This window comes from Numida meleagris, chromosome 3 (assembly GCF_002078875.1).
Source record: "Numida meleagris isolate 19003 breed g44 Domestic line chromosome 3, NumMel1.0, whole genome shotgun sequence".
NCBI classification, from domain to species: Eukaryota; Metazoa; Chordata; class Aves; order Galliformes; family Numididae; genus Numida; species Numida meleagris.
Window position 1 is genome coordinate 64,375,580 of NC_034411.1, and position 278,477 is coordinate 64,654,056.

At 37.8% G+C, this 278,477-nt stretch overlaps 1 protein-coding gene and 1 pseudogene across 6 annotated transcripts; one reads left to right on the forward strand and one right to left on the reverse strand.

Moving 5' to 3' along the window:
* Positions 8,005-47,599, reverse strand: LOC110396383 (annotated as a pseudogene).
* Positions 47,847-241,800, forward strand: HS3ST5 (heparan sulfate-glucosamine 3-sulfotransferase 5). 6 transcript variants are annotated; one of them, XM_021391689.1, is made up of 7 exons: positions 47,847-48,993; positions 147,977-148,076; positions 151,007-151,214; positions 152,157-152,193; positions 155,440-155,632; positions 235,691-235,829; positions 240,062-241,800. In XM_021391689.1, exons 6-7 carry the CDS (start codon positions 235,723-235,725, stop codon positions 240,990-240,992), a joined length of 1,038 nt encoding a protein of 345 aa, XP_021247364.1. In that variant the 5' UTR covers positions 47,847-48,993; positions 147,977-148,076; positions 151,007-151,214; positions 152,157-152,193; positions 155,440-155,632; positions 235,691-235,722; the 3' UTR covers positions 240,993-241,800. The 6 variants fall into 6 exon arrangements, with proteins under 6 accessions (XP_021247364.1, XP_021247361.1, XP_021247360.1 ...); XM_021391686.1 differs by lacking the exon at positions 152,157-152,193; XM_021391685.1 differs by lacking the exons at positions 152,157-152,193; positions 155,440-155,632.

The following is a 278,477-nucleotide window of genomic DNA, read 5'->3' on the forward strand; positions in this document are numbered from 1 at the left end:
TTTTTGTCTTTTTTTTCCCCAAGAAATATAAAACCCCAGATAATGAATACTGTATTAAATATGAATTAATTTGATTCTAGCCAATATACTATTGCATGCAGACCTGTTAATATATATGTAGATAATTATGTGTATATATTGATCTTCCAAAAAACTATTAAAAGATCTGCTTCACTACAGAGTAAAATATGTATCTATCAAAATGTAGACTGTTATTTAGACCTTACAGAGTATATAACACTTTTGAATGTGGCATTTGCCATTCTAAATACAGAGCTGGTAAATTTGCATATTGAGCTTCTGAAGAGCTTTATTTTATGAACTTGCAGAATTGAAGAATCTTTTCTTTCATTAAATAAAGAGCACGTTAAGTCAGATATGCCTGACTGAAATGAGTTCTAAAAATTAATTCAAGAAAATAAATACCTACATTTTGAAGATGAAAAATATAACAGCTTGCTGAAAAATGCATACCAAATATTGTTGGTTTTTTTTATAATTGTTCAGATACATTTTTATCAGAAGTAGAAATAACTAAAATCACCATAGTGTAACTTTGTCCTTGCAGTAAAAACAAATACAAACTAATCCTTTCAGCCAGTCCCAGCCAAGCTAATAAGAAAATTATCAGAGGATGTTGGGCTTGCATTTATAACATCATTTTCAGGAGCCAAAAGCATTGATCAAAATATTCTCTAAACCTAATTAACTAGCTGTAATCGATAACAGTTTCAGTATTTCACTCACTTAAGCAGGCTTTGTTCATTTGACATGTTTAATTTTGGCTGCCAAGCACAGAATGAACTTTCTAGTCATCTAATTACCTGAAATTATGAGTATCTTCCTGATAGAGAATGCCATGGTCACAATTAGATAGTCAGGGCAGAACTCTTGGCTTTTTTTCCAGTCTTTGTTTTGCTGATGTGGCACAAAGCTGACCCACTTGCTTCAGCTCCCAGTCCTTGGCCTTTCTTGAAAAGTGTGATTGAGAGAGGAGGTGTGTAGATGGCATGGAAAATATGAAATAGCGTATGTGGTGCTTGATTAGATCCTTGGCTAGGAGTAGCATGTGCAAGATCAAAATTTAGGGTATCCTAAATATACTATTATATTATTGGGCAGATTTCCTTGACTAAACAAGAATTATAAAAGCATAGGGAAATGGCTGAGAGACATCCTCCATCTAGACATTTTTTCAGGTGTGAAAGAATGAATTCACTGCTGACACCAGTGTAAGCACCCAAAACAATTGATTTCCCATATACCAAAAGCATGAAAAAAATGAATACCATATGTTTATTTGATTGGTTTTAACTTTTTACTATTTAATGGCAAGCAGCAGCTACTGGAAGCAAAGATATAACAGAGTTCTTCCTTTTGAGCAATATTTTCTACTTACTTAAGAGGTCAAATGGTCTTCTATTTCTCTGATTGAACCAGCTATCTTACTCTTTTTGACATGAAAGATTTAGAGACTAGGGAGGCAGGGAGAATTGTCAAATATAGCAATGGCAATTAGCATGGATATTACCATTTAAAGTGTGTTATATTCCTGTGTAAGAAATTAGACACAGTTTGCTGTGTTGGCATTATTTCTGTGTTGTAACATCTCCTTCGGGTCACATAGCAAGGCAGCACCTCATCTGAAATGCAAGAGGAAACAAGTAGGCATTGTTTCCATCTATCCTGTTGTTTCACATACGATCTTAGTTCTTGGAAGTAAATGTATAAAATTTCATTTCTCTCTCCAACATATGACATTTGAAGAGATGCCAATTTATTTTTCATACATATTTTTGAGTATATGAGTGCTGAATGCTGGTTTTCATATTTTTGCGAGTTCAGAATGCTTGTCTCAAGCAACTTGGGATATAATTAATCACACAGGAGTTGGACTGTACATTCAACACTTTGCCTGTTTTGAGAAAATCAAACTCTCCAGAGGCTGCTCTGTTTTCAGTTTAGGAAAGTTTATAAGGAATATTCCATAGGTTGACATTATGCGTGTATTTAGAGCTCCTTATTGTTTTCAGAACACAGAAAAAACCTGCAGACTTTATTCCTCTAATGAAATGAAGTAACTTTCTTCAAAGAAGTTTGTGATGGAAAAAGTGAATGAATGACTTCGCTCAAATCTCTTCATGGTTAAGTAAATTTTAATTGAGAATGACTGAATTAAATTCAGTTACATTATATATACTCACAGCAGGGATATAAAAGAAAGACTGAAGAATATTAGCAAAAAAAATCAGGCAGTGAAACATTTGGGATTAATTTTTTCTTCTGTAGAAAATCCAAACATTGGATATTGCTCACACGAAGTCCTGCAGCAAATCAGGGTGAAAATATCCTTCAGTGTTCTGCTGTGTCACGTACACTTCATAGGATTCAGCTGACTGAAAGCAGTTTTCTACATCTAAGTCAGATTTCCTTTATACTCCCTGCAAAGAAATAAGCATCTATATGCTGAGATTGCTCTCATCTTACTCACATAGGAACACTGTATGCAAATCCATCAGTATCTATTGAAGCAAAACAAGGCTAAAGGTGACAGTTTCCTGGATTACATCATTACTGGTGATGAGACGCACTGTCACCACTACAATTCAGAAGCAAAATGGCAGTCCATGTAGTGTCAACATGTGAATTCCCCACTGAAGAAAACGTTCAAGATGTAGCCCTCAGCAAATGAAGTATTGAGAATTGTCTTTTGAGGTAGGAAAGTGATGATCCTTCTGGATATCCTGAAAAGCAGAAAAACCATCAACTCCGACCACTACATCCCAACACTGGCTAATCTGAAGGCTCTAATTTCCAGAGTTGGGCCAGAGAAGAAGACAACCTTTCTCTTGCATCACAGTAACTCCAGGCCACATACCAGTTTGAAGACCATGGAACACACTGCCAATCTTGGCTGCACTGTCCCACAACACCCACTCTGTAATCCATATTTGGCAGCTTCTGACATCCATCTCTTCATGACAACAAAAGATAGATTGTATGGACATACAGATAACATTTTCCTAGTGATGATGTCATCATAGCAACTGTGAAACTGTTGGTCACTTCCACTGTTGAAGACTTTAATGAGCACAGTATGAAGGCTCTTGTTCCTTGTTGGTGAAAATGCACAGCTAAGGCTGGTGTCTATGTTGAAAAGAGTGTTTTGAAGCTGAGAATTTGCTCTATCAAATAGAGTTATTGTGCTATTTGCATTGGTTGTAGTTTCCATGGAAATAAAAAGAAGGCATTACTTTCAGAGCAACCTATGTAGAATAAGAACAGTGACATGCAAGTTAATATCATAAGAAATAACAAACTAAAATTCAGTAAAAAGTATAAAACTATGTCTAAAAAAAATGAAATAGTGCTTCAACTATGTTCATAGTAAATATAAAATAATATGTTGTAAGGTGAAAAACCATAAGTAATTTCGACTGTAGTTGTAGACCACAGTCCTGCTTGGTACTCTGGTCAGAAATCATCATAAAGCTATACCATACAATGCTCCCAACTCTTTCTCTATAGACATTAAGTACACTTCTGATATTCTTCTTTTAACTCCACATTCAAGTTGATACTCCTTGGCATTTTATTTATTTATTTATTTATTTATTTATTTATTTATTTATTTATTTAATTATTTACATACTTCACTCACATCTCAAAATTTGATATTCTCTCAATCCTAAACCAGCCTAACTCAATTCTCTTACTAAAATGTAGGTGCTTTCTGATAGCACTAATGCAGTACTCTGTCTTCTCTCTTGTTTTCAGTTCCACCTGTTCTGTGGACACTAAGTGAAAGGAAAGAGCACAGCTGTTCTTTACAACACAGTACGTGCAACAGCTTAGCCTCCTAATAGAAAGTCACTTCCTCAATCTGTTTCAATCTGTATTCCCTAATGTAAATCCAAAAATAAAATAAAATAAAATAAAGAGAGAAAGAGAGAAGAAGAAGAAAAATAAGAGTACAAGTATAAAAATGCTAAATTCTGCTAGGGAGAACACATTCATTCATAAATGCCATCCAGTAATTACTCTGAAAGTTGTTTTTCTTCGTAACAGTTGCTGGGAAGAGAAGTATGTATCAACAGTGCTAGTAATTTATATGACTAGAAACAACAGTTGGAGCAGATCAAAATCTAAAATGCATGTTGGGGCAAGTACATTCTGGATAGTGTCTTGAGTTGGTAATGTCCAGGAGAAAAATACAACAATAGAACATCCTCCAGACTAGTATGCTGTCTCCATCTCTGACCCAAACCAGAAAGTAAGGGAAGAGTAAGAACCGATAAACACTGTCTCACCTTAAAATTTCCATAACCTTCAACATTTTTCATCTCAAAGCATTTCCTGGACCAGAGAGTCTATTTTAGTGATCCTCAAAGGATATCTTTACTTAGGATTTAGTTAGTCTGCCTTGAACCCATGCATCCACAATATCCTTTGCTGAGCATCTGCACAGGTCTGCTATCTGAAAATAGAGTAATCATATGTGTACACTTACAGGATAAAATCAGACAGAATAGTAAGACCAGATAAAACTAAGATAAATCTATACTTAGTCCTTATTGTATATACCCAGAACACCTACCGAGGATATTCCTAAACTTGCTGCATCTTCAGAAGTAATTATCAATTTATAAATTATTTGTTTATACTACAGCAGGATTTAGGTTACTTGAAATTTCCTGTTACTCTCTCCAAATGGCATCTTCACGTTACAGCTAGTGGCCATTCTGCAAAGTTAGAGTCTGCTAAAGAGTCTGTAGAGTCTGTACAGGAGTAACTCATAATACATCAGAGTAAATGTCATTTGCTGATTAATACAGAAGGCTATCATTTGAGTGACTCTTCTTGGTTTGTTTGCTTGTTTCTGTTTTTTTTTTTTCGTTTTGTAGTTGCCAGAATACCATAGTTGGAGGTTTCATTTTTGCAGACTCATTTCAGAAAATTTCTTGTCCAATCATGTATGCAGACTCCTGATTGGAGAGATTTCTCTCTTTGATGAGAAATGACCTGTGTTCTAATAATTTGTAAACTGCATGAAGGAACCTACCAACTCTAAGTGTTAGACCCGAACCCGATCCTTTTAGGTTGGCTTTGTATTTTGCTGCTATCCTTTTTCATTTTGAATTCTTTTACTTGTAAGAGAGTATATGGCCTGTAAATCACTCTTCAGAAACATACACAGCAGTATCTGACAAGAAAGCAGTGAGTTTTCCATTTGAATCTTAAAAGGAAACATTTTCAGATGGATTCTGCAGGAGCTAGGAGACAAAATGATGAATCACTGCAAATGATTTTTTTCAAAAAGAGTATCTTTTTAAAGATCTTTTTGAAGAGTGAAGACACATTGCTCTGATTTCCTAAATAAGTTGTAAATTATCATCAGCTTCTGCCTTAATGAATATTATTTTCCTCAAGTGAAGATTTTTAAGTCTCAGATGGGTTTCAAGGACTAACTGTAAAGATAGTGTGAGGAAGAACACAGACAATGTATTTGCATCATAATTATAACAACCCTCTTCTTCCCAGCATCAACCAAGCTATACTCAGAGTATTGGGAGATAAATGTGGGAGCTGCAAGCTTGACGTCTACTATCTGCTACTGAAGATTTGGAATTTGATTTAGTGCCTCTATTGGATGGTTTGGAAAAAAACAGGCCTTCCATCTTCTTTTAATAAATTCATTTTCAGACATGCAATTTACCTTTTTGGCAGTTTTACGATTCAAAACAATAGGCCTTTTTAAGTCGTGTAATTTTTTTGACTGTCTCCTTTTTCTCTCTCATTTATAAACAAAAAGTAGTGTTCAGTAATTTGTAGAATAGGGAAACAGGAGCCATTCATTGCTCCCTAGTTGGAAAATTTTCACTATAATTCCTGATTGCAGTAAATATTGGGGGATTATTTGACATTTTTGGATAGTAACACACTGATACTTACACAGTACCAGGCTGTATTATATTAACTCCATATACATTTGCTTTCTGGAAATTCTGAAAAGCAACAAATTCTGAAGTGATGCATTACAATTAGCTCTCACAAGAAGGAAAAGAACTTTTTCTACAAGGAGAGACAGAATCCCAGAATAGTACAACTTTGCTTTTATTCCCCAGTAAACTAAAAATAAAAAGACATCAAGGTGGGAGAGAGAACAGGAGAAGTTTACAAGAAGAGAGCTCAGCACTGGAGACTAGTGATCCTAATGATTCTGAGACTTGATAAACCCAGGACACCAGCAGCTGAATAGATTTTTAAAAGGGCACCAACAAAGGCAACCATGGTTGTATGTCTCAGCCCATACTGAAGAAGGTGGCAGCTGCTATGGGCAAAGAAAACAACCTTACATATTCACTACCTCTTGGGGAATTTCCAGTTTGTACTTAGAAGCCACTGGTATGTGAGTGTTTCTGAGTCATCACTTCAGTTGTCAGTAGCTGTTGCTCCCATCATGTAACTATTAGTGACTGTGTAAACTATATGAAGAAACAAGTAAATGCACAGTGCAAACAGTTATCTGACATTAATAACAGGTAGATTCTTTAAGCAATAAAAACTTTATAAACAGAAGTTTTTCTAATGTCTGGGATATCATCTGCCTCTCCTGATATGAGAACATGTCAAGGAAAAGGGAAGCATCAAGAACAGGCATCACTCTTGTGCATACATGTACTGCATTCTTCCTGATGGTGTTCTTGAGCAACACATTCATTGTGATCGTATTTTCTTAAAGAAATGTATAGTCCACGTCAGAAAATTAACGTGAGAGGCACAACTCTTGGGTCAAAAACTACAGATTCTCTATTGCATCAACCTTTATTTAACCTGGATGTCTTAAGCGTGTTTTAGCTGGTTTTAAATTAAATTCTAATTGTCTTTAAATAAACTGTAAAGAAGAAATAAAATATTCTTCATCTCATGTGGGTAAAGATAACACCATGAAACCCCATCTGCCAACAAGAACTAAAAAGACCTGGTGATATCGATTCAGTTGTGTCATGTCACCATAAAATTGAAATAACATTATAGTAAATTAGTCCTGTTATGTCAACAAGAAACAGGAGATCTCCTGTGATCCCAGTTCCATTTCTTTACTTAGGAGAAGTTGTTGTGAATGTCTCTTGGTCAGAAACTGCCAAAAGCCTTATGATACTTTCATGTCTTTCTTGCACGTAAACCTAGACAGGATCCAAAGGTATGACTGCTCCATATCCACAAACTTGCTCTGGCTTTAGAATCATAGAATCACCAAGATTGGAAAAGACCTCCAAGATCATTTAGTCCAATCGTCTACCTACCACCAATATTTCCCTACTAAACCACGTCCCTTAGTACGACATCTAAATGTTTCTTGAACACGTTTTTTCTTTTTTTTTTAACTACAGGTTTGTAATTTATTGCTGTAAAATCCATTAAGAATTGAAAGCTATTAGAAAATCTAGGACATCCAGATCCATCAGTAACAGTTAAGAAGCTCTGCAAACTTTGTTTTTCATAAGGTTGGTCAACTGTTTGTGTTCAGTATCTTACACTTTATTTCTTCAACCAGAAACAAATGCTTATTTGTCCTATTTCTTCCTGCTAAATAATTCCTGTTTTTTCTAACCCCTCCCCAGACTCTTTTCATCACGCTAACTGTGGCACATGGTGGAACAGGAGCATAAACTTTAAATGTAACTAATACAACAAAAACTAGGGAACAGCATGTCAGAATCTGGTAACATGCAGGAAGACTCGGCCAAACCAAATTACTACTCTTTAACACTGAAAATACTTCCGAGTGGCAGCTCTTACCACTTATTAAAGAACAGCTCTGAAAAACCTTTAAGGTTCACTTCCTCACTCTTTTCCCCGAAAGTGATTAAGAATTGAGCACAAAGTATTGCTCCTTATTCATTTTTCAAGCCTCATTTGCATCAAGTCAATGATGGACATTAGCACTTGCTTTAAGCTGTTTCTAAAAAACAATAGTTTATACAAGCAAACACTCTGATTTTATCTCCAATTCATTTTCAGCTTAGTCTTCAGTAAATCTTTAGTTTTGCTGGTTTGGGTTGCTACCTACGGATAACCTCCTTTATCTGGATGATTGAGAATCATGATCCTTCCATAAGCTTCTCTAATTTTACTTCTGCTGGCTGTAGGGCTCACTCCTACTATTAAGGCTGCTTCTTATTTTGTCATTTTGTGTTCAAATCCACCTGTGTAATAGCTATTAAAGTCTGGTTTGGGCAGGTTCTGCAGCACTTGCTTTACTTGCTTCAAGGCTCCACTTGCTTCAAAGGTCTCAGCACACAACAACTTGTGAACACAACCACTGCAACTGTCAGCCCAACTGCCACCATGATCCCAGCCACAGCTACTGCTGTCCCCAGTCCTTCACACTGGCAATCTCTAGGCAGAGAGGGTAGAGGTTGCAGCACACTGTATGGCTTTAATAACCCTTGTCATTAGTAGTATGAATAGGATGATTTGGAATTCCATCTGAACAAGATTTGTAATTGGTGTTTATGTGAGTGTTTCTATAGGGAAAACATTTTCTCTGCATCAGATCTGTAATAGAAAAAAAGACTGCGGTACTCATTCAGGTTGCTCAGAGGTCCATGTACAGAATGTGTTGTTAGCTATAAAACAGATTTATTTTTGTTTAGATCCTTTTAGATGTTGGTAGGAATTTGGAATGATGTGCTTAGAATTATCTAAAAAAAAGTTAAATTGCAACTTTATTCATATGTTAAGATATCTTAGCTTTCTCAAGATTTACAGAACAGTTTATTACATTATTAAAAAGGCAGTACAATTGCTTTTGTATGTAGAATTCTCTTAATCAACAGTATTAAAGAAACTCTGTTGTAAGAGTCAGGGTTATACTCTTGTTCTTTTGATTCTTGCAGTCAGCATCCCTTTCAGTAAATGAACATCTCATAGGGCAACTTTACCCTTCCTAAATATTTTCATATTTGTCTAAGCCCAGTAAGAATGGGAGACACATAGAGCCTTAATAAACAAACAACCAAAAAAAACCCCAAAATAATAATCACCCTATACTACAAATAATATAATTTGAAAGGTTAATGATCTAATTTCCACTCTGCACTTATCATAGTATCATACAATCATAAAATTACTCAGGTTGGAAAAGACTTTAAAAATCATCAAGTCCAGCCACAACCTAACCATACTACCCTAACTCTAACAACCCACCACTAAATCATGTCCCCAAGCACCACATCCAAATGGTTTTTAAACACATTCAGGGGTGGTGACTCAAACACCTCCCTGGGGAGCCTGTTCCAGAGCTTAACAACCCTTTCTGGAAAGAAGTGTTTCCTGATATCCAACCTAAACCTCTCCTGGCGCAACTTGAGGCCACTTCTCCTTGTCCTGTCACCTGTCACCAGTGAGAAGAGACCAGCCTTGCTCTCACTGCAATCACCTTTCAGGTATTTGAAGAGAGCAATGAGGTCTCCCTTCAGCCTCCTCTTCCCCAGACTAAACAGCCCCAGTTCCTTTAGTTGCACCTTATAGGGCATATTCTCCAAGCCCTTCACCAGCCTTGTTGCCCTCCTTTGGACCTGCTCCAGCACCTCAACATGCTTTCTGTACCAGGGCGCCCAAAACTGAACACAGTACTCAAGGTGGAGCCTCACCAATGCCGAGTACAGGGGCAGGATTACTTCCCTAGTCCTGCTCACCACACCATTCCTGATCCAAGCCAGGATGCCATTGGCCTTCTTGGCCACCTGGGCACACTGCTGGCTCATGTTCAACCGACTGTCCGTCAGCACACCAAGGTCCCTTTCCGTCAGGCAGCTTTCCAGCCACTCCTCCCCAAGCTTGTAGGGTTGCCTGCGGTTGCTGTGACCAAAATGCAGGACCTGACTCTTGGCCCTGTTGAAACTCATATGGTTTACCTTGGCCCATCAATGCAGTCTATCCAGGTCCCTCTGTAGTGCCTTTCTACCCTCCGGCAGATCAACACTCCCTCCCAGCTTGGTGTCATCTGCAAACTTACTGAGGGTGCACTCAATCCCCTCATCAAGATCATTGATAAAGATGTTGAATAGGAGTGTCCCAGGACCAAGCCCTGGGGGACATGGCTCGTGACTGGCTGCCGACTAAATTTAACTCCATTGACCACAACTCTTTGGGAGCAGCCATCCAGCCAGTGTTTCACCCAGCAGAGTGTATGCCCATCCAAACGATGGGCGGCCAGCTTCTCCACAAGGATGCTGTGGGAGACAGTGTCAAAGGCTTTACTGAACTCCAGGTATACCACATTGACAGCCTTACTTTCATCCACTAAGAGGGTCACCTTGTCATAGAGCGAAATCAGGTTTGTCGAGCAGGATCTACCATTCATGAACACATGCTGACTGGCCCTGATCCCCTCATTGACCTTTAATTGATCCATGATGGCTCCCAAGATTATCTGTTCCATAACCTTCCCTAGCAGTAAGGTGAGAATTATGTACAGTATACATATCTGTGTTTAACATTATTGGGAAATACAAACTCACAGACTGAAGAATAGAACCCTTCACTCAGAAGAGAGCTGTACTTTTCCATCTGAATGTGTCTTTTTCTAAAATAGCCATGAAGTTTATCTCACAAGAAATATTTTCCATTTCACTGCACATTTGAAAGAACCTTGGTCTGAAATAATGTCGGGAAGATAAAATCTTGTTACACTTTTCCCCACAGAATTTGAAACACATGTTTAAAGAATCATTTTATGTTAATTGCAAGGTACGTGTAAATAAAATCTGCAACGCCCGTGTGGGCCATCTCACAGATGGCAAGGGGGCAATACAGACGTAAGAGGGAGCAGAGACCAATTTGCGTTCCATAATGCAACAGTGTACATGAATATTTTTGATGAGAAGGAAAAGGAAAGAAGAGGGAATTGGAACTATTTTGTCCCCTTGTTTTCTTAAATGTTACTTCCACTAACAATCCACATATTGTTTCCAGCTTTATATTCTGCAGTAGCAATGACAGAAATGGAAACATGTATATACAGATACGAGTTCCAGTAAAGAAACTCTCAGATAATTACAGAATCTTACTTCTGTTTCAATTTTTCACATTGCAGAAATAGCAAGTCATTTACTGAAACAATCTCAAAACCTACTTCATTAACTCATGTTCCTCATATCAGCTGACTAGGAAAGTACTCAGGGTTTTGCCTCCCCGGCTCCTTTGATGGGCAAAATACTACTCTGCCCTCTCAAATGTGCCATCATGCAGGGCTGCTTTCAAAACAGTTTGCACAAGAAATGCTGGACTGACAATTAAATTCAATCACTCTGTTTAGCTAGCACATCCTGAAAAAAAATGTATCTTTTCTTCCTAGTAGAATATGGATGTATTTCTAACATACTGCATATATTTGAAGGCCATCAGGTCACTTCTACCTACATATTCCAAAGGCGGAACATTGATTTGATCCCCGACACAGTAATTCATTTGAGAATATATAGTTCAATATCTCTTATATTCTTGCGTGAAGTCTGTTATCTCAGCAGTAAAAAATGGATGTGTTTAATCCTGATAGCTTGTGGTCCTTCTGGAAAGTTTACTGAGAAAGGGAAGTAATTAAATAATTGGTGTGTAATGTAAGAAGAGTAATGCTTTTAGTTATCTTTACAGAAAAAAAAGATCTATTGAGGTCAACCAAGTTCTTGAGTTGGCTTCACAGGCTTTTACAGCTAAAAGGAATCATTAAATCTTCCATTCTGAACTCATTCATATTAAGTTTCATCTAATTAGTGAGTTCACTAACTTGGTTTTGGCTAAAGCATACCTTACAAAAAGGCATCCAAACCTCATTTTAGAACTTTAAATGGCTGCTTTTATACTTGTCATTCCAGAGATTAAAATCAGTGACAAATTAACATTTACAAACTTGTGCTATTTTTATCATTTGAATTAGCTTCATTTCAGTTTCTGGAAGTTGGCTGTTGTCCTTCCTATCATTGAGAAATTTTAGCCTTTTATCACCCACTCTTTTTCTCAGAAATTCACTCACTGAAATCAAGTAATTTCTCTGTTTCCTTTTAACAAACAACAGATAAGTGTGACTTAATGAAGATTTATCTAGTTCTAGATAATTAGAAGTTACCTTGAATTAGATAATTAGTTTCTCTAGTTTAAAATCTTCTGTCTGTGCCAAATGGAATATCTTCTCATTCTTGTTCTTCTATAGTTTTCAGCAAATACTTATAAACAAGAATACAAGAGTGGTTTCCAGCTGACGTTCTGATGTAAATGTAGTTACCTGAAGATTTCCTAAACATAAGTAATCTTTTCCTTGTTTGTTATCTTAAAATTGGTTTTGACCTTTTATTATAGCATCATGTCTTGTCTGGCTGGGTAAATGAAGGGAGAGCAATGAATGTTGTCTACCTTGAAAGGCAGCAAGGCTTTTGACACTGTCTCTCATAACATCCTTATAAGTAAACTTAGGAAGTGTGGAATAGACAAGTGGACAGTGAGGTAGATTGAGAACTGGCTGAATGGTAGAGCTCAGAGGGTTGTGATCAGTGGTGCAGAGTCTAGTAGGATGGCCTAAAGATAGTGGTTTTCCCCAGGAGTTGGTGCTGGGTCTGATGTTGTTTAGCATCTTCATCAATGACCTGGATGAAGGGAGAGAATGAACCCTCAGCAAATTTGCTGATAATACAAAGCTGAGAGGAGTAGCTGACACATCAGAAGGCTGTGCTGCCATTCAGTGAGACCAGGTCAGGGTGGCGAGCTGGGTGGAGAGGAACCTGATGAGGTTCAACAAGGGCAAGTGTAGAATACTGCATTTGAGGAGGAATAACCACATGTGTCAGTACAGGTTAGGGGCTGTACTGCCGGAAAGAAGCTCTACAGAGAAAGACCTGAGTGTCCTGGTGGATGATAGGTTGGCCATGAGCCAGCAGTGTGCTCTTGTGGCTAAGAAGGCCAATGGCGTCCTGGGGTGCATTAAAAAGAGTATGGTCAAGGGAGGGGATCCTCCCTCTCTGCTCTGCCCTGGTGAGGCCACATCTGGAGTACTGTGTCCAGTTCTGAGCTCCCCAGTTCAAGGAAGACAGGAAATTACTGGAGAGAGTTCAGTGAAGGACCACAAAGATAATTAGGGACCTGGAGCATCTCCCATATGAAGAAAGGCTGAGAGACCTGGGGCTGTTCAGTGTGGAGAAGAGAAAACTAAGAGGGGTTCTTATCAACACGTAAATATGTAAAGGGCAGGTGTCAAGAAGGCAGGGCCAGGCTCTTTGTGGTGATGCCTATCAACAGGAGAAGGGGAAATGGACACAGACTGAAAGATGACAAGTTCCCTCTGATCATGAGAAAAAAATTCTTTGCATTGGAACACGTTACAGAAATGTAGTGGAGTCTCCTTCTCTGGAGATATTCAAAATCCACCTGGATGCTTTCCTGTGTAACCTACTGTAAGGAACTTGCTTTTAGCAAGGGTTTGGACTAGAGGATCCCCAGAGGTTCCTTCCAACCCTGACAATTCTTACAGAATGATTACATCATCCTGGAAAGATTCTTGTCTGCCATAACCACTTCTGAGTAATTGGTTTCTAGAGTTACAGTCCTCCATTCTGTAATAACAGTCATGTTCTTCAGTTTTAGATGTATGATCCAGATCTCTGCAAATATGTTTCTAATTTATACTACTGCTATTCACTTCACATATTTTCTACTGATCTTCAGCTAACCCCCACCTTCATTTAATAATGAACTTCTGTACAGGATGCTGACTTTGCACTGTTGCCTAACACTAGCTCCTTTTATCTCTGCCCAGTTATATGGATACTAAGGACCAGAAACTGGCAGTGCTGAGTTTCAAGCTAGCAAGCTTGTACATTTGAGTGAAAGGAGTAGGAAGTGCAGCAGTAGAAGATATATTGCATCATTCTCAAATGTGACTGTGCCAACAGCAGCAGCTGGGAGGAGTATGGGGTTCTAATTAGAGATTGCATCAATCTCTGTGAACAGAAGCAAATCTCCTTCCTAGGTTTCAGACTTGCATCTTGTTTGGAGAGGCATAATGAGTTAGGATTGAATGTTCTCTTACAAAAGGATGGCATTATAGGTTGTAAGCAGATGTTGCATGTTAGAGCTCTAATGATATATATTTCAGTACACCAAAACTTTGAACTTCTAAATTAAATCTTTATTAACCTAACCGTAAGCATAAGGATTCCTGGTTTTATTTTGGGATCAGTGTGGAATCAGTGATTAGAAGGGTGTTCTCCTGCATGTTAAATGAGATTATAAACCAGCTAGAATCATCTTGAAACAAATGTAGATTGGAATATTCCCTCACAAGAATGAAAAAATAAATGCTGAAAATGAACACAAGCTGTGAAATTATAATAGTACAAGTCAAAGTTTACCAGATAATATCAACAGTATGATTCAACATATTACCACATTATTTCTCCCATCAAAATAATAAGCCCCAGATACCCCAAATTAAGAACACGTTTTTCTGAATGTCTTCAGGCCTCACCATTCCATACAACCTGACGTGGCAGACAGGTCAGGAAGGTGACAGTTGCAGGTCCTATCAACAGTCCAGTGAAGATTAGACAAATGTGAAATGGTGACTCAAGTCCAAGGTTGAATCAACACAGAAAATTCAACCAACATGGAATGAGAACAAGCCAAAGATATGTCTAAAACACAGCTCAGCAACAACTGCAGGCAGAGCTGAAGTGGGGTGCCCAGGCCCAAGGGCAGGGCATGTGCGAGGGGCCCTAACCGTATGGGTTACCACAAGGTATTGACAGAGATATCTTCTTTTTTCCCCCGCTTTTTCTCCTTTTCCTGTGCTCTTTGAGTACTTTAAATTTTTGGCATGGGTTTATTCATTTTAAAAAGAGCAACATATAATACCTACTGATAAGTAAATGTGAAGCTGGGTGAAATTAGTTCAGTGACAGACAGTAGTTTTTGTGTCTCAAATCATCCTATGCAGAACTAGTCAGAAAATATGAAAAAAAATTCTCTTAGTGGTCTCCCAGGATCTGTTCATGGAAGCAGGTGAATTTATCTAGTCACCCACTGCTGCAGCAATGACTGAACTGCTGAGCCACATAATCTCCAGGAACCACAAAAAGTCCAGTGTTCTCTGAGGGCTCCTATCCCCCTGCTTACCATTTGTATGCACACACCTGCTTGCAGCAGCATGGCTCCAACCCTACAAGCAATTCCCAGGCACAGTGTGTTATTTTCATTGCTATGGCATGGAGAGCTTGAATTTAACACTGAGATTACTTTTATTTAAACACTGCACAACTCAAGCAGCAAGAGGTTGTCTTTGACTGCAGACTAGAGCCTCAGGCTTTGAAAATAGAAGCCAAACTTTGTTCTTTGCATCTGCAACCCACATGCTTACTGAAATATAGCAACTGTTCCATACAGAGCCTGTGCAGAAGTTGTGCAGCTTCACAAGGATAGATTTTTATTGAGAAGAGTTCCAGCATAGAGAAAGTTTTACAATTATCGAAGCACTAAATAAACATGGTGACACAGAGCAAGGACAATTAGCTAAATTTAGAACACATATTGAAATCCCTTCACCTTATATTGCTGATTATATCTATTTTTGGAGTGTAGCTGCCGACAGAGAAAGACATTTCCACAAGTAAATTGGAGCAGTAGTGGCCTGAAGGTGCTATTTTTTCTACTGTCCATACACTATCTAAGTGACTTTCCTGATTTAAGCGTTCTGTGCCTGGTGATTTGCATGTGAGCCTAGAATAGTAACTGGTACCACTTCTGCAAATCTCCTTTCTTTTCCACCAATGTGTGCTTTAGTTTAGAATAAGATCATCCATTTTTATCAGATGAATGAGACTACAACTATTCTTTCCCTTATGTAGGCTGCTCAGGATTTTGTCTTCTGCCTCACGGAAGATTTGGTATGCCTGGAAGCATATCAAATACTGGGAGGGGACATGCCTAGTGGGATTGGCATGGTTTTTTTAGTCTAGTCCTTCTGTGGATGTGAAAATTATGAGAAATCTGAATGTGCTTAGATGCATTCTGTGTTTTATGTTACCTCTGCAAGAGAGCATCAAAATGCATATTGCCAGATATAACTGTTATTATTATTATTGTGCTAGATACCTAGTTTATCCAATAGAGACTACTGTTTGTTCTCTCCTTGTTGTGGACTAACTCCAGTAAGCAGCTAAGCACTACACAGCCACTCACTCACTCTCTGCCCTCAGTGCAATGGGAAAAGAAGGGGGAAAAAAAAGAATATAAGGAAGAAAACTTGCTGTTCATGATTAAAAAATTGTCTAATATGTGAAGGAGAAATGAAAGAAGAGAGAAAAATTAAAAAAATAATATGCAAAGGCAGTATTTCACCAACCCCAGCGGGTGGATGGATGCCCAGCCAGTTTCTGAGAATAGGAAGAATATCCTCCACAAACCCCCTCCTCTCCCTTTTCATTGCTGAACATGACATTATGTTATATCTCTGTGGTTAATTTGGGACATTTGCCTAGTCACATCCTCTCCCAGCTTCTTTCACTCTCCCACCTTACTTGCCAGTGGAGCAGAGAGAAAGAGAGAAGACTTCGACATCTATGTGTTATCAGCAGTGACAAATCTCCACCCCAGAAAAAGCCAGCACACTCTCTTAATTACTTTTCTCCTATTTAGTTTCACTACTTTTTCAACATTCCTTTGGCGTCTCTTCTGTATCCACCGTTCTTGAAGAGCACTTTTCCTCTGTCATCCATACATTTATTCTTATGCTTATGTCTTTCCTCAGAAACAAGAATATGTCCCTTTCCTTATTCTCCTCAGTACACAACATATTCTGTGTTTGGTTTGTGGGGTTTTTTTTTGAGGTTAGTGTCTAAATTATATTTATCTCATTGGGTGTCCTTAAGGATTTTGTTGACACAGAGAAAGTGGAAGTATTACACTATTTTTTCTTAATATTACTTGTGTAGCATTCTTATTTCAGACCAGTGCCTTTTTAAACCAGTTAATCCAGAGCCCCTCAAGTCAAGGAGGCTTGCTGTTCTCCTGAAGCACTGATTCTATCACAGAGTCAATATTATAATTGCACTGTTGGTTTGCTCAGTCAACATCTCCATTACAAATCCTATTCTTCTTCTTACTCAAGCATTTCAAATCATAATTGTGCCATAAGATGGCCTACAAGTACTGGCCCACTTACATTGTTTTGTTCATGTCTGAAAAAGAAAACAATAAAGAAAGAAAGAAGGACTTTTTAGAGAGCTCTTGCTATTTTGAATCCAAGTAAAAGCCTGTCTTGGTAATAGCTAGACAAAAGCTATTACCTGCCCTGACTCCCTTTCCCATTCCAGGGCAATATTGCTGCACATAACAAGTGCTGTACTGATACTTTATCTTTAATTTAGACTTCCCTTGAATTTGTCAGCTTAAGCCAGAGACTTAACACTATTTTTATGCAGCTTTTCTTTTTTTTTTTTTTGTACTTAACGGCAGACAATTCATTCTGCTGCGGAGCAGTAAACAAGCTCACTGGAAGATGCCAGTTGGGAATCACAATGGGAAATAACTGATCTCTTGTGTGATATTAGCTAAAATGTTGTGTCCTACAGCCAACCTTGAGATCTGGTACATTACTTTCTGAGAGATAAACTCACACTTAATACAAACTGCAGCAAGACCCATGCATTATCAGATAATACAGAGGGTTTCTAAAAACAATTTTAGCTTATTGAGAGGTGATTAAATCTAGCAATCATGTAGATTTTTCAAGACATGTCCATGTATTTGTAGTTCACCTGTGCACGTGCGTGTGTAAGTATGAAGTTAAAGGCAACTTTTAATTTGACTTCAGCTATTTTGTTGCAACTGATACTGGCACAGTACTGAGGTATTGATAATAAATCTAAAGGTACAAAGAAAGTATTAAGGATCAACTTTACCTATATGCACAGGTGGCTATGAGTTGCTGTAGTTCATGCCAACACAAAAGAACCATAAATCTAAAATAAATGGCAAAGTGGATTTGGATTTCTGACTATTTTGACTTAGAAAAATAGTCTGAAGTAGTTAAACTGTGCTGTTGTAGTAGGCATGTCACGGATCTCGGTCTGTAACGCAGAAAGGCCCTTCCCCATATGCTTGCTATTGGTTCACCTAAATAGCTGAACCTGTGTCATGTACACAGGGAGTTGAGCTTCTTAGTTTTCATAACAAGGGGCACAACAATTCCGTGTATGGCCTTTCGGAAGTGACAGGTCAGAAGCGGGAGATTCAATATGATTGGCCAGGAGCACCGCATGAGCTTCTGGAACAGTCTAGCAAAAAGATAAGATATACTATATATTTCTTTAGCTTTTACCAATAAACACCATTTTGCAGCATATCATATTGATGCTGTGTGTGGTATTTGGCCAGGACCGGGTTTAGGTTCCTTTTGTGCAAGAACAATACTAAAAGGGTCGCCGGAGTTTGGTAACACTGTGCTAGTGAAGCTGGCTAGCAGTCTTAGTAAAATGTTTCCATTGCAAAGTAGTATGATTGAAAGGAAGAAAATTGAGAAGGATCCATGTATTCACATCCATGAAATACTTTCCACCTCTCCAAAAAAAGAATATATATATATATATATATTACAAAAAAAAAACAGATCAAAGTTTAACCAGGGTGCCTGTTTTGTTTGGGGGTGAAAGAGTGTAAGAGAATTCACATGAAACTTAACTGCTAACAAAATAAGGATGATACATCATCTCTGAGCTATTTTGGGGTTATTTAGGCCATGGAGAAGGTGAAAAAATGTGACAAAGGGAAAATGGTACAAAAAGAAAGGATGACTCAGGATGGCTGAAAAAAAAATACCATCTTCATTTGAACAGGATAGTTGCAGCTACATGATTCACAATCTAATGATTGCTCTTTTGTACACAGGCAGGAAAAAGAAGTGTTATTCTCAGCAGTTTCATCTGAAAGCAATTCTGAATGCTACTGCATAAAGCATGGCTATATTGAGATTGAAAGGATACTGTAAGAAAAATCAAGGAATTCCAACGGGGAAAACAAGAACTTGTGGCAATAGCCATACCACTATCTTATTTCGTACAATTGGGTGGCTGTAATTTGAGTCAGATCAGCATACACCAGTCAGCATTATTCCTTTTCTCTTGCCACCCACTGGCTGAAAATATCTATTTTGTACTGTCCAAGTTGCTCTGCCACCTGTCAGCATTATCCTGCTAAGTACCTTGCCTTTTCCAGTTAAAATGCATATTGAGTCATGCATATGAAAAACATTTCTATTTCTTGTAAATGATCAGAGAAGACATTATGTCCCAGGGTTATAAAAAAGACCCTGTGAATGTGTCCAGCTGTTCCCCAGCTTGTGTGATGCTTAAAGTTGCACAGTAAGGGCTTCAGGTATTGCTGCTACTAAATGCTTTTCTTTGACCAGGGAACTTTTATCAGAGGAAGCCATTATCTGCCTTACCCCCTGGAAAACACCATAAAGCTGAAGATTTTTCACTGCTACTTGCTACATTTAAGTTATCTATGCTTCCCTTTGTGTATTCGGCTACATATATAAGTGAAAGTTCCCCATTCCCTTCTGAAAATGGAAAATTAACAATTGTAAATACTTTTATCACTTGCTTAATTACACTTAAAGGCACAGTTCTCTTTTTAAATAGCACGCAAACAAAATGTGCTTCTTGAGCACTGACATCATGTATTCCCCAAATTTGCATTTATTCAAGGGGGGAAATAGTAGCTGAAGCGAATATTTTCACAAGGCAAATTCATGTCCAGTATTGTACCATAGAGCAGACCAGGAACTTGACTCTTTATTCCCCTTGCCTTAGAGGCTACTTGCTCCGTAGTTTTCAGTAGGATGGAAATGTCAGTACAAGGGCAGCATTATTTCTACATCCCTAGAGAAGGAAATGGACAATCTCAGCACAGTCAAGGAGGTAAGAACGGAGTGGACAGACTTTCTTCTCATATGGGGTGATACTGAAGCCATGGGAGAACCAGAACATGCTGCTGCAAATGGCATCATTATGAACTACTTCACACTGGAGCTTCGCAGTTACTTTGCAGCTCAGATCTCCAAAGTGTTTCCAGGAGAGCTCAAATTTCAGTATAGGCAGTGATAGGCTTATATTTTGTCTGCTTAGTGACAGACATGATTCCCTCTTCTTTAATATGGGTGAAGTGCATAAACACAAAGATATTTCTGGCAAAAGGCAGTATTGTCAGGCTGTACATGTAGACTAATGGGAGGTAAAGCAGGAGAGTTTGCTTCAAGGCTCATCCCTTGGAGAGGTCAGAGTCCAAACTTTTTACACAAGAGTCCATTATCATATAGACAAGAAACATACAAGGAGCATTTATTTCGGTATATTGCAGAGGGAGTCCAAACTTTTACCCTAGATCTCTTGGATCATTTTATGCTATTATCTTCGTGGCAAGGCCTCAGCCAGACACAAACAGCTCCTCAAACTGATGTCTGTCAGAGTAAGACTACATAGACTACTAGGCTAGATCCTACTACTAAAACAAATAAACAAACAAATAAAGGTCAATCACAAAACATCATTCTTTTCTCACTTGTGGTGTGTTTGTAAAGGAACAACAAGGGAAACTCATTCATTCATTTTTGTTGCCTTAGTTCATCTACTGGGAAGAGTGAATTCATAAGCCTCTCGTTCATCAATGATATTGAAAAAAAGTGTGCTTCAATAGAATCAGCCTAAGGATTTTACATCACTAGTTTCCTACAGTGTTAACAGTGAAGCCTGAAGCAACTTAGCTCATACTATAAACTTGTTTATAGCCAATCCAGACCCCTAACTACAGCACAGACGGGACTCTGAAACAGGAAATTCTTGGCCAAGATTGCAAACACTTACATGGTTCAAGTCAAGCAATGTAGCAAAGCAAGGTCAAGTGATAAAAACCATGCTATTGACCCTACTGACATTCTTGCAGTTTCTCTGTGTAAGAACCACAATGTAGTACAGCTAACAGGTTTTGTGAATATTGTACAGCTTTCTAATATCAATATTATATTCTTTTTCTCTCAGGTAAAGCTAGAATCAGCATGTAAAAACCATATCCACCTTACTTTTGAACTTATCTGTAGTTACCTACACTTACATAGGTTACAAGCCTCGTAATACCGTGTTAGGCGGGGGTTTTTTTGGTTGACTTTTTGTTTGTCCTCATAGTCAGATATTGCATAGAAGACCTGACTAAGTTCAGTCTGTTACCCAAATACTCGGTCCTACTTTAGTTTATCAATGTTATCTGATTCAAAGAATTACATAAATTGTGTTGCCTTAACATTGGGCTCCCTCAGTTGCTAGAGCCTGCAATTTTTCTGATCCATAGGGTGTGTATACAAAATACTTTGTACTTGTTTCTCCTCATTATCAATCTCGCTGTTTCTCTTGAAATAATAAATAAAATGACACTAAAAAATAGAGGCAAGACCAAGTTTGTTGAAATCAGCAGCAAGTGGTGTTATTTCTTGCATGTAGTACTTCACAGAAGTTCTGATCAGGGAACAAACAAACAATCAAGGGATGAAGCACATAAAATTGAAGACTTTTACATTTTAATCTGAGTGAATAGAAGAAAAATACAATATGATAAAATAGTTGTAAAATCCCATGAAGGAGACAGTGGATGTATTGATAAGAATAGCAAAAGTCCTGATACACTTAGTATCTAACCAAGTGTGGTTCACTGGAATCCCAAAATATTGGATGAACAAATATTTTGCCATTAGAAAAACTCCTGATGATTTGATACAGGGCATGTGGCATAGTGTGTTTGCCTTCTGCTTTAACCCTTGCTTGTTGCACTGCATAGGTTTGGACAAATCACTTTTCACCTCTCACAGTTTTCCAAGTGTGAGTAATTACAACTATCCTACTTCACAAAGGTGGCATTAGGAATAATTTCATTGATGCCTGTGTAGTGATTTAAGAAACTTGGGTGGGTAGATCAATGCTAAATTAGAGCAGGCAATTATATTCCTCCTGAGGGAGAGAAATCAATATCCATATTGCAAGGCAGGAGAAATACTTTCATGGACCCATTTTAAATCTCCCTTACACCACTCTCACATCCCTGTATTTTGTGTACTTCCATTGGAATTACTTCTGGATAGCACTAGAAAGATGAAAGCACAGTCAGATCCAGTAAGTTCATGTCTAAGGAACAATGACAAAAATGCTCTGAGTGGGGCTGAAAGAGAAAGCAAGGAGCAAAATCCATGACATTTGGAGCTGCTCTATACAGTGAAAAGAGTTTTGATTTCTCCACTGTTGCACAAGCTGGGAATTTTAATCAAGTTTTACTTTTTAGAGAAATAATTTTATTACCTTTTTAGAAAAAAATGGAAGAAGTTGACAGTAGAGTTTTGTCGCTCTCTATGGTGAAGTCTTTTTATTTTCCTTCCTTTGAAATATTGTCCGAATGTTTTGAATACTATCTCCATAAAATTCATTCTTAAATGAAGAAATGTGTGACCTAACCTTCAAAATCAATTACTTGATTTTATTAAAAAAAAATACCAAACTATTTCTAAAGATGACATTATTCTTAAATAGGTAATTCATTTAATAACAAGTTTCAAAATACTAGATCTAACAGAAATTAATACTAAAACATGAAAACTTTTATATATTATATGTTTCTAGAATATTTTTCTCACGTGCAGCATGGGGAATAATCCTTTCAAATTTGATGGAAAAGCACACTTTGCAAAGAGAGAATGCTTTATAAATATATTTAAATTAAGGTTGTTTTCATTCACAGGACCCGGAACGTAATTTGCTTTTGTGATCTCTGTACCACCCCAAAGAGTATGGAAAACTGTTTCATCTGGCAGATGGGGATTGTTCTGGTGAAGGGTGAGTTACAGCAACTGCAGTGATCCATAGTTGTTAGAACAGTTCGTTTGGGAAAAAGGGAGGAGATGGCAACTGGGATTATGTTGGGCTAGTCCTGAAGCTTGAGATTGCCTCCATTTCTCAGATCTCATGCCAGAGTTAACAAGTAACTCAGATATGGGCCTGGAGATTATACTGCATTAATGTTGACAGATGTCTTCCTGGAGATGGATATGCATAGGTATTAGAGTATGTTGCACTTCATGCTCCTGGGAAACAGGAGAAAGTTTTTCAAGTCAAGTTGGGATTATATATGATCATGGGACTTTCTTATTCGTTCTTCTTACTAAAATGATCCATCTTTTGTTAATTTGGTGCAAAGCACATTGAATTTCCATAAGCTAAAAAAGACCACCTCTTTTTATGAAAATGTTCTTCTAATGTTGGGGTAGATCTACATAAAATGTTTCTCTTTACTCTTAATGATGATGCTATTGCTGGTTGTTGGGACTTGCAATTAAAAGTGAAATGAAAGTTTTTGTTTATTTTGCAGTAAAAATCTTAAATATTTATGAAGGACCTTAAGTCTAACTTGTCTTGAAGAAATATAGATAAATTAATAATTTATGTGGTTATTTTGCAGAAAATTAAAGGTTGGGAACAAGTGTTTAAAAATTAAATCATCCACGATCTAAGATAGCAGATGTTATTTTGTTAAAATCTTGAAAAAAAAAAGAAAGTACAATGAGGTGTTATCTTCTCCTTGGTCCGATCTTAAGAATTCATTACAATTAAGCAGATTCTAAAGCCTGAGGCTAACTAATGTCAGAATAATGAAGAGGAACTTCAAATACGTAGCCTACTTTTTAATATTTGTTTTTAGTTTGTTTTATTGCCTGCAGTGAGAAAGACTTTCTATCTGTAGATTGCATAATAATTTGTAAGATATTACACTTCCACAAAAATCACTGCATGTTTCATTAGCAGTCCTACAGTGGAATCCCTGCCAGTTAAAATGTGCATACATTTATCTCTGTATTTTTCAGAAGCAAAGTGATAATAATAATAATAGCATCAATAACAGTAACAACATAATTTTAGATGGAAAAGAAATTCTGAAATTACATAGCTTAATAGCTTAGCAATTCTTGCTCTTTTTTTTTTCCCATCAATCTATTTTTATTTATTTACTTATTTATCTACTAGTGACAGCTGTGTCTAACTCTCACTTAGTCTAGACATCAGAGTTATGAAATTTCTGGTTAGTATCATTAAGCCAATAGACTAGGCAAGATAACTTTCTAACAGGGTCCATAATGGGTTTCCTTCTAGGCCATAATGAGCTGACAGAATTCCAAATTCTGCTTTTGTTTACATAAATGTCTTCCATAATTAAATCTATATTGAGGAGACAACAAATTATCTTGCTGGAACTAAGGTCAGGCATGCAGGTAATCTGTTTTAATTATCTTTTGGAGATAAAATTCTACTTACAACTGTAGTATCTATGTTAAAAACATGGTCTGATGGCTAGTCCTTCTTCTAGATCTGTTTCCAGCACAAGTTTCTATTAAAACCCATAGGAAACCCTCCAAAAAAAAAAAAAAAAAAAAGGTACTAGAATTTGGGCAGAGATCCAGTTTATGAGTACAAAGAAGTATGTAGTTCTGTATGTGCAGAACTTTACACCAGAGTCCAGAAGCTCTATGTGAATTTCTCCTCTCATTTTTTACCTTTCTGACTCTAATTTCAGCTGCATATATAAAACATGGAAATTTTGGCAGTTTTAAGATATAAGAATATTGGTCTGAAGCCACAGCCGAAACTATAAAAAAGATTCTGTTCTCTTCAAATAAAAGATCTATACAGGAGCATGAATGAGAGAATTTTGTGCTTAGATTCCATCTAATAAGAACCCAAAGGACTTCACTGCTATTAAAAATATAAGTTAAGCAGAGATATCTTCAATTTAAATAAAAAGTGTATCTGGGAAAAACGTAGTCGTAAGGGGGTGCTCTTTCAAGATTCCTTGTGAGAAATCAGCATTGTGATTCCCAAGATGCAAATAAAGGCAGAACTGATAAAAACTTGTACACTGCTTGATAAAATAACTCAGCTCAGCAATTTGGCACTTCCTGCTCAGAGGAATCCAAGTATTAGCAATTCATCTACACTGATGTTAAGTTGTAGTTGGTATAGAAATATGAGATTGCAGTTGCACGGTAATAATAAATGATAAACTTTCACAAAAACTACATTCATAACACTTCATAGACTCAGTCTGTTCAGTTTTCCTTCCAAATGCTCAACTTTAATCAACATTGGAAAATCAATCGTCTTATTTTTTTCCTCTTCCAAATGTAAGTTGTTGTTTTTGAGACTGACTGTTCTTAGTGACTTCAAACAAAGCTATTTTTGCCTAACACACGTATCTTAATAAAATGGCAGCTTTCTGAATAAACTAGAGTACTTCAATGTAGAAACACTTTTCTAAATATTAAGAGACATAATATGCAGATTGATTTGATAACATTAGAAGATTACAACTCCTGGCTTTCTCTAGATGTGCATTTCCATGTATGTAATCATTCCTTTTATCAAAATTCCTCTTACTGTGAAAATTATTTTCACATTCCCACTTCTGGATTTATTTTTGTCATTTATTCTGTCTGTGCTATTCAACACAGACAAAACAAATACAGTGCCTGAATTTTAAGCATCCATTATGAGATGCCAACCATTTTGTTCTCCCTTTCCAGACACAAAATACAGTCTATAAATGTGATATAGTTGTAGAGGCTTCATGCATGATGCAGACATGTCTGTGACAGCTACTAGTTCTGCAAAGACAAAATACTAGAAATGTTCATATTTTGAAACACCTGGTTTGATTTGCTATAAGATATGGTTGAAAATCAAAGTTATAGCACACAAAACCCATAAAGGACCTGAATTTTGTCCTTGTTTACCAGTGGTCATGAGAAGAAAGGAGAGAATGCCTTTTGAAATTGGTCATGGAACAGAGAAGAGAACCTGGCATGCCTCAAAATATTTGGCAATTCTCTGGTTAGAGAACGGACTGTATACCTTGAAGTTCAAGGGTCAGAACTTGCCCCCACCTGGAGTATTGTGTCCAGCTCTGGAGCCCCCAACACAAGAAGGACATGGAATTGTTGGAGCAGGTCCAGAGGAGGGCCATGAAGATGATCAGAGGGCTGGAGCATTCCCCCCCTGGGTCTCTTATCCTGGAGAAGAGAAGGCTCCAGGGAGCCCTTATAACAGCCTTCCAATATTTGATGGAGGCCTACAGGAAATTTGGGGAGGGACTTTTTATAAGGGCAGGCAGCAACAGAACATGGGGAAATTGTTTTAAGCTGGAAGAGGGTAGATTTAGACTAGATATTAAGAAGAAATTCTTTACTATGAGGGTGGTGAGACACTAGAACATGTTGCCCAGTGAGGTTGTGAATGAGCGATATGAAGGATGGTGAAGGACTCTTTATCAAGGAGTGTAATGACAGGACAAGAGATAACAGTTTTAACCTAAAACTGTGTAGACTTAGTGTACATATTCAGAATAAATTCTTTCCTATGACAATGGTGAGACACTGGAAAATGCCCAGAGATATTGTGGATTCCCCTATCCTCAGAGTGCTCATGGCCAGGTTGAAGGTGTCTGTGAGACACCTAGACTTGTCTAAGATATCCCTGCCATGTCAGGAGGGCTCAAACTAGGCAATCTTTAAGGTCTCGTCCAAACCAAACTTTACTTTGAATGGTTCAAAATAATCAAAAATCGAAATCTCCTACCTGATAAGATTTATATGAAAACAGAAACACTTTAGTTGCAATGAATCATCATATCATAATAAGGAAACTACTTTTGGATCAATGTCATTAACTACTGCATGAAGTTTAATACATTTGCTTCATTACAGAATAGCTGCACCTCTGTAAAATAGATTGCATCAAAAATTGTTTAAATGTCTGAAGCTCTGTTGACTTCAATAAAACAAATACTCATTTAATTCAATTGAATTTCTGGCCCAAATAATCTAAGTACAACTGTCAAGTGTTAAATGAAAATAGCTTGTGATTTCTAAAAAAATCCCTCATTTTGTCTAGAAACCAAAAGTGAGACGCTGAAATGTTTTGAGAAGTTGATAGTGTATTTGACACTTCTTCCAATTTCCAAATGATCTGGAATTCACAAACATCTGGTTTGCATAATATCTACAAGTATTACAGATTAGATTCAAGCTATCCTTTTCAACAGGACTAGCCAATCTGAAAGTGCTTTCTCCTTTACATTTTTAGAAGTCATGTCTCATTACACAGCTAATGTTCTGTTACTCTGTCTAATGTAACATGACTTGACTGGTAAAATTTGAGGAAGAAGACAATTTTTCATATTAGAAACCCACTCTTCCTCTCTCTGAACGGTTAGTGAATTCCATTTTGAAAGGACCAAAATGTAATCTTATCCAAATCATCGATACGGCAGAGCTAGCTAATGTAGCAGCTATGTTACTACCAAAGGAAAGAAAAGCCAAGCTTGAACAGCTTGGCATGTCACTGAAGAGTAAAAAAAATAAAAATAAAGAAAAAAATGCATGACATACGATGTTTGTTTCTTTGAAATCGCTTTGAAAGCCTGTTGTGGCTGAACCCAAGATTTTTCTGTTTATGTATTCTACTACCTACACATACAAAATATAATCAGGTTGTACTTTTTTTTTAATTAAGAAAATCCTCATACTGATATTAAAGAATATATATTGCAAAGTTTGATTCCTTTTGGAAGCTGAGTAATAGGAGTTGAGAACAGATGGAAATATCTTAGTCCTGCACAAGTGACATGTATATAGTCCTTAAACAAATGCAATTCCTGTTAACTTTGTCAAACAATCTGTTTCAGTAAAGATTTTCAATATATAATATATAATGAACACTTACTATGTTGCCCTATATGTCTGGAGTATGAGAAGGTGAATGTTCTGATCTGAATGGCCACTATAGCAGAACCCTCAAGTGAGTTAGTTTGATTTTACCTGTTGTTTTTAGCAGTGCTAAGACTGATATTACTTCAATCTCAAAACTAATATTATTTCTATCTTAAGACTGGGGAGCACAGACTCCTATTTTGTTATGTTGGCTGATGACATCAGAGGCAAATGGTGGTGGTATGGCAGTAGAGATAGAATTTTCCCACGAGTATTCCATTACATTTTGTTGCGGTGCAATAGGTGGCAGCAGAGGAACGATCAGGCAAAATAACATCTGACATGGAAGTGAGTATGAAGCAAAGGGGTGTCACTGAATCCCTCCATGCAGAAAAACATTGCACTCATTGACACTTATCAACACTCACTGACTGCTTATGGAGACCAAATAGTTGATGTGAGCACAGTGTTGCGGTGGGTGTGCGTTTCAGCAGTGATGACAGCAAGTGGGTCACCTCCACTGGTGCTGATTTTTACGAGTGCAGCATGCAGGCTCCTGTTCATTGCTGATGAAAATGGATAGCTAATGTTGAAATGCTGAAAAAGAATATTTTGTAGTTGAGAATTTGCTCTATGAAATGGTGTTATTGTGCTCTTCGTATAGGTTTTGTTTTCCATGGGAATAAATACGAGATATTACTTTCAGAGCGACCTACATTTAACCAATGACTTCAATAAAGCATTGTCATGAGTTCCAGAGAATCTTCCATCTGTACTTATATATTTAAATATGCAATCTGGCATAAAAAATTACTATAAAAATATATTTTCATTTAGAAGTATCATATAATGAAATACATGAGTGAGTTCAACTTTTTTTTCCCAGTTCTCGCTTCCATCCCACTGGGATAAGAGGGAAGTGAGCAAAAGGCTTTGTGATGCTGAGCTGCCCTCTGAGTTAAACTGTGACAGCAAGAGTCTTACAAGAGCAGGTCCCTCCAAGTTTGGGGCAATCATATGTTTGTCTAGATGTTAGTAAATCTAGCACCAGTAGCACCAAGACTCCCTACTTACATACTGTTGGAAAAAAATAATGTTAAATAAGATTGCTTAACAAAGCCCTAATGCATAAAATACTGGGCTGTTACCAAAACAAATTTCTCCTCTATTCTGATTTAAAGCACTTCCTTCTTTCTCTATTTTCTTCTACCTACATTCAGTGTCTTTAGAGACAAACTCCGTGTCAGGCAGGAAGACGGGTTAAGTATTAGTTGAGTGACAATATTTTATGTAAATTAAGCTCAGTGTAGCTAGCCTGTTGAGGGAAGTGGCTGTCCCACTGTGCTCTGCACTGGTGTGGTCATACCTCTAGCACTGGGTGCGGGTTTGGGCACCACAATATAAGAGGGACATAAAACTATTAGATAGCATCTAAAGAAGAACTACAAAGATGGTGAAGGGCCCAAAGGTCAAGAAGTATGAGGAGAGGCTGAAGTCCCTTGGTTTGTTCAGCCCAGAGCAGAAGAGGCTGTGGAGTGATTTCAGATCCTACAGATCCACACAGGGAGTAGAAGGGGAGCTTGAACCACTTACTGTTTTTGTTACCTCAATAAAATATAAACAAGTAAAAATTTTGCTAATGCAAGGTATATTTAACTTGGGGGTTTATGAAAGTATGGATTCTTCTGTTTATTACAGCGTTATATATTTAGAATGATCAGCACTCTAACATAAAAATAATGTTTTTCCCACTTAAAGGATAAGATAAATGGTAAGAGAAAGATGAGAGAGAACTCTGTAATTTTTGTTAGTAACACTATTAATAAGGCAAAACAAAGCAAGGAAAAGAAAGATGAGAGCACTAGATTTTAAATATCTGATAGAGCAATGGATAAAAATTTCTTTATATAGCCACTAAAGCTTGTTCATTATTTTTCACATTTCTGAAAATTGTTGACTACAACTCATCAAATGTATATGGACACTTCAGCTATATTTTTTCTGACTGAAAGATTTTTTTGTTTTCTGAGCTTCCTGTATATATATTTTTATTTAGCTCTCCATTTTTCAAAAATCGAGTATGAAAAATAAGTGTTTCAATGTCAGATCCCAGTCACTTGAACGCTTTATGTTAATTTTATTTCAGTCACACTGAATCTGCACTCAGAACACAGTATTTACTGTGCAGTACTGTGAAAGCAGCCAATAAATCTGTAGACAGATCTTTAAGACATCCATTTTTGGGGCAAGAAACTTCTTGCAAGTATCTAGAACGAGACCTCTCATAAACAAAGATGGTAAAAAATGAAATGTTTCAGATGAATAAGTTTCGGGTATTTTTACTTACCAGCAAGAACCCATGAAGAAGTAAAGAAAAAAAAATGAGGAAAAGTAAAGGGAAAAAAAAGGGAAAGGGAAAGGGAAAGGGAAAGAGGAAAGAGGAAAGGAAAAGGAAAACGTTGGAAGAGTCAGAAAATATCTTTTCGCTTAATTGCTTCCCAGAGCTCAATTAACTATGCCTTCAAAAATTCTGAGTATTATTTATCTAAAGTCCATTCCAAAATTCCAAAGAAAACATTTCCCTAATGTCCACAAAAAAGCTATGTCTATACTGGACTTGTGCAAAGTGTTTGACACTGTCCCTGGATGTCCTGGTCACCAAACTGGAGAGAAATGCATTTAATGGATGGACCACTCACGGGATAAGGAATTGGCTGGGTAGTCGTTCTCACAGAGTTGTGGTCAGTGGCTCAATGTCCAAATGGAGACCAGTGACAAGTGGTGTTCCTCAGGGATCAGTGCTGGGACTGATGCTTTGTAGGCAACATGGACAGTGGGACTGAGCACACCCTCAGTGAGTTTGCATATGGTATCAAGCTGAATGATGCAGTTGATATACTAGAGGGAAGGGATGTCATCCGGGACCTGGACAGGCTTGCGTGGTGGGCCCATGACAACGTCATCAAGTTCAACAAGGCCAAATTCAAAGTCTTGCACCTGGTCAGGGCAATCCCAAGCACAAACACAGACTGGGTAGAGAATGGTTTGAGAGCAGCCCTGATGAGAAGGGTTTGGGAGTGTCAGTTGATCAAAGACTCAATATGAGGCAGCAATGAGCACTTGCAGCACAGGTCAACCATATCCTCGGTTGCATCAAGAGGAGCATGACCAGCAGCTCAAGGGAGGTGATTCTGCCCCTCTACTCTGCTCTCCTGAAACCCCATCTGGAGTACCGAGTCCAGTTTTGGGGCCTCCAACACAAGAAGGACACTGAGATATTGCAGCAGGTCTGGAGGAGGACTACGAAGATGATCAGAGGGCTGGAGCACTTCCTCTGTGAGGACAGGCTGAGAGAGTTGAGTCTCTTCAGCCTGGAGAATAGAAGGCTCCGGGGGGACCTTATAGCAGCCTTCCAGTACCTGAAGGGGGCCTACAGGAAAACTGGGGAGAGACTTTTTATAAGGGCATGTAGTGACAGGACGAAGGGAAAAGGTTTTTAAACTGGAACAGGGTAGATTTAGACTAGATATTGGGAAGAAATTCTTTACTGTGAGGGTGATGAGACATTGGATGTGGATGCCCCCTCCCCCCAACCCCAGAAGCATTTAAGGCCAGGCTGGCTGGGGCTTTGAGCAACCTGGTCTAAAGGGAGGTGTCCCTACCTATAGCAGGGTGGTTGGAACTAGGCGATCTTAAAGGTCCCTTCCAGCTCAAACCATTCTGATTCTATGACTTAACCATCAAAACTACACTTTCGATTTCATGGGTTGTAAGCCTTAAAAAAAAGATAGTGCCTTGCAAAAGGGGAAAAGAAAAGAAAATTTATCTTTTGTAAAAGTGTGCTTAGGAGAGTGAAAGGCAATTGCCAGAACTGCTATGTGCTGGAAACCACGTTTTCTTCTTCTGAAAGGAAGTTATTTACCTTTCTGAAATGACCACTGTGTTTTCCTCTACTAACATTATTTCAAAAATAGTCTGTATTTTCAGTAGTCATTTTTTCCTAAATCCTAATATACTAACTTCCTAGTTGCACATATAAGTGTATGTATGTATGTATGTATGTATGTGTGTATATTTATACAGAGATACATACGCATTTATATATCTACATGGTTATATAAAAGCATATTTACACATTCCAATCCAACACATATTTTAAATGCAGGAAAGAATATACCCTTGCTACGATGTCTGTGTGCCAGCTGAATTGATATCTTTTTCTAGCCAGAACTATTACAATGAAATTGTCTCCACTTGTGAACTCATATTATAAAGAAACCTGAGGCTCTGACAACTGAAGGCATTATGATATACTCCTCTCACACTGTTAAAGCACACATGGAGAGCAGGGCTCTCTATAGAGCATAAGTGAAGATTTATAGACCTGATGAAAGAACTCTTCCCTGCTGCCTTCTTAAAATAATTATGACTTTCCATGAATCTCTTTCTAAATCAAGTACAGAATGACAAAAGCATAAGGAAACAAGCTGCAAAAATACCATTTGCAGTAATCTGTAGTAGACTTATTTCAGCATCATATTACATCCTTCCCTGAACACTGAATATTATTATTTCAAGAAGATGTCTGTCTAAATATGAAAAACAAGTATATATTATGTCTGCCTCTATGTTTCAAAAATTTATTTTCTGCCATGATTTTTGTATTCCTATAACACCTTGCTATAATATTAGTAAATATTGAAGGAGTGAACAGGCATGAAGTAGGAGAGAGACATAAAAATGTACTATATGACATAAAGTATGTATAATACATTAACCACTTTTAAAAGTCATGAAGAAATACTTACAAAACAAAGTAAGCACCCTAAAATTAAAGAAGCTGATAATTTTAAGAGGCTGTTGCTGATCTTTGTTCAGGCTCCAAGAGAAAACTCTCTGATTTTTCCAGTTTCTCAGTAGTAGTTCGTGTACTCACCAACACCCAGGTTTAAGTAGTTGCTGGGTATTTATGGGTGTCAATGGCTTTCTGCAATTTCTATCTAAGCCTAATACGTCTTAATGTAGTGATACACACCGCTGAGTGAATACCCTTCATTATTTATGTTAATTACACAGAATAAAGACATTTGTGATTAGTTGTTAGCTTGCTGAAAAACAGTGGGGATGAACCCACCCTTCTGTTATGGGGATCTAAATGCAAAATTTATCCTAGGTGTTTTCTGAAGGCCTCCCCCGGCCTAACAGTGCCTTGATGAGCTTTAAAACCAGCCTGGCTGGTGTGATGATTCAGTTCAGTCATTCAAACCCTCACCCTGCTACTAAGTTGTCCTCTAAGCCCCGCAAGCTCTGGGCATTGCATTCCATCTCCTCATAACTGTGGGGGGAGATGTAACACCAAGGAGCTCAACAGACTATGGCAGATCTTATCGCTATGAGGCCTTGGGAGTCTGGAGACAGGGCTAAAGTGTAAACAGGATGCTCCTTTAGTATGCGCAGCTAATCTTGTCACATCTGGGACAGTTAAGGAACCCTTTGTTTGTTATCAATGTTGTTGGGAAGAACTTAAGGCCAATTAACCGTGAGTGGATTTACTGCTTGCGAGTGGAGGATATATAAGATCTATGTTAAACACAACAAAGAGGGCTTACTAGTCTGATGCTATTCTGATTGACTGAGAGAATTCACTAACGGACTAAGCCGACACATAACAAAAGAGTTGTTTCAGTTAGTGAAGGCTCATGAGATGTCATCAAGAGCCTCTTTAATGAGTAAACTTCATTCAGTAACCCTTAACTGACTGCTTTCCTCCTAAGCACTGTTTCCTGGCTGCTGGAACAATACTCCCATGTGGCTCCCTGAAGGTAGGTTGGGTCATCCCATTCTCTTTTTTTTTTGTAATCCTGACTTCTTTGGCCTTCAGACACGAGCATGTCTTCAAAGGCTCTCTGTGGCTTCTTGGCATGAACTTGAACTAGAGAAAGAGTTCTAAATCCATTTAGATAGACTCCTGCCATTCAATAGTAGTGCATGTAGTTAATATACTTAGGTCCAGAAAACAAACAAATGAACAGAGAAACAACAAAATACACTGAATGTAGGCACTGAAACATGACCTAGAAAGATTTAAATAGAAATAGACTCTTGAAATAGAGTCTTGTAGAAAGCTGTTGTGATTTAACTCAGCAGGCAGCTTGAGCACCACACAGCTGCTTGCTCAATGCACCCGAAGTGGGATGAGAACTGGAAACAAAATAAAACTCCTGCATTGAGATAAAAACTATCTGCTAAGAATGAAAAAGAAAATTGAAAAAGAAATGCAATTATAACTATGTGTGTATATATATATGTATATATATATATATATATATATATCCACAATGCAATATCTCATCCTCTCTGACCAATATCCAGCCAATCCAGCAGCCAGACCTTGGCCAACTACACCACAGCTTTGGAGATTTCTGCATGAAGTCATGTGGTATGGAATAACCCAGGCAGATGTGACAGTGCATTTTAAATAAAAGATTCCAAGCAACATTATACAAAAAGCAATAATTACTGAAAGAAATATTGACTTTTGTCCTATTATGTTTGGTTTTTCTGTGCTTTTTTTTTTTTAGCAAAATATTCCACACTGATAAACATCTCTGCCAGTTGATATAGATGGATAGAAATCTTTCTAACAACTTGGCTCATTAAGATAAGGCTCATTTATTATTTAAAATTAAGCATTTCCAATGTTTGTGTATTTGGAAATCCTCTACCCAAGTAGTTAAAGCTAACTGCACCCCTGTATGTGCAAGGAATAACAAGTTTTTAACTAGCAATAAAAAAAATGCCACAGTAACAGGCTTCAGACACAAAGACCTGCAACTATGTGCTGTCAACACACCAGAGGAAAGGAATGCAATCCTTGACATGCTTGAGAGGTGAGCCCATGTAAATGCCGTGGAGTTCAGCAAGGCCAAGTGCAAGGTTCTGCACCTGGATCAGGGCAATACCAAAAGCACATACAGTCTGAGTGGAGAATGGATTGAGGGCAGCCCCGTGAAGAAGGACTTGGGGTGTTTGTTGATGAGAAGCTTGACATGACCTGGCAGTATGTTCTTGCAGCCCAGAATGCCAACCATATCCTGAGCTGCATCAAGAAGTGTGACTGAGGGTCAAGGGAGGTGATTCTCCCCCTTTCCTCTGCTCTTGTGGGACTTCACCATTAATACTGCACCCACCTCTGAGTCTCCTGACCCGGGAAGGATATGGACTGTTGGAGTGAGTCCTGTTGTAGAAAGATTAGATATAAGGAAGGTATTCTTCACTTTTAGGCTGATGAGACACTGGAACAGGTTGCACAGAGAAGCTGTGAATGCCAGGCTGGATAAGGCTTTCAGTAACCTGGTCTAGTAGAAGGTGGCAGCAGAGTTTGTACTATATCGTCCATTAGATCCCTTCCAGTTCAAACCATTCAATAATTCTATGAATGGAAACATTGGAAGTTGTGCTCAATTTTTTGTTCATTTTTTGTGCCATTGCAGTGCAACTTTTTCTTTTTTTCATGAGGAAGCAAAACAAAATGTAACAAACAGCTAATGGCAATATGAAAGAACAAAAATTTTCTGGTAAAAATAATAGGTAAGCAATGATCCTTCCATTCTTGCAAAATTTCTGTCTTCAAAGTAACTTACAAAAGCTAATCTTAGATTCAATGTATCAATGTATTAAGGTGTCATGGTTTTATGATTTTCAGTTATTGGTATTCCACATCATAACATCATGTAGTGTATGTACCTGGTTCTCAGAGAAGGACTACTACATTCCCCAAGGTACTTTGCTCCTCTGTTACCATTTCTGGCCAGAGAGAAAAGATAAAAGCTTGCACGAGACCTCGTCCCTTTCTTTTCCGCCCATCTCTTGTCCTAGCAGCACCTCGCTCTCCAGCCATCTTATGGTTGGTAGTAGAGTAAGGCCTACCTTGATTTTGGGACATTTTCTCTCTCTGTATTGGATTTATCAGCTTAAATTGTAATTATATCGTATTTAGTGTGTTGTTTTGCATTCCAATGTCTTATTTAGTAAATTAGTTTGTTTCTCCTCAGATTGTTGCTGCTGTTCTTTGCTCTCAGGGCCATCTCCTTCCCCTTTTCCCCTTTTCCCTTTTCCCAGGGCGTGGGCCCGTGTGTCCCCCGTCCCATTTGTCATGGAACTGGCCCGAATGCCTGTAAACCGTTGACATAAGGTTTTGGAGTTTTTTGAAACTACGTTTTTGAAGACTTCAGAGTGCTAGTTTTGTTTCATTATATATGGTAATGTCTTCTTTCTTTTTGATTGATCACGATAAAACTTGCGTAATGATCAAGAAAATAAAATTGAAAAATTCTTAATTTTACCATATTGTGTTTTAACTCTTCATTTTGCATGCATTTTCAATCTGTTTCTTTTGGGCTTGATGAGAAAATACAGGTATTAAATAGCTGTAGCTGTATATGCTATTTAAAAAAAAGCGCTTTTTTTGGCCATAATTTATTATCATGAAACTGGTTTTTACTGTTTTTACTGAGTGAGTAGTGCACATGACCACCACTTTCATTTAGACAGGTTTGATTGTAAATTCTAAGTTTTATTGTTTATCAGAATGAACAAGGTCAAATTCATGTCCATTTTCCTTTTATTGAATTTAGTGTGGATTTGAATTAGATATGAAAGTATTTTACTATTTATTTACTAATATGTCTATATTTTATATGTATATACAGAGAACAATAAATAACCTATATAAATTACAAGCAGAGTATATATGACTTGATTTACATACAATAAAGAGAGCATATATCATTATACACTATCGTTATACTGTTGTTAGGTATGGATATTTTGGTATACTAATCTTTTATTTGTAATGGCAGCAACAAGTGTAATCCTACAAGACAGAATAAAAGAGAAAGACAAAGTCTCCATACAATATTTTTCACCCACCATAGCCTTTAAAAAACATATATATATATATATACACACACACATTTTTTACTCTCTTTTCAATGAGTGTATGCGCCGCCTTAAAGTGTAGGCCTCGAGTTCCCCTTCAACATTTTATTCATCAATATGCAGTTTGATTGTTGTTTTCTTTTGCGGTCCATATTACATTCACAACACATGACATACAGTTTTTTGTGTAATTAAATATGTTACTCCTGACAGTCATACAGAAAACATTCACATTTTAATGAGAAGAGTTTTCTGGATAAAATAACAAAAAAGACCTATTTGTCATCCTTCATTATGTTAGTTCACTATAATAAATCAACAGGAACGAAATATTCTCCATATTTCTACTGTGCCTTCTATAGCTCTTTCACTGAAATGAAAGTGTGTTTAGAGACCAATCTTGTCAGAAAAATAGTACTTAAAAGCACTTTGCAGTGTGAAGTCTGAACTACATTCTTGTAAACTCTGTTTGGCATTGGATTAATATCTTATTTTGCTCTGAAAAGAATAAGCGAGACTTATACTTAAAATGCTTATTTGGGCTTAATATGAGAAAAGTTGTTTGTGAAAAATGCATATATCAAGCAATAAAAAGGAGTCTGAGATATGGGAAAAAAATAAAAAGCCAATTTCAACACTTGGCAGCACTGGCAGTCCATGTATCTGTGTACATAAGAAATTACACAGCATGTATGCATATTTTAATAATCTATTTCAAACTCGATGTAATATATATGATCAGTCACAAAGTAAATACAGATGTGTGAGTTATGTTGACATAAAATGTAGAGAAATGGAGGAGATAATATATACTCCACGTACTATGAAAAAAATGGTCTGAGATGCATAATTGATTGGTAAATTGTCTCATGGGAATATTGTATTGTCACTGCCCACCATAGTAATTTTGCCTACAAGGCTGCAGAGTATATTTACAAATTATTGCATATTGTAGATGATTCTTGGTAGATAATGACCTACTTATATGACATTTTTACTCCTTATATCACAGCTGCTACAGAGCTCTTCAAAACAAAACAAAAATTAAATGATTCTTTCTGTTAAATAAATGGAGAAATATATATTTTTTCCTAACTCTTTTCAGTTATGACCAAAGATCTGCTTTTGGTCACTTTTTCAAAAGTTTAATTTATTTCTTATAACTTATTTCTTACAGCTAATCTTGATTCCACAGAAATCAGTAAGAGTCACCATTAATATTTAGTGGAAGAACTTGACTTCAAATAAGTCATTGAAAATTTCAGCTCAAAAGATAAATTCTTCTGACAGCTATTCTCATCGAGATAGAGAACTAGAAAGGATGGACTTGATTTTGTAGAATCCTCACATCTCACAGACTATATTTATCTCCTCTAGCATCAAAATCATAACTTCTGTTTTGCTCGAATATGTAAGCAGCCACAAATATTTTTTTTAATGCAACTGAGAAAGGATTCTCATTATAATAAAAAAAATGTGAAAACAGCCCTTTTTCTCCTTCAGAACAATCACGAGATTATTCCTTATCCATATTGTTCTTCGACAACTATTTTTATACTAAACAAGATTTTCTATCTAGGCATCAGATAGATATATTTGATATAGTAGTAATTGTCAAGCTATTAGTAAATCTGGGAAAAAAAGGATAGAAAAAAAAGGATAGAATTAATCGAGAAATTGTAAAATTGGCAAGTATATTTTTATAGATATCAGCATACAGGTGTTTCAGAAAGTAGTATCAAGCTAAAGTTCTTCAAAATATGATCTAGAAAGTCATCTTGTATATGGTTACTGATCTGGCACTGCTTAAGATGTGTGGTTATGAAGTTTGCTGATGCCATGAAATGGAAGTTAGAAGAGAAGAGATTGGAAAATAATATCAAAACATAGAGATTAATAGAAATAAAACCAGATTGAAGTACAGGGTTATGCAATGGAGCTAATAAGAAAAGATCCTCCGGTATGCTGGAGGTATACCATCTGGAAATGTTTTGTAGGAATGGGATATTATAGTCTCTGGATGAATGAGCTGCCACTACAATACAGTATAAAAAGGACAAATGCAAACTGAAAATTTATTGCAAAAATCCATGACAGATAGGCAAGTACTGGCATAATTATGCTTGGATCTGGTTAAGCCTTGCCTGCATAATATTAAGTTTTCTGATCAGGACAGGTAACTTTGACTGAGAACAAGTGCAGAGAGGGCTGTAGAAGAAATCAAGGCCCAATTTTCAAGATGAGCATAAAGCAGTTTTCTTGGTAGAAAAATGTGAAGAGCAGAGTAGAGCGAGATATGATTGGAGTCTATAAATGCTTCAGTGGATAGATGAAATAAAGAAGAAAAGGCTCATTAAACAACAATGCTGAAACAAGAGAATATACTAGAAAGACATAAAGGTATTGGGTGGAAATAAAAAAAGTCTGTTAGCCATTACACGAGGAAATTTCACTGTGACTTCACAGTTAGATTACATAGAAGTAAATCTTTTAAAAGAGATCTTGGTAGATCTAATCCAATTATGATTATCTGAAATGAGCCTGAGCCAGAAGAGAAATTGAATACGTTACAATAGTTCCTTTCATTCTCACTAGGTAGACTCCAGGGGCAGCAGTGTTTCTAAATTACTCTAGAAGGGTAATATATAGTTCTGTAATAAGTAAATGCATTCAGATTCAGTGATGTGTGTCTCTTAAGAGAAAGATGAGCAATGCCAAATATTAGATTCCCCTAACTGGACTTGAAAGATAAAAATTAACTTGTACACCATCTGCAAAATACGGTGAAGCAACTAGAAAGATGATGTGCACTTTTAGGATGTCACTCGCCATGCAGATGCTGCTTAGTTCTCTCAGTTTCTGCCAGCTACATGTATCACAAAATGAAAATTTAACTACATATATGATGCCAAGTGTTTTGATTTATTAAAAAAAAAATTGTTAAATATGGAGGTAAATGTAAACAATCACATTCACAAGCTGCTCTTGAAATACATTCATACATTCAATATGTACTTGTAGTTATTTTCTTTTTTTTTCATAAACCTAGAGCGTGAGTTAAAGAAATTCAGTAGTTTCCGTTGTCCAGAACTCATTACGGATTGACAGATAATTCAAGGAGGAAAATCAGCAAACATCAGCAAAGTTAATGTACTGAGAGTGCATGATGGATTTAGTGATTTCCATAGAGAAGAGCAGACAGTTTATCTCTGCAGTATCTCTCCATTGTGATCAGGATTTGTGGATTCAAATAGGCATGTGGATCAGTCAAAGTTTAGAGAAGCAGTCAGCAGCATGGTCACACTAGAACTGGTAAAATTAGCATAAAGGAGAGTCCTGGTGGTTACAGAAGTGAGGAAGAAAAGGAGTGCTTAGCTGGTCTGATCTTAACCTGGCTTTTATGGGAATATGACAGATTGGTAAATCTTGGCCAAGCAAAGGTATTCTCATTATCAGTACCTTAGCCAACAAGGGAATAATTCAGCAGGAATACTCAGTTGGAGATTCTTAGAAAGCTTTCCCTAAATTTTTATCCTCTGTGGTAGATTTTACCAGGCCATATATCTTACATATCAGTCAGACATTCTTAATCTTCAGGCTTTGGATGTTCAGGGTCAGTGGAAAATGAATTTGAAAATATCATGTGCTGTTGAAATTCTCAGAAGGCATAGTTTAGCAAAGAAGATTCTTGGTGAGGTCAGTAAAGGAGTAATTGTCCTAATTCACCATTTCTTCAGTGTGTTCATCCAGAAGACAAGAAAGGTTATTTTGGCATCTCTACTGTTAGAAAAGTTGGAGAGAAGCAAAGGCTTATAGCCCACAGCAGTTCCAAGCAATTTCAATCTCCTCTAGTTCTGCTTGGATCTTTTCTTCTGCTATAAGTACAATATTTTAAGTGCTCAAAATAATGCGATGACAGCACCAAAAGTGAAGAGAGCTGTCAAGTTCAAAGCTGGAAAATTTCCAGGCGCTTCTAGACAGTAGACAATTTTTTCCAGTTTAGCTCCAAAATAAAATTTCAACAAACTTTTGAGGAGCAGATTATTCTGGGAGGTAGATTTTCCTGATGTTGGAAAAACTAATACTTCGTTACAATTTAAGTTTAAAGTATAGGTCATTTCCAGTTCAGCTCAGACACAAATTATGAAGGTATATTTTGCTGCGAACCTCTCCTCATTAGTGCAGAGAATTCATCTCTAAGGGTAAACCGAGTTGTCTCATAAACAGTGCTGTCATTCATTTTATCTTTGCTTTCATTTTCAAGGTGAATTTCAGTGAATGTTTCATTCTTAAGCTGTTTCAATGGTGACATGAAGGTCAGGATACTATGCCCTTGCATTTCTCAATGATGGAAAACTCACAAAAAATTAATTATTCATGTATTACCTTCAAGCTATGAGTATTGTCTATTTGTACACACTATTTTAAAGTGTGGGTCTTGTCTGTTGAAGTGCTCACCTCTTCTCACCTCTCACAATAATCTTTCAGTAAGTAAAATAATCACTTCTAGGTATTTTACACTCAAAATCAGCAGATACTACTGCTTTAACTTGCTATGTCTCAGTTCCCATCTCTACACTTGGAATAACAGGAATGTTGTTGTAATAAATTAATATTAATTTATGAGGCATGTAGAGGGCGTATTGTCTGGTATCAGAAGAATTCCTCAGAAGGTGCAACTGATACATTTTTCTTAGTACTGTTTGAACAAATTGGTAAAAAGTATCTCACTTGCCTGAATGCCATTGAAAATAAAAAAAATCATTGCACAGCTGCTTAGTCACTGAGCAGGACTCACCTTCTGCAGTGATAGATTTCCAAAGTTGATGGGGAAAAAACTATTACATAATCTCATAATTAAAAATTCTATTATATTTTATATCCACAAGTAGGGAAGCGAGAAAACATGTAGAGCTAGGAAAGACAACTTCAATTTCAATGTTGCCTAATACATGGCAGCCAAACTTTAGGGTCACAAAGGATCCCCTTCTTTTCTTTCTTTTCTTTCTCTTGATTTTTTATTTTTTTCCCCCTTTCTTCCATTTTTCATCTCTTCTCTATTCTATGAGGGAGAATGAAAAAAAGTTTCAAAAAAATGGCCTCATTCCAACAAATTTATTCACTGTGGTAAGAAAGTTAGACCTACAGGTTATATTTCTGCCAGTAGGTATGTCAGGATTGACAACAGTGAAAGATACTAGTCCCTTGTGTAGAGCAGAATCAGAAAAGAGTGAGGAGCACATTTTACCAACAAGATTCAAATATATTTATTGATAACAGAGAAATGCAGCACTTTTTGATGGATGGTTCCAAGTTTTGCATGACAATATGTTCCAGTATTTCAGACTCCTCTGTTTCTTTTTCTGCCTTTGTGTCTGATTCCAGTTTTCTCACTCTGTTTCCCCCATTTTGCGGACTTCATTCTCATCTTCACATCTTCATTGGCTTGCTTTCACGTGACTCTTTTCACTTAGTCAACTATGGTCCTCAGTATTAAGATTTCTTCTTTTTCCATATCACATTTCCAAAATTACAAATTTCTCACATAGTTTTCTCATCTGACAGCCACACAGCCATATTCGTTGTCTCTTCTCAAGCTCCCTTCTATTACCTAGCAGTTAGTCATCAGAGTACAGTCATCGAAGTTTAGTCAGATGACTACCATTTTCACTCAGGCTTCGGATCTTCATCCGAATGAGCACTGAAATCTCCTTCTCATGCTTTGCCAGATCCCTAATCCCAAGAAATCCAGAAAGGACTGCCTGCAGTCCTGTGCTCTGCTGAGTAAACCTCCTTCTTTAGTGCAGCTTTGTCTCTAACCAAATGAAGACCACAGGAAAGACAGACTCCTACTTCAGAACAATTGTGCTGTGAGAGACAAAACTAGGGAGTATCTGAACACACCTGGATGGAGAACAGCTAAATGTATGCATTTAGCTGAATAACTCAAACTGCTATTTAATGTGTATGAACAATTTTCAAATGTCCATGAACTGGGAAGATTTTATGAGGGAATCTGACAGATTTCAAGGGGTTCTCAATTAAACAGATACTTATTACCCTGCCAACTTAAAACTTTCTTCTCCATTACTCTCAGGTGCTGAAGTTCTTAGCAAGTAAATCTTACAAGGAATATATTATCAAGAAATAAAACAAGGTAAAGTCAACCTTGTCCTTGGATATAGCTAAGTCTTTTGTGCTAGGCAAGCTAAAATATGCAGCCTGAGGCAAGCCTCCATCATAAAACAATTTCAGGTCAGATCACCAAAATTTACCAAAGTCATAAAAACTAAAGCAGTATAAGATTGTTTCAGGAAATAAAAATAATGAACAAGTAAAACAAAATAGAAGAAAATATATGTGAAAGCTATAGTAATATAGCTGAGAGTTATTCCTCTTATGTATCTTAGTATTTATTTATATTTGCAATTATTTTTTCTGTGCTGAATGGAAAATGGGTCAGTAGGACAAATATGTTAGTTTAGACATAAACAAAGCAGTAAAAGCATCATAAACTTGTGAAAATGATAACTAGCATGGGTGGCCAATGACAAAAAAACTCTGGATGTATGTATCCATTGATCTTCTATTAAAATTAATGTTAGGTCTTTGCAAATCAGAATTTTCTTCCTAAAAGGAGTCATGCATGAACATCTAAAATCTGAACTTGATTACAAGCATAGTATCTTTGGGTGTTTTTTTCCCCAAGATGAAAGTTGCTCTTTAATATGCTAGTCACACTTCACTATGATTTTAAATAATCTGGCTCTCAACCTACTATGCTTTAGTATGTTTTCCTGTATATTTAGAAAGAGTTGTCATAACTCTCAGGTATTGCGGATAAGCCTGTGAAGCAGAGCTTCAACAAAATAAAGAAGGAAATGATATAAATTCTGAAATGTGTCAAGGTTAGATTACCTTTGTTGCTTTGTATATCTAAGATTTGAATTGATTTTTTTCTTGTTTAAAAACAATGGTGGGAAGGGACTTCTGATATAATGGTTTGCAGAAACCAGAAAAGTCAATAATATGCAGACAGCTAAAAAAAAATGCAGTATTTCCTGACTCAGTGAAGCATATTTTTAGTGGCTTATGATGGCAAGTTCCAACATGACAGAAGAATACTGGTTAGGTTTCTTAAAAATTATCTCTATTCTTGTAATATATTAAATTACATAATCCCTTAAGATCCTTAAACATATTACTTTTTATAAAGTTTTTGAAGGGCACAATTTTTTTTCATAAAATAAAGTCATAAATTTTCAGCAACCTCCTGTATGTTAATAAAAGATTGATGCATGAGATATTACAAATGGAACAGAATGCAAGTTTTAAAATACTGGGATATCATTGCCTAAAACATACCTTTGTGTAAGATTAGGTGTTTAAAAAATAAAACCTCACTATATTCTAATTACCAGAATTATTAATTGGAAATAGAATATAAAACTGAAAATGCAGGTAGAACGTATTCCTATTACCATTTACTACATTATTTTTTAACAATTGAGAGAATATATCTATATATGAGAAAACAGCATGAATTTCAATGGTCAAATGTTGAATTGCAACCTGAATTTTATATTTTGTTGGAACACCAGTATTTCAAGCCACAACCCTGGTTCTTTTCTGTTATATAAAGAGGAGGAACCATCACGTACTACTCGGTATAATTTTCTCCATATTTTTTTCACCTAGAAAGCATTGTTTTCAAGTGTCAAAAAACTCACTTGGTTTAAAGGGATCAATGAGATTACAGATGTTACAGTCATACAGCAACTATAATAAAAACAAAGATTTTAAATTTTACCAGTCTTATCTGTGAGAATTGAGACTGGGACTGGTGCACATGGAGAGACTCTTTTTACAAGGGCTTATAGTGATAGAACAAGGGAGGTTGAAATAAGAGAAGTAGACTTAGATTAGATATAAGGAAGAAATTCTTCATGGTGAGGGTGGTGAGGCCCTGGCACACGCTGCCCAGAGAAGCTGTGGATGCCCCATCTCAGGAGGTGTTGAAGGCCAGGTTGGATTGGGTTTTGAGTAACCTGATCTCATGAGAGGTCCCTTCCCATAGCAGCGAGCGTGGATTTGGATGGCCTTTTAAGTCCCTTCCAACCCAATGATTCTCCGGGTGATTCTCTTATTCCCTACTTCTATTATCTATTGTTGATCTTTTTGCATTTTCTCAGACAATGTCAAGTTCTGTTTACTTTATTATGTAGTGCAATTTTTATTGCCATTTTTGTAATAAGTGGTGTGTAGTTCTTTAAGTTATGGTAGTGAAAATAAACACAGTGAAGCCTGTAGTATGAAAAAAAAAGGAAGACATAGAAAAGCCTTTAGAATAAAAACAAATTCATGAAAAAGATTTTTAATAAGTAACAGAAAGCTCAACTGTTATTGAGTTAAAATATGGCTTCTTAAAAAATAATGGCTACCAAATATCACATTTTCTGTACAATGTGATGGGCTGGAAGCTTGGATATCCAGGACCATTATGAATCTGCATGAGCTAATCCCACACAACATGTGCAATCTGAAGCCCTTTACCTCTTCCATATGACAATAGGCCACTCTCAAGGAGAAAAAACACTTCAGACTTAGTGAAGAAAACATAGTGAAAACCAACCAGCTAAAATCTCTCTCTCTCTGATTTTTAATAAAGTATCTTCAGGATTGATAAGATTTAATTAATTTTTGATCTATTAATGACTACACTTGCCACAACAGGTTGAAATACAGCCAAAATTTAACACTTTTTAAAGCATAGATTTACATCTCTTTCCCATCCCAAACATCTGCTCTTGAAGCCAGGCATTCTGCTGCACTCAAAACATTCTGCTGATGTATCAGTCACTTCTTGATTTTGTTACTGATGTTAATGAAAATGAGATCAAGACTTCATTTTCTCAGACTAAATCATGCAATAGGCAGCAAAGAGTCTTGGGCCTTTTTTTTTCTTCAGGCTAAGGCAGCACAGTGGCAGATGACCATGTCTGAGGCACTGATCTGGGTGCCAAAAAAACTAAAACAAAAAACGAATACAAAAGACACAAAAATACCCTAAAATCCCTAAAATCTTCCTCCTCAGGGAAATCAAAGATCCTCTAAGTGAGTGAATCCCACAAATTTAGAATTTTTAGAATTTCCCAGAGTTTTAGGCCTGTTTAGGGAGAACTTTTTCTATGCCACAGGTATCAATCTAGAAATAACAGAGGTTTCTGAGAGGATGTAGGTATTACCTTACAGTTCTCACCCACTAATGAGCAAAGGGAAGTGTTTTACAGAACAACGTGGCCATGAGAAAGAACATGAACATCTTCCTCGCAGTCACCTTCTCCAAATGATGTGGTATTTTATTTCCAGGCCCAGTTTCCCCTCTAATACACCAGCTTCTTGTATTCGCTGTCTTCACCCTAGCATTATTCCCCAGCACCTTTCCCATATTTCAGAGCCAGATCCTCATGGGATCAATCTCCTTTTTGCACATATGTATCTTTCATTCCCAGACTAGACAGCTCCATTAATCAAGGACAGATTTAACTTCTCTGAATGTACACCTTCCAAAACAAATTTTTTGCACATGGCAATTAGGACCACAGCTTAATGTCAAAATGTCTTTAGAAAAAAAAAAAAGCAAGCAAGCAAGCAACCAAGAAAGAAAGAAAGAAAGAGAAAGGAAAAAGTACTTACATTTTTTCTCAAACATAGCTGTATTAACTAAGTTTCTTGTTTAAAGAATGAAGTGCAAGGTATAGCTTTCATACTATTTCTGTATCAGTGATTCTATGACTTCTCCACTTTTTTTTATAGCTCTCAGCAGGGAGTTGAGAACTCTGTTTTTAGCTCTGCTTCTTTTTTAGCTCTGCTTCTTTTATATACTTTTTTCTATACATCTTTTTAAAACTGATTCTGAAGTTCATTATGTATGCAATGGGTATACGCGTACACAACATGTGCATGTGTACACACATTTATGTATAAAAATATAACTCCAGGAAATGTATTTGGTTTAAAGAGCATACATACGTATATGCATCTATGTTTTTCAGATATAAAGAATAAAGAAAACAAGAGCCCTGTACATCCAATTTTTCATATTCTAATTGTGATTTGCTGAGCTTTGCTTGGTTTCCTTCTGCAAAGGAACTGGAACTAAGCCTTTAAATTGTCCGTGGTCTAAAGAAGTAGTAATTAAATGGAGAAGGTAAAATTCAAAAGGCTTGTTACAAAGTCTTCGTGTGGTGTTGTCTCCCTTTGCCTATATTACCTTGAGTGTAGGTGAATGTTTTTAATCCAGAAAACAAGCATGGAGTAGCAGAAAAACAGTATATTTCATTCTTACCTCTTTTGTTATTGAAGAGCCCCTTTTTAATTGCAACATGGGAGAGTGGAGTTTACTATGAAAACAAAATGACTTCCCTTTAGGATACAAGAATTTGATCGGGTGGTATTGTTGCTGCCAACAATGAGCTAAGGAGGTTAATGGATCACAGGTCTGGCAAACAGCCACGCTACCTTTGGCTCAATACATTAAGCTGCGTGATCCGAGCTGAGGTTTGGCACTAGTTGTGCTTTTTTTTTTTTTTAATCAAGGTGTGAGTTGTTGGTAAATAAAAGTTAGATTTTCTCCAGTCTTCCCGAAAACACCATCGCTTCTCACAGCTGGAAGAGCGAGGGAAGGCAGCAGCGGCCTCCCGCGCTCGGAGGGCCCTGCGCAGCCGGACACGGGCAAGGAGGGCGCTGCGCTCCGCGGCCGCGCAGTCTGCGGCCTGCAGGAGACAGCGGCTGCGCGGCCTCCACGGACATCCCAAGGTATAGGTCGAATGTCCGCAACACACGGCAGACTTCTCTTGCCGACTCAGAAAACACCACCTGGAGCCACCTCTCCAGCAAGACACAGGGGCAGGCGGTGTGGTGGCTTGGAGGGGATTTTTATTTATTTATTTATTTTGAGACAGAGGAAGATTGAGGGAGAGAACTATGGCCAGAAAGGAAAAGCAAGCCAAAAGTATACAGCTCCCCCTCTCCCATCTTGCATGCTTCTTGGGTGCGCTGTAGGAAGCAGCGGGCAGCAGCGGCAGCGTTACGAGGCAAATCACAAAACGAGCAACTTTCACTGCCGCTGTGGCTATTTTTGATTTCTATCCTGAGAACGGGCTTTTTTTGGTGCGTGATGCCTTCCCCCCAACCCTTTCCATACGACTGTTAGAAATCTGCCCTCCCACCCTCCCTTCTCCCCGGCTCTCCGCCTTCCCCCCAAGAAGCGATAACACCGCACCATCCTCGCTCCGTTCCCGGCAGCTCACCGCGCTCCGCCAGGAGGTGAGCCGAGCGGGGGAAGGAGCGCTTGCAGGCGTGAGCAGGGAGCACCGCACAGCTGCCCGGCTGAGGCGGGCCCTCGCCGTTGCTTCCTCGTACCGCCGCAGTTGCGGTATGAGGAACGGGGCCCGCGGCAGTTCCGAGCCGCGTCGCAGCGGCGGCAGAGTCCCCAGGAGCCCGGCCGCTGCCCGCAGAGCGCGGAGGGCCCTGCCCTGCACCTGCCTCGGCGGGCTGAGAGGGAGGAGGGAAGGAGGGAGGGAGGGATGGAAAGAGGGAGGGGAGGCTCCTCTGTGCACGGGGAGAGGCTCCGGCGCTCAGCTGGGCGCAACCGGCAGCTGCTGCCGTGCTGCGCCGCGGGCGGTGGCGGCTCCCGGAACCGCAGCTTTCGGGCTCGGAGCTCAGCCGGGAAGTAGAGCAGAGTTTCGCTGCTTGCTTTTTCTTTTTGTTTTTCTTTTTTCTTTCTTTTTTTTTTTTTTTTGCTGACAGACCTTTTTTATTATCATTCTTTTAAATCCCTTCTCCCGCTCCCCCCGACTGCGGTGCGTGTGCCACCCGGGGAGGATGCGCGCCTCCCCCAGCCCCTTCCCCGGCAGCTCCCTCCGCGGCGGCGGGGCGCGGGGGGCCGCAGGGGGCCGCGGGGTTGGGGGCGCCCTGGGCCGCACCTGTCCGCGCCGCACTGCGCCCCCGGGGCTCCGCCGCCTCTCCCCGCCGTCCCTCGGTGCCTGAGTGTCCGGCACCGCACCGCACCGCACACACGCCCGGAGACACTCACGCACTGACTCGCAGCACTCTGCCCAGGCTGCCGAGCAGCAACGCCAGCAGCCCCCTCCCTCCTTCCCACCTCCTCCCTCGCTCCCGCCCGCCGCTCTGGAGGATGCCCGGTAAGTAGCGGCGAGGACCAGCACCTCCGCCGGTGCGTGATCTCACGGGTTAGGAACCGCTTTATAATGCTGCTGTCCGCCGCGGGGGGAGCATGGGGTGGTGAGGGGAGGGGAGATGACAGCGATCCGAGGTGGGAGGCGGCGGGGCCGGCCGGGTACTCCTCAGAAGGACTTCGAGCTGCGCGGCCGGGGCTTAGATGTGGGCGCCGAGGGACGGGGTCCGGGCACCGGAGCGGGCACCGGGGCGGGGGCTCCTCGCCTGCTTTGCCGGGTGCAGCCTGCGGCACGGCGGTGAGTACTGGGCTCCGCGCCGCGCAGTGTCCCCCGGGGACGGGCAGAAGGCGAAGGGTACGCACCCGTGCTGGGGCTGGTCGGAGGCGGCTCCGCTCCGCGCTGCGCCTCTGCACGCCGGGGACGGTGCTCTGCTCTTCCCCCTCGGGTTTGGGAGCGCCCCGGAGGCTGCCGGGGTTCGGGGAGGCGGGCGGAGAGGGGGCTGTACCAGGCGCTCACCTGCGGAGGGGAGCGGCTAGGTGCCCGCAGCCCGTCCTGGCTGCTCCCTCCCGTGCGCTTCCCTGAGCTCCAGCGGCAGAATGCTCGTCCCTCAGGGAAGGGTTGATGCTTGCAAAATGTTTGCTGTCGGATTAGCGCGTGCCTGTGCTAACTCCTCACAGGCTGGGGCTCAACTCCGCTGCCGAGTTCCGGAGGCACCGGGGCGCGGGGCTTTGTGTTCTGCGGTGCCGGGTGTGAGTTGTGGGAAACGCACGGAAAAGCTGGTCAGTGCCGGAGGTTTTACAGTGGAACTGACAAATCATTTAAGTGTCTTTCATACTTTCAACTTTGAGAATGACATTTTTTCTCACTGTGTTTTGCAACCTGGGTATGATCATTCTCCCACTGAAGTCAATGGTAAAACTCCCATTGACTTCAGAGGAAGAGGGTTTTGCCAGTGCAGAATACATTTCAAAGGAAAAGGGACAGGGCAGAAAGCTGTGAGACAGCAAAGTGAGAGAGATATATCAAAGAAACTTCATTTCAGAAAGACAGCTTCTTAACCAAGGAAATTTAGCTTCAGTCTGTCAGAGATATTTGCTGGATTTTCATTCCTACTTTGCAGTGAACAGGTATCAGACTGATTTCTTGACGTATTTGACATAAAGGTGGACCAAAGTCCATTGTTTTACCCACAGACATTACAAAATATTACCTGATACACATGTTACCCCTTTCTGGTGTTATATATGTTTTTTCTTACTAAGAAGTTGGAAGAGAGAGAGACCTGACCCAAAGCCTGCTGATGCTATTGGTTGGGCTCCCATTGACTTCAGAGGCCCTCAAATCAGGCCCAGAAAGGTTTGACAGAGCAGCAGTGGGAGAGATGTAGTGCAGTTTGTAAGGAAAGGTGTTGCATAACCATTTAACTCATGAACAGCCAGAAAAGAGAAAAATCTAAATGTATGTGAATTTCTATCTAAATGTATGTGAATTTCTATTCAGTTTTTAAGAACTCTTTCACAACACAGATACAGAGCTTCTGATCAATAATTAAAATGCCCATACGCATATGGACTACAAAGAACATTTTATGGAAAAAAAATCTACTAGCAAATGGAAGTTCTAGTTCACAGAACATTCTCTGTTCAGTGCAGCATTTAGTTTGGGAGCAGTCAGATGTATAGTAAAACGCCAAATAAAAATATTGATATTCCAATGGCAAAGCTGTCCTTATTCCTGTAACCTGAGTAGCCACTTTCAGTTGGTTTGAGTGTCTCTCAAAATAAATTGTGAAGACACATTTTTCATTTTTTTATTATCAAATCTGAGTGATGAAAGAACCCCAAAAATGTTCCATGTCTCTAGCTGTCAAGGATCAGAATTGTGCCCGTACCTCATTAAGACTGTGACTATTACATTGCAATAAACAAGCATTTGATAAAAAAAAACAAAAAACCCTTTCTTAGTTGAGTTCCAACAATATTACCCTTCTAAGCACAGGTGTGTGTTAATAGGCAAGGATAGAAAAAAGCCTGAGATGTCACATCTCCTCTTCAGTTCTGTCTGTAGGTATGTGGAAGAACTGTCATTGAACTGAAGCTAATGCGCCAAACTGTGAACAGATTAAGATGTTCATTTTATAAAGGAAATAAAGAACAACAAAAACACCTCTAGAATGGACAAGCGCTTCATGGTTATTTCTTTCTCCTCTTAGAATTACACAGCGAAGAAGAAACTTCTTTTCTAAAATGTCATATTACCAATTCCTTTCTTATTTCTCTGAATTCAAATACGTCTTTTGCCACATATGAAGGTGAAGTCTACTGAAGTGTACATGTTTTACAGGACATTATGTGGAGAAAATTTTACTTTGAGTTATTTTTGTTGCTTTCTGTCTCTATCTGCTATTTACTAACTCTCTGCAATGCCACAATCTATTTTTGCTGGTAATAATTCAACTTCAAGTCAAATGTGAAAAATGTGATTATTTCCATAGTATGAGTTTGGGACTGTTTGTTTGTTTCTTTAAGCTCCAAAGCTATGCTTAATCCTGTTCGCATGTTTGGGTGAGGAGAGTCAGTAGTTCACAAAATGAGTATAAATATTTGAATAAATATTCAGTTTTGTCTTGAGAGCCATTGGTGTGAAATTCTATATTCTTTTCATTTTGATCTTTCAGTTCTTCCTCCTTGTATGTACATGTGGGAACACAGCCCAGTGTTCTCGTGGACAGCATCTCCAAAGTGGAATGTTAGGCTTTTTAGTCTTACCTGCAACTGAACAGCATACAAAATTTGAGTATATATAATAGGGTTGAAGCAAATCAGAGAACCTCCTGGCGATAATTCTGATCTCCATTACTCATCTTTATAAACCTCATTTTGTGTTGAGAAATAAGTGCTATTTATCTTAATTCAGATCTCTCTTTTTCTGGGCTACTACAAATTTGCCATCCATTCCCTGACTCTGACACATGTTTATGGCATTGTATTACCATGTTATTATGTGAGCGTTCACAAGTGTCTACAGCTCTCAGTGTTCAAGGAAACAATCTTAGTGAGATTACTGAAAGCTGGTTTTGTGATAACTATGCCTTTAAAAATCTTTTTCAAAATAAATTTCACTGTTTGTTAATGCTAGAAGACATTCACCAGATAGTTTATTTAGGACTATATTCTTCAACAATTAAGAACAAAAGCATCCTCTGTAGCACAAATCAATCAAAATATTGGTTTTAGGTTATACATTGTACATATGGAACCTGGCATGTAAAGCAGATGGTATGTAAAATTATGCATAGCGTGTCTGGAGAGCCATACAATATCTAAATGCAGTGCAGCAGAACAAGGAAATAGTGTCACGTGTAACTTAAAATATCAGTTACTGGCCTACGTCTAGTCTCAACTGCACTTTGTGTGTGTGTGTGTGTGCGTGCACCCACTTGTTCAATTTCTTCTTACTTCATTCAGGACCTTTACTTCATAATATGATCTTCCCTAGAAAAACATTCAGGCTGAAATGATACGCTTCTGGCTAAATGAATAGAGATGAACATAGAAGGAAAACTAGTTTGGTTTAGTTTTGGTTCAGAACAATACTGTATGCAAATATAAAGAGTCATCAAAAACAGAAGGAAAAATAAGGAAGATAGCCAAACACTGTTTGCTGCCGAGGTCGTGTTCTTCTGTGTTTATGCACTTGGTTTGCCCAGTCCAGCAACAGTACATAGTAGTACTTCCGGCTTGTTGCAGAAACACCACACCTTCCCCCTCTCAGGTATTGCAAGATGATTCGTAGACTTCTTCTTGAACAAGTAAGTATTACTGTGCATTGTAAACGTAATAAGATGAAATGAGCATTGCAGGAGGAGTCCCATCATCAAAACAATTAAATAAGTATTAGTCTTGAAGCATTTCCTGACCTCAGAGGAACCGAATAACACATGGAAAGAGTTATGTTGGACCTGTATCCTGATGGATACGTTCCTGATCAGTGACCATGAAAAGTAATAGTTCTTCAAAGCATATGGAAATGTTTAAATGTGTGACTATAAAATACAGTCAGTCATGCAGTTGTCTTTTTTAACTTGCAGGGGAAAAACTTGAAAAATTTCTCCCCCCTTTTTTTAGCATTTTGTATGAGTGTTGCAAGCCATTAAATGTTTTAAAAATAGAGGTACAGCAATGCTCTTTGATGATGTTTCTAATCCAAATGATCTTTTATAGACAGGATGCGAAGGATAAAGTTCATAATGAAAGACTGCCATGAAGTGAACTCTAAATATAATGTCAGGACCCAATATTAATTACATCAGGTCAACTTTACTAGCCAATTTTGTAAGATATAGCCATTTTTCAAGGAGGCGTTTTGAAAGGATGCCCCACATTTAAACTGTTGAATATCTCCAAACATTTTTCATGTTTTTAAGGCACCTGTGTTGGTATAGAATATCTCATGCTACAAAAAAAAAAAAACCCAAAACCTGCAAATCCTGCTACTTTTCGTGCTCTGGCACCTTTAGTTCTTATGCATCTTGCTTGTAGCAATGTTGAATGAGAAAATACAGCTCTCTGTCTGGGGGATTAAAGTAGCACTTTTGCCCTGATATGTCACAGAACAGTGTCTATCAATCCATTTCTTTTTTGGAGATGAAAGAACTTTCATCCATTTAAATCACTCTAACACAATCTTGTATTATAAGGCTTGAACAGTCTTGACTGCACACAGTTACTTGAGTCTCTGATGGACTTTCACAAATAAAACCTTTAGGTGATATTATAGCAGGCAGAGATTCAGAGTCTACCCAGAGATAACAGGAATCTGCATTAAAGGACAAATTGCTTAAAAATGTCTGTGAATATCAAAAGTGATTGGTGGAAGGGCCTCACATATCAGTTTATAATCAATATATAAATGCAATTTTACTTTAAATGTATAAAGAAATTATTAATATTAGTGGATTAATCGTATGTAAAATCAAGTGGAAACCGAGCCAATGAATATGGGATTTGTCCTTTGCAGTAGTTACTTTAGCTTGCTCAGCAGCATGTTAACTTTCTACACAAGCTGACTTTCAACTTACATCAAAACCTCCCTTTGCAACTTGGCATTGCTACTATGATGACAGCATTTGAAAACTGGCATCTCATGGGAAGCAAGTCATTTTACATCAATGAAAACAGATTTACTCTACAACTTGGATTCTGTGCAGACAGGTTTGATTTCCTTAGCAGATATTATTACAGAATGTATGGTTTTTGCTAGAAATGCAGATAAAACTGAGTTTGGTAAAGATCTAGCTGAACATAGACACAGAGCTGGAATTAGTGGAGACATGGCAAATTGAAGTTAAAAAACATAAGGATGTGGAGTTTATGTTTTTGTTTTGTTAGCTTTGTTTTGTTTTTAAGAGAAGAAAAATATATTCTTTCATGAAAAAATCCCTTAGATAGAAGTAAAACATAAAAAAAAAATCAAACCAAGGTTAAAAATAAGATTACAAAAGTTAAGTTATCTAACATGTTCCTCCCACTGGAAAAGTAACTAAAGCAGGTAGGATGGGATTTTCAAAAGAAGACAAAAGCCAGAAAATAACCATTTCCCATTTTGAAAATCCAGATGGCCCCAGCAGATTTTATGTGTATTTGCATACACATTTATCTGGGTATAAACATTTATATATACCATTGTCTTTTTTCCTTTAAAAATCAAAATCTATATAATTCTCTGCTTTGTTACTGCCTGGTTTCACCATCCCTAGCAGGGATTTGCTGATTGTTCCTCCTTTCTGACCATGAAGGTAAGAAGGAAGATGTGATGGCACAATAAATAGCTCAGAGTTGTTAAACTGTTTCCTGAAGGTAAAACAGCAGGGTCCAATGGTTCTCCTGCAGAATGTTTTAAACTCTTGGCTATAAATAATATCGAGCATTGCCAAAAAAAAAAAAAAGAAAAAAAAAAAAAGAGGAACTGATTACTGAAAAATCAAATATAATTCTCAATACTGAGAAAACAAAATGAATCTTCAGTGTCTGAAGCCAACGTTGCACTATGCCCCAAACACCATAAAATGGAAAGATATTTTCCAGCTACAGGCTAGTGTCATGTAAAATCACGGTCAATTTCTTCTTGTTAAGACTTTAAAAAATGACTATAGTTTTATGCTTGAGAACAAGAAAATATTATCATTGGATGTAGAGCAGAGGAGTATTTAATCCAGTACTCTAGCACAGGAAATAGAGATACCAATTTTAATATCGGTTTATAATTCTGAGAAAATAGTTGACTGGATTGAATGGAGCTAACTTTGGCATGAGCAGTATGATTTGAGGAAAATTATTTTGCATATTTTGCTGCTGCATATTTTCACCCTTGCAAATGCTGTATAAAGTCTAATGGCAGAGGTGGCAGCAAATGTCTACTATTTGAAATTTCATATTCCTAGCTCTTGAAAAAAGATTAATCTTCAATGTAAAATAAAACAGCTATATGTTCGAGAAGAGGCCTATCGCTCTAGACCCAAACAAAATGCCTTTATTTGTATTGTGGAAAATTGTATTCCTGAATGATGTAAAATTTGCATCCGCCTCACTGTGCTTACACCCGCTGTCTTGTTCCCAAAAACATTCGGCATCGCTGAATGTCAGTGGGTGTCATTTTTTTCTGCATGGAGGAATTCAGTGACACACCTTTGCTCCATACGCATTTCCATGTCATCGCCATTTTGTCAGACTGCCCCTCTACTGCCATCTGTCACATGACAACAACATGTAATGGAATATTGGCGGGAAGGTTCAATCTGTACTGTCATATCACCAACATCCGCCTCTGATGTTGTGGGCCAACATAATAAAATATGTATTACAGTATTACGTATGGAGTAGACCCTGTAGAATCAGAAGCTCTCGATTTGTGTAACCAAACTATTCTGGTTAAATTTGACATTGTTATCTCCTTTTTGATGTCATATAGTGGTTTTTAACTTAAGAACGAAATGTGTTTCCTTTAGATATAGTCAAACTGCTAGGGCTTCAGAAGGTGAATTGTATTGCAAAAATGAAATACAACTCAGATCTGCCCAAGATCTTGTAGCCATTGCTTCCTTCCCATGGCTGCTTTCCCAGCAGCTCCTTCATGACTGCTAGAGAGGTAGATCCAGGTAAAAATGAATTAGCAACAATTTCCTCTCTTACGTATCAGACTTATGTGCTGTAGTTACATCGGCTTGTCTCCCAGAGGCTAACAAAGAGGCTATTTACAGTGCAGATGCTTGGAGTGACATTTTCAAACACCTCTGCTTTACGCAACTCAGTGGCAAGAAACAACAAAGGATGTATTTGATGACACAAGTCTTGCTTACCAGCATTATTGTTATACATAAATTATTCTAATGAAAAATTAATTTAAAAAAATTTTACTCTTGTTCAGATTTGTTAATTTTCTTCTTTGACAACAAAACTTTCTAGGCATTCTGTGTTTTGTTCGTTCCAGAACCAAAAAAGAGTATATATATCCTCAAGACATGTCTATCATTTTCCTTTTTTCTTCTGCTTTTCAAAATGGAGAAATAAGGAAGAATTTCAGAGAGAAATAAAAAAAAAAAGAAGATAAAATTTTAAAGCTTTTGAACAATTTCTTCTTTTACATACAGTAAAAATGTATTCTTAGTCTTGCTTTATTCTTTAACTGCTTTGAAGCTAATCTGTATTAAATTAAAAAATATGTCACTTCATATTAGATTAATCTTTTTTTTTTTTGCAAAAATCTTGAAAATATTTGAGTCAGCTGTCAAAATTTCTTTATAATTTTTTTCAAGCATAAATTCCTTGAAATCAGATCTATCTGTAGAAAAGGTGAGGTTTTGTATGTTGTCTGTGTGCTGCGATAAGAAAACAGTTGAAAGGGTTTTTTTCCAGATGTTAACTTATTTTTCATAAAAATAAGAAAAAATAAAAATCTGAAAAAATATCCACACAATAAAATAACACAAGACTCTCAATTTGTCCCTAATCAAAACCATTTTACAGCTTCTTTTTGTAACTCCCAAGAAGAAATTCTAAGACTCCAAATAGTTTTTCTGGTGAGCAGAATATTTCTTACCCAGTTGTAGAAAACACTGTGGAGTAGGTCATTTTTTTGTCTAATGGATCACATGGAAGAGCTGAAAAGGTAACCAGATGCTTTCTTAGATAAATGCTAGCTCATGTATTGAGGAAGACTTGGTGTGATAGCAGAAAGAATGAAGCAAGAAGCTGTGTGGTTGGGTTTTTATTTATTTTTTAACTTGTTTGTCTTGATTTTATTTATTTATTTATTTATTGCCATAAATAAAGAAAACTGTGAGTGGGAAATCAGGTGTCACTTTATAACAACTTTAAGAGGGGAATCTCCTCTCACCAAGCTGTATCTATGCTCTGGATATAGATGTTAAAAGACATTTAGTGGCCAGTTGGAAAGAAATCCAATTTGCCTCGCCTACTGCTCCAAGAGTTTCAGTTTAATATGTGCTGCTTATGTGAGTTGACAACTTATCAGTTAGTCTTGCTCATGAACAAGACAGTTTGCCTCTGGACTGGGATGTATATCAGCACCAGTGCACTGGATCAATATGGAATGCACAGCATGGAGACACAGCACAATCCCCAGCACAGTGGTAGGCAGAAGCTGGCCACTCACTTCTGTTTATCCCCCAGGGACACAACAGAGCAGATTGGTCAGAGTTTGTCTCTTTTACTCCAGTTAATTATGAGACATTAATTGATAAAGTTAGCCTCAGTAAGTTGTTGATTAGAAGTGTGATTTTTGGTGGTGGTGTTTTTTTCCTATTACATCTGATTTTCTGCTCTTTGCTCATATTTTTATGAGTGAACTGAATAATGCAAAGCATTGTCCTAGCCTTGATGCCAGCTGAGGATGGCCACTTCCATATGGTTAGCTCTTATAGCCTCCAGAGCACAGGCTACAGTTAACCTGCCCTTGAGAGCCATCTCCGGGCCGTGCTTGTGCCCTGGCCATGACCGGGAAGCCCTTGGGAAGCGGCTGGTCAAGCAGTCAGGATCAAATGACTGCCAGATACTACCCTGAAAAATTTATGTTTTAGAAAAAGGGAGTTCCAGGGCATGGACTTATGCCCTAGCAGAATTTAGTTCACTTGCACAGTTGTAGCCTTAATAGTATTTAGGTCAGTACTATGGCTCCATTTACTTACACATTGTTTATTCACTTCTCTCTTTTGGAATGAGCTCCACTGGTTTAAATAATACTATGTGACAGCATGATGTTTTCATAAATTGCATTAAACAGGCTTAATATTTGTATGCAAACAGCCATTTACTAGGGTATGTGCAAGAGGTTTCTGAAAGTAACAAAGGATTTAAATGCACTAAAAAGATTTAAGAAGTGATAGCTAGTTTTCTACATCTTCTATTTGTAGTTATGTTTTTCATTAAAGGCTGAGGTCAATTTATACAGAAATCACTGTTATAGGAAAGCTATTGTCCATTTACAGCATGCTTATTTTCAGAAGTTTGTAAAGCATTGAAAACTCTGTTTTAGAAAAGCAAGAGTACAAGCAAAGTTTTCTCAAGGATTTATTTCTAATTTTTACCAGAGAATACAAGAGACAAATAAACTAGTTTTATAGAATATTCGGTATTCTTTGTGTTAAAAAAAAAATTGTAACAGACATTTTAGGGTGCAGTTTCAGAAATCAGACTCTTTCAAGCTTTAAAATACAAACACTCGGTTATCAGTGAAAATTAGGCTTACGTGGGTCAACTGGATAAACCTATAATAAGTAAGTGCATGACATTGAATTACTGTACAACAAAAATGCATTAGTTAATTTTGGAGGAAAAGCATGTAGATTTATGCTAGTTCCTATCACAGGTTTTCATTTCTTGGTACTTAACATCATTTTTGCATGTTTTGCAACACAAACGAGTAATCTTCTCAACTTCTTCATATTTAACTGTTGAGCTCTGGCAAAGTATTATGACTGTTTCACAGATGCAGGATAGCACAACCTCAAAAATACTGAAATCTATCTGGTTGTGTGTAAATCGGAACATCATACATGAAGCCCAGGAGACATTCTGCTTCTCACTGTTAATTTTTCAGTACCATCTTTGTGGTACATGGATTACATACATTAATTACAGCGTTCTTGGGGAAAAGTTCCCTAACAGAGGCCTCCAGCCACCATGATCCCAGGTGTGTACTAATACAGAATCTCAGGGTCAAGGTCAAGAGATCCCAGTGCCTTCTCTGTTACAGCTCCTGGAATTGCACTGATTTAATACCTCTGGTTATTTGGACTTGGGAAAAAGAACAAACCTAAACCTTTTAGTCATTTCTTTCTCTAAGTGATGCTTCTAGTATTTTGTCTCTCTGGGGAGTTTTGAGGAGTCTTTACCTCTATGTTAGCGCATATATAAAGGGTCTGATGAACTCAGCCTACAAAAATCTGGATCTGAATCTAACAGAAAATAGTCAAATATCAGTTTCAGTTTTCAGTAGAAGCTGTTTCGCTTGACCCACAAAGAAGTGACAGTTTTTTTGTAGAAAACTTCAAACTTAATGAAGCCTATTAGGATTTTAAGCTGAGCTTTGGTTTAGAAGTCAGCGTGATATATAAATCACTTACTTTACCTTCCTACTGTAATCACTGATTCCCCTAAAATCCTTTGTACTTGAAAAATCATGTGTAATATACAATTCCATAGACATATTTAAAAATTAAAGCATGGTGATAGATACTGTAAGATTCCTGGTAAAGGTCTAAAAGAGATACTGTATGATTATGTATGATGTACCTGTAGATATTGATTTTCAGTTTATTCTTAAATACATATTTTACACACTCACACCAATACATAAGTACATTTTATCAGTAGGTATGGGATCTAATGATTAAGAAGAAATGAGTGTATTCTAGAAAGATTAACTTGTTATTGGTGATATTTAATGAGTAGTTAAATAAATAGCTCCCCAGCTGGCCTGCAGTTTCTTTGGTGTGTGGCTGAGGCCTGTCTAATAACTCATGTTCTAAAGAGAATCCCACCCCTGACATCTTGCCATAAGGTCCCTGGTATCCTGGTTTTTCTCTTTTCTCCCCTCAAGTGGGATCTGTGAGAGAGAGAGCTCCCAGCTGATGACTCCGAGTCATGCGATCCAGCATAAGAGGAATTCATAATCTCAAGCTGAGGGCAGAGCCAGATTTTACCACAGGCTTGATATTTTTTTAGGTGTATGTCTCAAAGATGAGGCCTTTTCATCCAGCTCATTTCTTGAAAAGAGCTGCAAAATTATATTGTAGCACCGCAAATCTCTCTGAAGACTGCACTGATCTTAGAACATTGTCACTTGTGGCATTAGTGTGCCCATTAAGCGTTTCAGTCTACATTATATAGGTATTTTGGACAGATGTTGAGTTGAGACATCCAGGGAGAAAGATCATGACACACGTGTTGACAATGTGGTACTGATGCCAGCATCTTCCCACAAGCTATCAGACAGTGCACGTTCCTTCTGAAAAAGCAGCTGTCACTTTGGCCAAAACTGTTCCTTCCTCTCAGCTGCTCTCTGTATGCAGTAGGCCTGATTCTGACCCTTGCAAACTAACCTTGAAGCTGCCATAATTGTAATGGAGACCTGAGTCTTAGCCTCGTTCTGCAACCATTTGGCATCCTCTCACAAAATTGTCTTAACCCAGCTGCTTCAGCTGCCACCTCAGAAGTGATCCTGCCTGCTTGTAACTCAAAGTATAACTCTGTCACACACACAATTAGTGCAGTATGTTTCTTAAAAGACTCTTTAATCAGCTGGCATTTTAGTCTGTAGGCCTCTGGGGTCAGGTTGAAAAATTGCACTAAGGCTGGACTTACTGTGATATTCTGGGCAGCCTTCTGAATTTTAAATAACTATCCTCAGAAGACCACGCTTTTCAAAAATTATCTTTAAGTCTGCACACAGAATTTTGAGCTCTGTTCACTTAATAGCACATTGATATGCAGGCTAAATTTTATAAAAATGTAAGGTCAGAATCTCTGAATTTATAGATAAGAGCAGTTATTTCAGTTTTCATTATCTAAGCATCTGGCCTGTAGATTGCTAACTTTTTGACTATTTTACCATAATTCTAATATTTGCATCTGAGTTAACTGTTTTGCGTTTTTGGTTTTGTAGCTGACTGCCTACTCAAATACATGGAATTACTCTGAATCCCATGTGGAAAATGATCCTCTTATAATGTGGAATTAGGAATAATGAAAAGTATGACTCTATTTTTCTAAGTGATAGCATTCCTTTCTTTGTTTCCCGTAAATGTTTATGAAGAAAAAACAAGACTGACACCGTCTTTGTCTGGAGAAAGTAATTTCTGATTTCTGTAAGTATTTTATATGCAGTTTCTCCAGTACTTTTTCATTCTCCTGGTGCTCTGTTTTGTCCTGTTACTGATTCTTATCATTTAGTGATCCTCACACACTCCAACATGTGTTTTATAGTTGCTTCTTTTGCTGTGAACTCTTGTATTGCAGAACTATCACTAAACTATCACTGCCCATTCACCTCAACCCGTTGATCTTGTCCTCTGGTCCTCTCCCTCCTCTTCCTGTCTGAACCTTCCCTTGCCCTCAGACTCCTTCCAAACCACAGATTGCAGTGGGCATCCAGCCATGGAATGGGACCAGCTTTGGGGCACAAAATAAACCCTACTGTTTCCAGGCAGGGACTGCAACCCGTTAGCCATCTGTTCTGCCAGATCATTAGGGATAAAGGCTACCCAGAGGCAGTTTTTAGCAAGGCCTTGAGCAACTGCACCTTTCTGATTTATCTGAAATTTCTCTTGTTGATAGCCTTAGAGGCATGATAGAGCAAACCTTCTCTAAGCTGGCACCACATTTTGAAAAGCTGAAAACAGTTCCCAGCTCACAACACATCTTACTCAGTTTGACTGGAGTGGTTCTCCTCTGGGAGGGGGTCTTTTTGAGCCAGAGGGAAAGGAAGGATGAGCTCAATATATTCCTTGTTCTACCAGCTGCCACAAAATGTATTTATCTTTCCTCCAAGGAACCATGAGTCCAGATCCATTCACGCTGCACACTCTGATGAGACAGAGTGACAACTTCCATCATAGGTGATGAGGCTATAGTTCCAGTCTCTCTTTCTTTATCACATTTAATGAAGAATGCCAGAGCAGATGTGTTTCACTGTTGTGCTTCCAGGAGCAGAATAAAGTAAAAGCTTAGGATGAGTGCTGCAGTGAAATCCAGTAGCATGCTGCGTACCTGGACTAAGAGGAAAAGAGATTCTCTGGCTTCTGAGATAAATCACAGGTTTTTCAGAGTGCTCCCACAAGCTCTGGGAAGAAAGTTCAACGACTATCCATCTACTCTGTGTTGGAAAAAAATCTTATGAATTTTGAAATGTGTCCAGCCCTTTACCAGTTAGCAAAGAGTTTCTAGAATGCTTCTTTGGTTCCTTCTAAGGTTGTGTGTCTTATTTTTAGACTGACAGCAAACTGCGCCTGGCAGTGACATCTGCAAGCTATTCTTTTTGTGACTGAATGGTTGCTTTTATGCTAGATGTGTGATGCATAATACACCAGTTCTGGTCTTTGACTAGAAGAAGGGCAAGACTTGCTTCACAGGGCTTTTTTTATCCTTGTCCTGGTCAAAAATCATTGACTCCTTAGGAACTGGGGTGTTTTTTGATTGGCATATCAGGTAGATAACAGTTCCAATTCTTTACAGAGTCATTTGGTGAAAGTTTGCTCCAAATAATGAAAGTGAGAAAGTAATGATGAAGTTTACAATATCAACAAAACAAAACAGGGAAAAAGAAGATTATACAACTATAAATAATCCCTTATTTCAAAATGTGCATACAACATTTGATGTTAGTACCTAGAAGCATGCAGTTGTATATGAGATGTAAAGTTTTATCTAGAAAACTCTATGTCTCTTGGTGCTTAGACAGCTGTTTTGGGAGTTACGGTCCTCTGTGATTCCTGATAAGGATAGAGTTCTCCTGTCAGGATATTCTTCTGGATTAGATGCCCATTTCCTCATTTGAGGATATCTTTGCTGAAGGAAAAAAAAAACAAAATGTCATTTCATTGCCTTTCTCTTCCTCTTGGGGATTGCACGTACAATTTTTCTGAACTGCAAATGTGAATGTTATCCAACTTATCCAACAGATTCAGATATTGAATAATGAAATAGTGTATTACTTGCTTTCATTGTGTTAAGTGATCTGCCTCAATTCCTCACTTAGATGAAGAACAACCTGTGCTTTCTTATCCTTTCCTCCCTCCCAGAGTTTAACATCAAATTCAATGTCACAAGGAGAATATTACATCTATGCAAAAATAATCTACTTTATCATATATCATTCTCAGAAGCATCCCATTTTCATTTTTTCCAAATTAGATGATGGATTAGTAAATTGGTGTTTGTTCCAATCATAACAGAAAAATATGACTACTTAACATACTCATGCCCTCCCTGTAATTGAAATTTGCAAATATTCATGAGATTATACCACTATTCTGCCAATAACTATTATCAGCTGAGTTTATTTATGCTGAGGTCTTGGGATTTCTTTAGAAACATTCTGCATTTTCTCTCCGAAAATATCATTAAAATTCTAACACACCCTGCCTGCCTTTTTTTTAATTAACTGAACTTCTCTCAAAATTTATATGACATGTCATGTCACTGGGTATAAAGTATAAAGCTCTTGCACATGTAAGCAGACAGGGAGAATACATGTTGACATTAGTGTTGCTTATGAAGAGTTACAACTATCTGGAGTTTCACAGCTGCTTCCCTAGATGAATATAAGAGAATGGCAGGTTATCTAGATCTATTTCATGTGTAGCTTGTTCCTGTGTGAATATATGTCTCTCCTAAGCAGAGGTCAGAAACCACCCTGTTCTGTCTCTGGGATGTGCAGTCCGAAGATCCTGCCTGGTTCCTATGTGGAAGCTTTGCAATAGAAAGTAAATTTACAGTTAACAAAGTCCTCAGCTGCACATACAGAGCAGATGGAAAAACATTGCCTCCTTTATGCAGAACCTTGCATAGCCAAAACTAAATACCCTGATAGAAGAAATTGAAAGCCTATATATTACAGAGCCACTCAGTGACATCTGCCATACAAATAAAAATTTGGGGATAGTTCTCACCAACTCAGTTATGCTTAATAACTGTGAGGAGTCTAACCTTGACTTTGAATGTTTTATAATATTCTGAAAATGTCTCTTAGTTGAAATTTCCAGGTTAGACCTATTTCTTTACATATCTGAAAAGTTCATAGAAAAATGTTTCTCTTTTTAATTACAAGGAAAATTCAGTAGTCACTTTAATCATTAAAAAAAAAACACACAAAAGACTTGGATATTTTTAATGCCTGTGAATAATGGTATTTCTAGGGATGGAAAGCTGAAAAGGATAAATCCAAAGCTATTTCCCAAATAAAACTTTCTTGCAGTAGATTTGGTTATTCCATTGGCATTTGTCTGTGATAGAGCTTTTCATGAAGTATGTACTGCAAGATTTTTTTCTAAACTTATAAATAAACGTAGTTCTGTTCAGCAGTTTTGTAGCATATGTTTTTGAAATATACAGAACATGCAAAGGAATGAAGGGGATCTCTTGTCCTCCGTATTCAGCATGAAGGATGCCTAATGCGCATTTTCAGCTTTTCTTTGAAGAAGAATGCTATCCTGTGGATAGCTTACAGAAAATGGGGTAGTCCATATCTGAAACAGGCAACTAAGTGACACGGTCAGCATATTTTAAAATGAGAAATCTTTTTCTTTCATTTGTTATCTTCCTCTTACATTTTCTTTTAGAGCAACATCACCAGATAATCTTTGAAAAATCCTACGGAAAGTCCATTCATTGTGAGAGAATTACAACTGTCTCTGTGCAAAAAAGTAAACTTAGTGAAAATAACTTTTATTTCAAGTATTGTCTCCTGATTTTCCATGCGCTGTCTTTTAGGAAAGGTCAGGCTAGATTATCATATTGTTTCCTACAGAATTTAGAATCTGTGTCAGCACATTTTATTTCTTATTGAAACCTGACACTGGCATTTCTCTGGTGCCTCTCTTTTCTTTTGGAAGAAAAAATGACAAAGAAAACTAAAAAAAGGTTGTTTTTTTTTTTTAAAAAAAAGGAGTTAAGGTTACAACTTTTTTTTGCAGAGATAGTGAGTCGCACTTGGATTTTACTACTCTACGTAGTCTAATTTTAGGTGTGAATAGTCATTCCAAAGCTCTTTGTATCTGCGTTTGGCCTGAATTTGCCTTTGTAATGTGCGAGAATTCTGCTTCCATTTCTAGAAGCCTGTACCCTACTACCGAAATAAGCCATTCCAGATTTTTTTCCCAATTAATTACAAAAGAACTTCTGTATTATAGGAGACTTTCTGAATAAATATAGAATAAAGATAATTCAAATAAGCAGAGATTCAGAAAAAAATCAGTATTCTATCATTCAAATAATTTTCCAGCATATAGAAATACATAAATCTTGGCATGAATTTCTGTATAATTTTTTACTTGGTTTCATATCTAAGATATTTCTGTAGCATATTCACTGAATTTTCCAAATCTAGATATATGACTGTATTTGTATTTAGTATTTGAGTTGTTTCTAAAACATTATTCTTTTGAATTTTATTTAGTTCAGATAAAGACATACGAAATAAATTCATAAAATATGTTTTAAATGGTTGTAGAATCCATTACAGTTTATTTCCCCTTGTTCTTTTTTTTATTAGATTTTTATTTTAGTTCAAATATTCTACAGTTTACCAAAGGCTATTGTAATGTTTAGCACCGTATCAGATCAGTGAAAAAGGTGAGATTCTTTCCAAATAGCACCTGCACAATGTGCAAGTCACTGTGAACTTATAAAAATAGTTTCTTTGTTTTTAATTGACTATATATTCAGAAAATGTTCACATCTCTGGTTTTCATAGAGAATGGGCTTTGCCATTGTCAGCATCCTTACATGACATTAAGTTCTTAGTCAAATTTATCCATCTTTTCCCTTCTTTACGTATAGAAATTAATTAATATACAGGGAAATATTACGTTTCAATGTAGATAGAGTTTTGGAAGGAAGTTCAACTACTGCTAGCTTAACAGTTTATGCTAATTTAAAAAAAAATATTTCTCTAAGTGTTTCCAGAGTATAAATTAGAATAAAATCTTTAGACTTTTCTATCATTAAAGCTCATTGCTTTGCAGATTCCTATGGAATGTACATTTTAACAAATTAGGTTTTTTATCTAGCTGAGTTATTCAAATTATTTTCATCCCTTTTATATATATGTACATTTTCTTTTTTAAAGTGTGCTATTGAAATAATTTAGAGAGAGACATAAGATACCTAATGGTATGGAAGTGTTCAAATACTCCATTAAAAAAGCCACTATTCCTAACTAGTTAGAGGGAAATGTCTGTGCTAGAACTGGTCACCAGGGGGAGAGTAGAGGATAAGGTACAACCACGACAATGAGGCCGATAGTGTTGCAGCTGATGATAGTGTTTGCACCCAAAATATAGAAGTGTGTCCACAGGTACTTTCATGCTGAGCCTGTTGTCACTCTTATTAATGATGAACAAGACAAAACATGGGTGATACTTAGTGGTAAGGCTGGCCTGGTTCGCTAACCTTGAGGATGAAAACAGAAAAATTCTATCCATCTGCAGACAGCCATTTTTCAACAGCACCCCTTAAACAAAACTTTTCTAATTCCTTGCTGCTCCTCAGAGAGGAGAATGGAGGATATCTTACATCAGCACAATCACTGTCTGATTAGGAGGACCCATGGTGGACACCTTTCACTGTGGCATAAATGGGAACATCTGTGCTTGAGGAACAGGATGGAAATGCTCTGAAGATGGCAGAAGGAGCTACCAGAAGGAGCTACCAGCTATCAACTCATATGAACATGCAGTGCACCTTTTGGTTCAAAATTAGCTTATGTGCCTAGGTGGCCCAGTGCTACTGACTGGCTAACTGTAATTTTCCAGGAACAGTTTGAGGCTGGGTTAAAAGAAAAGCATAAGAACAAGGATCATACTTGCAATCTGCTAGTGTTAGCTGTAGGATTTTCACCACTATTTCAGAAGAAGCTGAAGCATAGCAGGGAAGGAGTGTTCATGTATAACCAGCAGGAAACCCAGCTGAAGACTGGTACCCCCACATACCTGTAATTATACCTTCTTTTGAAAACATTACTCTCTCTGCGTGTTCCACGCGGTGTCTGTGATCTGAGACAAGACTCATGTTGTGTGGGACCACAAGAACACAACGTGCTCCCTGTGGTGGTGGCTCTCCCATATGTGAACTGGTGTGACACTAGCTGTGCTCCCAGCATGGCTGCAATGCAGGCATCCCTTTGAGATTCCCAGGTAGGACCAGTCTTAGGAGCTAATTAGCTTGATCAGTTCTTTCATATGCAGTTCAGTCACTAGACGATGAAAAATCTTATTTACATATTTTCTGCCTGTGGTCTGTTTTTCTATCAGCCTACAGTTTCTGAAAATATAATATAGTGCCAAGCTTCCCCAGAGTGATACAGTGTTTGAACCGGTACTACTTAAAGGACTCCAATTTTATACTATTATGACCCAAAGTGGGTCGCCTCCCAGTTTTTTATTTTTCAACTGTATTAAGTTGTCACCTTGCTTTTTCTTGAGTCTTCCAGAAGGAAATGAGAGTAGTCTAGTGCACTGGAAGAAGAAATAAAATCATATCAGCATGATGGAAGTGACTTTTTATTTTTATTGACATTGAATATGAAGAGGAGCTGTTCAGTATTTCTTTGTTCTTATTTTTCAAAAAGAGAGGGGTTGAAGATTAAAGGACTTGGTAAATTAATATGTTCCTCATTCTCTTGATGACTTTTCTGCTACACTTCTATGAAATTCTCTGAGGTCTTAAACTCAGAAGATGGCCATGACAGTCAAGAGGCCATCTGAGTATTTCCTTGCTTTGCAAAACTTTGGACTTTAATTTCATTTGCATATTTACAACTCTTTTACAATTGTGCACACACAAATGATATCCCTGCTAAATGCTGGCAGTATATAGATTTGCAAAGTATGTTGGCACTTGAATTCGCAAAGGTGAAATTAAAAAGAAGTAGGAAAACACAGGAAATTGCTTTTGTGAGATTTGAAAGCATTCTAGAATGATCCAGAATCAAACTATTACCAGTGTTTCTCGTAGTTACTTACATACTATGGCATTCTCACATGACAGCGAGATGCCATTTCCCACAGAAGCTTAACCTTCCATGCATTTGAAAAAAAAAAATAAATAGAAAAGCCAAAAATATCCCCTCTTTTCTTTACTAATCTTCCTCACTTAGTGAAATAACTACCTCAGTGTCTTGCCTCCTATGCTATGTCAGCAAACAGTGCTTATGGTTATGTTACTGGGAAGGAATTAAATCCTGACTTGTCCCTACAGATGAATGCTGCCTCTCTTCAGTATTTTGTACTTTTCCTGCACAGGTCATAGTGTCATATGCCACTGCCCCTACGTCTTTCTGCAGCCTGCAAAGTGACTGTTACAGTTTTGTTTTGACTTAGTCTTTCTGGTATATAGAGTATATACTTTCTGCATTTGAACTAGGGGATCCGATAATTTTTCTGGCTCAGAAGCTAGTCTTGAAAATCTTATCTCTGCCTGAATTTGAGGGCAGATCTGAATGCAGAGCAGCATATGCAACTTGTGTCAGTGACCACCAGCAGCACAATGTTTGCAGCAAACTAAGCAGTGTAGGCTCATCTGCTGAGGGTCTAGAGCTGGCCAGAGTAGGATGTTTCTGTACAGCTCTTAGCTACGTCTTCTGGATTGGAACAACCTTGTTGTCATGTCTACCTTAGAAAATCCTGGAAATATCTGGTTGTGAAGTTCTTCCTGGTTATCACATACCTGGAAAGCAACACTATAATGGGACATATGTGGTTTTGCACCACAACATGGAAGCAAGTTTGACTGCATTGTGTGTGAAACATGTGGATGGGGGGCACTCTATGCCTCAGTGCCAATGAATGTGCACAAAGTGAGAGAGATGAGGGACACAGTTAGCCTGAGAAGTCCTTGTGTCTTCCAAGTTTATGGTTGAGACTCACATGAATGACTAATTTCTTAGAAACTATTTTTTACATTTTAAAATGTCTGTTGTAGAGCATCATTCCTCAGGAAATCCATTAGTTGATTTTAAATATCTAGGCATATTTTTTATTAACTTCATTTGCTATAGATTCTCTTAGACATAGGCACAAACTTCTATTAACAAACACTAAGTATTAATTTTATAATTCATGTGTAACTTTCCATAATCATGTAAATGTACATTCTAATTAACAGTGTGGAAATCAAATTATTCTGTTAATCCATGACATACCATTAAATCTGATATTTTCACTATGATGAACTATAATTAGATGAAATATAATTAGATCAAAATACTGTCCTGAGCATTTAATATGAAAGAGGAAAATATTGGTCTGCTTATACATGCACAATTATGATAAATTTATTACAAAAGAACATAAACTAGTGTATTCTAGGCTGGTTGAGTGATCTTGCTCATAACATGGCAAGAGTAATTTGAAAGAAACTCTCTATCAGTTTTATCTGCATTACACATAATGAAACTGTCAAATTGAATCATTAGTGTACTAATTTTGGCTCAGTAATTCTTTATGTATTGTGTTATCTATTCATTTTTTTTTTTTACAATGATGGGGAATGTATATTATTGTCGGCTGTAATAACAACTTGTCTGGATAAAAGGAGAATAGATTTCAAAAATAGCCACTGCTTTTGGTTGTGCAGTTTACGAAACCTTTTTCAGTCATCCAGACCAGAAAAAATAAAATGAGAGATCATGATGTCAAATTAGTAACTTGTCTTTTAACCATGCTATAAACAAGTAAGCAACCATATAACAAAGGGAAAATACTTTGTTTTCTGCCTTCTTATGTAGATGCAGTATGACTGAGACTTCAATTACATGAACGCATTTTTTCAGATGGAATTTTGACTTATTCAGTACAATGATTAGAACAAGCTCTCTAAATAATAACATTTAAGTATACCTTTTTCTTCTCATTTTTTGCTGAGTATACCCATGCTTCCTTTACTTCATGCTGTCAGAACCTTATTTTGAAGGCAGAAATTCTGATTAGGTGTTTCCAGTGTCCATTGTTATAACATGCCAAAAATTATTCATGTGGCTATTAATTCTCATAGACACTTGAAGAAGAAACAGGTTCTCATTAGTCTATTTTCACCACTCAGAACTGAAACTCAAGTGGGTATAAGGAAGTCAGCTCACTGTTCAGCTTGAAATTCTGCAGTGTAGCAATGAAGAACTCAAAGGGAAAAAGACAAGAAGTGAAGACAACTAGATTCTTCTATATATAAAAAAATAAAGCTCCTGAAAGAGCAGTCTAGATGTTCAAACATTCGGTTCTAGAATGCGACTCATTCAAGCAAATTTCAGATGTTTAAAATCAATATCAAGAAGAGAGCTAAGCATTTTGAAATAGGGGAAATCAGTCAGTTTGTGTTGGGAGAACACAACGGTACTTCTCTAACCAATGAGGCAGTAACCAACTCTGAAAACCCATGAGTAGATAAGGATGTGAGCTGGTAATATACTGTAATATTAAGATAGTAGTCTAATATTTTTTTTAATATAGGTCAACTCATTTGTGAAATTATATTTTTCAATGAAGTCCATAAAAGTCCTCGCCAAGAACTGTGATAAGGTCTCTCAGAGATGTAGGTAACTAACTAAGTTCTATATTGATAATCTACTATCTTTCAAAAATATTTGGAATTTAAATCATGGTGTTTTTTGTCTTAATATTTGAAAATTGTATTTCATTAATACACTAAATGTATATAGCACACATTTTCTATTATTATTTTTCATAATTACTTCTACATATATTTTATCAGAAATAGGTACTATACAGAACTTTTCCACTGCCAGCACTTGATTAGAAAGAAGTCTTTTATTTTATGAATTACACTGAGGGCATTGAGAGCACCCTCAGTAAGTTTGCAGACGACACCAAGCTGGCAGGAAGTGTCGATCTGCCTGGGGGTGGCAAGGCCCTACAGAGAGATCTGGACAGGCTGGATCTCTGGGCTGAAGCCAACGGGATGAGGTTCAACAAGACCAAGTGCTGCACTTCCGCCGCAACAACCCCAGGCAATGCTACAGGCTTGGGGCAGAGTGGCTGGAAAGTTGTGTGGAGGAAACGGACCTGGGGGTATTGGTCGATGCTCGGCTGAGCATGAGCCAGCAGTGTGCCCAGGTGGCCAAGAAGGCCAATGGCATCCTGGCTTGTATCAGAAATAGTGTTGCCAGTAGGAGTAGGGAAGTCATTGTCCCTCTGTACTCAGCCCTGGTGAGGCCCCACCTCGAGTACTGTGTCCAGTTTTGGGCCCCTCACTGCAAGAAAGACATTGAGGCCCTGGAGCGTGTTCAGAGGAGGGCGACGAAGCTGGTGAGGGGTCTGGAGCACAGGCCTTATGAGGAGCGGCTGAGGGAGCTGGGATTGTTCAGTCTGGAGAAGAGGAGGCTCAGGGGAGACCTTATCGCACTCTATAACTACCTGAAGGGAGGTTGTAGTGAGCTGGGGGTTGGCCTCTTCTCTCTTGTAACTAGTGACAGGACGAGGGGGAATGGCTTCAAGTTGCGCCAGGGGAGATTTAGGCTGGACATTAGGAAATACTACTTTTCTGAAAGAGTGGCCAGGTGCTGGAACGGGCTGCCCAGGGAGGTGGTTGAGTCCCTGGAGGTGTTCAAGAAATGTTTAAATATAGCGTTGGGAGACATAGTTTAGTGGGGTTGTTGGTGGTAGGTGGATGGTTGGACTAGGTGATCTTGTAGGTCTTTTCCAACCTAGCTAATTGTATGATTCTATGATTCTATGACATCATTGATTTTCAGTTACTAATCAATTTTGATGCAATTAGAGAATTGAAAAAAATCCAAGATCTTCTGATCATTTTTTTTTCTAGTTGTACATCTTTGTAGATTTTGTGTGTATGTGGTTTTTTTTTTTTTGGTTGTTATTAGTGTCTTTGATTATTTACTTCTTTTCTTATAAGGATCTAATGAAGCAATGTTCTAGTGTGTGATTTCACTTTGTTTTTATTTGACATTACTCTTCAAGATCCTCAGCCTCTCATATCACAGGAAAAATATGCTACAGTATTTTTTTATGAGGGCAAGGATGTTCCATATTGATTAATTTATATTCTGCATAGAGTTCCTCCAAAATTTTAAATGAAAATATTATTCTTGATTTAGACTTCTAGAAAATATACCATGGATGTACGTTACCATCCAGAAAGGACTGCTTTTCTTATAGCAGTTTAAATTTTTAAAGCCTTTTCAACTTTGAGCTATAGTAATTGCAGAAATATTAGTATGTCATAAGAAATTAAGGTTGACTGTCCAGAGTAGCATTTGCCTGTTGCAGGATATCAGACCTTTCATGGTAAATTCAACTTTAAGTATAAGACCAAGATTTAAATGAGATGAGTGGTACATATGGTACCCTAATGTGGCAGTGTTACCATATAAAGATAAACTATAATGTATTTGAAGATTCCAGTGACCTTACTGACCGCTACGAGGACAGGAGCAATCAGAGTCTTTGAGCACAGATGTGCCCAAGTATGTTAAGTGGTGCTCTTGACTCAGAGGGACACAATGTTGTGGTCTCTCCTCTCTATTGAAGAGCACAGCTGGCCTGCTCAGATCAAAGCATCTGCTGCATCCTCTGAAATTCTGCTGTTGCAAACCCTTTACCACAAAAGCTCTGCATTCTGCTGGATTTCCACACCTGCCACTTGGATATTATAACTGAGAATTACCCCAGCGCAACATAGAAACTGCATGACACAATCTAAAACTTCACATTCTCATTTTAAAAATCCAACACAATCACTTTGTGAGAGTAGCTGGGATTAAAAGTACAGTTGTACAGATGTGTTTCTTCTTGTGTTACAGAAAACAATAAAGTACAGGTATGCCCCCAATGAGTTTGTTCTCTCTTATCTTATGAAATGTAAATACTCATCAATTCAAACGTAAGAGATGATGAAGGTCAGCATCCTTATATTCAAAGTTAATGGGTCTTTTTCTGTGATATGAGTAGTTAGAAGGAATTTGTGGAATGATCTGGGGATCAAGAACAGATGGATTCACTTGGGTTTTGTTCTGGTGATTTGGTTTTAGCAGAAGGTGCTTCTGATATGTATTCAGGACTGTAAAATACCAGCCAGGCTGTCTTGTGAGTGTACTACATGTCCGTGAATTATATAGTCATGCAAATCAAGATAACTAGAGAAGCCATGAAAATAGCGGCTGAGCCTTTGGCTTCTTCCACATTCTGTGAGGGATTTGCCAGGAGCTTTCAGCTGGTCTCTGCAGGAGACCTGGATTATGCATCCTGCCATGCTACCATGCTATAGTTATCTCAGGCAGCTGTAGTCTTCCTGGTCATACTGAAGCCAAAAGGATCAGTTATCATGAAGAGATCTGAAAAATGTTTCTGCACACTAGGGCTGCCAGCCCATTGGTGCCTGAACATTCAGAACTACCAACTCACTCATTTTATCTGAGTCAGCCTCCAAGTGTTGACTGTTGGTATGAAATCAGCATTGCATAATGCAGGGGAATCTCAGAGCCACACCTGCTTTAGCACAGACAGCTGGAAGACTTGGTCCTTATTTGTCGCTTGCTCTTCACAGAGGGCTCTGAAGAGGTAGTGATGTGACAACAGCTTTTCACTGAGAAAAAGGGTTTGAAGACAGTCTTGTTATAAGAAAAAATGAGTAAGGCAAGAAGGCTAGGAGGCCATTACATGGTGGGGCAGCCCAGCTCACTACCAGAAAATTGCTTCCCTCTTTTGAGATTGAAAGCAAGAAGGTAATAATGTCGTGAAGAAATATAATATTGCACTTTCTGGTCTGGAAGGGGTTTTGTGCCCCTCCAGGAGGGCAAAAATGGTTGGATGAAAAATAGATGCTGCCTCACACGGCAGCCTGCTCCAGTCCTAACTACGGCAAGGCAGGTTTATCTGTGAGCTGGAGGATTACTGGGGGAAGGAGAGATCCCTGCCCCTGTGTGCTTGTCTGAATGTTTTAATGGTGTCATGCTTTCTGCTGATATATCAACTTTTTTTTTTAACTATCAGGACCCGTCATTACAACCCATAGGATTTAGGTGCTGACTGCTCCCAAAGCAATCCTCAGACTCAGAATAGCCAAAAAAATTTGTCAGCTACAGTACATTGTTCTTCAGAAGGATCATTCATTCAGTGCCAGTGTAACAGAACTCTATCTCACTTAAGCCTCCCACTATTAGGATAGCAACGTAGGGAACAATGTATTCTTCCAACATAACCATAAGAACTGTGTGCCATCAACCTCTGATAGTTACTGAGGTTGCTGAGTCTCTTGAAAACTCCAGCTTCTCAGCAGGAATAATTACTGCAAAGGGTTCGGTTCAGAGCTGTTGAGGTTATGCAGAACTGTCCAGCAGAACACTAGGTAGCATCTCACTGGAGACCTCACATTTTTTGTGATGGCTGCAGGAGGCCTCTCATTCAGGTCACAGAGTCCGCATGACTGACGCGAGGAGTAATCTGTCAGGGCATGACTGCCACTGGAAGCCAACTCTGGCAGAGTCCCTGGTGGGTCTCAAGCCAGCTGTACAATTTGGGGAGGCCTGTCACAAGGTATAACATTCATAAAGATCAGTTCCAGATCTCTGACCCACTCCTTCCCTCCCTTCTATTTTGGAAACAATATAATTATTTGGGTCATATGTTACCACTGTATATCAGAAATGGACTGAGACAGATTTTTCTGATATATATATAGTGTCTGAATCCATTTGGGGTTCTGACCATTTTTTCTTCCCTTTCTAGAACATCACATCTGGTAGAGAGGTTATAGTAAGTAAATAACTGTACTATGGACCAGATAGTCTTTTTCAGACTGGAACAAAAAAGGACAGGCAGTCGATATTCTTCAGGTGGCAAAAGTATTCGCTGATATTACTGTAACACCGAGTCATGTAAAATAATCTTTTTTAAACTTTACAGTAACAGAAATATCTGTACATAAACACTGCAGAATATCTCTCTTTAGAACTTTATAGGCTAGCTTCAGCCTTGTACCATTCATAAAAAGTGTCCCAGTTCTTAAAATCCCTATAGGTGTATCACTGTTCTTTAAGGAAAAAAAAGGAATTTATTCATTAACAATGAGGTAAATGATCTTAAACTGGAAAAACATCAGATTTTCATATCTCAAGTCCCTACATTAAATGACTTTGTTATTATGAAGAAAGCAAAAAGAAGGCTAATGTCTGTCTTAAGAAGACATAAAACAAAATTTGACCACAGCTTTGAAAGTTTCATGAAAGTAATTCATATTATTTTTTGAATGATGCCAAATCTAAGAATTTTGCAAGCTGCTTTAATAAAAACTGTGATCACTGTATTACATCATGTATTCAGTATCAGTAGTGGAATATAGTGTATTAGAATGAATAACTGAAAGCTGGAAGAGACATTTATGCAGCTTGCAAATGTGTTATGCAAGTACTTAATTTGAAACAAACACAATTGTATATGCTCCTATTATGTACCTTTTCAGATTTAGCTTTGACAGAGTATCCCTCAGAGCATTCTAAGGTATTGAACCAAATTCAGTACATTGCCTCAATTCATCCACATTTCAAGTAGGGATGCCTTATTTTTTTTAAGAAAACTTCTTCCAGTGAATGCCGAAACTGTCATGAGGTACACCATGCTACCACTTCTTTTAGCCAGATAGCTGCATCCTGAATGGCAATTTGTTTTTTTCCCTCTGAGTTTGCTTAACCATGTTATTCATAGAGAGATAATTTGTCTCAGTGTGAGACTGCCTGCTCCTGAAGAACTCAGCAGGGGCTGGGAGCTGCTGCCTCTCTCAGGTCACTCTGCTGTGAGGCAACAGCTTGCATGCCTGTAGGAACTCACTTACACCCTCCCCTCTTCCCAAAGAAATACCACCCCCCTGTTCCCTCCGTCATATTTTCTTTTTCAATACTGGGCAGTGTCTCAAAAATCCCCAGAGAAATAGTAAAAATACTTCTATACAGTGATGTCTCCACCCAAATATGGATTTTGTAAGTGGAAAGAGTATTCTTCCTGAATGCATAAAATTGTTCTTTGACTTGTGAATCTATATCCATCAACAGATATAATACATGTTAAGGAAGAGGACACTTTAGTGAACAAAGTGTCAGCCTAAAAGTCAAAAGCGATTACTTCTGTTATCGAACCAAGATAGTTTGCATCTTGTCCATAAAATCTAAAACAATAAAGAAGTAAATAAATAAATAAATAGTTTTCAGAGTCTTTCTAGTTGTCTGTCTTTCATACCTAGAGGCAGCGGCTGTGCACAAATGTGGCTATGACATGATGTTTTCTGACATCAGTATTACTTGGAGTGTCATGGTCAAACACCTCTCTTTGTCCTACCTGTATTTTCACTTAAATTCTCAAATTCATCTGATTTTTTTCCCCATGGCTCTTTATTTGTGGCTATTTTAAAAAATAATAGTTGGGAGCTATGGACCTAGGTGGTTTTTTTTTGTTTGTTTTTGTTTTTTTTTTCAGCCAGAGGTACCAGAAAATTATTAAGGGATTAGATATTAGATGAATGTTTCCTCCACCATTATAGAATAAATTGAACTAGGCTAAATGTTCATTTAGTACTACCTAATGACTTTAGAGAGCACACAAGCGTAATACTTAATTAGGAAGAGCAACAATAAGGTGTGAAATGCAAAACTGAAGAGTCAAGTTAGGAAAAACAAAAACAGCTCTCAACCTCTTCCGCCTTGTGCAGCAATTTGGAATTTAACACATCTGTGTAATCCTCCACCTTCTTTGGTTTCTTTAATTAGTACCCCGTGTATTTACTGAAGTCCTCAGCAACAAAATATTGTTAAAGTGTAGAGAAATGTGCAATTGCCTTAGCAACGGGTTATAAAATTTTGTTTGTTAAAATTATACTTCAGTGACACTGTACCTTTAGATTTCCTAAAAAAAGCTAATTTGGTAGAAAATGACCTAGACGTTCATGGAGGGAGACACAGAGGGACTGAGTGGTAGACAGTTTTTTGAAAGAAAGGAAACAAGAGTTCTCTAAGACTTAGGCTTCACTTGAAGTAGTGTTGCTTTGTTAAGATGAATGGGGGATGAATAGGTTCAGTGACTTTGAAAATGAGGTTATATAAACTCTGCAGGGATCCTTGCTTTTCTTCGTGTCCCCATCACTTGTGCCACACTGGATCCATGTGTGTCAAGCACATTATAGTTTTCTATCTACTAATGCGTTGTGCTTCCATACTATTTTATCTTGAACTATATATTGCACCCTTCTTTGTGATCCTTTTTTCTTCCCTCATGTCTTACAGGATTGATTACGCAGCTAAAATTAAACAGAAACATACCCTTTTAGAGTGAGGGGAGAGGGAGGAAGAGGTAAAATCTATCATTTATGCTATTCCACACTGAAGTTGTCAGTAGTTTTATTTGCTGTAGTACAGTTTTATGTATAATTCCAGAAAGCTATGCTTCTCCCTCCTCCCTCAGCATGAAATAAGTGGCAAATTAACTGTTTTTCTAGCACTGAGTTGTGGGAGAGAGTGACTTTTCTTTTCCTTTATTATTTGAAGTCATTTTGTCACAAATTAATAACTTAGATTCTATTTAACTTACTGCTTAAAATTGAATGCTCATTTCTCAACAACACAAGAATTGTGCCCCAGAATGGAAGATTAGCCATGGATATTCAAGGTCATTACAGATCATGTACAAATATATGTACATATATTTTTGTGGGGGAAATGAAATTCTAATAGTAATTATTTCAGCATTGTTTTACACAATTAAATTTAACAGTAATAGTCCAGAAGAGAAGTCTTAGCAGTTAGAGAAAACTTATGAAAAATTAAAATCTAAGTTTATCTTAATTTTGGTAGTATTGTAGATCAATTTAGGTAATGAGTGAACTAAGTCCAACTACGTTTTCATCCCTGTCAGAATTATTTACACTAGTTCCAGACAATTACATTTATGCAATTCTATTGCAGTCCTAATCTAAAGACAGTAGGGTGGCCCAGCATTATCTGGAGTTTAATTTTGTCTCCAGAATCGTTATTACTGGTGATGATGTGAAAAGGAAAGAGCATAGCTTGGTTTTCAGAAGCCAGGGTTTTTGTGTGGCTGACACTTAGGAACAAAACCAAACAAAACAATGTACTTGTAAACTAGTAACAGATGAAGTGGAAGTCCCTTAAAAATACTAAATATGAGCATGTGTAGCAGGTCGAGTGAGGCGATCCTCCTCATCTACTTTGCCCTGATGAGGCCTCACCTGGAGTATTGTGTCCAGTTCTGGACTCCCTGGTACAAAAAAGACAAGGATCTCCTGGAAAGAGTCCAGCAGAGGGCCACAAAGATGATAGAGGGCCTGGAGCAACTCTCTTATGAGGAAAGGCTGAGTGGCCTGGGTCTGTTCAGCCTTGAGAAAAGAAGACTCAGGGGGGATCTCAGTGTTTATAAATATCTAAGGTGTGGGAGGCAAAGGGATGAGGCCAGACTCTTTTCAGCAGTGTGTGGTGAAAGGACAAGGGTAAACAGCTACAAACTGAAGCATAGGAAGTTCCGCATTAATGTGCATAAGAACTTCTTCACAGTGAGGGTGATGGAGCACTGGAACAGGCTGCCCAGAGAGGTTGTGGAGTGTCCTTCTCTTGAGACATTCAAGACCTGCCTGGACACCTACCTGTGCAGCCTGCTGTAGGGAGCCTGCTTTGGCAGGGGGGTTAGACTTGATGATCTCTAGAGGTCCCTTCCAGCCCCTACAATTCTGTGATTCTGTGAGCATCTATTCAGAAATTAATTTTTAGAAAGTATCATCAGTTAAACATCAGGTGATGCAGAGTTTGTGATAGTGAAGTGATTATAAAATAGCTATTTAAAGGGATAGATAATATTAAACATAGCATTATGCACCTAGTGTTACCCTGTTCTTACCCTATTCTTCACTGGACTTAGTGATAAGGCCTCAACTAATAGATACACAATGAACAGCTTGTGATGATCATTTTTTCTAACAAAAGATGATTTCATTTTCTGGGGGAAGTTACCAAACCTTAAAACAAATCTGCATCTGAACTCTACTGAGTTTGAATCACCATATTTTTCTTAATATAATTAATTGGACCACCAACTAAGAAATACCTTTATTTGCTCAGAGGACACTGAAATCTACACTGATGATAGTTAGGTGGGATTTTGTTAGACTTCGTAGTCCTCTTCAAAAAAAAAAAAAAAACCAAACAAAAGGTTCCTGAGAACGAAGTGCCCCACTACTTGCATAGTCACCATTCTGAAAAAAAAAATAAAAAATGTCTAACTGTGTAGTGCTCACTAAGGTTGGCAAAGATGCACATGATAAATTAAAATCTTGAAATCCTTCTAATGTCTTGAAAAAAATGTATCATCCGGAAACTCTCAGACAAGATGAAAAACAAACTTCTCTAACTACTAATTTGTGAAGTATTTCCACCAGCACCCTCTTGTTCTGTCCCTAAGCAGTAGGAGTTCTGTTTACTGACAACCCCCCACCCCCTTCTATTTTTTTGCAGTCCACTCATCATTTTTTGTTGCTTGTTTTCTCTTCCCTTAGATGCTGATTGCATTCTGCTTCTCACTGATTTGCACACCAGGTCTGTACTTTCTACAGTTTGGTGTGATTTATTATGCACTCTGTTTCCCCTTTTCCTCCTCATCCCTCTTTCCCTGTATATATATTCACTCCTACTCCTTAGCCAGTGCATCTTTGCTGTCCCCCTTCCTCATGCTGAGATTCATCTTTACACTTCTCACACACCTAGAGCTTTAGTCCCCACTGTCAGCCATGCTGGGTCTACTGTTTTTTATGTTTTCTGGAAGGCACTATTTCCACCTGTGTTCAAATGTTCTCTTTTCTGTGGATCTGGCAGCTCCTTTCCACTCTCTCTTCTTTGCAATTTTATTTTCACCTCATTCAGAGTGTCAGCCTATGAAAATCTGTTGGGAAGATGGATAGAACCCATGTAGGAACACTGTTTTGCTGCAAATTTTAATTTATATTATCAATACTATTCTTAGATCAGAACATAAATATAAAGGTGTTTGTAGCTGCTTCGGTAAATAGAAGACAAGGGTTTAATGTGTGATATATTTCTTTCTTCTTTTAATTTCATCTTCCCCTGACAAATCGGTGTACTTTAGCCATTTTAATACTATCCACAATTTAGAACATTGATCACATAAGATATGCAAAACTGTTACAAACAAAGAAATGTATCAGGTTGAACCAAAGACCTTATAAGCATGGTCAGTCGGAGCACAACAGTAGATCTTGGTGCCTAAATTCCCTCTGAATTCCTCCACTCATGGATGGGCAGTAGCAAGTACTTTGAATTTAAAAAAAAAAAAAAAAAAAAAAAAAAAGGAAAAAATATTCTCAGTTCTTATAGGTAATTATGGTTATCCACTGAAGTTTAGTTCTCATAGGTGCATTTATGAAGCTTGTGCAGATTACCTTCTAACTCTAAATGGGAATGTCTGTCTTTCCATTGCCTCTCATAGTAGGTTTGAGATTCATCTTACCTAACTTTCAATGTCCACAGTATCTCAGTTAGATGGCCTTTTTAGTTAAAGGAAAGAAAGAGGAAGTTTTAGTGTATGATTCATGTGACCTGTTTCTAATGTCTACTTCAGGTAGAGATGAGACATGCCATACAAGTAACTATTTCTCTCCATTAGCTACAGAGAAAGCCTAGGGAGACTAGATAAATGTAAACTTACTGTGTTTATATTTATTCAAATTACGAATCTCAATTTAGTGATTCAAAATAATTAAAGACATGCACTTCTTTGCAGAGCAGGCATACAAGTCATATTTAGCATGTAATCCTTAACTTGAGAATATATTTTTTCGCACACAATGTTGATGTTTGCAATTAGTGTATTTTCCCACAAAAAAAAAAAACAAAAAAAAAAAAAAAAAAACACCAACCTTCTGAGGTAGCATGCTGTGGTGAAAAGACTGAGAAAAAGAGTGACAGGGTAAGACAGACAAACAATTGCATTTGGAATTGCTTGAAATCCAAAGTATTATTTATACTGAAATCTTGTAAATAAAATTTAATACAACAAAGCTGAAATATTTTCCAGTGACTAAAACAAGCAGTCCTTCAAATAGAAAAAAAAAACAGAAAAATTCTCTGACAATTTATTTTCTTAGACAAGGTTTGCCCTTAAAACAATTTTCTGACATTGCTGGGCTGAAGAAAGGTGAGATATTTTTGCCATCATGACTGACATAAGTATGATAGCAGCTCCCTGGATGTGTAAATGCCTGTAAAACAGAAAAAAGAAAACAAAAAGTCGTTTTGCAAGTACAGCGTATTCTTTTCCAGGAATGAAACATCTGCAATCTCCATTGTTAAGATTTGCCAATCTAACTGTAGTGTACAGCTTTATCAGCAAAACCCTGTAAATCTATTGAAGACCTTCCTGGCCTTTGGAAGAATCAGCCCTTTTATTCTTGATTTTGTTAACCTCATAAATTACCTCCAAGGAACAACTTTTTTCTTAAGTGACCACTTGAAAAATATCCCCATGTGACCTGTGGGGCAAGTTCATTGGCCTTTTTTTGAAGACCTTTTTTGCTCTACAGCCAATTTACACTGGTCCCTTGAGTGGTCACTTATCAGATATGTATATTCATTCAGTAAAAACGTACTGACTATGTGCCAATTTTTTCTGACTTCCTCTCCTCATTTTTGCTGAACAATATGAACTTACTTCATAATTTCTGGCATATTGTATTTTGTCATTATTTATGACCTGAATGTATCCAGATATATGTTATACAGAGCTTTTATCTATTCCTTTTCATGGATGGGAGAAAGTCAATTGAATATCAGGAAAATGACATGTTTAATTCTTGAGGGTATTTAGTTCCAGAATATGGTAGGATTTGCATATTTGATAAATTTGTTTTATACTTCATGGGCAATACCTGGTTCTGCAAGCTTCAGTAAAGCTTGCAGAAGTTCTTCATAGCATGTAGGGAGGAAGATGCATGGTACTATGTACCCTGGACAGGAGGTGTCGCAGTATCCCTCACAGCAGCACATTTCTTATGCTATTTTGAGTACATCTGCTTTTAATACAGTCAGAGTGCAATGGGGTGGTTGGGCATTATTTTCTTGTCAGCTTAGGGAAAATACAGCAATATAAGTATGGACAGGGTTTAAAATGACTAGGTCCAATTTGTAAAATCTCTCATTTTTATAATTTTGCTGGTTTTATTTTATTTTCAATTTATATGGAAAATACAAAACTATGAGACAAACCCCAAACTCAGCCATTCTTAGTCCATTATGAGAGCATTCATATGAGGAGTTATACCAGTGAAATACATGTTGTAAGTAAAAAGAATGGTGTTTCACAACACAGGCAAGCCCTTGGAGATGATCATCTTTTAGCTCACCAAGCCTTTCCTGCTTTTCTGAATATGACAAAAATCTGCTGCTCTACTCAGGGGGATCCTGATTTTTACCCTTAGCCAGTTTACCTCTCTACTGAAATACGGTTACACTGGGATTTCCATGCATAACTGTGTCTTGATGGCTGCCTTTCCTCTGTCTGTATAAAAAATAGCTCTACTATGTTAAATCTACAGAAATGATTGAAGCTGAAGTCAGAGCATGGGAAGTGGTTGTGTGTGACACTGTTCCAGCTGACCTGAGATTTCTGTAGAATCTATGTTTCAGTTTGTAGCAGAAATGCTATGTCAGGGCTTGAATCAGTGATTGAGCACCTGGTGGGAAGGCAGGACCGACCTAGAGGAGCTCAGGTGCATTGCCAGGATCCACCCCTTCCCAGACCTCATTTAAGGGTTGGCAGTGAAGGTGAGGTTGTTTTGTTGGAGATTGCTGTGTATCTGAGATTTTCTAAAGGTAAGTATGTACTTTTCTTTGTTTCTGTGCTTGTGGCTGTTGCTTTTGAGTAAATCTTCTCTCCCTGTAGTGTAGGGCTTTCCTACTCCGCTGTCAGTGCTGTGCTTTCCATTACGTTACAGTGTTATACAGTTACTATGCCTTTTGAGGACCACAACAATTTGGAGCACAAATGCAGTGAGATGAGTATAGCCTCTTTTTAAAAACAAAACAAAAAAACCTCTTTCAGTTATGTCTAATAGATTTTTTTATGAGAGGTGTGCAGAAAATCTAATCTTCTGCTAAGCCTTTAATGGTGTTTATTGTTATTACCAAATATTGCAAAATTGCTTTGGGGATTTCTAATATATAATCAAGATAACATCACATAGCTTATCCTGGAGATGTCTAAAACCTTGCTGCCTCTGTTCTTCTGCCGTATGATTCTTCTCTGAGTTTACTCTTTCACATGAAGCAGCATATCAGGAGAAATTTATTAGGCTCTTATCCAGTTAGGTTACAGTTAACTGTCAACTGCTGTGTAGAACAGTTACTGTAACTTCTTGTACTTCTACAAGCCAGGATTTTAAATAGGCTGGAACAAGGTTGTGTATGTATTGAAGACTTTTTTGAGTAATGAGAATGGAAGGAATTAGAAACATGCCATGCTGCTTACAATGATACAACTAAAAGGTTTAATTATTCCTAATTTTGTTATATTGTAGTACAGCAATGTGAAGAGGTATCTGTTGCGTTACTGTTGGCTAAAAAAGCTAAGGAACTGACCAAAACAAGATTAGCTACTGCAAACAATGCTTATCTTGTGCTGGAGGCTCTGTAATTACCCAGGACACCAATGAGAACAAATCATTATGTAGAACTTTCTGATATTTCTTTATCGTTCTTGCTGGGCAAGAACATGGTGAATAACAGATAGCAAGAGGGAAAAATTCAGATAGCAGTGCAGGATTTTTCCTTAAAATATATGTACAGCCTTCAGACCGCAGAAAACAGTAGCCATGTTCCTCCTGCAGCAGTGAAAACTTCACAGTGCTTGCTGCTCCGTGCTTTTCTGTGTCCCTTTCAGTTATGTGATGGGACAAGTCTCTAGCCAGCTTCCAAAACAGAGTGACATAGGCTATTGAAATGGCTTGCGCTGCTGGTCTAAGCACTGCTGCTTTCACCAGCAGTGGATGAGGGAGCAGCTGTATGAATGTAGCTCCACTGTGGGAGTAGAACCCTTGGCCAAAGATGAAGCAAAATGAAAGAGGGTGTCCAGGTAGCTCTGCAAATAGCCATGAAGTGCATTGGAGAAAAGGCTAAGCTGTGAAGCAGCTCTGTTTCATTTAGCTAGCACTTCATAAATGTGACGTTTCCAAAATACGTGTGAAGAAGAGTTGCATCCTACATATGATTTAGGGAATTATTAAAAAAAGGCTAGTCTTAACCAGCAAGCAAGTCTAAAGTCATGGGAAGTGGGAAAGCAACCTTCCAGTGGCTTATCTGATATGAATCACTGCCTTAATTAATCACTTAGCCAGGATTCCCAAGGAATCAGATACCCATCCATATTGCTCCACTTCTGAGATAGAAGATTACAGAAGGAGGCAAAGTATCACCACCAATCAGACACTGATTACACTGGATGTAAGACTATATTGGTACAGTCCTTGTTCCCTTTATAGTAATTGCTCTTCTTCTATTTGACGGCAGTCAAATGTCCACTGTGACATTAAAGTGTTTGCAATGAGATTACTTACAAATAGCTCACTTTTTTTGAAAAGATCCAAATATATCACAAAATGATGGCCTCATCAATCTGTTGCTGAAATGGTTGGTGAAATCATCGGTGCCTTTCTGTTCTACTTTATCCCTTTTATGTAATAGTGAAGTTGTTGAAAAAAGGCGAATTTGCCTAGATTTATTTCGTACTTAGACAGCAATTTGTTACCCAGAATAGAGCAAAAGACCCTATAAAATACTATAATATTATATAATTACATTAGAACTATATTTTTCAGTCACTACCCCACTACAAATTATATGAAATACAAACTATATCTGTCAGGGTAAGCCCAAGAGTGAGTGAGGAAAAACTACAAGTACTTTAGCTGTGCATCCACGGCATACATCCTGGCCTTACAGGTTGGGTAAAATAGTGTTATTATATCTTCCCCAATATACGTGTATCTGCAACTATACAGAAGATCTCTCTGCCGGAGGCAGCATGGCTTCAAAATCCCTCTTTATATAGCTTTAATCTTTTGGACTGGATTTCAGTGTCGCTGGCCAAGAAGCTTCCCTTTTGGTAGATCAGAAACAGTTCAGCTTTGCTGCAGATTCAATGACTTCAGACTTTGCTTACTCCATTAGAATAGCAAGAGAAAAAAATGTCACCCATCCCACATTGTGCTTGATGAAAAAATAAATTCTCTCTGGAAAATACAAAAATACATGGAGTTGTTCTGGGCTTGGTGTTCTTGAGCAAGTTTTCTTCATGTTTTGAGAATTATTTGACCCAAAGTGATTATATACAGTTCATTTATGTTTACATTTAGGAACTTCAGTCAGGTAAGAAAGGTGGCTTAACTGTAGCGTAAGGACCAGATATGCTCAATGGGGAGTTAAACTCAATGATTCTTGTGGTTCTCTTCCAACTCAAGGTATTTTATGACTATCTGAATCACAGAATCATAAATTCCACAGGTGAATTCTTTAAGTAGCTCTTTAAAGCAAGTCACTCATCTGTAATATGGTTGACTTGATAGACCAAAGCCCTATAAAAAGCTATTTGTTTACTTTAGAAATATATCAGTGCCTTTGTTCAGACATGGAAGCCTGTTTCAGAAATTTGAAGGCAAACAATATTTACTTATTCTAATATTTATATAGTATTTAATTAGATGGAGTTTTACGTAAGGAACAAATACCTCCTTTACCTTCTCTTACCAATTATCAACCAACTTTTCCATTTTGGATTGGGAGCTAGTTTTCAGTGCTTGAGATTTGCACTTAGTTTTGACTGAAACCATGAACAAAATTAACTTAATTGGTTTAGATTGTAATAAGCATTTATCTGTATGAAAAGACTATCACAGATCAGGCATAATTTACAATACTTGTTCCGAAGGTAGCAGTTGTTCTATCAACACCTTAGTGTTTCTACCATTTTATGGTGGTGTTTGTTGTTTTTTTTTTTTTTAGGCTGGCTTACATAAGGAAACATAGTGCTTTGCCTATGTCATGTTATTCCTACATCTAGCTAGTAAGTTTCCTGCTCAGTGAGTTTCTAGGAGATCCAAGAACTTAAAAATCTCTAAAGGCAGTCAGAAATCTAGCTTTGAATAGAATATTCAACTGGAAACACATGGTTCAGGATGCAATTGCCTGCCTTGCTGTGTTTTTTTTAAAGGCAATAGTATAACTGTCAGACATCCCAGATTTTATCTGTACTATCTGAGGTATTTTATTTAATGAGAGTGTTATTGCAGATTCTTATAGATTATTTGTTCTTATGGTCATGTTTGACCACAGTATTTTACAGCTTCTGTGGAACATTCAATAGATCTGTCAAGGAATTAAGTTGATTTCAGCAGACTGTCCTAACATTTTTAATTCAAGTTTGAGTCTTAAGAATTTTAGTATTTGCTCAGATTAAGTGAATTCTGAAAATTTAAAGGTACATGAACCTGAAAACAGATTAGCTTGGGGATAAAATTTAGTTTCACTCTTAGCAGTGACTCAGCACTGTATGTATTGATTCTAAACAACATAAGCTTTGGAGCCATTCAATGACCCAGTTTTAAAATCCATATTGTGGATTGGAATGGCCATTTCAATATGGTGACAGAATGAAAAATAGTGACCTATATCCAGACCCTTAAAACTGTTAATAGCTGCCCTCCTCCAACAGATAATAAACGAACACAGTGGCTAATGGGAGAGTAGAGTTCTGTGCAGCTGACTGTGTTGCTGGTTTACTGCTACTAGAGGTGCTACACTTGGAAAAGGCACTTCTACAAGCAGATGACATGATGATGTAAATCATACAAATAGTTATCAACAAGCAGTCAAACTACTGTAATGAAAGAATTGGTTTCTAACAACTTGAAGAAAGAGTTCAAGACAAAGAGGAGAGGTTATTATTTCACTGATGGCCTAATTTATTTTGTATAATAATAAATTGGTAATTGTTAACAGGAAAACACATACGCACATACATGTTTCCATTTATCTTAATGGTACCACAGTGTTAGATTGCATTTTGAATGAAAAGCTGATGCATTTCAAAGCCTTGGCAGCTCTCAGTGACCTTCGGAAGAAATGAAATGCTCTGTTGACTAGGGAAACAATTGAACTAAAACCAGTCAGGCACAGTAAACTCAGATGGTCTTTCCAAATTAAAAGCTGTTAGTAGCAGTTCAAAACAAGAGAAAAAGTGAGAATATATTATCTTGCTGCAAGGTAATTTTATGTGCACATTACTACAGGGGGAGGAAAAGGTAAAGTTCATACCTAAAGAAATTTGCATTAACTTGGAAAAATAAAAAAAATTGAAATAATCATCAAAAGGTAGCTGATATATGAATAGGCTGTGGAAACCATAATCTGTTGCAAAGTGCTGAGGTAAATTCAGGCTGCTGACCTTTTAGCGCATTAGGGAATGAAATAAATCACTGGCTACAAGTAGTAAATTTGCTACAATCAAAATGCTTTCCAAGTACTTCTATTCATAGAATTTCTCAGTCAAGAGCACTACACATCTGGAATAACCTTTTAATATTTCAATTATTCCTAAATTAAGGACCCAATCCTGCTCTGTTGCATATCAAAAATTCCTGTTAATGTCAATGGGTATTTCAGAGAATAAGGAAGAAAAGGTCAGGCGTTAAGTCAACCAGCAATGTCATAAATTAGTGGCTATTTACAAACTGATGAAGAGTCTGGTTTAATTGGTAACTTCCTCATATTTCAACTGGGATGCTGTCATGGTTTTGTGGATTGCTGTGGATTCGATGGCCTGGCACATCAGAACCACAGCAATATGAGGCACTGGTGGACACAGGTGCACAGTGCACTCTAATACCCTTGAGTCACCAAGGGACAGACTCAGTTTACAGATGCACATGTTGTTTCTTGTTAAGATGTACAAGAACTCTATTTCTTCATCACGTGAGCAGGCATCTTGAGGAGGCCAGCACAGTGTGGGAGCGAGCTACTGCTGAAAGTTCGAGCCTATATTTCAAAGTTCTGCTGGCTAAAGAATGCTATTATGTATGTAAAAATCTTACCTTAAGCAAATTTAAATGGCTAGTAGGGATTCAACACAGTTGTACAAGGAGGTCTCCTTTTGTGTAACTTAGAGCTACAATACCTATTTCTGGAACTTTGTTGTGCCTTTCTGATAAAGAGGAAATACTGTTGTTTTTTTTTAATCTGTTCTAGCTGCACAGCTGTAGCAAGAACTTCATTCAAGGCAGACAGTGCTTTGGTCTTCTTTCTGCCCACTTCAGATTTTTTTTTCTGTTATGAGTGCTACTGCAGTTTTAAAGGAAAAGAGAGTATTGATCAAATGCTATCTTCTATAGTTGTGTATTTTTTTTTTTGGCTCTAATGTCGATTATATAAGTTTCTCTTTGCAGAAGGAATAATAAACCCATAAAACATTCATTCATCTGTAAATGTCAAATCACATTCCAAAGGTGACAAGGCTTTATTTTTTCCCTTTAAATTTGGGATATGTACAGCAATAACTGGCCAAAAGTAGGCTTTAGCAGAAATGCTTGGGAACTTTTGGGAGTTCGTAAGACCTACTGATGTGTAACATTTTTCTCGACCAGAGTTAAGAAGAGAGAGCTGTCTCACTTCAGCATGAGATAAAGCTGATTTTATCAATGCTAGGCTTGGTTGCATCCTTGTTACTAAAGGAACTGGAAAGCAGTATGGAAGGGAACATAACTATTCTGCTAGCTGGTGCTCCCTTGCTTTACCAGGTCAGCATCATTTCCTAACCGCAGCAACCCTGCCCTGGCCTTCTGCCTGGATGAAGTAGTGGATGATCTCCTTTTTGTTCCAACAAGCTCTCTTACAGATTTTAAATGGTGGATGATCACTTTTTAATAAGAGCAATCTGTTCATTAAGTTCTATCCTGAGCAGAGTCTTGTATATTAAAAATCTCAACAAATAACAATTATCCCATTATGAAATCATTTTTATAGACTTTCCCCTTTAGTATAAAAGAAATCTAGCTAGTCATGTCTGACTTGTACTCTAGCATACCAAGTACATTTTTCCTTCCCCGCAATAAGTATTCAAGGCATATGCTTTTATCCTTCTCATAGGAATACTTCTCCCCAGACAACTCTACTGTGAGATTTTCAGGGAATAGCATGTAGGAAGTGATTTTATACACAAATGTCTTAGCAAACCCAGAAGGCTGAAATTAGCAGATTCCCTTCAATTCTGAGGTCACAGTAGCATTTGAAGTGAAAATGAGAGGTCAGGCTCCATACACACTGGTTGCTCAAAAATAAGTAGATAAATAAATAGAAAAATAAAGCTCAGGGAGTTGAGTTCAGTCTCCTTGTTGCTTGCTCTTAAGCTTAATGACACTAGGGATAATAGGAACAACCATTTGTGTCCTGAAATCTTCCCTAATTGTCCATACAGTCTCACTTAAAATTAAGGTGCCATCCCAGGCTAGGCCTACTGCCTTCCAGGAATGCCGCCTTAAATTTGCACTAAGATGACATGCAAAAATGGATTTGTATTCTACAGCACAGATTTGGGGGAAAAAAGAAAATGATGAAGGCCTTTTTTTTTTCCTCTACAATATTTTTACTTTGATTACCAGCCTGCTTACCAGCAAATCCTTCACTGACTTTACTAAATCACAAAACATATTTTTGAAACTCTTTTACTTGGGCTTTCTATGGAGTTTGACTTATAGGATGCCTGCAGAAAACTTGAATTAAAAAAAGGCATCATGCGTTTGCACTCTCAGCATATTGATAGAGTTCAGACCTCTATATGACTTATTTGGCTCTTTGCATAATAGCCTGTTCGGCAAAGATTTTGAGATAATGTGTTCCAGTTATACAGAGTGTTCTGAGAGTTTAGTGAGGGACAAAATGGGAGTATCTGGAAGGGTGCTGTGATAATAGTTGACCTTGCATGCAGCAACCAAAGATGTAAGTTGCAAGAGGTACACAGAAAATGAAACAGAAAAACAGGAGACTTAAAATAGAAAATGCACCAGAAAGTCAAAAACTTAAGATATTTAGCATTAAATACGATCAAGCTGCATTCCTTTCATTTGAAGGTAATTTTCACAGGGATCAAAGAAGAGTTATTACATTGTAGCCTTACCTTCTGTTATTGCTTTTTGTCTCTAGTGTTGTTCTTATCTTTTATTTTCTTCACTTTCAATCTTTCTACTTTTCAGTTATTGGGGATATGTTAGAAGCTGCATATAACATAGAATCATAGAATCAGCTAGGTTGGAAAAGACTTACAAGATCATCCAGTCCAACTATCCACCTACCACCAATAACCCCACTAAACCATGTATCTCAATGCTATATCTAAACGTTTCTTGAACACCTCCAGGGATGGGGACTCCACCACCTCCTTGGGCAGCCCGTTCCAGCACCTGGCCACTCTTTCAGAAAAGTAGGCCTGACCCCCAGCTCACTACAACCTCCCTTCAGGTAGTTATAGAGAGCGATGAGGTCTCCCCTGAGCCTCCCCTTCTCCAGACTGAACAATCCCAGCTCCCTCAGCTGCTCCTCATAAGGCCTGTGCTCCAGACCCCTCACCAGCTTTGTCGCCCTCCTCTGAACACGCTCCAAGGCCTCAATGTCTTTTTTGCAGTGAGGGGCCCAAAACTGGACACAGTACTCGAGGTGGGGCCTCACCAGGGCTGAGTACGGAGGGATAATGACTTCCCTACTCCTACTGGCAACACTATTTCTGATACAAGCCAGGATGCCATTGGCCTTCTTGGCCACCTGGGCACACTGCTGGCTCATGCTCAGCTGAGCATCGACCAAAACATGATACTTTCATGTTTGCCTGTCCAACTTGGTAGCCTCTGTACTATTAAATTTTAGATGGCCAAGTGTTGCTTTGGGTAAATAAATAATTACGGAGTAAGCAAGTGTTTTATCTGTAAAAGTTCAGGGTGTCAGAGAAAGAAGTGATCATCTGCTGAGGGTTGTGTCAGATTTACTGGAGAACATATTTACAGATGTAATGATTTTACAAATAGTAGGCTTAGTAGTTAATATATTTTTTTATTGGTTCATTAAATCACTTCTAAGTACACAAGATTCTCAATAGAAGAGAGAGCTAACATTGATTATGTTATTTAATTCCTCTTAGCCATGTAGGCAAGTATTCTGCTTAAGAGTACAGCGTACAGACAATAAAAGAAGGCTACATAGACATAAGTCAACATGAATTAAATTTCACTAAATATTCAAAAGAGTATTTGTCTAAATATATATTTCCAGCATCCATACTTCTTACTGAGAATGCCAAAACTACTGATGAAAGCTGACAAAAGTTTTCTGGAAAAACAGCACTTAACTCCTGTGCCTTCTGAGTTTCCAGCTTGAAATATCCATCAAAGTTCCATGTTTTGTGAAGTCCTGAGCATAGACCTGCTAGAATCAGTTGTGTGTCAATTATTGCAAACAAAATCAAGTGCATAAATTGCTTGAGCTTGAAAATCTGGATATGGACAAAAAATCTCAGTCTAAAATTCCCGATAATTTAATTCTCACAAAAAAATTTCTGCTTTGTCGGAATGTGTAACTCAAGAGACTCATGGAGTTCTGAACTGCAGTTAGAAGTTGAAATTTAGTCCAGACTTTTAGCACTCTTGAAAAGTAGACATTTCTGCAGTGTTAAGTATATTATAATCTTCAGTTGTTTTCTACAGAGGATCACCAGTATCATTAATGCTGACACTGTCTTTGTTCTTTCACGTGTACAGTAAGTGAAATACATGAAGTGTACAGCCTATGCTCCAACAGGACATTAACTGGTGTACTATACGTTTAAAAATACTACTTTATGAATTTATGTAGTTGCCTTGTTTTTATAACAATATTTATTAAGAGTGAAATTCTTCCATGTCTGTATTGTAAGTGTCCTTTTGGAATTCTAGCAGAAGCTGCTGCACATTTCATTATTTAAAACTGCTCTACTTCCTGAAGCTCCCTAATGTCCTTGAAGACATATTCAATCAGACAATCCTTCATTTTAAAGGAAGAGAACAAGGTGATATTGTCTTCACTTCTGTCATCCAGAAACTTTCCTCTAAACTTCCTGAGTCTTTCTTAGAGTCACCCCTGTCTATTGCTTGTTCTCCCACCAAGCTGCCTTTTCCATGCTGATATTCCTTCCAGGCACTCCTTGCAGCTCAGATGTGACCTTCGCAGCTCTGGCTCATGATAGCAGAGAACTAATTTATTTATTTATTTTTCATTTCCACTTGCCTAAGCTCTGTCTTTGTTTTAGATGCAGTTGTTAAAAGCTTAAATTTTCCTGAATGCAAACTGAGTGGTTGGCAGCATCTGAGAGCATCCTAAATATGAGAATAAAATTGAATTCAACATTTAACAGCACTAATTAAATTATTTCTGTACATTGTCTTTGTTGTTTATTTTAATATCAATATTTTATTAGGCATTGAGGAAAAAACTGCAGTTCTAAGTAAAATGCAAATTCACTTCTGTTACTTTAAATAAAAATGCAAATTCCTTCTTCCCGCTTGTGTTCAAAAAGAGAACACAGCGATAAGAAAGGAGAAAATCTTTCCACCATTTGCACTTCCTTTTCTACCCTTGGCCGCAAAAGAAAGTTGGATAGCTATAAAAAGATGAATTAAATTGACCTTTCAAAACAGGTGAAAATCTGCCTGTGGACACCATTTTCATTTTAATAGTGTATTTTATAGGTCATCTGAGACCAGATTTATGAATGAAATCAGCCTTGCACTGACACAAAGCTATGGGCATGTGAACACAGACACAGAGGTCAAGACATAAACCAAATCACAGTAACTTTATGTGAAAACAAACTCATACTAGCCCTCCTTTGGAACAATGTGGATGTCTACCACTTTGAAAAGCTACTTCATGACTCTAAAGAGTTTGGATATCTTTAAGATGAGAATATAATCTCTCTTCAAATAATAATGTATTCACATGCTTAAAGATGGAAGGCTGTGTTTGTAGTGCAACTATGGAAGCAATTTTAGTTTAACATGAAGACATAGATCTAGGCTTAAATTGTAGGGAACACTACTATATTGTATTGGTCCTGGCAACATGAAACTTTGCATTACACCAGTCTACTTTACTCATAGGAAATACCTGGAATACTCTTTTCTTAATGTCTACGTTGGTGTCTATCACAGTGCAACTGTCAGCTTTGATGTATTAGCAAGTGATCAGGTAATAATATGTTACAAGGCATCAGTGACTCTATGACAACCGTACACTGTTCACACTTCATTTCACATTTATCATGAGGAAGTATTTGATCCAGGTGACCCTTCAGAAAGGAGGGTGAGCTTCTTGATATGTGCAGAGGATGCTGCAGAGTAAGATTGTATGTAAGAATATCAGAGCAGCTGATTCACAGAGCTACGTTTTTGTGTTAAATCTTTATGCTGTATTGGAATCTGATGTAAGTTAAATCAATGCATTTCTATCCAGCGGGTGGGACATTAAGATCAGCACATTAGTACACAATAAAAACTGTACTACTGCAATCTATGATTTAAACACTCACCTAGTGTAAGTAAGCGTATGTTTGATCAATCCTATATGGATAGGGAGTAAGTTACACCAGTTTAAGTACAAATTTACATCAGAGGTTTTACTGGTGATCTATATTAGCCAAAAGCCTGATGATGTACACCCTGGTTGATACAACTGTAGCAGTAAAAGAGTGTGAAGATGCAGTTATGCCAAGAATATCAAGCTTCTGTCAGCAGCAGCCTGCATTCAAAGATACTACATTTCTGGTCAGCCTAGATTTAATATCTTGGAGTGAAACAGTATGAAGGCAGAAATGCTAGTTCAAAACCCAGGAAAAAATATTTTGATGGAGTATGTTATTCTGTAAAAAGAGCTGGTTTAAACTTTACCTGCAAATAAAGCTATTTTATCCGAACAATCTATTACTGTACTACAAAGGAGTGGCTGGTGTAATTCTATCAGTGCGGCCTTTGTCACCAAGCCTGATAAGTGCAGCCTGGCTCTCAAGATAACTTGTCGTAGAAGGAGAAAAGGTGTTCTGGAGTAAAGTATACTGTCTGGAGTACAGTTTTCTAATTTAAGTTGTCTTCTTAAGAGGAGTATTTTACTTGTTTTCCAGAACTAAGTACTTCTATAGTAGCCCTGAAAATTTTTGCTGCTTAAGTGGTCTTATCAGGACTTACACCAACTATATACTTCAGATTTAACTAAAATTTTAAAGCACTAGTTGCAGCAGTTATGTAAAATTGTATTTAAAAAGTCTCTGAGAAGATCAAATATCTTTTCCTTGGAAGTTGTGACTGAATTTTATTATAGATGAGCACGACATTGTTGTGTTCTGGTCTTTGTGGCTACTTATCTGTGTAACATAGGCTATTTGTAACCAATTATTTACTGGAATAAGATCTTATCTTGATGAGACCTTAGAAAAGGACCTGGAGCTTCTGATCTCTGCTGTATTCTCTTCTCCTGAGGTCATACTCATGTTCATCGTTCTAAGAACTTAAAATTTCTCTCAAAACCCTTTACATGGTAGGTTTTGCATATATATGTGTGTGTGGATGTACATAGATAGGGAAGATACAGAGAAAATTCAAAAATGAGGACTTTTTAGTATATTTTTCCAAAAGTAATTTCATTTAATTGCTGCAGGACATGGTCAAAGCAAACATATCTCTTCAGACATGCATGTTTAATTTAGAGTTTTGGCAAGAACTTTCACTTCTGTGTATTTCTTCTTCATTTCTACCCAAGATTTATCACCTACAGTTTTCATGTATATTTCTTCTCAGGACTTCTGGCCTTCACTTATTTTTCTGGACTAAGTGTGTCAAAGTAAGCTAACAAAATTATTACTGCAAGTGATTTTCCTCAGTTTTTCTGGAAGTGAGACCTTCTCTCACTTCTCAAATTTATTCAGCTCTAAAGAGAGACATCTTCTTTCTTCAGTGGAATAGACAGCCAGGGCCTTGTATTTATTGTGTCTTTGAAAACTGTCACTAATACAATTCCCTGATCTTTAAATTTCTAACTTACACCTGAAATGTATTAATAATTGACTGTATAACACTAGTGAATTACTTGGAAAACCTACAGTCCTATAAACGCACTGGCATTTATAGTGATGCTTACATTTAAATAACCTGTGTAATATCAGAAGTTCAGGTAGGGGATTTTTTGGAAATAATGAGTACTCAGTTGTAGTCATTTTGATCTTTCAGTGCAGATGCTTTAAAATAATGCTCTTGTCAACCACTATTTCTTCACATGATGCTGAAGAGATTACATCAAGGGAAAATTTAATGTTGTGATAAACACAAACTATTTGTACTTTGTTATTCTTAAGTACTATTCATAGAGTTTTTAAACATTTTTTTTTACATAACCGTTATTCTCTTGACTTGTGCGTTGAATAAGCAGTGTTTTCTCCTGGAAGAAAGTGCAGAGGATGTGGAAGAATGAGTTCATAGTCAGCAATGGATATAGTATTCAACAAGTTTAGCTGCTATTATGATTAACATATTGTTGTAGGTAGTTTTTAGTTTTTTTGTTGTTTGTTTTATTTTGCTCTTGATGCTTTTGTTTGTTTGTGTTGTTCTTATAGTAAATACATTTTGGGCAATGAATCTCAAAATCTCCCCCAGTGGGAATTTGCTTGCTAAACTGGAACAGCTGCAACAGTCTTGCTAAATGGGGAGCCTTAATGTGTAGACCAACAGCTTTAATTATGTCTACACTACAGATTTACTGGTAGTGACTTCAGGGCTCCTGTTTAAAAAAAAAAAAAAATAAATAAATATAAAAAAGAAAATATTATTTGCTTAATCGTTTCAAACTTAACAATAATAACAATAATATTAATAGCTTAAGTACTTTCCCAGAGATTCATTATAGCATCATTCATGCTTTTCCCCTCTGAAGTTACTTCATAACTGAACCATGTATTTGTACAGTATTTGTAAAACATTCACATTCTTATACCTTATACAACATAAAATAGATCTTTTCCTTAGTGAAATGTTGGCCAATGTATGTTTGGGATTATTTTACATTTTTTTTTCTTGAGGTTTTAGAAATAGTCTGTAAATAGCATGCTAGCTATTATGGACCAGTAAACTGAAATGTCATAAAGAATACTTTTCTGTTGTCAGTCTTGTTCACATACCTATCCCTACAGTGCTTGTGGAATCAGGAAGGAATGTTTACCGAGCACAAGTCAGTACGTATTTTCATGTGTAGATTAAATTACTTTGCACTGTGAGGGATGAGTGCTGTTTCAGGATTAGCCAGGCGTATCATACATTTTTCCACTTCTTCCCAGCTATTGCTTGGGTTCTAAGTAACTGCGACACCTTAGTTTCTTGCCTTTCCTATAACAGGTTAATCACCTACAAATCAAAACAATTTAATCTAGTCAAAATATTAGATTATAAATGGGCAAAGGGCTAAGGTCAGAATAGTTGATCAAGTGCTCCTTCTGGCTTTAAATTGTTGGAAATCTATGACACATGAGGAAGCAGTGGAGGTAAAGCAAGTTAAACATACTTTCCATAAAACAATGCAGAAGTTTCAGACTCTCTTCAGAATCCTTCTATTCAAGAAGAAAATACAGGCTACTTAAAAACTTATGTGAAAATTAAATGGTATAATTTTTTAATTCAAGTTCCATAGAATTTGACTGCAGCATATTTTATATAAGCACAGTTAAAAGTGAAATATAAACCTTAATCTCCTCAGAATGTGTTTCTCAGTTTTGAGAGTTTAATGGTACGTTTTTCCCACAGCTATTTTGACTCAACCAAATGCTTAACATGGTTTTTGGTCATACAAGTCAATTTTATACTAATGACAGTGTGAAGAAACAAATGCTCTTTAATTACAGGGCATTGTGACATTAATCTTCTGAAAAGCCAAGATGCCACCAATGACATGAAATTTGGCAGGCTATATTAACTAGGAATAAAAATATTTTTTCTGAACATACTGTCTATAATATCAGCCTTTGGAGTCCTCTTAAGCCAATGTCTCCCAGTTAAGACTGAAAGTATACGTGTGAAAATATAGTGGTAATACAACCTGTTCAAAACAATGACAGGTTTTTGTGAATTGCAAAATAGAAGATACTGCATAGAGACTGGAGAACTGGAAGTTTAGCAAATCTTATGTGCATATTACAGTGATTTTTAGAGTATGTCTATTTGAAAGAAAATGTTTTTTCTGGTTTATAGAGAGACTTAACTATTTAGAGATGCAGAATGTTTGAATAACTTCTCCATGTCTAATTGTTTCTAAGGTACCAGGTAGTTTTTAATCTGCCTCCCTACTCAACTACAAAGTTCATATTGTTCAGTCAATTCAAGTATGGCCCAGGGGGAGAAGTTGAATAGTTAACAGGTTAAAGGTAGTGGTTCCTCATGATTACTATTTCTCAGCTGTGTGAAGAACAAAAATTAACTGGCAGATGAGCTCAAGGATGTCCTCATGGTTTGAGCTTCAGCAAGCCTGCATTGTTTTTCCATTAACACAGACCTCTCATTATGCTAAGCAGTGTTGCTGCTATCATACAAACTCCAGCGAATATTTGGTCATCACTTTATTTATCAATAATAGCCAACTTCTTTTTTTTTGCTGATGCTGTTAATAACCGGAAAAGTTCAGTTTTGATATTCAAGTGATTTGGCGCTAGTATATGACTCAAATATCTAACACTTCTGAAACTCTCTTAAGAATTCAAAGAAGCCTCAAGTGACTAGATTTCTTCCACTTGCAGAATAAGTCACATTTTGAAATTTAAAAAAAAAACAACTTTGGTTATGTAAAGATTTTGTTCCTAGGGAGACAATTAATCTGGAAAAGAATTAGCCTTTCAAACAAGGCAGTATTCTGTGCCTAAAAATCCTTCATGTCAACACCAACATTGATGTAAGTATACATAAATATGTTTAAGTTTAAAGTGTTCTAGATTCTTTTGGTTTTAAGATGAAGTATGTGTAACTTCATGGCTTTATTGTCCCTTTGCTGAAAGGAATCTTCATGGATATACAGGACCAATAATATGGTACTCTAGAGCATATTTTTGCTAATTCAGACAAAATTACATAAAAGAAGTCTTTAATTTGAAAATATAGAAGTAACCAAATACTGGAAATATTTCAGTACACTTTACTAACTGGTAGTAAAAAAGGCTATAGCACCCCAATTCCCAAGCTCAGATAAGCTATGCATGTTCTGACAGGCTTATGTCTAATCTAGTCTTCAAAACTTTCAGTGAATAAGACTTCACAGCCTTCTTAAGCTGTCTGTTCTGCTGCCTGTCTACACTTTTCACAAGTCTAAACTGACGCCTGAATTAAGTCTGTAGTTTCTTCATGCTCCTATTCTGTCAGTAGCACATCACGTGTAAGATTTGTCTCTACTCCCCATAAGTGGCCATGCATTCCTGACTTCCTTTGAGATGTGATGGTTACTTACACAAGTTCAGCAGTTTTTTGCCTTGACTATAAATTAGATTGGTGAATGCTTTTCCAATTAGAGGCAAGACTTTCCCCCAAGCCCCCTCCAGGACTTCATTTCATAAGTCCAGTTGAGTGCACAGCCACATAGAGCTGAGTCAGCATAACTGAGAGGCATGAAATCTCCAGGGGAGTACTGGAACTAGTGGCTAAAAATGGAGAAAGTGAATAGGATTTGGTCTATTACAAATGGTGTGATTAATGTTAAACCGCAGTATACAGGCCCTTCATTACAATTCAGCCTACCACTTGCTTCTCTATTCCCAGTGGATTCCTGATCAGAGGCTAAATTACAAACCTTTCAAATAGAAAGTATTCAGGAAGCCATAATATGGGTGCAGGAGGTGATGGAGCTGAATCACTGTAACTGCATAGCTATCATGAAAGTGGTGTTTCTCAAACTCTCTGACTGCTCTGCTGTTCCTCTTTCCTGCCTCATTGTCAGCTGCTACTTTTCTTACCATCTCTCCTGTACAAGCTCGGGTGCACCACCAGCCTCACAGCAGTCTCATTCAGCTCACTAATCTGGCAGAAAATCGCTTGCACTTTTTGCAGGACTAATGAGCTGCACTAATTCAGCAAACCATCAGAGGAGCAGAAGCCAGTGAGTCAGCAGCCTAGCAGGGGCAGGATTTGAAAGCTATACTCCAGCTGGATGCAGCTGCCCTATTAGCCACATCTTGAACTTCCTGATACCATCAGCAACACCAAGATATGATTGATTCCCTGTAATAAGTAAGGCCATGTCAATGATGCTGTTTTAGCTTTAGGAACTTCTACAAACAAAACCTGAACAACTGCAAAGCTGTGACTGCTGATGTTGTTACAGAGTTCAGTTGCATTTAATTCTCATTTTTTCTAACTAGACCCATTGACTTCAAGTAACTCAGCGTAGTTAGTAAGCATGCATACTGGCCAAAAAAAAAAAATGGAACAGAGAAAGGGTCATTAATTTAATCAATAGAATGCACTTTATTTTCTGTAAATCTAACAGAAATTCTGACTCATAAAAACAAAAAAGAACAAAAGAGGAAATGTAAAGCATGAACAGCACTGTTTGAAGCAAAATATTGGGCAAAACCAGTTTCATTTCTCTCTCTGAAGAAGAGTTTGAGCTCAAGTCTCTTCCTAGGACACAAGTCAGTATCACCTGACTATTCACTTTGGATCTACGTAGGTGTCCTCATCCTCTTAGACCAATTCACCTATGAGGGGTGTACAAGTTATTGGGGGAAGAACAAGCACCTAGAAGTTATCACCCAGAGCATAATTAGGCTGTCCTGCTGTAAAGATTTCTTAACAAGGTACTATTGAACTCTAATGCTGGAACTTTTCTGCAGTCTACTGAATTGTAAATAGGAATAATACTGTAGAGATCAGCTGAAGTCCTTCTCCCCCAGCTCCCTCCCTCTTTTCTCCATTTTTTATTTCCTTATCTACTTTTTTTTTTTTTTTACCTGAAAGGTGATTGCAGGGAGAGCGGGGCTGGTCTCTTCTCACTGGTGACAGGTGACAGGACAAGGGGAAATGGTCCTAAGTTTGCCAGGGGAGGTTTAGGTTGGATATCAGGAAAGACTTCTTTCCAGAAAGGGTTGTTAAGCTCTGGAACAGGCTCCCCAGGGAGGTGGTTGAGTCGCCATCCCTGAATGTGTTTAAAAACTGTTTGGATGTGGTGCTCAGGGACATGATTTAGTGGTGGGTTGTTAGGGTAGTGTGGTTAGGCTGAGGTTGGACTTGCTGATCTTGAAGGTCTTTTCCAACCTGAGCAGTTCTATGATTCTATAAGCTTAATCTTTGTCCTAGTGCTTAAACTAATTAATTCTAGTCAATGCACAGCAAATGCAAATATCAGAAGATATGTGTAACTTTCTATCGGGTATGGTCTTGCATGATTGATTAATGAAGTGATATTTTTTCTTATTATTTGGCTTCAAGGTCTTGACAATCTCAACGCTAAAGGCTGTAATCATTATTTACATAGCTGATATTTTGCATTTGTCCCCAGGTCTGTTTTGCTTGGGCAAAGTAGACTGTGCATATGAAAAGTAACATTTAGCTATTGTCACCAATTCACTATTTCTCTCCTTTGACGTTTTTGCTAAAATTAAATTCTATGTTGAGCTAGCAGTAATACCAGAATTTCTGTCTTCTTGAAGTCTGATTATTCAGTCAACAAGATTTAGAAATACTTAGCTTGTTGAAATCTTGTGACTGTCAATATTTTTGCTGAATTGACAGAAAATTGACTCTGTGTTTTTCTATTGCAGTATTACATTGTGTAATAAGAAAAAAAGTCTCATAGTACAGTTTTTAATGGACAAAAAAAAAAAAAAAAAGCTTCTGTAGTGTGTGAGTAATCCATTCAGCATCCATCTGTCATTTTATAGCTTTCTGAAGAAAAGTTCAGTCCCACTTAGGATTCTCACACAACTCTGACTAAATTCAAAGGTTGAATTCTATCATTAAAATGGCCTGCTTATAAAGCAATTAATTGTTCTATTGTTCTAATTCCATTTAAATGACCTATATATAACAGGGTTCCTACTAAAAATAACTTTGCTTTCATTAATAATGGCTACATATATATACAAGATTTACTCTTTGATACATGTATATATCATTGCTGCTTCTTTAAGTTTCTTTGAAGAGAGATGTTTCTTTTGCAGTTGCAGAGTATCAACAAGAATCCCTTCTTCCTAGTTGTTGCTATAAGGCTGCTTAAAAAAAAAAGAACAAAAGTAAACTGCAGTCATTCTGATTGTTTACTAAGACAAGTGAATTCCTATTTAAACTGTGCAACCACAGAACACTGGCACATTAGTTGAAATCTAGCATATTATACTGGATAATACATACTAAATGAACATACCATCTTTTTTAAAATATTGAATGAATATAGAGCATTTGATAAGCAAGTTTCCTTAATGCTGTCTGTCAGTATATAAAAGGTTGGTTAAAGCACTTTTTCTTTACATTGCTGTCTTATCTGATCAGATTTTCTAAAAGAATGCAGGTCCAGCTTCATGTAAAGTTCAAGGAGAGAAGTGTCATTTTTAGAAAATATTTAGAGTCATTCACTATTCCTATACTGATATTTTCATAATTGTATCTGGAAAAAAATCCTTCAATACTCTCTTCTAAGTCTAATCAACTGGTAATTATTCTGAGACCACAAATAGAACAATAGCTTAATGTATTTGTTATTTTAAGCCTACAGGATGATACACAGCATTTATTGTTTTTGGTACAGTGAACACTTTTAAAAGCTGATTCATGTAGTGTTTAATGCATCTGCCCAGACTGCTTTGTGAATACTAATTAATTTGAATCTGAAAATGCAGTAGCTACTACAGGGTAGGATTGATATATATCTTATCTCATCATGTTGACTTTGTGCCCACGTATGAAAGAGAAGAGAGGTTAAAGGGAAGGTATTCCAGAGAAAGCTGGAAAGCTGCTCCACTGCAGAGCAACTTCAGTAATTCATGCGTTCATGAAAAATTTCAATCTTTCTAATGGAAGTTGATACTTGCCCCTTTAAAGTAAAAGCCAAGATCAGATCTGAATAGAAAAAAATAAGGAAAGCAGAGGTAGATAAATTTTGAATATTGATAAAGGGCTGAAAGCTGGAGAAAATATTTGTAGATTCATTTGTAGTCTATTTTCACCTTATATTTGTCATATTCAGTGTAACACGGATGCTAGTTGCGGCTTAGAAAAGAGTTAATTCCATACACCCTGATGAAATCTTCAACTGCACTCATGCTGGTTGAGGGAAGAAGACCTTTCTGAGGTTAAGGGTTGATCTTTAAGAGGTTCTTGCTCTGTTTCCTCCATATTCAAATTACACAGATTCCCTTTTGCAATAATAATCCCTGCATTGCACATGAGATAGTTGTTCAGGTAGGCAGAACACAGGCAGCTGCTCACTTTACAAGCAGCACAGACCAAGGTGAGTGGGAACACATTCCTGTGCCACTGTGACACAGGACAGAGATGCTTTTGGTCTGGGTGGCCTCAAGCACATGCCTGGGATTGTTCCTCCCCAGGTGCAGTACTCTGCACTTCCCCCTACTGAACTTCATGAGGTTCTTTTCAGCCCACTTGTCCAGTATGTCAAGGTCCTTCTGGATGGCTGCACAGCCCTCTGATGAGTCAGCAACTCCCTGTAGCTTCATGTCATCCACAAATGCATAGGTGGTGCACTCTACTCTGTCATCCAGTCTGTTAATGAAAATCTTACTTAATCCAAGTACTTCTAGTAAGTTAACTTTTAATTCTCAGTTCTGGCTTCTAAAATTTTAGATGATAGAACTGTTTCACAGGTGGCAACTTTGCACCTCTCCTTAAAACAACAGTTAAGATTTTAGAATTTATCAATACCATGTCAAAAAATGCCATCTTTAAGATGCCAATTGTTGCTATTATCTTGTTAGGCTGTGGATAAAACACATGAAAATCACCAAATTCTACTTTTTCTGAGAAGTCTCATCATAAATTATAATGACTATATTGAAGGTGTCAGATTTAAAATTTGATAAAGAAAAAAGTAGCTCACACCAAAAGTCATGCTTCCTATTTATTTCCATGGAAACTACAGTGGATACAAACAGCATGATAACACTATATAATAGAGACAATTCTCAGCTACAAAACACTGTTTTTCAACACAGCCACCATCATTAGCTACGCATTTTCACCACTGATGAACAGGATCCTGCATGGTACACTTGTAAAAATCTACAAAAGTACAGTCTACAGTCGCCACTGCTGAAATACAGCACCCACCAACTCTTTGTGCTCACATCCACTGTCTCATCTCCATAATATTCAGCAAGTGTTGATGAATGTCAGTGGGTGCACATGGAGGAATTCTTTGACACACCTTTCCTTCTTATGCACTTCCATGTCAAACACCATTTGGTCACACTGCCCCTCTGCTGCAATCTGTCACACAGCAACAAAATGTAATGGAATATTGGTGGGAAGGTTCAACTTCTACTGCCATACTATGGACTGACTTTGTGGAATAACATAATAAAATAGGAGGCATTATATTCAGAACAACTTCATAGTACTTCAAGAACTCAATACTAAGTCTAGTAACACTGATTTATCTTTTTAATGATGATGTGATAACTACTCAGTTGACTTTGGTTCTTCTGATTAAACAATTTTTTGTGATTATCTCAGAGTTCAGAAGATTCCGTGAATGCCAGTAAAATACAAATATAATCAAATGTAAAGGCCGTAGAAATTTGATATAAAACTGCTGAAATTTTTGTCTAGATTGTAAAAGCATAAGAGCATTTTAACAATGGAATATATTGAAGTCAAACTGCAGATTGTTTTTCTGCAACTCTAAGTAACATTTTGATGATATTGTCTCAGAAATGAAATAGTACAGCAGGTAAGAGAAACAGAATGTTTTCTGAGAAAACCTAATTGATGGTAGCAATCTATAAGCACAAGTAAAGAGATTCCACATAAAGAAATTCAAAAATCTAGAGCTGTTGAAAAGCTCTGAAATACAATATGAAATCCAACTATGTATAGTAGCTGATGTTTCACTTCCAGGCAATTACTTGCAGACTGGACTCAACATGTCTCCTGAAGGAAGTTGTGTGATTGTGTGGAGTATGATAATAGGAGGAACTTAGTTTGTGTGATCAGAGATATAAAATTCCATGAGAAGTGGGGTAGGAATGGAAAAGAAGAAAAATTTTATAAAGGTTGTGAAAAGGATTTTAAAATTGAAGGATTTGAGAGGTCTGAGGATCAAAAACCCAAAGATAAGGAGGAGGTACCTGCAAAAAGCATACAAAATAAGAAAGAAAAAATTAATGAGGAAAAAGGTTCATAACAGGAACATGAAGGATGTTAATGGATCAGCCCGTTGAAAAAATGAGATGCATAAAATTAAGATGCATAAAAATGTTGCAAAAAAATACAGAAATAAAGAGCAAAAGCTAGAAATCTCACTACAAGAAAGGAATGATTTACCTGATATCTTTTTTAATTCATATGACATAAATAAAACATAATGTGGTTATAGATTGTAACTGTAAACTAGTAGATTTTGATGACTTCCTATTATTTTTAAATTGGCCAGCCATAAACTACTAAATAACCAGATGATGAAAATTTGAAATTTTTACCTCATAACTTTGAGAACTTTTAGAAGACATGTATGGAACTGGGAGCCTAGCAGATTGGTGTGTACCTCTATCTTACAAAAGGGAAAAGAAGGGAATTAAAACAAACAAAATTAAAGCTGCTGCCATTTTGTGTTCAGATTTTAAAGGTAAAAATAAATCTAGTGATTTATAAATGCTAGGCTGATAAGAGAATGATGGGAAGAATTCAGATTTATAAAGACTATTCTGATTATAACTTTTTCCGTAAATTATGAACTCCTTCTAAGAAGGAAACTGTGGTAAAGTTTGTGACATGAGCTCCCATGACAGTATCAAAAAAGAGACTTTTTTCCTATAAATCCATTATAAAGTTTTATGAAATGTACAAGTAATTCTAGGTATTTCAGTTTGAATTTGTTTGGAAAATGCAAAATAAATACTTTACAAACATAATATTAGAAAAGGACTTATTTCCAAATTTATAACTGAGATTAGGTGAAAATTATCTAGCTAGATTAAACTAGTTTGTTTAGCATTTGTGTGATTTCTGGAGTTATCCAATTCAAACTGAGTTGTTTTTTTTTTTTTTTTTAACCACACATCCATGGATTTTCACAACTATATAGATGAAGCTGATTGTCTTCCAAAGTACCCTGCATTGATCTCTTGGAAACCTCTATTCGTTATAATCTAGCTGTTCCCATCAATCAAGCTAGACAAGTTTTCTATTGAATTTATCAGAATTAAATTTTCTATTGTTTGTGTGTACTTCCTCTATGAGATATGCTGACATCTTTGATGACTGAAGTGAAAGATAGAATAATAACTTGAGTCAAACCATTGGTCACAGAAGAATCTCTTGAATAGGTTGAAAAATAACTCTTGTTGGAATGATTCATTAGAGGTACATTTTCCTCTCTCCTCCTCTCCCTTCCTCTCCTTTTCCCCTTAACTTTAAGACTGCGGTTCTTAGGGGGAAAAAAATCAATCAAGTAAAAAAAAAAAAAAAAAAGAGTAAGACTGCATGCATTTTTTATGTCTTGGTCACTTGGATACTCATTTACGAACAGAATTCATTCTACCACTACTCACTCATTAAACTCATAGCAAATATTAAGATGAATCAGTGCATGCGAAGGGCAGTCTGTTGTATGCTGCACCTATGTCACAAGAAACAACAGGAAAAAATGGGGCAGAAATGTAAGATAAAACTAATGAAAATATATTTGACTTCCTTGCTCATCTTGTTCACTCACTGCAAGATATTTAATTTGGTATACACAAATGAGATTTTAATTACATTACCTGTAGCCTAAAACAATAAGCATTTATTTTAATTTGTTAAAGGGTAAACTATATTTTGCTGTCTGCTTAGTCTTTTATCTAATTTTTGGCAAATGTTGACTAAAGAAAGAATTCTGTCTACTTACATCCTTTCTCAATGTTCATCTCCCCTAACATGAATCTAGATAAAATAATATTAATTTTTAATCTGGTTTTCAAAATCTAGTGTATGGTCAAGATCTAGTCTATGGCTGAAATTTCAGATTTCTAAGTAAAAAAAATTTTTTTTTCGACAGTTTAGTTTCTGTAAGATAGCAAAAATTACACAAGGCAAGGGTTATTTCGCAACTGTAGGTGTTCCAGATTGATATTAAAAAATAATTTGTGCATATTTAATTTCTTTTTACTCAAAAAATGAAGTAAAGTAGGTAGCATCAAGAAGTCAGTAATTCTGAATCAAATTACATATTTCCTCCAGTGAAGGAGAGTGGAGCCAGTGGAGCATTGCAGAGGCTGTTTCTAGGTTCATGGTTTCTACAAAGACTCTGAACAGCAATTGGTGATAACAGCATTCACAATACCAAACAAAGATGCGAGGTTGTCATAACATTTAAACCACACATTTGTCATAGGAAAAGTACTGGAAGTCTCAGCATAATCCTGATACACCAGACGCTGTGAAGATAAAATATACTTAAATTATATGGAAGAGAAATGCACAGGAGAGAATCTTAATGAGTATTTTCTCTGAAAGACAAGGGAAGAATAGAAGCCTCAAATTCTACGGCAATTTAACAAATAGTATAATTCTGTGAATTGTTTGATTCAGGCACTCCAAATGCGAGTGAAAGTATTGCTATGAATTTAGTAGAAGACTAGAAGTAGGCCTTTAACCAACAGAAGTTTAGAACAATACTTGCAACTTCAAGCCCATAGATAAGACCTTAGAAGCAACTGAATGGTTCATCAAATTCCACAAACCACTGTACAGCTAGTGCAATCCAGTTGATACCAGTTCATATTCCTCTCATTCTTTAGTAGTCAATATTCTTACTGTTACAGATCTTTCTTTACCCTGGTGTATTTATTGTTGAAATAGTAAGAAGAAAGAGAGACTTTTTTTCTTAGTAAGATAATTGCTATAGTTATCTGGAAGCATTGTATGAACTATTTATCTTGGAAAATATTGGCTTGATGCCTGAGATGTCTGATACTCTTTTGATCTTTCTTTTTCTTTTTTCTTTATCATTGAAGAAATGGAAATCAAATGTGTTTTTAAATCTTCTGGTTTTGGTAAAGTTGCATAGTCCTTACAGTATCATTTGAAAATTAGCCACTTGTCCTCCAAAAGGCACAGAAAACCTTTTACCCTCTTGATATTTAAACAAAATGCAATGAGATTGTTCGACTACATTAGGAGAAAAGTAACCTCCCAAGTTTTCTGCATTAAATAATCAGCAGTTTCCAGCTAAATTTTATTTTTACACTCTAAATAAGTTCTGTAAAATCCTACACTCCAAACACTTTATTTTCTAGTGTGTTTGTTTTCTAGATAGATGGAATCTGTAAGTGCTGGGACATCTGTTGGAAGTACAAAATTTCACAGTTCTGAATGTCATCAAGCTGGAGAAAACTTCTTAAGACAGGAACCCTAACGTAAGGGATCAGATGAATTAAGTCAAATAATACTTGTGTTTGCCTATTTCTGTTTGTAACAGAAAAAAGAATGCTTTTATTTTACTCAAAACCACACTTAAAGTAGCTTGGTAAAGACTAAAAAGAGCAGTTTTGTATTTTTGGATTTGAACTAGACCATAATTAGAATATGCATATGAAAAAATTCCAAAGCTACAAAAGTGAATTAGAAAATATAAAAAAAAACCAAGACCTTCATCCTCCACTGAGGAATCTAGTTGCCCACACATTCTACAAAGGGTCAAAAATCCCAAATATTGTGAGGTCTAGGATACTATGTTCAGTCTAGTATCATTCTCATCAACTCCTTTCTTCACAGCTTACTCTTGTGATGTTGCAAAGAACACTATGCATGTAGTGTTTATAAACAACAACACTAATGATTTGAAGTTAAAGAGCAGACCACCTCAGTATGCTTTGGTCAAAACTCAGAACATCTCAAAATTATCTTAGGAAATTATGCCCTACTCTAGAGATTACAAATTATTATACATCTGAGCCAATCTTTAACTGTGTTTCAGAGTCAGGAAACTATAAAGACTGAACCAAATTTGTGTGTGCTCTCCCTGGGGTCAATGACAAATCAGCAGCTGCTTGTTTCCATCAATAATAGTCTGTCTGCTGCTGCTGCAAAAAAAGTTTGAATTCTTGTGATTCCATTCAGACAAGAGAGTTGGGTTGGCGATTGAGTTTACAGATTGTAGACTAGTTAAGTAGAATAGAAAATGTCAATGCTTAACTGCTATGCTTGCTTAAATCAGAGGTCACTTAGTGGAAAAAAAAAAAAAGAAAAAAAAATTTACAAGGTAGGTTGATCTATTCAAAATTATCTCCATAATACAGCAACATTGTTTGGAGATCAGAAAGTTTCTAAAATTGTGTTGCCTTATGGAAGCAACTGCAGTATCTGTATTCTGTACGACTTTCTACAGTGTGATTGCATGTAAGAAGCTGCTAAATCACCAGTCCAGGTAAAGATGGAGGTATTAAAAATTTCCACTAATAGTGATAATGAAATTCACTGATATCTCTTGGTTCTTCTCTGGGGAGTGAAACAGTGGGAACGTCCAGAAACCCAGCTATATTCTTCCAATTCCCAAGAACTAGCTTCAGTTTTAATAATTAATAGCAACGTAAAAAGTAGCTTCTTGGAGCCAAAGTGGTTTCCTTTCCATGCTTTTCCCTGTGCTTTGAACACCTGCCTGCTGAGAGCTGTCAGAAAGGGTCCGTGACTCTGTAGTAACAGTGACCTTTCTTCAGAGAGAACAAAAAATGAATATAGTAACACTGTATACTCCAAGAAAACAAATAATTATTTAGATAGGCTTCTACAGTTATTTTTCATAGTTCAGTGGGCTTGGACGCATTTAAAAAAATGCATAGAACACATTTCTTAAATATTCTATTTCCTATTACAAATAATTCTTTGCAAAGCTTGGGATTTGCCTTCCTGGCTTTTTTCTTAATTATTAGTTTGTATTTAAATAGCATTTTTTAAAGGGGTGATACAAAGCCCATTGAACTGGATGACTTTGGAGATTCAGAATAAAAAGTTCTATGAGCTTTCAGTCAGGTTATGCAAATCACACTGCTGACATTACTAGAGAAATGTTACTATGATTTAACTTTTGTATATTTGTTCTTTAAACAGAAATTCTTAGGGAAATCTGAGATCCCTTGTGCAAAGTATTTTCTGAGATTCAAGACTCAAAATAAAGTCTTGTCTTAAAAATACTATTCAAGAATGGTTTGCTCTATATTCAAAGCTGTTTCTAAAACCTGACTCAGACTAAAAAAATTGTATTTTATTTATGTCCAGCAGAAATGTGGAGGTCTGTGAAACAGTTCAAAAGAATATACAAAAGGCAACAGAGAAAATATTGGTTATTGATAGTGCTACTCTGCAAAGAGCTTCATGTTGAAGAGTGTTCAGAGTCCTCTAATACACAAGATAAAGACCTGATGGAGTTGCATGAGACAAGATTCTGAAGATATTCTCTACAAAAAAAAAAGAACCTTTGATACCTCTAAATGCCTGCAGGCTCATAAAAGCAAATATTTTCAAGTTGCTTAATCTGTATTTTTGACTAAATGCATCTCATAAGCAGAAATGTGTTTTTTAAAATTTTGTATCTGTGTTCAAAATAATATTTTCTCCATGATATTTAGGAAACAGTATTCATAACTTTCTTTAGCTTTCAAATGATTGCACACATACATGATTTCACACAGGCTATATTTTGTCAGCCTTGTCTCAAGATGATTGAGGCACAGATAACTGAACCAATGTGCCTATCTCAAAGTTCCTATCTGAAGGAAATGTTTTTATCTCACCATACAAAGGTGGAAGAATTCACTCTACTTAGCTGCTACATGAACACTTAAGGAAGAATGGCAACATTGCTTGTGAAGAGCTTGGAGAATATGCCCTATGAGGTGCGACTAAAGGAATTGGGGCTGTTTAGTCTGGGGAAGAGAAGGCTGAGGGGAGACCTCAGTGCTCTCTTCAAATACCTGAAAGGTGATTGCAGGGAGAGCGGGGCTGGTCTCTTCTCACTGGTGACAGGTGACAGGACAAGGGGAAATGGTCCTAAGTTTGCCAGGGGAGGTTTAGGTTGGATATCAGGAAAGACTTCTTTCCAGAAAGGGTTGTTAAGCTCTGGAACAGGCTCCCCAGGGATGTGGTGCTCAGGGACATGATTTAGTGGTGGGTTGTTAGAGTTAGGGTAGTGTGGTTAGGTTGCGGTTGGACTTGCTGATCTTGAAGGTCTTTTCCAACCTGAGCGATTCTATGATTCTAAATAAAAAAATCTGAAAAACTGTACCCATTTTGAATCTGTGTAACCTAATGAAAGCATGTACAAATATGGTGTAATCAACAAATCCAACTTTTTTTCTTTCACATATTGATATCAACTGCCATGCAAGTTCCAATGTTCATGCCTTTTATAATGAATGCATTCTCTTTTTTCTATCCTTTTGAGAAATCTCATACCCCATAAGATGGATAGAAAAGCAATTTGTTGTGGAATTAGTAATCTGTGTTTATCTTAAATTTTAACCTTCCACATATGTTAAGACATAGCTACATCTGAAAGGCCTTTGAACACACATTGTTTTCTTTTACATTCCTTAGAAAGGTCCTAAAAGAAGGCAAGGGAGGTCTTAAGGATATCTTCAACTGTCTGATGAGAGAATACAGAGAAGATGGAACCTGCCTCTTCTCAAAGATTCAAAACAAAAGGGCACAAGTTATAATGAGTGGTATTCCAGTTACATATCAGGAAAAACATTTTTTTACTCTCTCTAAGTAAAGGTGTTGCAACATCACATAGGTTTCCCAGGGAGGCTATGGAATATCTCTTTGGAGATATTTAAAAAATGATTATATATGACCCTCAATAACCTGATCTAAATTCAAAACAAGATCTATCTGTAAAGGCGGCCTTACTTTGAGCAGGGTGTTGAAAGGGATAACTTCCACAGTTCCTTCAATCCTGAGATATTCTATAATTCTGTGATATAAAGCTACATCCTTCTTAGTTGAACATCATTTATAATCTAACTCTACGAGAAGCCCCAAATGCCTCTTCTCTGTAAACTTACAAAATATCTGCTTCCTACCACAATATCTCACAGCAATTAAAAGTTTAGCATCTTACTTTTCACAAAAAATCCCCCAAATGCTTTCTTTGCCACCTACAGATTTATTAAAATATATAAAAATTTAAATTCTCAGGCATCTTCTCTTGTCTGTGAAAATGCCTATAAGCTATGTTCAGTTTGTTTCTAGATAAGGTCCCCGATTCCAGACAAGTCAGCTATCCAGGCTACCTTTGACCTAATTACCTGCTTTAATGTCCAGAGTGCATCTTTTCCTGAAGTACATTTGTTGGGATATGGATTTGTTATCTCCACATACAAAACAGGGGAAAATCAATGTGAACAAAGCTTATTGACCACCTAATAGCTCGTAATAAAAAAATAAATTCAAAGTACTGACTGTATGTTCATAATTACTGTCCAAAATGTGGTCAGTGCATAGTGGAAGAGCAGTAGTGAAGGAGTGAAAGCTGTTTGTGAATTTTTGAAGCAAATGGTCTACTGCTATGTACTATGAAAACATCCTTGAAGACAATAGAGCTGTGAAAATTTACAACTGCAAACCTGTGCCATCTAATTCTTTATTTTCTGCATTTTATTTAGATTTTGAAACAAGGAACTTAATAGTATCATTTGGAGATTAATCAAAGCGCACTGAGGTCAGTGAAAATGTTCCCAGAAAAGGTGAAAGGCTTTTGATTAGAACTATTACATTTAACTTACTTGCATTACAGTTATTACCTCAATTCTTTCAAAATGTCTACATATTTGGAAAAAATAATATTTGGGAGCTCTGGGATATGCATAGGAATAATTTTAATAGATAACAATGAAACGAATGAATCTCAAGATAGATTTAAATGAAGTTTTAATTGACACATTTTTTGACAGTAGTGTTATCAATAAATTGATGTATTTGTACCTGAGAGGCAGTCTGGCATCTTGCTGGAAACTTACAGAGGCAAAAAATTAAGTTATGTCAGAGAAGCCATCATGTTCCAGACATGGATAATGGAAGAAAGTCAGTATTAAAAACCTGTATTTTTCTTGTTCTGTTACAGGGAGCTGTCCTAAAAACCTTTCTGTCTCATTTATTTATTCTTTTAACATATGAGTCAAATTTGCATATCTCCCTAGGTAGCCATTAGGGAAGGAAAGATGGAATGGAGGGAATATTTCAGTTTTCTGTTTTTTCAATGTCAGTCACCCTTCTGATGAATCATAATATTTTAAAGTGTTAAATGATAAAACTACCATATGAAAGCTGGATATGATACCACAGAGAAGCTTTCTCAGGCAGAGTTTTATTTTTCGCTATGTTATAAGCATTTGGTATTAATTTCACACAAAATTTTTGAGTCATGAAAGAAATAGAATTGACATTTGTGCACAGTTGGTATTCCGATGTATAGCTAATAAGAGAATGATAGACATGTAAAACTACATAAAAGGAAAATGGATATTTATTTAGAAAATATTTTTTCTGCATCATTATTCATATTATTAGAAAAAAAATTTATGAATTAAGGCACATATTTAAATTTCCAAAGACAGCTTTTGAGCTCCCTTCATTGTTAGAAGAACCTTCACATGGGACCACCAACAGCTTTGCAGTTGTTTTTTTTCCCCTAAAATATGACTTCTTTAAATATAATAAAAAAAAAGAACAATTGAAGCTTTTTAATTTCAGTGGGGCTATCTCAAGGGCTAATGTTTGCTGTGTTGAGGTGACAGTTTATTAGCATCTGATGCTGGATTGTGAAAGAAGTCTCTTGGCTGTTAGACCTTTTGCTACTAGTAGAACTTCTCTGTAATAGATAGCAGATATCATAGAATCATAGAAGTGTTTGAGTTGGAAGGGACCCTTAAAGGTCATCTTCTCCAACTCTCCTGAAATGAACAGGGATACCTATGGCTAGATTAGGTTGTTCAGTGCTCCTTCCAGCCTGACCTTGACTATTTCCTAAGATGGAGCTTCTACCACATCTCATGGCAATCTGTTCCAGTGCCTCAACACCCTTATTGTAAGAAAAGTCTTCTTCGTTATTCCCAATCTAAACCTCCCCTCATTTAGTTTGAAACCATTTGCCCTTGTTCTATCGCAACAGACTGCTAAAGAGTCTGTCCCCTTCTGTTTCCCACAGTATTCTCCTGGAGAAACCGGCAGCCCGTGGCTTGGACAGGTACACTCTTTGCTGGGTAAGGAGCTGGCTGGAGGGCCGGGCCCAGAGAGTGGTGGCGAATGGAGTTAAATCCAGCTGGTGACCAGTCACGAGTGGTGTTCCCCAGGGGTCGGTGCTGGGGCCTGTCCTCTTCAATATCTTTATTGATGACCTGGATGAGGGCATTGAGAGCACCCTCAGTAAGTTTGCAGACGACACAAAACTGGCACGAAGTGTCGATCTGCCTGGGGGTAGAGAGGCCCTACAGAGAGATCTGGACAGGCTGGATCTCTGGGCTGAAGCCAACGGGATGAGGTTCAACAAGACCAAGTGCTGGGTCCTGCACTTCCGCCGCAACAACCCCAGGCAATGCGAAAGGCTTGGGGCAGAGTGGCTAGATGGTTGTGTGGAGGAAACGGACCTGGGGGTATTGGTCGATGCTCGGCTGAGCATGAGCCAGCAGTGTGCCCAGGTGGCCAAGAAGGCCAATGGCATCCTGGTTTGTATCAGAAATAGTGTTGCCAGTAGAAGTAGGGAAGTCATTCTCCCTCCGTACTCAGCCCTGGTGAGGCCCCACCTCGAGTACTGTGTCCAGTTTTGGGCCCCTCACTGCAAAAAAGACATTGAGGCCCTGGAGCGTGTTCAGAGGAGGGCGATGAAGCTGGTGAGGGGTCTGGAGCGCAGGCCTTATGAGGAGCAGCTGAGGGAGCTGGGATTGTTCAGTCTGGAGAAGGGGAGGCTCAGGGGAGACCTTATCACTCTCTATAACTACCTGAAGGGAGGTTGTAGTGAGCTGGGGGTTGGCCTCTTCTCTCTTGTAACTAGTGACAGGACGAGGGGAAATGGCCTCAAGTTGCACCAGGGGAGATTTAGGCTGGACATTAGGAAGTACTACTGTCAACGGTTTACGGGCGTTCGGCCCGGTTCCGTGACGAAGGGGACGGGGGATCCACGGGTCCACGCCCCGGGAAAAGGGAAAAGGGGAAAAGGGTAAGGAGATGGCCCTGAGAGCAAAGAACAGCGGCAACAATCTGAGGAGAAACAAACTAATTTACTAAATAAAATATCGGAATGCAAAACAACACACTATAATACAATATAATTACAATTTAAGCTGATAAATCCAATACAGAGAGAGAGAATGTCCCAAAATCAAGGTAGGCCTTACTCTACTACCGACGATAAGACGGCTGGAGAGCGAGGTGCTGCCAAGACGAGAGACGGGCAGAAAAAGGGACGAGGTCTTGTGATCTACAAGTTTTTATACTGTGAGCTTTTATCTTTTCCCTCCGGCTGGAAAATGGTAACAAAGGAGCAAAGTGCCGTGGGGACTGTAGTAGTCCTTCTCTTCTGAGAACCAGGTATATCCACTACATGATGTTATGATGTGGAATACCAATAACCAAAAATCACAAAACCATGAGAACTACTTTTCTGAAAGAGTGGCCAGGTGCTGGAATGAGCTGCCCAGGGAGGTGGTTGAGTCCCCATGCCTGGAGGTGTTCAAGAAACATTCAGGTATAGTGTTGAGAGACATGGTTTAGTGGGGTTATTGGTGGTAGGTGGATGGTTGGACTGGATGATCTTGTAAGTCTTTTCCAACCTAGCTAATTCTATGATTCTATGATTCTTATAGCCCCCTCTTTAGATATTGAAAGGCCACTATCAGGTCTCCCTGTAGCCTTCTCTTCTCCAGGCTGAACAGCCCCAGATCCCTCAGTCTGTCTTCATAGGAGAGGTGCTCCCTCCCTTCGATCATTTTTGTGGCTCTCCTCTGGACATGTTATAACAGGTCTGTGTCTCTCCTGTACTGAGGACTCCATATCTGGAAGCAGCACTCGAGGTGAGGCCTCACCAGTGCAGAGCAGAGGGGCAGGATCACCTCCTTACACCCCCTGGCCATGCTTCTTTTGATGCAGCCCAGTATACAGTTGGCTTTCTGGGCTGCAAGGGCACATTGATGGCTCGTGTCCAGCTTGCTATCTCCAGGTCCTTTTCAACAGGGCTGTGTTCAATCCTTTTGTCCTGCAGCTTGTACTGATAGCAGGGGTTGCTATTACCCAGGTGCAAGACCTTGCACTTGACTTTGTTGAACCTCATGAGGTTCTCTTGGGCCCTCTGCTCAAGCCTTTCTAGGTCTCTCTCAAGGGCATCCTGTCCCTCAGGTATGTCAACTGCACCACACAGGTTGGCATCATCTGCAACCTTGCTGAGAGTGCACTCAGTCCCATTACTGACATAACTGATGAAGAGCCCCAGTCCCAGTACTTACCCTTGAGGGGCACCGTTTGTCACTGATCTGCACCCTGACAATGAGCCATTGACCACCATTCTCTGGATATGATCTCACAACCAGTTCCTCATCCATTATACAGTCCACACATCAAATCCATATATTTCCAGTTTGGAGAGAGGGATGTTGTGAGGGACTGTGTCAAAAGACTTGCTGAAGTCCAGATAGATGACATCAGTAGATCTTGCCTTGTCCACTGATGCAGTTACACTACCATAAAAAGTGAAAATGTTGGTTAGGCAGGACTTGCCCTTGGTGAAGCCGTGCTGGTTATCCCGTATGTCTTCCCTGTGTTCCATGTGCCTTTAGCATAGCTTCCAGGAGGATATGCTCCACGATCTTTCCCAGCACAGAGGTGAGGCCGATAGGTCAGTAGTACCTTTCTTAAAAATGGTTGCAATATTGCCTTTTTTTTTATGGTCACCGGAGACTTTACCTGATTGCCATGACTTTTCAAATACCATTGAGAGAGCTTGGTAACTGCATCAGCCAGTTCCCTTAGGACTCTGGAATGCATCTCATCAGGATCCATAAACTTGTGGATTTTCAGATTTCTCGGCTGGTTGCAAACTTGATCTTTGCTTACAGTGGGAGGGACATTGTTCTCCCAGTTCCCACTTTTTGAGCTATCTGCTTGGGAGCTGTGTGTAGAACACTCATTAGTGAAGACAGGCAAAAAAGTTGTTGAATACCTCAGCTTTCTCCATTTCTGTTGTTCCTAGCCTGCTTGTATTACTAACTAGGGAGAGTACGCCCTCCTGGACTTTCCTTTTCCTGTTGATGTATCTACAGAAGCCTTTCTTATTCTTTTTTGCAGTCCTTGCCAAGTCCAGTTCTAATTGGGCCTTGGCCTTCCTGAACCCCATCCCTACACAGCCTAGTACCATTTTTATAATCTTCCCAGGGTACCTGAACATTACTTCCCCCCTTTTTTTGGCTGTTTGTTTTTTGCATATTTCCATAGTAATGCATTACAGCCTTGAATAATGATGCTTTTTTAATGAACAACTTGTATAACAGATATAAAGCTCTTTATGTGTTGAATCCTTTCTCTAATGTAACAAATCTAAAAATATATCCAATTAATCAAATTAATCAAATTTATTAGCACAAGTATGAATTCAGAGTCTCTGGAACAAATAAGGAAGTAACATATATATTTTTTTCATTTGAAAATATATTTCTTTAAAACTTTTAAGATAACTTACTGATTCTTCAAATATTTCAGCTGTATTCTCTTTATGGAGAGCCTTGGGGTGAAGGTTTATCCAGTCTGCTGTTCAGTACTCTCTGGGGAAGACCAGGTTCAGTTTAGCTGGCTTAGTCTTTTCGATACCAGAGTTTTGATAATATAAGTTTGTAAGAGTTGAGCTATGTTTTTAATGATTTCCTTTTTCAACAGATGAGGACAAATCATTTAATTTTGAAGAGACTTAATACTCAGTTTTCTTTTCTGGATGGGTGTTGCAGATGGGAAGATGATGCTGACTAACTTGTGTTACCGTGGATAATATTTTAGGTTCAAAGATAAAACCCTGTTTCTCCAACTGTGGCAGTCTGCCTTATGCAGAGCGCAGCGACCACCAGAGTTACAGATCTGATTTGTACACATTGATCCAGGGAAAGATTTGAATCCGCCTATTGAATCTAATGCCAGCTGTCTGCAATACCCCTGAGACAAACATGCCAGATGGAGGTTGCCAGAACAGTATAACCACATCCCTTCCCTGCCAATATGTTCTTTTATACCAGTGGGACTTGAGGAAAGTATTTGAGCTAACCTTGTCACAGGGGAACTCCTCAGCTGGGGCTTTCCCCTTTCTTTGTCCAGAAGATGTAATGGAAAGAAAGGAATACATACATATATATATATATATGAAGTCAGTCAATACATCACTGCATGTTCCTGACATAATGTTTAGATTATCAAAACTGTGGTACAATAGTACCGAAAACAGTATTTCAAAGCTGCAAAGAAATTTCTTCTTTTTTTCTAATTTTGGCATTTTCATTAGCATTTTATTATAATTTCAGTATGTTTTCTCTTCGTACAAAAAAAAAAAAAAAAAAGACTCTAGTACAGCCTCAGTAGCATTGCCTATGATTTGATTACTTTTTAAATGCTTCATATGTGATTTTGCTGAGGGCCTATCTTTCTGAATTCCAAAATGGTTGCACTTGAATTGTATGTGATTTCCAATTCATCAGTCAGTGGACTCTGTAAATATGGCTTTTTTTAACATCTCTTTACATGCATGTAGCTCACTTTTAAAGGTACTGGAGCTCTAGTGTAGGCTAAAAAGCCAGGAGCAGACAGGTCTCTTTAATGCTACTCAACAAATGGTGCAAGACGGCTACCATAGTCATCATTTGGTCTTATTTAATAGAGAGAACTATTAACAAAGCCAGTCCTAAGTCAGTGGTTAAAATGCTTCATATGCGCTTAATTCTATTCTGCTCTACTGAAATATTGGCTTTCCATGTTTCTTGAAGGAGTTTTATAAGTTTGAAGCTCTTTGGAAGGCATGGATGCTGTTTCTTTTTGTCTCTGGCATGGGTGCATGGGAAAATGTAGTCTAATAGTGAGTTATCTTGTACGTATTTTCCTGTTTGCTATCAGAGGCAAAATGAGAGTCTGATATTCACCTGTGTAAAAGCGTTTTTATTTTGTCTTCTTTCCTTCATTATATACAGTGAGGGAGAAGGATAGCTGCAGTTCTTTACAGCTGTCAAAATAGACATGTACCTTGATTGAAAGGCAGTAATTTAAACTAAAAAAAAACGTAAATCTTATAAATAGGTAAGTTGTCTGTCTTGCAAGTTAGCTGCATCTTAGGTGGGGTAGTGCTCTGTATTACAATGCTTCCAAAAGCAAGTTGCCACTTCCATATCACATATTTGTTGTCTGCAGACAAGCATATTGTTTTCTTACTTACTTTTTAATTGTATATTCTTATAATTACATTGTACAGTGTTATCCATCTTTTTGCATTGTCAGGGCCCTTCATTATCCCAGAAAATCGTGAGCTGGCTTTCACAAGTCTGTGTGTGTGTGCTTAAAGCAGTAAGAGGCTTTTTTATCAGTCCTAGAGGAAGTAAGAAACAAATAATTTTCTAGTGAGCCAACACACACATTTATCTGAAGGATCTGCTTTAACCCCATATTACTAAAAGAAGGTGAGAAAGCTTTTGCTAAGAGTAGAAGCCTTTATGAGGAGAACATGTTCCCACTGCTCCGTTCATGATGGAGACAAAACAGCTGGAACATAAGTACATGGGCAAGCTGCAAAGGCTCATGGGGAATCCACAGTTGCCTACTGACCTCAAAGTACTAAGAAATGTCCATAAATGGCATTTTTGTATATTTACCTGCTCCTATGCATTTTCATACTCATATGAAGGACTTCACTGAAGTTCTGAAGCCTCACAATAAGCCCAGCTGCTGTTTCAAGGCAAGATGCTGCATAACAAACTCAGTCCCTGCTGCAGGCTGTTTATAACTGATTGGTCATTACTGCAAGAGGTATTTAGCTGCATAGCTGGTGTCTCCTGACTATTGCAATGATCTTTCCTACCTTGTTGTAAAGGAAAATAACCAATTTCTGTGTCAAACAGTAAAGGATATTGTGGTGACTTCAGGTTTTCCACACTGCTGTGTTTTTGCTTCCTCCCTGCCCTCCCCCTCCATGAGCAGTGAGCTACTGGTGAGCTATCTGGATTGTCTGGCGCTCTGCAGGCTAATTCCCATTGCTTCACTTTTCATTTTGAAAAATATGCAAACTTCCATCTGTTTCTTAAATACAATCCTTTTGAGAGCTATATATGTATGAGCTTTTTGTGCTGAAGAGGCAGGTTTCTTAGGACTGTCATTTCATGTAAATGCATTTTGACATTACTTTTCTGAATCTACACAGTTGTCCTACCTGAATATTGTGTTTTAGGTGCCGTACAAAGTAATCATTAAACTTCTATAATGTTCATAATGCAATTGGACAGCAATATTACGCACAAGTGAGGGCAGAACTGATCAACAGTAAAATCTCAGGTTTCTGTTTTTAGCCAGGATGTATGCGCCTGTCCTCTACAGCAGATGTTTCTGCCTTTGAGGCAATTGTAATGCTGAGCTATTTTAAAGACAAATTATTCTACATGAACAAGTAAATTCATAATTCTACTTTCAACTTCTCAAGATGATTTTTTTTTTTTTTTTTTTTTTTTTTGTAGCTGAGGGAAAATGTAACTGCCCAAAATATCATCTCTGAGAGTTTATATAATCCTAGTTCCATCAGATGAGGTTTCAGTGGCAAAGGATAACGTATTCTGACCAGAGGTGGCTTTGATTCATACCTAATACTGCAAGGTAGGATGTGAGTCAGATAACTAAAGGCTGTCATTATATAACTTAAGAAATGCATGCAGTAGATACTGTTAGAACACATGGCCTAAAACTTCTTCATCCTTCTGAGACAGGTAATGGAGAATGTTCTCTCTGCTGTGTTTATGCCAAATTCACTGCAATTTCAGGGTACGATCTCTAGGGTAAAAGAGGCCATTCTGCTGAGCGGAAATAAGTGATGTTGGCAGCTCTCTGCATGTACTCAGAGCTTTTCTGGGGGAATGATTCTATGGCGTCTTGTGGCATGGATACTCTTGTGACTTGTGATAGCATTTGCCAGTTCTGGTGTCCTGGAAGGAAAACAGGAAACAGTGGAACAGCAAATGATGTTATCAACTCTGGAGTGACCTAGTGTACGTAATCACCCCAAAATTGGAAGGTACTTGCCCAAATGAAATTTTACAGATTTCAGACAGCCTCATTTGTCAGCCAGTTAACACAGGTATAAACATAACCACATTTAGATTAAATTTACTATACAGACACAAATGGAAGGAAAAAGCCACCTGTGAAAGTGTGGACAGTGTTGCCTGTTCAGCAAACACAACTGAGATGCATCAGCCCCAGGTGTGCTCAGACATCTATATATCTCTGTGCGGTGATGTTATTGTCCCAGGGTCATCAGAATAGCGTAGGGAGACATAGGGCAAACTACCCTTGATGTCCTCATCTAGGATGCCTCTTGTCCACAATTGTCAGTCTTAGTTCAAGTTACTGCGTGAAGTAGTACAGCACTTCATAGCTGTTTTTTGGCGTGAGATACACTTTGCCTTTTTCTTTACCTCTTGGATGGCTGGAATTTTGTTTATTTGCTTATTATCTCATTCACAACGACACAATGAGATTAAGTTTCCTCTTAAGAGTTGTTGGTGTCCACATTTTAGTATTTGAAATGACTATTATATGAACATAATATAAAAATTACTAGAAAAGAAAAGACATTTAATCTGAAGAATGTGATCTTGTGGATAAAAACAAACCTTTGAATTGGGCTAAGTAAGTTTTGGGTCATGAAACAAATTCTTTTTCAGTCCATAACCATGATCTATTGGTGGTATATAGTGTTAAAAATCAGCACTTACAGAAGCATGTGCTTGTGGCCAAGAAGGCCAATGGTATCTTGGGGTGCATTAAAAAGGGTGTGGCCAGCAGGTCAAGGGCGGTGATCCTCCCCCTTTATTTTGCCCTGGTGAGGCCACATCTGGAGCCAGTTCTGGGTTCCTCAGTTCAAGAAATACAGGAGATTACAGGAGAGAATTCAGCAGAGGGCCACGAAGATGATCAGAAGCCTGGAACATCTCTCTTATGAGGAAAGGCTGAGAGACTCAGAGCTGTTCAGCCAGGAAAAGACTGAGGGAGATCTTATCAATGCTTATAAATATCTAATGGTTGAGTGTCAAGTGGATGAGGCCAGGTTCTTTTTGGTGGTGCGCAGCAAGAGGATGAGCAGCAACGGGCACAAATCAGAACACAAGAAGTTCCATGTGAACATGAGGAAAAAACTTCTTTACTCTGAAAGTGACAGAGCACTGGAACAAGCTGCCCAGAGACGTTATGGAGTCTCCTCTTCTGGAGGCATTCAAAACCTGCTCGGACACTTCCCTGTGCAATCCAGTCTAGGGATCATACTTTAGCAGGGGGTAGGACTAGACAGTCTCCAGAGGTCCCTTCCAATCTTTATGATCTTGTGGCAGGGGGGAAGAAAAAGAAAAATCACTAGTACTGGCTGCAGGAACAATTGTTCTGCATGGCCTTATAGGTTTAAATTTCTTATTTTATTGCTCCAGTGCGTACATTTACATTGTGTTTATTCTCGACAATTTACGTTTAGGAATATAAATGCAGCTTGAGACGATATAGTAACCTTTTCTGATCGAAGGCTTGCTAAAGGATAAAAGTTCCTATGGTTAATATTTTATCTGTTTACAGTCTTCCAAAACTTCTCTATTCTGCAAAGAGAAGAGTTGGGGAGAAATATTGGACTTTATAGTTCTAATTCTCTTTTGTGTAAGTCAAAGGTTGTTTTTCAAATAGATGCATCATTATTTTCCATAAACACTAAAAGAATATTTGTCTTAATAATAAAATAAAAATTTTAACAATTAATTTCAGGTTGAAGTTTGGGAACCGAAATTAATGAGTGAGGTGAAGATGAGGTATGGTAGAATAAAGGAGCAAAAGAGTTTTTGGAAATCACTGTGTGTCATTTGGCTAAAGCAGGAAGTGACAATAAAACATATTTAAAAAAAATAGATGGAAAAGAACGAACTCTTAAATGTTGTGTTCACATAGGCCTGAATCAATGAATGGCTCAGTTTCAAGGACTGTTTTTCATTTCAGAAAGTGATGTCTCAGACACAAGCTAATTCCTGGAGGCAGCCATTCATCCAAATGGAATATGTACATTAAATGAATGGCTTTTAATCCATAGTAGGAAAGAAAACTAAAAGAATGTGGAAATACTAAATTCTTTCACTTTCTCTCATCCACTAAATGAAAAAAAAGTTTTGCTTTGATTTCTTTTATTAATTTTCTATTGAGTTAAGTGCACTGTCAAAGTTCTTGTCCAGATTTTTCAGAACAGTATTTGGTCAAGTTGACAGCTCTTATAAAAGCTTTTTCCTGAGTCCAAATCATCTTTTCATTGCTCTTGAAGTGCCTCAGAGAATATGAAACAAAACTGAATATGTTGCGTTTTATAACTATTAATGAGCCTTCTTTCTAAATACGTAGTATATAAACGGTCAAAAATGGTGAAACATTATACAAAATCTCTGACTATTTAATATTACCTAACATTGCCAGATTCCATCCGTTTTTTGACAGTCATTCACATCTTGTCAGTTTTAATGCTGTTGAACATGGTACAGGATTTTCCTGGGCTCTCACCTACTCTTGCTATTCTTGTGAAGTAACTAATACAGATGGAAGCACCATTTTCACATCCTTTGTAGTTTATTTTTATTTTTCAGATATGTTATACTGCAACATTTTTTATTTTATTTTACAACTTATTCAGTAATTACTTTTGAAAAATGTGAGAATTTATAACTGAGTATGGTTTTACCTAACCATACAGAACAGAATCTAAATTAGCTTGTGCAACAGGCAGACTAAAGCCTAATTCTAGAAAGTCTTTGAGAATGTCTTTAGTTTTAAATATATAAGTTCTACTTAAGTCCTATTCACTACATTTCCCTGGTTAATACAAGAATTTACCTCAAGTTCATAAAAACATTTAAGCATGCATTCAAGTTTCACTGTTCAAACATCTTGTTGCAAAAATAAAGCAAAACAAGCCAAGATTTGCAGGGTTTTTCTTGTTTGTTTGTGTTGCTATTTTATTTTATTTGCCTTCTGTTTTTATATACTCTGATAATATTTTCAAGTTTTTAACACAGCTACTCAGATTAGCAACATGCTTAGTAATTGTAACTTAGCAATTAAACAAACATAGCTTCTAGAAGCCAGTTCTTTAAAAAGCTCACCAGGAGACACACAAAAAGTTACAGATGCTCTCAACACTGACTTATCTATAACAAACTACTTAATGCTGAATTATGGATTATGTCTAATGGCGAAATGAGTAAGCAAGTGTTTTAGCAGTCTATCTCTGCCACGCTAGCGTTTTCCCCAGGCTTCTCTTTGATTGTATGTGAATCAGCTCTGGTTCAGAAACAGCGTAACTATGTCTGTGTTGCTAATTTGCTCTGCAGTGTCTCAGCTACTGTCTCCCAGGCTTGGGAGGCTGGTGGCTCTGCCTCTCTCTAAAATGCCATAACTGAAAGTTTTCATGTTTTGCACAATTAATATCAGAATTTTGGTTATTCGTGTTCCTTTTCCATTCTTTTAAAGATGTTCTGGTTCTCTTTTGAGTCTGTAGCCTATGTTGAAGTTGGTGTTTTTTTCAGCAGTGACAGCTTTGAATTGCCTTCATTTTTATTAGAAAATGAGTAACAAGTCACCGGACTCAGAAGTCTTGCTAACTGTTAATGTTTTACAAATACATGGTCATTATGTGTTGTGGTATATTACTTTAAAAATAGTTATTTTTATATGATTCCTATAGCACAATTGTAATCATACAATGCTTCACAAATCTGTATTTAAAGTGATTAAAAACTGGGATGATGTTATGCATGGTGAATTTTCTTAGTAATGACAATAATGAAAATACACAAAGAAATAGAATTAAATATTTACATTTCTTTTGCATATCACATTCTTTTTTCAAATTTCTAAATAATAACTTAGTTTCTCAATACTATTTTTTCACACTTATTTCCCTTTCATGTTGCAGTTAGTTGCTTTCATAGTGATCAAAGAAGCCTCAAAATCTTGGTCTGGAAATGCTAAGCATTCCATAAGATTTTGCAAGGACCACTCCAAAAGTCATGCCTCTTATTTTATTATGTTGGCTAGTGACATCAGAGGCAGATGTTGGTGGTATGGCAGTAGAGGCTGAACCTTCCTGTCAATATTCCATTACATTTTGTGGCCACATGACACATGGCGGCAGAGGGGCAGTCTGACAAAATGGTGTCTGACGTGGAAGTGCATATGAAGCAAAGGTGTGTCATAGAATTCCTCCATGTGGAAGAAATGTCACCCACTGACATTCATCGATGCTTGCTGAACAGTGATGGAGACCAAACAGTGGATGTGAACACAGTGAGGTGGTGGGAAGTGCATTTCAGCAGCGGCAGCTCTGCTGGTACAGATTGTTCTGATCGCTGCATGCAGGCTCTTGTTCATTGCTGGTAAAAGTGCAGAGCTAATGGTGATACCTATGTGGAAAAATAGTGTTTTGTAGCTGAGAATTTGCTTTATCAAACAGTGTTATTGTGCTCTTCATGTCTGTTGTAACATCCATGGAAATACATAGGGGGCACTATTTTTGAAGCAACCTGCATACTTCTTCATTTTTCTGTGATTATGACCTACAAATGCTATGTCACGGCTTAAAACAGTGATTGAGCACTTGGTGGGAAGGCAGGGCCAACCCAGGGGAACAGGTGGTGGTCAGGAGGTGGAGCCAGGATCCACTCCTTCCCAGACTTCATTTAAGGGTTGGCAGTAGAGGCAAAGGTATCTCACTGGAGATCCCTGTGTACCTGAGGCCTTCCAAAGATAAGTAGCTTCTTTCTCTTGTTTCTGTGCCCACTGCTGTTATGTTTGAGAAAGTTCTCACTCACTGCAGCCTGGGATCTTGCTGCTCTGCTGTCACTGATGCGCTTTCCATTGTGTTATACATATTAACGTTTCTGAAGTCCTAAAAGTGCTTTTCAGAGTGTGGCTTACTTTCAAATGAAGCAGAAGATGTGGGAAATACTGGAAAGAGTGAGTATAAGAGATCAAGCTATTCTACCAGCTTAGGTTATAGCCCTATTGCTACTCTGTGTTAATTTGTGAGTTTGGGACTGTGTGCATCAACTAAGCACTTAAAAGTCAGATGTTAGCAAAGGACTCCTGCCACCTCTCCATCTCAGTAATTCCTCAAGGCGGACTTGTTTTACCTAACTCCAACAGTCAGAAAATTATGTGGCTAAAAAATATCCATTGCCTATTGAGGCACAAAGGAGATAGATTCACATGCGCATAGCTGGCATCATATCCTGACTGTTAAAATAGCTTTTGGGGGGAAAAATAAAAACAGAAGAGAGAGAGAGAGGAAAAGGTAGGGAATGCTATCCTCAGTGATCATCAGGCTGGAGAAATGACATGGTCAATTTCTGAGCACTTGATGACCCTAGGCTCTACTCCCATCAGAAGCAGGTGGTTCCCTCTACATACACAAACATCTCTAATAACTAACTACCTTAAAAAAAACCTGCTCAAGCTACCAGTTGTTCTTGGGTATGGAATCACAGAATCATCTAGATTTTGATCTTGAAGGTCTTTCACAAAGTCCAGACATCGCTTTGTCCTAGGGAATCCAATCACTAAACTATATTCCTTAGTGCTATGTCCACTTTTAGGGATTCAATCACTTCCCTGGGCAGCCAACACCTAACCACCTTTTCTGTGAATAAATGCTTCCTAATTTCCAATGTCCTATCTAAATCTGCCCTGGTGCAACTTGAGACCATTTCCTTTCACTTGTCATCTGGGAAAAGAGTCCAACACCCTCCTTGCTGCAACGTCCTTTCAGGTAGTTTTGGAGATCAGTGAGGTCTCCTCTCAGCCTCTTCAGACTAAACAACCCCAATTGGCTCAGTATCTACTCAGAAGTCCTATTTTCTGGTCACTTCACCAGCTTTCTTCCTCTTTTCTGTGAATTCTTGATATCCTTCTTATAGGGAGGGGCCCAAAACTGAGCACAGTACTTGCACAGTTTCACCAGTGCTGAGTACAGTCGCTTCCCTAGTCCTGCTGGCCACAGTATTTCTGGTGCAGGCCAGAATACCAATGGACTCCTTGGCCACCTGGGCACACTGCTGGGTCATGTTCAGCCAGCAGTTGACCAGCATCCTCAGGGGTTTTTCTGCCAGTCAAATTTCCAGCCACTCTTCCTCAGGACTATACCGCTGCATGGGGTTGTTATGACCCAGGAGCAAGACATTGTTGAATGGCAGGATGCTGCTAGGGCTGATGGAAGCACCCTTTGAAGGATAGGTGCTACTTGCTGGTTAAGCTGTGTGTGTGCATATTACTGTGTTCAGTGTGTAACAAAAGGTTAGGAATACAATGAAAGAAGGGTGATTCTCACACAAGTGACAGTTATTTCCCAAAAGAAATCACCACTGACAATATTGGGGCTTGCAAATGCAAGTAAAAAGGAATAACAATGGGATAAAAAGGCTTTGGAAAAAAATGCTGTCAGGAGACTTAGAAGAGAGAATAGAGCTCCTAGTGAAAGGCTGGCTGCAGAACTGCAAAGAGAAAGCTCTTGGTTATAGAAACTGTGAAGGTACTGTGCTGTGCTAAGTCAGGAAGGAATGAGCACCCACAGGTTGCTACCTTTCTCCTCTGTCTGTAGAGGAATTTCCATTACCTACCTGAAGTTTGTTGCTGAGCTTTATTTACTGGAAGCTGAATATTACTCCACATATAGCTATCTGACAGAATGATACATATAATGTGAAGTAATATCAAACATAAGTCACTCCAAAAGTCATGCTTTCTATTTCCCTGAAAACTACAACAGAGCACATTAACACTATCTGAAGGAGCAAATTCTCAGCTACAAAACACTGTTTTTCAATGTAGGCACCATCATTAGCTGTGCATTTTCGCCAGCAATGAACAAGAGCCTGCATACTGTGCTCAAAACAATCTGTACCAGTGGAGGTGACCCACTGTCACCACTGCTGAAACGCACCGCCCACTGTGTCACTGTGTTCACATCCACTGTTTGGTTTCCATCAGCATTCGAAAATGTAATGTAATCTTGGTGGAAATTTTGTATTCCACCTTCGTGAGACCTCATAGACCATGCTATCGATAATTTATTTTTTGTTGGTATACGTATATTCAGCTTAGCAGCTTTAGCTGAATACTTTTATTGATTATTAAAATTACATATTTTGTCCACGTGCAGCAGTTGTAGCACTTCAGGTCTGCCAGGAAGCCAGAAAAGTCTCTATGCAATCACAGAAAATGATGCTTAAATATTTCAGCAGCTCATGTTGTTATGTCATCAGTTATATCTTGCTTATCCAGGCTTATTCCCATAGGGCTTAATGAACTGCTTATAATGGTAGTGTTTCAGTCCCATTAACAGCGGGAGAGGTAAAAACAATTTTAGCAGAAGGAAACACTTCCATCACAGAAATAGTTAGACAGGCACAATATGTCACGTAAAGCAGGGCTAAGAAACCATTGTAGGATGATTTACTGACTACAGCATTGGGTTTTTATTCTCTTCCCTGCCTTCCACCACCTGCTGTATCCAGTTTTTAAGTTGGGTTCATCCTTTGACAGAGCATCACTCATGCAGATCACTGTCCTGTTCAGGTTATTCTGATATATGTGATTCTCTCTCTGAAGATCAGGCCCTTCACCCAAGTCTACAAGGTTGAAGAACTGCCTGCTGCTCCAGCTACAATCTCTAGTTCAGGAGTGAAAGGAATAGCAGGAATAAAACTAGTCCCCAGGCTTTTTTTTTTTTTTAACATAGAATACCTCAGAACAGTGAACTGGCTTATCTGATCCCAGCTCTTATACAGTTCATCTCTACTTCAAGCGGCTGCTCTCATCCTTTCGTTGGTGCAACGTTAACCTGGAGTTCATCACACTCCTATAAATGCATGAATGCCAATACACTGTTCACATACAATACTGTCACATCCATGAATAAAGCTCTGGGAGTAAATCTGTCCTAATCAGTAATTCACATAGATAATCAGCTTCTACTCTCGAGGAGTATGGATATTCATGATTTTTATCAGTAGTATGATGTGCTTGGTGACCAGCAGTGAGCTTGGCTGATTTGTTTGGGATGTGTAGACTGTGTCTTCAGCAGTCATGTAGTGAGACTTTTCAAAACATTTTTTATCAAACCCTTATCAATTTTGCAAGCATAAAGATTTAACAGAGTAATGTTTTCTGACAGCTTAACTAAGTTTGAAAGCATCAAGCAATGGCACTTAGATAATAACACTGTCAGGGATGTTTTTACTGCACTAGATGCCAATTAAATTACTGATTTCATAATTATAAATCAGCATGTTACAGTGGATAATTAATGTTGTCACACTCAAGCTGAAATACTTTATATAAGCATAAGCCTTTCCTCTGTTGATTTGCTAATTCAGGAACCAGAAAATATTGCATATCATCTTCTAATATTTGAATACATTTTTTTAGGATTCCTTCTCCTGCCTGCAGCCATAGATAGCACCACTCTCTGCTATTTAATGGCTCAATTTAATGAGTGCACACCATGTTCAGAAAGAATATAATGATCTCTAGGGAGAGTAGTGTTCATATAAAATTAAGACTCAGTTTGAGGGGGGAAAAAACAAAACACTTTAATAATAATTGCCAGACTTACCATTTTATCAGTAAGATAAAATTGGAAGGCAAGGTGGTTGGCAGTAGCAAGGACTTGGTTTAAATGCTAGTGTGAAGTTGCTATTAATCATAAAGGAGATGATGGAGAAGTATCCCTAAAATAAAGACTTATAGTCCTTAGCCTTAGAACAAAGAAGCATAATATTCTCAGTCTTCTCAGCTAATTGAACTTAGCTGTGACCAAGCTGGTGAGCTTTCTATTGATAAGTTACACTAGTAACTGTATACAGATCTTGACCGTAGAATATAGGGCAGACTATAGAGTAAAGCATTATTGTCCATCTTCGAGCAGAAAAAAAAGGATCTGAGAATATAATTTAGCTGTGTTTTTTTTTTCTTCTCAGAAACAAAAATGCTAATGGTAGCTAACCACGGAGCAGTACAGTGATTGTAGTTGTAACCACGGATGAGTAGTATTGATTAGGGCTAGGAAGTGAGAGGCCAAATCTCAAGGCCATTCTTGTCTCCAGGGTGTTTAAAATCACAGCTGCTCCCACTGGCACAACACTGTGACTAATGGACTTTCTGTGAAAGGAAATGTTTTCCCACTTTCTCTTGAAATTGCGATAATCCAAAATTAAGAATGCAGAAGTGATGAGCGTAGGAGAACAATTAAAGGCGGCTATTTCTGGTTCACAATTGAAGACACTCAGTTTATACTAGCCATATATGGGGGTCCTGTCTCTGTTCTCTCAACTTTCTATGTCTCTTTCATTCAACACTATTGTATTAAAATATACCACAGTTGCTTTCAGCGTGGTCATTAAAAAGAATGAACTTTGCATTGGTCCATCCAGAGTTGCACTTTCTGGATTGTTAAGGGATCAAAATAGAATCACAAGTTTCTATAGCTACCATCTGCCTTCACCATCTACAGATTCTAATGCAGTAACTCTGTATCAGTACTCCCTCAACATTTCTTTGCTTTTGTAAAGCTATTGTATTTAGTTTTTCCTTTTTTTTTTTTAACCAAATTATGGAATTCTGTTCATAAAGTAGAACCACACTCCTGAACACTCTAAAAAGGTTTCTGAGCCTTCCAGACATTATTTTTAAAACCAAGGGACTGCCCAGTGTATGAGACAGTGAAGAGTATTATCTACTGTCACAACTGTTCATATTTACACTGGTGTCAACGGTTTATGGGCGTTCGGCCCAGTTCTGTGACGAAGGGGACGGGGGACCCATGGGCCCACACCCCAGGAAAAGGGAAAAAAGGGTAAGGAGATGGCCCTGAGAGCAAAGAACAGCGGCAACAATCTGAGGAGAAACAAACTAATTTACTAAATAAAATATCAAAATGCAAAACAACGCACTATAATACAATATAATTACAATTTAAGCTGATAAATCCAATACAGAGAGAGAGAATGTCCCAAAATCAAAGTAGGCCTTACTCTACTACCAACGATAAGACGGCTGGAGAGCGAGGTGCTCGGGATGAGGTCTCGTGATCTGCAAGTTTTTATCTTTTCCCTCCAGCTGGAAAATGGTAACAGAGGAGAAAAATTACCCTCGGAAGTGTAGTAGTCCTTCTCTTCTGAGAACCAGGTACATTCACTACATGATGTTATGATGTGGAATACCAATAACCAAAAATCATAAAACCATGACAACTGGATAAAATCAAAATTCATAACTTACTGTGTTATTGATCTAAAAATAGAATATTTTATCAGTTTATGGCTTTATGATAAGTGTATGAAATTAGAGAGTTAAAGAAATGAAAATAAAGTTAGTTTATTTTTATGTTGTATTTTCAGTACAAAATAGGGAAAATAATCTTGTGAAATGTCTGAATTTTCTTTTCCAAATATAGAGGAAAGGTAATTGAAATGCTTACATGGGTGAACAGGAATTATATGGTTATTCTTCATTTCCTACATACATGTAGAATTGGTCTTTTTAGCATTAATACAGTCTTGAAATATTCATTTGAAAATATAAGTCCTGTTTCTTCTATGTTGTTAATACTTTTGTAGTCCACAACTTTTGCCATTAAAAAGTGGACATATTTTTTGTTATTGAGACAAAAAAAACCCCACACATACTCTTTATAAATATGTATATATATCCAAAGTTAATCAGTTCACTGTTCTGGAATTAACTGACTTGTTTGCCTTGGTGTATCGCCAATTAGCAAGAACCCAGGAATACTGTCATCTGACAGCTGGAGAGAGATCCCCAGCTCTGCAGCATACGGTTCACTGTGTTATACAAAACCCTGAGCTGATGGTATTTATGCTTTAACATTACTTATTAGAATTTTCATCAGCAACCCGTCTGCTACTTTTCAATGAGAAAATACAGTGATAGAACCCCGCAAGCAGCTGTTTTTCTCAAAATCTTACTTATTTTATCATCTGAAATGTAACTTTTTGTTTAGTGTACCTAAAAGAGATTGGTGAAGAGAAAAACAAAGCTAGAAAAATCACAACAGATAAAAATGGGGCAGAGTCAGGGGGAAAGAAGGAAGGCCTTTTGTTTTCCAAGCAGTTCTATCGTTCAAAGTGATTTCTGAATAATCCTTAAAGGATTTTTAAGTTAAAAGGATTTGCTCATGAGAATCTAGCTTTAAAAGAAAAATATTTACTTCAGCAATTATTTACTACTTAATGGGGCTATATTTTTGAGGTCCCAAAGTGGATTCAAATATTTTCTTCAATAAATAATTGAATGTTTGACTTCTTTTCTAATACAGAATAGGCAAGCTTTTTTTAAGATTTAGAATAAGGCACAGTTGTTTTGCTAGTGTAGTTATGCTTGAAAGGATGGCTAGTAAACAAAATCACCTGATAGAAACAACAAGTTAAGCTCCATAAGAATGAACAGTGCTGAAGGGATGTTATTTATTTTCCATCCTTAACTTTATTCTTCTCTAGAGAAGATATTTTCTAGAGACTACATCCTTCTATGTACTTATATTGAGCGTGTAATTTTCCTTATATTTCTTACATAATCTGTAAAAGCAACTCTGATTATGCACGCTCTCATAGTCACTGCTACCACATGGAAAACACAGCAAACCAGAACCTAATACACAGGATGTGGCTGGAGTCATAAATAATATCTCTGTGAGAATTGTACATAAACAATTCAAGATTAGTATTGATCTATTTTTGCATTATTTACAGTTGCCCTTGAGTCCACGTGCGCAGTTTTAATGGAGCTTAGCCATGCCAGGATTCAAGCTAAATACCACATTAGAAGGCCTCCACTGAGAAAAGCTTTCTGAGTATGGTAATAATGGACCACACGTGTCTGTTGAGTGCTAAACAGAACTGCATATCCTCCTTTGTTGGATGCTACATGGATTAATGCAAGACTACAAAGTAATAGATACTTGTTGATACAGTAGAAGTCATGTATGTAGTTAATGGCCTAAAATTAAAAATGCAACATTTGCTCCTTTGACCAGAAAAGTTTCATCACTGAGTTAAAACACTTGGAGACTGTTGCAGAAAAGAAGAAACCTCTTTCTTTTTTTTTTCAGGGAAGTTTAAAAACAAAAGTGTTATAAGAGTTAGTGACCTTGCATGTTTTCGCAAGCTTAAAAAGGCTCCTGCTGGCAACGTGCTGTTGAAGGGCAAATAACAGTCCTGCTGTTATCATCAGGGATTGCAATCACTGTCACAGAGCTTGTCATGTGCTCAGCATTATCTGTCAAGAAAGAGGTTTCTTGGTGAGTTGGAATGTTTTGGAATACATATGTCTGCATTTGCATTTTGGCCGCTTGAGCTGATCTCGAGCAGACCAGCTGTGTCAGCAGTTTCCCTGAAAAAGCTGCACAAAGCCAGTTATGTCGCATTAGGAAAGAAGTGTCCGATGTGTGCAAGAAGAAAATGACCAGATAGTTTTGAAACCAGTCTAGTGTTCCACTGCAGCAGCAGTTTAAGGTGTAGTTTTGCATTTTGACAAGATTGGTCTCAGCTAGTCTTCCTGATGTGATAACTGTAGATGTGCTGGCACCTCAATGTATCACTGTTTTCCAGGTATGATTTGCTTTTCAGTATGTTAGCTTTAGAGAAGAGAGCCCTATCTACCTAGCCTTGTCCATCATACCTTTACAAATCATTGCATCCCTGCTCCCTCCAGTTGACAGATCTTCATGCATTGGATAGTTTTCACATTATTTTACATTACAGAAACAGAGAATAACATAGGGAGAGAGGAGACTGGGAAGTCCAAAGTTTCAAGATTTTTTTCCACTTTTATTTTTAACACAAAGTTGATGGCTCTTAGTGAATATGTAGTTTAAATATTTTTGAGACTGAAAGCTCTATTTCATATTTAGACATTCATAATGGTTTTTTGATTAAAGATTCAGATCACCTTTCAAACAATTAAATTTTGGCATCCAAACGTAGGTATCCAGATGAGCTGGATCTCTAAGTTCTCATTATTGTCAGCAGCTCTTTAGTCAAAGGCTTAATGCAGTCACTGGATCCTAGAATGCTACCAGTAGTTTTTTACAACAGCCAAAAACATCAGCATTGGTGTAAAAATGTCCCCTCTCTATCCAGTTGATCTATTTGAATGCTGCTGATTAAAGATTTCCTGCAGGACTTCACCTGGTATCAAAGCCTTTAGGGATCAGACATTGTTTTATAGGAATACAAGTTTTGTTCGTTTGTTTTTGTCAGATCAAATAGAACTTACTAATGAAACTCAGACATCTTAAACAGCATTTATCGGGTTTCTATTTGGGAGAAAAGCTTACTGAGATAAACTGCTGCAGGAAAAGAAATTCCATTAAACAGAAGTACTCGAGAAGAAGAACTATTTATTCCAAATTATGCTAGTTTACTACAGAAATTCATTTTCTTTCGTATTAAAAATTAGCTAACTATTCAGAAGGAATAATCACATTTAATGAGGTTAGAGTGCTTGGTAATCTCCAAATCTTCAGGGATTAGCCTTCAGAGAAGTTGGATGTCATGTCACTCAGTATTTGAGTAGACAGACCACTGGGACAAAAGTGAGAGGGATGCCTGAGATGGACTGAGATAGAGGAATGAAGAAAGATGTTGAATCTTGTTGAATCTTGGTTCCCATGTGACGATTTATCAAGCCAGTCCAAGTCCCTCTAGATGGCATCCCTTCCTTCTATTTTATCAACTGCACCACTTAGCTTAGTGTCATCAGCAAACTTGTTGAGAGCACACTCTATCCCATAATCTTTGTCATTGATAAAGATGTTGAAGATCACCAGTCCCCAGACTGAGCCCTGAGCAACAGCACTTGTCATCAGACTCTACATGGATCACAACACTCTGGTTGCAACCATTCAACAAATTCTTTATTCCAGCCTTCAAATCCATACCTCTCCAATGCAAAAATAAGAATGTGGTGTGGGACCATGTCAAAGGCCTTGCACAAATCCAGGTAGATGACATCAGTTGCCCTTTCTTTGTCCACTGATGCCATCACTCCATCATAGAAGATCACCAGATTGTTCAGGCATGATCTGCCCTTGATATATCATTCTCTTAGTCTATGATCCATTCCTCTAAAACATCTGTTGAGCTTGTGTAGTCCATAGCTGGGATCCATGTGTCATAACAGTCCTTCAGGGTGAGAGGGATTGAATTTGATGTTGAACCATTGCATGCTGAAGCCAGCTGTAGATCCATCACCCACATGCTTGAGAAAATCCATTTGCCTTTGCCCAAGGCAGGAAAAAGCCATAATGTCCTTGACAGCATGTTTTTTTAATGTACATTACAGGGACTTTATCCCCTTCTACAGTATGTGAAAGTTTTGGCTGGGCAAGACCAGCACAATTGGCAGATCCCTTAGTGCTGACTAACATTATTTCCCATTCGGCAGTATCTAAAGCTAGCTGGATGGCCTTCACTTCTGCAAATGGGTTCAATTCACCTTCTCCTTCATAAATTTTTTCAACTTGTCCTGTAGAACTCCACCTACCAGGCTTCCACCTTTAACTCTTTCCCAAAATACAACAAGAACCAACAGTGAACAACGCATGTTGCTTCACATTTTCTAGTAGTTTATTATACAGAAGGACCTCTTAAGCATTTATCATCTCCTCCTCTGGTAACGTTCTGAAATCTTAGCTTTCAGACAAGTCCATGATCACTTTGAAGATGCCTGGGTAGCTGGGGTTTCTTATTCAGGACTGCTGTGTGATCAGTGAAAGCTACTTACTCCATGTAGCATTGGTTGCATAATATGTAGAGGAGACCGTCCCTCTGAACATTCAACTTTGCACGGGCAGTTTCAGTACCGAAAGGAGTTATGCTTCAATATCAAACTCTTCCAAAGTAGCTTAAACCAATATCTGGAGTCTAGCTGGACATGGTGGAAAGATGATTTTCACTTATACTGGACTCCAGTGCATCTTTAGATAGGAAGGCCAAGAAAAAACTCTTAACAGCTGATGCAACAAAGTTAATTTCAGTTCAGAATTATGCTAGAGTTAACAACTTCCCAACATATGCAGATACCACTTGCATTTTATGGTTTGTTTTTCCCACCCCAGTGCACTTTTCCAACCTCTTTTTAGTTTGGTTACGCTTAATTGAATTCATTTCCCATTTTCCCTCAGCGTTCTCTTCCTCATAGTCTCACTGTAATTTATTGCCTATATTGCTATGCTTTGCACATATCTGTGCCGAGTGCAGGAGCATCTTGGTATGGATTTTGGCCAAAGACTGTCCTTACACAGTTAATACTTTGACTCTAAACATTTCTTTCATGAGAGAGAAGTACTGAGGATCTAGTGTTGCTTTTTGTACTGACCTCCTTATTCAGTCTTTGATGCTTTGTGTAGGAAGATTGTTACTCAGATTCTGAAAATGGATATCACTGACTCCAGTGTTCTGGGAGAATACAAAGTTACTAGTTAGCAGTAAATTGTTAGAGAGCAATTTTGGTACTAACTTATAGCTACACTGAGTGATGTTTTTTCTCTAGGAATAGGTTGGAGATGCAAAACACCCCTACACTGTACTTCTAGATGTTCACAGCTGGCATTTCATGCTGTATTTATTGTTTTATAAACATGCAATAAAACTTGCCAATTATTACATAAGAAGACATTAGGGACCTTAAATATATGTCATTGTCATCATAACCAACTTCCACTCACGTTGCTTATTAAAAACGTCCTTAGGTCTCTAAGGTTAAAGTAGGACAAAGCAGTTGAGTTCAGGGAGATGCTGTGTTTAGAAGGGGTACTTTAGATTATTTACTGTCATCACAGATTTAAAGTTTTTGTGCTTTTGATATTCCAAGCTGCACTGAAATTTTTTGAAGAATTCATCTTATTGTGTTTTCAGATCGCACTGGAAATCTAAAATGTTATCTTCTGTCTTTAAAATCACCAGGTAACAGATTCCTTTCTATGAATTCTTCATAAGATGATCCCAGGACAAGAGAAAGAAATAGCTGTCTGCTAACTCATTTCAGAAGTCAGTTTAACTGCTCGCTTTATAAAGCTAAACTTGATCATGCAAAAACTCCCAGCACATCCATGAATAAGAAATAAATTTTGACTTATACATTATTTACTCCCGTAAAGCTTCTGCAATTTTCATAAGAAAAGAGATTTCAGTTTATTAAAAGAAGAAAAATTCAATAGTGGATTTTTTTTCATTACTATGTTTCATCATTTGATTTTGTACTGTATGCCACCATCATATTAGATAAGTCAGACCTGCATTTTTCGAGCATGTTTCTACCCTCTGATCTCAGAACTCAGGTTTCCCTTTGGTCAATGTATAAAAAAATAAAAATAAAAATCGAGGGCTCCTGAATGCAATTAGAGTTGCACCTGCTGTATCAGACTCCCTCAGTCCATGGACTGTATGTGTGCGCTGACATGCATCTGTTTTATACCACCTTGCCTCTTTGGAACCTTGTTTACTTTTTGATAATATAAATAAAACAGTTACAGTTTTTTGCAGCCTGAGTGGTGTACAAAATAGAAGATTTTCTATTGGTACATAGTAAAGACTTGAGTTGATTTATCTGCGCAAGCTGTTTTGTAGTCATAAGCCTGACATGCTGTATTTCTACATCCTACCTATTCCACAAAATAGTGTAAGTTTTCTTCCTAATGAGAAAAGCTAAAATAACTTGAATATTGTTTCCTTAGTTATTATTTGCCTTCACAAGACATGAAAGCTGTTCAGAGTGTATAACAAAATGGTAGATAAAATGAGAGCAATCTTATGGAAAAGATCACAAAAAAAAAAAAAAAGAAAAATAGTAACAATTCAGTGAATTCTAATCTTCAAATCCTATCAGTACAGCAACAATATTGAGTGAAATGCTAGGCATTTTTTTTTTAATGTAATATTTCCTCAAAGATTTTTAGCAACTTTACAGGAAAAAAGCCCGATTATTGTTCTTTTGAGGACAGGTAAAATAGGACACTAAAACATAAAAATGATATTACTCTGGTAGAAGAAAAGAGTTAACAAAAGTAAAATAGCTGCAAGAAAAAAAAATCATGATTCACTACAAAACCTCTTAAAAAATCTTCTATTACCTGTTACAGGCAGTTTTTAGAATAATTCCTAGCTTTGACAATTCATCCTCTTGATAGCTGATATCAAAACCACTTTGTGCAAATGCTCTGTACTCCTTCGTTCAACTAACAATATGCAAAAACCTTCTCATACCACTTAGGATGTTCAACGTTTGAACTTTGAAGTTTCTGTTTAATTGATGCATTTTATAAAACAACGTTTTAGGATTATCTCCTGCTGTTCTAGGCACCGCTAGCATAAGTAATTACACCATTTTAGTAGGTTTAATTTTAAAACAGCATAGTTGTTATCTGTTGCTGAAAATCACAATTACATTTCTTCTGTATTTACATTCTGGATACATCACAAAATGACTACAATTACGCAAAAAAAATTCAAAAATATAAAATTTTTATAATAACTTCTTATGTCTGACTTTCATGGAAAGGCGAAGGGCAAGAATTTCATCTGGCCTTAAAATCAGGCTGTTTGTGGTATATTTAATGTCAGCTTCCATAGGTTACAACCACTGCAGTAAGCCCTGCAGTGTCTCCATAATAATCACAGTGGATGATTTAGACACCTAAAAGGAGGAAAAGCAAATGAGCTTTGGCAACCAATATCTCATTCAAATCTCGTTCCCCAGCTGGAATTTGATCACTGACAAATTCAAACAAGAATCTTCTTAGTATTATTGATCAACAAAGAAAAGCATGTAAAAATTTCATGTATTATTTATTGTTACCTTGACAGGCAGATTAGTTTTTCTTGCATAAACTACTTTCATAGGTTACTCTCTTGGATAAGAAATTTGTGTACATGTGACACTGGGGAAATAATTTTTTAAATGAAAACTACCCTTTGATCTGACCATATTATAGGTTCCAGTTCAGACAAGGAGCAAGGGTATGACCAAGGAATAAAACGTGTAATAAAATGTTTTCTTTAAATACAGACATAGCCATGATTCCTAGCCATGGTATATTCCCAGCTTCTAAACAAACTCAGTACCTCTGACAAGAGGTAGGCACTTGTACATTGGGTGCCTGGGGCTTTACTCACTTCAGTGAGGAGAATGTGTCCTACTTAAAACTCCTGCAAACACAAGGAGCCTCCCTGCAAGTAGCTTTTGTGTTCTGGATTGGGTGGTAGTGTCAAGTAAGTCATTCAACCAGTGCTGTGTTTGGGAAAAGGAACCCAAAAGGAAATTACAATAGTAAGAGAAAATAAGATCTTAAAAAGGGTTCTTGTTATGGAACTCATGTATGAAGCCTCTTTTTCTTTTCTCTTATCAGCTTAATTTTTTATGTAAGCATAGAGTTCTAAATTTACCTGGGGAATTATACAGAAAAGCTTCTTTTCTAGTGTGAAGATAATATTTTAAATGTAAAATCCAGAGGACAATTGTAGGAATGCTACCTCAAAAACTGGGTCACTCATCACTCTTCTTAACAAAAGCTGTGTACGGTGCTTCTTATAGAATAACAGAAAAATAGAGAACTTTGATAGAGTAGTAGAATGTCTTGGTTTGAAAAGGATCTCAACGACCATCTAGTTTTGTCCCCCCTGCTGACTGCAGGGTTGCCAACCACTAGAACAGGCTGCTCAGAGCCACGTCCAGCCTGGCCTTGAATGCGTCCAGGGATGGGGCATCCACAACCTCCTTGGGCAACCTGTTCCAGTGCGTCACCATCCTCTGTGTGAAGAACTTCCTCCTAAATCTAACCTAAACCTCCCCTGTCTTAAAACCATTCCCCCTTGTCCTATCACTATCCACCCATGTAAACAGTCATCCCCCCTCGTGTTTATATGCTCCCTTCAAGTATTGGAAGGCCACAATGAGGTCTCCCCGAAGTCTTCTCTTCTCCAAGAAACAAAGAATCTAGAAGCAAAAATAATCTCAATAAAACAGCAGAATATACTATGAATTACTTTAATTATTCTAACTCAGTTTATTTCCCTGAAATTTACTTCTGAAAAGCATTTTCATGGATAGAGTCAAAAGGTCTACAGCTCCCACAGGAGAGGAGTGGAGGGCAGGTGCTGATCTTTTCTGTCTGGTAACAGACAAGATCTGAGGGAAAGGCATGGAGCTGCATCAGGAGAGGGTCAAGTGGGTTTTAGGAAGAGGTTCTTCACAGATTGGGCACAGGAAACGGGTGCCCCATGGCAGTGGTCATAGCACCAACGTGCTGGAGTTCATGAAATGTTTGGACAGTGCTCTCAGATATTGAGTTTGAATTTTGGGTGGTCCTTTGTGGAGCCAAGAGTTGAACGCAATCATAGAATAGAATCATAAATTTGTTCACGCTGGATCTTCTAGTCATCTAGTCCAACTCCCCTGCAATGAACAAGGACATCTATAACTAGATCTTGTGGGATGGAGAATTCACCACGTCTCTGGGCAACCTGTCGCAGCACTCCACTGCCCTTAACATAAAAAACCTTCTTCCTTGTATCCAATCTAATTTTCCCCTCTTTTAGTTTGAAACCATTTGCTTTGTCCTATCCAACAGACTGCTGAATAATCTGTCCCCTTCTTTCTTATAGCCCCCTCTTTAGATATTGAAAGGCCACTATCAAGTCTCCCTGGACCTTTCTTTTCTCCAGGCTGAACAGCCCCAGATCCCTCAGTCCGTCTTCATAGGGAGGGTGTTCCATCCCTCAATTCTTTTTTGTGGCCCTTCTCTGGACGCGTTCCACCAGGTCTATGTCTGTCCTATACTGAGGGCTCCACATCTGGAAGCAGTACTCAAGGTGAGGTCCCACCAGCACAGAGTAGAGGGGCAGGATCACCTCCTTACATCCCCTGGCCATGCTTCTTTTGAGGAAGCCCAGTATACAGTTGGCTTTCTGGGCTGCAAGGGCACATTGCTGGCTCATGTCCAGGTTACCATCAGCCTCAAAGTCCTTATCAGCAGGGCTGGAAAAAAGACTGTGTCAAAGGCCTTGCTTAAATTCACATAGATGAGATCAAGGGCTCATTCCACATTGATGCAGTCACGCCATCCTAATGGGTCCTTTCCAGCTCAGGATATTCTATGTTTCTGTGATTCTGTGATCCTAAGTAAACACTTTTCTTTTACTCTTTCTTCCAAAATGCGAATAACAGGAGAAAATAACTTAATTTGTAACTGTATTTGTAAACTGTGTCCTAGTTACTGCCCCAAGTTTTCTTTACAACATTTGTGGTTTTTTCCACTGAACACTTTCTGTGTTGTTCCCTCTACATCTCTATGACATTGATTGTCTCAGTCTAAAGTACAGAGAGGAACGATTGCAAATTTCTTGTGTCCTCTGTGCTCTTATATCCTGCCTGGCTCAAAGTATAGGCACTGAGTGTACTTACATGCTAATTCAATACTTCTTCTCCCCTGGAGATAGGCTAAATACAATTTGAAAGTGGGAGAGAAGAAACATGCCTTTGGTAAATGAAAGCAGCGTTTTTTTAGGTCAGACCCTTATTAGTGGAAATCAATGTATCATCATTGACCTCCATAGAGCTTCAGCAAATTACATCAGCTCAGAGTCTATATGTACTGGTGATATTTGCATTTGTTTGGGCTTTGAACAAGAGCTGCTATGCCTTCATAGGGAACAGATTTTTTGCACAAGTTCTTAAGACATTCTGTTTGGAGTGTTTGGAGTTTGCTGTTTTCAGACTCCCAGTAATTCTATACACTATTACTTGTTCTGCTGGGATTTCCTAATTAGCAATGCTGAGCGGGAATTAGTTTGAATATAGTATGAACTGTTGCATCTCTGTCCCTTTTGCACATTTGAAAATGAATCTGTTTGAACAGAAATGTGTATACAGAATTTAATTAAATGACCACAGCTGTTACACCTTAGTTCTTGAATGTGAAAATTTGTCTATGCAAGTATTCATTTGAGAAATACAATTCATTTGCATAAATATATTCATGCAAATAAGATTACTCTTTTGTCTTTCCAGCAAAGCAAGTATGAAATCTTCAAAATTTTGACTCCCAAAGTGCAGGAAAATATTATTCCTAAATTATTTTCCTTTCTGACTATCTCTAATTTTAATCTTATTTGACAGCAAATCATTAATTGACCACACGAATGACCATAGGGCTAGTAGCTGGTGAGCAAGATGAGCTTCAGAAAAACACGAGGGGAAGTTATCTGCCTGCAGTGGCAACAATAAGCCCAAGGGCACAACTTTCTGTTCTGGAGAAATAAGATTTAGGTCCTTTGAACCACCTGTCTCTATCAGAAAGAATGCAAATGAAAAACTAAGTGCTTCTGGACACAGACTTTCACAAACGTTGGTTGAAAAATAGCTTTCTATGTAGTCCTGAAAATGCTTCTTCTAATAAATTAAATGTTCCTTCAAAACATTTTAAACTTGGTAGACTAAAGTTGCTTTTCATTTGTCTGTTGATCCATTTCTGTACATGATTGTAACTAGCCAAACTTGTTCTTGAAGTCTGTTGTCATTGCTGCAGCATTATATCAGATGTTGGTAAGTGTCATCTGTAGCTGTTCAGAGCTGGGATCAGGGACTTGGCTGTGAATATGTATATGGCTGATCAGTATTTAATTCAACTCTGCCAGTTACATTTCCCCTAATGTTCAGGAAAACTAGAGGTAGAAGATTTGCTGAAGTTCAGTAGTGTCACTTTAGCTTGAATGAAAGGGATTAAAAGAACAAGAGCTGGCATTAACATTTTGATAGACTTGCACAACTGTGCCCATTTGTTGACATCGAGATTTCTCTGACGTTCTGACATCTACTGTGGTCTCTGTTACTTGATGCAGAGTGGGAGATGGCCATTGATGACATCTTTGGGCCACATAGTCCCAGATCAAAACAATCTGCTTGTGTGTAATGAAAAATTAACTTTAGGGAGAATTGTTAAACAAACAAAAACATGAGCTCTCTCTTCATAAATACTTGCTTTAGGAAGATGATATTTTGATGATGGGTATTTGTTTCGTGGTTTTTTTCACTATTGTCAGGATCCTTGAATTAATCATAAGCTCAATGATATTTTGTGGCCTTATTAAAAGCTGTAAAACCCAGAGTCAAGTGAGCACATAGAAACATTAACTTTCATTAAAGAAAAAATAGCCCTCTTTTTTAAAGAAAAATATGTTTAAATAAATGTGTATTCTGCATGTCCTTAAAACTCATGATTACACAAGCTCATAGTACACATGCAGACTTAATTTGGTGTGCTTTAGATCCATGAAGAAATAGCAGAGTCTCTGCTAAACTTCTTGTACACCATTTACAAGTATTCATATTAATGTAAGTGGAAAGTCTTCTTCTGGGAAAGATCTCATAGGGTTGCATTTAAGTCTACATGGCTCCATCATCTAATTCACAGTTTCATAGATTAATTAGGAGATGTAATGGCTGAAAACTAGATCTGAAAGAGCAGATTTTTGGCCTCAAGTTTTGAGGCCAAAAAAACCTTATATGCATCCAGAGAATCTCCACCACACTTCTGCACAACATTAAAGCATTCTCACAAATGATATTGTTTCAGTATGTTTATGGTTTTTGATCAAGTTCCTGTATTGTGTTGTTCTTATCACACCAGTGTCTGAACATCCTAAAGATATAAAGTCATAATGCAAAACCAACATGCATGAGAAGTAATGTGGTTGCTCACTAAACTAATTGGCTTCTAAAAAACAAAAACAAAAACAATAACAAAAACAAAAAAACAAATAAACACCAAATTGTTTTAAATAGTCCTAATCTAGGTACATTTAAAAGAAATAGAGAGCAAAGCATTCACCAAAGTGGAAAAAAACCACCTCTGTTCAAGTATTCATCTTCCTTTCTCAGTGAAGCAGATTGTCATTCACTTCCCCATCCTTGACAACCTTCATTTATCTTTTCCTTCTTTTTAATTTATATTCTCAGCTTTCCTATCAGTTTGAGTTCATGAAACACCACAAGTGAAAAACAGCAATTGGTGGCAACCTGTTCTAGATCAGTTGTTCTTTACCAGAGTAAAAACATGTGCACGAAAATAACACTGGAGATGGGAATAAATTTTGTGGGAGAGCTTACATCGACCCTGTTTTCAGGCTTTTTCAACTTTTTATGAAAACCATTCCCCCTTTTTTGAAGGAAGAGCTGATTTTTTTTTCACTTTGTCAGTAAAGTTCTAGAACCGTCTACTTCTCAAACAACATTAGATAAAGAAAAAAAATATATTCATGTAAAAATGAAACACAGTTAACTCATTATTTTCCTGTATTGATACCATTCTCATTCCTCCAGGTAACCACAGAGAACAGGAGACCACCCAAAAGCAGGAAGGTTTTGTTTGTTTTTCTTTTGGAGGATGAGGATGGGGTGGGATTGGGTTGGAGTCTTAAGTAAAGAAAATATAACTATGGGAAAGAACGATTGTATCCTAATAGGCATGATGCTGATCTCTTTTGTGCTGAAGTAAATCAAGAATAATTTTTAATACATCAGTACTCATATCAGTAATATTCTAGTGGGAATATAGAGTATATGGCACAGTATCTCTGTAAAGAATAATGAAAGATTGCAGTGGGAATTATTGTTCCTTTGTATCTCTGCAGGAAATCAGTTGAATTTGGTATTTTAACTGGTTGGATAAAATAAACTTCTAATTTTAATTAATCAGAGCTGAGTTAATTAATCTAATATGTGACAGGAGAACACTGTGAAACTTCAACCATGTCATCTGAGACTGGACTGAATACCTCTGGTCTGGAAAGACACTTTTCAAGCCTACTGTTAATATGATAATGGTTGGCAGCATTTGGGCAGGGATGGGAACTGACATAAAAGCAAACTGGAAATAAAGACTGCTGCTCTGTCTCAAACACAGCTGTTATATGGTACAGAGCAATTATTTCTTTCTGTGTTTATTAAGGAAACCAGGAAATGGCAAGATAACTTTGTTAGCGCAGGGAACTTTTCAGCATTCTTCATGGCTGACAATGTCTTCACTCAAAGTGCAAAATCGTCATCTGAAAAGGTGGCCATTTCACCTGTTTGTTCAACAGACTGATTAACCATGGGCTGCTTTAATGGGTTGTGCAGATACACAGTGCGTATGTACACACAACACTGTCTCATGCAGTTGTTTTTTGGCATGCCTGTGGAAAACTCTAGTCTCTCCACCATCCGTGGATCTGGCGCAGTGCTAGCGTCAGCAGTGAAGAGAGGAGGGGTCTGCAGGCAAGACGCTGAGATCAAAAGACACTGCCTTTGGGCAAGGGAGATTAAATCAGATCCCAGGAGGTTCAGTACAGGATTAGATTGTTTTCACTGCCTCCCTGGAAACATACTAATGTTATTCCCAACCAGATACATTGAGGAGATGGGAAGCTATTGAAAACATGGATGAAAGAAACAGCTCATCCACTCAAATAAATTAATATTTTCCAGTTCTAATATATCTAAAGTATATGTTTAGCAGCTTATATATGTTTAGGCTTGTGATAGGGCTCATCATAAAAATTTAGCTCTTTTTATGATTAGCTTGTTCTTGGCACAATTTTATACCCAAATGAGGAAAAAAAGCAAAATGAAAAAAATTTGTGCAAAGGCACTGAAAAGATAAGCCACAGCAATATTTGCATTGAGAATGAATATTTTGTTTTCTAAAATTTGCACATATTTCTAAATCAGCTCAATTCTGCAAACAGTATAATTTAGTTTGAATGTGGTTGCACTTCCTCTGAATAGCTGAGGGCATTGTGTCTTTTTGGATCATGTGTATACGATCTGGTTTGCAATTTGCAGTGTGGAGTTAACTCAGAAAGATAAGAAACTCTTTCGTCTGTAGCAGCACCCAATGTTTTGTGGAAAGTAGTTCTGCAGTGTTATTCATTCTGCCAGAGAAACAAGTAGTCCTGCTCAGTAAAGTCACCTATCCTATTTTCCAAAGAAAGCAGGGGTGTCAGGCTTGTTCTGCCGAGCTTTAAATAATTCCAGGGATGAAGATTCCATAAACTGTTCCAGCAACCTGCTGGATCTGACCACCTTCATGGTGATTTTTTATTAAGGAAGAATGTCCTGTGCTGAATGTTTTGACCAGTCCTACACAACTCCCTACCTTTGAGGAAAGTCTGGCTACATCTTCTTCTCCACACTCTCCTCTTATATGACTGACGTCTCCAGTAAGGTCTCCCCCTAGTTTTCCCCTATTAAGGCTGAATAAACCCTGTTCTCTCATCTTCTTCTGTGTCAAAAAAAAAAAAAAAAAAAAAAAAAAAAAAAAAAAAAAAAAGCCATACATCTGAAATATTTGGAAGTTCAACTTAAGGCAATAGAACACAGGATGAACTATATAGGCAACTACCTAACATTAAAATAATGAAGAATTAGCCTGTAATCTTGACCTCATATGTCAAGAAACGGGGTACATATGACATAGCAATGAAGAACACCCTACTGTGGTTTTTTTCGCTCTCTCTCCTACCTGCAGGTCATATCTAGTAGTTCTGGTATGTGGCATTATCTAGTAAGTAGGGCTGAAGAGGTGGACCAACTTAAGTTCATTTTTGTTCATGTTTTGAAGAGAAAAGTTTCAGTAGCTCTCATGATAATATATGCAAACTTTACCTACTTCATCTCACCCTGAGAGAATTAGTGTTATGAATATAAGTATCTAAATGCATGGAAATATATAAATTATGAGAAATATCTTCAATACAAATACCTCAATTTTTAATACAGGCACCTAAACTACATTCATTAAATCTTTGGAGTGGGTTGTCTGCTTGTAGTGTGCTGATGAGTATGTGTGAGTCCCACCGGCCCTCTTCATCTTCTCACTGTCAAACAAAGCTGTCAAGGGTCGATATATGTTGCAGCCTTCCCTTCCTAGCAAGCGTGGTGTAGCATTCCTGCCAGGGCTGTGACGTGATAGATGTCAAAGATCCATCTAATCCTTGTGCCTTTTTACACTATCTCTCATGTTAGTGTAAAAAGATAGAAAAGCATCTCTCTGCACACAGGCTTGGATGCCCTGGCCGCTCCTTTATCTGACTCATGTTGAAAACACATCTCCTCTCAAAAAATCTATCTTGCTCTTGTGTCTGCCATAGAATCTCCCCCAAGAAGAAATTTCCTATTTATTTCCTCCATGAGCTAGTGATTTCTTCATAAAACTGACTCATTTCTGTAGATCATCTGCCAGTCCTTCAGCTGCTTTAGCTGGCTGTACAGTTGGGCTGCTGTGCTGAGTCTACCTTAGCAGAGTAGCTGCTCTTGTCCCAAGTAACAATCTGTACTGAAAACCAATTGCATAGCTAGAGCGCAAGAAATTGTATCAACTGAACATGATGTATGCATATTGTATGTATGGCCTATATGGGGAATATGGTATATTAGAGGTATATAAATGCTCTGTTGTCATGCTTTGAACTGCACTTACGTATAAGTGAGGTTTGTTTGTTACACATACCACTTTTGGAAGGTATTTTGAAACAGAAAGCCTAGTATGTCTTTTATTCTTTTTTTCTTCTTAAACCAACATTATTATAATACCATTCTCTTAGTTTAGACTAGTGCCTCAAGATATTTACTGCATAATTTACCTTAAAAATATATAAATCTAGTTCACTTTTAGGGTTTTTTTTTTGACTTGTGATGCAGAGAACAGCTCAGCCTAGAGCATACCTAAGTGCAAAAACCTGTGCAGTGCAAATGACTCCTCTTGAATGGTTTCTAATAAGACAATATCCTTTGCTTTGAATTCAACATGACTTTGAAACGCTTTGAAGTCATTGAGTGACTAAGTGTTTGGTCTCTTAATAGAGAAGAATGATATATTTACACCAACCAGTTATTCTCTTCAGGCTCAGTTAGTATCCTCTCCTGTCTTTCTACTAAGTGAATGGAGGAAAGGTAGTAGGTGTTTCATTAAAGCATGTGGAAGTGTGTGATGAGCACAGCTGACTGGATTATGCTTGAACAACTATGTAGGACAGGAGGTGTCAAGCCTGACAAAGTCTAATCCCTATCTCTTGTAGGGAGTGATGCCCAGGAAATCTATGGCCAGGATGATGCCCACGTTTCTTTAGGGGAGAAACAACTGGCTTCTTGTAAAAGGGAGCCCAGGAACAAAATAAGGTGAGCTAGTGGGAATAGCCAGAGAACTAAGACCCAGCAGTGATTCATGAATCAAATCAATAAATGAGGCTTTGAGCACATAAATTTGATCCCTAAAACTTAACTTCTTTCTTAATGAATAAGCCTCTGGATATATCTGGGTGTATCTAGATTATAAGAAAACCAGCTAGAAGACTTTTGCGCGGAATCACTACACAACTTACTTGTTAATGATGCTGGTGTTAGTTGAAAGGAATCCTACTGCTGTGGGGGAAGAACCATAAATTGGGTATACCATGTACCTTTGATCTTATGTTAGAGAAACCTTGGTATTATGAGCATGAATCTGAAAGGATATATAGCCAAACAATCCAATCTTAGGTGCAGTGGGTACACGCACATTGAAAATGTGCAGTCACTAAAAGGAGATAAGTAGTGTTCTCATTAACACAAAGGGTTCAATAAAAATAATAAATAAAAGAATAAATAATGATGTTCCACAGCTTAATTTGATTTTTACCTTCACTTATCTTCATTTAAATTGTTTACAATGAATTAAATGATGACATTTGTGATTATATATAATTACACATATTGATATTTGCTTATATTCCACGGGTTGAAATGTGGCCTTTATTGTTAGATCTGTCATTCCCGAAACTTTTTCTTTATAATCAATATGAGATTTCATCACATAACAGAGGAGAAATACTATTACTAATTCTGAAAACAATCTATTCTTGGCAGAATATGTGTTCATTTAAAATGAACAGTATCCATTTTATAAATAAGTCTACATACTGTCAACACATTATTGACTAGTCTCCTTGAGTCTAATGGGAAAACAGTCCATTCTGCAATTACAGATTGACAATAAAACAGTAGGACTTTCAGCAATATTATTCTTAGGGTGATTGAGTGATGCTTTGGAAAACTGTAAGGTACTTACTTCATATAAAACGCATATAGGAAAAAAAGGGAAATGTATGTATGAAGATTTCCTCTAAAAGTGTTTTTAAATCCCCCTTCATTATCTCTAAAATCTCAAGGATAGGGAAGACTGCTAAAGCATTACCCTTAAAATGCCTTTTATGTACTTGTGATCAATTTAGCTGAAAATTCTGTGATTTAGAGCATGACTTTCTTGTCATAAGACAAGAGCTCTTGAGAGCTCCCTCTTAAAAATTTTATCCCATGTCTTTCCCTCATTGTTCGTGTTACCCATACATGCAATGGCAAACGCTGTTTGGATCTAACGCTACAACTCATAACTGAAAGTATCACTAATGTCAACGGAATCAGGTGCTTCTGGTTTCCAGACATATGAGAAAGGAGTACATTTGTCTTCTTCATATGATTGTGAGGGAGAACTTGTACACTTTGCTTACAGGTCATTTTTTTCAGTAGGTTTTTTCAGTGGTGGTTTTCTTTTTTTGTTTGTTTCATTTATTTGTTTTTCTTTTTGTTTTCTGGAGACAGCCTATCAGTTGTCAAAGACTATGTTCATGAATTTGGTAAGATTTCACAGAGCAGTAGTTGAGATGCATTTTACTAGTTATTCTTGTTGAACTCTATGAAACAGCTATCAAAAGAGAGCATTGGGGAATTATTAGTTTAGTCTAATAAATGAGCTCAAATTACTGTACCAGTATAATAAACTGGTACTTTTTTGGCCATTGATTTACTTATATTTAAAAAAAAATCTCAGTCAGAAACCATTTATCTGATAAATTATTAATGAATAAACATTTTCTGACACAAAAACTAAAGCTTGGTATGGCATGTATCATAAAGTCAACAGGGTTCAGAAGTAAACCACCCTTAAGCCAAGTGAGTAGGTTAGATAATGCTGATGGAAATTAAAAAGGATGAAAAAGATGGCTGTGTTTTCCTAGACTTATACTGGATTCTGCAGGTTCTACATTGTACATTTCTACAAATACATATTGCATGTTTCTACGTTCTTTAGCTGGGGCACCAAACATGCAAAATAAATTAGTTTCAACTGTTCAAAAGCATCTACACTTGTTAAACTCCAACCATACTGAAAGGAACTCAGCTGGTGCATACTTCCTAATGTTTATGTAGAAAAGTTTTGATTTAATTGTCCTTCTCTACTTGGAAGTGTTTCGTTCCTGATTAATAAAATATTTACAGAATTAATGTCTTGGCAATTCACGTTGACATCTAGAATTTTGAGAGCTTAAAGTGTATTCAAAAATGTATATGTATTTGTTCCTGAAATTGGAAATTGTAGGATGAGGAGAGAGAAGACTGGAATTAAATATCATATTCACATTTGTGTTTGTGTCACATTTCTTCAGTATGGAGGCATAGTTAGACTATAAATATCTACAGTTTATATAGAAAAAAGGAAAAAGGCAAGAACAGTCAAACAATTCTCACTAAACACTACTAACATTTTCCCCAGATGGATCTGACATTGTTCTCAGTATAAAAGCAATTTTCCCAGTGATTTACAAAATGGCTGTAAAATAAATTTCTGGTCAACATCAAGAGTAAAAGGCAGCAGAGTACTAGTATAAAGAATAGTACATTACCTCTTGCCAATAAAGTTCTAGCACTTTTTTTTCTTATAGCCCACTTAAAAATAATTTATAATTATAATTATATAATAAAATAATAAGTAATTTATAATTTTCTGTCTTTGGGAATGTTTTTTTTTTTTGAGGGGGTTTTACTGTTATTAGAAACATTTACTGTAATTTTCCTTCCAATTCCCTTCCTCCCTAACCTGTGCTCCAGATCCCCATCTGCCAATGTTTACAAGATACTGAGACAGTACTTTCAAAAACTTGAGCAGGCAAGAACTACCTGTGGGGCCTTGCTGCACAAAATTTCTTTTCAGTCTTAAAGATTGCTGATTTTTTTCCTTTTCTTTTTCCTTTTTTTTTCCAAATGTATAACAAGCACCTTCTCTTTTTGTACAGGTTCAGCGAGTTGTACATGTTTTCAGCAGACATGTCTGATCTTTCCACCTGCATATCTGGAGTTGCTTTATGCCTTTGCCAGTCTTTTCAGTAACCACTAAAGACTTCTTGAGGCTGAACACCGGAACAGATGAGTTAAATTCTTCTTGAATATTCTTTGTCAGAAGTGGATGTACTGGACTTTCTGAATGTGCATAAGGACACAAAGGTTAGTATACTCCTTAAAAGTTTCAGGACTGATTCACTTAACCATTACTGGTGCAGACTATATTTCAATTTGTTGCTTATACAAAGCTACAGATTGATAAAACGGTGGTTGACATCACATATATATCTGAGACTATGCTTTAAAATACCACTGAATAAATGTAGGTAGAGAGCTAATCCAACTTATAGACTTCTGCATGACTTGCTGGCAGACAAGAGCAAGCTCTATCCATGTTTCAAGCTTGATTACCATAAATCATTTTTTCAGTATTTCTTCTAAGTTTGGGTTTAGTTCATGGCAATTGGATTTATCTGATTTATGACTGATGAAAGATTAGGAGGAGAGATTCTGCTTATCTATGGTCACAAGGCAGCCTTTGTTTAGACTCAGGTAGACTTTTGTTGAAATGTGTGTTTAGTTGCTCTAGATGTCACACGGGAGTCAAGGGAATGTTGAAGACATAGATAAGAATTAAAGTTCTTCCTCATAACAGCTATCTACTTCCTGGAATTTGTGAGATTCTAATAAAATCCATTGTCTATTTCTTGATTTCAGTTAAAATATCACATAATCTATGGTATGATTCTATCATCTCTCTGCTACCACAGGAAATCATCCTCAAGTATGACAATTTAATGACATGATTTTGTACGACTGAAAATATTGAAGAAACCATTGTGCAAACAGATATGTGCTTAGAAGGATGGTGGAGTGCGCATGTGTGTATGTGCATCGAGTGATGTCTCAGACACATAACTGACAAGGAATGTAGCAAGATCATAAAGATACATCAGGACTTTTAGCGCCATAACATTATAGGGAGAAAAAAAAGGCTATGTTTACAATGATGTGGGTAATGCTATGTACTGTAGAGAAGAAAAGTGAACAATCAAGTAACCCCGAGTCTATCTATGACTGCCATCTGTTCTTCATCTTTCTCAGAATATTCTTCAGGATTTGAACTACATGGGAAGAAAGGGTAAAAGCCTTTTAAGTTTTCTCTCCTAACATCTTCTTATTTGATTCAATCATTTTTTGAAATAATTAGTTTTACAAATATATTTTTTTCTTATAAATCATCTTCACATTATTAAATGTTTTCAGGAACTCCATTGGCTAAAACAGGTGGTACTCAAGCTTTATGCAATTAGAACTACATAGATTAAATACAACTCTCTCATTTTTGTGGAGGGATTCTAGTGATATCATCTGAATAATAGCTTTCTAATCAATCTCTTTATGTCTGCCACTCTAGCTAGCATTTCTGCGTGCATTTCAAATGCTTACTCCCTCTATAAAGTGAATAAAAGACAACAATATCTTTCATCAGAAGGAATTGTTTCCCCATTAGCACCAATTTTCTACTCCAGAAAGAATAGGGAAAAAATGTAATAATGTAGTTTTATTTAATCTAAGTTATACTGAAGCTACTGAGAGTTTTTGTAATGGAGTTCAGTAAGACCAAGAAAATGGATATTAAAAAACATACCACATTCAAAAACAGAAGCCTAGCAGAGTTCCAACAGCTGTGGACAGTTAAATATATAAAATGTACAAAATTAGAGGTTCTGTGAGCTCAGTACAATTGTTGACTGAACCATGCAATATTAGGATAGGCAGTGTTGAAATATTCTAGGTATTTTACTTACAGCTACCAAAGTGCACAATCATTAATATCTGTATATAACTTTGGATGGCATATTATGCAAAAAAAAAAAAAAAATTGTTTACTCTTCAGTTTCATTGATTGTGTAATTCATGCTACTACAAACATTAGGAAAGTTGTATGGTAAGCTGAAGAGCAAACTTTCTTTGATAGGCAATGAATATGTCCATTTGAACAGCATAAATCAAAATAAATGAGCTAACTTCTCTGACTGGCTGCAAATCCAGTAGAGTTTCGCCTGTCTAAATTTTCCATTATACATTCTGTTTCCAGCTAATGTTTTCCTTATGCAAGAATGTAAGTGCAACTGGGGTTATCTACAAAGCCTGCAGAAGCTTAGACAGAAGAAGTAAGAAATGATCTTGGTGTAAATGAACAAATGACAGTTATGCTGAAATGAGTACCTAGCTTGTTAAGTTAAAAGGAATTTTGTGTGCTAAGAAACACACACACACATATACGAAGGCTCATGAGGTGGGAGTGTTTGTCATAACCCCAGATTTAAAACTTACCTTGGACATTTTAGCATATAGACTAAGTCTTGAGGCTACAGAAACCTCCTGGATGCTGGGAGTAGAGTCTCCTTACATGAGGAAAGCAAATTCTGCACTTTCATGTCTTGGGAGATTGCCCTAATGAGTGGTAAAAAGATGTCTGCTATTAGCTATATTTTGTGAAGAGGAAAAACAGAAGTAATATAAACACCACTTCAGAAGTTGGTCAGAATTCTGAATCTTAATTCAAAGCAACATGACTGCAATTCAACATAAGGTGCTCTACGTTTCGGAAAAGGGGTTGTGTTTAATCTAAGTTTCTGCCCTTGTCATCACCTTTGCTTTGCTTGTTGACTCTCCTTAGACCTATCTTTCACACAAGAGTAACCATATCTTCCCCTAACCCATTATGCTTCTTCAGAAAAACTAAACCTGTATCTACCTATTTGTGTCAGAAAAACAGGGCTTGGACATGAGGCTGAGCCCTGTTCCTTGCTCATCCATCCCATCCGCTCATATGCTCCCTAGCACGGTTTTGTCCCACAGTCCCATGCAATGCTTGGGTAGAGTTCAGGGGAGCATTATAGGGTAGGGACATCTTCCAGAAAGCAGTGAAGAATAGAACCACCATGTTTTGGAATGGAAAGACAGGATTGCCTGCAAATGTATATATTTGTACATACATATGTTTTAGCTTACTAGTGTGTTAAGTGTTATACCCTTTAGCTGATTTTGATGAAATATGTATATTAAAATTTCCCTTGTACAAAATAAAGGAAGTTGTAAAGAAATTTATTTCAGTTGTGAAGTGATAACATGGAAATATGATAACGTTTCCCTATCAATTAAATAATTAAGATAGAAGTATCAAACCATGAATACTAGAGACATTCTATCAATAATTTCAATATCAAACAGCTTTTACTAGAGGAAGTGAAGGGTATATTGTCTTATTTTCTCAGTAATTTTAGTCACATATGTTCTCAAAATTATTTGATTTAAGAAAATGTGGGCATTTTTACTCACTTAAAAAAAGTATTTTAAACAGCAGGATGTAATTTCAGACTCTTTGCAGTCAAGAGGCCTCTGCTGAGCAAAATACTCATTCAATTTAGGAATGCAGATTATAATAATTTTCCTATCTCCCTCACAGCAGGGTTCTTGCCATCGTTCTGCAAACTCATAGGTTGCAGTATTGAATTACTAGCTAACTTCAGTTCCAGGTAACACACGCTTCAAGCATATTCTCATTAGCTCAACTTAGTTATAATGCAAAGCTGCTTAGTTTCACCAAGTGAAATGGGATACACTTAAATTGCCTCATCTGATATAATACTCCTTCTTAATACATGCAAAGTGGTTTATGATGGCGAAGCTTGTAGAGCATGAAAATTGTTAGGGAAAGTAAATTTTCTGACTCAGACTGTCAAAAAGATGTTCTGTTTTGTATCATTTCTTTTTTAAAGAAGTTAAGAATAAGAGAAGAGGGAATGGAATAAGAAAAAAAGTCTAGAAAAATGTAAATGTAGTACATTAACCTTTTTAATACATCAGCTCTACTAAACAAGAAAATTATCAAGTAAAGCTGTTCTGTCAGTAATGTCTTCTGTACCATAAAATTAAATGTTAAATAAATAATGCCCCAAATATATTGCAGTAAGAAACAATATTCCTTAATCTACATGTTTTATATTGTGCAGCATGTTTCTATTGCTAGTATTATTAATTCAGACTCCTGTATTTGTATTAATATGTAAGGACTCTTCAATTTCAGAGTTTGATAAAGAAGAGTTTGATTTATCTTTTTTCTTCCTTTAAATGGCAAGTGAATATTTCTTAGTCTTGTAGACCTTGCAGACACAAAACCTCATTCCACTATGACCCAAAAACATCACTGGTAAAACTGTTTTTTTCTTCCCAATATTCTGCACCTGTAGCCTGACCACAGGGCTATAAATTGTTTCTCTACATCCCTTTCCAGTGCTTTCAGAAGGGTGTTCAGACAGTGTCTAAGCTGCTGCAGGCTCTACAGATGACACCTAAGTGCGTATCTCATTTTCCACAGATGCAACCAGAGCTATCATAAAGATGTTGCAGTGCCTAGGGGAAAGTGGATCCCGGAGAAGAGCATCTGGCTCAGACTCAATTTCAGTGAGATCCAGACAATACTGGTTGAAAGACAGAAATGATCCAGACAGCCAGTTTAACAAGATTCCTAGGCGCATGCCTTTGAGCATCGGTTCATCGTGTTCTCAAAGGTACCATCATTTTGGATCTCTTGATATCCATAATTTCTCTTCTGTACTCCACAAACAGATGGCCTCCACAAGAAACAGTTTAAAACCTTCTGAGTAGAGAGGGCTCCTGAGAGAGACATAATGCATCTCTTCTTTTTATGCAGTGAGCTTTTGGGGTCTCTAAACAACATGGAGTCCTTTCAGCAAAAACTTTGTCTTTCTGCAGTTCTGTATATCTGCTAACATTAAGTCTTTTATACTTTGTATGAAGATGGTGAAAGGTAATTTAATCACTAGGAGGTCATATGAACATCCCTAACCTCTGAAGTGCCCAAGTCACAACAGTAATTGTCTATCAAAAGGAGTAAATGAGTAGAGGTGAAAACATACATGAAAGCTGCTAGTAAAGTATTTCTCATGCAAGGCTATAGCTCAAGACTATTAATATGATGCTTTTGGGCTCAAATTTCCCTGATTTCAGGATGCATCACATCTCTGAATGCGTTCCCAAGCATCAGTGAAAAGTTATGAGCATATTTATAGAGGAGAAATAACTGAAAAACTGTTGATATTCACTGACAAAATCTTGCACCTTCTCCCTGGCAGCACAATCTTTGCTTTACTTGATTCTCCCAACAAGAAAAAGAGGTGCACTGTGGTTTCACTGGTGAGGATTCTGTTGATGTAAACATGATCACCTGCAGTGTGCTTGTTTATTCCTCTGGGTTTTCTAAGGTCACAAAGTGACTCAAGTAAAACATGTCCTTCTAAGTATTTTTCTTGTATTTCCTCCAGTTCACATAGAGGAGTAAGCAAGAGTAAAATGTTGATACAAGCCATCAGCTTTTTGCTGTTCATGCCTGATTTTTTGGTAGAGACTTTTCAGAGTTCTGATTCAAATTGAAGACGTTTTTGGGCAGAACTCAGGTCATCCTGTTTATTTCCTGTATATGTTTTGCATACATGAACGGTAGCACCAAACTTGATCAGTTAATACTTGGGCCTTATAATGAAACATTTTCCCCCTGGTAATCCTTCCTTTCAGTCTCTTCACTGGCTCGACAGGTGTACTGCTTATTGCAGCTTCACTCACTTTATAAAAACAATTTGAAACACTCTCCATTAAAAGCTGTGTAGAAAGCTCAGTGCGCATTTGTGAGGCACTTGTAGGAACATTTAGTTATTGGGAGGAATAAAATAAAAGATGTAAAACTGCACATATCAATTCAATATGTTTTTGTATAGTCATGCCATACTTGTTGCTCTCATGAATAAGGCATTTGTTTTTCTAAATTTTGTTCATATTCCTAGAGGGGTACTTAACAGTCAGAGCTTGTTAGAGGAGGCATGGAAACAATGCAGAATTTCTCTCATTTCAGTACGAGAACCATAAGGGATAATCATAAATTCTGACTCCAGTCAGATCAGCTAAAGGGGAACAGGGACACCTCCTGAAATCTGGCAATTTCTTTTCGTCAACCTTTTGTGTAACCCAGTTCCTCTGAGGAATGAAGGGCTAGTGTACCCACTTTTGGGTCTACTTGTCTCCCCTCAGCCTCAGGGAGTCTCAAAAGAGTCCAGGTCAGCCTCTGGCAAAAAAAAAAAAAAAAAAAAAAAGCCAACAAAACCCATGAGTCTTCAAAAGCCAGTGGCTGAGAGGTGAATGTTTTGCTCTCTAGATATATGAGAGCTGCCTTGATCTACTAGGAGATTTAAGAAAACACTAGTTTTGGGCCCCTCCGTGCAAGAAAGACATCAAGGCCCTGGAATACATTCAGAGAAGGGCAACAAAGCTGGTAAGGTGTCTGGAACACAAGTGTTACGAGAGGCAGCTGAGGGAACTGGGATTGTTTAGTCTGGAGAACAGGAGGCTCAAGGGAGACCTTATTGCTCTCTATAACTCCCTGAAAGGAGGTTGTGTTGAGGTGGGGTTTAGTCTGTTCTCCCACATAACTAGCAGTAAGACGAGAGGGAATGGTTTTAAGTTGCGCCAGGGGAGGTTCACGTTGAATATTATCCAAAATTTCTTCTCTGAAAGAGTGGAGAGGCACTGGAATGGGCTGCCCAGGGAGGTGATGGAGTCACTGTCCCTGGAGGTGTTCAAGAAACGTTTAGATGTTGTACTAGGGGTCATGGTTTATTGTGGAAATATTGGTGGTATGTGGACGGTCTTTTCCAATATTGGTGGTTCTATGATTCTATGATTTCCTTACAGTACTGCTTTCTATGGGGAATTTATATTTGGTGATCTGCTTTGTCGCTTTCCTCCATTTCTAAAAAAGCCTTGGTCCACCTTCAACCAACTCACCTGGAAAATCTGTATGATATAGGACATCAAAAGTTTAGTGTGTCCTTTCTTGCTGTTCTGGGAGGGAGTGGTGTTTTCTCTCTTTTATTATTATGTTGATATCTTGCTTGAGATCAAGAAAACTGCTATCTTAATGAGCCTGAAAAACCTGCTCTGACAGCTGTGCCTCAAACACTACTTTTAGTGTGTTAAATACTATTTCAAGTAAACAAAAACTATGCGCATATTGTTTACAGATATTTAATTGTAAGTTTCTTTTAAGTTAGTAACCTAAGAGGAAAAAAAATCTTTATTTTTCTTACAGTTTTTGGTTGTTCTACCTGACATGTACTCTGTGGCACAAATATAATTATCTGGTTTTTTCTCCTTGTAGATTAATACACATGGAAATGAAAGAGCAATAATATTTTCTTTCTTTACAGCAATTCCTTTTACAGCTGTATGTATTGTATGATTCTATCACATGGTGTCAGCTGAGCCCTCATATAGCTTACTGTAAAAAATATTGACCTTTTATTTATTATTATTTCTAGCAGCTTGTATATGTAGCCTTCTAAAACTATGTAAAAACAATGGAAAGAACGTTCTGAAGTCATTTTGCTGTCTAATGTCTTGTAACACTGTTATCCTAGAATGAAAATAATGCCCTTGAGAACAAAAGTCAATGTCCTTAGATATGTTTATAAGTTATTGATATGATCCTAGAAGAGTGGATATGACTGAAGTAAGTGTGAGGATTTAGATACAGAAACCTAACACTGAAATTATGGGGGAAAGTAAGGGGAGTAAAGAAAAGGAAAAAAACAGAATCTAGGCTATGTAATGTCCACTTAGTATTTCAGGATTCTCAGGTATCTTGGTTTGCAAGAAATATTGTCACTTAAAATCCTGTCATGACACATCACAGAAGCATGCGCTGAGCATTCAAGTGACTCTCATACTGTACAGACAGTTCAGATCTCACAATCCAAGTACCCTCCAAATTCTTGTGCTGGGCATTGATCAAATCCTGAAGGTTTCTCAATAATCTGGTGCTGCTCACATGAGAACATGGCCAAATTTTGCCTAGCTTGAGTATTTAAGTGACTTTGGGTCAGTTCTTCATTCAGACATTCAAGCCAAGTGTCCTGGGTGAGTTACCCAATAAACAGACTTCACTGAAGCTGGACAACTTATATCAAAAATTGATGAGTAAATCTAGCTGAGGCTTTCCAAGATTGCCCATACATGGATGGGACAGAACAGTGAAAAAAATTAAAAACAATTTATGATTCCCTCTGCTCACATTATTTTTTCATTTTTACTTTTGTTGTTGTTGCTGTTCTTTAATAACTCCTTTTGAATATAAAATTTGGCACTAACAAAGGAAATTTAACAATAAAAAGCAACTGGGACTGGATTCTAGAATCTATGTCTCTCATTCTCAGAGGTGCCCAACACCAAATCTATTTTCCATCACAGCAGGGGTTGTGAAGCCAGCAAATAACAAATAGAAAATGTACTCATTAAAACATTTCACTGCTTCATTCTTCATTAGCTTATGTCCATGTACTTGTATTCTTATGTTATGATGGATGGCAACGGTGTTCATTGTTATATGGATAAAAATATATGAAAAATAAATTGGCCAGAAACTTTGTCTACCTCTGCTCACTGTTCCATACCATTGACACTTATTTAATATTTCAGATGCCTGAGCAACTGAACAACTTAAATCTCTGGATCTTTAAAAAAATCGTCTTTCTACTTTTGTTCATTTTCATAAAATTCAAAATTTCATGTGAAAATCAGTCAATGTGTGGGTCATATGCCAAGTTTTATGCCTTCTCAATTTGATGTTTCTCAGTTTGAAAAAATGACATGGGTTTGAATTTTATGTTAAAAAAAAAAAAAAGAGAGAGAAACTTTTATATTGTTGGAAAGATGAGTTTGCACCACTTAAATAGCTGCAGCATCACATGTATCAGAGATTTTGTGTCATTTTCAGTAGATATTATATCTTCATCTGATTCTCTAATTCACAGTATGTCTTGGAACCTGGCAGCTCAGTCAGGTATAAAATAGAAACTTATTTTTCTAAGCATTCTAAATATGCTGGAATGTGTTTCTTCAGTAAGTATATGGCATGAAATACTTTTCTTTTAAATCAATATTCATTCCAAGATAGTTGTATTACTTACAACAGTGAACTAACACAGGAATGTAGAATTTCTGTACTTACAAAAACTGGAGTGGAGATTTGAAGACCTGCATTTGTATTCTTTGTCCCTGTTTCTAAAGCTCATGACTCCTTTATTCAGAATATGACCATAACTCCAATATAAGCTAAAAATAAAATAAGTAAACATTTTCTTTTTCCTTTCTCTTTTTTTTTTTTTTTTTTCTCCTGACAAACTGTGTAAATCTCACAGGCCTGAACTTGAATTGTGCAATCTGTTACTTGGCCTCATTGAAAGGACTGAGGAGTTTTCCTGCCTAGAAACGTAATCATGTAGCAGAAGTCTCTAAATTGAGAACTTGCTCATTTTAAGCTGATTCTGTAATCAGCAGCCCAGATCTGAATCACATTCTGGAAACATTCTTCTCTTGATTGAGTACAGTGGGAGTTAAGGGTGACTTCAGCTCCCAGCTTAGGCACTTAACTGAGAAGCGTGTCACGATGAAGGATGGAGGATGAATCCAGACCCTCAAGTTGCCACAATTCTGGTCTGTCTTCTAACATGAAATCCTATTGTAGCTGAAGCTGATGGGAGTTGTGTCACTGACCCCAGGCTGCTAGAAGTTCTACTCAGACCTTGATTCAAAATTTGCCAGTATGTTTAACCTTGGAAAGAAAGGACAGATGGAAATATTGATACAGCCTTGAATGCTCTAATTCAAATGTGTCTGTAGTAAAATGTATCAGGCTTGTAGCTTTGACACAGGAATGGAATGATGCACAACTCAATGAATACAAGAGATCTTTTCCTTTGAAACTCCAGGCAGCAGTGATCTCTCAGCAAAGCCTAACAAAATATAAATGTCTCTTTGTCACTGTCATGAGTGCTTGTTTACCAACTCTTCAAGTATGCAGAATGTAAATAAAAATTGTCGGGTAACATTATAACTGAAAGTCCATGCGTATATGCTGCAGTGTTTTTATTTGTGCAGTGTTGTGATGGGCTTCGTCCAGTGCACTGAAGAAATGGCACAGTTGCATTTTAGAAGTTACTTGGCTGCATGCATGATGTGATTTACTTCTGGGTGTTGCCAATGCATCCAGCTTTTTTTGTTAACCTAGCAGAACATTATTTATTAATGAGTTCTTCATGCTTTATTAAGCCCAATGTCAAAACACCTCTGTGGGACTCTGGGCTTGTTCTCGCTTTGTATTAAAGCGTTCTAAAGAAAATGAAAAATTATGCAGCAAAGCTGCAGATAAAACCCAGAAGATATCACTTCAATTAGTTTTGATCCTGGCAGATGATGTTTCTGAATATTTGTGTGCTGGCTTAAATTAAAGCATTCTGCAATCTCAAATGTACATATGTAATTAAGGCACCTTAGAACCTAGCAAGGCCACAATTATCTCCAAAGCTGAATGAAATGCTCAGATGTCAAAAGTGGACAAGATCACCATGGAAGTATTTTTTGTGTTTTTTTTCTATGGACTGATGTTTCATATCAGAGGAGGCTTCTTCATGGGAACTTTAAAATGAGTGAAATTAGTAATAAGGTGAATTATTTGTGATTTTCTATAATTTGGCAGGACTATTATTGCTCATAAAACTAGTACTGAAGTTCAACAAACTTTTCCAGCTTGCAACTTACTGAACACCTTGTTTTGTAGCACTGACAGAAGATTAAAATCCAGTGGTTCTGCATATCTCAACCCATAACGTTGTTCTAGGACATACACCAGATTTCCTCATATGAGAACTGGTATTTATCACTGGTTAAGGGACATTAGATTCTACACCAGAGAGACGTAAATAGAATGGAATAAATATGATCTTATGTTAATGGAGATTCCCAGAAAAACAACATATTCATCACTTTTTTACTTGAAAAGGATACAAATTTTTACACTTGTAAGAAGCTGTTAGACAAAGTTTTTAGTGTGGTTTCATCTTATGCTTGAAAAGCAACATTTTAAACATGTACTTTCTGTAAAGATTTTGGTGACTTGGCTTAACAATGCCCAGTCAGCATCACTTGATTTATCACAAGAAGAAAATAATTACTCTGTAAGAATGAAAAAAAAAAAAAAAAAAAAAAAAAAAAAGAGGTCAGTGCATTTTATGAATGCACAAAAGAGCACATTTAACATCTGAAAAGACAGATACAGTAATTAAACTATTGAAATCTGTAAGTTTTCCACAGCTGGGCTGCCATCTTGCTTTACTGAAGTTTGTTATGTGTTTTAGTGGAGAGCAGAAATAAAGCACAGAGCCTTACTTTTGCTAGTAACACATCATACCAGGCTACATTTATATAAAGCAGCAAAATTAACCAAAGATATAAGTCAAAAGGACTGTCTCAATTTTGGATTCCAGCAACAGAAACCTATAGAGAAGAATTCCTGGAGGGAATTGCACATAGATAATTTGGACACTGCATAATCACTGCTGCTTATGAGGAATTTTTATTTCCTATTTTTTGTTTGTAATTGCTACCAGATATGAATATTTTATGTAAGCTTGTTTTTAGCTTTTCCTTTTTCTTTCATCTTGTGACTTTCATCATATTTCCCAACGTCTGAGAGATCAGTGTAAGGAAACGGGATGGCAGAGGAACATACCATGTCATTACCACATCACAGCAAACATAAATTATCAGGGGTACAGATCCTTAGCTGTTGTCTGTGAGTGGAGACCCCCAGATGTTGGCAGAATCTGGCTGGTTAAAGGCTGTTAATACTGAGGTCTCTTGTCATAAAGATTTGAGCAACATCAGCTGAAGATTTCCAGGTCCTCCTGCTGGAGGGCTTTGTCCTATTTGCAGCGAAGTAGTCACTGGGGCCTGGTTTGCCTCTTTCCAAGTAGGTGCCTAATCATCAGAGAAAGAGCCCTGTTTGTCTGGTGTGTGTTTTTTGTCTGGCACTAACTACAGAGCTGTTAAATAAGCCAGGGATGATAGAGGAGGTTACTGTTCTTTCTCTTCTTGTTGCCTTTTGCAGTAAATAATTAATGGTGCTACAAATGTTAGCTTGCAAATCTCAGTGGGACAGGAGCCCCCTCTGCAAGCTCAAAAAATTATAGAATTACAGAGAGGCAGAATCAAAATTCAAGCCACTTACTCTCCATTTGTTGTTCCTATTGTTTAGTTTGGTCAGCAGCATAGGTTTTTTTGTAGATTGCTTTGCATTTTTTTTTCTTTTTATCTGTTAGAATAGATTATAGATTTTCTTCTTCCCAGCCTTCATATTGTGTTGCCTGTATGTTGCCTGTGGAGTGCAGACAGTTAAGGAATGTTAAGGGCAGCATTACCATACTGTGCCCAGGTACCTGTTCTAGATCTGGCTCAAGAGTGCTTGAACTGTTACAAAGTCCCAGGGAGACAGGTACCTTGACTTTCTGAAAGTCATAAGGTAATGCAGACTGGTCAACAGTTCCACTGCAGCCAGACATATTGAAGGTAGCGTTGTTTTAATGGATACTATTTGTGAATTTTACACTGTTAGAATCATAGAATCGTAGAGTGGTTTGGGTTGGAAGGGACCCAAACCCCTCTAGATCATCTAGTTCCAATCCGCCTTGCTATAGGCAGGGACACCTCTCTCTAGACCAGGTTGCTCAAAGCCCCATCAAGCCTGGCCTTGAATGCTTCCAGGGAGGGGGCATTCACAACCTCACTGGGCAACCTGTTCCAGTATCTCACCACCCTCATAGTAAAGAACTTCTTCCTAAAATCTAGTCTAAATCTACCCTCCAGTTTAAAACCATTTCTCCTTGTCTTGTCTCTACATGCCCTTATAACTGTTGGTTATGTATGTTCAGTCTTACACTAATAAGAAATTAGATCACCCTTTATATATTCAACTATTTATTTTAGTATAAAATAGATGTCAATAAAGTTGAATTTGGCTCAGAACCAGCTAAATGTAATTTGTCACTAAAATTGTACCGGAGTCCAGAAACTCAGCAGTAACTGGTCTTAGACCAAAGGGAATCTGTTGAGAGCTTGTAAGGTTCCAGTAGACTACAAGAGAAACAAGCATGTCTGCCTTGTGCAGTATTCCCAGGGGGACACAATTAAAAATCATCTTGCTCAGGAACTACTTTTTATGCTTTTGTTTTAATAAAGCCCTTTGAGACCAGTAGCAGTGCGTAATGTTCATCCTGCTTTTGGTCTATTTACAGCCTTTCTGTTGCTCATTGACAGTCTGCCACGCTTTCTTCTTAAATGTTTGCTGTCTATTGAGCAAACTCCTTTTTAAGTGGTAAGTTATCTGCTTCTGTATGTATCTTCTGTATAAAGGCAGCATAGAGAATTGTTATTTCATTTTTTCATTTCTGTGCTTTCCAGAAATACAAATTTATCTGATTAATGTGCTTTTGTGATAGGCACATTCCTGGGAACACATGATTTCTGCAAAAAGCAAGTTGTCTATTTACAACTTACTGTGGTTCAGGCTGTGGTCGCAGAGTCACGGTGAACCTAACTGGGCTTAGCCATGAGCTGATTTTGGTAGACCACTGCCGATGTGAGAATTGGCACAATGCTGCATCTCTGTGCCGTGCTTATGAGAGCTTGCATGTGATCCATTCCTGCCTGTGGTGGTGTTTGGAATGAACTTGCTATGGAAGGAATAGTTTGCTGTGCCTGTGCTCCAGCAAAATTGGGGTTCAGCCCAACCCTGTGAGCTTGCAGAGCACAGGGTGCAAAAAGCTTTGCATTTGGATCTGTGTGGTTACTCTGAATTTTTTCTGGGAATCATAAAGAAACCAAATATGCTCAAAGAAACTGAGTTCTGCTCAGTGTCATCATATGGTAATTTCACTTAGCATTGTAATTTTTTACCCTTGTATAGAGGTGCAGCCCACCACCCTGTAACACACAGTAAAATGGGACCTATTGCGTGTGCAGTAATGGGGAGAGAGAGAAACTCTCCAACTTATGTACAATTAAAGCTTTAATTGCTGGACTTCTGCTTTTTTTTATGTTTGGGGGGGAAGCATATTTGGAAAGATCTTCTGTATCCTTGGTTACTGCTTCTACAGGCTACTTACGTTGTAGAAATTCTGATCTACCCACAGAAGAGAATCACCTTTTCTGTTGATGACACCTTTGCTAACAGTTCTGCAGCAGTGCAGAAATGTCTTTATTGTGTATTGCTGTATTTTAATAGTCAATTAAAATTCCCATTGAATTGACAAAATGGACTCGGGAACTTCTGAAGACTGTTCTGATAATCACTGCCACTGCGCTATTCAAAATTACTCAAAAGCCTAACCTTATTACAGTAGAAAAGTAGTGAAGGAAGAGAAAATATATTTTAAAAATGGAACCTTGTTGTTGAATTGAATCTCATCATTCTACTGTGTTTGTCTCCTTTTTTTTCTTTCTTCTCCAGCACCACCACCATGTCTCTTCTTCCTTTTGTCCATTTTCCCAACTTCATTCTTTATTTTCTCACTTATTTTTTTCAGTTTTCCTCTCACTCTCTCATGTTATCTAATGATAACAAATGGTGCAGTGCCTTTGTGATGAGAATGGAAAGGTGATAAATAGGCCTGTAGCAAGATTTCAGGGGCTTCACACAGAGTTTCTGTAATTTTATTCTTTTCATAATAAATGTGTTTACAGCCTGCAGGTTAAAATGAATGAAAGCAACAAAGAATACATAAGATAAACTCTGCACAAGTAAGTACACCACCAACAGAGAACAAGACTCCGAAATGCATGAGTCATTCCATCTCCTCCATTGCTTACTTCTGCCACACCCTCAATGTTATCTTCAGTCTCATGATATTTGATGTTTTTCTTAATGCCTCAGCTGCTGGAATAGCTTAGTGCGTGAAGACCTTTGCATCCATTCAGCAAGTTTCTCAGTCATTCCAGTTTCAGTAGAGGATTTTTTTCCAGATGCTATCAGTCGATATTCTTTCAGTACTTTTATGATGATTTCTTCAGGGTCTCCCCTGAACAAAAGGGTAACAAACTTATGTAGTGTAGTGTGCTGCCAGATGTGTTGCGGGATTGTGCTTGTAATATTAAGCTACTCTTGCAATTGCCCCACAGAGGAAGCATGTTCCATTTTTTGCAGTCAAACTCTGCAAACAAGGCAAATGACAAAACTCTGGAAAAGCTATAAATAGGTGGCTCACAACTCAAGACAGAAACAAATCCATAGGGTTACTGTGTAGGGAAATAATTATTTTAGCCTTTCGAAAAGACAAGGGCAGATTCAACTGCAAACAAAATTTCTGTCTTTCTCATTCTATTGCCTCCAGCCTCTTGCTTCTCCAGTAGAGTGTGTAAATAAAAGTGAACTGGCACTTTCAGATGTACTTCTTCAACCCTACAAATGTGTTATTAATGTGGCTTTTTCAAGTTTCAAGGAACAAAGGTTCTGTGATTGAATTATATGAAAGCATAAATAGAACAAGTATCTGCTTGCAGGGCATTCCTCCTCCTGTTATTTACTATAGATTGTGAAGAATCATCCTTAACAGAGATGAATTCTGGGAGAGCACACAAACTTTTACAGGGAATAAACTCCAGGAGTTGATAGGCAGGGGAGAGTGAGAAGGATGGCTTGTAAATCACAGGAGTGGTAAAGCCAATGGGAGAACTGCTGCCAAATGAAGCAAGGTTTTGCTGAGGGTAAATGCATGGCACAGCAGTGGAAGGGCAGTAAGCAAGAACTAAACTCAGTATTTTTAAGTACTGTATTTGTAGTTTAATCATTTGTTTCCCTGGTGAAGTGATTGGTTTCTCTTCAGCAGTGGGGCTGCCAAAAAGTAGTGCATGCAGGGCAAGGAGAAAAGATTCATGACAATAAGGTCACTTGGTGAACCAGTCCAGGTGCTCATCAGCTGTGGTGACCCAGAGAGGATGATGTGTGCTCCAGTGCAGTGCTCAACATTCCCACCCAAAGGGGGAACACTGTGGTATCCTTCCTGCCTACAAGTCCAAGCTCTCTGCCAAGAAAAGGCAGGGTACATGGAGAAATATCAGGTTTTTCTTCTGAAATGTATCCAACATAGGAACCCAGGGATTAGTGCAACCAGATGAAGCTCCAGTTTGTTCCTCCTGAGAGTCTGCATTATAGCTCAGTCTTTAGATCACGATTACATACTACTTGCTTCTGACCTCAGGTTTGTTCACTGAACAAGAGAAAAAATTCTCTGAGAACAAACAAAAAATACACAGGAAAAACGTTATATTCTCTGGAGTTTGACTGTCTCATACATGGTAAGAATGGAAGTTACATGACAGCTAAAGGCAGGGAAATGCAGGAAGAAAAAATAAAGCACCTGAGGTTTCCAAAGTAGATATAGCAATTTGTGCAGTTAATACCCACCAGCTGTTCATTGTTTTCCCTTAGTTAGAGGTTTCAGCTTCCACAGCTGAGTTGCATTCAATAGGTGATTGTTAAGAAGGAGCCTGATGACTTTGTATTGAAAGAGACTCAGGCCCTTGATGAGGGCTTTAAAACAGTCTAGTTACTGCAAGTAGCGGTAGCAGAGGATAGCAACTTCTCAAAGTCCTTCAGTGTTGTCCATGATAAGGCATACATCGCTGCCTCTGGCTTCTCCCTGCTTCTGGTAGAGGCTTCCTAGTGACAGAGGACAGGTAACAAGAAGGTATGTTCTCATAGCTGACCTCTGTGTTTCACTCAGTTCTCTTTTTGTGCCTTACTAAAAGGCTAACAGTTAGGATCTGATTGACAGGAACAATGGACAACACCTATATGCAGCTGAAGTAAAAGGGTGCTCTTTTCTGAGGGTGCTGGTGGACTGAAGCCAGGGTTAAGCCTTTCAAACTGTCAAACTGATACTTTTGACAATCTATTTTAAAACCTCTGTGTGTATGTTCCCTGTCTTGTGGGAATTAAGGTATATCTACTGGCATTTGTAAAGAACTTCATTAGGGAAACTTTTAGTTTAAGAAAACTGGCATTGCTATTAGAGGTATAAAGTGAAATGCATCCCATCTGTTGTGTATCACTGTCTGACTTCAGCTTGTTCTCTCATACTTGTAAAATTCCTGAATGTGACAAAAAAAGCTTTTTTTTTTTTAAAGTGGGCCTTTGTAGCATGTCACAATGGTGCTTGGATATCCTTTTCACGCTTGTGATGTGTGAGTGAAAAGATAAAGACAGAATTGTCTGTCCGCTCTTTGGTTTTTCTTACATGATTTTTTTTTTCTTTTTTAAATCCTTTTGTCCTAGCCAAGAAAGCTTCCTTGCAATGTTATAGAGTGCCTTTCTCTATGTTCCCTGTTTTTTCATTGTTTATCGTTATTCTGTCAACTCTAAGTAGTGTTGATTAGTAGATTGATATAGTTACTAACAAGCTATATTTCATATGTTGATTTCAGTCAACAAAATATATTTTCTCAATACTAGTTAAGTTAAAAATGTAGTAAAATGCATGATTGATTTATTTTTTGGAAAGTTGCCTAACATGATCACTATATATTACAATTGCTCACAATCCTATGATCTGATCATAATATACTGAAGGAAACAAGATCCCTTGGCTCAGTTATTTTCCTGTGTGCTGCTTAATAGTGACTCTGCATTTGGGATGAGGAAACAGCAGTTTGAAATATCCCCTGACTGATGATGCCAAAAGAAAACTGGAAAATCTCCAGAACTCTCTCATTCTAAAAACATTGCTGAATTTCTTTGGGAACATATGAATATCTTGCTTATTTGAGCAACATTTTTTTTTTTCTCACTTTACTGTACTTTCTTCTTGTAGTACACATTGGTTCAGAAAGAGGTGAGAGCTTATCCCATGTACTGAAAAAAGTGAGAAGCAGGAAAAAATAGTGTTATACATATTAAAACCAGGGATTTATAATTTTTTAATATACTCTTTTGTAAAGAAGTGGAAAATTAGAGGAAAAGTATACACTATGTTTTAAGTACAACCAAATTGTAATGGTTATTGAATTGTTCTAGAATTGAGGAATAGTTGTTTAAACTGGGATAGTGTTCAGAAAACTATCACGTAAAAACAAGAGGTTTGATTTTCACAAATGTTGCAGATCCTTTTGTTTGAACAGAGAGAGAAAACCAAGTTAGAAAGTTTTGTATGCAGTTGCACGTAGAGAAATGTCTGTACTCCTCTTTAGGTTTTGTATATATCTTCTGATGGTGGGAAACATGCCAGAGAGATACCTCAAGCTTTAGGTAGGAAATGCCAGGCTCCTGGATCCCTCTGCCATCCTGCACCAAGAAGACCCCAGAGTGGACACACAGCTGACACCTGCCAGCAGCTTCAATTCAACTTCTATGATGATCATAAACAAAATTACAGGTGGACTTAAAATAAAAAAGCCTGAAGGTGGTGGGTATGAAAATGTCACATTCCATCGGCTGGATGGATGGATGGACATACGGATGGATGAAGAAAAGTTTCCTCTTATTCCTCTGCTGTTGTGCAGTCAGTCAAAAGAAATTAAAAAGTCAAAGTTATGGCCCATGTTAAACTTCAAGAAGGAAGTATATTAGAGATGCACTGTCTTTTCAAACCCAAGTTAACTTGATCTGGATGCAAATTTAATAATATTACTGCTCAGTGAGGAGGACTTGTCAGGAATAAAAAGAAATAAGCACAGAAATATCTTGGGGCAAATGTTAGTCTCTAGTGTGACCTGAACAAATTCAGTTTCATTGTGAACAATATTAACAAGGACCTGATTTTGTAAGCCTTGTAATAACAAGAAAAAGCAATTTATGCAAAATGAGGAGAATCCTCATCTCACAATATTCTCTAGATATTCAGTTTTATAGATGATTAATTTTAAAAAGCACAAGTTACTTAAGTGCCTTTTAGTAAGCGATTACTGGGGAAGTTTTAAGAAAAATAAAAAAGGGTGCGGCACCTGAGGAAGCAGCAAGGCATTGTGGGAATACTGCATGAAATATAGCAGAATTCATTTATGTAATTATTACAGACGCAGCATTTCTACAGTAGTTAAAAGTCCTAAAAAAGAGTTTTTCTGAAAGAAACTTACATCATGAAAGTTTGAGATTCTTTATCATCTTTTCTACTTCATATTTTATTGAAAGTAGAATAAATCTAAACGTATATTTAAAAAAATACATCTGTTTTCTAAAGCACTCTTTCAGGATCTGAGTTTGTTTTGTTTTCATTGTCTTTTTGCTTCAGAACATCTCTAGAATTATTTAATTAAGGCATTGCAAGCATAGCCAGTCTGAAAAAATTGGCTCCTGCTATCTTTATGTATATTAACCTGTGAGTTGAAAGACTTGTAAGTTTGCATTTTCAAAAGCAGTCAGTAGTTCACAATGTGAGTGCTCCATTTAATATGCATAGAAAGAAACAACTGAGTATTAAATTAGCATTTAATATCAGGTGTTTTTAAGTGTGTAAATTTTGGAATCTGACATCATTAATTAGGAAAGCAAATGGTGTCTTGGGCTCCATCAGAAGAGGAGTTGCCAGCAGGGAAAGGGAGGTGATTGTCCCTCTCTACTCTGTCCTTGTGAGGCCCCATCTGGAGTACTGCACCCAGGTCTGAGGCCCCCAATACAAGAAAGACAGGGAGCTGTTAGAGAGGATCCAGAGGAGGGCCACAAAGATGATCAGAGGGCTGGAGCACCTCCCCTACAAAGACAGGCTGAGGGAGCTGGGCTTCTTCAGCCTGGAGAAGAGAAGGCTGCAGGGTGACCTCACTGCAACCTTCCAGTACCTGAAGGGAGCCTACAAACAGGGGGGAGTCAACTCTTTATAAGGGTAGATAATGGCAGACAAGGGGAAACGGTCTTAAGTTGAAGGAGGGAAGATTTAGGTTGGGTATCAAGGGGAAGTTCTTTACCGAGAGAGTGGTGAGGTGCTGGAACAGGCTGCCCAGAGAGGTTGTGGGTGCCCCGTCCCCGAAGGTGTTCAAGGCCACGTTGGCTGGGGCCCTGGGCAGCCTGGTCTAGTATTCGATGTGGAGGTTGGCAGCCCTGCCTGCATCAGGAGGGTTGGACCCTGATGATCCTTGAGTTCCCTTCCAACCCAAGCCATTCTATGATATGTTTAATCAATTTTGGTAAATTGTCATAAATATTTACATTTGTTTTAATGGAATAAACAGTCATGTTTGCTGTTATTAAACAAAACATTAATTAAGGTTGAGATTTTGAAAAGAGCTAAAGCATGATAACCCCCTGGACTAAATCAGCTCAGTCATTCCAGCTAGAAACAATAAAAGACTTGGAGTGAATTTTAGAAGGAAGAGATTGGGACTTCAACACCAGTGTTAGGTGAAATGGGGAGGAGAGTAATCAACACTTGTGTTGCCACTTCTGAGATAGCTGAAAGCCTTTCAGTAGCTGTTTTTTATTTGAGTTTGTAAAGTTCTTGATTCATTTTCAGTGTTTCTCTACCAAATGACTTTGGCCTGAGGGGATTAAAATATTTCCTCTACATGGGAGAGTGCATTAAAAAGCAGCCACCACTTTTATTTTGCCACAGCCACAAGGCAGCAGAAGCTCATACATCTTAGAGTAATGGCTTAAAGACCTGAAATTATAAAAGCCAACGTTCAGGTCTGAAATTAAGAGCATCTTTCCATGTTATTAATGAATCCAGACCTAATTGTTACCCATTGGTTGCAGGTACAGATCACATTAACTTCGAATATGTTTTCTGAACTTTGCTTTCTCAGTATCAGGGCTATGGAGGTACCTACTCAATCACATAAGCCTGCTCCTGAGCCAGGACTAGGGCTGAGATTCTGTGCATGTTTCTAAGCTTGGTGTTTCCTATAGTTTTGCTCTCCTGCTTCACATGCAACCATCCTAATGCAGAATGCTCTCTCTGTATGTTATTACACATATCAGATCACAAACCAAATTTCCAACAGGATTACGTGTCTGGTATTGAAATTCCTAACTGAAACAAGTCCCTGCCGATGAAAGTAGACACAGCCATCACTATACCCTTCGGCCAGAACAGTTTTCCATCACTCAGAAAATGTGTAGGTTGATAACCAGCCCTGCTGTTTTAAGATGAGCTTGCCTCAGGGACCATCATGATGGGTGCAGGGTCCAGCGCTGGCTCCTACCCCACCAAGGCACACTTGTTACTAAGTGTCTTCTCTCCAGTGAGCACTGTGCCTCCTGGCATGGCTGCCTCCCAGCATGGCTCTGGGAGAAGGACGTGGCATGTGATATGGTACAGAGAGGGGAAGGTTGTGAAAAATTATTTAGGCAAAAGTTTGTTGCCCTCATCTTCACCATTGCACATGAAAACAGATTTAACCTCTGTAGAGGTTAGACCCACTTGAGGATCATTTGCTGTATTTTGACCCTGAGAAAACAACAAATATTTTAACAAATCCCTCATATTTACACTTGTTTAACAAGAAACTGTATAATCAAATACTTCCAGAGTATAAGTGATATTTCACTCAAATTTTATTGTCTAGAGGGAAACTGGTGATCGAATAATGTTAGAAATGTTCCTTCAACACATGGTTACTGGTGACTTAGAAGCAGGCTTTTAAAAAGCTACTACAATTTGTTTTAAAGGCATTTTTATATTCTAAAATATTTATTCCACACTATGGTTTTAGAACAGCAGCAAATTATATCTGCAACTAAGTAGTTTATACTTTAATTTATTCCAACTCTGTCATTATATTGTCCTTGAAACTATTTTCTGTCACTGTCAAACATGATAGCCTCAGGACAGAAATGAAAGTGTGATAATACATCTCCATGAGCTTTTCTGCTGAAGTATTTTTAAAAGTTTCCAAATGCAGACATTTGGATTTAAACAGGAGATGAAAGAACAATTAAGCTAGAAGATTAAAGGAACAAAAGTGATTATTTTAAAATATTATCTTTCTAACATTCTAATATTAATCCTGAACACCATTATAATTGCACAAAATGATTTATGTAAGTAATGGAAAAATATTTTACATTACTTCTCCTATTCCTCTATGAAGAATATTGTCTTCTCTATCAGTTTCTTTTTTCTTAATTATGATTCCCAGAAATGTGTTACGGTGACATTTTTCTAAATATGGTCTTAATAAGAGGCTTAACATTAATGGTTCAGTGCCTTGAAACTTTCATGAGATTGTCAAACCAATTTTTAAAAACATATATTAATTCTCAGAAACCCATGTAAGTTCAATGTGTGCTATTTTTCCATTTCAGAGGTAACCTAAATAGAATAAGAAAATCCAAAATGTAAGACTGTTATTGTTGGAATAATATGTAAGTAAGAGCGAGGGGAAGAGATCAGGCATATTCTTTCCCCTCTATCTCTTCAGTGTATGTTATAATTTATCAATTTTTTATCTCTTGTATGCTATCATTTTAAGAGTATAATTTTAAATAATTTTTTTTCCTTTGGTTAATCACTAGTACATCTTCTAAACTGGATCGGCCATCATTTATGCTTTGAATTTCTACAGGCTGGGAAGCTGAGAGCCAGAGTGCTGAGACAAAGTCATGCCTTAAGCTTCTAAAAGCACGAGTTAGACCTCCTTCCATTGCTTTGACTACTGCCATGTATTATTTTCATAGGATTAGTCTTGCGTGATTGTTGGCCTATTTTGTTTTCTTCTTGCTTAGCATCTGTAATTTATCTGTTCCTATCTCCTTCTAACAGTCCATAAAACAAATGCAAAGGAAAGGTATTTCAGTGACAGAATGCAATAGACGCAGATAATGTACTACTTTAAGTCTCTTCCAGTTGTTGGCTGAACTGAGACCTTCCTGTATCTCGTTATTCCAATATAATTTCCAATGAGCCAGAAATGAGTGTTTAGTAAGTGGTTTATATCAGATCAGCATATTTGTGTAAGAGCTAAGAGAACGTGCCCTTGCTCTCATTTTAGCAGATCCCCCTACAAGGCAGTTGTTTTGAGTAGGCAGATGAAGGAGCCTATTTATTTTATCAGGATATATTTTCCTTCACTTCACAGTGCTTCTATTAAATTATCACTTCAGACTCTTCATGATTTCCTTAGAACAGAATACCAGGCAGGATTCCACCTTTTCCTGAAGAGTGTTGATTGGGTATACATGAAACATGGATCATGCATTCAACTTGCATGTTACTAAACATGACTCAGCTACTTACTCTTGCTGATACACATGCAGAAGGGATATTATCAAGTGTGTTTGTATACACATATCTTGATACCGAAAAAAGTTCTAGTGTTGCTGTACAGTATTCAGACACTGCTGGTTTACTTGCCATACACACAGATAAACAAACACCCACATCTAACTCTATGTAAATATATACATACCTCAAGTTGTACAAGCAGCTCCAAACATTTGAAATAGTATTTAACTGCCACGTATTAAAGTAATTGAAAAGTCATAAAGTGCAGCCAGTAATGATGATTAAAGCAACTTCTGTCTGCAAATGCAGTTCTCTATTATGTCAGCATGCTTTTTTCAACATTTTTTTTTTACCGTGATAAGATTTTATAAATCCCTGGCACCAAGCGTGCATGTTCCATATACCAAAATACCATTTATCCGGACAGATGCATGTGTGAATGGCACTGAATCACACTGAAACAAAATATTTTTCATGAAGGAACACGTAAATGTTAGTTAATCATTATTTCTCAAACTCTTCTTCTAGTAACACACACACAAAAAAAGTTATACCAGCATTCTTACAAAATTTGCTTTAAAGGGAAAGAAATTCAGGCAAAGGCATTTTTACAAAGTGCCTGTTATGTTGGGGTAGCTGAGGAGCTGGCATCCAGCTGGGGCAATCCTGCCTTGTAGTAGCACCTGAGCAGGTACTGGGAGTATTTCATCTCACCCATGCAAACGCTGGAGAGGGCAAGAGTGACTTGGTTGTAATAGGCTTAGAAAGGACCAGCAGATGGCATGTATGAGTCCGTTGTGGTGGGTTTCTTGAGGGGAGGGCTTTGAATTAAAACATTCTTGATTACCTCAGATGACATGCTATGCACAACTTCTGAATGTTAGCCTAAATAAGGGGATTTCTGAAGATGCTAGGCTAGGTAAGGAAAAAAAAAATCCCCAAACTGATGAATTCATTTAGGAAAGGAGTTGTCTGCGTCATTAAAAAAACATATGCATCTACAGTACTGAGAAAGTTCAGTTTCTATTACGGAAACAGATTAAAGATGTTATTTATATCCACTTCTTCTTGATCTTCACACTTGTCTTCCTTGTTGGAGTTTTATAAAAACACATTAAAAACATCAGCATTGCAAAAAAGGATTTAAAAGTAACTCATCTTCTGGAAAATGTTTGTTTCATTGATGTTTGAGCTTGCACAGAAGAAGTAATAGAAACTGCATCTCTGATCACTGGGAAATGGATTCTTGTCAAAGGCACTAACTGTCCTAATAGTGTGATGCTATGTCTTGCTCTGTCTCACTGCCAGGCTCAGCTGTAGAAACAGCATAATTATATGAGTAGCAACAATTCCCTTATCTAGTATGAACACTTGCTACTGTTAACTGCATTTCAATGTGCTGAAGATGAAGCAGAGAATTAAAATTTAAGCTGAGTTTGGGCCTTTTAATCCAAAGGATGTTGATTTGGGGTTCTTTTGTTGTTTTTTTTTTTTTATATAACGCTTTTCAAAACCTGTCAGAACAGCTCAGGAACTGCAGCTGCCCATGGTGTACTGCCTGCCTTCCTTTGTGCTCAGTTGCAACTATCCTACCACTGTCTTGCTGAATTTTGGTTTTACCTGACTTCTCGTGCCATTATCATTGCCATAACCTTGGGACTATGTTGTTTGAGAACTAATCTTTTCACATAAACTCGGCAGAGTATTCTCCATGAGGTATTCCCGTGCCTCCTTGCCCCATAAACATATTTCCAAAGCATGGACATTACTAACAAATCAGTCTAGATATCCTTGTGTTTTTATTAAAAATAGTTAGCCAATTCATGGCCCAAAAATCCTGATCCAAAGCTTATTAATATCAATGAAATAACTACCAGAGAGAATTATGGGTGCTGTATCAGGCACCCAGAATAAATATACATTTTCTAGTTCATCTAACCTGTGACACTAACTACATGGGTATTGAAATTGGAATAGTGAAATAATTGTAATGACGTTAAGAATTAGTAAACTTTTGTTATGAGAATATCTAGTAGCATGAACATAAGTAGCGCTTATTTCCAAAGCATGTCACAGAATCGCTGAAATAACAAAGAATGCTGTAGGAAAAAAAAGAAAATACATTTGAGTGAGAGTAGGGGGAGCTGGAGTAAATCCTGCTAAGAATGATGAGTCAAAATCCATTGTGTATTGAACAACGTAATTACAGTGATTATGGTTTTTGTCATCATAGAGTTGATGAATATTTTCCAGAAATGGAAATTTCCATTCTACAGCCATAGTAGCTGTCTAATACTGCTGCATATTAGCATCTCAGAACACTGTAATAGTGTCAAATATAAACAGATTACTGTAGAGAACCACCAGCCAAAAACAACAAAGAAGCCAGATTATATCTAGGCCTTCTGATGATCAAAGGCTTAATATGCTTTATATTCTGTTTTATAAATAATGAATGTGAAATGGTTGTGACGGTAACATCAAGGCTTACACATTTTTTGTAATAATTATTTTAAATCATAAATAAGCATATTTAAAACAGCTATATTTATTAAATACAGAGCTTGAAGATGCAAACATGAAGAAATAATAAGTAGGAGGAGATTTGTCATCTATAGGTCAATTGTATCTTTATTTGATTCCTGGTAACAACAAAACATAAAATCATAAAAGTGCCATCTAGCAAAAGATAACTATTTCTCTGGAATTATTCTGATCTATTGCAGAGCTTCAGAAGGATATATGCTAGCATAAAGATTTATTTTCCTCATTTTGTTTCAGACATATTCTTTTGAATATTTTGTTGGTCCTACTTAAAAATATGCCATTTTCTAGTAACTGAAGAAACTCTTTTAGCAGTAATAATACCAACTGTTTACACTGAAATTACACACAATTCCTTGTTATTTCACATGATAAATTAAATATCTTTACATGTGCAAACTCTAAGTAAACAACATCTACGTTTGAACACCCAGCTCGCTCGTATTATCTTTGCCTGGACTTTTAAGAAAATTGAGATAAATTTTCAGTGCCCTGACAAATAAATTCAGGTGAAGGCGCAATAAAGTTAATCATCCTTGCCACACTAATGAGAAATTAATACTCAAATCATCTACATTTTATACACTTTATATTCAGTACTGTCATTTAAACTATAAAACAGCAAGAATTATGGGAGCTCTCAAGTTAATAATATTGATCTAATGCCTTCAGCTCAATGACAGTGTCTGTTACTTTACCTTTTTTTTTAAGATAATATGGGAAGTATCCACGCTCTTAGTAACAGTATACGGCAGAAAGTTGCTCCTTCCCAATTTTAAAAACACAAATTTCCTGATTTTTTTCATTGCAGCTGATTCAGATCTTATCTCAAATTGTTTATAGGCTTTCCTAAGAGAAAATTAAGAAACAATTTTGATATGCAAACTTTAGACTATGTAAGGAAATCGTTTTAAGCTTTATTTAAAAATCTATTGTCATTTGCCATCTGTTTTAATAGTTCAAAGTACCGTTTCTTTTCTAGGTTTTTTCTCTTTTAGGATAGTATGCCTTACCTATTTATCACTCACCATTACAATGCGTGCATTATTTCATTCAAATTCAACTCATAAAAAGCTATCTCAAACCTTATATTTCCTATTCCTTCTTTCAGTCCTTGCAGGGAAAATAAAAAAACTCAGGATTCCTCTTATAGCTTGCACTATATAATTTTATCTTGTCATTTGAGACTTCCTTACTATTTTATGTTTGTGCTACACTAAACAAAATTATCTTGAGATATAGATCACACATTTGCCAGCCTTCTTTATCAGAATAGGAGAGGGTTTTTGATCTAAAGGTGGGGCACAGGCATCATAAACAGTACACTTCAGATGCCTGTATCTAAGTCTTATGTTGTACAGATTGTTTACAAATATATGGGTGAGCACAGCACAGAAGACATAGCAAGTCATATGAAACTTCTCCACCTCTGCACTGGAGTTTCTTATTGTTGCTTTCTCAGTACCTTCTCGTTTGGTCCATGAGGAAGGTCAAATGCCTTCTACCATTTAGAAAGTGCCTTTTATGAATGTTATCAGAAAACCATCTGCAAATTAGCAGCCTATTAACATGTTGGTAGATCTGCTACAGAAACCAGTTTTAATTTTCAGATGTTTGTAGCAACAGAGCAAAAAGGTGTTGATTAACCCTGGAGTGTTTCCTTGCGGCCAAGACAATTCTGAAGATTTTCAAATGCCCACTCTGAGAGTGTGGTCTTAAACAAGTCCTCTGAGTTGTAGGTGTTTTAATTTGATTATGAATTTATTAATATCATACTTACAATAGCAATACTAAATCTGAACCAAAGGAGATTTCACTAGATAATTTGTCTTCAATATCACATTGTATCTAAGTCTTTTCTTCTAAATAAAAACCACAAGAAAAAAAAGTATTATTAGATAGGGTTTTGATTATTTTTTTTTTTTTTTTTTTCCAGGGCAGGAAGTGGCTGGTGGTGCAGGATGTGCCTCTGAAACTTTGTGCTGCTCTGGTAACAGCAGAGGTTCCACCTTGCACCCACACTACTGTCCCTAGCAGCTGTTAAAATGAACTTATCTTGAGCACCAGCATGCTTTGAGGTGTCTGCACTGTGGCCCAAATTTCTTGATCTGGGTTGCTATGCAACACTTTTGGTTTTAAAATGATGTATTTTTCAATGAAAGCCGCTGGCACAGAACACCCCGCCTGTCTTCAGTGTACTGGTAAATAGTCATTGAAATGAGAGACTATGCAGGACAGACCCTGAGGCAACCTATAAACATTTAAAAGGTGTTATGCCCAGGAAGTGGGCCTTTTTGAGGGAAAGGGCTGTGCTGTCACTTCTACTGCACACATTAAGAATTTGGGCATGCTGGGTCTTTCTGATGGCAGGTAATTTAAAAAATACAGCTGGTCAGCTTTTTGTAAATACAGAGGAAATAAGGAACAGGCTTTGTATTTCTGCTATCACCTGCTTTCTTTTACTTAGATGTGTTAATTGCTTTTAAAACTTTTCAGATGTTGGCTCCCTGTAATGCAGTACCTTCCACCCTCTTCTTCATCAGCACTAGGTAGTATAGATATAACCAAAATTAAATTTATAATGTCTCATGAATTGTCCCAAAGAAGAGATCTTTTACTAGAGGACTTTTGCTAAAATTTGTCCCAAAAAGATATAATTGAAACAAGAGTGAATAATGCCATATGTAATACAGCTAAGCAGAACATACATGTGACAACACCTTTAAAGGGACAACTTAGCTATTGCAAAACTTATGTCCTTAAAATCTCACCTTGTTAGAAGAAAACAAGCATCACTGCAGTTGATCATTGCTTTCAGTCTTCTAGTGACTTTTCAGTTCCATTTAAAGAAGAGCTGCTGTGTATATTCAAGTATCATGAAGACAGTTGTTTGATATTGATGTCTTCTAGTAGAGATCATCCTTGGGAAATAAATATATTAAAAGCTCAATTAATTTAACTTTTTTATGTTGAATGCTTTCTATCATCATTACAAAAAACAAAACAAAACAAAAAAAAACCTTGAAGACGTGTTCCTTGTTAAAAAAAAAAAATTGTCCTGAGAGATGTTGTACAATGGGAGACACTAGAGGAGAAATCTAACAGATCTTTTACGAGAGATTAAGCGTTAAGACTTCATTCTAGACTCTTACAGATTTAATAGTTTGCTTGTTGTCTTGAGGAGAACAATATCATAGTCTTAGAGTCATAGAATGGTTGGGTTGGAAGGGACCTCAAGAATGATCAACCTCCAACCCCTATGCCACAGGCAGGGCTTCCAACCATTAGATCAAGTGTTACATCAGATTGTCCAGGGCTCCATCCAACCTGGCCTTAAACACCTCCAGGGATGGGGCATCCACAACCTCTCCGGGCAACCTGTTCCAGCACTCTACCACTCTCTCAGTAAAATACTTCCCCCTGACATCTAGTCTAAATCTCTCTTCTTGTAGTTTAAAACCATCCCCCCTTGTCCTATCACTGTCTACCCTTGTAAAAAGTTGATTTCTCTCCTGTTTATAAACTCCCTTTAAATACTGGAAGACCACAATGAGGTCTCTCCGCAGCCTTCTCTCTTTTAGGCTGAACAACATGTCACATCGCTGTATATCATAGAATCATGGAATGGCTTGGGTTGGAAGGGGCCTCAAAGATCATCAGGGTCCAACCCTCTTGATGCAGGCAGGGCTGCCAACCTCCACATCGAATACTTGACCAGGCTGCCCAGGGCCCCAACCAACGTGGCCTTGAACACCTTCGGGGACGGGGCACCCACAACCTCTCTGGGCAGCCTGTTTCAGCACCTCACTACTCTCTCAGTAAAGAACTTCCCCTTGATATCCAACCTAAATCTTCCCTCCTTCAACTTAAGACCGTTTCCCCTTGTCTGCCATTATCTACCCTTATAAAGAGTTGACTCCCCCCTGTTTGTAGGCTCCCTTCAGGTACTGGAAGGTTGCAGTGAGGTCACCCTGCAGCCTTCTCTTCTCCAGGCTGAAGAAGCCCAGCTCCCTCAGCCTGTCTTTGTAGGGGAGGTGCTCCAGCCCTCTGATCATCTTTGTGGCCTTCTGCTGATTCTATTTTAACTACTGTAGGTGGAGGACTGGACCACCTGCTTAGATAAAATACTTTCCCTAGCTGATAACTGGAATGAATACTCAGAGGGTTGCACATGATCAGGAATAATCTACACTGAAATCAGGTAGTGAAGTATAACTAATAAAATAGTTGATTTTATCGTCTATGTATGTCGGGTACAATTCAACAAAAAGGAGCAAAATTCTTTTTAATATGGTTAGGGGAGGATTTCATGTGTTTGTTTTCTTTCCTTTTTGATACAGATGAAATTGTTTTAAAGCAATTGCTTCACAAATAATTCATTCAGTTGCTCATTTAATTGTAAATAACATAAACTACTGTCCTGTGAATTGTGATGGGAAGTGTCCTGATTGACACTAGTAGAGTCTCTGATACTGAGTGGTAGGCACTCTACACCAGGGATTCAGTAACAAATTGAGTATTTGCCTAAAAAATTGTTATGAGAAGGTTTCGCACTTCTCAGACCCTGGGTTACAGAGAATAACTGAGTCCAAATACAGGCCAGAGGGTTTTGTTCATTTGTAGTATAAAACTCTAACAAACTTCTGCCACCTTTTCTTATGTAACAGCGCAGTTTTGACAAACTGATAAAGCAGGAGATGCTGTGAGCAACACTGACAGCTTAGATTCATTTCAATTTTTTCATTCAGATCAAGACAAAATAGCAAAGGAAGGGATGAAAATTACCATTTCTAATTCTAGTTATTTGAGTAACGTATCTGCCAACTCTAAAATTAAGTCAGATGCAAGCACTTATTCCTCATGAATAACTGAGACCTTGCCACTTTGACAAACAAAGATTTTATCTTGGCAGACCAACAATATTTTTTATCTAGCAGCACATGTAAGTTACTGTCTCCTTACGTTTGCTTTTGCAATCTTTAATTTCTACTAGTACAAAACTATTCTTGGTGACTGTTGTTACCGCCACCAATATTTTTCTTTCTGATTGACTCCAAAGGTTTCTCAGCTCTTTCCTCAATTTTATAAATACTTAAGACTCAAGTACTCCTTGCAAAAATTTTCCAAAGCTTGATGTCCCTGAGAAACAGTGCATATGCAAATGACCCTCTTTCTCTCACACATAAAGAGTCTCATGACTATACCTAAATGAATTAATGTGGAATTGCTACTTCCTAATTTTTATCAAAGTATGCTAATGGATTTACATTTGTTTGACTTCTTTCTCTGGAGCACAGTACATGGATTAGCAGCATATTCTTATACAATTCTCCAGTCACCTGATTGCAAGGATAGGCTTTGTTCGCTTTCTTTAGAAATGTTTCTTGGGGTGAATCTACATTAAGTAAGAACAAGTGTGATTATATCCTCTTTTGTCAGTTATTAACTGTAGCTATGAATAAATGAAATATGTTGTATTCTTTTTTAGCTGAGCTAGTCGCTCAGATGCTATATCCAAAATACTGAAATAATGGGCAGTTGTCAATTACAGGCTAAATGTTGTAAGCTGTTCTTTGCAGGTAGGCTTCTGTATTGCATGGAGATCAAGTAAAATCTGTCCAGTTATAGAATAGCAAGACAGTGCTGCATTCTCTGCTTTAGTGTTCTGTGAAATCACCTGTAAATAACTGCATTTAATTATTTTTAAGTTGCAAAATCTTTTAGCTAACTGTGATTAATATACAAGAGATTTAAAGAGCAGCAAGTACTACTGAACCTACTGGATCTATAATACCTTATCCAGAAAACTGCCATCATCTATGAAATACATATTTGTGTCCTTTTACTATGTTATTTTGCTTATTATTTTCTAGTGGAAGCAGAATACAGAAATCCATCTCTGACATTACCTATTTAATGAATTTATGACCTAGGCATGCTCAGAAATTGTTTTATGGTCTTGTAATGTTTTTTAACCTTACGTACGTGCCATTGTCTTTAAATAAAGCCTCAAACATGACCAGGGTATCTGAATTCAGCTTCTTCACAGAAAATGTAGATGAGTCTTCTGGAGAATAAGTATGATTTTGCTAATGAGAAGATGCATGTCTTGTACACCATTTTCCATGGAAAAATGTGGCTACTCAATCAGAACTCAGTGTAATGGGAACTTTTTCCGCTACAGGCACATATATTCCAAACACTCTTGGCTAGTCAGTGCCTCTTTTCATCGTTTTTATTTGCAAAATTCTGCCCAGTCCTCATCTGCATTTCTCACATCCTACCCAACATCTTGTATGACATTATTGTGCTCCTTGCAACAGAACAACCCTTATTTCAGATCTGCTTCTTTTTCCCTTCTGCATGTTGTCATCTTCTGGGCTGAGATCTCTGTTACTTCTTTGTCTTTAGTGACCAGCTGAAACAACTTTGAGAATTTATTGTTTCATTGACAGTCACTTCTTTAGGTATATATCACGCCTAAGCTCTCCACTTTCAGGTTTACAGCAACACATTTATCAGCCTTGAAGAAAGCTTTGATTTCTTCCAAATACTGTGCTACCCTATATCACCTTTTTCATACTATTAAGTGCATTGACCTTCTTGTCTGCCTGAAAGCTAGTCTCTTTCTACTGGGTAAATCAGTTGGCTTAAAAACAGAGATCTTACTCTCCCTAAAACATTCCCCTGATCTTTAACCAGCAATATAGTCATGCCAGAGTTTATTTGGATGAACCTTGTAAATGTAAAACTTTGGGAAGACACGCACTATGTTACTTAAATAGGTCCTATGTCTTCACACTGTTGCAGATTATTTGTCTTTCTCACTCTTTTAGATTAACATTTTCCTCCCTATTCTTAGGAATATTTTTGCAGAGAGAAGGGCCTTAAAAATTACCATAATATTTCAACTTCTTTCTGTAGTCAGAGAAGTGTGTGCTGGGGCAGCTGAATTCCAGTAGAAGTCATTTTTAGTGGTTTTACAATTTCATCTCTTCTATAGGCAGGAGAGTTTGTCTTTCTGGCACTTTCTCATCCCTCATTTTATTTATTTATTTTTTTAAACTAGGAATTCTGTTATTTTTTTCAATGGAATATATTTAGTGGTGCAAAAAGAATATATATATATTTCATTATGTACATTATATATATGCATATCATTGAATTATAGTGAGCCCCTCTCACTAACAAGGAACATCATTTTCATAACATATCAAAAATTTCAACACAAAAATGTTCTAAGTGTATTTTATTCGGAGGGGGGGTCTTATATATTTATTTATTTCATAGATTAAAAAAAGAAGTGCTGTTTCATGCAATATGCTCTGTGAAGCTGAACTGTTGTCATAGCTGGTATCTCATTTTAACTTTGCAGGTCTTGATGAGAAAGGATCTGAGTTCAGTCAGTTATTGAGCGTATGCTCCAGTGACTTCCAGATTGATGCTTCTGTCATACAAGAATGTGACAATAGCTGCTATGGGTTTCCTGATTCACTTAATTAGATTTTTCCCTGTATAATTAGCACATCTTTAGTCTGAACTTCATACTATGTCACCAATTTATTTTGAAATTAGTGAAAGTGTTAGAGAGGATTTTATGCATCTCATTCCTGGTAAAAGCCTGTGCTAAGACCCAGTAGGAATATCACAGAGCAAAATTGTTAAGAGGTCAGTATGTGATGTGGAAACAAGCTGTTTGACCTAGTTTGGGCTGTGGCTCAGATATCTGAGCTAACTGAAGAGTGGCTGTGAGGAGAATCTCTCTTTGTTTTGTAGAATTGAGGTTGAAGCTAGTGGGAAAGAGTGGGGTGAATTTGCAATGAAATAGCTATTCAATTCTAGAGGTCATCACATACACAAAAGCACAAGAAAAACTGGCTCACCGTACTAGGATGGAAAGAGGAAAGCAGCACTGCAGAGCAAAGAAAGGCACATGCGCAGTATGAAACTTTGCAAGTCATTTTATTCATGTGTGTAATCACAGGAATTCTAAAGTTCTGGTTTTGTCCTGTAATGTTTCTGTTCTTTCACAAAGTCTTGCAGAATAAATCCTTTTGTTGTGACATGGAATTGCTGAACTATTGTAAAACTACCAAAATTTAGTTTTAAAAAAGCCCTGATTTCATACTACACAATAGAATACACAGTTATGACAGGGTTGTTCTTGGGGTTGTTTGGCTGAGGTGGTGCAGTTAAGCTGGAGTTCACTTTATAAATCCCTTAACCTGTATGTTGATTTATTTTTAACATAAAATCTTTTGTGGCTTTAAGGCTAAACAGTATAATATATGCAAAGAGAAATATGTCATTTTGAGAGACTTCTGAAAAATGTCAGCATTTTGCATTAGCTGAGGTTTTACTCTATGCATTGCAGCAGCTCCTTAGAGATTTCCAATAGGCTGCTGCATGCCAATACCTCATAATGGAATTCTTTAAAAGCACATTAGCATGAGGGTATATTTCAGTGGAGTGGGAAGGAGGCAGGATTTTGACATTCCTCAATATGACCTGATGGCTGAAGCATCCTCTACACTCCCTCCAGCACCATGATCCCATGGATCCTCTGCTATCTCTGCAGTGGCTGCCATCTGTGTTATGGTGCTCATCCACCTTGTGGTTGCCTGTTTTCTCTTCCTTTGAGAAGGACACACATTTCTGAGAACAGTTATTCCTCTGCCTTTATGGCTATGGACGCATGAGCAGCATTTAGGACAGTGCTTTACGACACACAATCAGTCCATAGTCAGACCTTCCAATGGGAAGAGACAGAAAAATGGCATCTGCTTAATTGCTGATGCCACAAAGCAGGCCAAGACAACTACACTTTTTTTTTTTTTTTTTTTTTTAACTGGACTAACGTTTGTTACCATTGCAATGTAGCTTCCATAGTGGAGAAAAATGAATGGCAGTAAAGATTTTTCTGCCTTTGCAAGACTTCGGGGCTCACATTGTTCATGACACTTTCTCATCTGTCATAGGAAATAATGCTTTTTAGTGCATATTTATGCTACTACAGACTACTCTTACAAATGCCACTGACTAAACCTTCATTAATCCAGAACTATGATTTCAACGCAGAAGCATTGGAACTAGCAATGTTTATGTAAACACAGATGGCCTTGATATTCATTTGGAGAAAAAAGCCAATGGATTTTGTGAAAGACAAAAGGTATAGGTTAGCAGAATTTTGATGCCTTACTTTTCTTTAAGAAGTTGGTTTCCATGGATGCTTTGAAACACATTAATATCTTCAACTCTAATGTTATCAGTTTAGTATCATCCCATATTGCAGTGTAACAGAGAAGCTTGCATTAGTTTTTCTTCCTAAGAACTAGAAATTCCAATTACATTCCTCAGCTTTTTAGCTCCCGAAAACATCTTCAAAGTTTGAGAGCAGTTTATGTTGTCAGCCTACTAAGCTGATTTAACAGAATCCAACACAACTAGTGCCTGCTTATGGGAAGTCTGAAACCTACTCTGGATGCCCACGAAGGCCACCTTTTATGGCTGACCTTGAAGGAGAGTTCAGTTTGGTAATTTATGGCAAACACCATCCAGGAAGACCCATTTGCAAGATTCACTGTCACTTAGTGTTAACGATTGCTCCCAACTCTGAAGACAATCTGAGTCTCTGACAGGGCAATCCCATAAAAAATATTGCCTGGCTGCCCAGGTGTCTTTTCCAATTATCTGGAGTAGAAATTAATACTTTTAAAAGCTGCTAGTTTTTGAAAGGTTATTACAATTTATTCCAGTAGTTTCTTTTACACATTATGATGAATTGGTTTATTACGCCGTTATTTTCCATGTCAGCTTTTTTAGAAGATTGAATCATAATGTTGAAACATTACAGTGAATGGCAAACATATTATTTTAGAGCTGAGTAATATATTTCCTCTAAAAAATTGTGCTGTGTTTTTAATAACGGGTAATTTTATTATTATGTTGCTTGATGTTGTTGCTCCACATTATTTATTTCTCTGAAGTAAGGATGGGAGGACTTTCTTTTAAGATGCCAGTGATATCTTGGTCAGGACACAGAACATATGAAAGTACAATAACCTAAACTGTGAACTGTGCTTGGAAGCATAGCAATTCACGGCTTCTCAATATCAGTGTAATATATGGAGCAGCTCCAAGGAGAATAAATAGTTAGATTCACTTTAGAGGGCTTCTAAATGTAGAAGCAGGGCTTTTAATGTTATGTTTTTGCCTTGATTTTTTTCTTTCTGTGATAATCTCTATTTTTGGGTGTTATTTTTGTTCCCCAAATCTTCTTCAACTGATCTATAAAAGAATAGGAATTAGCATGTTAATGGGAATAGCTGAATTACACCATTTCTCTACGATGAGTATATTCCTATTTATGTAGAGCTCAGCAAGGCTCAAAGACGGAATAAATTCAGCATTTAATTTCTTTTTTTTATATATATCTGAAGCAAGTAGGGAGCAAGAAGACAGAGCAACTCCAAGATTCCCATCCTATTTGACGCTGTATCTACATGCAGAATAGTTTATTTTTCCAGCATGAATTCCAAAATTTTGGCTCTTGATCATGAGTTCTGCAGGTGGCTGAGTACTTTGAACTCCCATTGACTTCTTTCACAGCACAATAACGTTCTCATCCTGAGGTGCACAGCAATGCCCCATATATTTTTTAATTGGAACAATTATCCGAGAATGGTTTAGTATGAAGCACTATTTTAAAAAAAACCCACAATTTCCTCCAGGTAAATGGTGTCAGTTTCTAAAGTTGTGGGTTACTGCTAATGTGTATCTGACACTATTTTTCAAGCAAGCACAAGTATAGATAAAGATTTGGAATTCAGCCCAAATGTTTAGCATGTAAGCCACCTACAGCTTGATTAGCAATATAATGGTATTGAAAATAATCTTTCCTCAAAACTAGAACTTGTCATTCTCTGTTACAAACTGTAGTTCTGTGGGCATGCAGGGCAACCTACCATACACTCAGCACCTCACAGATATTGGTGAATTGCATCCTCCATTTCATTAGGCTGATTTGCATGTCAGCATGGAGGTTAAGGTCAGTATAAATTTATCTTTTGCATGGTGTACAGAAGTAATTTTAGTTTATAATATGCAATGCTTGAATTCATCCTTCATATCTTTGCAACAGGTTCTGTATAATGCCATAGTTAACAAAAGGCAGAATGGTTTTATGGATGAGAGCACATTATATTGCAGGAAAACTGGGCACGGTTCCTGGTGTAGCTGGGAGAAGCTCATGGTTAGACCATGGAGTTGGACTGCCTCTGAGCCCCACAGAGAGGAGGCGTACACCCCAGCCTTACCCAAGCCCCTCTGCAGAACACCTCAGGGCTCCTTCATATGATTCAGATACAGCCGCTGTGAATGTTCACATGATGTTGCTGAACAGAGCTGAACTGTGTGTACATCACGAAGTTCCTATTTTTTCCCAGATCACAAATCAGTAAATCTGTGGCTTTTTTGACCTATCTAATCATTCCTTGAAATAAATGCTTCATGACGGTATTCATCGTATTCCACTGAAATGCTAGTGAAGATGGGTTAGGAAAGACGATTTTCTCCAGTTCTGTAAATATTTTCCCCACTTTATCATATCAGTCTCAATGAAAAAAGTCGCATACCTGAATTCAAATGCACAGAGGGGAGATTTCTGGATATTTCTGATAAAAACACTGCGACTATAAATAACTACATTTACACAGCAGCCTCTTGTTTCTCTGAATATCGAGATTTATTTCTCCTCAAGATAAATATTGACCCTGGCTTTAAATTGGTCAGAATTAATCTTTCTAGTCAATAAATCTTGGTTTTCCTTTCCACAGAAGTCAATACCTATTTAGTATATTGGATTATTGAATAGAATTAATAAATATAGTTCTGCACAAAGATTTTCATAAATGGTGAATAGTCCAAATTTAGGAGTTTCCAAAAAGACTCACAGTATGTGTATTATGTAGACTATTTCAGTTTAGTTTTAAGAAACTTATGAGCTGTGCATTAAATAAACTGTATTGCTAAGAGAGGTACAGTAAGGTCTATTAGGTACTTATTTAAAGACTTGGCAACAGTGAGCAACAATAAATAGTTCACGGAGCCTATAATCTTATTTTCTTTCTCCTTAATTGTTTTTACACCATTGTTTTGACATTTATCCTGAATTTAAAAAAAATACAAAGAAGAAAATGGATGTTGTGCAATAATCCAGCTGCCAGTTGAGTATTTACCTACTGATGCACTGGAGCAGCAGAGAACATGTCTTCAGAGCTTGCAAAGCCCACTGTGGGTGCAAAGTAGAATGAGCTTCTGATCTTGCAGAAATAAAAGAAAATGATTTGAGATGTGTTTGTTCACAAAGATGCACTTGTTCAAACACAAAGTTATTTATAAATCATAGAGATATTGCATCAACATCTCAGTGAGGTTCTAGAGCCAGTAAGAGAGAGGTTATGTCTTACCCTTCACCCAAGGAGGAATCTAGATGCCAAAAGTTTGCCGAGAGGTACTTAGAGATCCAGAAGAGTTCAACAAATTGAAAACTCCAGAATTAAAGAAGCAGCCAACATTTTTGCCTATGAGATTTTCCCAGCCTGATGAGATCCCTGGAGTGACTCTAGCCTTCAGGTTTTAAATTTAAAGAGATTATTTCATGTCAAATTTAACTCACATTTAAACTGAAAAAAATTTTGGTTTTATTTTTTAATTGTTTACAGAATGCAAGACATAGTTTAGCTTCTGCAGCAGTTTTTCAAAATGCTGTGTCTAAAATTTTTTTAAGCAATATTTTCTTTCAAAATGAAAATGTCTATAACAGGATCTCTCTTTTTTTTTCTTTTTCTAAGAGAAAAATAGGGAAAGAAAAACTACATATGTACTTCATGTTGTAATTTTGCTATTCACTTTTCTGGAGGACATATGATATAAGTTTGTATGATGCTATGTCTATATATGTGTGTAGGTAAATAGACATGTATAGAGAGATATAAGAAACTAGACTGTATTGGCCCATTCTGAGCAATGTATGAATATATTCAAAGCATATAGTTAGTGATCACCAAACTGGTAAAAATATGGCATGTACTCCTTTTAAATAACATACTGACACCTCTTGGAGCTTCAGATGGAAGTATTAACACTTTTGTCATGTGCATATCACTTCCATGCGTATTGAGACTTCTGTGCATAGTAAGTCATTTTTTTCTCTAGCAGTGGAGAGAAAATTGTATGTGTAACCACTGTAAAAAATCACATTTTCCAGCACATCCTTCTATCTCTTTAATTCTAAAGAAAGGATGTTATATATATATTTTTTTTTACAACACCATTAGTATTGTTAAAGATAAAACAACCATTAGTCAATGTAAAACTAAAAATAATATTTTTATTTTTATTACTCAGAGGAAAGCAAAGGCTATTCTCCCTTATTTATAAGTTCTAATGCTCTCAGCTTTTCTTTTATCAGGATTATTTTAAAAAATTCTGTATCCTTTGTACATAGACACAGGTGTTTCCGGTGTGCAGAAGCCCAGTAATATCTCCCTAGCAAGCTATTCTACTTAGTAGTGGAAAACTGTAGTAAATTTAATATATTCCTCTCTGACAGTATTGGATTTCTTCTGTCTTCATTGTGATATTTGATTGAGGTGATACATTTCCATACCTCCCCAGCGAGTCCAGACACGAAAGGAAAAATCTACTGCTCTTATTTCCCACTCAATTTCCGACATTTATCTATCAATAAATATCCTTGTGAAGCTTAATGTTCTTGCCATATTAATTTGTTCACCTATATTAGTTATATTTAATATTTGACTCACCATGAAACATGAAACAAATCTAATTAGTTCCACCTTTGTTTCTAGCCAGGTTATTAGCAATTCATTATTAGGATGAAGTAGCTTTCATACACTGTATTTAGCTATTCACAAGCAAGGATTGCATTGCTAGTTGTGCTCATAGCCTGTCAAATGAAATGTGGTACACTCTTGCCTGAGTCCGTCTTCAAGAAAGAAAAACATTTAACATGAAGTCATTCAGGTGCTGTTCTGAACTCTAAGCATCTTCAATATTTAGATGGAATGGCCGCCCATTAGAATAACTGGGTGGGATTTAATTCACTTGACAGTTGCTGAAGAACTAAGGATTGAGTCTGAGTTAGTTAATCCTTAAAATTATGTTTCTGCAGATAGTGATAACCTTCCACAAGTAACAGGTACTAACTATCTTAAAACAGGCAGAAATGAATTGCTATTGGGAATTACCTGTTTTTCTGCTTTGACTACACAGACAGACTCTAGTGATGTTTAAATTTGAAAGCTAGAAAATGAATGAAGTATGTATATACATGTCCCTATTGCTATTTTGAGGTGCACTGGAGAATCCCAGCTGTTCCCCTAGTTGCTGCTTTGGAAAAGTGTGAGCCCTTTGTAGCTCTTGCATGATATCTGCTAGCCTCACGCATGTATCTTGAATTATCATGGGGCATATTAATTGTCATTAAATATCTATGTCTAGGCACTTGGATTTCTCTTCAAATTTTTGTTCTTTCATGCAAATAAATAATTTTTGCTGGTCAATGAACAGAACTAGATGATCTTTGGGGTCCTTTCCAAACCGAACCATTCTATGATTCTATGATTCTATGATTTTCTGACTCAATAATAATAATGTTTTCTCCCTTATCATCCCTTTCTACTATTCCTGTGTTAACTACCCTGAGTGCTAAGATGACATTTTGCACAGGGCTATTTGGATTCATTACTCATGATGAGTGAAAGCTGATTTTCATGACCATGTCTCAGTATGCATTTATACATTGTTTCTATCAATATACATTACTTAGAGTTTTTGACAATGAGTTTTGCCTGCCGTTTCATTTTCCTGATGCTCAGTAATATGAGATTCCTTCTGTATTTCTTCTCAATCAGTTTGTCATTAAATTTTTGTCATACCAACAGTATTGGTATTCAACTTGACCATTCAACTCATTATTCAACTAAATTTTCAAGTCAGTTTTGCCTATGTGAGATGACACATCAAAATGCAGACTCTTGTATTCTCAGTGAGAAAACCAATTTTTTCTAAAAGAAAAACAAGCTGTTACAGTGTAATTTACCATTAATCTAGCAAAATATGTAATCAGGAAAATTAAATAATTAATGAGTTGGTTTTTTTTCCCAGGCAGAATCAAAGGTGTACATCAGTTGCATAGCTAAAAGAAGATTCAAGGGAAAATCTATTTAGAAGTCAGTCTACAGTTGGCTGGAAAATGAAATATGTATTCAGCGTTCTCTTCAGCCTCTATTTTTGTTTATACAGGCTATAAAAAATATGTTCGCATAACAGCTACCAGGAAGACTATTGCCAGAAGTGTGTATCAGGTCACTATTTTACTCTTGTGATTGTCTGTTGAAAAGTTCACAATCTTGAAATATATCTAGATTCCAACAAATCATTGCTTTTTCTTTATAGAGTCTTGGAGATCAACTTTCAATTAGATGCATGAACTTAAGATTTTTTAGACATATGTTATATCTTTGACCATAGCTCTTCTCTTTTTGTTACCTTTTTTTTCAACCGCGTAACACTCCCAGAGCTTATGCAGACATACCTGTTGGGTTTTTTTGCATTTTTTTTTTGCGTTTGTTGACTGTAGGCTGGAATATCCAATGAAATTAATTTCTATCAAAGCAACACAGAACTGAGATTACAGGAATGATTATCACCATTGTTATTGAATATTCCCACTATATATCATTAGATTATGCCTGGCATCATAAGATATATGTGTCAACATACCTACCCCTCTCCATAACAAAACCTTTAAGACAAAAAAACTCCTGTTTCAGGGATGCTTTAATAGATGTTAAAGTATTGTTGTAGAAGCAGAGGGAACACAGGCAGTGGAGCAAGGATGATTATACTATCTAATATACAGGAAAATACAGAGAGTTGACTTATATTCTATACCTGTTTTTTGTAATTGTAATGTGTACTAAGTGTGGTCGGAGAGATAGTTATTGCTCATTAGTGATTAAAGCTGTTCATTAGAAAGAACTGAAATTTTACTGGAGTCTTTGAGCTGAATTTTCAGTGGGCTGCCTCCCATATTTTTGTGCAAATGTATTCTCTGAGAAGGGTCTCTGTATGAATCCCACCTCAGCCCTCCCTTTCCCTTTTACATTCTCTACTCTCCCTTTTCATAGAATCATAGAATCATAGAATTGTTTGGGTTGGAAGGGACCTTTAAGATCATCTAATTCCAACCTCCCTGCCTATAGCAGGGACACCTCCCTCTAGATTAGGTTCCTCAAAGTCCCATCCAGCCTGGCCTTGAATGCTTCCAGGGAGGGGGCATCCACAACCTCTCTGGGCAACCTGTTCCAGTGTCTCATTGCCCTCACAGTAACAAACTTATTCCTAAAATCTAGTCTAAATCTACCCTCTTCCAGTTTAAAACCATTTCCCCTTGTCCTATTGCTACCTGCCCTTATGAAAAGTCTCTCTCCATCTTTCCTGTTGGCCCCCTTTAGGTACTGAAAGGCCACTGTGAGGTCTCCCTGGAGCTTTCTCTTTTCCAGGCTGAAGATCGCCCTCTCTCTCAGCCTGTCCTTGTAGTGGAGGTTCTCTAGCCCTCAGATCATCTTTTTGGCCCTCCTGCAGACCTGCTTCAACAACTTCATGTCCTTCTTGTGCTGGGGGCTCCAGAACTGGACACAGTACTCCAGGTGGGGTTTCAGGAGAGCAGAGTAGAGGGGCAGAATCACCTCCCTTAACCTGCTGGTCAAGCTTCTCTTGATGCAGCCCAGGGTATGGTTGGCCTTCTATGCTGTAAGCACACATTGCTGGCTCGTGTTGAGTCTTTCATCAACCGACACTCCCAAATCCTTCTTCTCAGGGCTACTCTCGAGCCATTCTCCACCCAACCTGAATCTGTGCTTCAGAGTGCCCCCGTGCAGGACCTTGCACTTGGCCTTGTTGAACTTCATGAGGTTGGCATGGACCCACCTCTCAAGGCTGCCCATATCCCTCTAAATAGCATCCCTTACCTCTAGCATGTCAACTGCACCACTCATCTTGGTGTCATCTGCAAACTTGCAGAGGGTACACTCAATCTCACTGTCCATGTCACCTACAGAGATGTTAAATAACTCTGGTCCCAACTCCGATCCCTGAGGAACACCATTCGTCACCGGTCTCCACTTGCACTTTGAGCTGTTAACGTTTCCTGAAACTTCAGTCCCTTCCTGTTTCCTAGTAACCTGTTTGAACAAAATCCTCTCCTGTGGCAGATCTACAAGTGCTCATAGGAGTTAATATACTGCAGTATTGGTTTTAGATTAAAACTTCTGTTATACAAGAATGTTTTCCTAAAAGATAAAACCTGAACCATATGCATAACAATCTTCATGCATCTATAGAACTACCCATATATCTCCTAATACAGGCCCCATTGAAGTTGACACAGTAATACAGGTGCATAAAGGAAAATGGCATATGTCAGTGTAAAGAATATTTGTCAGAGGGTAAGATGAGAGTGATTCTTGCTACTTGTGAATGTGTTCTCTATTGTATAAAAACAACTGTGGAGTTGAATTTCCTGAGTTAAATAGCTGTGGAATAAACTGTGGGAGAACTAAACTTTGGTGGTTTCCAAAATATTTTAAAGAATTGGATAAAACTTTAGATACTAAATACAAAATCATCAAGGGATTTAAATGGAAAAGTAGAAACCTAGACTAGCAGAAAGTGAGCTAGCACACAGTATACATCACTCAGTGAAAAAGCACAGATGTATTAGGTGCATTCCCACAGGGAGCTGTGACAACAACAAGCCCCTTGAAGTTAAAATACTATCTAACAAGCTTTAATCTAAAGCCATGTGGACCTTTTGGATGCTCTCTTCCATCATTGCTGTGATTAACATCATCTGTTCTTCCTGGCAAGCAAATAAATAGATAACTGAAATATGCTCAGATGCTCTTGCCTGAAAGGTGACAAATATGCCTTGCCAGCAGACAGGAAAACATCTCTTTCTCAAGGATAGATCAATCTCAAAAATTTGTTAGGCTTTTTTTTTTTTTTAAATTTATATATACATGTGAAAGTTGAGAGTGCTCAGCTTCTGGAGTATAAAATGTTATATATATGTGAATATGTCTCCTGAGCAAGAACTCATACCAAATATACCAGGGTGTATGAGTTACTCAGTGTGATTAATGAAATTTTTCACCTTTTTATTTTTTTTCCCTGAAGAAAATGTGATTTACTTGCATGTTATGCCTATGTTTACCGTATTTCTCTGGCAGGCTATTAGACTTTCATATTAACTCTTGAACCCAAAAGAAGGTAGAAGCCTCAGCAATAACTACTGTTTATGAAAATAAGCAATCAGATGGAAAAGACCTTCTCAGAATGAAAGAGGCTCCTCACTCTTTTAGAATGCTTTTCCTTGAAAATAAATATTCAGATAATTTCCTTTCTCAGAGAACCTACATTGATGAAGATGACTTTGCTCAGTGCCATAAAGGATTAAAAAAAAAGTAGTTTGCTTCATACTAAGAGAAAGGACATTGTGCTAAATCACAAAGTAAAGAAAATACTCCAATGAAGGTAAATATGAGAGAAGGAATTCCCTCTATAATGAGAGAAGGAAGTACACTTCCCTTCTTTGATCATAAAAAAAGAGATCTTTTTTCAACAATTTTTAAACAGAAAATTTCAAAACTTCCATGTGTTTTCCCTGTTTTTTAAAACTTTTTAACAGAAAATCAGTTCATGGTTTGGAGGTTGGGGTGGTCTACATATCTGGATTTTTCCCCAGAATGTCTGAAGTCATGCTGAAACCAAGTAAATGGTTTACACACCTCTAATGATTTTTGCCTTCAAAAAGCAATTAATCATTCCCACTTCAATAAACTTGATAAATTGCATAGACTTAGAACAAATGCATGTTTTTCTAGTAAAAGAAGCAATTTTTTTAATGTTCTTTTGAATGTAATCAGGAGGAGTGAGCAATGAGACAATGAAGCCTTAGTCCCTACCACTTTGAAGGTGCAAGTCATCCTGTATAAGTTTGATAGAAGACCATGTGAAATAACTCCTAGTCATATACTACACCCTGAAAATTGCAATGCAATAATTTTCATTTTATGAGCATCCTAATAGTCCAGGTCCTGTTCTCTATCTCTGTGCATGATTATTTCTTTCATACTCACCTTACTACTGTCCTTGCTGGCTTCTATAATTGCGTCCCTTTCTCTGCTGTCTCCATCACTGGTTTCCTTCTTGTTCTCTGAAACAGCTGAATTATTGACTATTAATTTTCCATGCCCAATATTCAGCTTGAAGAAGACACCACACATGGAAAACTCGAGTTTACTTCTAAATCTGAGAAAATTTGAAATTACAGAAAGCACAGTCTAGTGCTAAGAAATATCAAGAAATCTTTACTAAATTACCTCTGTCAAAACCTTCTTTTCTCAGGGGAGCAGAGGAGATGACTAAAGAGAAGGGTTGTGTTCAAGAGGACAAAAGACCAAGTAAAGCTCATTCATTTCATTGCCAGACTTGTGTCAGGATTTCACTCAAAATAATTTCAGGGTTGTGACACTGAATTATTTTAAGTCATGTCAAGTTCAAACTGAGCTAATGACTCTCAGTCCCTTGCACAAGAATGTATTGGCAAATAAGATGTTCAGGCAGAGGTAGGAAGTACAGGAAAAATCCCAGTAGGCAAGGTGTTTAAATCCTTGGAGCAGAGAAATGTCTCTTGGGATTGGTACCCATAGAATAGCTGTCTTGGACAACTAGAAGTGCCTTTGTAAACAAAAGCTTCAGTGTCAGGCCAGCAATGGTGCTGGGGAAAGCTTTAGGTTTGCATGTTCTCCAGCAGCTGAAATTTTTTAAAAAGTTTAGTAGTTTAAATCCCCAAATGGTCTGCCTTATCACTCAGCTGTAAAAGGCAATTTGAAACAAAGTTTCATACATTTTTTAAAGCCTTGTAGATTTGTTAATTCCTTGAGGCCTTTCTCACTTCAAGATGTATTTCTATTAGCTAGAATTTTCTCAGTATAGCTGTCTTGAAGATTTAGCTCAGAAATAGCAAGCATTTCATACAAACAGTAAAGTGTCAGAACTTGATAGAAAAAAATCAGAGGATTCTTAAATGTTAAAAACAACGTGGAGGACTGATGCTGTAAAGCACAAAGACATTTTGATTTCCAGCAACTTTAAAAGTGTGTGTCCATGGTTTGAGGTACCACAGTGTGTTATGTTTAAAGGATTGCCTTGCCAAGCAAGAGTTAATTTTCAAAACTTCCTCAGAATGTTAAGGCCACAGATCTTTTCATTTTCATACCCCACAACTTTCTGCATAAAATATAATAAGCGACGTCCCATTTATAGAGCAGATTTCCATAAGCATAATTGCTTTTTCTGTAACAAAGCCTTGTGTACCCCAGATGAACACTGTTGCAGCAGGGCAGCACAGGAAGGGACTCTCACATGTTCCTACAGCACCAACCAGTGCAGAAGGGCAGTGACCATGCTGAATGGCACTTTGTCTGAAACAGTGTAAATAACTACAGTTTGTTCTGTCCTGTGGCATTTCTCATCTAAGGGCTTGGTCTGGTATGCAGAGAATCGCATGTGTTTTTTTCATTGAAAATTACATGACGAAGTCCTCATAGGATCTAAGCTTGCCTTATATGAAAGAAGACTATTATAAGCAGGGCATCTTTTACTCCAAATAACAATAACAACAGAGCTAGACAAGGCATTTAGAAATACCACTATCTCATGAATTTTAAAGCTAACGTTAAACAACATACCAAAAACCTTTACCTCTGTGCAAGGCAAACAAAAGGCAATGCCTATCAGACCACTGCTGATTACAAGTGTCTACCTGCTGCCTAGTTCCTTGGAAAACAAGAGGTATGATCAGAGCCACTGTGGTCTCCACGCAGTCTCTTGAAAGGCACAAATCAAGGACAACCTGCAGATGTGGGGAGGAATCATTCGTGGAAAGAGGAGCTTTCCAGAATGAGTTTCTGCAGCTGCTCACCATACTGGGCTCTTCCTTCCCTCAAAGGAGTTTTACTTGCTCTATATATAGAAGAAATGCAGATGTCTGTTGTGAGGGGGTGGAAGGCACTGTGGAATAGTTGCTTTCCAAAGCTGCATATGTTAAGTCATTTGAAATAGTGCACTTGACTCATCTCGTACTTTGAAGTGAGTTGGAGTCTTAGAGAAAAGGAGAGATTGCATGCAGCAAGGTCAGATGCAATTAGTGGTGATCGGCGTGATGATATGGAGAAGCAAGCCCAGTTTATTTTACTCATTTTAGGAAAACCATTATGGGAAAAGTTTATTCAGGGATTAAAGGAATTCTAACCACTCTTTCATTATCAAATTAGTGTCATGCAATGGGAAGAGGTTGTAAACTGGGACATATTTCTCGGTGGTGTGCCTGAATCCTGCTCTTGCTGCCAAGGCTTACTTGAATGAAACTAACGGTACTGTTCTGTGGATGCCCTCCAGACCTCTACCACCATGGTGCTGGTGGTGATACCAGACCATGATGAGCATACCACAGATGGTGCACTCAATGGTGCCTGTGCATTCACAAAGGAAAGAAGGGAATCTTTCACCACTTGGTCCTAGAATACTGTTCTCAACCTTGTCTTGATGAGGACATTAGAGTAGGCATGGATAGCAGAAGCCTTATGGCCTTATGTTCTCCTAAATTCCTCCAAGCACTGCAATGGAAATGAAAATGATCTTGGCAAGGGGCAAATAGGGCCATCCACTCTCTCTCGTGGACTGAATGGAATGCAAGAACACAAGTATTTTTGGGACAGCTCCTGACTTCCTGTAAAACAGCTGCTGATTTTTATAATTTCTAGCTCTTAGAAGTTTTATGCCTGCAGGACTGAGTTTGTTTTTTTTTTAATTGAAAACTGCACAATTTTTTCAGCTGTTACCAGACAGGACCTAAATCTAAAATGACCTTGAAAGGAAGCTTAGTAAAAAGTTCACTTTTTTTTCCAATTTTATCTGTATGTACCTGAGCTTTTATTTGACTTAGTTATTCTAAGATGCTTTTGCAGGGATGTCACTACTGGGAAACTACATATGCTAACTCCTAAGTAGACATAGGATCACACAGCAGAGTCCTAGCTCTCACCTCAGCTTAGTTTTCTGCAAAGCAGCTTGAGTTGAACAAAATTGTTTCACCAGCCTATAGGCAGAATCAGGTCATTAATATTGCCTTTAGAGCTTGTTAGATATTTTTCACCTGAAAAGATTTTCAGTAAAAAATAGGGACATTATTGGTGAAAATATTAGTGATTATATTCTACATTATGAACTTACACTGAAATAATTGCTTATTAGTGTTTGCTGGTGCCTATCCAGCCAGCTAGAGAAAAGTAAGTAGCTTCCAGATTTTTTCTACTTTAACAGTCTTGTGATGGAGAATATTGAGGGGGGGATGGAATGGTAACAACAAGGAATAAAGAAGCTTTTTATAACACTATCTGTTTAGAAAAATTCTATTCTCTTTTTCTCACTGTTTGAAATTTTAAGAGCTCTAATTCTTATATATCCATGAAAGGAAGAGAAGAATTGTTCCACTAACTCGTTCCCCTAAGCAGAAAGGCTTACCCATATGTCTTTCTTGCTCGAGGCTTTTAACAGTTTTGCATCACATTTTGCCCATTTACATTCTTTCTCTATTCATTTCGTAGCTCAGTGCCATTTGCAGCACACCTGCAGGTGCTCTTTTTCACTGGTGTCCCCTGGCTGCTGCTGTGCTGTGGTGACCGCTGATGCAGCGTGCTGGCAGGAGTCTGCCCAGAGCCCTTGCCAAGATTTCCCCCTCTCCTTTCCAGTATACAAATGAGTGCAAAATAAACTCAGTAGAAATTTGCATTCAGACTTACATGAGCTTGAATGGACCCATCAAATACAATGCCTAAGATTTTGCTTTCCTTTCGGTCACAGGTAAAACACTGTCACATTTTCAGTTGACTGTATATATATAAAAAGAGCTGGATACAGTTAATGAAAGTCATAGGAGCAATTCAACTGTGCTGTTAGGCTCAGAGCATGAAAGATCATATATCACTGTAACCTACCTAACCTTCCCTGTACTAAATGACAAACTGCTGGAAATAGCCTTTGGGTCAGGTCTCACATTCACTAAAATACTCGTCCTTCAGCTGAGGACTCTGTTGAACTCATATATCATTCCGCATCTTAAATCACAGAGACTTGCATAAATGCTAAATAGTAATTAAGATTTAAAAAATTAGCAAAAGATAAAGTCCATGGAAGAGGTTATATCAAGGCCTAATTATATTTAGAATTTATCTTTTTAGGTGACCTTAGGAAGATATAGGACTGCAATTTTTAAGAGTTTGTGATGATGCTACTGTACTTTATTTTTCAACTCAGATCACCTTTACTGCCCATTCAGACTACAGTTCATGCTCATCCAGAAATGAATTTAGAGTTGTACACTTCAAGAAACAGCTTGTGGTAATGTGGCTGAGTTCATGGGGGCTTGGCAGGTGCTGAGAAGCTTTTCAAGTTTTAAGTAGTTTGATTAATGGATCTCAACAAGCAGTTCTTCACAGGTTTTATTTCACACACAGGGCATCATTTGTGGAGAAAATGCTGGTTTGTGAAACACTTAAAGCACTGATATAAAAATGCATTTTTTAATAAAGCAGGATCTATCGGTGGTGCCTTCTACATTTAGGTGCTCAAAGAAGTTGGTAATTATTACTCAAGCACTGCTCCATGCATGCTAAATGCCTTCTGAGCAGTGCTTCTGCCCTGAGGAACAAACATGCTGAAGAGAGACAAGTCAGCAGGCAGTGAAAAAGGGAAGACAAGATACAATTTATGCATCAAATCAGTCAATTCCCTGCAAGTGGCATGGTAGAAGTGCTGTTTTTGTACGTGGCAGAAGGCAGGATTGTAGCAGATCTGGTCAGGGAGGTCGGGCAGTAAATACGGAGCTTTTTAGGTGATGGAGAAACTGACAAACAGGCTACTTTGATGTGAATTGAATTGCATCAGGATTTTCAGGACTGAATAATATGGTTTTGTGTAAAGCACATGGTTTAAGTAATGGAAAAGGGAAGGAGAGAGTGGCACTGAGTCATGTTATGAGATGAGATATGAGTTTCTGGTGAGAGAGGCAGGGCCTACTCTGAGCACTGCTGCAGAGAGGGCTCAGGCAAGAGAGAGGTGTCGAGGAAGGGGAAAAGGAAATACAGTGCAGTGTGTCAGGAGGGGCTGCATACACAAAAAAAAGAGTACTTTTCTTCTGCATTTCAAAATGTACCATTAGAATGGTGAATATAGTTAAAAATACCAACATAAACAAGTTTGCTTCTGTACTCTTCTCACTCTTAGAAATCAAACACAAAGGGTGACATGACAGTACCTCAATTAACTGCCTGTCCTATTCCCTTCTGTACCTTGGCTGCTTGAAGCTCTTTGTTGTTGCCAGCCTTGGAGGCTAATTCAGCATCTTCTGATGCTGAGGTGCAATCCCCTCTTGCCCACTGAGCTATTGCCTACGCAGTGCTGTCATAGCCTGCAGTGGTTCAGTAGTCCCCAGGATACTATTAACAGCCAGTGGGTCATAGAGAAGGTCCAAACTGCTCTGAATCACACCCCAGATATGACCAATGCAGGAACACTGTGCATAAGACTTCTAAGAGCTAGAAATTGTAAAAATCAACTGCTGTTTTACAGAAAGTCAGGAGCTGTGCCAAAAATACTTGTGTTCTTGCTTTCCATTCAGTCCATGAGAGAGAGTGGATGGCCCTATTTGCCCCTTGCCAAGATTGTTTTTTTTTCCATAGCAGAGCTTCTGTAAACTGCAGGGCAACACCATACCAGGCAAGGAAGGGAAAGAGTAATGAGTAATCTTTGTTTCTATTGTTTAAAAAGTCATAATGCATGTGTAGTTTTAAAAATCCCACTTAAAAGGAATTCAGGCAGAATTGTGATTGCTGTGTGTTTGATATGTCTTCTGATTAGCCTTTGTTGGAATTATCTGTACTGAGGAATAATTATCTATACGCATTTCCTTGTATTAGCACTGCAACATAATCACATCTCTATAGGTTTCTGTCTGACTTTTTTAATTGGTTCTCTAATAGCCTCAGTGTAAAAACAGTAACCCGAAGTGATTAGTCATTCATTATTTTCCCTGTCTCAGAGTCAAAAGAAAAGGGATGTGCTAATCAAGTCCGTGCCACTACTCAGTCTTTTCCAAAAGCAGCTAGAAGTGACAGAAGTTGCTTTCACAGTGCAGTTTTTTCCCCAAATAACTTCACAAAATTAAATGTGGAACTCTTCTAATACCTTCCTTGAAACAGCTGTGGTTTTATTTACATCAGAGGGAGAATTCATGCGACTTTTTGTAATTCAAAGTGTTATTTAACTAAAAGGAGAAATGTATTCCTTTTATGTCCAGCACTGTCTTACTGATAAAAGGCAAAATACGGCAGTAGTCAAACAATATAAATGAAAATAACACATAACACTTTTATAATTTGCAGTTAACTATCCAGATTTGTATTATGGAGTGAGATACATGAGTAGTGATAAATGAAGTTGAAAACATTATGGCTAAACAAATAGCTATGAAAAAGAATACGATATGTAACTTTATCATAGTATCATAGAATATTTTGAGTTAGAAGGGACCCATCACTGAGTCCTGGCTCCACATGGGACATCATATGTCATGTTGTTAACTTCATATACAATTTGTTACATGTGTATAATGTGCAATCATATGCAGTGCAAAAAAAAAAAGGCATTTTGGATATGTTATAAACAATTATGACAACAGTTTTATTATATCAAATGCAAATGTCATTTAGAGGTGTTATATAAAACATTATTTAAAGATATAGGTGACCACTGTTAATATTATTTAAGCTAATATTATTGGAAGTGTGATGTCACTATTTTAATTTTGATGTCAGTATTTAATTATTGCAACTAATATTCTTTAAAGTATGATGTCACTATTTAATTTACTAGTGCAGTTGTAGCCAGTACAGGAGGTCTCTTCAAGTTAATCATTTTAGAGAAAGTCCCTAAACTGAACAGTTTGAATCTAATTAGATGAGATGAAGAAAGGAAATATTTTAGGATATGGTGCTGAAGCACAAATACGCTTAGTCACTTCCCCAATCAGCTGATAATCATTAGGTAAAGGGGAAGCTGGCCTTGAATATCTTGAGCCTTAATGAAGTATCTTGAGTGCAATGTCCATCCTTCCCTGCTAATGCCTATCATATTCTGCTATTCCTTCTTTTAATTCTTATTGTACACTGTGTTGTACTTTCTTTTTTGAGGCAGCGTATACAGTGTATAAAAGATAACACTGGTGCCAGAGGATAAAAATTCCATTAACAAGTTGATGATGTTAGATGTTATTACCAATATATTTATCTAAAACTGCAGATCTGACAACAGAAAACTAAAAAGGAACTTACATTTGCCTGAATTATCTCCAAAAGGCATAATCACTAAGCCACAGGCATCAAGCTGGACTGGCATTACACAAACACTGAAGAACTGTTGCTCAGCGTCTCCATGGCCCTACAGTTCTACAGATTTTTCTTCCATGAGAGCCCTCCCAATGGGCAGCTCCATCTCTGACACCTCATTGCACTCTGGGATGCTGGATACTGACAAGGTACCCTTTGGTACCAGAACTGAGGAATAGGATTCACAGTGGTCTCCTTTACCCAAAACAGCGCCACTCCAAGCCTTTCAGTCATGGCCCATTGAATAGTTGCCTTCTGACATAGGATTTACGTGGATTCAGAGAGTCACTCACAATATGTAGTTAGGCCCCCAAAATCATGATGTTGCTAAAAACTATTGAAAAATAAGTGGTGTAGTTATTCTCTTTGGAGAACACTTCAGTAATGTTTACAAGCTATTCTCCATGGCCATTAAAACTGGTTGATTGGCTGCTGCTAAGTTGAGTGGGATTCTTCTATTCTATTTCTCTTGTTTAATCACATGCATCTAGGAAATGAGGCTTCATAAAAAAATAAAAAGTTAAACTCACTAAGTATTATCAAATGTACCATACAAAGTTTGAAGTGCACAAGAGAAAGAAAAAACAGTCCTTACTGAGGACGCCAGAAATATTATCCTTGTAAGAGCAGCAGGTGTGGTTCAAATGGAAATGTCACCTTTAATTCAGCTTCAAGAATATATTTTTCTTCTTGCAGAATTTGTAAAAGAAAGGCACTACTTCCCAGCTATGTTTTATCCAAATGCCATTAATCTGTTTTATCCAAATGGTCACAATACTAACAGATCATAACAAGGCTTCCGTGTCCTGTTATTAAAACACCATCATTTTCTCCCTTGTCTGAACATCTTTTGTCATTTCAGCTGGCAACATTTGGCATTTTTTTAAAGCTAGAGACTACCACATGCAAATTCCTCTCTGTGATTTAGGTGTCCAATTAGTGTAAGCACATGTCATGTCAGGAAGTATAGGGGAAAATAATTACAAAGGGACAGCAGAAGAAAAAGGTGGACAGTAAGTGGGAACCTGAAGACTGAAAAGAGAAGCAGAATATCTGTCTCATCGTGTTAGCAGAAACCAACACTCGTCTACATTATTTTCTGGTATGATGTACATATTTTTTAAGACATACCAATTTAAGTGACACAAGGGACAAAGAAAAAAGATATCACAGGTTGAAATCTTTGAAGAGCACTTCAGCAGAGCTATTCACTTTAAAAATAGGAGCCCTTTTATTGTGTACCCCAGTACTGCTACCTGCTAAAAACGTTACTGACTACCAAATTAAGTGATACCATTGCAATGGATCTTGTCATGAGGTAGGGATGAGGTGGTTTTAGAATTCAATAGAAACAGATACAATTTTTCAAGGCAGGTATTTCAAAGTACACACAGAACTTTATATAGAATTATTAAGATTGGAAAAGACCTCTAAGATCATCTAGTCCAACCGTCCACCTACCACCAAAATTGCCCACTAAAGCATGTCCCTTAGTTCTACACCTACGTGCACGTGTATGTACGTAAATGTAGTCCTTTGCGACTTTCCTGCTTTTCACAGAGGAAAAAGTCTAGGAATTTGCACCATTACAAATCTCTAATCTCATCCTTTCACCACAAATAAGTTTTTCACATTTTTTTTTGCTGGGAAACAGCTGTCTTCTGAAAACTACAAGCTGCGGACTACATTCTGCACTCGCACGTGTAGGTTTCTCTATTCCAGTTGCCTTGAAGATGGGCTGCAAAGGCAAGCATTGCAGGAGTAGTCGTTGAGTTGTAGACTGTAGTGGGACTGGTGGGCATCTGCAATCACTGAGAGGGACAGGACCTTATCAACATATGGAGAGGGACATTACAAACTGGGTATCTGAATTATCTACAGTACATTTCCAAAATCTGTTTCCAGCTGCAATTTCAGGAGATGGGGGAAACAGAAATGACACTATTGTAAAGAAACAGCATGGTAATTCTGTTTGGAGTTGTTTCGTTTGCAGGAAGCAAAACAACGCGGTAGCCTTGCACACCAAGGGAAAAGCTAAGTATTTAAGAATAGCCCCCAGGGTGTTGTCAGTGGAGCTCCGTCTACTGGCCTGAAGCGGACATGTTCCACTCTTGATAAAAGCTGTAGAGAGCAGTGATGCTGCTTTAACTGCATCAGCAGCTCGGTGAATCTGCAGCTTGTGTTCTCCTGAGTGGCACCGCAAGTTGCCTCCGTTTAGCAACTTCTGCAGCATTTTACCCTCACAGCCCCACGTACCCCAGTCTGTTCCACATATACCTGGTAGTTTGGTAGATTCATGATAATTAGGTCATTCTGCGTGGTTTAATACCAATATGAAAGTGATGGTGCCTCATTTGTATCTCTCTACCGTATCTTGTTATGTTAATACAACTCTATGAATAGCTAATCCTAATACAAACAAAAAAAAATTCTTTCTTCAGAAAAGAAGGGAATAAATATTCTGTCCAGAACTATTCAAAACTAGATTGGGCACTTCATTAATTTTTTTTTGAGAGAAAGCCTACATATGAAAAATATAAGGAAGTTAACACGCCATTTCAATCTTATCCTCTCAGTGTTCAACAATTGAGCTCAAAAGAATTCCCTGACTTTCACAAACTTACTTCAAACATGTTTGAAGATCCTCAACCTGTTTGTTCCTAGGTCTGGTAAACAGAAGATAATTTTTATTTTGTGAAATACTGCAAAACCATAGCCATATTTCTTCCAAAAGATCTATTTATGTATGTTTTTGCTTACCTGATGCATATAAATACCTGATGCCTATTCCCCAAGCCAATGTCTGTGTAAAAGTTAGTGGTGGGCAATAAAATATGAATATTTCACTAAATCAATACCAAAATATGATAGTACTGTAATTGATACTTGTCGTATAATTCCTTCAGGCAAGAAAAGGTCGAAAGGTGGATGGAAAGTCCAGTTCCTTTTCTCCATCTCATCTGCCTAAGCCAGGTTATTATCTGATTTCAGTAAAGGTCTGAGATTTCAGTGAAAGACTTGTACTGGCTGCTGGGTGTTTTAGCTCATTGAGAAATCATTAGCATCATATAATCATGGGAATGCTTATCTCCATTATATGGCCCTTCCTCAGAGTAGACCTTTTCCTTCCTAGACTCCTCCTGGGACTTCCTTACCCTCAGTGTTCACACTCCAAGTCTAGCTTTGATGGGGAGAGAGAAGAAAACTTCTGGCTGGGAAAAAAATGTTCATTTGCATATCCCAGCCTGACAAGGAAGCAATGGGGACAAATCTAGAATCATCAAGAGCAGGCAGCACCAGTGGGAGCACCAGACAGTTTGGAGCAGAGAAGTTTTGCACATATAAGTACCACGGACTGCACCTACACCACTAAGAATGCCCAGTTACGAGCTTAAACACTGTCCTGTGGCTGTTCACTAATTGCCAGCCTGCCCTCTGACACCTGCTTGGGGCTTATGCCAAGTAACACGCTCTAAGCCAATATCCCAGCACTATTCAGGCTGTTCCCAACAAGGAAAATGTACAAGTTCACCCTTATTTAAAGTGCATTTAACTATAAGGGTGCAAACTGCTTCCAAGGCCACAGATTATGAATCCAAATGTAGTGATGGATATGACAATGGTAAGGATAAGGGTGCTTCATGATTTTAACATCTTTTGGTACCACATAAATACAACTTTGTAGGTCTGCTAGAACATACAATACCTGCCCATAGCCTGAAGAAGTTGCGCATCTGACCACATGTGTGGTCTTGTGTGCAACTGCTACAGATATTTGTGAGATAAATGTTCATATTAGGACAAATAAGCATACACACCTTATAGTGTACATCCCATCTCTCTAACCGTATGTCTCTAGAGGGCTATTTAAAATGTTTTTGTTCAATATAAAGACGCAATATTGTGCTCACAAATTCTTAGAACTGCTTGTGGTAGGAATTGTTGTCCTAATCACTCACTCCTGAGAAGCATAAAGGAAATAAGGGCATTGTTATTAGTGCCTGGACTCTGTAGAGATGTTATTACATTTTTGTCACTACTCTACAGAGAGCTGTTAACAGCACCAGATTTTTAATTGCTCTGAACCAATCCAGAATTCAGTTAATTGTGTGCCTTTTAAAGACACTCTTCCTGCATAGAAGTAGGTTAAAATATTACCTTAATATGTTTCTCTTATGCTTGGGTAGGCATGTCTGCTATCCTTATTTTGCTTTGTAAGTTTTGCTTGGGCTAAAATGATTTAGTTATCTCAGCAAGAACGGAATATGAAACTTCCATCTACATCATCTATTTCTATACTTACAGATAACACTCATGTAGTCCAGCCTCCTATCATGAGTCTGGGACAGGGTTATAAAAATAGATAGATAGGCACTTGCTTGGATTTTTGAAAGCAAATCTCTCCTGTCTGCCTTTCTATGCGTAAGGAAGCAACATCTCAAAGACCACATTGCTGACAGGTCAGAAAGGGGTATGTTGCTGATGAGCAGCCCTGCTGCTAGGCTCCTGCGAACACACAGACCTTGCAGAGGAGCAAAGTATGGCAGCTTCTCTCCTGCTCCAGGACTCTGTATGTCACACATGGCTTGTCACTAGCCAATACATGGGGCCAACAAAACGGAGGAGGGGCTGTGCCAGTGCTGCAAGCAGGTGATGTGCCAGCCTGTCCAGAGAGGCACAGGGGGCTGTGGTGGACACCTGGCTCTCGGAACAATACAACAGTCCAAGATTGCCTGCAACTCAAACTCAAGTTTAAATCAAAATCCTCCATGAAGCCTTCTCTCTCTGCATCTTTCCAATGCATAACTCTCTAGCCTAACTAGCACCCAAGGCTTTACACTAAATAAAGCTATTTCTAATGCTGATTAAAAAGTAATTAGTCAACTGTAAATTTTTGAATGTCGAGAATTCTTTAACAATAGTAAATAAAGGAAAAAGAGGATGCTCTCCAAACTTTCCCTCTGTCTGTATCTTTACTGCCTTTGGACTCTAAGGTCTCAGGATTGGATTTGTTGCATTTCTGAGCTTCAGAAAAAACTAAACCAGAGACATCATCAACAGGACTTTCTCCTGAGTTCTCTGACGTTGCTTTAGGGGACAGATGTTTTCAGGTCTGGGGGTGGTTTCCATTCAGTCCACATTCACCTCTGTACTGGGATAAGACTGGTTGAAATAGGACAATTTTCTCCAGTTGAATTTCAGTGTTAATGAAGACAACTCCTGCTCTGATTAATAACCAGTGTGCTGCAAGCCCCAGCTGACTCGGGAGTAAATGACTAGCCAGTGGAGCATGCTGTCAAAAGAAACTATGGAGGACATGAATTGATGAAGTACTTTTTATGTAAGAATTTTAAAACATGCAAACATCAAAGTGCAGTGTATTGAACATAGCTCACCCACTAACTGAGAGGATCCGGAGCTAACTTCCCCATCAGGGATATTTTTCTAATATTACCCTAAATTGTTTCTTGTTCATTTTATAACACTAAGTTCCAGGGAAAGAGAAGGAGTGGAAAGGAGCAACCCAGCAGGCTTTGGGCTCCATTGGAAACTGCTAGGAATAGCTTGGTACAGATTCCTTCAGTATTATGGGAAATAGCAATCCTAGAAACAAGGGTCTGACTGCTTTCTTGGGGGTAGCACAGCAAGTGCTGAGGCAGCCTCATCCTGTGAACGGGCAGCAGCAGCAGAATGTACTGGAGGCAGGATTTACAATCTTTAATCTTTCATTTTGGAAAATGTGATTTGAAAGGGCAGCCTACATTGGTCACTGTACTGGAAATTGGCCTAAGTGCTGCCTTGGGCCTAATCATTTGAGAGCATTTTTTTGTGCAATGGTTTCTATTGAATGGCAACCAATTCCAAGAGTTATGCCACGTGAAAAATCATCTGTTTCTTTGAACAATTGTAAGGCATAAGAAAATGTAATATTTGAAACCTGAAAATAAATCCTGGAATCATAATCTCAAGAGAAAATTCTCTTTTACAGATTGTGTGCCAGGATTTTTCTGAATGATCATCACAGATGGTGAAAAATTCCCATGGCCTTATCTTCATGTTCTTATTCAAATGGAGTCTTCTGTGAAATACCAGTCTAACTGCATATGTTTGAACTCTGACTGTCCACTTAAACATATATTGCATTTCAGTGATGTGGTCTCCAAGAGAGAGTGCTAGGCTCTGTTTCAAGAGACTTGGAACTATTTATCTTCACTCCAAGGCCACTAAAACTCTGCCTAGTATTATCTCTGCTACACTATACCTCTGAACTGGGACAGATAGAGTTGATATAATCCATCACACCGAGCTTAATTCAATATTGCTGCAAACTTTAAGACAACCCCAGTCTCCCCCAGTCCTCTCTACCCAGCTACCCAGCTCCGTGTGCCCATTACCTCCCTCCACTTCTCCCTGTGATATTGCAGCTACAGAGTTAATGGGATCTGTTCACTGATCCAGTGGGAAATGATGTGTGGCTCTACAATCTCCTGGTCATTGATCTGATGGACAAACTCAAAAATGCTTCAGCTCTCTCTCCTTCCCACTTATATCTCTGTAAAATTGGAAAATCATAGTGGTGAGGTTGCAGCAATTATCTTCTGCCCCAGGGAAAGATCTACATTGCTAGACTATTTCTCAGTAATAAGGCAAGGCCCATTTAACTGACAAATGTAAAATTACTCAGGTGATCTTATATTTTAGATTTTCTTCTACCAACAGACATAATACTCATTTGTTATTTTGTATAATAGGTAGGAAGAATTTTTAAAGTACATAATGCCAGAGGTGTATAAAAGAAATCAGAAAAGCTGTATTATTATAATGAGTGTGAAATTTTATATCTGATATAAATTCAGAATAAAAGTGCTTCTCACATTTTGTGTCTAAGCAGGAGGTGAATTTCAGAAAGGGGTGTGTGTGCACTGAGCAGAGTCATTGCAACCTTTGCTGTGTGCCCACTGTTTGCCACCCGATAGGGAAGAGCTGGGCTGCTGAGCAGTGCTTGGCTCACACTCTCCTGCTGCTGTTGCCCTGTGCTGTGTTGTGTACTGTCTGCACTTGTAGCTGTTGTGTGATAGCCAATCCCTCTAAAAAGGGGTAATTTACCTCAGCCCCTCTTGGTGGAGCAGTGTAAAACAGCTGGAGCGTGCTTATGGATTTGTTACTTAATGGACTTTCTGGTGAGTAGCAGTATAAGACTTATGTGTTTGGTACTAGTACATGCTGTACAAGTCATATTGAAACAGATCCGCTCCACAGGAAATATGACTTTATGCTTCCTAATTGAGCAATTAATTTGAGTTTTTCCTACTATTTTGTAAATGTCAGGGGACAAAGTTGAGAAAGAGTGCATGTTGGATTTGCATTAGGAATTGAGCTCTAAAGAATTACGCAAAACCGATGATACGCAGAATTGATTTCCATATTAAAATTCAGATACCTTTTAATTTTATCATTATTTTTACTTGTTTTTCTTCCCTGATTTGATATAATAAGCTTCTAACCCCCCCAAAGAAAAGAAGAATACAGATTTAAAGAACATCTTTGTTAATTTCTCTCTGTGAGTGTCCTTGAAAGTCCTTCTTTATTCTTATTATGAGTCTGTTCTTTTCCACTGGGAAACACATGTTGTCCTGTAACTTGAAACTCCTTAGAGACAAATGTCAAGAAAACTTGGATTGTCAAATAAAAATTGATTTCCATGGTCTGAGACTGACAGCTGCTTCACATAATTTCAGCCAGTCAATGGAAAATTTGAAAAATTCATAACCAGCAAAATCTGTCTCAAGTAAAATATGCTCAGTGTGTTCCATCCAAATGATACTTACTTTTTCTCTTCAATAAACTTTGGTTCATCCAGAGGAAAAATAGAAGCAAAACACTTTTACTTAACAAGGTGATCAGAAACTTATTCGTATATGAGCATGTATTAATTTGCCATGCAATAGTTTATGTGTCTATGTATGTAGATAACTAGGCAGAAAAATAAAAATCTGGAGACAGAGAGTTAACTTATTCTAGGTGTTACTTTGGCACCACTGAGGAATTTGCTTTATTTAAGGAGAATCCCCTAGAAAGCTACACAATCTATGTGTTCTATTAAGCAAGTGGGAACTCTGGTCATGCATGTTTAAAATGTGCCATTAAAAAGAAGTCATGAATGCTGATTTTATGAAATGTTCTATTTTCATACAGAATCTCCTTCTAGCAAAGAACACTTCTAAGTTATAGCACGCAATAAAATGTATCCTCAAGCCTCTTGTTTTCAATGTTGCAAGCATTTCTTTAACAGGGAGGATTCTGTGGAGGCTTCACGAGCTAGAAATACCCCAAACTGATGTTCTGAGACTTCGAGGGGAAAAAAAACCCACTGTTAACGTGGTTATCTCTAGGCATGTGTACTCATATAGATATCTATCTTCAAAATTCAATCTATAATAAAGGCATGTTTTTGAAGGCCCACATTTAATAGCAAGTGGCTACTAAAATATCAATAGTATCCTAGGCAAACTGGCATTTGTTAAGCATCTGGATATTATTATTAGCATGACATATGCCTGGCATTTGAGTAGCAGTCATCTGTCTAGCTGAAACAGAAGATATCTGCTTCATGAGTCAGTAAGTTCTCTGCTGAAATCTGAAGACAGTTGAGTTGAAACTAAATAGTTGTTGAACCCAGTGCAGTTTGGAGAAACTACTCAGTTCCTTCACCTCCCACGTAAACGTGAGCTTGAAGGAGAAACTGCAGCTGATTTAGGAGTATGACTCCACAAGAACAACTGAGGTGATGGAGATGCCTTCGTCATGGAAATACCAAGCATGTAATAGCACATCTGCAGTGTGATGAAGTGCTCAAAACTTCTGAGGCAGCAGCTCCACCGGCTGTACGCTGTGTGTTTTGAAAATAAATCTTTCTTCCTCCTATTGACTTCTTACCCTCTGGTGCATTAAAGTTGGCTGCTTAAGACGCTTTCACTAAGTACAAAGTCAATTGAGTGTAAGTGGTGATGAAGAAAGTGTTGTGTGATTAATATTACAGTTCAAGCTCTTCTGATCATTTACAGAAAGAGCAGTCAAATAAACTCAACTTCATTTCGAAGAATCACACTGTGTTAATGGCAGAGAGTCTGCCCAGAGCCCAAAGGGAAAAACAAGCCACTTGAGGCAAATCTCTCTCCCTTTACAAAGAACAAACTAGTTGAGCAGTGTTAAAAGCTGCCTATTGATTTGTGACCAGACTGAAAGCCATGCAGGGATGTAAATGAAAATGTGTCAAGAGTCAATATTGATTTTTTTTCTTCTGTTTCTCTGTTTCTTCTTCTCTCTTTTTTCCCCCTTCTTTTCGTTTCCTAAAGGGCACCACCCCTCAGGAATACTGTTAGCTATACTGTTAGGCTTGACAGTGAGTAACATAAGACCCTTTTCCACAAGAGTACACATGTCCAGACATCAATTTTTTTTCCTTTACTGAGGAAGTATGGACACCATGCTGAGAGCAGCTATGTTGACAAAATTTCTTTTCTGTGAAAATAGCTAGGTGAAGAAAAATAAATGGCAAACAGAAGAAATCATATGTTAGAGAAGACAAATTTGCCAGGCTGAGCTTGCAGTCTAATACTTGCAGAGTAAACTCATTTAAAAAAAAATAGTCTTTGATTGCAGTAAAAGCAAGTAGTGATATAAATCACACTTAACAGGAGCCAAGGACAAGAACGGGACAGAAAGGGAATCCTGCTGTCCCCAAGGAGGCATGTACTTTTCTGGAGTAGACTTGGCATGAATTTCTCTTTGGAAAGTTGGTGGCTGCAACCAGAGGCCCTACAAGAACCTCTCTGTTGGATGAAGACTAACAGAAGAGAAAGGGGTGATCCCTGAATGGTGGTCCAAATATATTATTTGTTGAGCTTGCATTATCCTCAGCTAGGGATATACAAACCAGCTTAGGAAAATACAGCTAGTAGTTACATTTTTTTTTTTCCTTTTTTCCCCTACAAAATCAAATACAAACTACAATTATCACTGCTCTCAAAATGAATGTTATAGCTTTTTCTGTTGGATTAAAAACTACTATTAGGCTCTTCTGACCAAAATTTCTACATTGATACCTCTTAGCAAAAAATATTCTTTATTCTTCCAGGTCTTTGACAAAGACTCCCACTTCATAAGCAAAATAAGCTCATCTGAGCCATCAAAATTGTAATCTAATTGTTTATATCTTGCATGGAGTTGACAGTAGGGTGTGGCAGACAGTCTATTGCAGATCAGATCTTGTAAGAATTAACAAAGGACAACAAGGAAGTGCTGTCTTTAATGTGGAGGCAACCTTGTGAGAGTTGCTTTTTACTCTGCTGACATTTCTTCAAGGCTTTGGATCCTTAGACAGCTCCTAGCTTGTCCTCCCTGGCTCCCTGCAGGTCGTGCCTACAATGGATGCCAGCTGCAGAAGAAACAGTGCTCTGTCTATGGTGGTGGCTTCCCTCTGTCCATTCACACATCTCTGCCTGTCTATCTCCTTGAAAGACACATTTCTCTTGGCTCCATGTCTGCCAACAAGAAATCCTCACCTCAGCTGTGGTTTTCCCAGAGTGACAAAAGAACTAACTTAAAATAAATAGATGGATAAATGACATTCTAACTACAGGGAACAAGACCAAGTACCACAGCAGTAGCCTGGCAGTCTTTCAGTCACTAGTGGTAAAATGCATCTCCAAATTAGGAAAACACTGTGGCAAATCAAAAGTGTAATCCTGAGCACATACAAGTCTGCAGAAATATTCCTATTGATTTCAAGTTAATGCGGTTCCAGTATCAGCTTATTAAGATTTTTTTTAAATCATTTTTATAACTCCAGAAAATTGAATTTGGCCTTCTGTCAAAGTCTGCAATGGAGTTAAAAATGAATGCCTGGTTACACAGGCCAGTGAAATAAATGCAGTTGAATTAAAGTTGCGCACATGGCTTCCATTTCATTTTTCATCACTTCATACAGGTTTTTGGCCTTTTTATTTGAATTTACTTTTATTTTATTTTCTGTTGCCAAACAAAATGAGTATTGCAAAATCTAGTTTCTTTTATTATTTTTTTTATAATAGAAGAAACAGGAGGGTAATATCTTGTACTCAATGTAATTCACGACTACTCATGAAAGGATGGTGATACAATGATGCTCAGATTGTTCATGCACCCTCCTTGGTTGCTTTCAATTTGGTGTTATAACCATTATTATTATTATTAAAATTCAGACCCAGGAATACAGAAGAAGATAAAAAAATTATGTTCTGCTATGTTCTGTACAAAATGTGCAGAGATAATCACTTGGTGAAATTCTACAGTACAAGAAATTAGCAAGGAATATGAAAGACAAAATACTTATGAATTGGATGTATTTTATCAATCCATTTTTAAAATGTATGAATGGGAAAAATCTGACATTAACTACTTTCCAAACATTTCACTTGTCTCATAATAAAGTTCTTAGCATAAATGATTTTATTTTGTCAACACCACAATTTCCAGTGCTATCCCACACTTCTTTTTTCTAAGAACAATATCAAAAAATCATGTGATTTCATTCAATTTTGGAAAGATCTATTTCTTCTATACATCTTAAGAATTAATTAAGAGAAACGGCACAGATTATACAGCAGTAATACAGCTGTAACTGAATTCTGAGCTTTCAGAGTCACTGTTTGAATTTTGGAGTAACTCAACAAGGCAGTGACCTGATGAAATGGTGCCCTAGTGAACAGCCAGTACCAGAAGCTGCCCCAATGCAGTAAGTGAGGGAAGACCTCTTTTCCTGGAAGCCCTCCTACTGCACCTAACCAGTCACCTGGAACATGAGGGCTTACACATTTCATCAGCCAAGCTGGGAGAAGAACTCAGCTACATGTTTAAATCAGAACAGTCACTGGTTTAAATAACAAGTAGTCTTGGAAGCAAAGAGCAAAAACCTGGTCTTCCCTTTCCCTGCTGAGTGCCCAAATTGCTGTTCTGTGATCATGCTCTGTCCTGCTCTCTGGCCCAAGGAATCCTTAATTATTTAATGTAAAATAAAACAATTTTCTTAGGAGCAGTGCCGTTCTCTGTCCAACTCTCTCTGTCTCTGTGCATTCACATATGCTTGTACCTACATAATTTTTGTTTGCAGCCCATAGCTAGAGAGGTTGTAATTCTCTTGGGAGGTGAGATATGTGAGTTTGAATCCTTTTAGGCTGGAGGGTAAGGTAGGATTAATTTTGTTTTATTCGTAGACTTATACTCCAAGAGAGTTTTAATGGGGACCTTGAAGGAGGGTGGTAGACTGACCTTGGGAACGTTGTATGCCTGGCAGCATTTTTTGAATACTAAATTGTTGAAGGGGAGAGAGTATGATGAGTAGGGGAAAACAGACTCATCAAGTAGTCACAAAACTTTATTAGTAAAAATAACCATTTAAGTGACCTTTTTGACACATGCTTTATTGTGTAAGTTGCTTGTTTTTTTTTACTGACACAGTGCTTTGAAGGAAATATAATGGTATATCCCATTTCCTAGCAAAGGACACAGAGTAGACATGATAACAGCTTATCTGTTTTTATTCTAAAATGAATCTATTAGAAATATCTTCAAGAAAGATAAAGAAAGAAAGAAAGAAACAGTAATTTGGATATGAAATAGCTTCTGAGAGAAGTGTCCCAGAGATCCACTTTCTCTGAGAAATCTTTATGAAAAACAACATTAGTAGTTGTGGTGTTTAATTTTCTCTTCTTGTTCAGCTGTTATTTGGGAGTGAATTCAGTGTGTAAAAGAAGAGGCTTTACCTGAACTTGAGAAAATACATGTTACTCATTTTTATCTCATCTAACACTTTAACCTTCATTTAATGCTTGCTTTATTTCAAGCACATGCTGCTGTGCTACTGAATCCAACACAGTGTCTTTAGTCTCTCTCTCCTGGATGAGGGAAGTTTGCTTTCCCGCTGCTTTGGGGCTGTGAATGAATGACAAGAGGGAAAGCAGAGATTTGTGTATTGTTTAGAAGAAAAAGAGGCAGACAAAGGGAAGGAAAAATGAAATGAAGAGGAAAAAAGATTACGAATTCAAAAGTCTTTCACCAATCCGGCCCTCCTCCTTTCTCTCCTGTACTCACACCATGAAATTATTCTGGCTTTAATCACGTCTTTTGCCCTCTCTCTTTGTTCAGTGACACAAGTATGTGACCCATGTCCTGAAAGGTATCAGTTTCCATTTCCTTTCCTGCTCAGTTCAGATCATGAAGAGGAACTGTTTGAAAATAAATGCTTATGAAATATTTCTTTCACTGTGAGCTCAGTACAAATGTTCATGACAAAATAAATGTTGTAAATTGGTAAAGAAAAAAAAAAGCATGCAAATGTTCATGACAAAATAATCTAATGCACCTGATTACCTAGAAAGACAAACAAATACAAATAGACTGGGAACATAGTTGAAATTTGATTTCTCATTTATTGTGGTGGTTAGAAACATATTTTAACTCAATTTACCATGCTCTCCATGATTACTGTAGGCTTGTCAATGAGAAAAATCTCTTACCAGTGAAATATCTGGATTCTTGTTGTTAAGTAAAACAGTATTGTTTATGCCTTCTAATCAAGGATATTGTTTACAGGGCAGATAACTGCTAAGTCTTCTTTCCATTATTGAATACTACATGATTTACTTCCTTTTGCAACCGCATTTAGATGTGCTAAAACCTCTCTTGACTGTTTATCATCTTCGCAGTGCCTTGTTGCAGTGCATGAATTCTGCATCAGCAGTTATTTCAAAGCAGCCAGATACAGAGCAGAGTCCAAGCTGCTGGTCACCTGCAACAAATGTCTGTGGCACTCTTCATATTATTTTGTTTTCTACTCTGTAGTAGAGCATGGATAGATGCTCAGGGAATAGCGTATTATCGAACATGGGAATAAAGACTTCATCAACCTAATGAAACAATTAACTCAACCATTCTGCTGCTCTTGATCTGCAGAATTTTGCTTCAAGATTAGAGTGATAAGGTGAAGATTAACACCTCTGGGTCAGTGGTGCTGATGAGACATGATTTATTAATCCTCAAAGAAAACCTTAATTGGACACTAGAGCACTCTTTCCTTCATTGTTAAACACTGCCAATTCCCTGGATAATTAGGGTAGATGGTGAGTCTGATAGAGGCTTATAGTAATTAGATGCTCTAAAAACTAAGGTAATGATATTTTCCCCGGGGAATACCATGTGTTATTTTCTCCATATAAATCAGAGCTGATGTTTGCGGTCAACTGAAAAACATCCCCTACATATGTCCATAGACTACCCAAGTATAGCTTACAGAAGAGAACAGGACAACAGCATTCATTAAAAAAAAATCATTTGGTTTGAGGAACTGTCTTAAATCCTGACCTTCAGAGCACAGAGGATTTACTCTGCAAGCAGGTTAATGAGCAGGCTGATTTATTCTTTTTTTTTTTTTTTTTTTTAGCTATTGTTACTCTTTCTTCCCATGAAGATGCTTCCCACTGATTTATTGGAGGAAGCAGTCCTCTAAGGACTTTGGTACCTTTTGAAACCAAATTTCAGAAATATTTTCTTTTTCAAAGAAATATCCTTTTGCAGACAGTTTAATAAATGCTTTCATTATAATGCAGCTTGCATTATAATGGGAGATGGGAGAAAGGACAGTAGGCATACAATTCTAGCTACTGTACTCCATGCTGAATGGAGTTGAGGATTCATGACTTCAGGATTCATTAAGACTTTTGTTGTATTACAGAGCTGGTGAAATAAATTAATATTTGCATCAGAGTGTTGAAGTAATCACTTGGAAAAAGCCTCCTTTGCTACATTTGTTTACTGTGTCACAGGAAGCTTGTCCTCAGTCAACAGGGATAACCGTTGTCAGAGTTTTACACAGTTACAAAGCAAACTAATAAGCCAGATTGTCAAATTATGTCAATCACTTCTAAACACCAAGAAAATTGCTGCATTCAGATGGAAAAAATGTAAGAAGCCTAGATGCTCAGTGCAGTGTGAACAGTGCAGTCTGAGATAGTGATTTAATACTACCATCCGCAGGAATGTGACTTTTCACTATGTGGATCTGAAGTCAGATTGCTGTCTCTATTAAATCACCTGGTTAGACTTTTGACATTTAGGGCATTGACCGAGGAGAATTTGTATAATTAAGCATTGCATCCTGCTTCCTTTACTCCATCATGTTACCCACCACATAATCACACTGGTATACTAGTTTTATTCTTGTTGCCTCTGCTGTGGTCCTCAGGATTTTTTGCAGCTTCTCACCCAGACTGCCTTCCCAAGGCTCCAGCCAGAGGAGAGATGAGAATCAAGAAGTGCTGTCAGAATACTTTTTTTCCAAAGACAGAAAAAAATCGCACATTCTTCAACTTAGCCCTGCTGAAGATTGGAGTCAACTTTTAGCCCAGTGTTACTGATGTCAGCTTTCTGAGTGACAAATCCTTTTGACACTTGTCATCTTTGCACCAGACATCACTCTACAGAGGATGGACATGTTTGTGGATGGGAGCTGCTGAGTGCTTGTGTGATTTCACCCCTGCCCAGGCTGACACATAAGGGAAAAAAAAAAAGTGAAAAGTTTAAAAAAATGCTACAAAGCTTTCAGAATACTTAAATAGACTGAAGATTGTACAAGAAGGCAAGATAAAAAAAAGTAAGTCGTTAATCTGTGGAAAGAACAAAAGATCTATTAAATTAATCAATAGGTCTTTTACAGTGGCAAATATAATTCAGTTAACGAAAACAGACAGTGCAAGAAGAATGTAATGAGTTTTCTACATCTTTTACAAGTTGGGATTGAGAATAGCAGTTATTGACTGACAGAAATTCTCTTCAGAGAGGAACAGCATGCTCTCGAGCAGTGCTGAAGTGACAGTATTGTCCTTCAGAATCCCAGCCTTAGACTCGCAACAGAAAGATGTCATCTTGTTGGGAAAACTAGAACATACACATCTAAGCCAGTTTTTGGCTTTCTTCATATTTTGAAGGAAATAGCAAGGAAAAGATGAATATTTGTGCCCTGGCAACTTTAACTGCCCTTCAGGAACACAAGGATATAGTGGGAGAAAAAAGTAATTTTTATTGTAAACAGGGAGAACTGACCAGGGCACCAGGTAATAAGTAGAAAGACCTCTCTGCTATTGTAGATGAAACTATATGTAACTCTTTCCTTTAGGTAAGTCCCTAAGGTTTGATGTTGGTTCTGCCCAAGACAGAAGTTAGATTGTTCAGACACAATGAAATGTAATTTGTTTTTTTATGTGTTAATATAGTAACCAGTTTTTAGATTCTGATACTGAAACCCCATCATTCTGGTGGTCATTCTTTAATGAGTGACAGACAATATTGATTTGTTTTTCCAAGGATTCACTTACAGAGCTACTGAATTTCTTGCATCACTGTTACAAATCCTGTTGCATTGATTTCCAGTGATCCATGATCATTCTTACTTGGGATTCCTTCCTTCATCCTGCATAAAACAGAGTGTTTGCTGTTTTTGTTTTTTTTTTTTCTTTACTAATATCCCTTTGTAATGCAGTCATGAGTACCATGGAGACTTGGGCTTTTTTTCTAAGCTCTTCCCTGTAGCATCAAAAGAGTTAACATATTAGTTATATCATTACAATTTTCCAAGAGTTTAAGTGCCACAGTCTAAAACAGAAGCCAGTTAGACTGTCTCTCCTTCTAATTCAACTGATATTCAACACTTTCCCAAAGCTTGAGCAGGAGGAAAACTGGCAGCACTAAATTAAAGTATTAGTTCAACACATAGAAAGGATAGGGACAAACAGACTTAACAACTGTATCATTCCCCATCTGACTAGAATGCTGATGTTATTAAAGCCAAACCAGCTATCTGGGCTCTTTAGCATTCATATATGTTACGTTAGAGTCTGATCTTCAGAAAGGAGGAACCAGGGAAAACTTAATCTGCCTTTCTGAAGAAAGGCAATGATATTTCCTTTTCTCAGTATGAAGCAGCCTTTGCAGAGCAGGAATTTAGGAGGCTTATGGGGTCTGTATGTGCTAGCAGGCACAAAGGCTCATTTTAACTTCATCTGGCCCTTTGGGAAAAAGTAAACGCATAGAGTATCTTTCATTCTGCACAACTTAATGATAAACTTCCAGAGGAGCATAAGCTAGACAGACCTCTCTGTACAATTCCAATTAAAATAGATCTTCCTTTAAAAAACTGATCACATTTAGAGAAAATGAAAGAAAACAACTACAGCTACTGTAGTGGTTACTGTTTCAGTCTCAGTCTCTTTGGAGAGACAGACATCACTAAGCTGTTATCTTGTGAAAAAAGATACACAATTTGGTTGAATTTAAAATGCAGTCAATCATAAATCACACAACTTTTTAAACTGAGACTTAATTTAATTTTTAATAGTTTTGTGTCCATGCTATTTATTATCAGCAACAATAGCATTGTTCTTCTACAGGAATTTCAAAAAGCTTTCTCTTCCTATAAGGCAGATGGTTGGTACAGCTCAATGCACTGCCAGTCACAGCAGAGGGCTCTGACTGATTACTTCTATGAGCTGGCAGGGGGAGGCTCTGGTGGAAAGATGGTAACCCTGAGCAGAGGAAGAAGTCATCAGTGGAGTGAGTTCAAGTTTTTCAAGCTGCAACCTGAAAGACAGCTGCAGACAGGAGGGGCTGTCCCATTAGCACAGTGATGCAGCCATCAAGGTTTAGGACACAGTTGGGAAAGATAAAGGGATGACATCAGTGCAGCAGCAAGAGCCTGCTCTAGAATCCCAAGTATTAAATTTGTGTTAAACAGTCTGATCTACATTTTTATCTAAAGCATTAGATGCACTTCTGAACAGACCTTTCTTGGCCAAAAGCAAACTCAACTGCATTATCTGCTGTTTGTTCAAGGGATAAGCCTAGCAGCTGCCATTGTTGTGTAACATTTATATCTTTATAGAGGCCACAGTAACAAAGGATGCTGGAAGGACTAGGGCCAGCCCCTTCAGTAACCTCAGAAGTAGCAGGCTGCACAGTGCCATGCAGAGCAGTCCCTCGCTGATAGGAGACAATTGGATGGCTGCCTTTCTTTTCTTTTCTTTTTTTTTTTTTTACCTTTAGGGTGCAGATTAGATACCAGATACTAGTGTGTGGGAAGTGCTTCCCATTAATATTCAGCTGGCAGACTTCATTTCAAAGCAAGTATTTGTTATTTTCATAGGTGGAAGCTGTTAGTGTTCTAGGAGATAAAAGACAGATTTCTTCTTTCTTTCTTTCTTGGTGCATCGAAGTGTACAAACATGCTCATAGTACTATGGCTGGTTTCTCTGCAATACACTGATAGAGCTGTGTGGATTTACGACAAGGAGTGTGAATGTGCACGGAGTGTTTCTATCTTTTTTATCATCCCTGCCCTTCACACAGCAGTGTGAACTAAGCCTGAAGTTGAGCTGCCTGGGAGTGTGGACAGGACACACTGGACAGGAGCTCAGCAGCTTCTCCCTGCTAGAGGCTTCCCACCAACAGGAAGCAGGGGAGAAGGAGAGAACAGGGGCAGCAGGGGCCTCACAGCAGGGAAACACTGTTTGCTTCTGTTTCCAGGGGAAAAGCTTTGCTCCTGGAGTCCCAACAGATGTGAGTCTCAGATGTGGAGTGGTTCCTCTGGCATGGGGTAGTTTGAGAAATCTACTGAGGCTTATGTGACATCTCTTCTGTGGGTAGATTTACCTGGTAAAGGCTCTGAACTTGCACTCTTCAGGGACAAAAAAAAAAAAAAAAAAAAAAAAAAAAAAAAGCAAAGAGAAAGGAAAGAATAAATGTGAAGTATAAATGTAACAACAAACCTTTGCAATAGAAGGGAGGAAGGTTTTCTGCATGTATAGATCTTCAACACCATGGTACCTTTGTACCTACTGTATGCCTCTATTTTACAAAACAGAAGTTAGAATCTTCCTTTGCTGACCTAACAACATAATGACATCTCTGCAACTGCGTAGTCCATTAGGTAGCTATTAAACAGATGACAGTAAGACCAGTAATTTGGATGGAAGAGGTACCCTATCTCATATCGCACTGCCCAGAGTCTTATTCTGTTGATAACAGCATGTTCATTGGCATCATCCTGCCTTCTTGGATTCTTATTTATAATCAATGGTACTCAGTCTCACAGACTACTACATACATTAAGTTTGATCATACACAACATAATCAATACAGTTACATGAGTAAAAGTGCTCGCCAATCCCAAGAATGAGAATTGCTTGGAAAAGTAACACAGGACACTGATATATAAGAAAACAAATACTTTTAATGACAAATAAGGTAGTTATTTAGCAGAAAGATTTTTCATGGAGTCTAGAGAGAAGCATCTTCAAAGACAGAAGTGTTGAGTAAATCCGCAGAGAAGACTGCTACTTGAAAGAAGTCAGTGGAATAGTTCACATCTGATACTAATGAAATCATCTTACATAATACTGTAATATTGCATTCTTCTTTTGGACTGTGATCTTACAGTTGAGAAAACCGAACATACTGTAGAGAGAATGGAGGGTGAACCATTCACTTGAGCACTGTCAGCCTCTGTCCTGACAGAGCTGCACGTGGGCCAGTGTCACCACTCAGCATCTCCTCAGGTTCTCACAGTGCACTGTTCAGCATGGCCACCTCCTCACGGATGGGGATTTGTAAATCGATATCCATAGGTCTCCTTTGCACAAAGGGAACCACAGCTGAATACAAATGGCCAGAAGCCACTCTCTTTCCAGAGCTCCTCATTTTTTCTTCTCTTTAGCAAAAGAGCCTCAGGCAGAGAAACACTGGGAAGGGGATGGATGGCCTACACTGGTGGTTTCCAGCTGAAGGAAAACTATATTGTGTCAGTGTAACTGAGTCCACTTTTGCACCAAAAGGGTGAGGGCAAAATCTTCCTCCAGGCTAACCTGTGATGCAGCTCCAGTCCTCCAGCACATTACTTGAGGTGTAAAGCTACCCATATATATGTTGTAATCAACATATATGGTTCCTATATATATGGAAATCTGCCTTGTAGCCTGTTACCTCATAATGGCATCAGCAGAGCAGTCTGAGGGATGGAAAGAAGGGGCATGAGCATGTTATGAGTGTAAAACAAGAGGATGTCAATTAGAATAAACTTTTAAGGAGAAATTGCATGTCCTGGTGAGGAAAATGTCTACAGTCACCTTTACTTTCTTCAATTCCAGGTGGGAGGCTAAGAGAAGAACAACTTCAAAATTAAACTTTTGGAACTTAAAGTATATAAAAGACTATCCTTCTCTGAACTTAACCAATGTAGCACATAATTCACTGAGGCTTTCACGGTGAATTTATGATGTGGAAAAATTTACATCGGTCACTCCAAAAGTAATGCCTACTATTTATTTCCATGGGAAATACTGCAGATACAAAGAGCACAATAACACCATTTGATAGAGCAAATCTTCAGCTACAAAACATTGTTTTTCAACATAGTCACCACCATTACCTATGCATTTTTGACAGAGATGAACAAGAGCCTGCATGCTGAGCTCATAAAAATCTGCACCAATGAAGATGACACACTGTCGCTGCTGCCACTGCTGAAACACACCACCCGCTGCTTCACTGTGCTCACATCCACTGTTTGGTCTCCACAAACGTGCTGAAAGTATCAATGAATGTCAACGGGTGCCATTTTTTCCACATGGAGGAATTCAGTTCCACACCTTTGCTTCATCCACATTTCCATGTCAGACACATGTCAGACTGCCCCTCTCCTGCCATCTGTCACAGGGCAACAAAATGTGACTGAATATTGGTGGGAAGGTTCAACCCCTAACGTTTTTGACATTGCGGGCCGACTAAATAAAATAGGAAGTGTAATTTTCAGAGCAACTCTCCTATTTCCTATACCACCTTCTTGCTTTTTTTAAAAAAAAAGAAAAAGAGAGAAAAATGAAAATAGAAAAATTTCCCATATAATACTCAGTTACATATGGTGAAATGGCAGCAAGAAGAACATTGAGAGTTCAAGGCCAAAATTGAATTCTTTTTGAATTCCAGTCTTTCACATGTCATTCTTCTAAATGAGAGTAAGAATTAACTGATTTCTTTTAAGTCTAGCAGTTGCAAATGCAAAATGAATATAATTCTGTAGACATGGTGCCAGAGGATAATGCAAGCTAACGAAATAATGGTAGTCCTGCTAAATAATTTATGCATTATATCAAAAGCTGAATGAGATAAAGAAATGGAGAACCCATTTGAAAATTTGGATATTGCTCAAAGCTCTTCCTCCAGCGACTCCCAAGAGTCTGAGCATGGAGCACTAACAAACTCTGTGACTGTGTATAATTCATAAACTTTCACTCATTTTTTTTATTTTTTATTTTCAAACTTGCAGATTATAGTTAACAAAGGAACAAAGAGTGGAAAAACCCTGGTAGCAATTGAGAGGAGGATATAAGCCAGCTGATTCCTCCACTTAGTCTATTCATAACGGGCATTTGTTTTCATCCCAAACTGCACATATATCTGCCATTAAAAGTAGCACATTGAAAACAGAAAAACACACCTGCTCACATCATCATGCTTATATTTGTGTTTTTATGACAGCTATTGCAACGTGAGATTATAACACTACAGAAGCCATCTTGAAATTATTTTTATTAATGCTAATCTGCTGCAGATGACAGTTAATGTTCAAACTAGATTTGTTATGTATCCATTCAATACCAGCAGAGCAGAGTCAGAGCAAACCAAAGGATTCTGTCTGAAGGCAATGGAATGTTTCTGAATGCTACACATCAAGAAACTTCCTCCTCAAACAGCTACATTGGAAAGATATTATTAAATCACAAAAATCTAAAAATTACCTTCAAATAAGATTTGCTTTGAAATTATTTTGACAATCACAGTACCATGCCTGTGAAATCACATTTTGAAAAGACAAGGTGTCAAGGGAGCTATTTTTAACTATTTGCGTGTTAGCACTTTGTTGTTTGAGTTCATGCACAGCATTATTCAATTACGCATATAGACTTTAAGAGTCTGTTGTGGATCTCGTGAGTTTGATGATCTCCCTTTCAATGAAATAGGTTTTTTCTCCAAGATTGTCTTGGAGATTTAATTTTTATTTTTTCAGTCTGCCTGGAAACAGAGGGCACTGCCCTGTGGTTTTCTGAGGGAAGCTCTCTGCTTCCTACTTTGTGTACGCAATCAGGGCACAGCACACTTCGCAACTGCGCAACATGTTTCAAGCTGCTGAGGGGCTGCAATGGCACCTGCAGCCCTTGCTGCTGTGCGTTGCAAGCAAATTTGTCTGACTGCAGCGGTAACTAAAGGCATGAGGAATTTCCAAACAGCTTCGCACAGTCACCAAAGGCACACAGAGAAACAACCCAGCAACGTGAGGGTACATTTGCAGATTTGTTGGCCTTGGTAGGTGCAAGAGAAAAAAGAGGACTGCTATCAGCAAGCTACAGAAACAGCAACAGAACAGCTGCACTTCAGTGATGCTCTGCACTGATGCAGAGCTTGTTATCAGGTGAAGAATGAAATCCTTCCAACCTTCCATGACTGCCCTGCCTAGGCCTGAGAGCCTATCAAATATTATTTGAATATTGTTTACTTCATTAATTTCCTCCTATCATCAACTGATGAGTAAATTACTCATCAGTAAATTTATAAGTTATTCTACCAGCTGTACTGACTATTGAATAATATTGACCAAGTGAATTATTAACTCTTCTTTTCCCCCCAGAGTTTATTTCAAGTTGCTGGATAAATCGTCAGAGCTTTAAATCTAGCCAAATACTTTGCTTATCTCTTTTCTTTCACTGATTCACAGCTAACTTACATGGCATGCAAGTGATGGCCCTTCACTGTGGCATCATTTCTAGCATGTTTTACCATGCAGGTAAAATTTGTCAACTTCTGAAAATATGGATAGTCCATGTGATGTCTGATATTATGCTGGTCAGGAAAAAAAAATTAAAATAAATGAGTAAATACCTCTCTAAGAAAGTGATACTAAGTCAAAAGCACTCACAGGAAAGGATTAGTTTCTCTCTGTTCTATGGAGCTATAGTTAGATAAAGTCTAACAGGCCAATTCAGCTGCTTTATTGTGAAATCAGGACAAGAGAAGGACCATGAAAATATACCAAAAAGCATTCAAGTTACTCTAAAAGAAATGGACAGAGGAGGTGTTCCATGCTAGTAAAGGAGCAGCCTGTCTATAATATTTCAAGTGTGACTGCTGCTGAAGATCAGATACACATACCTCTTTCTGCTAACATCTTTCCTTCCTCAGAGACCCACCAGTAAAGAATGCACAAAGAGGTTTTTGTTGACTTTCTATATGTATTTATATGTATATATTTAAAGCCATGAAGCAGGCATATTTGCCAAGATGAATACATGTATACAACCCCAAGACAGCAGTTACTTCTGCAGCTCACACTGCCCAACAGGAGGAAGATTAATGATCTGTGTATGGGAAGCAGGACTGCTCAGTGAGCAGAGAGCTTGTTTATAAGGAGCTCTCCAGCACCATGCAGCCCTGTAACACCTGGCTGCACAGGTATGAGCTGTCTGTCCTTTTCCCCTCTTTTTTCTCCTCCCAGACAGAGGCTGTAAGCAGTCAATCCGGCAGTATAGCAGTGTATTATTGGCCTTTAAAGCACACGCATGGTAGAAAATCACAGCTCTTTCATTTCCTGAGAAAACTGTTAATAGGTCTCCCTTTCTCATGGAGGTGTTGTAACAAGCCCCTGGTTAAACTGGCACTGATATTTTTGCTTGAATTTCCTCATTAAAGTAAGTGGCACTACTTAGAGAAGTGCTATGGTCAAGACTTACAGGGGGAAGAAGCACTTTGATGTTACATTTTGAAAATTAACTGAGTGGCCTTTGGGTTCAATTATTTAAAATTCTATTCCCCTGTTACCCCAATAGAAATCCCATGGAATACCAAGACATAGAAATATACAGAAATGTATGGAGAGAAAAGGGAAAGGCAATAAAAGTAGGATCACAGAGGTGTGGTCAGAGAGACAAGGCTGTAGGAATGCTCTCGGCAGCACTGTTTAGAAGTGAAAGAACAGGACCACAAGAAGAGAAAATTACATTCAGTTGTCCTGTGGTATTTTGCAGTAACATCTCACTGGACATTTGCATCACTTGTAGAAAAAAGGTCTTTTCTCACTGCTGATTTCTTCAGCTTAGCAGCCAGAGCAAGACATTGATGCACAGGGTGTATGTGTTACCCACTAGACGTAGCATGGGGATTGGCAATGCTGTAGCTAGGCCAGTGCATCTATACGCAGAAAGCAAGGACAAAGATCTGGCTGCAAAAAAATGCATAAATTATTTTTGATAACGTGTTCCTATATACAAGCATGCATGTGTGTGTATATTGCCTCATATATTGGAATAGTTTTTTCACTGGAGAGTAAAAGTCATGGGGAAAATCTACTTAGATTTTTTTTTTTACTGTAAATGCAGTGTACCAGCAAAATATATTTGCAGCTTGGATAAGTTTTTGCTGTTAGTTTCCTCATCAATGCTTTTCACTCCTAGTAATGTTTTACATGCAATTCAGTTTTGCTCTTTTAAAGGAAAATCACAGAAATGTTGCTGAGGGGAGCTGCAGGAGACCATCTGGATTTTGCTACTGTAATAGCTAAGAGGAGAATTAACTAAAATTGTCTACCAGGTTGCAATTAATGAGAGAATCTTCAAAGAGTCTTTCACATGTTTAATTTCAGACATGAAATTATTTGGGAAAGGGCAATTTTTCCAGTATGGGGGAAAAAGTGTAATAGATCACAAGTGTGACTCAAAGTAGTGGAAAAGAACTTTTTAAAATTACAAGTATATGAAAAGTTGTAATTTTATTCCACCCTGAATCATATTAAGCAGTACCATCCTGCCTTTTTTACATCCCATTCAATGCACTGAAACTGTTCATGAAAAATGTAGTATCATAGAATCATAGAATCATAGAATGACCTAGGTTGAAAAGGACCATAATGATCATCTGCTTTCATCCCCCCTGCAGTGTGCAGGGTTGCCAACCTCTAGACCAGGCTGCCCAGGGCCATGTCCAGCCTTACTTTGAAAGCCTCCAGGGACTGGGCATCCACAGCCTCCTTGGGCAACTTGTTCCAGTGCCTCACCACCCTCTGAGTGAAAAACTTCCTCTTAATATCTAACCTAGATCTCCCCTGTCTCAGTTTAAAACCATTCCCCCTTGTACTATCACTACTATTACTCTAAAGGAAGGTCAGAAGATAGCTCTGGATGTCTACCTGCTTAACTTTCTATCTGATGACTCATAATCTTATTTTAGTCTTTCCCAGACAGAATTAAAAAAAAAAAACGACAACAAAAAAAACTGTTTACTGTTATTGTGTCAGTGCTATTGGCCTCCTCTTATGATTTCTTTCTCAACTTTTGCAGTCATTACTCCTCTGTCTTCCATTTCACCGTCTTTTGCTCCTCAAATCTCATTTTTCCTTTTGATGGCTATTTTTGGTTTCAGCTGTCATAATGCCAGCTGGAAGAGATGAGGCTGGTATTCTCTTTTGAGGAGTGTGAAATTAGTATCTATTAAAAACTTTCCACAGTCAGCAATCCAATTCCACAAGTTTCCTAACTCAGTGTCATCAGCTCCAATATTCCTGAGAAATGAAGCAGACAAGAAAGGTTATCATTTCAGAAGAAAAGGAGGAGAGCTGCTGGGGAAATACCATTCATTTGAAGAAAAGGGCTAACCCTATCAGATTAATCGTGCACTCCATGAAGAGCAGTGCAGGGTAATATAGTCAGGAAGCTGGCAAGGAGACTGGCATATGTATTTTGGACTAATGAAATCCTATTAAGATCTATGCACTTGGAAGTGTTCCTGGAGCACTGTGGCTAAGCATGGAGCATGGTAGCTTAGTCATCTTTCAGCAGAATGCAACTGCCTGCCTCACCAGTTCAGATGCAATAAGGCAGTTTTCCTAAGCAGATGTGTCTGAGACCTCAAGGGCATCAGAGCGTCTGAGATTCCTAACAACCCAGACAATCTGGCAGCAAATCTGTTTGACAAAGGGCTGCACAAAGGCAATAGCCAGCTCTGGAGTTGTTTCTCTCCTCCTATCATCACTTTGCTTGATGTCCTTCATTAAGACTAAAAAATGAAAATAATAAAGAGAAAAGGTCAGGCCAAGAATGAAGGGAGATTAAGAGATCCTTACAGGCTTCTGTACTATAGTCATTTGGCACATTGTTTATCTAGGGATAGTAAAACTGCAGGTAGATGAGTACTGAGATGCCTAGAGTTAAATGACAGTGGACTAAATAAACCATTCAGATTTTCAGCCGTACCACCCAAGCCAACGATGAGGGGCTTGGGATACAAATCACAAATGCTTTCCTTCAGCACTGACAGTGTGCTAACTTTTGTGAAAGGAGAATGTGTTTTCTTATCTAATTTATGCATAGAAGTGTTGATTTTGTGGATGGTATCTCAGAGTAAAGCAGCCTTTCTAGAGAAAGCATGTATTACCACTTCATTATACAGAGAACTAGCTTTGAGGGCAGCTTAAAGGCAGTTGCAAATGTCAAAATTCTACAATAGCAGTTAGGAAAAAGGTAGTTTTAAGTTATTGTCACAGCAGTAGCATAAGATTATAGGAAATCTTCATGTTAGGGTTTATCTGCAACCACTACTGTTTTCTGTCAGCTTTGCTGACATTTTCTGCTCCACTGTTTCAGTCAATATGATTTACAAGGAGAAAAGGACATGCTTAGAAGGCAGAGACATTTATGTGAATCTGTGAACTTGTTCCCCGTAGTGAAAGGGTTTCCATCTTCTCTTCCTTCAGGCCTTGAAGTGTGCTCTAATCTTATTTCATCCCATCTCACTGAGTAGTACTTATGCTAGGGAGAAAAAAAAGTGAAACATTTTGATTACTCATCCGAATTAAATTTGTTTTTGATTTTGAAAGTATGAATCAATAAGGAAGGTTTTTGAAAAACTGAAAATTGAAATTCCCTTTCTACAGGTTCAGCATGTTTGTTCTTCCTAGAGAAAACTGGCATTTTCAAACATTTTCGTTTCCATTTTCCATTTCACGTTACTTGGTCAAAGAAAAAGAGGACAAATTTTGCCAGTTCTTAAGCTATTCAATGTTAGTAGGAATGAAAAATCCTCTCTCTAATAAGAAGTCATGTTCTGCTTTATCCTGATTATTGCATTTTTTCAATACTCTCCACATGGTACAGTAGTTCTCTTGCAATTAAACTGTATGAGATGAAAGTTCTGGGGAAAAAGCGCAGAGGATGTGTATCTTATCCTTACCACTTGACACTTCTTAGTGGAAAGCTAGCACAAAGGGAAGGAGGAGCTGGAAGAGGCTAAAGGAAGGATCAAGATTATGATGCTTTTTTTTGCCAGAGTATGAAGATCATGAGCAGATTAGCTGATACACACATTTTGAGGGTATAAGTTCCTTCATTTCCCAAACACCATGTTTTCCTTTCCCAGATGAAGTCTAAGTACTTGATTTATGTGAGTTTTACTCACAGTGACAAATGCAAGAAGCTGTAGTTAACATTCAAGAAACATACATAATGCAAAAGCAAGAGAAATAGAAAAGCGCCAAGTGATCAGCTCCGTGACTTGTTTTCTCAGTCACTATGTTTGAACCCCACATAAATTCAAAAATATTTTTGCAATCCATGAAGACAAATATCTGTTGGTCAGCAGATGACCCCTGCTGGTGTGTAAAACAAAAATAATCTAAGACAACTCATTGATAGATTCAAATTTTAAAAAATCCTTTTTATTTCTTCAGTCTCCTTTGTGCATAGTTTCCTATGATTTGTGCTTCACTTTGACTTTGACTGCCATATCACTCCATCAACACTGCCTCTCAGCAATCTGCTTATCAAAGGTTTAAATATTGCTTTCCTTTCCTACACTTCTCTCCATAATCAACCACACTTCATTCATTTATCAATAGGACCTTCTCTGCTATCTGTGTCCAAAAATTTCCTTCTGATCATTATCAAACAACATTCTGGTGGTTTTGCTGTCTCCCTGTCAGTTTATTTGGAATAGCAACAGCTTCTGGGTCCAGCTCTTCTGGAAAATGTGTTGCGTTATCAAATTCAAACTTATATCATTATCAGTTAAGTTCTTCATTTTTTTGGTTTCTGTTTTTCCATTTTCTCCCATTTAATTTAGCCAGTGAACTAAGATTTTGACTTAATTGCTGAACTTTTCAGTTCATTTAATCAGTGATGCTGTGTAGTGGCATATAGGTGTGTAATTACTTTCTTCACACAGATGTCCTTCACTGCCTCTGAGTTTCTGTCTTGGTACTTCGAAAAATTCTGAAAGTCCTGAATTCCATTTTTGGAAATAACATGGGATCTCTGCTTCTTAAAATCACACTTGGGCCAAAAATCTTCAATCTAATTGGCTTCTGTTGTGATGAGACTCAATTTGCTCTCTTTCCTTTTGTTCTTCTGAGTTGCCACTTCAGGTCCTTCACAGCCACCAGAGTGAATGATGCCGTTGCTTGATTTTGTCAGCACAGTATCTCCTAACATGTTCCTTTTACTTCCACACATATCTGACATGTCTTGATAAGGCTTTTGATTTTACTCATATTTTCCATCTTTAAATTGAATTTAATTTGACTTTGACCTAACTTGACCCTAAAAACTAACTTGTGGAGGAGTTCATCAGAAGTTTACTCTATTTGGCCAGCATGTGTGACATTTTCCTTTATCCACAGTCACTTCACTTCTCCAAGAAGAGTGCATCTGTTTTTCTGTTGGTATTGTCATTATAGTTCTACATGGTCTTCTTCACTATCTTCTCTTAGCAATTCATTCAACTTCTTCTCACCTGTATTCCTCCATGGAAAATGGGGTTGGCTGGTGAATTCACATCAATACACTAAATGAAGCTTATTTATTTAACTTGATTATATTAATCTAACAAGTTAGATCAGCTGTTCATCTGCAATTCACAAAGCATCTTACCTATTCTTTTCTGTACATGATATCGCACACAATTTCCTCTCTAGAAATTACAAGTTCTACACTGTTAATTATGTTGTTCTTATGCATTGTAGATATCTCTTGGGTATCCAGGATGTGACTTTCCTCTTGTATTTGCATATTTAATTAGATTGCTCAAGATAGGTATTTGTGATGTAAGCCCACTGGACTACACAGCAGTATACTGTTGTCTCTGTTGGTAGGAGGTTCCACATTCAACATCAGTTCTGCCTGGTGCTTCCCCAAGCCTCGCCCTGCTGCTCTGAAGCTGGTGTGTGAGCTCAGTCATGGTCCATAACAGAGAGTAAAATTCCAAAACTAAAACCCTTATTTGCCTCAAATAACTGCTAAAATCTTGTCACTTTGGATTACATTTTATCTTGCCTTCCAGCTTCTTGTTAGGTTTAAAAGTGCATGTTCCCTATAGTAAACTTTGTGCAGCCTATAATGTGCCCCAGAATTTTCATTTCTTCCATCTTAAAGTGTTGATGTGTTAGTCTCCAGCAACATTTCTGCCTTAGGGGCCTTCACCTTAATCACATTTTGGTTGTATTAACTCTGTGGCCTAAACAGTTCTGTCCTTTCCTCTGTCTCAGTACATCTATGGCTAGATGTAGCCATTTCTGAAGCTGAAATACTATTTTTTCTAAATTTGGTTTTAAGCAAACAACTAAAATCTGAGGATGGTGTTACATTAGCCAGAACCTCTCAAGAATAATACTTCCTCCATGAACTTTAAATTAGATGCTGAAAGTGATAACAAAAAAATTACATAAGCAAACAAATAATGTTATATATGCATTTCCAGTTAGTGTTCGATACCTGTTATTCTGTCACAAAGTTTTCAGTCTGTGGAAATACACTCAAGTGTACACAGAGCAAACGGGATTGTCTATTTTTTTCTCTTCTTGCATTGAATTTTATTGCACACCTGAGTATGGAGGGAATGAAACCTTGTGGAATCTACTTCCTAAAATGGTTTATCTTTGATTTTGTCTTTAATTTGATTTCATTATGGCCTGATGACCTTCACAGCTTCAAGGAGACCTGCAGGCAGGAATTAACAGGAGTCTGAGAGTATGCATGAGGGAGGACATGCTGCCAATACTTTATTTTCATGTGGAGAGGTCTGTATATATTTTGTGAGAGAGGAAGTTCAGAACCAGTAGTTGTAACACTGACACGATACCATTATTTAGAAGGAGTAGCACTGATGGATTTTAACTTGGAAAACTATGTAAATTTGGTATTGTCATTGTGAGGTCTTTCCCACCTCCTTTTTTAATTAAATAATTAAGAGAATAAACAGCAGTTGCATATCAGCACGGAGAAATAGTATATGTGCATTTTTCTTAATATGATTCAGCTAAAAATATACTAAAAAAAGAGAAAAGATTATTACATAGTTAAGGCACTAGGTAGGAATGTAGACATCTCAAATTGAATCCCACTAGTGCTACAGATTTTCTCTGTGACCTTGAACAAATCACTTAATCTCTCTCTACCTTTGTTCTTTATTTATTTTTAAACTATGATGATAATTTTGTCTTACTATTTATACTGCAAATTCCTTTTACTCTGTTTTATATGACTCTTGTTGTAATAAGGATCTTACTTAAAAATTCTTATTATAGATCTGCTTATATCTACATGAAAATCAGGTTGGTCTGTTTGTATACAGCCATGACCTGGCTGTATAAAGAGTTACTATTGCTATTAGCACACCAGAAGTGTTACAGACTCAGCCAGACTCAAGGCTCCAGTGAAGCAATGTAGAGATGATCGGCTGGACTTACAAAGGCCTTCTCTGTAGCAGTAAATTAAATGTGTTCAGGACTGACTATTCTACCACCATGATGACAGCCATTATGGAGTGACCTATATCCACATCATTTATCTCACCTAGCACTAAGACAGGCAGGCTACAGGCATACTAGCTTTTGGGGCTGTGTGGTTTCAGGCTTGCACTAGTTTCCAAACTGTATAGAGTCCTGTGAGAGTTTCCTGGGCCAAAAATTTCACAGCATGGGCAGGACAAAGAAACATTTGCAGGCTCATTTAGCAGTGGACAGTCACACCTTATACAAACAGTAACCACCCTGCTTCTTTGTACAGATACGTGCTTGTAATAATTTCTCTGACTTGATGTAAGTCCTAAGGTTGGGGAAAAAAAGGAAGTGAGCTTTACTAGCATTAAAACATTAGAGACTTGACATAAAAAAATTAATCAAAATAAATCCAGTTAAAATTCAGAAGGAAAAACAAAACAAAAACAAACAAACAACAACAACAAAAAAAAACAGTTTCTGTTGAAACTGCTCCATAATACATTAAATATTCCCATGTCCAGGCAGTGAGAATGTGAATTAATATATCTTTGTTTATATAATAAGAATATATCAAGAAGATCAATTTGGTGACTAAAGCATTAATCTGACTGATAGGACATAAGGCTTTACATCTTATTTAAAGATGTAGAACTGTTGGAGTGGGAGAGGAGGGCCACAAAGGCACTCTGTCATGAAGGAAGGCTGAGGGAGCTGGACTCGTTTATCTTGGAAGAGAGAAGGTTCCAGGGAGACCTAGCTGCAGCTTTCCAGTACATACTGAGAGCTTATAAACAAGAGGGGGACCAATTTTTACATGGCCAGATAGTGATAGGACAAGGGGGAATATCTTTAAACTAAAAGAGGATAGATTTAGGTTGGATGTCAGGAAGAAACTCTTTACTCAGAGGGCGGTGAGGCAGTGGCACAGGCTGCCCAGAGAAGCTGTGGATGCTCCATCCCTGGAGGTGTACCTCCTGTACAACAGTACCTTTGTACTGTTGTCAAAAAAATGTCCTTGCACCCATCCCAGCTGCACTCTTCACAGATCTACCACCTAAAGCTTGCTGGCACAGATCAGGAAATAAATTATTCAATTTCTGTCCAGCTCGCTCTCTAATAATATAATAGAAATACAGTAAGCAGGTCCCACACACTGTCGGCACAAAACCTGCAAGCCCAGTGTCTGATCTTATTACATGTCTACAAAGCCAAGCCCTTCATTGTGGCTATTATATAGTCCTAGTGTGTGGAGCTGAATCATTACTTTCAGAATTATCTCCCTAGCCGAGGTACACTGCCTGGTGTTGCTATGTGGGAAAGAGAAAGAGTGGTAAACAAAGTTTTAACTACTCATTTTGTAGTTTGAAAAGATTGTTGGCAATGTAACTCGATCACTTGCAACTGATGGAAGGCCTGTTACTAAACATTACACTGCATATTGCTTACTGATGAGAGCTTTACATGTTCTTCTCTCTGCAGACTGAAGAAGTCCTGAAGATTGATGGAGGGCCATGCTATTCAAACAGCAGGTGTTGCTGAGACAGAAGCTCTTTGTGCTAGGCAGCCTTGCTATTGGAAGCCTCCTATATCTAGTTGCCAGAGTTGGGAGCTTGGATAGGTAAGTTGTTCACTAGCTGCTCTCTTAATTGCAAATGAACTCAGATTGCCTGAGCTTTTCTTTACAGGGTCTATCTCTTTTTCTTTTTTCATTTTTTAGCTTCTATTCATGTACAGAAAAGCCATCCACTCCAGTACTGATATTCATTACTCTTTCCTTCCGTTTGTAGAAGAGGAAAACAAAGTTGCAGGTCATCCCTGTCAAAGTATTTCTGTCTGTCCATTTGTATTCTAAGCACACTGACGCTTATTTTCAGAGAAGAAATAAAACAACATCCAGTAAAAATATCATTAGAGTAGCTCATTTTTTGTCTCTGCGCATCTGTGTGTTGACCTCTACTTTCAGCAAAACAGTTTTGATGTATTTATATATCATCTTCCTAAATTTATGAGCAAGCAATTAATGTGCTACAGTGGCAGTTAAAATTAAGTATGAGTCTGCAGAGTAGCTCGTCAAGTTTTAAATACTATTTCATTTGAAAGATTGCTGCAGGGCTTGAGAATTTTTTAACTACATTAATTAGCCAGTATTTTCTGGAATTGAAAGCGCCAAATAAAGATTGTCTCTGCAAGTGATTTCCTGGAGAGCAGTAGAAAATCCAGGAGAGGAAATCAAAGAGTATTTGGTACTTTTGATCAGGTTGATATTTGACTGGTTATTGAAAGTGTGACAGTGGCGCTACCCACAATGACCATGCTTTTTCTGCCACCTTCACAATGGCCCAGGACTGCTCTGGTAGGTGCTGCACAAGGACAGCATAGAAAAGGTTGTTTTGAAAGAATGAATGAAAAAAGACTTCAGGATTTCCAGAAGCTGGCTCATAGCTTTTGAGTGCTAGTGTTGTTTCAGTGGTCTTCTTTTAAATGATGGAAAATATTAGTGGAGTTCAAAACTGTGACACTATGATATCTAGCATCCACTGTACTCCATCTCAAGTCAAAGGCTGCCTTCTTCAGTTTACAACCCAATTTCAGAAGAAGAGGGATATTATGTTGTCAACTGGGAGTAAATGGATTGGAAATTAAGCCCCAAGATTTATAGTCTTCTTCCTCTGGTGGCCAAAGCATCTCTGATGCTTCAGAGGTGAAAACTTCTGTGACTACAGAGATTCTGGAAATGGACACAGAATTCCTTATTAGTCCCTGAAACAGTATGTTTTATACAGGGAGGCATAAAATCTAATTAACCTTATGCTATTATCTATGCTTGCACATCAATAGAATTTACTGATAGCCATAAAATTATCTTGCTACAGTATTTGACTCATTGACCTCCTGAAGCACTGAATTCCACAGTTTTCATATATAACGTTGCCACTGGAAGTAAAACCCTCATTTTCTTTTCTTCCATTACCTAATGTGTAAAATACCACACTAGCAAAAAGAAGCCCTTTATTTGGACTCATGAAAAAAGAGAGAAAGCATAGAAAGCTTGAGACAGATGAACTGACTCAAAAAGTTCTGTCGCACTATGACCCAAGCCAAACTTGAACAAGAGAGTTGGGTATTGCTCATTGCTGGGGATGTCTCAGGAATTATTTGCGTTCCCTTAGGAAATTATCAATAGCTTATCTGATTCATTGAGTCATAAAGTCTGATAAGCTAAGTACCTCCCTCCAGAGGAGGCCCCTGTCCTCGAGATCATGAATGAAATTCACATGTGGAAGGTCAACAAAATTTTGTCCCTAATCATTCTGGGAAAATTAGTGAGTCTTCAAGATGCTTAGCTTTCTCACTGGGATTATGGGGAGCCTCCATGCCCAATTTTGACGTTTTGAACTGCTGGAACCAGGCTTGTGATATTTTATCACCGTGACATCTGCATTGGAAGCAAATAAGCAGCTATTCTGGATCAGGAGTGACAGTGCATGCAGCATCACTACTTGTTGTTACGACTTCCCAGCCTTATTTTAGCTGTTTAGCTACTTGTCAAAAAAATATCTTTCTGAGATGAATTGCTCTACACTGGATTTTCTCAAGAAGAAGACTCAGAGAAGAAAAATATTAATATAAATATTTGCATCTTGGTATTCCGCTACCAAGAGGTGACAACCTGTTTAATCTTAAGACAGTCAAGATCTTTTATAGGACATTTTTATTGTTTGGAGAGGAAAAGAAAGGGGAAAGGATAATGAAGTGTAAAGTGTTGAGGAAGGACTTTTAAGCACATCCAACCCTTCTCTTTGGCTAGAGGATATCTTGAGTATTTGTTTACTTTTAAAGGAAGCAACCCTGTTTGACAAGCTGTTGTGTTATACTGAAGGCAGTGCTATCTTTTTGAGGAAAAAAGATAAAATTAGTTGAGATGCGTCTGGAACTGCTGTTGTGGAACATTTTTGCTTGAAAACAAATCACAAATACACAGAAGGAGAGGGAAGAGAAGAAGAGAGAGAGGTATTGCAGCTTCTGGTTTTTATGCTTGTAACTGTCACCTCCTCACTGCAGAATGACTATTAACTGCCCCACCACTGCTTGATTAAATTGTACCACTGTCAAGTTAAGACATTGTTTTCAGATGTTTAGTTTGTTGAGTTGGTTGGTTTGGTTTAGTTCTCTTTTTATTGCCAATTTGAGTCAATGTTGCAATAATACAATTTTTGTGACCAACTCAGACTCTTATTTGGTAGACAGCAAAAAGCTAACAAAGAGAACAGAGTGGAAACTTGAGAAAACAAACAACAACAGGAACTCACTTCTCCTCACACTTTGTTGTTAGTGTGCACAACTTAGATAAAGCTCATGTGAACTCTGCAATCTCATCTAGGATGTTTCTTCAGTTCTGTCTGAACAGAGTATATCTAAGGATTTAGATAGTGAAGGAAACAGCTATTGGGTCAGCTGGGGTCTTACCTTTTTACTTTGTCCCAGCCATCCATTGTCCTAGCATCAGTGTCAGATTAGAGACTCCAACAAGCAGTGATGGATGGAAAAGCCAAAAAGAAATAAATGATTCTGTCCTGAAAGCAGGGTTTGACTAATATACAGTAAATGAATGAGGGGCCACATACTGAGGAACCAGAATAAATACTGAATACCTAAACAGCTACTAATGAGCACTGCCCATCTGGTATACCAGCTGAGGCAGGGGTCCTGTGAAAAATAATAGCATGTGGTCGTGTAATTTAAAAACAGTATAATAATATCTATGCACAGCAAGCTCATATTAAAATTGCCTAGGCAACCTTTGTTCTTACATATCTTAAATTTTGGAGATCATGGCTCTGCAAATTTATTAATATTTTTTTCTGTAGGACTGGAAGCTCTCTCTACATGCCAGTTTCATCTTCAGTGTAACATTGTCTTGTGTAATGACAAAAGCAATGTTTGGGAGTGGAAGTGAAGGCTTATTCAAGGTTCTGTTGTAGCAAAATTTAAATGATTCTCTTACTAAATCAATTCTTAACGTTCACTGACATCAAATATGAGAAGGAAGAATTTGAATAGTAGAAAATAAGTGAAATAATTGAAGATGAATACAAAAGAATAACGCAAACGTCATACAGGAGCAATAGAAAAAAAAGATTAAAGCACAAAGGGTCATTCAGTGAGAAGATGCACAAGTGATGATAAGAAAATGATAGCTGTAATGATGCAATAAAAATATTTTTGAAAATTTGTCTTGCTGTTCTTTCCATGTCTCTGCTGATCATGCCTGTTTCAGAACCCTGGTCTTTCTGATTCTGTCCCAGGAATAATACTGGGTATACTCTAAACAGAATGGCAAATATTGAGGGGTGATGCCTAGAAAGCTATTTGTAATCCTTTTTGTTCCTCTTCACTATAAAGGCTAACCCTGAATCAGCAGTTACTGAAGTCAACACAATAGGAAGTTATAGAAAATAACTCAGGCTAGAATAGACCAAGCGTTGGAAAGACGGGACTTAGATGAACTTGATTTTCAGATCAAAATGGCCAAATAAAACTCATCTTAGAATGCTTTAAAAACTGCTGAAGCAATCTCAAAGCAATCAGTAATGTGGGAGGTGAGGTAAGGCTCAAGAAGCTCAAAGAACAATAATCTTAGTTTCTTTGAGCAGAAGAGTAGAGAAGGGGGATACTCAGCCAGAACACAGAGTAATAACAGAATAAATAAACTGTTTACACTAATTACTAATCTCCGGCAGAATAAAATAAAAGTTGAAAGACACCACATTGCAAAAGGTTTCTGTGAGCATTGTGAGCTTGACTTAAGAGCTGCCATCTGTTTACAAATATATTTTCTGTTGATTGCAGACTGCAGCCCCTCTGCCCCATCGATGGTCGATTCGGACCCCGCAGCCAGGATGAAATCCCGCTGCGAGCTCTGCAGTTCAAGCGAGGGCTACTCCATGAGTTCCGAAAGGGCAATGCCACGAAGGAGCAAATACGACTGCACAATCTGGTTCAGCAGCTTCCCAAGGCCATCATCATTGGAGTACGGAAAGGAGGCACACGTGCACTGTTAGAGATGCTGAATCTTCACCCTGCAGTGGTCAAAGCTTCTCAAGAGATTCATTTCTTTGACAACGATGAGAACTATGCCAAGGGGATTGAGTGGTACCGGAAAAAAATGCCTTTTTCTTACCCTCATCAAATAACAATTGAGAAAAGCCCTGCATATTTTATCACTGAGGAAGTACCTGAAAGGATTTACAAAATGAACTCATCTATCAAATTATTGATCATTGTCAGGGAACCCACCACAAGAGCTATTTCTGATTACACTCAGGTGCTGGAAGGCAAGGAAAGAAAGAACAAAACTTACTACAAATTTGAAAAGCTGGCTATTGATACTAATACCTGTGAAGTGAACACTAAGTACAAGGCAGTGAGAACCAGCATCTACACAAAACACCTGGAGAGATGGTTAAAATATTTCCCAATTGAGCAGTTTCATATCGTAGATGGAGACCGGCTCATCACAGAACCACTGCCGGAACTCCAGCTGGTCGAGAAGTTCCTAAATCTTCCTCCAAGGATAAGTCAGTACAATTTATACTTCAATGCCACCAGAGGGTTTTATTGCTTGCGATTTAACATTGTCTTTAATAAGTGCCTGGCAGGTAGCAAGGGACGCATTCATCCAGAGGTGGACACCTCTGTCATTACCAAATTGCGCAAGTTCTTTCATCCTTTTAATCAAAAATTTTACCAGATCACTGGGAGAACATTTAACTGGCCCTAACTTAAACTTCATACAACATTTTCGGATGCATCTGAGACATGCAGCAATGTCTCTGCTAAAATATGCACTTTTCACAGACATGGTATCAAAGTAACATTTTTCATGCATACGTGTACATATGCAATGTGTGACCAAATATACAGTGGGATCAATTTTTTCTACTGAATAGTAGCTAAAATAAATTTACCGTCAGCATAGTTGCATCTTTTAAGATATACTAATGAAGGAAAAAGAGGTACGTAGGGAAATAAAGTCAGACAGCATTAAAAGGGTCAGTGTTCCTCTTGCTTGAAGTTTTTATGTGACGTACTTATTGATCTAAGCAGAACGTCAGTTTATGCCATGCAATTTCATGTCAAAAGTCTGTGAATCTGTGAGAAAGCATAATATTCAGGCTATATTAGGTATGTATATTGCTGAAGGAATACTGACACTTTAAATACCATGCTGAATTTTTACAATGAGAGTGGATAGTACTATTTTCTTATTATTTGAAATTAATATCTCATTAAACTACATTGGTTTGGAGTTCCTGTGGTGAGTTTGCACTATTGTTTTATTGTATGGACCATAGTGTCACTTGTAGCATGTCAATCATGTGTCAAAAAAAGTCAAATAACTTTTTCTTCTATGATTGAGTGTCGACAAAGACAAACATCATGTACATAGTGTACAATGTTTGTAAATACTGGTTTCACACTAAGTAATTCTATTTTGTAAACTGAATATGGCTATTTAATTTATTGTGAAAATTAAATTTATTGTGGTATTTAAAAATGGAATGGATTAAAATTACCTATATGTGCAACCTTTATTCACCTTTCTTTGATGTATGTCAGTGCAGTTCCTTAGACTTGAGAAATCATGGTCATGTGCGTGCAAGAGTTGCATGTGTAAAGCTGGTTCCTGAACAGTTGAGAAAACTGATACATGAGGTGATGATGAGTTTATTAAAAAACCCAACCATCTGGGAATATGGTGTTATATACAGCTCAAAGAACATTATTGCTGTTCTGTTACAGCACTTTGCAATAATTAATTCAATTTCAGTAGCCCATGAGGCTAAAGAACTCCAAAAGATTACCATAACCAGAAAAACAGAGCAGCCATTAAAACCAAAATAACAGATAGACAAAGTAGATTAGAAGTGCTACAGAGATTTCATCACAGGAAGCCAGTCATGTTTCAGAAGTCAGGGAAAACTGTTGCGATACCTCTGCTTTTATCTGATAACACCTGCATCTGCTCAGAAACAACCACAGTCTTGCTAGTACTGGTATAAACAGGTAGCTCAGCTCATGTTTCCATTCAGTAAGTGACAATAAATTAGCACAGAAAGTGAGTGTTTTAATGCTTTATGCATTTTATGACCCTTAAGGATTAATATCAAAAACAGTAAGAGTATTTGAAAAATACATTCTAAGATAAGAAAGAAAAAAAGAGAGAGAAAAAGAAAACTAGCCTCTAAAGATTGATAGGGACACAGATTTTGGAAGGTATCCAGAACATCTGAAAATTCTGAGCTATGATAGCAGAGTAGTTAGTAGTTCAGATTATAGTAAGATCAAGTTTTCTTTGTGGTTTGTTTATCTTGCTCAGTGATTTGGAAGCATCAGTTTTCTAAATAAGTGATTTTTAAATCTCTAGTGAGAGATTGCTACTTGTCTTGCTGTATCTTTAATCATATGTGCTAGCACTGTGAGCAACGTGCCCTTTCTTCATGCTGATTCAGAGTCTTGCCAACACAACACAGTAGAGCATATGTGGAATTTTCCTCAGCAGCTATAATACTACACACTGTTTTCCTGCACAACAGCTATTTATCGTGCCCACGTCCATACATAAAGACTGAGGCATTTAACTCACCTAACAGCACTCAAAAAGAAGACTTTACGTATTCTAAAATTTGCCCAATCTTCAGATAAACAGTCAGATTCCAGATGGCTTTTGTGATACTTATTGGCTTAAGGTAGTCTTGTCTACAAGCTCCAGTAAAGGGCTGAGACTTATTTGCCATATGAAAGGGATGAGTAAGGCCAAAGGTACTTCAGACCTTAACATACACATCTGAGATGAACATTTCCCTGCATTGTCCAGAAAAAAAATCACAGGGACTAGTTTAGAAGGTAAAGATGACTCATGAAAGTCAGCTGGATTTATCTCCAGCTTCTCATTTGCAATCTTGGAGATACATGGAGTAAAGTAGGCATTATCTTAAGCAGATCTGGTGCAAAAAAAGCACAGAGAAATAATGGGGAGAAAGAGGGATCAGAGGCATCGCAATGTGTTAAGAAGTCTAAAAGAGTAGGATGCTGATTATCTTTCACTGAGACTTCAGTGCAATGTCCTTGAGTCTTTTTGACATTACCTAGCAAGAAGAAAATTTGAGACCCAGTTCTTAATACACCAGTCCAACACACCACCCAAAGCACACTTGTAGGTTAATGGGGATTTTGCTGCAGTATTCATAACTGGTTTGAAAAGTTTTGACCTTATGGTATTTACCTCCTTGGGAACAATTTGTGAATAACTCACTTCAGCCTCTTTGCTTTGCTTCCAAAATCCTGGGTGAATCATTTCTATTCAAACAGATCATGAGTGTTCAGTCTGGGAAGAATGCTCAGAGCTTGAGTGTATGATTGCAGTGATGCACAGTTATATGAAGTTGCAGCTGTTAACATATGTCATTCAAGTTCTCTAAATACACTGCACCATTTGTATTTTCTGTACTGTAAAATTGCAGGCTTCATAGTTCTGATAAATGTTTGCATTAAAACTTCTAATATTTCTGTGCATTTTTATCAGATTGTCCCAGCTGCTATTTAAACTCTATAGAACAACAATTTGTAGCATAAAAGAAAATGAAATATAGATTTAAAATTGTATTTTCAGAAATCAGTATATAGATAGCTAAAGGACTGGCATTTGGAGATCAGTGATTCATTTAACATTAACCCATTACGCTGTGTTTTCTTAAGGAAAGCAGAAAAAGCAAGATAAAAATGTATTTACCATATTATAATGGCATGTTTTTTTCCTGATGACTAAGAATACAAGAGAGACAAGGTTTGCAGCAGGATATTCCATGAGAGTAGTCCAAGATCTACCTTCACCATTAATGTTCTTTTGACATCAGTGTCACACAGACCACAGGAAAGGTGCAAGCCCAATATCACAAAGCCAGTCCAATCATTGATCAAAGCCAAGCTGGGGAATTGCTACTGACCTAACTCCTGTTTGGAGTCTGTGCTCCCAAAATTGGGAGCCCTCTAATCAGAGAAGATAAGGACTACTGCCCAAGGGAGTCTGTTCCATGCCAACTACCCTCTGGTGAAGAACCTTTCCCTAACCCCCACCCTGACCCTCCCTTTTCTTACTGTGCTTGTCAACTCCAAAGGAACTGACTGGCTACCAGGTTAAAGTGTTAAAGCTGTTAATCTTCTATTTCAGTGTCACCATTTAGAATCTACTATGTAAGATTTACTTCATAGAGGAGAAAAAATGATTTGAAAACCTTGGCAACATAGATCTAATGAGTCTCAGATTGCCAAAAGGACTTGATTTTTGTTACTTTAAACTTATGCGCATTACTGAAAAAGAGATGTGCCCAGGCTAACCAAAATCACTATGAGCAGACTTTTCTTCTGTTTATGAGTTTCTCTGTGAAGATGCTCTGTGTGCAATACCGACTGATCAGCTCTGGCTAATCTGTTCTTTAAAGCCTGATTTACCTTCTGACAACCTTACAATAGATAAAATAAATCCACTTTCAAAACTAACAGCTATCGCTATCTTAATTTACATTTATAGAGAAAGAAATTGCACTTCTTTCTGCAGTAGTACACTGATGAAGGAGTCAAGCCCTTAGCAAACATCCATGTGTTATCAGTCTGGATACCAGCCTTTTTCCTAGGGCTTGAATTGACAAGTGCAAGAAAAGCACAGAAAAGACTAGAACACCGTCATCCATCTGCTGCACCTTGCTCAGCATATGGTATATAAGGTTACCTGCTGTTCTGAGATACCCATTACAACAGGCAGTGGTGTGACTTGAGGAGATGATGTGGACCAAGCTACCTGATTCTTTTTAGTTTATACCCTGCTTTGTTTCTTTTCAGCTTTGTCTCTATTCACCTTTGTATCTGCTACATCAAAGCGCACAGTGATTCACAGCTCTCACTGAAATGTAAGTCTGGTGAGACAGAAAAGAAACATCAGCAGAGGTTGTCACAAAGAGGTACAGTATTTGCCACTGATTGCAGAGAAAGACTCTGGCATGCAGCATTTAATCTTGTTGATGGCTTTGTGCTTAGCTGATTCCTTCTAGCGATTTTTAAAATAATCTTTCACCACCAGCAATGGTCAGTGCTTCAGAAGGCTAATGCTTCTGTGAAAATGTCCTGGTTATTGATTGAGATTCAAGCAAAATATGAAATGTCTATACTTTGAGCAGGCTGCCATCCTTCTATACATTACATACGCTGTACATATAACCATAGCAAATCATAGGATGTGACAAAGAAACAATGCCAATTCAAATCATCTAATATTATGCCTCAGGCTGATTAAATAAACAAAAAGAAGCATGACCCACTCCTGCACATCTTACTCCTGGCCTTAATTGCAAACAACTGTTTTGTAATGTATGAGGCCTTTGCCATCCAATTCCTTGGCTGATTTTCTAATGATGAAAGACTTTCCACTTCGTTGATCTGTGAAGGCATCGTTTCCATTCCAAGCCCATGGAGACAGAGAAGAATTAATTTACAATTCCCTACTATATCAAAAAAGTAATAGGCCTTTCATGAGAGGCGGGATGAACAGCAGCACTATTACCAACTTCATCTTCAAAAAAATCACTCAAACTGTTCCAAGCTTCTCAGTGTATCTCCACTAGTAATGAAGATTTAAAAACAGATAGATAGAAAAAAAATATTTTGCAATTTTGCATGGCTGTGATGTATCACAGTGCTTTGTAAAAAAGTAGCTTGGACTTACAGTGTTGATGAAGTGAAACCATCATTTGCCTTGAAAAAGGAAAAGTGACATGTTTAGTATACATTGAAATGCCAACCTGCCTCAGTGAGATAAAGGAAATAATAGTCTTCTTTGGTTAGGACAGTCTTCTAAGAGGTAGCCACATGTAATTATCATTACCATCAGTAGCAATTAGCAATGCATATCTAGTACCATGGGCAGTTAGTGTTACACCTTCGGGCTCATTTATATCGATTTGCTTTGAAGGCCCACAGGATTAACTGAAGGAAAAACTTGCACTCAGTGCTGATTAGGGAAAAAAAAGTCTACCTCTGTTTCAGTCCTGAAATTCAAAACTGCCATTTGCATGCATGTGGTCTGCCCCGGTGGCCTGCCAATTTGTTGATAACAAAAGAGGACAAGTACAGCAGCTCATACAGGTTCTTTCATAGTGGAGATCCAGTAAATTTTATTTTTGCCACATGGATTTTTCTTCAAACTGCTGCAAATTGATGTTAAATATTTCACAGCTATCATGTTCACTTCCAGTTCTGACACCTAGGTATTACAAGAAATTTGGAATATGGCAATTCAAGTACCTTATCAAGTCTTGAAACTACCTAAATAGTCTAGATTCCTAATTTTATTTTATTTTATTTTGTGGATTAGGATAGCAATCACAAAAAATACTATGTTACTTGATAAATAAAAAAAGCAGGAGTGAGTTTTTATATTGTGTAAAAGAATAGACACGATCACAGGAATAGGATAAAATTGCAGAGACCTTCTCTTCCTCGTTATTCCTAAGAGTAAGACTACAAGACATTTCTTGACAGTGCTGTTGTTCAATCCAAAGAGTGTACTGAGATATATTCAAAAGTTGTATCTACTTGTACCATGCTTAGGATATTGTTTGAATATATGAGACAAATATTCAAATTCCACCAAGATGCAGAAACTCAGGAATGTGTGGCAGTCATGAATTTAGGCAAATGCAAACAGAAGTGCTGGTGTAGCACTGTTGCAGGTTATCAGTGTTTCCTAGGCATGCTCGGCACACACTGGTCTTGTATCACCTCCTCAGGGATGCCTCACTGATGGGTGCTGGGAAGACTTGGAGAGGTAGGAAGCTGTAATAATATTACTTGTGTGGACTACATTAGTTGATAAAACATCAGAAGACATCATCCTGTCATGTGGTAAGGGTAACCTAAGCACACACTTCTGGCTTACAAATTTCACAAGGTGTTCATAAAGCTCAGACATTGTAAGAATGAACTGCAGTTACCCCAAACATCTTGCAATTACAGTCTTGTCTTAAAAAACCTCATGTCATGAAACCAGGCTCTCAGTCTGCAGGCTAACAGTCTGGGTAGGACTGTTAAAGCTCAGGAACACCATAGCAGTCAGCACAGTGAAATCGATACTATCGCTATTTCCAGAAGAGAGATTAGACCAGGTGCTCTACAATATTGTATCTCTCACTAATGAACTTTGGAGATGGCATTTTATGTGTACACGTGTTATGGGAAAGCCTAAGTACTCTGACCAGTTTGGTCAAGCGGTCAAGATGTAGAACTGCTCTGTTATCCACCAAGCAATCTTCAAATCTTGTAACAAATTATGAAAAAAATCATTGGAGCTCATTTTCATGTAATCAAGCTGAAGTTGCCATAGCATTTTATGCTTAATTAACTCCCGTTATTCTGTTGCACCTTTTTGGAAACACATTTTGAGAATCTAGAAGGAGCTCGTTTTCTCCCACAGAAATAAAAGTCAAATCAAAGATATAAGCAGAGCCCACAGGAATGACATACAAATGTCTTTAATAATCCTGCCTGTCACACCTACAGTAAAATCAGATGGAGATGGCTCTGTGAAACCCAACTTTATATCCCTGCAGAGAGAAGAAGTAAAATTTGGATACGAGCAAGAGGGTATCTTCAGCTGCTGGAGACGTTGTTCAAAATAATGTATTCTCAAAACAGGCCAAGGCTGCGGAGAAGGCTGAAAAGAAATCCTACCAACGTATACAAATATCCTACGGGAGGACAGAGCCAAACTCTTTTCAGTGGTTCCCAGTAAAAGGATGTAATGGGCACAAATTGAAACACAGGAAATTATACCTGAATGTGAGGAAATACTTCTTTACTCTGAGGATGACAGAGCAATAGAATAAGTTGCCCAGAAATGTTGTGGAGTCTCCTTCCCCATATTCAAAGCCCTCATGGACACAGTCTTGTGCAGTGTTCTCTAGATGACCCTTCTTTAGTGGAGAGGTGGACTGGATCATCTCTACAGGCCCTTTATAACATCAACCATTCTATACATCTATGAGACCCATCACTAAACAGTGTCCCTAAGGGTCACATCCATATGTCTCCATATCTGCATACGTCTGCATATCTCCAGAGATAGCACCTCCATCACTTCCCTGGGTAACATGCTCCAATGCCTAACCACACTCTCCATGAAGTAATCCTTCCTAATGTCCAGTCTAAACTTCACCTGGCTGATTCCTGGCATCCTAAAACTTGTCACCTGAGAAAACTAATCTAACCTAAAACTTCCTCACTGTAACCTCTTTTCAGGTAGCTATAGAGAGTGATGAGGTCATAGAAACATAGAATGTCTTTGGTTAGAAGGCACCTTAGAGATCATCTAGTTCGGATCTCCTTGCCATCTAATTAAGAATGGAGAGTCTCCCTAATTCTCCTTTTGCTGTTGATATATTTACAAAAGCATTTCTTTTACTACACTTGCCAAATTGAATTCCATTAGGGCTTCAGCCCTTCTAAGTATCCTCAGCACATTTTCTGCTGGCATCCAGACTGGGACAACTCCATCAGTGTTACACTACTATGCCCCGAGTATGGTCAGGCAATTGACAGGAAGATCTCTAGGGGACTGACACAGCATCCCTAAGAACAAGCGTGAATTCACTCTCCTCCTCCTTTGCCTTACCAACCCTATCACCATTCCACCCTGAATCCCACATCATTAGGGACCACATAATCTCCACTAAAAAAGAAATGCAAATAAAAAAGTATGACTAATCCAGTGACTCCCACATGGGTGTTCACAGACGTACCAAAGAGATGAAAACAGAGAAGTTCCTGAGCTCATGAGTGGCCTCAGTGCAGCTCCTAAGAATGAGCTATGCTCCCCATCTGGGCAGATGCTTGGCTTTTCTGTGAGAACCCAGATCTGCCCTGCCTTCCCATCACTGCAGAGTAGGTATGTGCCCTGGCCCATCACTCAGTAAAGAGATGTAATCTTGAAACTCATCTTGAAATAAAAGAGAAATTAATCAATTGAAAGGGAGCTAATTCCAGTTGCTAGCTTAATGTTTCAAACCAAGGAAGATGTCTGCGCTCATTTTGAGCTGTCCTATAGCTACGACTCCTAGCCCACATGAATTTAACTCAGGAACAGTTCATGAACAGCTTTCAGGCAAGGATTACATTATTTCACCAGGACAGGGAACTCTGTTAGGCTGAAGGATGTTAGGCTGCAAAAATCTGTTAGGCTGCAAAATCTGTGGATGAGAAATTTCATACACTGGGATAGCCAGCTTGAGTTGTCCAAATGAATCATTGCTATAACCTTGCAGCTCACATTTTGGAATGATAAACATCTTCTGCATCTCATAATACATGCCACAAAAAGAGAAGGGAGAGAAAAAGGAAAAATGTGAGAAAATACGCGATAGGCAAAAGGCATCGGTTACATTTTTTTGAAAGAAAAAATACATAGAAACAAGCACAGACACAATTTAACTAGGAATAGATACAAAAACCTGTTGTTTTCATTATCACAAAAATTATATTGAAAAAAAGAAAAAATAATAAATCTGATACCAAGTATAAAGACAAATTGTAAGAGAAAGAAATAAGTAAAACACTGCAATGCCTTTCAAAGTATTTAAGAAAAATAAGAACAGCTTTTACAAGTGTACAGGAAAAAGAAAATACCAGAGAAAATAAGCAGAGAAATAAACAAGGACGTGTTCCCCATTGAAAGGAAAAATAACAAAGAAAGATTTAGACATTAAATTTAATAAGAAAAATAAGAGCAAAAATAAACTAAAGACACATAGTTTGCAATTTCAGATTTCTGCTTTTTCTCCAAGTACATGCTTTTGAAATGTAGGCCATACAGCCCTATATAATTCTTGTCTGTGCCAGGTTTGTGCTGACAGATGACAATGGCTGATTCTGCATTCTCAGGTTTGTGTGAATGAGGGCAGAGGCTCAGCTCTGAGTGTTAACTACCCTGCTTTCCCAGATAAGAGCGCAGAAGCCTAGGAAAGATTTTAGTCACTAAATCCCAATCATTTTATTTTAAGTATTACTTACTTAAAATGCTAATGTTCAGCTTCATACTAGGTATCTTTTCTACTCTTACTCTATGAGCCAAACCTTCTTAGAGATCCACCTGCTCAGCTGAGTCACCTGCCCCATCCTAGCTTTAAGAGCCAGTCTCCCTCCTCTGCTCCCAGAAGTTTTCCAGCACTTCCTGCCCCTCTCTAGCAGAGGGTCTGAAAAGAATCCTCCATCAAGCTTGAATTTCCTCAGCTGGTGGAATCTAAATTTTCAGTCTCCATCTACTACTCTCACTATAAGGGTTTTGTAGAAAAGATGAGTATGGCAATGCCTCACACTGATCTCTTTGGCATAGAGGCTGCTTTTTCTTTCTCTGTCCATAAAGCAACTCCCAAAATGGGTTCATAATTAGGTGACTTTAAGCTGTTACAAAGGCAAGTAGTTGTAATCTTGAAGAAATAATACACTTGGGTATGCAAGATGAAAATCCTACACAACAGGACAAGCTAAGAAGAGAAAGCATAATCCACAGACTAAAAAATAAAAGCCACTGAGACTTCAAATTAGGATCTTATCCTCAAACTTCATTGTAATGGTCTAGGATAGACAGAAATTTACCTATTTTTACCATTACCTTATACAGAACTTGAGATTATTCTGGATTGCACAAACTTGAATGTTTTGTAAGTTAGAATTTAAGTTAGCAATATAAACAGTAGCTGTGATAGAGTACTGATGTGTCTGTTTCAAACCACCATATCTGCATAGAAAATTGAATGGATGTCTCCTTAAAAAAATGTCCAAAAAAATTTAAGTAGACAAAGTTGCATTGAGATAGTGAGGGTACTTCTGGAAAAACCATCAAACTGAACAAAACTTCACTGGAGCATCTTTTTAATATGATATTTTCAATACACTATTATTTAATAATTATATATTAAAACACAAATTTCAATAACTATTTAATATTTTACCAGCATTGATGAGCATAATTTTTCCCTATCCATTTCCAGATAATAATAATTAGTAAGAGAATAAGTAATCAGAAAGTCAGTTACTCCTACAGAATGATCATACTCTGTTGACATTTTGACAAAAATATTTCACTGGTTTATTGAACCTGAAAAAAAAGAAGATCACGCTCAGTTTCTATTCAGAATTGATCCATCAATGTCAAGATTATTTACATTATGTGTCCTTCATTAGCAGCTCTCCTTCCATTTTTGTTGTCTGATCATGCGCACCCCCCTTTTGTGCTATCTGCAAAATCAGTTATCAGGATGCAAGGTAGTTTTCATTCCTGTCTAGGGGTTACTGTTTTTCTGCTCTTTTGCAAATGTCTTCAGCATTTGACATATCTCTGTTGGGCAGCTGTTATGCTGGCAAGGTGAGGATTTCCAAACATTTGGAAGTGCAGCTAGAGTAGGAAGAACAGCTCCACTTCACGTGCTTGACAAGCTGAACATCCAGACACATCAAACTTATGGCAAGGATCCTTAAATCAGCTGGGTCAAAATAGCTTGCACTGGGTTAATATTTCCAGGCCAAAGAAATACATATACTCTAGGAGAGCAGCACATCCATCTTTTTCATTAGGAAGCCTCAGGATGTATCCTCTAGTGCACATGAAAGAGATTTAATAACCCCATTGACCAAAAGCTGCTGTGAATACTACCAAATAGCCAAGCATAATGTGAATTTCTCTACAGTTGTCCATAGGACCAGGACAAAGTAGGACAAGAGAAGAGAGACAAATCTAGTCTTCATGTGCATTTCAATCTTTTGCTTTAAAGTTGATTTGCCTGACAGGGTCCCTGTCAATTGATATTAAGACTTGAAATTCTCAAACACTCTTTTTTCATAGCCAATGTTTCTTGAGAGTTAGCAGTTGTAGAGGTAGTTGTTAACTGGTTAAAACGTTTATGGATAATTTTTTTTTTTTAAAAGACCACTGAATAGAAGAGAAGCTCAACAGAAATCTCGGAAGACTGAAAATAAACAAGTTTAATGTTATAATTCAGACAAAATCTTACGGGTTTTTCAGAGATGATAGTATAGATAGTCTAGCTTATTTTTTGAAAAAATATTAGGTACCGTTTTTTAGAGATCAGATGGGAGAACTTTTAAAAAAAAAAAGAAAATGTATTGATTTAAGAGTAGGCAGCCTGCTTGAAGAGAGGCATGATCATGTTTCGCTTAGAAGGGTAGTAAGAGGAAATTGTGTCCCATTGGTATTGAATAGATCAAAAGGATACTGACAGCATAATTAAAATTTTGGATATTGCATTAAGAAGTTTCACAATGCTTGTGAAGGGCGAGGAGTTTGGAGAAAAATTACACAAATTTGACTGGAATTAATGCAGTATAAGCTTTTTGCAACAATTATACTTCTGTGAATAGCTGTATGCATTTGCCTGTTTAAATCTAGAAACAAACTGTTCCACAATATTAGTTCTAGTGCCAGTTTCTTAACTGCGCATAAAAATATAGGAAGACAATTTTTACAGATACCTTTCCCACTTACTGAATATATCTTACAATTTAGAGCAAACAACAACAAAATCTCAAAAAAAGCAGTAAGTTGGCACTGAAGAAGCAGATGAAAAGCAAGATATCTAAAAAAGTACAAAAAATATGGATTTATGTTTCTAACCTTAGGCATTCAAGCTAGGAATTATTGTCTATAAGAAACATATATGATCTGATAAAAAGGAAGTCTCATTCTACTGTTAAGGCTCTGCATGAAGATGCTGAAGTTTTGGGCTGAATTTCTGGCTCTGTTTCACTCTCCCTGTATGACCTTTAGCAGATCACTCGCGTCTCAGTTTCTTCTCAACAAAGTGGGAATCATGTTTCTGTGCTGTGGAGAGGTTATACCAGGTAAATTCAGTAGCATCTGTGCCTGAGAATGCACAGCAGTAAGCAGCAAATGAATTAGACATGTATCAGAGAAATGAGTGGTTACAAAAATCTGTGTTACTGTGACGGAAAAACAATTTCACAGAAAGAAGGTTTGTGATTTTTTTTCCCTTGATGTTTAGGTTTGCTGGACCTGTACCAAACTGCAGATTGTCTTCAAGTTCCAGTAGCTTAGCTTCAGCCTGGTAAAGTAGCAGGTGCCACAGGAGAGAAAGCACTTGCTCTGAACCCTTGCTCCATTAGGTAATTATGCTCAAGACAACTCAGACAAACAGTCTTTAAAAGTCAAACCTTTACCTTTACCAAGACTTTGATCTACTCAGGAAGTGGTGAGAGTACATTGAATGAATTTACAACAAATTTTACCTCTTCAGTGCGGTATATGTATGTGCAGATGTTTCTGTGTGAATCTGTACATTCATAGGTACATTTTTTTTAAGAAACTGGTGGATAAAATAGTAACAGAAAGTACATGTATGTGTAAATGGATTGGAGCCAGATGGCGAAATATCATAAACTGAGAAGTTCATAAGGTCAAACACACATATGGTTGAAAGGCCAAAATGTTACATTAGGCCAGAAAGTCACCACAATAAGAAATACACAAGAGTATTTCTGCTACTTTGCAAAAGGGATAAGAAAGCAATAATTGTCCATTACTGAGCTAAAAACCCAAATGCCTTCTTCTTTCCGCCTTACAATTGGTTTTGGCCAATAGCATTGATTTAGCTCATGAGCTTACTGACCAGGACAACTCCTACTTAAGAAGGGAGACAGTAACACCTTTCTACTTTGGCTGAAGATTTATATACTCCTGCTGACACTGTATTAATCTCAGCTTTCTACTCTTATCAGTAGGTTTTACCAATGACAACTATTTAGTCATTTGTCTATCAAACATCTGGACATCTGGCTTCCTCAAGGTAGTATCCAAAAGCCACATCAGTGGCATGGCACCATGGCAAGTGATTCTACCTTAAGAATTTAGTAACATGTAGTCACGGTGTCCAATGTTTTCAAAGAAATAGACTTGTACAGTATCAGGTTCTAGAGAGAATCCACTGGATTTTCAGAGTCTCTTTCCTACCAGGCTTATTTTCCATGTGTAATTGCAAATGCAGAAGTGCCTCTTTGTATAGTAACTCTACCACCACATCACTAACTGGGGAACATAAAGAATGAGAATATAAAGATTTCATGTTTGCAACTAAGAACCTGAAAATTCTTTAGGATATCAACACTCTGTGGTTCTTCCCATAAAAGATTATTTATTCATCATTGTGCTATTTAAAGCAGATAACTTGAATCAAAGCAAGTGGGGTGTGTATATGTATACATATATGTATGTATGTATAACAAAATATAAAATAAATAATAACAATAAAAGGAATGATTGGAAATCTGGAAAACAATATAATTATTCACCAGAAGAACATACAGAATGCAAAGTATTGCTCTATTTTTAGCAATAACATTTTAACTGTTGTGGGATCTGCCCTTACATTTCCTTTCTTAATGAGAGACTTGAAGAAAATGTCTGGAAAACATTCTTTAGGCCAATATGTGGAAAATACAAGCATATATTTAAGTATGGCTCTATAAAAATGATATCAATGTCAAATGTTGATAGAGACCAATAACAGAACTGATTAAAATTGGTTTTGTAACAAACAGATCTTCGTTAAAACAAACAATAGCTACAAAAATCTATACCAGAAGCGTTCTAGCTTGAGCTATAATTGTCTCTGCAAATGAGTCTGTGAAGAATTAACTAACATATGCTATCAAGTAAATTACATATATGCTCTGAAAAACAAGTGATTTTTTTAGAAGTCTATTTGTCCTGTCTGAATATACTGAGACCCCCTACCTGAACTACAACATATTCAGAATTATTGTGTAAATCAAACTATATGGTTCCAATCTATTCTGGTACCATTATGCTAACAGCTGTTTCTGCTTATCTTTGAATTTTTATTAGTGTGCTAATAGCTAAATCTGAAGATTGGCAGAATTGGCAGTATTTTGTGATATGACCAGAGCTTATTTTAAGGAGGAGAGTATTAATCCATAGAAGGAATCTATATTTACATTGCAAGTAAAAGCAAAAGTATGTTCCAAGCTTTACATTTTTCATATTTGAACATTTAAATCTAATTTGTACACTATGTCTAATGAACTGTATACTTGCAAAGGAACACTTCAACTATGTTTGCTGCCTTTTATTTCTGTTTGATTTATGTTTATTTGTCAGTGATGCTAGATATCCAGCTGGTAGGTTCATTGTTTATTGATTTCTGCTATTATTGGGTTTTGCATACATCCAGAAAGTCAGAATTCATGGTCTACATATTTTCGCTAACTGCACAGTTAGAACTGTGCACAGGGACATTTTTCATCAAAGTGAAATACCAAAGAGTTAGGGTCAGATCCTGCATATGCCTAGCCTTCCTGGACTAATGGTGCTGAAAGGTCTCACAGCTGGAGCTATCAAGGTGGAATTACATGGAATCACAGAACTGGAGCTGAAATCTTGGCAGTGCTGCATGTGTTCAATGGGATAAAGTTCTATAGATTTCTGAATACTGCAGCTGGCTCTACTGCTATGTGACCATCTAGGCAGTATAACATGCCATCTCTGTGCTCCGGTCTCCACTGCAGACAGCTTGGATGAGTGATCTGGCTTTACAATGCGGGAACTATAATGTTGTCATCACAGAAATTTTTTATGCTTTTAATTATAGGGAATTGTCTGGCATCTTTTCTGTTCTCCTATAGTAGTGAAATGAAATTTCCAAGGCCTACAAAATGTATCCCCTGTATAACTGCAGCAGTGGTATGCCTGTCAAGTTCTTTCATTAAAACTTAATAATTTCAATGGAGCTCATGTTATTTTTTTCAGTAACCTGCATAAAAGACCAGATTTTGAAATTAGTTGGAGAAGACTAATTTGCCATTTTTTAGAGCCTAGCAAGAAGATGAAAAGTCCCAGAGAGCTTCATAGGTGAGGAAAGTGAGTTTTAGGTTATTGATAAGAAAGTCTTCAAGAGTGGGATCACATATATACTTAAGATTATAGTTACTGAGCAAGCTAGACAAGCAGTTTATCATTTCTGAGTCGTTTCCTGTTGATGCCAGGAAATGCTCACAAAAGTAAGTGCAACAAGATACCTTCCTTACAGGTAACTTCCTATCTCTATGTGAAGCAAATACAGAAGTGAGTAAAAGTCACACAGGAAAAGGTGAAAAAAAACAAAATAGACTAGGTACCATTTAAATACATGTTAAGGAAATTACAAATCACTATAAATTTATCTTTTATTCTTCAGAATTCGAAAAAAAGTAAGACTGGGAAGCTAGAATGCCTAATTTAAACAGAGATGTTGGTACAATACCAGATGAATCAGGAATTCATTAAAAGGAAAACAACCTTTTGAGAACTGTGGCTACATCTCTATCAGTAATCTAAACTGGATGAATTCTTGATCTAGCATGTTGTTTCACTATGGTCCATACTGCTAGCATTCTCCAATGCAAGGCGATAACTTGCAGCGTTAAGCACTCTCCAGACATGTTATTTATTGATATATATGTAATCTATGATACCAGGGTATGAAACACTGAACTTAAACTTATTCTAGCTTTTCTATGATATATGCCATGTACACTAGTAAAGACACTCTTTATTGGCCTTTTATTTCAGATCTAAGCCAAACCGATTATCCCTTGATGTTTGCTAAGTGGAACTTTACCACTTTACTTTCCCTAATTGCAAAGTGGAGAGATCTCACCCTTCTCCCACACTCCAGTCACCAGAGCGTGTTGGCCATGCCCAAAGGGAATACCTGAAGCCTTTTTGTAATTAAGAGTAGTTCAACACAAAATGGATGTCAGAGCTACTGGAAGAAGCTATTTCAGAGACTGAGAGTGGATGTACAAAATAATTTATTTGTGGAGATAGTTTGTGATTAAAAACTGGTCTAAGCTACAGAAAGACTACCTATGTTCAATGCCAGAAATGTTCACAGACTTATACAAGCTACTTTATTCCAGTTCCTGAGCCTTAGCACTTCACTGACACACAATCAAAACCTAAGCAATAGTTCTGCCTGTTTGTTTGTTTGTTTTTTTAAATAAAAATCTTGGTTTCAGAGAATTCAGTAACAGTTAACTCCTAGAATCCAATTACTATATCATTAAAATGAACCTTTAAGTAGAAGACCAATAAGGACAGAAACAAAAAAAACGTCTCTTGATAAGTGAGAAAGTTAGAGAGTCTACCTTACCGCAAGAAAATCTGAATCTTCAGCTTAAAATACAGAGCTACCTTACAAAGAACTGGGTTAAGACTCTGTGCAGAATTTGTGGCACTTATGCATTTTTTTCTTGAAGTCTGAGAAGAGTAATATTCCTTAAAATAAGAAAGATTCAACTGACTTATTTTTCTATGTCATCAAATAATAAATGTTTTTGAAATATAAATTCATGGAAAGTTTTATTCCCAGGAGGGAAGCTGGGAACTAACAGAAAAGTAATATATTCACTCTGAGTTGGGAGAGTCTCAGAAAGGCAATGTACATAGAGCTGAGCTGAGAGAACAGAAGCTGATTGCACCATTGTGCTCCCCTGAAGATGATATTGAAATCGTGGTTACAGAACTTTACAGTGTACTAATTGAAGGAGGACAGATGGAAAAGAAGTGTATCAGCCTGAAAATTAAGATTTTACATATGGGTGAGAGTCATTCCATCAATTGGCTTATTAGCACCTTTGAAAATATTCCTTTACTTTGTCATCTTTTTCTTCTGTGTTTTTCACTCTACCTTCTTTTCATTAACTGGAGCTCCCCCTCAAGGAATACAGTGTGTAACCAGTTTTGCAATAACAAAGACGGATTTCTCATTTTGACTAAAACAATCTTTATATTCTAATCTACAAATTCCGAGAGATTTTCTTCAGGGCATTCATTTACTTATCACTAATATTCAGTTTGCTAAGCAATTTAATGTAGAAGCAAAGCTGTTCTTATATAGAGTGCTAGACCAGAAAAGATTAGAACACTGATCTGAGTGACTATGTGGATTTAAGTATGATTTTACTCAAACTACAGATGTTGCTCTGAAAGTAATGCCTACTATTTACTGCCATGGAAACTACAATAGATACACAGATACTACAGATACTACCAAAGAGCACAATAACACTGTTTGATAGAGCAAATTCTCAGCAACAAAACACTCTTTTTTAACATAGACAGTACCATTAGCTATGCATTTTTTGCCAACGATGAAGAAGAGCCTGCATGCCACACTTGTAGAATTCTGCACCAGTGGAAGTGATCCACTGTCATCACTGCTGAAATGCACCACTCACAGCCTCACTGTGCTCACATCCACTGTTTGTCTCCATAAATATTCAGCAAGCATTGATGAATGTCAGTGGGTGCCATTTTTTCCACATGGAGGAATTCAATTCATACATACTTCCATGTGAGACATCATTGTGTCAGACTGCTCCTCTGCTGCCACCTGTCACACAGCAACAAAATGTAATTGAATACTGGCAGGAAGGTTCAGCCTCTACTACTATACCACCAGCATCACCTCTGATGTTGTAGATCAACTTAATAAAATAGGAGGCATTACTATCAGTGCAGACATTGTACAATTCTTATACCATAAAAAAGCTCATACCCACACTCTGCTCCAGTACAAAAGGCTTATATTTGGGCTCAGTTTTATCCCTCACACTTCAGCAAATCCTAAATGGCACCTGCTAGGTGGGTCACTGTGCAGAGCTTTGGCAAAACATCACTCCAGTAACCTCCCTGTTCACTGTCCACTGAATCAGTATATGCAAAAGATGATGCAGAAGAACATTTCCACTAGCAAAAAGGGAAAGCCACAGAAGGATGCTGCCACGCCATGGCAGGGAGCCGTGGGCTATAGTGGAAATATACGCTATGTTTAGCCAAAACTTTGAAATGAATGCCTCTTGAGTTACAAAGGCCCTCATAAATCTTGCAGACTTAAGTTGAAATGCCTTTCTTCAGTCTTGACTTCTCTGATATTTTGTGTTGTAGATTGAAAAATAATTCAAGTCCTATCAAAACAACACCCAACAGTATAAATCAAAAAAATCACATCACATGCATTTTTCACGGTAGCGGAAGTATATGAATCATATACGGTAAATGTTAATCACCTGGCTGAATTCATGACTGCAGCATCATTATACAGTGTGAGGAGAACCAAAGGAAGGGTATAGCAAGAGAAGCATGAATACCCAGTGACAGCTACTAGTGTCTTTAGCACTAAAAAGATTAGCATGAGGGAGAAGATCATCAGGAATAGGACTTAGTTTCCTTCTCAGTGCCTCCAGCGTCCCAAGTGTGCCCTCACTTCGACTTGTCAGAAGTCACAGGTCACAAACCACTGACCAGCCACATATCTGCATAAAGACTTTGCAGGAAGGAAGATGCAATAACTCTTAAGTTTTGAACAAGATACTCTCTACAATAGTTTTAGTGGCATTAGAGCTTTATCTGCATCCAGTAACATCTTAAGAAATAAAGTTTTTCCCCAGAGACCTGGGCCTACTCTGAACCCTCCATGGTACAGCTCAGCATGGCATGATCAGATGTTTCAGAATGCGTTTATTGACACTTCTTTCAGCACTTGGATGAAGTTATGAAACTGAATTTGATACTGTATCTATAACTTCTTTTAATGTTGTTCAGCAGACAGAAAGCAAAACACCACACGCTATCAGCCCCAGTACCATTGCTCTGTTGATCATCTTGACTACAGCAAACCCTTTAAACTCTTCAGCTCCCCAGTATTTCTATTGTGCAATAATTAGAATTCATATTTTACTGACCCTCACTGTTTTGCTGACACCTAAAGCAGGCACTAGACATACAGTCATACTACCAAGAGATAACTGTCAGCCTCCTACCCTGGCTGCTAAACACTGAACCTCTGCTGTAGGATTCTGCCCCCTCTTTTTTCTCAGCAGATAAAGTGAATGTTCACTCATTCAAGATCTGGATTCTCCTGGATCTGATAGTTAATTTTTCTAAATAATGCTTAGTTATTCAACTAAAGCAACTGGGAGGACCTGTAAGAATGATGCAGATGTAGAGCTCTGCAGAGACAGAGAAGTTGCTTTTTCATAGTTTAAAAAATCTTGAGCAGCCACCATTTGAGAATGAAATAAACTGCAGTTAATCGGGCAGAAGGGATCTAACTGACATAATATGTCAAATTTATTTAATTATTGTTCAGCTGTTACAGAAGAACCTGTTGCTCTATCTTGCTACAATAAACTATTTAGAATGTAATTAGTTTTATTTCCCAACTATTTATTTTAATAAATATTAATCAATGTTTAATATGACTCTTCACTGAAGTCAAGGCTTCAGTCCATTTTCCAGCTCTTGTGTTACTTCTTTTCCACCCTACCCAGCACAAAAGCCTCTTGCTCGGTCCTTCAGCAGTTCTTCCTTGCAGTGGCATGGATGGACCCTCAGGCTTCCAGCTGAAATTCAAATACTGGCCTTTGAGGGGACAGAAGAAGCTATACTTCTCCCAAGGCTGATAGATTTTTTCTGCCCACTCACACTTTTCTGAGAGTTGCTCTGCTTTCCTCAAACCTCTGGGACATGACCTGAGAAGTCTTAATGTTTCAACCTACGCAAGTAAGTGTAGCTGGAGGGAATGCTCAGCAGCCAGGCAAGTTTCTATGTCGAGCCACATGAAGCCATACTTCATACTTTGCAAACAGTGCAATTACAGTGGGATGTTTTTTAATGTAAATGAGTTCCCTCAAGTAAAGGGATCTGCATACACCCTTAAACAGTAGAAATAGCCAATGTACAGCAACACTATGTATCACAAATTTCTGCCCATGCAAGGAGGAATAATTCTGTGCCCTGTGTACTAGTCTACTGGCTTTGTTTTTTGCAAAGGCTTTAATATCACAGGCTGGCTAGAGAAGAAAGGAAGAATGCAGAAGTGTGGTTGTTTTTGCTACTGCTACACCCACTGACGTGAGAAATTTTCTTTTGTCTCTTGTAATCAGAGGAGCCTTCTTGAATCTCAGGTACATTAAGAAAGAATGTGTTCATGGGGGGGCCACACTGCATGGTTACCCTCATGTTTTCAAGACTCTTTAGATGTCTCCTGCTGAATTAGATGCATAAAGGAGGAACGAATCCTGTTGAATCAGGAAACAAGTCAGTGGGGATGTTCTGTATTATTCCCATTGTCTTTATGTTATAGTCTGCAAAGTCTACCTCTCTGAGTATATATGATTTGTTTAATTCCCTCAGCAGTCAGTGAGAGTTTGGGGAACAAGTTCAAGCGAACTGCACAGGGAATGTGGAAGAACCTGGTGACAGGAAAAAGAACACTCTCTGAACTAATCAAGTATTTAGAGTCCACAACTGAGTGTTTTTAATCTCCTCTATAAAAGATTATCTAGCCTTCAGAATAAAACCGAGGAACAATTTACAGCCTTGCTCTCTAATATGCCTTAAGCTTCCAATGGTGTATCATTAAAATTAAGAAGCACAAGAAAAAAGTTCCACTGTAGAGCAACAAAGTTCATTTTAACTCCAGAACATATGTTCCAACATCACCTATCTTTCCGTATTGTTAACTAAAATACTGGCATCAACTTGATTTGTTGAATAAATAGAATAATTAATCTAAGTGAGACATAGTACACATCTCCATTATCCTCCACTCTGTGCACAAAAAAGAACAATCATTATGCACACTTGTGTTTTGTCAGTAAAATATGCTTGCTTGATATTGCAGGCATTTGCATTTTATATACTTCAGTTACCATCTGCTAATGGCAATTTAATCATTCAATAAATAACACTAAAGAGAGCAACATTAATGAAGACTGGAGAATTTTTTAATACAATGAATAATTTTTGGTTTATTTCTGAGAACTGCAACTGCAGCCAGCAATAAAAAGGATAATCCATTTAGACTAGAGCACAATAATGAAAGCTGTTGTTATGGTTCTGGCATAGTGGATGACCAAGGGGGATTGTAAATTCCTGGAGTGATGACTTCCTACCCTTTGCTAAGAAATAATGTGTGAATCATTTTGTTATAGACAGATGGGACCGCTCTAGATTGTTGTGATTGCATAGCAGAAGTTCCAGGAGGCTTTCATAGCTCAGAAAACTTCAGTATCTACTGCCGTGTAGGAGGAACCTGGGAATGAAAGAACTCTTAGAAACGGCAGGCTTCAGATACCCACCTCAGTAAAGAATGTTTCTTAGGGAGAGCGATTACTTTGGGGCCTGCTGAATAGCTGTCAGCTTGACTCACACAGAAGTTTCATAAGCATTTGCTTACAGAATTTTCTTAACAAATGTATGCTGAAATATACTTACAGATATTTTAATATTTTATTTTATTTAGAATCGTTAAGTTTGGAAATGACCCCTAAAATCGTCTAGTCCAACCATCAGCCCATCACCACCATTTCCACTAAACCATGTCCCTCAGTGTCACATGGGTTTCTTAAACACCTGCAGGAATGGTAACTTCAGTGCCTCCCTGAGCAGTCTGTTCCAATGCCTCACCACTCCTTCAGAGATTCCTAATATCCAAACTGAACCTTCCTTGGTGGTACTTAAAGCCATTCCCTGTAGTCCTATATCTGTTATCCAGGAGAAGAGGCCAATCTCACACCGTCCCAACCTCCTTTCAGGGAGTTGTAGAGAGCTATAAGGTCTCCTTGTGCCTTCTCTTCTCCAGATCGAACAATCCCAGTTCCCTCAGCCACTCCCCATTAGACTCGTGCTCCTGACCCTTCACAGCTCCATTGCCCTTCTCTGGTCATGTTCCAGGGCTCTTGTCTACCTGAGCTTTGGAGATCTCCGAGGATGATGATTATGCCACCACTGGAGGCAACATATTCATGGACTTAACCGCTCCCACTGTGAACAATATTTTTCTAATTGGAATCTCTCTTATTTCCCTCTCCTCACTCTAGTATACCAACATTTCTCTAATACTTTTTTCTACCTGTCATGAAAAAATCTTTATTTTAAAACAATCTCCTAGCTTCAGAGATTGCCCCCAGTTACAGTATTGTCATGCAGTGAGAGCAGCCATCAGTCTTTTTCTACACTGCGAGTGAATTTTCCACAGAAGGAAGATTTTGTTTTTGTGAATACTAAATGCAGTGAAGAGGTCCTTGCTTGCACTGAGGTGGAAGCGTTACTGTACCCAAGTGCCTGAATTATCTACAATCCAAGATGAACTATAACAGTACCATTAAATATGTAGCCAGTGATTTATTCTCAATTGAGTGTGACTGATTACTGTGAAATGATTTATTCCAAACCAAGTTTACAGATTGAGCAATGTCTGCAGGTACAGAAATATGCAATAGCAAGGCTTTTCTATAAATATCCTTCTTTTGTGTAATTCCCCCCGAGCAACCTATGGTTGGAGTGAGTACACAATACTTAAAAAAGCCTTTGGCCCTGCTCCGTGTATAATTCAGTACTGCTGGGCAGTTCTCCTGGACCAGGATTGCTATGCCCACGACAGGAGAATCTATCTTAGCATGTTGTGTATGCCAGTCCCATCTGCTTTATCTTGCCTGTAGTGTTTTAATGTATATAAGCTTTTATGGGAAAGAAGTTCTCCATTACCTCTTCTTATTCACCCAGAACTTTTGCCTTTTAGTCAAAGATCTGCAAAATAATTGCTTGTCAATGAAATGTGCTTATTTTTATTTTTCCCATTGATTAATATCATCTTATTATAAAACCAGAAAATGATCCCTCATTCATTCTGGAAACTTCAGAAAGATGTATTTTCCTGCATCAACTAGTATGCTAAATAATTCATACTTTACGATCTTCCGTCTTCGCTAGACCAAAGAACCATTTCTTCAGTATAATTTCAAAACAAAATATGATAAAATATTTTATTATTTTCTTGAGTAAATAATGATCTCTCCAGCAGGTGTGTCTGAGCCACAGCAAAGAAGAGATGAAATACAGACAATAAGTATAGAGAACTGTAGGTAGTTTAGAGTGCAACAGCAATGTAAACTGCTGGTGAAGAGAAACTTGCTCCTCTTTTTAGTAACAAAAATCATTTTTTTCATAGCCTTTTCAGCCTGAGTGAACCACTGTACTCCTGTCAGTCTACTTAAAGAGACAGGAATTCTGGGCAGTGTCAGAAAGGAGAGAAACAAAAAGTGAACAATATGTTACAGGAAGATTTCTCAGACTCTGCTTTGTGTGTCAGACCCGAGATGGATGAGGATGGAAAGAGAGGAGAACAAAATAGTAATACCCAAAAACTTCTGTCTGAGTGCGTATTGTAAAAGCAGGTGCTTGGAGGTCTGGGGTAGTTTGGATTATTATATCCATGGTGCAGGAAGTGGGAACTGAGGGGTTGTGACTGCAGCAGTCATAGCACTCCAGTGGCCATTGGTCTACTGAGAACCAGCACACTTTCTCACTGCAATCTGTGCTGGCAGCAGGTCTGAGCCATCCTGGAGTGGTCTGGGCAGATGCAAGAGACACTGGGCTAGGAGGCTAAGGGGAGGCCTCATGGCAGCCTACAGCTCCTCACAGGGAGTGGAGGCGCAGCACTGAGTTCTGCTCTGTGGTGACAGCGATGGGGCCCAAGGGAGTGGCATGGAGCTGCATCCTGACCCCATGGAAGGTCAGGCTGGAGATTAGGAAAAGGTTCTTCACCAGACTGGTTGTGCATGAAACATGCTCCCCAAGGCACTGGTCACAGCCCCAAGCTGCCAGAGTTCAAGAAGTGTTTGGACAATGCTCTCAGACATAAGGGTTTGATTTGGGGTGGTCTTGTGGGGAGCTGGGTGTAGCCCTTCTAACTTGGGATACTCCTATAATGGTTATAGTGACTCCATGACTTCTCAGGGCTCATTGCTGTGATGTTCCCATTTTCATCGTGAAACCTCACTGTAGCTGCAGTGCTCTCACTTCGCATGGTCCTAGAGCAGCAGCCTGGCTTCTCCATAGCTCCAGGTGATGCCCAGCACCTGACACTTGAAGTCTCCTGATCTAGTGTTGGCTAGTAGCCAGTTTAGAGGGTCCTGCTAGAGCTGTGGACCTACGGCTTAGTGCTGCAGCCTTGCCCTTTTCATGGCTCAACTCACAGTCTGGCTGTTGGACATGAGAATTAGTCAAACCAGCACAAACGATGTTGGTACATTATCTCCATTCAGTGTGTTTTATCTCCTGTGCTAGTACCCAGGTAAACCAAGAGGCCTGAACTCGGAATACTTCTCATTTCCTTCTTCTTCTGAACTCAGGCCAGAGGCATTCTGGGGACAAAAGAGCTCCAGTGGACAAAACTTCCCTCTATCACTTTTTAACCTACTTTCCACTCCATTCTTCAGCTTCCAGAGCACTACTTTGACAGGGAATGTCCTCTGCAGTTTTCACTACTTCTTAACAAAAGTGATTTAAAGTTTTTCCCAGTAGCTTGAAGAGTAGATGACTGTTGCCCTCAACAGGTTAATTTAGCCTGAACCCAGCTGAAAGGTGAAGCCAGCTATGCAGACTTAAGTGAAAAGGAACTGAGCCCCCCACTATTTCTTACAGCCCATTTTAGTGAATTTAGTTCCCATCGGAGGCATGAAACCAGTTGACAGCAGCTGTAGCTTGCTTTGTTCTGATTATTTCTGGCTCACTCTAAAAGTAATTTTTTTGTAGAATAAACCACATTAGAGTCTGTGGCTCTGCAATTTTACACAAAGAACATATAACTTAAGCATCCTTCCCACACTGTCCTAACAAAGAGAAGTCATCTCCCATGTTGAGAGAGTGAATTTCTTGCCACATATCCAGCACCCGGTCTGTCTGCTAGAGCAGCCAATGAGGTTGCCACTGGTAACTGTGTTTTATTTTTGATAGAGAATGCTATTTTATCTACTTCTAAAATCTGACATCCTTATTAATTGTGCCTGTTGCAGGACAAAGTTGCAAAGAGTTGAAATTGTAATGTTTCACACTCAACTATTCAGCAAAGATTCAGCAAATATATATATATACATATATATGCTTAGCAATATATAAATGTGCTTAGTTCTTCCAAATCTATTAGACTTAAAAATTGACAGACTGAGAAAATACAACTTTAAGCTACTGAAGCACCTTCAATATATAAAGTAAGTATTGAACAGTTTGTTACTTTACTATTATTTTACTAAAATCAAAAAGCTTGTTCTATTTAAAGATGAGTTAAGGATTTGTCTCATTGCAGTATTAGAATGTCAAGCCATAAGCCAACCATGGTGCTGCTTGAGGTAATCAAATGGCTATATGAATGCTGAAGTCACCAGAAACAGTACTACAGGCTCACTTAGCCCTGTATAGCTGCACTGAGCCGTCTCAAGCAGAATCCCAGCAGTGCTGGAAGGTATATCTATGCATAAGCTGCCCAAATGACACATCAGACAGAGAGAAGTACATGTTATATTATATCTACCTCAGAAGTTAATTTGGATGGTGAGCAATCCTTGGAGAGTAAAGACCAAACAGCAAGCAAAAATAAACGCATTATCTAAGAGACTATGTGTTTTAAATTCTGAGGATAAGATGCATACTGTCAGGCAGATCACTTCATCCTTTGAATTAAACTCTGAGACGTTTAACTTCGGCAGATGCATTCCTAACAATCCCAGGGGAAGGAGTGAACATTTATTCCTTCTGCCCTCTTCACTGCAAACTGTTCAAACCGTTGTAGCTGGCCTCCACTGCAGAGTCAGCTGAACCAAAAGATCATAAAAAGCAATTTTTCTAGACAGCCATTCAGAGACCCAGGAGTTCTCTACTGGAGAAAATAGCAGCGTGTGGCATTTGGACTCTGCCAAGCTTGTGCCCGGTGAAAGACGACAGGCGACAAACTCAGAGCTTGTGAAGGAGGAGACAAAAGCAACAAAATAGCACATTCTGCCCTCCCCAAAAGCCAGGGAGGAAGTTTTGCCTTTTTGTTTGTTTTTTGTTTGTTTGTTTGTTTTGTTTTTGTTTTTGTCTGCACTCCATGCTATCTGAGGTTTTTTGTTACTTGGTAATATAAATTCAGGGTTTTCCTGTATGGGGAAAAATGTTAGGCTAACATTGCTGTCTCAGCCAGTGTAAATCAAATGCTCATTTTATCTTCGGAGAATAAAGGAAAGTGTATAGTAAGAAAGAAAAATTCTGCTGTGTTTCCTAGTGCTACAAAAAGTATAAAAATAACTCTGTCTGAGCACTTATGCCAGCTTCATAGGAATTGTATTAAAATGTGATTTTCCATTTTGTAATTTTCCTAAATACTGCTGTATAATAGGATGGTCCTTGAACACCCTCATCTTTGATTCAGCCCACATCCTAGGAGAACAGCCCTGCACATAGTGTTTGTCTCATTGAATACCTGGATGATGGGATACCATTGGACCCAGTTCACAGTTGCTTTACACCTGTTCATGAAGCTGAAAGGTGTTAAATGGGCCAAGAATAGTAATGATGTAGATAACATACAAACTGGCAAAAACCCAGCCAGGGGGTTTCCAAATACCTCAGCCCATTTTCTCCGTTCCCTATGGTTTTCTAGCGGAAGAAGCCTGGGCCTCCAAAACCAAGGATCATACTGCCAAGAGCAGCAAGGAGAGATGTGCCAGCAGCCTGTGCCATGCACCCACTGCTCAAACAAAACACAATCACAGTGACCACACAGCTTCTGGTGTCCCTTTATTGAAAGCCTGAACTCTCTCTATTTCTTGCTAAAATAACTCCACTGAGGTGCAACTTTTGTAAAAGATCATACAGGGGAAAAAAGAATCCAGTCTTGGTATTAGGTTAGTGAAATTGCTGCAGACACAGATTGGTGTAAATGGGAGCAGAAACATGTTCAATAATGTGACAACATTTTGAAGGTATCATTTTTGTTATTTTCCCCAGGATTCCTTTAGCAGCGTCACTCTGTGTGCTATTTATTCACCAAACATTATATCACAGTTTCCTGACTTGACTGTGACATTTTCCAACATTCTTTCAGCATTATTGTCAAATTTGTCTAACTAAGAGCTAAAACTTTAAAATTATTGATTCTGAGAGTTTGTTTTAGTGCTACCTTCGACTCTGGAATATTTCCAAAATCTATAACAGACCATAATCAGACCAAATTACCTTCTCTGAACTCCAAAAGAAAGTGAGAAGAAAAGAAAGAAAGCTTTTGGAAGAAAGCTTAGCAGGTCAATTAAAAAGAAGTACACTTTAAATAAGTGGTTGCATGGTCTGGGGGAAAAATCGTTAAAGAAGTCTTATGGAATTCACTGGCTTTAAAGTTGGAATCGACATTAGTGACAATGAAGAGAATTAAAAAAATAATGAAATAATGTTTATTCCTTGTAATCGAAAAGGAAATAAAGAGAGCTTTACCATTTTCTGCTTTGAATGGCTTTCAAAAAAAAAAAAAAAAAAAAAAAAAAGCAAACCAACACCATTTTGTCCCCTGCGGCATGAAACTTTTTGTTGTGTTGTCTGTATTATCTAGTCAGTAAAAAATGTCCCCTGCAATGCATGAGGCAGCAAAATAAACTCATAGTGAGACTCTTCTGAAACAAAATCAGCAAGGGGAGACTTTATGCCTGAGTGTTTAAGCTTTGTTCTGTCCAAATTAAACGATTATACAAAACGGTATGCAAAGGAAGCCCAAAATACAACCTATTCTTTACCTCTGTTCCTGATAGTAAGTTAAAAAAGCCCAGGACAACTCTGTGGCATTAAAGTCAACTGGAACAGTACAGCCAACTCTCATAACATACAATTGCCTTATTCTTCAAAACAGCATGGCTTCTTACAAACTGCCTACTGGAAATGGTCCATAACCATACGAGCTTCTGCTCCATCCTCAAGGGCTCCACTTGAAAGATTGCTCATCAGTCTGGGTCAAAACCAGCAACCACTGGCAACAGTACAGCACGGACATTTCAGCTGCAGTGCCTGGGAATAATCCCCAGAAGTGTTTGGCTTCTTGCAGTAGAAACGGACTTTGCAGACATTGATCCCACACAACTCCTATGGTGTAACCCCAGCAGGCAGGTCAGTACCACATGGTCATTCCTGCTAACTCTCCCCAGGTGAAACGGGGTAGAGAAATAGTAAGGTAAAAGTGTGAGAACTCATAGGTTGAGATGAAGACAAATAAAGCAAAAGGTGTGTGTGCAAGCAAAGCAAAACAAGGAATTAATCTGCTGCTTCCTATAGGCATGCAGATGTTCAGCCACTTGCAGGAAAGCAGGGCTCATCACGCATAGCAGTTTCTTGGGAAGACAACTGCCAGCCCGCCAATCTCCACCACTTTCTCTTTCTTTCCCCCAGTTTTGTTGCTGAGCACAGTGCTATAGGGCATGGCACATTGCTTTGGCCAGTCTGAGTCACCTGCCTTGGCTGTCCCACCTCTCATTTCCTTATGTGCCCCCAGCCTCCTCGTGATCCTGTTAGTCTTCTCACCCGTGGTGACCCACTTAGTAGTTAGCGCACAACAGCTGCTTGTTAGCAAGTCTCTCAGACTCTTCTCTCTCTCTTCTCCATCCTCTGTTCTCCTTTAGTCTCTTCTCACACTACCTAGAACATCCTGAGTTGGAAGGGACGCATAAGGATCCTTGAGAACCTGCCCTTGCCTCTGCCCCGTTCCCCTTTCCCAGGCTTGTGGTGTGACCCCATCTTCTGTGTCAATGCTGGTGCATGCAGGATCCCCCAGTGAGTTGACTCAATTCACAAATCCAACATAAACTCATACACTGCCTCTACAAGCTTGTTTTTCTGCTAAGTGATTTGAATCAGCTTATGGAGGAGTCCTGTGACAGCTCAAGGTAACCAGGGTGTGTTGGGGCAGTAGCAGTGACCTGCCACACCAGCTCAAGCTGCCTGTGAAACCACACCCTTAGAAGGCAGAGGCTTCCATCTTCTTCCTCAGATAGTCCCCCACATCTTCCCAGCTACCAGAAGCCCGCCTAAATTACAGGCACAGGGAGGGTCTGTAGGAGATAGAAGTAACATTGTTTAGGTCTTTTGTTGCTGCTCTGCAGATATGAGCTCAGAACGTCCTGAACCTCTCAGTGTGAGCATAAGGAGGAACACTGTGCTCTGGCTGTTGTTGGATCCATAGTCCAATCTCCCTTTTTTAGATTTAATTGCTTGGTATTTTGGTGTGCATGTCTTGTTTTTACTGAATTAACCAGGGAGATACTTCTTAGTGTGTCACAATAAAATAAGTGTTCCCTTCTCCAGGCTCTTCTTTATCATGTGCCTATCCTACTGACTCCCAGAAGAGCTTCCTGGGGACTTTTATAACAGAATTCCTGATATTTAGTATTTAAATAATTGTCTGTGAACACTGTGCTGGTTTTATTCCATTGAATGCGACACAAAATTTATTTCATTGGTATTTACTGTGGTATCAATGCTACAAAGGGTAAAAAGGGAGAATTTGTGAAGCAATTGAAAACCATTGCCTTGATAAATCAACATCAGCAACAGCAATTAAATATTATTTAAAATTAAGATTCACAGTTCTTAAACTCCGGTTCTCTATGTTCTAAGCATGTGACAATGAGAAGAACAGTGGTACTAGTAGAAATATAGAAATATTTCAATGCCAGGAAAAGTAATTTGACATGGTACTCATATATATATAATGATAGAAATACTTCTAGAAAATAAATTAAAAAGTATACATAGCATATTCTGTAACTATTCAGTAATTGCAAACAATATTACGAACAACTGTTTCATACTTAGTCGTTTACTGTTTCCTTCTCTCTTTGTCAAACTGTCCATACATACCATGTAACGCATGTTGTCCTTTACATTTCTCGTGGAGAACAGCTGTTTCCTTTGATTTTAGGTATGTCAGCCATACTGTTGTTAGCACATACAATTTTAGCCATTTGCCTAAAATATATTAAAATGAGTCTCTCTTGCCTTACATGTGTAAATATTAATAATTTATACATGAGTGGTTTAGATTTAGCTAGGAAGCTGTAAGATATATTGGCATTTTTAAGTGTTATTTCCTTGTTCTCCAGACTCTAAAAGCTTTGGAACTGAGGAGAAATATCTGTGTTTGTTGCTGTTTCTCTAAGAATGAAATCTCCAGCTAATTGAGGTGGTTGAGAAGATGCACTCAAACATGGGAAGAGGACGTAACAGATGTAGTGGCATCTGCTTGCACTTTCAGAACCTGAACTAAAAATGTTCTAAGGGATGGTTTCCTGCATCTTTCTCTGTGAGAACCAACTTAGCTACCCATTGATAATACTTCAAATATCAACACCATCCTACCACTGCTTATCATAGAAAATGAATGTCCGCAATACACCATCAAATTTTCCCAAGCCCTTGACACAAAAGAGCTTATAATGCTTAGCCACGATATTACACCTTTGCAAGCTCATGTTGAGCCAAGGACACGTGAAGCTCAGACAGCAGGGTTGACCTTAGGAACCCCAAAATTAATCTGGGGGCTGTGAGTATATTCACAAGATCATGAATGCATCATTCGCTTGCTTGGTCATTTGATCATCTGACACAATATTTTGTTTTCTTGTTGTTTTCCTTGATATGGTTCCTGAATAAGAAACTGTTCATGAAACTGTTCATGTTTATGTTACAAATAAAAAATGCTATCAGTTATTAACACAACTATATCTCATGTGAGGACAAATTCTTCATCTTTCTCTCAAGGAGACATACGGAGGCAAATATTTAGTAACTAATGTTAAAGGTGGATAAAAGACCTTTGTGTGTATGTGTTTATTTTTGGGGGTTTTTGTTGTTATTGTTGTCAGTAGTGGTTTTTATTTTTATTAATTTTTTCTTAATTTGAGGTATTTCCTACTTCCCCTTCTTTTCTCTTCCTTCTTCTCTTTCTCTGGGAACTAGGAATCCAAAAATTATCCAGCCTCGGGATATATATGAGACAGAAACTGCAGTCCTTTGTTTCTGCCCTAAACGTCTGTGAACAGCAAGACTACTGCCAGAAGTGCACTTTAGAGACTCTTTTGCAGTAGCTTCTTTCAGAGTTATTCCTTTCTACTCCAAGGACATTATGTAAATCAAAAAGATATATTAGGGTGCAGTCTCAGACAATTGGGTTGTTAACCTAATGATGAATATAGCTCCATAAATGATCCCTTACTGTGGTTTCAAAACTAAATAGCTAACTTTTGAAAAACTATTTCAGGGCATCACAGAATAGTTCTCCTTTATTATCTGCAAGAAAAACTTGATTGTCACATAATCCTCATAGTGCTTCCAGAAACCCCTAGCTATGCTCTGAAAATGAAGTTTCACTCTCTAGAAAGGGCTCAAATCCATCACTACACATCCCACAAGGCACTGTAATGCAGTCACTGCATACTTGCACCTGGCTCCACTGCAAGCACAAGGCACTGTTCTTAAAAAAATTCATAGCTTACTTGGTATTGAGCCACATGTGCTTGAAGTCTTCAGCCTGTTGCTCAGGCTAAGATGCTCCTGCCACCAGCAGTCTTCCATCATCTCCTCACACCCACTTGTCAGCCTATCTCCTTCACTTAGCAGTGAGTCATCTATCTGGAAATTAGCTCCTGTTGGTTATCAGAAAACACATACTTCCAGAAATGTGAAGATTGATGGTGAACCAGATTTTGACAGCAAAGTCTTGACTATAGTCTTGTTAAGTCAGATCAGTTGACTTGAGATTATGACTGGTACCTGGCAGGGTGACATCGTCCTTGAAGTGAGCTTAAGCAGTTTAGATGTGAACAAGCTGCTCTCTTCTTTTAGATTTCTGAGGCCTCTTGTTCCTTTCTCATCTTATCCAAATTCTAACACAAAACATAATTTTCCAGATCTGCCTAAATAGAAATAAGTTTACTAGAGTGGATAATTTTCACACCTGAGTATTTATCCTGTCTTCCAACTCTAAGAAACTATTACATTCTCTACAAGTGGTTTCATTCTCTCTGCTTTTTCAGACATAAACTTGGTTGGGTTTGAAGGTCAGACTGAGCTGCTAAACTTGGTCAGTATCATAGAGCTGTTGACTACATTTTCTTTTTTTTTTTTTTCAGAAAATGTCTCAGCTACCTCTCTGCACTGCTTCAAGAGTAATCAGGGACAGAAGTACAGCACATTCTTCCTGTGCTCCAGAACGCATAAGAAACACTGAAACAGACATAGCTATAGCTAAAAACAGCACAATAATTAAAAATAAACAAACAATAACTAAAAAAAAAAAAACCCTCCCACAGATGAAATTTCAACTGTTTATACCCACTTGATGTGGAATACATCCCTCTGGTAAAGTTACATCAAAGCTTAGAGTAATGGCTTCAAACAAGACTGAGCCTGTCTGCAGATACAGAAGAAGTCAATATCTGTCTTCTAAAGAAGTACCAAGACTTGGTTTGTCTTTCTTCTCTTGAAATATGTCAGATTTTTGTCTAAGCCTTTATCAGTCCTTGGAAATGACTTGAATATTAGGAAATGTAGGAAATCTGCCAGATGTCCAAAACTTAACAATCATATTATATGGATTCTCCTAACTGGTCAATTCACTGCCTCCTCTTCTTTAAGTTTTTTAAGATTTTAAAATATTTGCAGACTTTAGAACATTTGTTTCACAGTTATTTGCTACACAAATCTCTTGGTACTCCATTCCCAGCCCTGGAATAGATAGTAGGCCAATTAAGCTTCAGATGCTTATCCTGTGGCTCAAAAATGTGTCTCACAACATGGTGAAGGCTACACATCGGCACCTCAGCATGTTTAATTGCTACACCTGAAAATCTGAATCAGGGGACACTATATGGACAGTATTAAATTCCTTTTTAATTTAGAAATCCATAAAAAGTAAAGTAGAGGAGAATTAGGCCATCAGTTTATGTAGAATAGAGTAACCTCAAGTTTTCATGCTGTCCATGACAGAGTGTTGAATGTCAGAGTTGAAAAAAGAAATGAGATTTACTCTTGTTATTTGCTTTTCATGGTAGAACTAAGCCTTTGTTATCTGCTATGTTTTCCTTTTGAAACCTAGCTCTTCTGAGAGACTGAAGATATATTTAGAATTGTTAAAACTCTTGACATAAATACAGTAGTGGAAATAAGTACTCAGTTCTCTCAAAATAGGTTTGGCTATTTAAGTTAACTGAAATGATAGTAAGTAGTCTGGGAATCACTTGGAATGTTATTTGTCCAGATCCTCAGCTGGTATAATTACCTTAGGTGAAAAAGAAGCTGCTTGCATAGATATTTAGGCTTAAGTAATTTTTGTTTGAAGCAGAAAAATTACCACGCTTGATATAAGCTCGCTAAAGCTTAGAATTTAAGAATTCATTTTCAGTCCCAAAACCAGTTTTCTCCCTCTGCATCTCTCATCAGAGCAATGAACATTTCTGACTTTCTCACCTCATCTCTTCAGGAAGGAAGTATCAAGGAAAACCTAAAATACAAAAGTGACTGACAGCTTGTAATTCATAACGTTGGGAAAAAAAGAGTGAGAGGCTCCATTTCAGTTTGGAGATATGAAAGAAGCAGGATAGATTTAGTGACAGGGTATTTGTAAATCACAGCTAGTCACAACCTCTTTCTTGTTTACAATCCTGCCAATGTAGACTACTTTCTTGTCATTCCTTCTGGTCCTTCTAGAGGGCAACACACTGCTATTATGCTGACTTTTGCCATTACATTTTGAATTTCTATTTTTCTTAGCCATCAGACTGGTGGACACTATGTCTTACTGTAATGTCATATAAGTACTCAGTAGATCTGGGTAGATCTGATTCAATTTACCTTATTGCTCTTTCCTTTAGTGAACAACAGTCCTTCATACTGGAGAAGAGCTGCAGCACTTCCCATACTACTGCCTGTCTGATTTTGCTCAGAATGGCATTCTGATGGTGTATCAATGGTAGCCAATGACCTGCTAAGGGGATTGGGATGATGCATGAACAAGACTCTCTTCTTGTCTCATTCTGCCTGCTGCTTCTGGGGTAAGCAGCCAAATTTGGAAACAAAGTGCTGCATGAGCCAGTAAGACAGCCTCAGACAGTCTTCTAAGATGTCTGCTTTTTAATCCTCAAATCAAATACATTGTGGGCTAAAAAGGAATATATATATATTAAAAAAAAACAACAGTAAAATGGCATGGGCATTTGAATGGGAAATAAAAATGTAATAGGGACATCCACTTTTTTTTTCCCTTCAGAATCTACAAACTCTGTTTTAATTTCTTCCTCAGCTATTTCAATGCCAAGAAACATGTTTCAGCCTGCCCTGCAAATGCTTTGATCTCCCAGCCACCATCTGCACGAAGGTGATATTCCTGAAGAAATCTGCTTATCAAGTGGGGTGTGGTGAAGAAACTGGAATCTTGGCAGAGAAGTAGGTGTATAGCCAGTACATAAACATCAGTGGCTCCAAGCAAAATGATGGCAGAGAACTTGCTTCCTTTACCAAAGTGTACGCTATTGCCAGTAAACTGACACAATATTCACAGCATTTACAATACAATGTATTTTCATCTGGGTGTAATATGATACATTATTGCAGGCAGCTATCAATCAATCAATCAGGGATAGTGAAATGTGAAAATAAATAATATGGTTTCTAAAATGTAACATTAAGCTGTGTTAGTGGAGTAGAATAGGTATTCTGATTTTTGGGAGAGCTATTTTTTTTTTTTTTTTTTTAATCCAGTGGTCTTCCAAAATAAAATCACAGTTGCTTAAAACATTCTAAATGACAGCCTTTTCAATTGGATTTATGAGAAGTAACAATAAAATCTGCCTTCAGGACACATTTTGCAAAAATGCTTTTTCTCATCTTCCTTTGCTCTTCAACACCCAGCATTGCTGTGCTGCAAAGAAATGCTGTAGTACATTGCACCTGTGATATATTTACTCTAAGAACAGATGAGTAGAGAAAGAACACTCATGACTTTGCAACAATGAGGTTGCTGATCCACAGCTTGCTGATCATTCCCACATAGTGGAAATAAAGCCAAAAAGAATAGCCAAGGATCTCATCTGTATGCTGACAACTGCAAATCTCCTCAGTCACATCAATTTTCAGGTCGCATCTACTGTTTTTTAGCCTTGCACTGGTATGGCTAACTGAGTGACTAGTCCTAGCAGTAAACCATCTACAGGCTCCAGAATTCCATTTATCTTGTCACTTTTTATTCACTTCCAATTTATCCATCACCAAGACCCAATCAGACAGGAAATTCAAGCTTCAGTTAGACTTCAGTTAAATGAGAAGTTTGCCCCTCTTTATCTTATATAGAATCACAGACTGACTTAGGTTGGAGAAGAACTTAAAGATCATCAGGTTCCAACTCCCTTGCCATGGGCAGGGTTGTGACCCACCAGCTCAGGCTTCCCAGGGCCCCCTCCAATCTGGCCTTGAATGCCTCCAGAGATGGGGTATCCTCAGCCTCTCTAGGCAGCCTGTTCCAGTGTCTCATAGCCCTCTGAGTTAAGAATTTCTTCCTAACATCTAACCTAAATCTCATCTCTTTTTGTTTAAAGCCTTTCCTTCTTGTCCACTTCCATCAGAACCCTGGGATGCATGTCATCTGGTCCCCTAGACTTGTAAACATTCAGCCTCATGAGGTGGTCTTGATCTTGCTCCAAGATTTGGGGATTTTGGCCCCCTGGCCCCCACTTAGAAGTTCAGGGAAATGAGAGGCATAAGAAGTCTGACTGGCCATTAAGACCATGGCAAAAAAGTCAAAGCACCTCAGCCTTCTCCTTGTCTGAGAAGGCCAGCTCTCCCTTTTCATTCATTAGAGGGAGTACACTCTCCTTCAGCTCTCTCTTCTGCTCAGTGTATCCAAAGAATCCCTTCTTGTTGTTTTTCACTTATCTCATCAAGTTCAATTCCATCTGCGCCTTGTATTTCTTGATCGAATCCCTGCACATCCAAACAGCATCTCTATACTCTTCCCAGGCCACCCATCTCCACTTCCACTGCTTATACTTTTTCTTTTTTCCTTCAGCATGATCAGCATGTCCTTGCTCAGTCATGCCAGTTTCCTGCCTTGTCTGACTGATTTCTTATTCTGGGGGACAGAGAACTCTTGCACTCTCAGAAAGGCATCCTTTAAAGGATAGCCAACTCTGTTCTGTTCCTTTGTCCCTGAGGACATTTTCCCAGGAGATCTTATCTAACAATTCCTTAAACAGTTTGAAGTTCACTGTCCTGAATTTCAGGGTCCTGACTCCATTCTTTGCCAGGCCCATATTCCTTGAGATCACAAACTCAGTCAGGGCATGGCCACTGAAGCCCAGGCTGTCTTCAGTCTTAATGTCATTAATGATATCCTCCACGTAGGTGAGCACGAGATCCAGCAACACTTCAGCTCTGGTGGGTCTGTCCAATACCTGAATCAGAAAGTTGTCGTCAATGGAGTCCAGGAGTCTCCTGGACTGCTTGCAGCTCACCACGTTGTTTCCTCAGCAGATATCTGAGTGGTTAAAATCTCTCACCAAGATGAGAGACTGCAAGTGTGACATCTCTTGCAGCTGAATCAAGAAGGCCTTGTCAACAGGCTCCCCTTGATCAGGAGATCTGTAGCAGACACTGACCACCAGATTCCCTTTATTGGTCCCATCCCTAATTTTAATCCACAGACTTTCAACCTGTTCCTGACTGTTTCTCAGGGGCAGCTCTTTGCAGTCTACCCATTTCTTGACACAGAGGGTGACTCCCCCACCTCTCCTACCTCACCTATCCCTTCCAAAAAGCTCACAGCCCTCAATCGTGGTATTCCAGTTATAGTATTCCAGTTATTTGAGTCAGGTTTCCATTACAGCAATAAGATCACAATTTTTCAATTGCACCAGTTTCCAGTTTCTCCTGCTTATTTCCCATGGTGTGTGCACTGGTAATAGAGGCACTTCAGCTAGGCTTTCAGCCACATTACCTTCTTGGAGGAACAATCCCACAAACCTCTGGGACAAATCTGATGTTTTCCCTTGCTGCTTCCTAAAATGTCAGAATTCCCTGACTCTTCTCTTCCTCAGCAGTACATCCCATTCCCCCATCAAATCTAGTTTAAATCTAGTGAAATCTACCTTGATTTATTTTCTAGTTGATACAAATGACTATGTAGACACTGCTTTATATCAGATTGATGTCTGAGGATTAGAATCAGTTTAAACTAAAGCCAGCTTGTCACTGTTTAATTGAAACAATGTACAAACAGTG

What these genes read in the sequence shown, in the direction of transcription:
- HS3ST5 (XM_021391689.1), top strand. Translation starts at nt 235,723, where the DNA reads ATGCTATTCAAACAGCAGGTGTTGCTGAGACAGAAGCTCTTTGTGCTA. An exon ending in AGAGTTGGGAGCTTGGATAG is followed by an intron (nt 235,830 to 240,061) that starts GTAAGTTGTTCA and finishes TGTTGATTGCAG; the next exon opens with ACTGCAGCCCCTCTGCCCCA.